The 243,793-nt window shown below is 39.1% G+C and overlaps 1 protein-coding gene across 3 annotated transcripts; it reads left to right on the top strand.

The window, feature by feature from the left end:
• The first annotated feature begins 115,413 nt into the window (after positions 1-115,413).
• Positions 115,414-243,383, top strand: PIAS1 (protein inhibitor of activated STAT 1). 3 transcript variants are annotated; one of them, XM_059890308.1, is made up of 15 exons: positions 115,414-115,449; positions 125,396-128,991; positions 152,316-152,760; positions 193,569-193,653; positions 193,913-193,960; positions 197,839-197,929; positions 198,583-198,717; positions 206,858-206,963; positions 217,413-217,486; positions 228,624-228,784; positions 230,499-230,629; positions 231,335-231,515; positions 236,601-236,743; positions 238,723-238,760; positions 239,376-243,383. In XM_059890308.1, exons 3-15 carry the CDS (start codon positions 152,319-152,321, stop codon positions 239,667-239,669), a joined length of 1,929 nt encoding a protein of 642 aa, XP_059746291.1. In that variant the 5' UTR covers positions 115,414-115,449; positions 125,396-128,991; positions 152,316-152,318; the 3' UTR covers positions 239,670-243,383. The 3 variants fall into 3 exon arrangements, with proteins under 3 accessions (XP_059746291.1, XP_005211347.1, NP_001068864.1); XM_005211290.3 differs by lacking the exon at positions 125,396-128,991 and having other exon boundaries at positions 115,414-116,224; NM_001075396.2 differs by lacking the exon at positions 125,396-128,991 and having other exon boundaries at positions 239,376-239,905.
• The last annotated feature ends 410 nt before the right edge of the window (positions 243,384-243,793 follow it).

The following is a 243,793-nucleotide window of genomic DNA, read 5'->3' on the forward strand; positions in this document are numbered from 1 at the left end:
ATCAAACCTTAAGTCTCCTGCCTTGGCAGGCAGGTTCTTTACTACTAGCGCCACCTGGGAAGCTTAGCCAACACCTTAAATAAATTAAGAAGTGTATATTTAAATGTCGTAGTTTAAATTTCTAACGTGGTAAATACCAGTAGATATAACCTACATAACAAAAGCTCTTTGGAATCCCAATTAATTGGTAAGAGTAAAATGGAGTCCTAAGACCAAAAAGTCTGAGAACTGCTGTTCTACATATTGTTTAATACTTGATCATCATCAAGTGTCAGTAAACAGGTCTATCGCACTCTTTTTCACTAGCACATGTTTTTTCATAACTTACTTCACCACTCCCTATTGATGCACATTCAGTTCAGTTCAGTCACTCAGTCGTGTCCGACTCTTTGTGACCCCATGAATTGCAGCACGCCAGGCCTCCCTGTCCATCACCAGCTCTCAGAGTTTACTCAAACTCACGTCCATCGAGTCAGTGATGCCATCCAGCCATCTCATCCTCTATCGTCCCCTTCTCCTCCTGCCCCCAATCGCTCCCAGCATCAGGGTCTTTTCCAATGAGTCAACTCTTCACATGAGGTGGCCAAAGTATTGGAGTTTCAGCTTTAGCATCAATCCTTCCAATGAACACCCAGGACTGATCTCCTTTAGAATGGACTGGTTGGATCTCCTTGCAGTCCAAGGGACTCTCGAGAGTCTTCTCCAACACCACACTTTAAAAGCATAAATTCTTCAGTGCTCAGCTTTCTTCACAGTCCAACTCTCACATCCATACATGACCACTGGAAAAACCATAGCCTTGACTAGACAGACCTTTGTTGGCAAAGTAATGTCTCTGCTTTTTAATATGCTATCTAGGTTGGTCATAACTTTCCTTCCAAGGAGTAAGCATCTTTTAATTTCATGGCTGGAGTCACCATCTGCAGTGATTTTGGAGCCCAAAAAAATAAAGTCTGTCACTGTTTCCACTGTTTCCCCATCTATTTCCCATGAAGTGATGGGACTGGATGCCATGATCTTCATTTTCTGAATGTTGAGCTTTAAGCCAACTTTTTCACTCTCCACTTTCACTTTCATCAAGAGGCTTTTTAGTTCCTCTTCACTTTCTGCCATAAGGGTGGTGTTATCTGCATATCTGAGGTTATTGATACTTCTCCTGGCAATCTTGATTCCAGCCAGCCCAGCGTTTCTCATGATGTACTCTGCATATAAGTTAAATAAGCAGGGTGACAATATACAGCCTTGAAGTACTCCTTTTCCTATTTGGAACCAGTCTGTTGTTCCATGTCCAGTTCTAACTGTTGCTTCCTGACCTGCATATAGTTTTCTCAAGACGCAAGTCAGGAGGTCTGGTATTCCCTTCTCTTTCAGAATTTTCCACAGTTTACTGTGACCCACACAGTCAAAGGCTTTGGCATAGTCAATAAAGCAGAAATAGATGTTTTTCTGGAACTCTCTTGCTTTTTTGATGAGCCAGCAAATGTTGGCAATTTGATGTCTGGTTCCTCTGCCTTTTCTAAAACCAGCTTGACCATCTGGAAGTTCATGGTTCACATACTGTTGAAGCCTGGCTTGGAGAATTTTGAGCATTACTTTACTAGCATGTGAGATGAGTGCAATTGTGCAGTAGTTTCAGCATTCTTTGGCATTGCCTTTCTTTGGGACTGGAATGAAAACTGACCTTTTCCAGTCCTGTGGCCACTGCTGAGTTTTCCAAATTTGCTGGCATATTGAGTGCAGCACTTTCACAGCATTATCTTTTAGGATTTGAAATAGCTTAACTGGGATTCCATCACCTCCACTAGCTTTGTTCGTGGTGATGCTTTCTAAGGCCCACTTGACTTCACGTTCCAGGATGTCTGGATCTAGGTGAGTGATCACACCATCATGATTATCTGGGTCGTGAAGATCTTTTTTGTACAGTTCTTCTGTGTATTCTTGCCACCTCTTCTTAATATCTTCTGCTTTTGTTAGGTCCATACAATTTCTGTCCTTTATTGATCCCATCTTTGCATGAAATGTTCCCTTGGTATCTCTAATTTTCTTGAAGAGATCTCTAGTCTTTCCCATTCTGTTGTTTTCCTCTATTTCTTTGCATTGATCGCTGAGGAAGGGTTTCTTATCTCTTCTTGCTATTCTTTGGAACTCTGCATTCAGATGCTTATATCTTTCCTTTTCTCCTTTGCTTTTCGCTTCTCTTCTTTTCACAGCTATTTGTAAGGCCTCCTCAGATAGCCATTTTGCTGTTTTGCATTTCTTTTTCTTGGGGATGGTCTTGATCCCTGTCTCCTGTACAATGTCATGAACCTTCGTCCATAGATCATCAGGCACTCTGTCTATCAGATCTAGTCCCTTTAATCTATTTCTCACTTCCACTGTATAATCATAAGGGATTTGATTGTCCTTTGTACTTATATCTTACACATTTCTACAAGAATTTTCATAAGACAAATTCCTAGAAGGACTGTTGAATCAAAATCCATGTATATTTAGGAAATTAATAGACATTTCTAAATTACACTCTTAAAAGATGGTATCATTTTAAACTTCTATCAAAAATGTGCCTTTCTTATCTTCTTAATCAGGTATTTTCTATTTCTTCTTCTTCTTTTTTTTTTACTATTTTGCCTCAGAAAAGAGGCTTACAGTGAAAGTCAGTAAGAAAGATAAATTAACAAAAACCAGGTAAAAGGTAGGACTGTGGGGGAGGTGTTATAGTAGAGATCTAGATAAATGGAAGATACTATAGCTAAACATTACATTTTGCCTTGCCCTTCCAGGCAACTAAGGCAAAAAGAAACATAATGATTTATTTATCTTACCTTATCTGATAGAGGGAAGTCTATGAGAACTCAGAGAAAGATCTATTCCTAATGCTCATATGCTAAGTATATCTTCACATGGATTTTTTATCTTAAAATTTTAATTTTATTTTGGTTTATTCTTTTTATTGAGTAGGTAATACATTTGTATGGTTTTAAAATCTAAATAATATTAAAACACATACACTGAGAAGTCTCACTTTCATTCCATCCATATCCATCCTGTTCCCTTTGTCCTTTTTCATTTATTCTTTCACTAATTATGTGAAAATTCATGCAAATGTAAGTATGAATATTTATTTTTACTTCTCTCCCTCTCATTCACAAAAGGTAACATACTCTATACTTTTGACATCTTGTTTTTTTATTCCACAATCTCTCTTGGAGTTCATATGGTATCATTGTATTGAGGAGCAGGGTCCATTAAGATAGCCTACCGGCCATATATGGTTATTTAAACTAAAATTAATAAAACTAAAATGTAACTCCTTGGCTGAACTAGCACCATTTCAAGTACTTAGTAGCTGCATGTGACCAGAGGCTACCATACTGGACAGAGTAGAATATTTCCATCATGGCAGAAAGGTCAATGCAGCTAATGTATTCAACTGTGTGGCTGTAACACAGTTAATGCTGCTGTCCCATATTGCTAAATATTTGGGTTGTTTGCAGTATTTTTGGTGTCATAAACTGTGTCCTACTATTGCATGAATTCTTTTGAAATTGTTTTTAAAAAATTTTTATGTACAAAGAACCCTAATTGTTTATTCACTGGGTAAATGTCTTGGACAATCTATTCGGAAAATCACTTAGTCTAACTTGATGAAGACTGTATCCTCTGTGTATCAACAGAAACACTGATGGCCCATATTGAGGCCATATTTCCAGATCAGATTATGCTGGTTTGAGCAGACACAGAATGAGTGAGAACCCTGGCTGAGTTTTCCCAGGTGGCTTCAGTGATCCTGCCAGTGACCCAGCTTGCTTTCAGTGGTGCCAGCATGGAAATGACACACGAATTTTTATAGAAGGGGCTCTGCAATAACAAAAGGCATGGTGAGATAAGGGCATCACTCAAGGCAGTGATTTCACTGCAGCGTGGGACCTCTATGTTCATGAGTCTATCTAGTCCTTAGCTCTGCAGGTCTGGAAATGCTCAGGCCCAAGTCATATTACCAACACTCATAAGACACTGCTGGGTACCCAAACGTTAGCAATCAGTTGATCTTAAGTGCAGGTGATTCTTTAGGTTTACTGAAATCATCATGCCTGCTGCCTAGGACTCTACATTCCCAGAAGGCATCTCCCACCCAGGGGAAATGGATAATTCTGACAGATATTTCATCTAAACTTGATACATTCCTGCCCCCAAACCAAGTATGCCTCTCCTTTTATGAGATAACTGTGTCCACTGGGTTCACCATTCTCTGTATAGTATTACCCCTCTGGGCCATCTTCTCAAAGATGCCTTGAGAACTAGCCCTCTTCTATTAACCTGCTTTTACTTTGTATAGAGCACAGTATGCTTGGGAGATTTCACCTTGCTTGGTGATGGTCAAGTTTCAATGTAAAGTCTTCCCTAAGCTCTTCAATTGTATATTAAAAACTACAATATCTTTGGTATATGCTATTGTGATATCTAGTGGTTTTAGAATATGTTCACAGATTCTTACCAATCTCATTAAGAGATGGCATTTAATCCCTGCCATGTATCTCCTCCGTCCCCTCCCACAAGTGTGGTTTGGGTTTTGTGATTTGCTTCTAATGAAAAGCATATGGTGGAAGTGATGGGTTATAACTTGGGAGACTAGGTCATAACAACTGTGCTTCCTCTCTGTTTTGATCTTCTCTTTTTAAAATAGATTTATTCTAATTATCTTTTTCAGAAAGTATCTATTTATTTGACTGCACCAGGCCTTAGCTGTGGCATGTGAACTCATAGTTGCGGCATGCGGGATCTAGTTCCCTAACCAGGGATCAAACCTGGGCCCCCTGCATTAGAAGCACAGAGTCTTAGCCATTGGATGACCAGGAAATTACCTGCTTTGCTGTCTTGGATCACCCTGGGAGAAGCCAACCGCCATGTCTCAAGGACACTATTCCAGTCCTGTGGAGCGGTCCACATGGTAAGCAACTGAGGCCTCGTGCTGAAAGCCAGCAGTCACTTGCAAGCCTAGTGAATGAACTGCGTAGAAAATGAATCCTTCAGCCCAAAGCAAACCTTCAGAGGCCTCCAACCCTGGTCAACCCCTTGACAATCTCATGACAGAACCTTAGCTAGTAGCACCCACCCGCCGAGACTGCATGAAATAATAAATGTTTGTTATTTTATACTGCTACGTTTTGTTAGCAGTGACAGATCACTAATGTACCCTAGATGGCTGAGATCATCCTTGATTCATTTATTTGGCTGCCTTGGGTCTTGGCTGGGGCACATGGATCTTTTCTTGTGTTGTGGTGTGCGGGCTTGTAGTTGCAGCGTGTGGGCTTAGTTGCCCCGTGGCATGTGGGATCTTAGTTCCCCAGCCAGGGATTGAATGGTATCCCTGGCATTGCAAGGCAGATTCTTAACCATTGACCACCAGGGACATCCCCACTGTTGCTTATGAATTTCCTTTTCAGAAGGTAATCTCCCTGTTCTACAGGGACCCTGAAGAGCACAGTAGCCTGTGAACCATCATTTCCTTACCCATAGAAGGCAAACAGGTGTGAATGGCGCAAAGCAGGGGCTCAAACGGAACGTGTTGTTAATATTGTTGTCATTAATGTCATTAGTGAATATGACATTGAAGAAGCACTGGACATCGCTTTTTTGCCCTGTTAGATTCACCCGTCATCTCTTTTCACTCTATTCTGTATCCTAGGAGACTGACTTCCATGGGCTATATCGCTTGCACTCAGGGTTCCAGTAAGGTTTTGCAGATGGGAAATGATGGAGATAGGAGGGCCAGAGGAAAGTGAGGAGAGAGATATTTTCCTTGGTTTCCTCTCTGCCAGGTCACTGTGGTTTGGCTTTGTGCCTCTAGCTAAGATCACAGCTCTGTCAAGGACCTTCTCCATATACACCCCCTATACACTGCTTCCTCCCTTCTCCCCTCTAAGCTTAGGGATGGTAACTGCTCCCCAGGGTTGCTAGCCTCAGGGTGCTACACTGGCACGGGGTAGTTTCCCTAAACTTTGCTCTCATACTTTTGGGAATATTTCCTTTATAAATCCTCTTCCACGGGTGGTCCAGTGGCTTGGACCGGGAGCTTTCACTGCTGTAAGCCTGATTTCAATCCCTAGTCAGGGAACTAAGATCATGCAAGCTGCATGATGGAGCCCAAAAAAATTCTCCTCCAATCACATAGATCCCCTGCAAGGATCCTAAGTGACACATATGGCTTAGAAATGGTGTAGTAGTGCTAGTTATGGTCGTTTTTAGTAATAATCTTGGGTAACAAAAACATATGGTATAATCTGAAAGATTGCTATGAATCAAAATAGATAGAAGATGGAGTTGAGAAACATCTCAGGAAATGGTCATGCAGAATATCTTGAGTCAACTCCTCTGGCAAGTTTGTGTATTCTGCCTGATGTCTGCAAGAAGATCCCACAAGTTTGCCTACAGATGATGGTTGCCAGCAAAATGAAAAAGTGGTGACAGATCAATAATCACGAACTTAAGTAGTTCTTAGCCACCGAGTAGAATCTTTGGAACCCACCTTACCAATTCCATGGCTCAAGTATTTTTCTGAATCTCAAGTATTATTCGGCGCTGTAAAATAGGGTTAGACTGGTGTCACAGAAGGGGGCAAGACTTGTTGCAACAGGACACGGCTCCACTTGGTAGCTTCTTGAATTCCTGGTCTTTTATTTATTTTTATTTTGGTCGTGCCAGGTCTTTGTTATGGCATGCAGGGCTTGCTCTAATTGTACCACATGGGATCTTAGCTCCCCATCCGAGGGTCAAACCTGCGTCCCTTGAATTGAAGTCTGATTCTTAACCACTGGACCACCAGAGAAGTCCTGCTTCTTGAGTTCTCATATGTGAGTTATACTCTTTTGTACTCCAGTTTTTGGCCTATTTCCTCACTGTAGGCCTTAAAAAACCATAACTTATTGCTTAGAAAGTAATAAACATTGTTAACAAATGTTAGTTAACTAATAATGTTTGACTATGATTGTAAGTCTTTCTCATGTCCTATTTTCCCTGTTCCACATTCTAATCTACTACAAACTAAATAGCCAGATGTCAAGTTTTGTTTCAGTGGGCATGATGCTAGAAAGAATGAGTATTGGAAAGCAGCTTATTTTATTCTTGAGGCCTTCATGCCCATGTGGAGCTCCTTTTGAAGAAACCTGGCCACGTGACCCTGCCACCATGAAGCAGGGGTGGGCAACAAACCCAAGAAGAGTTGGCTGTATAGACTGACCGGCAGCCAATGAAACAATCCCAAAAGGACAACAGTAACTAGAACCAATCAGACCTTGTCTTTTGGAAAGTTTGAGTATGAGCCTCAAGAGGGCATCCATGACTCCCTAGTGGTCCAGTGGTTAAGAGTCCACCTGCCAATGCAGGAGACATGGTTCAATCCCTGGTCTGGGAAGATCCCACGTGCAGTGGAGCAACTAAGCCTGTGCACCACAAGTACTGAGCCCGTGCGCTGCAACTGCTGAAGCCCACGTGCCTAGAGCCCATGCTCTGCAGCAAGAGAAGCCACTGCATGAGAAACCTGCGCACCGCAACCAGAGAGCAGCCTCCTCTTGACTCGGCTAAAGAAAGTCCACTCACAGCAACGAAAACCCAGCACAGCCAATAAATAAATAACATTTTTTAAAAACAGGCTCTGCATACCGAGGAGACCTGGGAAGAGGCAGCAGTCTACAGAGGAACAGAGATAAGGGAGTGAGCAGAAGCCCCAAGGCTCTAGGAGCTCTAACTGTAGGGGCCGAGAGTAGCTTTGTTGCCTGATGCTGGAGCATTATGTTCAGGGGTATATAGGATGCCAGGGACTCTTAGGCAATGCTCCAGCCATCAGAGCTTCAGTGATCCCAAGTGAGCCCTACACCATGTCCTGTTTATCTCCAGAGCTGTTTTCAGGAGAGACAGTTGGTACAGAGTAGGTGCTCCTGTGTATGTGGTGACCTGAACTGTTTTTGTCTATTTATTTAGGAAGGTAAACTGTGCAGACGTAAGGAACTCACACTCACTCTAACCAAAGTATCATTACTTTCTTGATTTTTTTTTCTTAATTTAAGCATTTGATCTATGGAGCCTGGAATATCTATTAAAATTTACTCAAGAAGAGACATACTTCTGAGCTGAGGTCCGATTTTCCAGTTTCTTTTTCTTTCAGTTTGAGTCTGGCAGGAGGTTTTTATATTGCCTCCCAGGTGTGGAGACCAGCCACTATGTAGTGCTTGTAAAGAATGAAATGAGTTTGGAAAAAAGTTAAACGAAATCCCTTTCCAAGATGCCATTAGTTTTAAAAGTCCTACTCCGAGTATCAGCTAGCGTGACTTTTAGACACTCAATTCAAGGTCATGAAATTCCTCTCCCCACTCCTCTCTGCTTTTCAACCTTTCAGCTACCCCAACTCCCACCCACTTCTTTCACTGCCTTCTCGGACTGTCTTGGCTCCTCTATTCTTGCCTTTCTCTGTGTTCTCTGACACAGTGTAACACTTGCCAGCACCAGACAATTATTACACGGTGTTGATACACAAGGAGCCCAAGGTGCTGGCATGAGGGACAGAGCAGGGCTTAAGGAGGACATTCATTGCCAACTATCACCCATGAGAGGATGGAGAGCATAGCAATGGACCCAGGAAAGCCAGAAAACAAAGGCTTGCTAAACAACCCCCAAAGAAACCGAGCTGCATAAGGGACACCTTTGACTACAAAAAATATTTAAAATTTCTGAATGACAAAAGATACCATAAACTCAGAAAGCAAAGGGCAGAATGGGGGGAAATATTTTTAACACAAGCAGCAGACAAAAGGTAAATGTCCTTCCTATACAAAGAGTGTTCTACAATTTATTAAGGAAAGTAGAAAAGGCCTGATAGAAAAGTAGGTTAAGGTTTTTAGTTCTTTTTGTTTCTTTTTTTTTGGCTGCACTGCAGCATGAAGGATCTTAGTTCCCCTACTAGGGATGGAACCCATGTCCCTTGAAGTGGACATGGGGAGTTGTAACCAGGGAAGTTGTAACCAGGGAGTTGTAACCAGGGAAGTTCCCTGTTAAGGTTGGAACTGGCAATTCACAGAGGAGAAAATGCAAACTTTCAGAAGACACAAAATGATGCTTGATCAGAGAAAATCAACCCAAAACAATGAGATGTTCTCTCTTGCCCATCAGATTAGAAAAAACTAAAAAGACAGATAGTACCTAAGGAATGACTGCATTCATATATTGTTCATGATATATCAAGTTAAAACATTGACTAGCTAGACAACATGATTCAATTTCTGTATTTTAAAAAACCATGAAGAAAGAGAGAGTGATCAATAGGTGGTCCAATTAAACTTGAAGAAAAATAAAGAAGGAGACACAGCAAACTGTTAACCTAGAAAGTGGAAAGTAGGGTTTTGTGAAGTCTTTGTACTATTCTTTCTTTTTACATACAGATGAGCTGTGGGTGGATTTTACTTTATGTGTTTTCACTAATTTTCAACCAAGTTATAAAATGTGATGTCAATGATAAAATGTGATATTACAAGGATGCTTGTGATAACTGATTGATCTGTGACATGTCTGCTTTGCTTTAGGCACTGTGCTAGGATATTTTAGTATGTTAGTTTATTTTATTCTCACAACCCCCTATGAAAGATACTATTCGAACTATTTTGCAGTTGAAGATGATGGAACTTAGCCAAAGTGACTGGTCCATAGACTCTGGCTGTGGTCAATGGCTTATAGGCAATTCAAAGCAAAGGTGTGGTCAACACAGGCGATACCTAGGTTCTTATAAAGACTGGATGTGAAACTTTCAATGGGATGAATCCCCTTTAAATCACATGAAGAGTCCTTAAAAACTGGGTCTCAGTGTATGCTTCCCCAGCTGAGGTCTAGTCCCCCTCCTTTTGGCTTTTGATAGTCCCAGCTTCATAGAATTGCCATATTCCCAGCAGACCCACAGGAAGGCGAGGGAAGGTAAGGGTTTGAAGTCCCAAGCATTCAAAGGCAACTTTACTTCCCACCCACTTCATCCTGGATTAAGCAATACCAATCAGTAGTCCAGACTATCCACTGTCTACATTTTCAACAATACTTCCAGCTCTTGCCATCTCTTTCTCAGTGTAAGTCCCCACCTGGGAAATACCCAGAAGCCCCCTTCCACAAAGCTGGCAGCCCTTTCCCAGACCTTGGCCATGACTCCCAATCTCTGTTGAGTCTAAGTTTATATATAGGAGAGGGGGTGCTAGTCTTCCATGCTGGGGTAGAGGTGGGAGGAGTCTGTTTAGGGGCAAAGCTACCAGGAGAAATTGGAGCCAGGGAAGCCAGCAACATCTGAGAAGGGAGGGAGTAAGGGGAGCAGGAGAGCTAGTAGTTCTGAAATGAGCCTGCATGGGTCATTTCAAAGGCAGGGGAAGGTGGGGGCTTCTGGGGCCATAACACCACTCTGGGGAATAAGGTAGCCTGACAAGTACAAGATGCTATGAAAGAGACAGCAAACATCTGATACAGGCCCTCCTTTTGTGCTTAAATGACCCTAGTGTGCATTTATGTGGGGAGGGAAGGGGAGTGGAGTCTTCCAAGTTCTGTTGACTTGATTGAAATATCACGGTGGTGGTGGTGCTTAGTCGCTAAGTCATGTCTAACTCTTTGCAACCCCATGGACTGTAGCCTGCCAGGCTCCTCTGTCCATGGGATTTCCCAGGCAAGAATACAGAAGTGGGTTGCCATTTCCTTCTCCAGAGGATCGTCCCAACCCAGGGATTGAACCCATGTCTCCTGCATTGGCAGGAGGATTCTTTACTGATTGGACCACCAGGGAAGCCCTAAGTATCAGCATACCTGATCTATATTTTGAATTTCCCCACCTTCCAGCTGAGACTCTTCCCTCGTCTTTGCAAGCCACTGTCCCAGGTTTGCTGGGGGCTGGGCAGATGACCCAAGATCAGTCCTGCCTACCAAATCAGATCTGCTCTCCTAGGGCAGGCAGACCTCCTCTCCTAGGGCAGGCAGGCCTCCTCTCCTGGGGCAGGCAGGCCTCCTCTCCTAGGGCAGGCAGACCTCCTCTCCTGGGGCAGGCAGACCTCCTCAGCTCAGCACAGGGACCTTTGGAAAGCCGCTGGGTGTTACCAGGCCATGGCCTTAAAACTTCTTTTACTTCAACCCTTACCAAGGAATACATGTTCTATCATGACTCATTACATAGGTGCTAACTAGCATGTACGTGTGTGTGTGTGCACACACACAAACTGAAACAGAAGCTGCAACAAACAATACTAAATATGCACCCTAATTATCTATGCTGCACTCTTGTTTGCCATTCTGCCTTTTTTTCATGTTTTAAAACGTAAATGCTCACAACCACTCAGTTGATTTCAATACTGATGGGTTAAGACCAGCAGTTTGGAAATGAACTCAATTACACAGACATTTTTGGAGAGAATACTTCAGTTTGCCATAGCCATACATGTATAGGAGAAACCAGGATGAAGGGCAAGCTGTGGCCCAAGGTCATCTCTTGGATCCTTCTCAGTGAGAGATTCTCAGTCACCATAGGATTGACTGTATTGAGTCATATGATGAAAGGGACCCCTGTCATTCTAGAATAAAAAATAAGATTATTGAGGGCTTTCTATATGCCAGCTATTGTTCTAAACACTTTACTGCAATTAATGCTTTTAATCCTCATGATACCACCATGCCATACATAGTAACATTAATCCCTGGAGAACAGATGGTTTGAAAACTTAACTCCAGGAAATAGCTAAAGCAAGAGAGTTCCAGAAAAACATCTATTTCTGCTTTATTGACTATGCCAAAGCCTTTGACTGTGTGGATCACAGTAAACTGTGGAAAATTCTGGAAGAGATGGGAATACCAGACCACCTGATCTGCCTCTTGAGAAATTTGTATGCAGGTCAGGAAGCAACAGTTAGAACTGGACATGGAACAACAGACTGGTTCCAAATAGGAAAAGGAGTACGTCAAGGCTGTATATTGTCACTCTGCTTATTTAACTTATATGCAGAGTACATCATGAGAAACGCTGGACTGGAAGAAGCACAAGCTAGAATCAAGATTGCCGGGAGAAATATCAATAACCTCAGATATGCAGATGACACCACCCTTATGGCAGAAAGTGAAGAGGAACTAAAGAGCCTCTTGATGAAAGTGAAAGTGGAGAGTGAAAAAGTTGGCTTAAAGCTCAATATTCAGAAAATGAAGATCATGGCATCCGGTCCCATCACTTCATGGGAAATAGATGGGGAAACAGTGGAAACAGTGTCAGACTTTATTTTTCTGGGCTCCAAAATCACTGCAGATGGTGACTGCAGCCATGAAATTAAAAGACGCTTACTCCTTGGAAGGAAAGTTATGACGAACCTAGATAGCATATTGAAAAGCAGAGACATTACTTTGCCAACAAAGGTCCATCTAGTCAAGGCTATGGTTTTTCCTGTGGTCATGTATGGATGTGAGAGTTGGACTGTGAAGAAGGCTGATCGCCAAAGAATTGATGCTTTTGAACTGTGGTGTTGGAGAAGACTCTTGAGAGTCCCTTGGACTGCAAGGAGATCCAACCAGTCCATTCTGAAGGAGATCAGCCCTGGGATTTCTTTGGAAGGAATGATGCTAAAACTGAAACTCCAGTGCTTTGGCCACCTCATGCGAAGAGTTGACTCATTGGAAAAGACTCTGATGCTGGGGGGAATTGGGGGCAGGAGGAGAAGGGGACGACAGAGGATGAGATGGCTAGATGGCATCACTGACTCGATGGACGTTGGTCTGAGTGAACTCCGGGAGTTGGTGATGGACAGGGAGGCCTGGCGTGCTGCGATTCATGGGGTTGCAAAGAGTCGGACACAACTGAGTGACTGAATTGAACTGAACTGAACTGAACTGATGGATATGAGAATCAAAATCAGCAGACTGGGTCCAGAGCCTCCAGCTCCTAAGTGCCACACCTGCCTCCTCCCTACCCCAGACATTCTTGGACCCTTTGTTACCAGTTCATTTTGTCAACTTTCAGAGAATGCCATCCAGGGATTTCTCTGGTAGTCCAGAGGCTAAGTGTCCGGGCTCCTAAATCCTGCAGGGGGGCAGGATTTGATCCTTAGTCAGGAAACTAAATCCCATGTGCCTCAACTAAGACCTGGCATATATATATATATATATATATATATATATATATATATATATATATAATTTTTTTTTAAGAGAGAGAACTCCATCCAGTGCTGAGCTGAGCAGGCTCTGGCTGGAATTCCACAGTGGACATAGGCTAGAGCTGGCCTGGTCACCAGTCCCAGACCCTTTAGTTCTGGTGGCCTCTGCTGAGCTGTCCTTCAACTCATAAGCACCTCAGACTCAGGAGATCAGGGCTAGAAGGCATCTCAGAAACTATTCAGTTGCTCAGGGACTTTCATATGTAGTGAAAGGGGCACAGTCACCCCCTGTCCCAGGACCTCCACTTGTCTCTGTTGGAGTTTCTACATAAGCTCATGCTTGAACATAATAGTTTTGCGTTAAAACAAACTTGTTTCTCTGTTTGCTTATGGAGAGGTGCTTAGGGAATTCACTTTCTTTTGGAAACTAATTCATTGAACATTTTATTATTGTGGTAAAATATACATAATGTAAAATTTACTATTAGCAACATTTAGAACCTTTGCAGTATTCTACAGTATTCACCCTTACCTAATCCTGGAACATTTTCATCACCCTGATGGGCGACCTCAATGCCATTAACCAATTGCTCTCTGTTAACCTCTCTCCCTAGCTCGTGGCAACCACTAATCTACTTTCTGCATCTGGGGATTTGCCTATCCATGATATTTCGTATAAATGAAATCATGAAGTATGCCTTTTGTGCCTGGCTTTTTTTACTTAGTACAATGTTTTTAAGGTTCATCCATGATGTAGCATGCATCTACTGAATAATATCCCATTGTATGTGTATACCAAGGGCTTCCCGGTGACTCAGTGGGAAAGAGCCTGCCTGCCAGTGCAAGAGACGTGGGTTTGATATCTGGGTCAGGAAGATCCCCTAGAGAAGGAAATGCAACCCACTCCAGTATTCTTGCCTGGGAAATCCCATGAACAGAGGAGCCTGGCAGGCTACAGTCCGTGAATAGCAGAGTTGGATACAACAGATATAACTGAGTGACGAAAAAACAAGAACCATGTATATACCACATTTAAAAAATCCATGTATCATTTGAGGGACATTTGAATTGTTTCCACATTTCATCTGTGAGTAATGCTACTATGATCAGTTTTGTATAGGTTTTTGTTTAAACACTTATTTTCACTTCTTTGGGGTATATAACCCAGGACAGGAATAGTTGGGTCATATGTTTAAGTTTCTAAGGAACTGCCAAAGTGTTTTCTATAGTGCCTGCACCACTTGGCATTCACACCAGCAATGTATGAGTGTCCTAATTTTCCCGTGTCCTTGCCAATACTTGTTACTTTCTACTTGAAAAAGTTATAGCTATCCTAGCGGCTGTGAAGTAGGGTCTTGTGGTTTTAATTTGCATTTCTCTAGTGACTAATGAAACTGAGCATTTTTTCCATATTCTTATTGGTCACTGACTATTTTCTTTCCTGAAGTATCTATTCAAGTCCTTTGCCCATTTTGTAATTGTGTTTTTTTGTCTTTTTGTGATGAGCTGTAATCACAATAAACTGTGGAAAATTCTGAAAGAGATGGGAATACGAGACCACCTGACCTGCCTCTTGAGAAACCTGTATGCAGGTCAGGAAGCAACAGTTAGAACTGGACATAGAACAGACTGGTTCCAAATAGGAAAAGGAGTACGTCAGGGCTGTATATTGTCATCCTGCTGATTTAACTTCTATGCAGAGTACATCATGAGAAAATGGAGGAACCACAAGCTGGAATCAAGATTGCCGGGAGAAATATCAATAACCTCAGATATGCAGATGACACCACCCTTATGGCAGACAGTGAAGAAGAACTAAAGAGCCTCTTGATGAAAGTGAAAGAGGAGAGTGAAAAAGTTGGCTTAAAGCTCAACATTCAGAAAACGAAGATCATGGCATCCAGTCCCATCACTTCATGGGAAATAGATGGGGAAACAGTGTCAGACTTTATTTTTTGGGGCTCCAAAATCACTGCAGATGGTGATTGCAGCCATGAAATTAAAAGACGCTTACTCCTTGGAAGGAAAGTTATGACGAACCTAGATAGCATATTCAAAAAGCAGAGACATTACTCTGCCAACCAAGGTCCGTCTAGTCAAGGCTATGGTTTTTCCAGTGGTCATGTATGGATGTGAGAGTTGGACTATAAAGAAAGCTGAGCACCGAAGAATTGATGCTTTTGAATTGTGGTACTGGAGAAGACTCTTGAGAGTCCCTTGGACTGCAAGGAGATCCAACCAGTCCATCCTAAAGGAGATCAGTCCTGGGTGTTCATTGGAAGGACTGATGCTGAAGCTGAAACTCCAATACTGTGGCCACCTCGTGTGAAGAGCTGACTCATTTGAAAAGACCCTGAGGCTGGGAAAGATTGAGGGCAGGAGGAGAAGGGGACAACAGAGGATGAGATGGCTGGATGGCATCACCGACTTGATGGATATGGGTTTGGGTGGACTCCGGGAGTTGGTGATGGACAGGGAGGCCTGGTGTGTTCATGGGGTCACAAAAAGTCAGACACGACTGAGCAACTGAACTGAACTGAACTGTAGGAGTTTTTAATATATTCTGATAAAATAAGTTCCTTGTCACTTATATGATTTGCAAGTATTTTGTCTTATTCTGTCGGCTGTCATTGAACTCTCTTGACAATATTTTATCTTAAATATTTATTTATTTTTAATTGATTGATGATTGATTTACAATATTGGTTTGATTTCTGTCATACATCAACATGAGTTAACCGTAGGTGTACATATATACCTTCCGTCTTGAATTTTCCTCCCTCTGCCCATTCCCACCCCTCTAGGCTATTACAGAGCCCCAGTTTGAGTTTCCTGAGTATACAGCAAATTCCCCTTGGCTATCTGTTTACATATGTCAGTGTATTTACATATGTCAGTGTATATGCATCTGTGCTACTCTCTCCATTTATCTCACCCTCTCCCTCTTCTCCCCTACCCTTGTCCATAAGCCTGTTCTCTATGTCTGCGTCTACATTGCTGCTCTGCAAACAGTACCATCCTTCTAGATTCCATATGTATGCATTAACATACGATATTTGTTTTTCTCTTTCTGACTTATTTCTCTCCATATAATAGGCTCTAGGTTCATCCACCTCATTAGAACTGACTCAAATGCATTCCTTTTTATGACCAAGTACTATTCCATTTTATATATGTTCCACGGCTTCTTTATCCATTCATCTTGACAGTGTCTTTTGATACACAAACATTTTAAATGTTGATAAAGTTCAATTCATCCATTTTTCCCCTTTTATTCCTTATGTTTTCAGTGTCATTTTAAAAAAACTACCAAATCTGAGTTCATGGTTTTCTCCCACGTGTTCTCCTAAGAGTTTCATGGTTTTAGATCTTATATTTAAAGCTTTGATTCATTTTGAGTTAATTTTTAATATGGGATGAGGTAGGATTCAAACTTCATTTTTTGCAATTAGATATTCAGTTTTCCTACCACAATTTGTTGAAGAGACTCTTTCCCCTTTGAATGGTCATCACACCGCTCAAAAATCATTGCCCGTAGATGTCTGGGTTTATTCCTGGACTCTCAATCCTATTTCATTGATCTATATTTCTATTCTTAAGCCAGTTCCATACTGTTTTGATTATTGTAGCTTCATAGTAAGTTTTGAAATCAAGAAGAATGAGTCCTCCCACTTACTTCTTTTTCTAGACCTGTTTTGGCTGTTTGCAGCCCTTTGCAATTCCATGTGAATTTTAGAATCATCTTGTCTATTTATGCAAAAAGGCCTTTCAGATTTTGATAGAGATGACAGTGAATCTATAGTTTGCTTTGCACAATATTACCATTTGAATGATATTAAGTCTTTGAATCCATGAGCCCGGAATGTTTTTCCATTTATTTAGATCTTATTTTCTTTCAGCAATATTTTCAATGTAAGTCCTGGTTAAATTTATTCTTGAATACTTTATTACTTAAAAAAATTAATGGACTTTGGGGGGACATTTAGGTTCACAGAAAAAATGAGCAGAAAGTAAGGGGAGTTCTGATAGACTCTCTTATTCTTTTTGATGTTATTATAAATGAAATTGTTTTCTTCATTGCCTTTTCTGGCTATTAACTGCTCATTTATGGAAATAAAATGTTTCTGTATTGATCTTGTACTCTGCAACTTTGCTACATCTGTTTATTAGCTCTTGTTGTTTAGCTGCTAAGTCATCTCCAAGTCTTTCGGATCCCATAGACTGTAGCCCACCAGGCTCCTCTCTCCATGGGATTTCCCAGGCAAGAATACTGGAGCAGGTTGCCATTTCCTTCTCCAGGGGATCTTTCCGACCCAGGAATGGAATCCATGTCTCCCGAGTCATCTGCATTGCAAACGAATTCTTTACCACTAAGCCAGCAGGGAAGCTCCTTTATTAGCTCTAATTGCTATTGATATGCGACCCTTTAAAAAAAAACATTTATCTATTTGGCCTCAGCAGGTCTTAGTGGCAGGTTTTAGCTGCATTACACAGGCTCTTTAATCTTTGCTATGATATGTGGGATCTTTAGTTGCAGCATGCGGTATCTTTCAGTTGGGGCACGTGGAATCTAGTTCCCTGACCAGGGATGGAATGCAGACCCTTGCACTGGGAGCAGGGAGTCTTAGCCACTGGACCACCAGGGAAGTCCTCCACACACCTTCTTTCATCTCTGTTTAATTTTGAAGAAACTGAGTAGCTGGGACTTGCCCACCTTATACTGCCTCTTATGGCTGAGCTCCACTTACCCAGTTTAGCATTCCAGCTCACCTCTCCTTGAATTGAACCTGGAACTTTTCAATGTAATATGCAGACACAAATTCCAGCGAGTTCCCTCAACAAAATTCCTATCCATCCCTTCCAAGTCCCCAATCTCTACCTCCTGTTTACCTTCTTTTAACCATTATCACGAGTCCAGCTGGACTCCCACCCAGACCCTGGCCCTCAGTTCAGTCTTCTGGTTGCCAAGATAATTTTCAAAAACAGAAACCCTAGAACTCTTTACCCACAACCTCCCACCTGCAACAGAGGACCGCTGAGGGCATCCACTGTCTCTGTCCTCCACCCGCAAACTCCACCCCAGTCCCTGGTGACTGGGGTCTCAGGCATCCCAGAGCTCTGCGCTCACTGCCCTGGTGAGGTCAGACCCCTTGCCTGCAACACACGTTCCAGGAAAGCAGGCAAATCCGGCATGCAAGCCAGAATTATTTTAGGGGTGAGCCTCCACCTCCCACCCTGCTTGAAATCTGGGTTTCATGCTCACAAAAAGGCAGCCCTAAATGTGAGACTTGCATCTCCAGACCCAGACAAGTTGTGGACAGACAGAGGGGTGGGAATGCAGCCTGGAGTTTGAGTGAGCGTGGAGGGGGAAAAGGGGGACTGCAGGCCCACAAACCAGTGCCCTGCTTGGTTGCCTAGGTGACAGAGGCAGGGGAGCGGAATGAAGGAGAAGTGGCTGAGTGGGTTGAGTTGATCTGAGCTTCTCAGATCTTAGCATCATCTAGTAGCACCCATCTCCACTCTTCTCCCTATAGCTCAGTGCTATAGGGAATTGGAATCTACTGTGTTCTTTTCACCCCGGTACCCAGCATTCTGTGATTGCTGTAGAAATAGAATGTCAGCCCTAGAAAAAGCTCTGCAGAGTCTCCTGGCTCAGTAGTTTTCAAGTAGTTTTTTATTAGTAGCTACAGATCCTTATTTCAAAGGAAATCTTGCCCAGAATCCAATATGCAAACCAAATACAGTAGGCACTGCTCATTCTACCCACCCTCCCCAGGAATCCAGGGTGGCAACACCCAGAACGTGAAAATCTCTGGTCTGGGCCCAAACCCTCATAATACAGATGAGAAAACTGAGGTCCCCACATAGTCATTGACTGGATCAAGGATACCCAGTAAAAGAGTTTGTGACAGAACCAGGATGGGACATCACATCCCTAGGACCATGACAGAACCAGCAGAGAAAAGCAGAACACTTTAGGTAACAGGAGAAAACAAAGAGCACAGTTGTCCTGGAGCCTGGGATTTCCGCATCTGCTAGGGCAACACAAGTCCCTTGTTTTACAGAGGAGGAAACTGAGGCCAGTGACAGGGCAATGGCTTGTTAGCAGAGTGATCCTAGGAGGGAGTAATATTCCCTTAGAAAGAAGAAAAATTTGAACATTTGGCTCTGGCTAGCTCTAGCAGTCTTTGATGAAATTCCGAGGTGCCAGATGGTGCAGGGGGAGGAGTACTGGCCTGGGAGTTTCAACCCCCTCTGTTACAGACAAGCCCTGTGACCTTGGGAGATTTATTTTAAAGAGCCAACAGGATCATCCCCTGGTTTATAAGAGGTCCAGAAGCGTAATAGGATTAAATGATGCTTCAGAGTGTTTTATGTTTTTTCTAAATGTCAGGGCCTCCTTTAGGGGAAAGAGCAGTAAACACACTACTTTTTAAAGACTGAATTTGATGGTGGTTTTTTTTAAAAGGCTCTTTATTTTTATTTTACATTTTTCATGGCTAATTATAAAATAACACATGGCTATTCCAGAAAATGTGTAAAGTACAGGAAAAAAAATAGAAAACAAAATCACCCATAAACATATCACCCAGCACAGCCATTGTTCAAAATTGTTGTATATTTCCTTTCAGTCTTTTTTCTATATATTTTCTCCTTGTATAGAGTGTATTATATTGTAATTTAAAAAATAATCTTATTTAATGATTAACAAAGTGGTTCCTTTTACCTGGTACATCATTGTACCTGGTCTGACTATAAAGAAAAAATTGTAAGACATACCAAAGGCAAAAAAACAAAAACAGCAACAACATCAAACAATTTGAAAAGACAGAGAAAGCATCAGAACCAGACATGGCAGGGATTTTGGAATGATCAGACTGGGAATTTAAAATAACTCTGATTAATATGCTAAGGGCTCTAATAGATAAAAGTAGATAGCCTGTAAGAACAGATGGGCAATATAAGCAGAGAGATGGAAATCCTAAGTAAGAACCAAAAAGAAATCCTAGAGATTTAAAAAAACGAATACGCTGTAACAGAAAGGAAGAATGCCTTTGATGGGCTCATCAGTAGACTGGACACAGTTTAGGAAAGAATTTTTGAGCTTGACAACATCTCAATAGAATCCTTTTAACCCAAAAAAGCAAGTAGAACAAGATTGAAAAAAATAATTCACAGAAAAGTATGACATATGTGTAATGGGAATACCTCAAGAAATAAAGACAGAAGAAATATAACAATAATAACAGAATTTTCTCACATTAATGTCAGATTCAGGACACTTAGAGAACACCAAGCAAATAAATACTTAAAAAACAATGTCTTGGCACATTACTTTCAAATTACAGAATATTAAAGATAAAGAAAGAAGTGAAAGAAACCAGAGGGGAAAGACACCTTATCTATAGTGGGAAAAAAATATAAGAATTACATCCAGCTTCTCCTCAGAAACCATGCATGTAAGAAGAGAGTAAAGTGAAATATTTAGTGTGGAGAGGAAAAAAACCCAGCCACCTAGAATTCTGTACCCTGCAAAATTATCCTTCAAAAGTGAAGGAGAACTAAAGATGTTTTTTCTCAGATAAACAAAAACTGAGGGAACTTGTTGCTGGCAGACCTGCACTGCAAGAAATTTTAAAAGTTCTTCAGAGAGAAGAAAAATAATATATAGTTGTCCCTTGGTATCTGCAGGGGACTGGTTCCAGGACCTCCCATGGATACCAAAATCTATGGATGGTCAAGTCCCTTACATAAAATATATTTGCATATAACTTATGCACATCCTCACATATGCTTTAAATCATCTCTAGATTACTTATAATACCTAATACAATTTAAATGCTATGTAAATAATTGCCAAGGTATGTCAAATTCAAATTTTGCTTTTTGAAACTTTCTGGAATTCCACCCGCCCCCCCCCCCCCCCCCCCGCCAAATTTAAGGTTGATTGATTCTACAGACATGGAATTCATGGATATGGAGGACAAATTATAAATCAAAACCTCAGACCTCCATTAAAAAAGAAAAAGAGCATCAAAGAAGGAATAAGCAAAGGCAAGATGCAACTCATTTTTCTTATTCTTAATTGACTTAAGAGATAATAGTTTGCCCAAAATAATAATAGCAACTATGTATTCAATTATTTTTCATGCCTCAGTCAGTTCAGTTCAGTTCAGTCACTCAGTCATGTCCGATTCTTTGCGACCCCATGAATTGGAGCACGCCAGGCCTCCATGTCCATCACCACCTCCCGGAATTCACCCAAACTCATGTTCATCGAGTCGGTGATGCCATCAAGCCATCTCATCCTCTATCATCCCTTTCTCCTCCTGCTCCAAACCCCTCCCAGCATCAGAGTCTTTTCCAATAAGTCAACTCTTCACATGAGGTAGCCAAAGTATTGGAGTTTCAGCTTTAGCATCAGTCCTTCCAAAGAACACCCAGGACTGATCTCCTTTAGAATGGACTGGTTGGATCTCCTTGCAGTCCAAGGGACTCTCAAGAGTCTTCTTCAACACCACAGTTCAAAAGCATCAATTCTTTGGCGTTCAGCTTTCTTCACAGTCCAACTCTCACATCCATACATGACCACTGGAAAAACCATAGCCTTGACTAGACGGACCTTGGTTGGCAGAGTAATGTCTCTGCTTTTGAATATGCTATCTAGGTTGGTCATAACTTTCCTTCCAAGGAGTAAGCGTCTTTTAATTTCATGGCTGGAGTCACCATCGGCAGTGATTTTGGAGCCCCAAAAAATAAAGTCTGACACTATTTCCATTGTTTCCCCATCTATTTCCCATGAAGTGATGGGACCAGATGCCATGATCTTTGCTTTCTGAATGTTGAGCTTTAAGCCAACTTTTTCACTTTCCTCTTTCACTTTCATCAAGAGGATTTTTAGTTCCTCTTCACTTTCTGCCATAAGAGTGGTGTCATCTACATATCTCAGGTTATTGATATTTCTCCCGGAAATCTTGATTCCAGCTTGTGGTTCCTCCAGCCCAGCGTTTCTCATGATGTACTCTGCATAGAAGTTAAATAAGCAGGGTGACAATATACAGCCTTGAAGTACTCCTTTTCCTATTTGGAACCAGTCTGTTGTTCCATGTCCAGTTCTAACTGTTGCTTCCTGACCTGCATATAGGTTTCTCAAGAGGCTGGTCAAGTGGTCTGGTATTCCCATCTCTTTAAGAATTTTCCACAGTTTATTGTGATCCACACAGTCAAAGGCTTTGGCATAGTCAATAAAGCAGAAATAGATGTTTTTCTGGAACTCTCTTGCTTTTTCCATGATCCAGCGGATGTTGGCAATTTGATCTCTGGTTCCTCTGCCTTTTCTAAAAGCAGCTTGAACATCAGGAAGTTCACGGTTCACATACTGTTGAAGCCTAGCTAGGAGATTTTTGAGCATTACTTTACTAGCATGTGAGATGTGTGCAATTGTGTGGTAGTTTGAGCATTCTTTGGCATTGCCTTTCTTTGGGATTGGAATGAAAACTGACCTTTTCCAGTCCTGTGGCCACTGCTGAGTTTTCCAAATTTGCTGGCATATTGAATGCAGCACTTTCACAGCATCATCTTTCAGGATTTGAAAGAGCTCAACTGGAATTCCATCACCTCCACTAGCTTTGTTCGTAGTGATGCTTTCTAAGGCCCACTTGACTTCATATTCCAGGACGTCTGGCTCTAGGTCAGTGATCACACCATCGTGATTATCTGGGTCGTGAAGATCTGTTTTTGTACAGTTCTTCTGTGTATTCTTGCCACCTCTTTTTAATATCTTCTGCTTCTGTTAGGTCCATACCATTTCTGTCCTTTATTGATCCCATCTTTGCATGAAATGTTCCTTTGGTATCTCTAATTTTCTTGAAGAGATCTCTAGTCTTTCCCATTCTATTGTTTTCCTCTATTTCTTTGCACTGATTGCTGAGGAAGGCTTTGTTATCTCTCCTTGCTATTTTTGGAACTCTGCATTCAGATGCTTATATCTTTCCTTTTCTCCTTTGCTTTTTGCTTCTCTTCTTTTCACAGCTATTTGTAAGGCCTCCCCAGACAGCCATTTTGCTTTTTTGCATTTCTTTTCCATGGAGATGGTCTTGATCCCTGTCTCCTATACAATGTCATGGATCTCCGACCATAGTTCATCAGGCACTCTGTCTATCAGATCTAGTCCCTTAAATCTATTTCTCAGTTCCACTGTATAGTCATACTGCCGCTAAGTCACTTCAGTCGCGTCCAACTCCGTGCGACCCCATAGACGGCAGCCCACCAGGCTCCCCCGTCCCTGGGATTCTCCAGGCAAGAACACTGGAGTGGGTTGCCATTTCCTTCTCGAATACATGAAAGTGAAAAGTGAAAGTGAAGTCGCTCAGTCGTGTCCAACCCTCAGCGACCCCATGGACTGCAGCCTTCCAGGCTCCTCCATCCATGGGATTTTCCAGGCAAGGGTACTGGAGTGGGGTGCCATTGCCTTCTCCGACTGTATAGTCATAAGGGATTTGATTTAGGTCATACCTGAATGGTCTAGTGGTTTTCCCTACTTTCTTCAATTTAAGTCTGAATTTGGCAATAAGGAGTTCATGATCTGAGCCACAGTCAGCTCCTGGTCTTGTTTTTGCTGACTGTATAGAGCTTCTCCATCTTTGGCTGCAAAGAATATAATCAATCTGATTTTGGTGTTGACCATCTGGTGATGTCCATGTGTAGAGTCTTCTCTTGTGTTGTTGGAAGAGGGTGTTTGCTATAACCAGTGCGTTCTCTTGGCAAAACTGTATTAGCCTTTGCCCTGCTTCATTCCGTATTCCAAGGCCAAATTTGCCTGTTACCCCAGGTGTTTCTTGACTTCCTACTTTGCATTCCAGTCCCCTATAATGAAAAGGACATCTTTTTTGGGTGTTAGTTCTAAAAGGTCTTGTAGGTCTTTATAGAACTGTTCAACTTCAGCTTTTTCAGCATTACTGGTTGGGACATAGACTTGGATTACTGTGGTATTGAATGGTTTGCCTTGGAAACGAACAGAGATCATTCTGTCGTTTTTGAGATTGCATCCAAGTACTGCATTTCAGACTCTTTTGTTGACCATGATGGCTACTCCATTTCTTCTAAGGGATTCCTGCCCACAGTAGTAGATATAATAGTCATCTGAGTTAAATTCACCCATTCCAGTCCATTTTAGTTCGCTGCTTCCTAGAATGTCGACGTTCACTCTTGCCATCTCTTGTTTGACCACTTCCAATTTGCCTTGATTCATGGACCTAACATTCCAGGTTCCTATGCAATATTGCTCTTTACAGCATCAGACCTTGCTTCTATTACCAGTCACATCCACAACTGGGTATTGTTTTGACTTTGTCTCCATCCCTTCATTCTTTCTGGAGTTATTTCTCCACTGATCTCCAATAGCAATTTGGGCACTTACCGACCTGGGGAGTTCCTCTTTCAGTATCCTATCATTTTGCCTTTTCGTACTGTTCATGGGGTTCTCAAGGCAAGAATACTGAAGTGATTTTCCATTCCCTTCTCCAGTGGACCACATTCTGTCAGACCTCTCCACCTTGACCCGCCGATCTTGGGTGGCCCCACATGGCATGGCTTAGTTTCATTGAGTTAGACAGCATATATATATATATAAAATAAGTAAAATAATAACAGCAACGATACAAGAGACAGGATTAGGAATACAAGGAATTCTATACAAGGAATTAGGATATTTTGTTATTATAAGGTACTCACACTATCTGGTTTAGTATTAGTTCAAAGTGGACTTAGAGTAGTTGGCAAACATAATTGCAAATTTTATGGAAACCACTAAAAATATAACTGATTTGTTGAAAAAGAAAAAAATAAAATCATATAAGATGCTTAATTAAAACCACAAGAGGCAGAAACTGGAAGACAAAAAGATGAATAAAGGACAAAGGCAACAAGTAGAAAACCAGTAATAAATATGGTAGATATTAATCCAACTATATCAATAATCATTTTGAATGCCATTGTTCTAAATGCACCAACTAAAAGGCAGATATTGTCCAAGTAGATCAAGAAACATGATTCAACTATGTGTTGTCTATAAGAAACCCACTTTAAATATAAAGACATATAGATTAAAAGTAAATGGAGAAAAATATACTACGCTGACATTAACCAAAAGAAAGCAAGAACAGCTATATTAATTTCAGACAATCAGCTTCAAAATAAGAGTGTTATCAGAGATAAAGAACTGCAATACATAATAACAAAGGGGTCAGGTCTCCAAGAAGACACAATAGTTTTTGATACGTATGCACCTAACAACAAAGTGAGAAACTATATGAGGCAAAACTGATAGAACTGAAAGAAGAAATAGATGAATCACTATCATAGTTACAGATTTCAACACTCCTCTGTCAGTAATGGACAGATTCATTGGGCAGAAAATCAGTGAGGACATAGTTGAACTCAACAACACCATCAATCAGCCAGATATTAATGTTATTGACATCTGTAGACTACTTCATCCAACAATAGAATAAATGTTTTTCTCAGGCTCGTATGGAATATTTACCTAGAAAATAAGATGAGTAGCTTTTCCTCTTTTTTCTTCTCTGAAAGAGTTTATATAAGATAGGAATTATTGGTCCCCTTGTGGTTTGATAAGCAGGCTTCCCTGGTGGTGCTAGTGGTAAAGAATTCACCTGCCAATGCAGGAGACACAAGAGACGCAGTTTCCATCCCTGGGTTGGGAAGATCCCCTGGAGGAGGAAATGGCAACCCACTCAGGTATTCTTGCCTGAAAAATCCCAGGGGTATAGGAGTCTGGTTGGCTACAGTCCAGGGCGTCGCAAAGAGTCAGACACGAGTGAGTGACTGAGCGTAAGCATGAGCACAACCGTGTAACAGTCTCCCATAGAACCGCACGGACCGGTATCTTTTAGTGGATGGATCTTTAACCATACTTTCAATTTCTTTTGTGGCTGATAATTTATGTTTTCCTGTTTCCATTTCATCTGGGTTTCATTTTTGCATAATGTTATTTAGTAGTCTTTTAAAACTTTAAAATCTCTTCTGAGTCAGTAGTTGGTAGTTTGACCATTTTGTCAATGCATGTAATGTTAGATAGCTCAACTGGTAAAGAATCCATCTGCAATGCAGGAGACCCCAGTTCAATTCCTGGATTGGGAAGATCCCCTGGAGAAGGGATAGGCTATCCATTCCAGTATTCTTGGGCTTCCCTGGTGGTCCAGACGGTAAAGAATCTTCCTGCAATATAGGAGACCTGGGTTTGATTCCTGGGTTGGGAAGATCCCCTGGAGGAGGGCATGGCAACCCACTCCAGTATTCTTGCCTGGAGAATCCCCATGGACCAAGGAGCCTGGCAGGCTACAGTCCATATGGTTGCAAAGAGTTGGACGTGACTGGGCAACTAAGCACACGCAGCACATATAATGTTAATTTGCCCTCCTTTTGGTTTACTCAATCAAGTTCTTCAAGTCTTTTTAAAAAATCACTATTAATTAACCTTTTCTTATTGCTTACTACTATGGTCTTTACTATTTTCCTTTATTCTACTTTCTTTATATTTCATAAGGTTTTTCCCAATTTATTTATTTTTTTTTAATTGGAAGCCCTACTAGGTTGAATGGTGTCTCCCAAAATTGATGTCCATCCAGAACCTATAAATGTGATTTTATTTGGAAATAGGGTCTTAGCACATGTACCCAAGTTAGGATGAGATCTTACAGGGTTAGATCCTAACCATTAGGATGAGTCCTAAATCCAATATGACTGGTGTCCCTATAAGAAAAGAAATCTTTCTCTGGGCCCAAAGACAGGCACACAGAGAGAACACTATGTGATGATGGAGGGAGAGAGTGGAGTGGTGTGTCTAAAGCCAAAAAGTGCCAAGGGCTGCATGCAGTCACCAAAAGCTAACAAGAAACAAGGAAGTATCCTCCCCTTGAGTGTTCAGAGAGAGTATAGCTTCTAGAACTATGAAACAATAAACTTCTGTTGTTTTAAGTCACTTAATTTGTGATAATCTGTCATGGCAGCTCTAATACAAAAGCTAAGTTCATCCATCATTGGTCTTTCTGATTTTATAATAATTGCCTTATAATAGGTGCCTATAAGTCTGTATATTTCCCTGAAAACTACTTTGCATCCCAAAGCAGTACTTCATTCAATTCTAATTTTCTTATGATTTTTCTTCAACCCATTAATTATTTAGAACTATGTTTTTAAATTTCCAGGTGTATACAATTTTCTGGTCATCTTTATACTGTTGTTGACACCTAATTTTATTTGGTTGTCAGTAGATTATTACATCAATCAAAACATTTTTGGAGACTTACCAGGCAGCCTAATAATCAATTTTTGTAAATATTCCATTTGTCTTTTAAAAGAATGTGCATTTTCTGTTGGTTTCAGAGTTCTGCACATATCCATTAGATTCATAGGTTGTTAATTACCATGTTAAAGACTGGCTAGCTGGCAGACTGGGAGAAGGCGATGGAACCCTACTCCAGTACGCTTGCCTGGAAAATCCCATGGATGGAGGAGCCTGGTAGGCTGCAGTCCATGGGGTCTCTAAGACTCGGCCACGACTGAGTGACTTCACTTTCACTTTTCACTTTCATACATTGGAGGAAATGGCAACCCACTCCAGTGTTCTTGCCTGGAGAATCCCAGGGACGGGGGAGCCTGGTGGGTTGCCATCTATGGGGTCACACAGAGTCGGACACGGCTGACGTGACTTAGCAGCAGCAGCAGCAGCTGGCAGACAAACCCGTTTTTCGCCTTCCTCCTGGGCACACAACAAGGCTGTATTTCATGGCCTCTCTAGCAATTTGATGTGGCCATATGAGTTTTGGGCATTGGAACTTGAGTAAAATTTATACTGTGTCAGTTCTAGGACTGGTTCACAGTTGATTCTCCACTTTCTCTCTATCCTTTTCTCATAATTTTACTTTGATTTATTTTTGGTTGTGCTGGGTCTTTGTTGCTACGTGGGCTTTTTCTCTAGTTGTGGCCAGCAGGGGCTACTCTCTAGTTGCCATGTGCAGGCTTCTCATTGCAGAGGCTTTTCTTGATTTGGAATGTGGGCTCTAAGGTATGCGGGCTTCTCATTGCAGAGGCTTTTCTTGGTTTGCAGCGTGGGCTCTATGGTGTGTGGGCTTCAGGCATTGCAGCTCCCTGGGTCTAGAGCACAGGCTCAGTAGTTGCGGCACACAGGCTTGGTTTTTCCTTGGCATGTGGGATCCTCCTGGATCAGGGATTGAATCATTGTCTCCTGTGTTGGCAGGCAGATTCTTTACCACTGAGCCATCAGGGAAGCCCCCACAGTCTCTCTTTTACCACAGCTGTCTGCTAGGTCTCAACACTTAGGTGACCATGGAAGCCATACTTTGAAGCTTGCAGAGTATGTATCAGCTTGAATCCCTGAATGACTCTCTGGAGCAGAGACCCTTCCTCAGTACCTAGTGATCTAAGATTGGATTTTACATGAAAGAGAAATAAAGTTATATTCTTTAACGTTTAAATTCTTGATATTTAAGGGAGGGTTGTTTTTTTTTTTTTAAAGATGTTAATGTGACCTAAACTGATAAACATTTTTGCTCTCAGGTACTCAATGCCTTAACATTTTTTGTCTTACTTATTAGTCAGATCTGAAGTGTGTGTGTTAGAATCTCTCAATAGAAATGCTGATTTATAAATTTCTCTTAGTAATTCTATAAAATCTTTTAAAAAATTTACTGGCTGCCCCATGTCTTAGTTGCAGCATGCAGGCTCTCAGTGTGTGGGATCTAGTTCTCTAACCAGGAATCAAACTTGGGCCCCTTGGGGTGGGGAAATTGTAGCCACTGGACCATCAGAGAAGTCCCATAATTCTACGAAATCTTGCTATATATTTCATAGCTATGCTGTTAGGTGCACAAAATCTCATAAGTATTCTAAGTTCTTAGTAAATTATCCCTTTTGTCCATCTGAGAAGTATTTTGCTAATTATTTGCCAAATGTTCTTTTTCAGCTTTCCTCTGTAATTTTTAAAAGTACATTTTCTATATAATAAAATACAACTACATTCTTTTAATGGATTTTAAAGTTAACCATATTTTCATAATTATTGATATCCTTATACTTATTTTTTAATAAACTTTTTATTTTGGAATAATTTTATATTTACAGAAAAGTTGCAAAGATAGTAGTGATACACTAATAAATATAAATAGTACAGAATTTTCTAAATATTTCTAAATGAAACTGCACATCCAGTTTCATTTCCTGTGATGTTATCCTCTTACAGTACAGTGCTACATTTGTCAAAGCCAAAAAACCCAGTATTGGTAGGTTTCTGTTAACTAAAGCCCAGATTTTTTTTTCAATTTCACCAGTTTTTCCACCAATGTCTATTTTCTATTCCAGGACTGAATCCAGGATATCACATTTCTTGCACTTATTCTTGATCATCTTATTCGTATTTCCATTTCTAGGTTTTTACCAACTTTTTCTGCCCCCCACCCACACACTCTCCTAGATTTTCTTGAAATCATGGAATCATTAACTTTTATTTATTCAGTTTTTTCATCTACTGATTTGAAACTTGCATATTCTATTTGAGACTTCTAGTGGTTAACAATCATTTTTTATTGTGGTAGAATGTGCATGAAGTGAAGTTTACTATTTTTTTTTTAATTTTATTTTATTTTTAAACTTTACATAATTGTATTAGTTTTGCCAAATATCAAAATGAATCCACCACAGGTATACATGGGTTCCCCATCCTGAACCCTCCTCCCTCCTCCCTCCCCATACCATCCCTCTGGGTCGTCCCAGTGCACTAGCCCCAAGCATCCAGTATCGTGCATCAAACCTGGACTGGCATCTCGTTTCATACATGATATTTTACATGTTTCAATGCCATTCTCCCAAATCTTCCCACCTTCTCCCTCTCCCACAGAGTCCATAAGATTGTTCTATACATCAGTGTCTCTTTTGCTGTCTCGCACACAGGGTTATTGTTACCATCTTTCTAAATTCCATATATATGCGTTAGTATACTGTATTGGTGTTTTTCCTTCTGGCTTACTTCACTCTGTTTAATAGGCTCCAGTTTCATCCACCTCATTAGAACCATTTTTAAATGTACAGTTTTGGGATATTAAGTCCATTCACATTGTTGTGCAACCATCACTACCATTTACCTCCAAAACTTGTTCATCTTCTCATCTGAAACTCTGACTCCTTATTCACCCCTGCTCCAATCCCTGCTACCCGCCACTCTCCATTCTGTCTACGAATTTGACTACTCTAGATATCACATGTAAGTGGAATCATACAGTGTTGGTTCTTTTATGGTTTGGTTGATTTCACTTAGCATAATGTCTTCAATCATGCCATAACATCTTTCAGAATGCTCTTCCCTCTTTTAGTCTGAATAATGTTACATTCTGACATAAATCCATTTTTAATATGTATTTATTTATTTGACAGCACAGGGTCCTAGTTGCAACATGTGGGATCTAGTTTCCTGACCAGGAATTGAACCCCGGGCCATGAGCATTGGTAGTGCAGACTCTTAGCCACTGGACCACTAAGGAAGTTCCCTGACACTAATTTTTTAAATAACAATTTTATTGAGATATAATGGGCTTCCCTCATAGCTCAGTTGGTAAAGAAATCACCTGCAATGCAGGAGACCACAGTTTGATTCCTGGGTCGGGAAGATCCCCTGGAGAAGGGGTAAGCTACCTACTCCAGTATTCTTGGAGTATTCCAGTATTCCTTTGTGGCTCAGCTAGTAAAGAATCTGCCTGCAATGGGGAGACCTGGGTTTGATCTCTGGCTTGGGAAGATCCTCTGGAGAAGGGAAAGGCTACCCACTCCCAGTATTGTGGCCTGGAGAATTTCATGGAGTATATCGTCCATGGAGTTGCAAAGAGTCAGACACAGCTGAATGACTTTCACTTCACTCACATATAATAACATTTACCTTTGCCAAACGTACACCTGAGTATTTTGGGTGTAGTTTTATAGAGTTGTCCAACCATCATCACTCTAATTTCAGAACATCATCACCCTTCTGAAAAAGCATTCCAAACAATTATCACTCCCCATTCTCCCCTCCCATTAGCCCCTAGCAATCTTTAATCTACGTTCTCTTTGTATGGTTTTATTTTTTCTGGACATTTCTTATAAACAGAATCATACAATATTTATCCTTTTGTATATGATTTTTTTCATTTACCATAATGGTTTCAAGGTTTATTCACGTTGCAGCATATGTTCGTACTTAATTTCTTTTTTTTTTTTCTGACACATCCTATAATAAAATATTTTTAATCTAATCATTGACAGTATCAACCATGATGTTTTGGTTTTTTATTGATTTTTATTAGAGTATAATTGATTTACAACGTTGTGTTAGTTTCTTCTGTACTGCAAAGTGAATCAGTTATACATATATTCACTCTTTTTTAGATTCTATTCCCATATATCATTACACAGTATTGAGTAGAGTTCCCTGTGCTATACAGTAGGTTCTTATTAGTTATCTATTTTATATATAGCAGTGTGTATGTGTCAGTCCCAATTTCCCAATTTATCCCTTCTCCTCAGTACTTCATTTCTTTTTTTGGTTGAATGATATTCCACTGTGTGAGTATACCACATTTTGTTTATTCACCCATCAGTTGATGGATATTTGAGTTGTTTCCACTCTAGCTATTATGAATAATGCTTCTATGACCATGTATTTACAGGTTTAAAATTTTTTTTTAGTTTTTAAATTATGAAAGTATGATAACACATTTATAGGAGACTTAGAAAATACAGAACAAGGTTATATATAGTTCTACTATATATTACAATTATTTTTAAGTAGATAAATTAAGATTTTTAGATGGAGTTTCAATATCAAACTCTCAAAAGTTGATAGAATGAATATACAGAGAAGTAGAAGGATACAGTAGACCTGAAAAGCATTACAAATCAATTCAACATAGTTAAAATTTATACAATTTTCACACAACAATAAGATACAATTTCTATTCAAGTTCCTATGACAGTAAACTAGGAGACACTGGAACATATCCTGGGACATAAAACAAGGTGCAAAAATTTCATGGTCTAAAGGTATTGAAATTTCATGGTCTAAAGGTCTATTCTCTTATCACTATGGAATTATGTTAGAAATCAATATCAAAAGATATTTGAAAATAACTCATATATTTCAAGTGCAGTGTGACATTTACCGAGGAGATCTTCAACTTAGCCATTGAAAGCATCAATAAAGTTACACTGACAAAAACAAGGTAGTGATTGCAGAGAAGAAAGCATTTAAACGAGAAATTAGTATCAAAATGAGAAACTGTGGCCTGAAAAAAAGGTGAAATAGCAATAAAGCATTTTTGACAAATGGCCAGCATAATAATTTCCTGGACTGTTGCTCATGAGATAATAAATATACTGTGTAATATATAATAATAAAGTCATGTAATGATTTATTAAACATATGATTATCTTAAATATAAAAAAATGAGAAATTAATACTAAAGACCCTCTAAACAAAATCCCTTGTATTTGGAAATTAACTGTCCACTTTTAAATGATGGGTGTATCTAAGAAGCCATAACAGAAAATTGGAAAATATTTGTAATAGAATAGAAACAAAAAGAGAATTTTCCAGAATTTGTTGCATGCAACTAAAGCTGCTCAATGCAGTTAAATACAATGTGGTGTCTTATAAGGTATGAAAGCAAATAATGGGCACTGGCATAAAATTTTGTGAAAATTGAGCAAAATCTGAACTTTAGTTAATGTTGTATCACTTGTTAATTTCCTGTTGTTGTTTTTTTTTTTTTTTACAACATAGTATTCCTTTATATTCTCAGAATGGATTCGATTTCAAGCCTCATTCAAAAAAAAATTTTTTTTAATCACTAAGATAATAAATTTTCTAGACTTTTAGCAGTAATACTGGATGCCAAAATACATGGAACTATATCAAAATTCTGAGTGAATGTTAAGTTAGAAACCTAGCATTCTATTCATACTAAGTCAAACAGGTGGAACCAAAATGTCATAAATTTTTTTAGGTAGGCAAAAATTCATAAATTTTCTGATATATATAATATGTATACTATCTATAGGAGAAGGCAATGGCACCCCACTCCAGTACTCTTGCCTGGAGAATCCCATGGATGGAGGAGCCTGGTGGGCTGCAGTCCACGGCGTCGCTAAGAGTCAGTTGGACACGACTGAGCGACTTCACTTTCACTTTTCACTTTCATGTGCTGGAGAAGGAAATGGCAACCCACTCCAGTGTTCTTGCCTGGAGAATCCCAGGGATGGGGGAGCCTGTTGGGCTGCCATCTATGGGGTCACACAGAGTCGGACACAACTGAAGAGACTTAGCAGCAGCAGCATACTATATATATGTATATGTACATATATATGTACATGTATATACATATATATCGGAGAAGGCACTGGCGACCCACTCCAGTACTCTTTCCTGGAAAATCCCATGGATGGAGGAGCCTGGTAGGCTGGGGTCACTAAGAGTCAGACACGACTGAGTGACTTCACTTTCACTTCTCACTTTCATGCTTTGGAGAAGGAAATGGCAACCCACTCCAATGTTCTTGCCTGGAGAATCCCAGGGACAGGGGAGCCTGGCGGGCTGCCCTCTACGGGGTCGCACAGAGTCGGACACGACTGACGTGACTCAGCAGCAGCAGCAGCATATACGTATATACGTATATCTATCTATCTATCTATATATATGTTCACACGTTAGTAAAGTAATGCTCAAAATTCTCCAAGCCAGGCTTCAGCAATACGTGAACCATGAACTTCCAGATGTTCAAGTTGGTTTTAGAAAAGGCAGAAGAACCAGAGATCAAATTGCCAACATCCGCTGGATCATAGAAAAAGCAAGAGAGTTTCAGAAAAACATCTATTTCTGCTTTATTGACTACGCCAAAGCCTCTGACTGTGTGGATCACAATAAACTGTGGAAAATTCTGAAAGAGATGGGAATACCAGACCACCTGACCTGCCTCTTGAGAAACCTATATGCAGGTCAGGAAGCAACAGTTAGAACTGGACATGGAACAACAGACTGGTTCCAAATAGGAAAAGGAGTACATTAAGGCTGTATATTGTCACCCTGCTTATTTAACTTCTATGCAGAGTACATCATGAGAAACGCTGGGCTGGATGAAGCACAAGCTGGAATCAAGATTGCCGGGAGAAATATCAATAACCTCAGATATGCAGATGATACCACCCTTATGGCAGAAAGTGAAGAGGAACTAAAGAACCTCTTGATGAAAGTGAAAGAGGAGAGTGGAAAAGTTGGCTTAAAGCTAAACATTCAGAAAACTCTTGGCATCTGGTCCCATCACTTCATGGGGAATAGATAGGGAAACAGTGGAAACAGTGTCAGACTTTATTTTTTTGGGCTCCAAAATCACTGCAGATGGTGACTGCAGCCATGAAATTAAAAGACGCTTACACCTTGGAAGGAAAGTTATGACGAACCTAGATAGCATATTGAAAAGCAGAGACATTACTTTGCCAACAAAGGTCCGTCTAGTCAAGGCTATGGTTTTTCCTGTGGTCATGTATGGATGTGAGAGGTGGAATATGAAGAAAGCTGAACGCCGAAGAATTGATGCTTTTGAACTATGGTGTTGGAGAAGACTCTTGAGAGTCCCTTGGACTGCAAGGAGATCCAACCAGTCCATCCTAAAAGGTGTTCATTGGAAGGACTGATGCTGAAGCTGAAACTCTAATACTTTGGCCACCTCATGTGAAGAGTTGACTCATTGGAAAAGACTCTGATGCTGGGAGGGATTGGGGGCAGAAGGAGAAAGGAACGACAGAGGATGAGATGGCTGGATGGCACCACTGACTTGATGGACATGAGTTTGAGTGAACTCTGGGAGTTGGTGATGGACAGGGAGGCCTGGCATGCTGCGATTCATGGGCTCGCAAAGAGTCGGACACGACTGAGCGTCTGAACTGAACTGAACTGATATATATATGTATATGAAAACTTTTATACTATGCTTCATAAAGGCTTGAGAAAGAACAACAAAATAGAGAGACAGGGAAATTGGAAAACATAAACTGAAATGGGAACATGCGTGCATACGTACTAAATCGCTTCAGTCATATCCGACTCTTTGCGACCCTATGGACAGTAGCCTACCACACTCCTCTGTCCATGAGGTTCTCCAGGCAAGAACACTGGAGTGGGTTGCCCTGCTGGCCTCCAGGGGATTTTCCCAACGGAGGAATCCAACCTGCACTGACTATGAAATAGAAAAAGTGAAACAAACTAGATAAAAGTATAAGATCATATAATCCAGTTGTTTTTAAACATGGCTGTCATTAGAAACACATCTGTCTACAGGTTTTTGTGTGGACATATGTTGTTAATTCTCTTGGGTATTTACCAGGATTAGAATTGGTGGATTATATAGTAAATTTTTATATAACATTTTGAAGAACTGCCAAACTATTTTCCAAAGTGGCTGTACCATTTTAGAGTCCCATCAGCAATGTATGAGGGTTCCAGTTTCACCTTATCCTCTCTGATACTTATTATCTTTTTTATTATAGTCATCCTAATGAGTGTGAAATGGTATCTCATTGTGATTTTGATTTGCAATTCCCTAATGACTAATAATGTTGAGTACATTTTCCTGTGCTTGTTAACATATATTTTAAAAAATTTTATTGAAGTATTGTTGATTTACAATGTTGTATTCATTACTGCTGTGTAGTAAAGTGTCTCAGTTATACATATATTTATACATTCTTTTTCATATTCTTTTCCTTTATGGTTTATCACAGGATGATGAATATAGCTGCCTGTGCTGCACAGTAGGACCTTGTTGTTTATCCATCCTATATATAATAGTTTGCACATACGAATCCCAAGTTCCCATCCCCCATTTCTCCTCCCCCTTGGCAACCGGAAGTCTGTTTTCTATGTCTGTGAGTCTGTTTCTGTTTCATAGATAAGTACATTTGTGTCATATTTTAGATTCCACATATAAGTGATAAGCACAGGGCATTTGTCTGTCTCTGTTTGACTTACTTCATTTAGTATGATAGTCTCTAGGTCCTTCCTGCCATTAAATAATGGCATTATTTCATTTTTGTGTGTGTGTGACTGAGTAGAATTCTACTGCATATACAATTCTATTGCATTACACACCACATCTTCTTTATCCATTCCTCTGTCAGTGGATATTTACGTTGTCTCCATGTCTAGGCTACTGTGAATAGTGCTGCTATGCACATAGGGGTGCATGTATCATTTTGAATTATAGTTTTGTCTGGATATACGCTCAGAAGTGGAATTGCTGGATTATATGGAAACTCTGTTTTTAACCTTTTGAGGAACCTTTACACTGTTTTTGGTGGCTACACCAACTTACATTCCCACCAACAGTGTAAGAAGCTTCCCTTTTTTTCTATACCCTCTCCATCATTTATTATTTGTAGACTTTTTAATGGTGGCCATTCTGACTGGTGTAAGGTGGTACCTCACTGTAGTTTTGATTTTAATGTTAATACTTAGTGATAATGAGCATGTTTTTCATGTGCCTATTGGCCATCTGTATGTCTTCTTTGGAGAAATGTCTCTTTATGTCTTCTGCCCATTTTTTGATTGAACTGTTTCTTTGTTATTGAGCCGTATGAGCTGTTCATATATTTTGGAAATCAAGCCCTTACTGGTCATATCAATTGCAAATATTTTTTCCCAGTCTGTAGGTTATCTTTTTCTTTTGCTTATGGTTTCCTTTGCTGTGCAAAAGCTTATACATTTGAGTAGGTCCCATTTGTTTATTTTTTATTTCAATTGCCTTGGGAGACTGACCTAATAAAACATTGGTATGATTTATGATAGAATATTTTGCCTGTGTGCTCTTCTGGGAGTTTTATGACATCTTGTCTTAAGTCTTTAAGCCGTTTTGAGTTAATTTTTGTGTATGGTGTGAAGGTGTGCTCTAACTTCACTGATTTACATACTTTCCCAATACCACTTGCTGAGTATAGCACTTGTACATCTTGCCTCCTTTAATGAAGATTAATTGTCCATAAATTTGTGGGTTTGCTTCTGGGCTCTCTATTCTGTTCCATTGGTCCTTGTATCATTTTGTGCTAGGGCCACACTGTTTTGATTACTGTAGGTTTGTAGTATTGTCTGAAGCTTGCAGGGTTGTGCCTCCTGCTTTGCTCTTTCTTCTCAGGATTGCTTTGTCAATTCTGGATCTTTTATGGTTCCCTATAAATGTTAGGATTATTCATTGTTCTAGTTCTGTGAAAAATATCATGGGTAATTTGATAGAAATTACATTAAATCTGTAGATTGCTTTCTGCAGTATGGCCATTTGTTGCTGCTGCTGCTGCTAAGTCGCTTCAGTTGTGTCTGACTCTGTGCAACCCCATAGACGGCAGCCCACCAGGCTCCCCCGTCCCTGGGATTCTCCAGGCAAGAACACTGGAGTGGGTTGCCATTTCCTTCTCCAATGCATGAAAGTGAAAAGTGAAAGTGAAGTTGCTCAGTCGCATCCGACTGGTAGCGACCCCATGGACTGCAGCCTACCAGGCTCCTCCATCCATGGGATTTTCTAGGCAAGAGTACTGGAGAGGCTTGCCATTGCCTTCTCCAGTATGGCCATTTAAAAAGTATTAATTCTTCCAATCCAAAGGCATGAGATATCTTTCCATTTCTTTGAATCATCTTCAATTTCTTTTATTAATGTTTTTTAATTCTCAACATATAAATTTTTTACCTTCTTGGTGAGGTTTATTCCCCAGGATTTTTTTGGATATGATTTTAAAAGAGATTATTTATTTACATTCCCTTTCTGACATTTCATTGTTAGTGTAAAGAAATACAACTCATTTCTATATTAATATTCATTTTTTAATGCACATATACAAATACATTTTTAAAGAATTCATTAGGATCTATGTTGTCACTCAAACAAGGTAAAAATTCTAATAATAAACTTTTTTATTTTCCTTCACTTTTTGCGCAATATTTCTATACACACTGACTTTGTTGATACCTGAAATTTTAGTTCCAGGTGGTTATTTTATAACTTTTCCAGGAAATTCTTACTATGATTTCTTAAACTCTTTGTTCTCCTTGGGTCTTTGCATGACGGTTTCCTCTTGGATTTACTTTTTTTCCCCCTTAACTGGAGCACAACATCTAATTGGCTATTGTTTTATTTTGGTTTGTTTTCAGAAGGGATCTGGAGAGAAGAGCTGAGTAAATTTTCTGAGTACTTTTATATCTGAAAATGCCTCTCTTTTATCGTCACAGTTAAGTAATAATTTGGCTATTAAATAATGAATACAAATGCCCCATGGTTGGCATTTTGAAGACATCGAAGTGATGTTGCCAAAAAGAAATGTGATTTCATTCTTTTGTGGTTGATAAATCTGACTTTTAAAAATGAGCTTTTAATTTGTAATTTCTTCTTTAGCCTTCATCTTCTGAAATTTCACTTTGATGAATCCAAAGGTGGCTTGAAAATTTTTATTGGCACATGATGGACTTTTAAATCCGAAGACTTTTTAAAAGAATATCTCTGGGTAGTATTTCTTTAAATATTGCATCCTTTCTATTGTCTCTGCCCTATATGTCTGAAACTCTTTTTAGATAAGTATTAATACTTCTGAATCTAGCCCTTATATCCTTAAGTGTTCCTTTTACCATCCATCTCTATTATTTGTGCTGCATTCCAGAAGAATTCCTAGATCTTATCATTCAGTTCCCTGATTCACTCTTTAACTGTGTTCATTCAGCTATTAGCCCATTTATTTTTAAATTTCAATAATTATATTTTTATTACAAAATCTCTAATTGTTACTTTTTTACAACCAGCACTTTCTGCTTCTTAAATGAAACACTCTTCCTTATCGCTCTGAGGATTTATCACTACATGTATTTTAAAGTCTAGTTCTGGTTAACTTTCTTTCCTCAAATGTGCCTTTATCTGTTAGACCTTTGATGTCTTTTTTTATAATATTGCACACCTCAAGCAATTGGCAATTGTTGACTGTCTATGCATTTTTGCAGTTGCAGTGTCTGATTAGGCTGACAGCTGTCTCTTGTTGAGCAGTTTGCTTATAGAGAGGGGCAAAACAGTTGCTAGGACTTGTACTCCATGATACTTTGATGGGCAGGACCTGCTGCCCATGGAGCCTCAGCAGCTGGTCTTCTGGGCATGGATGTTTTTCATTCCTTCCAGACTTTGACAGCCACTCAGTACATGGCACTTTCTCACTAATCCAAGTACTTACCCTCAAGCTCTTACATACAAGGTACGGGGAGAAATACAAGGTCAATGGGCCTGACTGCTCCTACTACAGTTCCCCAAAATTCCCCCATCAATTTCCCCAGGGGCACTACTTTTTTCTCCCATGACCTCTGGACATGGAACACCTTGGTGTTCTTCCTTCCTTTGGAGTGGCTCACTCCAGCTGTTGCTGCTACTGATTTCCTCTCTAATCCAATCTTGCCTGCTTTCAGTCTCATGGAAATCCTTCACACTACTGGACGATGACGAAAACTCTACTTGTTTTTGAATGTGTATTTTATCCCCCTATATTTTCTAAGGCTGACTGTGGGTTCAGTCTGCTGTATATACATGTAATTCTGTATTTTTCCACTTAATATTTTGTTGAAAACATGTTTTCAGATACGCAAGTATAAATTATGTGCTTTTGTGTGTTTCTGTGTATGTGTTTCCTAGCTGTGTCTGCTGACAGGGCCCAGAGGCAATGATACGTTAGTTGTAAAGAGTACACTTATTGTCCAAATCTTGGTTTCTAAATACTATTATCCACTAAAAGTAAACAAGGCTTCTTTGGAGAAATGACAGATTCTAGGACTGAGGCATGGACGGTACAAGACAAACCTGGAATATCTTGGTGCATCAGATAGTTTAGAAGTGTCAGAAAAAAGGATGAGTTTCTGTGAGGAGAACATAGGAGTCAGTTGAAAGGATCCCCAGTGGATAAATCTGGGGTAACTAATTAATAATAACCCATAAAATAAAGATACATAAGAATCCATGCTGATAAAAAGATGAATAAGTCTATAAATGAGGGAGAAGGGAAAGTTTTCCTTAGGGTAGAATTCCAACTAGTAAAGAAAGTTTGATGGAATCAGAAAATCACCTTTTGACAACCACCATGGTAAGAATTGGGCTTCCCTGATGGCTCAGAAGTAAAGAATCTCCTGCAATGCAGGAGACCCAGGTTCAATCCCTGAGTTGGGAAGATCCCCTCTAGAAGGGAAAGGCTACCTGCTCCAGTATTCTTGCCTGGAGAATTCCAAGGACAGAGGAGCCTGGCAGGCTAAAGTCCATGGGGTTGCAAGAGTTGGACATGACTGAGAGACTAACGCTTTCACTTCATAGTAAAACATTTAGCATCAATAGTTGCTAAAATTGGTGGGTAAAAATTTAACAGGAAACAGGCTATTTGCATAGTCTCAGAGTATATTTCCATGAGAAGCTTATTAATTACAGAGGGAAGAGTAGTAAGTTTAAAGTGGAGAAACTTGACAGTCAACACCTTAACTAAGTGATTGTTGTTGTTTAGTTTCTAAGTTGTGTCCAACTCTAGAGACCTTATGGACTCTCACCCACCAGGTTTCTCTGTCCATGGGGTTTCCCAGTCAAGAATACTAGAGTGTGTTGCCATTTCCTTCTCCTGGGGATCTTCCTGACCCAGGGATCAAACCTGCATCTCCTGCATTGGCAGGTGGATTCTTTACTGCTGAGCCATAGGGAAGCAACTAAATGATTGTTGTTGAGTCACTAAGTTGTGTCTGACTCTTTGCAACCCTGTGAGCTGCAGCATGCCAGGCTTTCCTGTCCTTCACTATCTCCCGGAGTTTGCTCACACTCATGTCCATTGAGTTAGTGATGCCATCCAACTATCTCATCCTCTGTTGCCCACTTCTCACTACTAATGTGTCAAGTAGGCACCATGTGCCTCTTTATTGATAAGGACATACTATCACCTTGGTCATGTTTCTGACAAAAATGCATAATCAGCATCTAAGTATGAGGAGTATAAGCTTTCCACATTTTATTATGATCTACACAGTCAAAGACTTTGGCATAGTCAGTGAAACAGAGGTAGATGTTTTCCTGGAATTTCCTTTCTCTGTGATCCAGTGAATGTTGGCAATTTGATCTCTGGCTCCTTTTCTTTGTCAAAACCCAGCTTGGACATCTGGAAGTTCTTGGTGTGCATAATGCTGAAGCCTAGCATGCAAGATTTTAAGCATGATCTTACTAGCATGGGTGATGAGTGCAACTGTCCGATGGTTCAGTTCAGGTTAGCACATTCTTTAGTACTACCCTTTTTGGGAATTGGGATAAGGATTGACCTTTTCCAGTCCTGTGACCACTGCTGGGTCTTCCAGATTTGCTGTCATATTGAATGAAACACCTTGACGGCACCATCCTTTGGGGTTTTGAATAGTTCTACTGGAATTCTGTCACATCCCTAGCTTGTGCTTCCTAAAACCCACTTGACTTCGCTCTCCAGAATGTCTGGCTCTGGATGGCTGACTACAACATTGTAATCCAGTTCATTCTAAATATATGCATGCATGTATAATCTATAGTGTGTGTGTGTGTGTGTGTGTGTGCTCATATAAAACATTGTTGTTCAGTTGCTAAGTCAAGTCCAACTTTTGCAATCCCATGAATCATAGCCTGCCAGGCCCCTCTGTCCATGGGATTTCTCAGGCAAGAATACTGGAGTGGGTTGCCACTTCCTTCTCCAGGGGATCTTCCTGATCCAGGGATTGAACCCATGTCTCCTGCTTGGCAGGCAGATTCTTTGCCATTGTACCACCTGGGAAGCCCCACATATATATAAAATATATTGTATGCATTATAATGTTACATACTATCATTATCAATATAATATAATCCAATAGTTTGGCCACCTGATGTGAAGAGCCAACTCATTGGAAAAGACCCTGATGCTGGGAAAGATTGAGGACAGGAGGAGAAGAGGGTGACAGAGGATGAAATGGGAGCAAACTCCAGGAGATAGTGAAGGACAGGGCAGCCTGGGATGCTGTAGTCCATGAGGCTGCAAAGAGTTGGACACAACTGAGCAGCTGAACAACAACAGCAACAAATAAGAATATAATCCATGATAATGTAATGTATGCATGACTTTTCCAGGCATCAGGAAGGCTCAGAGAGGTGAGGTCAGCTCTCTCTTCTTTGGGGGCACACACTGTACTGAAGGCAACAAGATACGTGCCTCATGATTTTAAGTCAAGGAGGCTAAACCTGGCACCCACATCCTTTTCAAGCCTCTTCATTGTCCACCAACCTGTGCTCTGCGTTTTCTCTAAAACCTTTGCTTTTCTTCCTGGGAACCTTGCTGTACCTGGAGTTCCCTTCACTTACTCCCTCTCAACTAACCTAATCATCCTTCAGAGTTTCACTCAGATGCTACTTCTTCAAACAGCTGTCTGACTTGGATGTGATGGTGTCTGGGCTCTGTCTGCACTCTTCACCTCTTGTGTGGCACTCAGCACTTTAGACTTTGCTGCTGCTGTCACTTCAGTCGTGTCCGACTCTGTGCGACTCCATAGACGGCAGCCCACCAGGCTCCCCCGTCCCTGGGATCCTCCAGGCAAGAACACTGGAGTGGGTTGCCATTTCCTTCTCCAATGCATGAAAGTGAAGTCACTCAGTCATGTCCGACTCTTTGCAGCCCCATGGATGGCAGCCTACCAGGCTCCTCCATCCATGGGATTTTCCAGGCAAGAGTACTGGAGTGGGTGCCATTGCCTTCTCTGTTATACTTGGCACTGCAGCTATTATTGCACTTGTCATATGTGGTCAAGCGGTGAGCTCCTAAAGGGCAGGACCTGGTCTGATGTATCCCTGGACTTCTATGTCACCTGTCATAGGTCCTGGCATAGAGAAGACACTCCCTGAACATAAGGATAAGTGAATGAGCGAGCACATCCATACAATATCCTTCAATATCACAGTTTTCCCGTATCCTTTACAAGGTGCACAACATGTGTACGAGTTGACTGAATGTTATCACCTCTGAGTGATTGCATACAGGTTGGTCTGTGGGCAAGTTTCCAAAGGGAAAGCAGCACCTGGGCGTGTGAGCATGGAAAGGACCGGACTGGGAATCAGGAAGCCTGGGTTTCTACCCCAGCCCTGCCATTACCTAATTGTGTGACCTTGGAAGTTGATTTCTTCCTCCCTGGGTTTTGATATACCCGTCTGTAGAATGGGCATTTTTGGCACAAAGTGTCCACTGCTTTGGCAGCCCATGAAAGCCTTCAGTACTCAGAGATTAACCCAGAAAAGAGAAAGTACCTGGAAGCTGTTGGAGGAATGTGAGCTCTCTATTTTCTTAAAAGCTGTGGAGTTTCTAGAGATATTTCCCATGTGATACCTTTTCTCTCTTAGGTTTCATAAATTATTTCACTTATGTACACTTACATACACATGGGGTGTCTTAAAAAGTAATCATGAATATGAAGTGCAACCCTAGGCACAGCCCAGGAAACTAACTGTCCAAATACAAAGAAGAGTTTATTTTCTATGAGAGTGTGTATATTCCTATAGGAAAGGGCTGAGAAGCTTACATCAAACTGATAGTAATGGTTTCCTCTGGGGAGGCAGAAAGGGTAATGGAGTCAGGGACTCCAAAAAGACTTTTTAGCATTATCAGCGATGTTTAATTTTTTACAAAGAGAATGTATCTGTGTATGATTCACTCACATAAATTTTTGCATATGTCCTGTATATTTAATGCTTACAAAAGCTAGAACCATTTTGAAAGATAATTAATAAAGTAAAAGTAAAAAGAAAAAAAAAGTAAATAATAATCAATAATAAATTGGACTTCCCTGCTGGTCCACTGGTTAAGAATCTGCCTGCCACTGCAGGGGACATGGGTTCAATCCCTGGTCTGAGAAGATTCCACATGCCATGGGGCAACTCAGCCCAGGCACCACCACTAATGAGCCTGCCCAACCTAGAGCCAGCACTCTGCAGCAAGCCACTGAGACACCCAAGCACTGGAGCTGGAGAGTGGCCCCTGCTCTCCACTCGAGAAAGCCCGCACACAGCAGCGAGGACCCAGGGCAGCCACAGATAAATACGTACATGTTTAAACCATAATAAGTGAAAATGTTCAGGTAGTATTTAGTGCTGCACTGCCATAATTTGGGGCCTTGGTATCTATGTGAGTATATCTCTTTATTTTTATTTCCCCGTATCTCTATCTTCTGTCTAAATATGAGGATAGAAATTCATTAAGTTTCTAGCAACAAGGGGTTGGTTAAACAAAGGTGCTTGGATTCTCAAGAATATTCTGCAGCATTAAAACTACTATCTCATAAAAGTATAAACTTTCATGGAATAGAAGCAGATTAAGTGGGAGGGGAAAAAAAGGAACAATCAAAGCTTTACAACAAAGGACAGATTTAACACAGAGAATGCAGTCCAGGAAGAGGAGATGGCAGAGACAATCACCAAAGGGGACATATTTTTGCTGGGACTGGGCATCAAACTTGCTTCTGAGCTTCCTGGCAGCCAGGGAGAAAAAAGGAAATTGCAATTCCTTCCATAATTATTCAAAAAAAGGATGTATATCAGTTAGGCAGAGAAAAGAAGACTTGCTATGAAATTCTAAACATAATTTAATCTAAGTATAATTATTATTGTCATGAGGAAACTGAGGCTCAGAATGATTTAGTAACTTGGCTAATATCCCATAACCAGTAAGTGGTATGGCAGGACATTCAGCTGATGTTCTCCCATGCATTATCTTGTTGAATCCTTACAAAGACAGTAAACAATAAGTATTACTGTTCCTGTTTAAGAGATAAGGAAATGGTGGCTCACAATGGTTGATGTGAAGGAAAAGGCAAACCCAGAATTCAGACGCCTGTCTTAGAACTCTAGCTCCAGGAGGCCACCAAGGGCCTCTAAAACAGCCCATCTCCCACCATCATACCATCCCCTCCTCTCCAAGGGGTGTCTAAATACCCCACTGCTTGCCTTCTGCAGACATAGTTCTTTTCATTTAATCCCCCATTAATGGCATCTCTTCCACCATTGCCCTTGTAGGAAAATTCTTTTTACTCTTCAACATCTATATCAATCCTCACCTTCTTTGTTCTCCCTGGTATTTGAAATCATGATTTCCTTTGAATACTTACCAGGATGTCTATAATTTTATATTTCAAATCTATTGGCTTCTCCAGATTTTGAGTTTCGTGAGAATCGGGACTTTATCTTAATCATCTTTATGCCCAGAGCCTAACACTGAGCCTGGCACACAGTTGCTGCTGTTCAGTCACTCGGTCGTGTCCGACTCTTTGTGACCCCAAGGACTGCAGCATACCTGGCTTCCCTGTCTTTCACCATCTCAAGGAACTTGCTCAAATTCATGTTCATTGAGTCAATACTGCCATCCAACCATCTCGTCCTCAGTTGTCCCTTTCTCCTCCTGCCTTCAGCCTTTCCCAATCAGGGTCTTTTCTAATGAGTCAGCTCTTGGCATCAGGTGGCCAAAGTATTGGAGCTTCAGCTTCAGCATCAGTACTTCCAATGAATATTCAGGATTGATTTCCTTTAGGATTGACTGGTTTGATCTCCTTGCAGTCCAAGAGACTCTCGAGCTTTCTCCAACACCACAATTCAAAAGCATCAATTCTTTGATGCTCGGCCTTCTTTATGATCCAATTCTCACATCCTTACATGGCTACTGGAAAAACCATAGCTTTGACTATATGGACCTTTGTCAGCAAAGTAATGTCTCTGCTTTTTAATATGCTATCTAGGTTTGTAATAGTTTTTCTTCTGAGGAGCAAGTGTCTTAATTTCATAGCTGCAGTCACCAACTGCAATGATTTTGGAGCCCAAGAAAATAAAGTCTTTCACTGTTTCCATTGTTTCCTCATCTATTTGCCATGAAGTGATTGTGATGGGACTATATTCCATGATCTTAGTTTTTGGAATGTTGAGTTTTAAGTCAGCTTTTTCACTCTCCTTTTTCACCTTCATCAAGAGGCTCTTTAGTTCCTCTTTGCTTTCTGCCATAAGGGTGGTGGAATCTGCATATCTGAGGTTATTGATATTTCTCCTGGCAGTGTTGATTCCAGCTTGTGCTTCATCCAGCCCAGCATTTCTCATGATGTACTCTGCATATAAGTTAAATAAGGAGGATGACAATATACAGCCTTGACATAGTCCTTTCCCAGTTTGGAACCAGTCTGTTGTTCCATATCTGGTTCTAACTGTTGCTTCTTGACCTGCAAACAGGTTTCTCAGGAGGCAGGTAAGGTGGTCTGGTATTCCCATCTCTTTAAGAAAAATGTTGGCTAAATGGATGTGTAATACCTATGAGCCTGACCTTATTCTGGATGGCAAAGGGCATACAATGGTAAATGATGGTGTGCCTATCCCAGAATGATTTTTTAAAAATTGAAATGTAGTTGATTTACAATGTGGTGTTAGTTTCAGTTGTACAGCAAAGTGATTCAGCTTTATACATATATTCTTTTTTAAACTCTTTTCCCTTACAGGTTATTACAAAATATTGCATTTAGTTCCTCATGCTATGCAGTAGGTCCTTATTGTTTATCTGTTTTATATATAGTAGTGTGTATAGGTTAATCCTAAACTTCTCCTTTATCCCCCACCCTTTCCCCTTTGGTAACTGTAAGTTTGTTTTCTATGTCTAGAATGATTCATAATTTCACTGAAAATACAAGAAACAATACACATGAAGCAAGTAGAGAACAAAATATATGCAGATGGCAAACTGTGTGGTTTAAATTCTGAGTGTTGATGAGGAAAGGAGGGGTGAGCTCTTTATGGCCAAGTGTGATAGAGGAGGATTTAGGAACTTGAAGCAGACGTGGGTGCAGGATAAAGCCCTCCTCTTAGTGGACTCCACATATTTTTTATGCAGCAGTGTTAGGTGATCAAATAAGTTGAAAAAAGTGTGATCAGAATGAATACATTGATGGGAAGAAGGAATATCCATGGGATCATGGAATCTTAGACTTTCTAAACTGCTTAGGAAGATAATAGAAATTGTTCTGCTGAACAAGAGAGGAAAGGAAGGTCCAGAGAAATTAACTTCTGTTCATTTCAACAGATGTTCTTTTTGTAAAATTTAATTTGTTAGAAGCTCAGTGTATTTTTAAGTGTTTAAAGTACCTTAATGAATGATTCAAATTTTAATAATTAATAACTTTAATATCTTATGATTGAGAGTTAAAATTTGATAAGCTATTTAATTTCTAAATCTGATATCTCTGTTTTCTGATAAAGTGAAATGGGATTACTTTCAGGACAGGCACGCCCTCCTTGGTGTGTCATTGAGAAGGTCACCGATGGTCATAACTGTCTTCTCCTTAATGTGCCATTGTCCAGCTGAGACATTTCTTAAAACACTTTATTCCTTTTTTTTTTTTTTTGGCTGCATCATACAGCTTGCAGGATTTTCATTCTTCAACCAGGGATGGAAACCATGCCCCCTGCAGTGGAAGCACTTAGCCCTAACCACTGGACTGCCAGAAAAGTCCCTTGAAACACTTTATTCTTGTCCAGCGTTTCTAAATCTCTCCATATCAATTGCTTTCACTTTTATACTAGCACATGTTGTCACATGAAAACATAAAGCCTTTTTTTGTGTGAAGATATGGACCCCTACCAAGATGTGGAGAATAAGGGCACACTGTAATGATCAGGGTCAGAGCAAGAAGTAGGATTTGCCCCCAGATGGTTCAAATGAAGATACTTGAGAGAGCGAGATACAGAGACATGAGCAGAATTCAGGAAGCAAACAAGGGATGTTGAGGCTACTCAGAGACCAGCCTTAGGTCTGAAAGGCTGAGGAGTATTACTGGGGCCCACTGAACCTGGGACAAGGGACTGCCCATTAGGAGCTCAAGCCATGGAGGGAGGAAGTCAAAGACTAGCCGTGACAGCATGGAGATAGAGGGAAATAAAAAGACCTGACCCCAAATCTGTTCCTGTCCCGCATCTCCTGCCAACCAGAAGCGAGCTGGCAAGTGGGGCTGGGGGTGCATCTACGGAGGCAGACTTTGGGGCACAGAATAGAACAGAGACTAGATCTGGGGAAAGTGTGTGTGTGTTGCCAACGAGCAGGGGATGGTTAGCCAGTACACTCTCAAAGAGCCAAACTAGAAAACGTATACATGTTGGATGCCATTAGCCACTCTAAAGCAACCCTTAGCAGATGACCAAAATCATTGAGTGCACCCAGGATATTGCTGGGAAGCAGAACTGCAATGGGATTTCAGTTAAGGCAATTGATTCAAAATTGATTGCATTGTATCCAATCTGGAAGTTGTATGGACTCTCAGTAGGAATATGGACAGTTGGGGTGAGGACTCAGAGAATAGAATTTGGCCACGTGTCTCAACACTTTATCAGGGGAGAAGGTGGGTTCACTATCAGCACCCCCTGTGAGCCTGCCTCCAAAGAGTGATGGATGTATCAGACTGTCACAGCTTAGTGACACCTGCCTCGAAACCACCTGCTCCCTCCAGTGGCTCTGAACCGGACTCCCCACACAGCCTGTGTTTAGCACTTGACTTCCCATATAGGTTTTCTTTTGTATGTCCTTATCAGCGCACTAAGGGTTCTGCTTCTCTTGACAGTTATATCTAAGCTAAATTAATAAATTTGCTCTGGAGTATCTGATAAACTTGGGAATTCAGAATCAGGGCCCAACCACATTTTACTTCCATTTCCCAAATCCAGTCACATCCAGATTTGATAACCGAGTGTCCAAAGCTGCGAGGTGTAGAAGACCAGTTTCTGGAGACAGGACATGCAGCAAGGCCTTGCCTCTCTGAACAACCAGCCAGCCTCACCAGAACATACCTCTACTTCACTTTTCCAGGTGCGGTGGGCCGCTGACTCTACCTGCCTTTTCAATCCTTGTTTTTATGACACTTAGCCCAAAGCTGGCAGTGGGGTGTAAGACCAAACATCCCAATCCCTCCCCACTTTTTTTTTTTCAGAGAAGAAGGAAACCCAGAAAGAGGGAATGACTTTTCCAGGGTCTTAGCACATGTTGGTGGCTCACTTCAAATCTTTTTGGTACTGGGACGGAGTATGATGAATGGATAGATGGGTGTATGGACAGATCCCTAGATGCTTGAATGAATGGATGATGCACGAATGCTGCGTGGATGGAGGTATAGCCATGAGTTCTGCTCAACACACTCTCTTTTGTGTTTGTGGCAGAGGCTTTGGGCCACCACTGAGGCCATGATGGATATTTCCAAGTGCATTGACAGCGTCCCACCTCAGGTGTTTTATCCCCTTTTCTGCCTCAGCTCTTATAGTTGATTTACAATGTTGTATTAATTTCTGCTGTATGTGTATATATACAGTCTTCTTGATATTCTTTTCCACTGTGGTTTATCACAGGGTATATTTAGGAAATTCCCTGTGCTGTATGGCAGGACCGTGTTGTTTACCCGCCCTGTATATAAGTGTTTGCATCTGCTAACCCCCAAATCCCACTCCATTCCTCATTGGCCCCACCTCCCTCTGGCGACTACAAACCTGCTCCCTGTGTCTGTGAGTCTGTTTCTGCTTTGTCAGTAAGTTCATTTGTGTCATATTTTAGATTCCGTACAGAAGTGATATCACATGGTGTTTGTCTTGCTCTTTCTTCTGACTTACTTCACTTAGCATGATAATGCCTAGATCCATCCAGGTTGCTGCAAATGGCATTATTTTGCTCTTTTTATGGCTGAGTAGTGGTCCATTGTGTGTATATGCACCACATCTTCTTTATCCATTCATCCGTCAGTGGCCATTTAGGTTGTTCCCATGTCACACCTATTGTGAATAGTGATACTGTGAACATAAGAGTGCATGTATCTTTTTGAATTATAGTTCTGTCTGGATGTATACCCAGGAGTGGGACTGCTGGATCATATGGCAGCTCTATTTTTAGTTTTTTGAGGAACCTCAGTACTATTTCCCTTAGTGGCTGTACCAATGTAAATTCCCCCCAATAGTTCAGGAGGGTTCCCTTTTTTCACACCTTCTTCAGTTATTTGTAGACTTTTTGGTGATGGCCATTGTGAGTGGTGTAAGGTGGTATCTCATTGTAGCTGTGATTTGCATTTCTCTAACATTTAGCAATAGTGAGCATCTTTTCATGTCCTACTTCAAATCTTTTTCCAAAGCTGCAGAAGTTCACTCAGCCTAAGTGCAGGGCAGCCTCAAAGTGCAGAGGAGTCAACATCCCCAGGGATAACCCTCTGCTATGGAGGATTAAAATCAACGCTCAAGTGCCCCAGCCTCTCATCCTTCAAAGGAACAATTGTGAGATGTGTTCTAGATTATTCTTAAGAGATTTACCAGCAGGATTCAGGCCCACCTGCCCACAGCAGTAACCAACTCACATGCTTTACTGATTTTTCAGCCTTTCTGTCTCACGACCCCAATTTCCATCACTCTTGCAACCTCGGATCATCTCCCCAAACCTACCTTACTTAAGTTCTTGTCTCAGGCTCAGCTTTTAGAACACAAATGAAGACTCTGGACTTCCCCGGTCACTCAGTGAGGAAGAATCCACATGCCGATGCAGGAGACATGGGTTTGATCCCTGGGTTGTGAAGATCCCCTGGAAAAGGAAATAGCACCCACTCCAGTATTCTTGACTGGATAATCCCATGAATGGAGGAGCCTGGCGGGCTACAGTCCATGGGGTCACAAAAGTCAGACATGATTTAGTGACTAAACAACAAGGAAGATGCTGCTCAAACTAGTCTATTTGTGTTCCCCTAGAAGGAAGATGCTGATGCCTATTGAGGCATGTATGCATGTCCTCTTTCCAAATGAGAAATCCAAGGTTCAGAGGGGTTAAGAAACCTTCTCAATTCACCAGACAATAAGTAACTTTGCTGTGCTGGGTGGGGAACAACTCAGAGGACACTTCTTAATTATGGACTTACAGAATCTCATAGCTGGAAGGACTCTTAGAAATATCTAGTGCAGTGTTCTCAGCCTATTATTACCTTTCCAAGGGTGCTTTTACATTTTTTTTAACCCTATCCACTGCTTCCATGAAATTTTAATACCACAGATATATTATATATCCATTTATGTACTGTGCATGCGTGCATGCTTGGCTAGATATTCTTTCAGATACTGTTGACATTTCTCCTTTTCAGCACTTGCCATAATTACTGATGGATTGAATAACTTAGTAGAATGAAATATAGTAAAATACAACATTTTATTTCATTATCAAAGCCCAAGTCACACACAAAGTCACTGAGAAATAAACATAAACGACATCCAGGAGGCAGCGAATAGGAGCCAAAAGGCACACGTGAACCATCTCTTATGACGGGACTTCGTGATGGAGTGCGGGATGACGAGAAAGGCTTCAGTCCATCCCCTGCAGTTTTGCAGTACTGATTCTGCATGCATTTTGTGCATCTTCTGTGACCCTAATGTCAATACCAGAGAAAACCTGATGAGAGAAAACAAGTAAGTTCTAAGAAATAAGATTTTGCTAGATAGGGTTGAGCTGTGGAGGGCCACCAGCCATTGCAATATCTAAGACTGCTTCACCTCCAGAACCAGTGTTCACCCCTTCGATTGTGATGAGAATGCATGAGTTAGTCCAACACCAACATTTTACCAATGACAAGGATACCAAGTGCTGGAGGAGTAGCCGTACAAGGTGATCAGACAGAGCCGGAATGAAAACCTGCTCTTCAGGCTCTGAGCCCAGAGCTCATTTTATGTCACCTAAGAACCTGGCTCACTAGGCATGTGAACTGGGCCCAAGATCAGCCAGTCTTGGCGCTCTTTTTAAAAAACCTATGTATTTACGCACCTGCTGTGTTGGATCTTCGTTGCAGCACACGGCATCTTCATGGTGGCATACAGGCTCTTTCACTGTGGTCTCTTCGTTGTGGCATGGGCACCTTTCTCTAGCTGAAGCTCACAGGCTCAGTAGTTGTGATATGTGGGCTTAGTGGCACGTGTGATCTTCCCGGACCAGGGATTGAACCCAGGTCCCCTATATTGGAAGGTGAATTCTTAACCACTGGGCCACCAGGGAAGTCCCTGTTGGTACTCTTTGGGAGAAAAAAAAAAAAAGTCTTCATTTTGTTGTTGGAATGTACCATGATTATTAAGCTGTGTTACAGTTGCTCCCCAACCCAATTTCCGCTGGGGCATATAAAAACAGAGAGCTAATTATATGATAGTAATTACCTGGAAATTATATGTTTATTGGTTTTCCACTAACAGATATTACTATTTTTGAACTTTGCATTGTTCTGCTCAGTGACAGGAGTCACACTGTCTCCTCCAAGCGTGCCCTCCAATCTCATGATTAGCAGACTTTTAAAAGGGAGCCACTGCCAGCAGCACGGAAAGCCTCCTGGGTAGGAAAGGGAGCACGTCGACTCCGTCTACGCAGGAGGCACCCGAAAGTCTCCATCCCCCACATCCACATGCACCTCACTTCTTGACAGAAGCCTTTAATAATAAAGTGCTCAGCATCCTCTGGTCTAAATGAAGCACATTCCTATCTTTGCCCTTGGATACTGGGAATAGTATCCAATAAGAAGGGGCCTCATCTGCCACCGGATATATTTATCTACCCTTCAATTATGTGCCTTGGTTAATTGTCCCTTTTCTACCAGCTCTTCTTACGACAGAGATCCTGAGCCTCGCCCGTAATTATAGTGAGGAAATATTTCTATGAGCTTTTAAAGGGAAGCCTAAACTGGGTCAAAACACTGAAGGTGGGACGGTCAGGAAGCAAGGGTCAGTGTCAGCTTTACCTTGATGATTTGGTTTCCAGGGGTTTTCTCTCACTTAAGGGCCCTTGCCTAAAATCTATCATCAGCATCTCGTTCAATTGTTATTATTCCAGTTAAGATTTATGGACAACTTCCATGAAGGATTTTACAGTTTACAAAGTGCCTTTTACATGAAGCACCTCACTTATCTTCAGAAATGCTGAAAGCAGTTAGGTGATTTGGTTATACTCAGTCATTGAAATGTATCTCCTTGCCTGTGTGGAAAGGCCGGAGGGCCGGCTGGATTCAGTCCTATTGATGCTTCACTATGGGTAAGGTTGGAGAAGGAAATGGCAACCCACTCCAGCATTCTTGCTTGAAAAATCCCATGGACAGAGGAGCCAGGCTGGCTACAGTCCATGGGGTTGCAAAGAGTCGGATGTGACTGAGCAACTGAACACACACACTATGGGCAAGGAGGCAGCCCATGCACCAGTCACTCTGGATATGTCTTCTGTTCACCAGGACCTCAGCACCTAGCACAACACCCACACACGGGAGGATGGAGGAAAGGTTTATTGAGTGAGTGATTGCATATATCTAGCACAGGGATTTATGAGATCATTGTTAATTATGGGCTCTCTCCTTGTTCAGTACATTCTTACCTCCACGCCATTGCTGATTATGCCTGCTTGGAAGCCCTTCCTGTCTCTGTAAATGTGGCCATCAGTTTTGCATGAATTCTCCTAAGTTAGAGACCCACTCAGGGCCACTCTCCCACAGGGATCCTTTCCTTTTCTGCACTCTTCCAGCCCTCCTCACCTAAATCATCATCCCACTCACTTAGCCTTGACATGAGGTTCCAAGTCAATCAATCAACTGCCCAACCACTTCATTTATCAGATGAAGAAACAGGTCTGTAGATGTAAGCAGCCTTACCCAAGCCCCAGATACCCCGTGAGTCAATGGCAGGGTTGAGACCAGAGTCCTGGTCTTTTGGTTAGCCATCCAGCGCAATCAAAGGGTAGGAAGTAGGTTTCATCACACTTGTCGGCTTTGCTTAGGCTGTGCTGGCTGCCCAGAGTGAGAGATGGGTAGACTCATGAAGAAGTAGCCTGCCTGGTGGGAAACAGTGCTGAGATTGTTTAATCATGTCTGCCAGACTGTGGGAATGAATGTGTGGGATGGAGAGTAGCTCATGTGGCAACATTTGGGACCTCCAGTTAACCTGACCTGAATCTGATGCTCTCAGCTCCTCCTTTCCTCTCCGTCAGTTGGTTCCGGGCAACTCCTTTTGCTTATGCTGAAAAGAGCACCATGGTTGAAGGCCAGTCCGAGAGGCAGGTCAGGACCTCTCTCCTGCTTGGCTTGTGATAGGGCTAGGCTGTTACCTACTTTTCCCCACCATCCTGCCCCAAGGCCAGAGATGGTTTCAAAACTTCCAACATGTGTTTGTATAATTAGAAGAGCAACCTTTAAGGGACAAGCAGCTCAGCATGTGGGATCTTAGTTCCCTGACTATGGATGGAACCCGTGCCTCCTGCATCAGAAGGCAGAGCCTTAACCACTAGACCACCAGGAAAGTCCCCAGTAATGGAATTTTAAAATGCCAGCAGAGCCAAGAAAGTTTGTTTTTCTTTGTTTTTTGAAGGATAATTGCTCTACAATATTGTGTTGGTTTCTGTCAAACATCAACATGAATCAGCCATAAGTATACTTATGTCCCCTCCGTCTTGAACCTCTCTCACAATGCCCAAGAAAGCTTGTTTGAAAGGTAGACGGGAGTTTAAGGAAAAGATTAAGCATAATGAGGTAATAATATGCAGTACCAGCTCCACTGGAGGTGAAGCATGTTTGCAAACTCAGGGACAATTAGGAAAATGTTTCTCTTCCTTGTGGGTTTGGAAGAATAGTAGCAGGTACAGACACCTACAGAGGCAACACAGATAATACCTATGAGTGAATCAGCCTGTGTGTTGGGTACTGGAGAACGGTGGGGACTGTGGCTAATTGAGGAGGCATGCCCTACTTTGAGGAGTTCAAATTTTCAAACATTTTTGAAAACATAGCACAAACCAACTAGATATTTGCAGACTTTATTTAGCTTTAGGGATTTAGACTGAAAACTCTATCCATTAGAGACGAGTGTGTATCTGATCTAAAGTTCAGTTCAGTTCAGTCGCTCAGTCGTGTCCGACTCTTTGCGACCCCATGAATCGCAGCACACCAGGCCTTCCTGTCCATCACCAACTCCCGGAGTTCACTCAAACTCACATCCATCGAGTCGATGATGCCATCCAGCCGTCTCATCCTCTGTCGTCCCCTTCTCCTCCTGCCCCCAATCCCTCCCAGCATCAGAGTTTTTTTCCAATGAGTCAACTCTTCACATGAGGTGGCCCAAGTACTGGAGTTTAGCTTTAGCATCATTCCTTCCAAAGAACACCCAGGACTCATCTCCTTTAGGATGGACTGGTTGGATATCCTTGTAGTCCAAGGGACTCTCAAGAGTCTTCTCCAACACCACAGTTCAAAAGCATCAATTCTTCAGCACTCAGCTTTCTTAATAGTTCAACTCTCATATACATACATGACTACTGGAAAAACCATAGCCTTGACTAGATGGACCTTTGTTGGCAAAGTAATGTGTCTGCTTTTGAATATGCTATCTAGGTTGGTCATAACTTTCCTTTCAAGGAGTAAGCGTCTTTTAATTTCATGGCTGCAGTCACCATCTGCAGTGATTTTAGAGCCCCCCAAAATAAAGTCTGACAGTGTTTCCACTGTTTCCCCATCTATTTCCCATGAAGTGATGGGGCCAGATGCCATGATCTTACTTTTCTGAATGTTGAGCTTTAAGCCAAGTTTTCCACTCTCCTCTTTCACTTTCATCAAGAGGCTTTTTAGTTCTTCTTCACTTTCTGCTATAATGGTGGTGAATCAGAAAAATAAATAAGCCTACCTGGTTCTCACAGGGTAGTGATAGTTGGGATTTTAGGGGACAGATTCTAGAGGAAGCTGGCGAGGCCCTCCCCAGCCTCTGACGATTTTATGGAACAGAGTGCCACTACTCTCTGTGGTCTATCCCTCAGCCCTTCTGGCTGTCTTTCCAGACTGAATAACTCACACTTAAGCAACGATACTGCTGGGGTAGGGAATGCTTTATAGTGAGATCAAGTCCTGGGGTTTAAAGTTGGGGTTTCCTAAAAAGTGGGAGCAGATTTGTGAGGCAGAGTAGAGAGGTTTGCAGGTCAGATCTGCAAGGCAGAAGTGAAAAGGAAGAAGCTTTCTCAGAGAAGCGTAAGGCTGGGGCAGAGGATTAGGGACTGGCAAGGCCCCAGGTAGGACTGAGCTGTGCAGTGTGGCAGCCCTGGGGGCTTGTGGTACTCACAGACATACCTGGGATGACTTCTTGGCCCCAGACTTCTTGGTTTCACTTCTTGGCACTCGCTCTCAATCTATGGGGGGAAAAATCATATTAGCATGCATGCTTGAAATTTTTTCCATTGCTACACTGAGATTGTCCCTAGTTACCCTCCCCTCCCCACTAGTTTAGCCTGATGATGCCTTGGAGAATAAAGGGAAGGGGCAGGGGGGTCAGAGTGGCCTGCCCCTCCCATTTGGAGGAAGCAGCTTGCTCTCAAGGGGACCATGAAAAGCTCCCAGGAGGAGGCCTCAACAAGCAGAGAAGAGTGCCTGGCACTGGAGGGTCTCTGCTGCTCAAAGCCTTCTTTTCTAATACGCCCTGGAGGACTTGTAGCCCCAGGAAAGGGGAGCCATTGACATTTGGAGCAGCCTGCCTGATCTCTGCCCCAACTCTCAGAAGGAGCCAGCCATAATAACTGCTCCAGCTCCCTCACAGGAGGGCTGGGTGACTCAGTGCAGTGGTAAGTGTAAAATGCTTGGGAAAATAGAGTCCTAGAAATGCAAAATATTATTTTGAACCCTCCCTACCCACACTTTTCACCTTCATTAGATGTTGTCTTTCAGGCTCAGTCAGAATAATTTGAGTTATAAGCGTATTCAGTTCAGTTCAGTTCAGTTGCTCAGACGTGTCCAAATCTTTGTGACCCCATGAACCGCAACACGCCAGGCCTCCCTGTCCATCATCAACTCCTGGAGTTCACCCCAACTCATGTTCATCAAGTCAGTGATGCCATCCAGCCATCCCATCCTCTGTCATCCCCTTCTCCTCCTGCACCCAATCCCTCCCAGCATCAGGGTCTTTTCCAATGAGTCAACTCTTCGCATGAGGTGGCCAGAGTATTGGAGTTTCAGCTTTAGCATCATTCCTTCCAAAGAACACCCAGGACTGATCTTTAGAACGGACTGGTTGGATTTCCTTGCAGTCCAAGGGACTCTCAAGAGTCTTCTCCAACACCATAGTTCAAAAGCATCAATTCTTCGGCACTCAGCTTTCTTCACAGTCCAACTCTCACATCCATACGTGACCACTGGAAAAACCATAGCCTTGACTAGACGGACCTTTGTTGGCAAAGTAATGTCTCTGCTTTTCAATATGCTATCTAGGTTGGTCATAACTTTCCTTCCAAGCAGTAAGCATCTTTTAATTTCATGGCTGCAGTCACCATCTGCAGTGATTTTGGAGCCCCAAAAAATAAAGTCTGACACTGTTTCCACTGTGTCCCCATCTATTTCCCATGAAGTGATAGGACCAGATGCCATGATCTTCATTTTCTGAATGTTGAGTTTTAAGCCAACTTTTCCACTCTCCTCTTTCACTTTCATCAAGAGGCTTTTCAGTTCTTCTTCACTTTCTGCCATAAGGGTGGTGTCATCTGCATATCTGAGGTTATTGATATTTCTCCCGGCAATCTTGATTCCAGCTTGTGCTTCGTCCAGCCCAGCGTTTCTCATGATGTACTCTGCATAGAAGTTAAATAAGCAGGGTGACAATATACAGCCTTGACGTACTCCTTTTCCTATTTGGAACCAGTCTGTTGTTCCATGTCCAGTTCTAACTGTTGCTTCCTGACCTGCATATAGGTTTCTCAAGAGGCAGGTCAGGTGGTCTGGTATTCCCATCTCTTTCAGAATTTTCCACAGTTTATTGTGATCTACACAGTCAAAGGCTTTGGCATAGTCAATAAAGCAGAAATAGATGTTTTTCTGGAACTTCCTTCCTTTTTTGATGATCCAGCGGATGTTGGCAATTTGATCTCTGGTTCTTCTGCCTTTTCTAAAACCAGCTTGAACATCTGGAAGTTCACGGTTCACGTATTGCTGAAGCCTGGCTTGGAGAATTTTGAGCATTACTTTAGTAGCATGTGAGATGAGTACAATGTAAGAGTATTAAACTCAATTCAAACCGACAAATCTCAGGCCTTTGGAAATAGCAGCTCTCACTTTGGCCTTGCCTCTCTTCCCTGGGAGGAGACAGAGTGTGAGCCAGTGGAAAGAGCATGGACTGGGGCTTCTGGCAAGTCTGGGTTTGAATCTCAACTTCACAAATTGTGAAACTTACCCTCTCTGAGCCTCAGTCCCCATACCCACCTCCAGCCATAGCAAGCTGCCATGAAGTTGGTTGACATGGTCCCTCTGAGTCCCTGAAACTTTGAGCAACCTGAAGTGGGGCTACAGGTAAATTTTTGCATAGATGGAAAGGAAAGAATGTCTGTTGGGTTCTCAGATGACATTTATACTTTCTGTACAATTCAGCTATTGCCCAAATGCACAGACCAGGACAGATGAGCTGTGTCTCTAGTAAGGTAACATTCTTTCATTATAGAATATGTATTATTTGCCACCAAAAGTGAAAGTGAAGTCGCTCAGTCGTGTCTGACTTTTTGAGACCCCATGTTCTGTAGCCCACCAGGCTCCTCTGTCCATGGGATTCTCTAGGCAAGAATACTGGAGTGGGTTGCCATTTCCTACTCCAAAGTCCTTTGCAAACTTACCTCTTGGATCTGTAAAAATAGAGTCTCCAGCCCCTGGGAGCCTGAGAGGCCAAAGATTGAGGTCCAGGGAAATGTTTATGTCCCAGGACTTGGTACAGGGGGACTGCTCACCTCCTGAGGTCCCCTGGGTGTGGTCACCCAGTAGAGCTGATGTCTGCACACCTCTGGGTCCTAGCTCAAGCACCCTTCCCTGTGACTGGGACACCTGCAGCCTTAGCAGCAGAGAGGCAGTGACAGAGGAGCAGACAGCTTACACCTGCTTCCTAGTGGCTTGCTCTCTGGGACACAGAAAATGGTGTGGTGACAGCCAGTGTTCAGACCCATCTCTTAAGGCAGTGAGAGCTCCTGGGTCCAGAGTCACCTCTTCTTCATTGAAAAGAAGGTCTTCTCTTTGGCTAGAGGATGAAGTCTAAGCCCTGAAGCCTGCGCCCAAGGCTTCCCAACATGGCTCACATCCACTGGCACATGCTCATTCGTACCCATGGCCCCTGGAGCCCAGAACCCAGCTCCTCACATGCTTCCTGCCTTTGCCCACACACACACTCACTTCCCATTTCCATCAGCTCGACACCTTCCTACTATCAACGTGTCTGAGAAAACTTCTTTTCGCCTCCAAAAAGCAAGATACTCCCTTCATCGCATCTTAAACCATCAAACTGGGCTGATCCACCTGCATATCACTCCCCTAACAAGCACGTAAAAGCTATCAAAACAGAAACAGGCCTAGCATGCAGCTCCATCATGGGGGCCCCTGGTGGGTCACCTGAACCCATTGGTTTCTGGACCTTGGGGAGGTCCCACAGGAGGGATGGGGAAATATAGGAGCAGCAGGGAGTGGGGGTGGGGGGTGCGAATACCTGCCAGTTGTGGTCAGTCTGGTCTCTCTGCTTCTCCAGATCTCGAGCTCTGTGCTCCAGGACTGAGCCCTTTGCCTTTTCCACCCTAGGACTTTTATTTCGACTTGGGACTTTGGTTTGCTGCATGGACTCTGGACTCGGTTCAACCCTCTGGTTTTGGTGGCGCAACAACCCATGATGGGGAATTCCCTGCCCCAGCCTCAGGTTCTCAGCTCCTGCTCCTGTTTCCATCCCAAGGGAGGAGTCAGACTGCTCCTTTCTCTGTGCGTGCCACTTTTTTTGATCTGTAACTTATCATTTCATCTTGTATCATTTCATTTCACTATGACTGAGCCCTTCCCTGGACTGTGAGGGATTTGAAGACAGAAATACGATAGGGTAGATGTCAAAACATATTTTTTTTCCCTTCAGATTTTTTTTTTTTAATGAGGTATGGTTGATTTACAATATTATACAAGTTTCAGCTGTACAACACAGTGATTCACAAATTTTAAAGGTTATACTCCATTTATAGTAATTATAAAATATTGGCCATATTCCTTGTGCTGTACAATATATCCTTGTTGCTTATTTATTTTACGTATATAGTTTGTACCTCTTAATCTCCTACCTCTCTTTTGGCCCTGCTCCTCTCTTTCCCCACTGGTAGTCACTAGTTTGTTCTCTGTGTCTGAGTCTGTTTCTTTTTTGTTATATTTACTACTTTGTTTTATTTTTCAGATTCCACATATCCATGATATCATACAGTATTTGTCTTTCTTTGACTTATTTCCCTAAGCAGAATACCCTCCAAGTCCATTCATATTGTTGCAAATGGCATAATTTCATTCTTCTTTTCTGGCTGAGTACCTATATAATATGTATATATGTCGTATATACATATATATATATATATATGCCTGGCAGGCTACAGTCCATGGGGTTGCAAAGAGTCAGACACAACTGAGCGACTAAGCACAGCACAAACACACACACACACACACGCATATATATATACATATATATATATATATATCTATCTCTCCCACATCTTCTTTGTCCATTCATCTGTTCATGGGCACTTGGGTGGCTTCCATATCTCAGCTATTGTAAAATCGCTGCTATGAACATTAGGATGCATGCATCTTTTGAGATGTTTTTGAAATGAATACATGAATAAATTATACCCGGTCTCTTATAAAACTACAGATGATATCTGAGCACCATGAACTACATAGAAAATAATCTTTTCTCATCCCTGACTTCCATTTCAAGCCTCCTGAGAGAGAGGAAACAGAATCTGTACCTGTCTGGCCCCACTTGGAGTCAAAGGAATATTTTCGTTATTTTCCTCGTAGCTTTCTAATGCCACTACTTTCTTTGGGGCTTGTCCACCTACTACCTGCTGCTTGAATTTAGATTAAGTCTGTTGCTTGGTTATGTATTTTGAACTTCATCCTAAATTGGTCGTGGCTCATTGCTATGGCTTCACATTTCACACATTTCATCCGTTGTGTTTCCTTTTTTATTACTTATATAGGTTGTGAGTTAGGATAATAAAGTCAAGATAAAATCACCCCAAGCCATTTGCTGTTCTGGGAAGCTGGCAAGGGCTGTCAGAAGCTGGCTGGGTGCCATTAAGAGAAGGAAATGTTCTTCCATACTGCCAGCCTTATCAGGGCTTCTAACAGCTTCTTGCCAAAATTTTAGGAAAATGATCATATACACCCTGGAGCTACCCTGTATGTTTCTATAGGCGGGGAGTCTTTCAACAAGTATTTTGACTATAAATGCCTGTCATGTTTTTTCACTGGATTAAGTTTGTAACTTGAGCTCCATATCGTGAAATACTGACATAGAGAATTAATCACTGTTCCAAGCTGAGGTATCCTTGTCATCATCACCAGCCACTCACACTAATTTAGTGTATGCAATCCCATTCAGAATATGTTCATGAAAGAATAATTGTAGACTTTTTTTTTTAACCACAAAAATGTTCTTTTGGTGGAGGGAGATGAGAAGCAGGGAGAATGACAAGAGCTTATGAAAAGCTGGTCAGATCAGATCAGATCAGATCAGTCGCTCAGTCGTGTCCGACTCTTTGCGACCCCATGAATTGCAGCACGCCAGGCCTCCCTGTCCATCACCAACTCCCGGAGTTCACCCCAACTCAAGTTCATCAAGTCAGTGATGCCATCCAGCCATCTCATCCTCTGTCGTCCCCTTCTCCTCCTGCCCCCAATCCCTCCCAGCATCAGAGTCTTTTCCAATGAGTCAATTCTTCTCATGAGGTGGCCAAAGTACTGGAGTTTAGCTTTAGCATCATTCCTTCCAAAGAAATCCCAGGGCTGATCTCCTTCAGAATGGACTGGTTGGATCTCCTTGCAGTCCAAGGGACTCTCAAGAGTCTTCTCCAACACCACAGTTCAAAAGCATCAATTCTTCAGCGCTCAGCCTTCTTCACAGTCCAACTTTCACATCCATACATGACCACAGGAAAAACCATAGCCTTGAAAAGCTGGTAGATAATCACAATTCTATTCTTTTAAATACTTACTCTGCATCTCTTCTGTATCTCTGTGATGCCAATTCAGATAAGAACTCAGTTCAGATAAGTCAGTTTATTACATGTGTGGTATTTTTCTTTCTTGATGGAGGACCGAATCTCAAATTTCTTGTGTAAGTGTGGAGAGGATGAGGCAATAAGCGTGTCTTTCCCCACCAATTAATTGATCACCAATCAGCCATGCCTACTGAGCACTGACTACATGCCCAGACCTCTGTTAGGAAGGATACACAGAGAAATAGGGTTAGGGTTAGGGTTTAGGTTAGGTTAGGGTTTGTTTCTCCCTTCTATTTATGAGTTTATAGTCTAGTCAGATAGTCCTGGGTTCAAAGCCTACAACTTAGTAGCAAAGTGGAACTTTAGCAAGTTATGTAATAATTCTGATCTGTTTCCGTCAACATGGAGATAACGATTACACCTATCTCACAGGGCTGCTGTAGCCAGTAAGGGAAAAGGTGGGTGTCTGGTGCATCTATAGATGTCGGCTTCGTTCCCCTTCCGTTAGTGTTTGGTTTGGCAAGATCCAGCAGAAAGGGTCCCAGGACCCTGTGTGAACGTCCTGTTCTCAAGGCCAAGAGCGTTACCTCCGAGGTTACTTGAAAGCAGGAATATGGTGGCTGGCCTGAGCAAGGCTGCAAACTGGCTGCCTGTAGGCCAAAGCAAACCTTAGGCATTTCTAATTTGTCCTCTGTGATAGGAAAAAAATTTGAATCTGTTGCCAATGTTTAAATATCAGAAGATATCCATAAAAATCTGGAATTTGGGGAGTCTCTAGAAAATCAGAAGATTCTGGCCTTTGACACTCAGATGGAAATGACCAGAAGCCACCTTCTTTGAATGGGTCACGTATTCTCATGGTTGCTTGTGACTTCCCACAGGGAACTCCAGTAGCTAAGACTCTGTGCTCCCAATGCAGGAGGCCCAGGTTTGATCCCTGGTCAGGGAACTAGATACCACAGGCCACAAGTAAGAGTTCCTGTGCCATAACTAAAATCCAGCACAGCCAAAAGAAAAAAACTTAAGGGAAAGAACCAAGCCAAGAGTGACAAGCTAGGGTTGCAGAAGCCCTAAGAAGATCCCCCAGAAAAGTAAAGGCTTCATTCATTCATTCAACAAATATTATTAGTGAGCACCTTGGTGTACAAGTTTCTGTATTTGCCACAAGAGAAAGAACATTTATTGAGAATCTACTATGTGTCAGGCTCTAACGTGCACTGGGCAGCCCTCTACAACAAAAAATTATCCAGTCCAACCTATCAACAGTGTCAAGGTTGAGAAACTGAATTATATGCATTAATATGGATGAATCTCATAAATATAATGTTGAGAGCAGAAAACATGTTGCAGAAGAATATATACAGAATAATACTATTTTTCTTAAAATTCAAAGGCAAGAAAACAAACAGAAAGCACTGTATAGGAATTCACACATATACAGTAAAATTGTACTGAAAACAAGAGAAATAACAACCAAATCAGTTTCCCTGGGGTGGGGGAACAGCACTGGGGGATGGACTTGGGAAGGTGTATACAAGAAAATGCAATGCTATTGGAATATTATAATTCTTAACAGGGGAGATGGGTTCATGGTTATTAGTTTTATCCTTCATAACTTACATATACACATTCTTTTAAAAGTATATTTTAGTTTATTTTTGGAAGAATATACACTATTCTGTTTATAGTGATATGTCTAACGACCAAGTTTATGGGTAACTTTCATTTCTAAATTGTTTTTATCTTTTGTGATGCATCTGCAGATGTTTGTGTTGGGAAGAAAACAATAAGGACAGAAACAAGGAACAAATACATTAGAGTTTCTTCATTCACAAGGGCTATGTTTCAAAACCTCAGATATACCTAAATGCAAATACTACCATCATAATTCATCAAATCTAATATACCTCAATTATAAGATATACCCATCATTTTATGTATCACTAAGAATGAACAAAAAGCGCTGTCAAATGAACTGTGACCAGTACTTTCATATCACTTAAATTTTTAATTCTATTTTACTGAAGTATAGTTACTTTACAATGTTAATTTCTCCTATATACAAAGTGATTCAGTTATGTACATATATACATTCTTTTTCACATTGTTTTCCATTATGGTTTATCACAGGATATTGAATAACATCTCCCTGGGCCACATAGTGTGACCTTGTTGTTTATCAATCCTATATATAATAGTTTGCATCTACTAGTCCCGAACTCCAAATCCATCCTTCCTCCCACTCCTTAGCAAGCACTTACCTGTTTCCATATCTGTGAGTCTGTTTCTGTTCCATAGATAAGTTCATCTGTGTCATATTTTAGATTCCACATATAAGTGATATCATATGGTATTTGTCTTTCTCTCTCTGACTTACTTTACTAAAGTAAAGGGCAGAGGATTGCAAGTCACAGGTCTTCAGGGTTTTTTAAAAATAGGAGTGTATGGACTTCCCTGATGGTCCAGTGGTTAAGACTCTGTGATTCCAGGGCAGGGGCCAGGTTCAATCCCGGTTCAGGAAACTGAGATCCTGCAACGCATGGCCAAACAAATCCACCCCTGCCCGTAACGGGAGTGTAACAGGAACTAGTGTTGGGAGCAGCCCTCCCCAAACAAATCCACCTCTGCCCCAGCGGGAGTGTAACAGAACTAGTGTTGGGAGCAGCCCTCCCCAGGTACAAGCAACAAAAGGGTGGGCTCTCCCTAGAGAACATGAGAACAAAGATAACCAAAACTTCAGTTATAAAATCTGCCAATCCAGGGGGTCTTATCCGGAGACACTGTCTTCAAAATTCCTTGCAGTTTCCCAAACCCCTCCTCTAGGCCATGAACCTTTGAATTATGACACTGCATTCTCAATTTCTAGCCCAACCATTACAGAATGTGGTTTGCGGACCCTTGTTGATCCTCAAGACCATTCCAGAAGCTCTGTCAAGAGTACTTTCATTGTAATAACAAGATATTATTGGCTTTTTCCACTGTGCTGGTGGTGCAAAAGCAATGATGTGATGATGCAAAAGCAGTGATGGGCGCAACTGCTGGCACTTTAGCATGAATTGAGGCAGTGGCACCAAACTGTCCTGGTAGATGTGGCATTTTTAATCAGTCTGGACTCTCAAGTTTGAAAAAAAGCCTGATTCACTTAACAGTGTCCTTAACGAAGCTGTGAAAGTATTTCTTATATTATATCTTGACCTTTGAGTACCTGTATTTTAATACTATCCTGGCTCAATGGTGAAGAATCTGCCTGCCAGTGCGGGAGACACAGGGGACGTGGGTTGGATCCCTGGGTCAGGAAGATCCCCTGGAATAGGAAGTGGCAATGCACTCCAGTATTCTTGCCTGGAGAATCCCGTGAACAGAGAAGCTTGGTGCATGGGGTCCATGGGGTTGCAAAGAGTTGGACGTGTCTGAACATGCATGCATATGGAAAAGTACAAGTAAAGCATTTCTACTAAATACTGAAAAACAATGGTTGTCTTAAGAAGTGTGATTGCTCTGAAATGAAAATTGAATCCCTTGCTTTTTTTTTCTCTCCCTGAAATAGTGCTTTTACTTGAAAGAAGACTGAGAAAGATGTGTATTAAGATAATTATTTAGTAGACAGTCTCTTAAATATTAATATAAACAAAATAAGCCTGTCACTTTAAGGAAAACAACTGATAGCATTTGTTGCCAATGATAAAATTCAGGTTTTGAACTGAAAACTAGAAGTTTGGAAAACCTATATTTGCCATTGCGAACCTGACAGGTTACCAATACTTAAAAACTCTTCTGATGGGATTAGTAGCAATATTAACAAATGTGATTTTTTGATATAATATACTGAACTATGTCATCATGTGGAAGTTCTGTATAACTCAGTGAGCCAATATTTTCCAAATGAGCAAAACATAATGTTACAAAATCACACATGAGTAAAATGATCCAAAGTACAAGGATTTTAATATAACAGAGTGGGAAAGGTTTGTGATGTGGTTTCATAATCCACATTGCAGCTAACCTTTAAGAAACGTATTTGATTTAATAAAGTTAAATTTCGTGAGTTTTAGAGTGGTAGCAAAAAAGGAATATTCACAATTATCTGAAAAGGCTTTTAAAGTACTCCTGCCTTCTCCATCTGCATAGCTGTGTGAAACTCTATTTTCTACATGTACTTCAACCAGAACAACATATCACATATTGAATGCTGAAGCAGATATGAGAACCCAGCTGTCTTCTGTTAGCCAGACATCAAAGGTATTTGCAAATGCCACCCTTCTCACCATTTTTTTTGTGTAGAAAATACAGCTATTTTTCACAAGTGGTATTATTCATGTTAACATGTTAGATGTTATATAACAATGTAACAATAACATGCTTGTTATTGTTATCTTTCAAAGAATAAAACAATATCTAAAATGTTCTCGGTTTTCATTTTTAAAACTGTGCATAGCGACAGATGTAGCTCACATAAAAGTTCTTAGGATCCTTGATAATTTTTAAGAGCGTAAAGCAATCCTAAAACCAAATGATTGGAGAGCAGTTGCTCTAGTCTAAAATGGACCTGTTTCGTTGATCTCCTGCCCATTTTGGTCTCTGGAAGAGTTCCATTTATTGAGTGCCTACTATGGGCACGGGCAAACACTCCTTTATAAGTAGGATGAAAGAGTTATGAAATTCACAGGACTTGGGACTTCCCTAGTGGCACAGTGGGTAAAAACCCACCTGCCAAGGAAGGGGACATAGGTTCAACCCCTGGCCCAGGAAGATTCCACATGCTGTGGGGCATCTAAGCCCGTGCACCACGGCTACTAAGCCTATGCTCTAGAGCCCTCGAGCTGCAGCTACTGAGCCTGGAGCCTGTACTCCACAACCGGAGAAGCCGCTGCAGTGAGAAGCCCGAGTACCACCACAAAGAGCAGCCCGCCTCCTGCACCGCCCCGATCACCACCACAGCTAGAGAAAGCCCACACAAAGCAGTGAGGACCTAGCATTACCAAAAAGTAATTAATTAATCTTTAAAAATTCACAAGACTTGGCATCTCATCCTTTGACTCATGGTCTTTACTTTCAGCAAAATATTTACAAAGATTTTCTCCAAGTTATTTTCTTCCTCCTCCTTTCTTTGTACTCACCCATTCATTTAGTAAACATTATAGAATACCTTTTAATAACAAATAAAATTAACTAGTTGTTATCACACCCTTACCCAACCCAGACCCTATACTTCATATAGTTATCTAATTTAGTTCCTTGACAACCTTATGTTTTACAGGTATTTCCCATTTTACAGGTAAAAAATTAAGCGTTAAATGAATGAAGTGAATTGCTCAAGGGTGTGCAGGAAGTAAATGCAGAGACAAGATGTAACCCCAGGTCTAATGAGCTGCAGACCTGGTGGGTTTAGCCTCTATCTTACTAAAATTTGCTTGGGAGGGATATGACTACATTGGTAAAATATAGTCTCTGTTGTGTAGAAGCTTATAGACTAGCAGTGAAGATGAAACAATTTTGCAAACATTTGGTATGTTAAAATTTATCCTATCTTGTTCAAGAAAAATAATTTTTTAAAGAGTTTTGATGCTTACATTCATTTACTGCCTGATTCTCCCAAGTGTTTCAGAACATTAAAAACCCCTCACTGATAAGGACTTGCTTGATGGTCCAGGGCTTAAGAATCCATCTGCCAGTGCAGGGGGTTGGGAAGCTAAGATCTCGCCTGCCACAGGGCAACTAAACCCACAGGCCAAAACTACTGAGCCCCTTATCTTTGGTTTCTGTGCGCCACAACTCCTCTGAGCCAGAGCAAAGATCCTGCGCCCTGCAACTAAGACATGATACAGCCAAATAAATTAATAATAATCATCACCCCTCACTGAGGATTGACCGTGTCCTGAGCAGAGCATTGGTGAAAGAGAAAAAAAGCGCAAAAATAAGCCTCTCATTCCAAGAGCTCACTGATTAGTGTGTATTATTGGGATGAGGGTGGTGGTGGAAAGACTCACAAAAAGCTACAATATTGGGGAGAAGCAGACAATTTCAGTAAAAGAGGTACACCATCTAAGGTGGCGACAGATTACTGAATGGTGGGAGTATGTCTGCCTGGGGCAACTAGGCAAGGCTTCTGAGAAGAGATGACATCTGAAGAGTAGGACAAATTGAGGCAGGAAGAGGTGGTAGGAAATGGGCAATCTAGATGGACAGAAAGATCCCTGAACTGTCGAAGCTTGGGTCCTCTGGAAGCAAACACTGAGACAGAGGGCAACATCCATGGAAGGCTGCAACGGACACAGGAAGGACAGGGGAAGAAGCAGAATTGCAATGCCAGCTCAACAAAGCCTCAGCCACTTGGGTGGGAAGTTCTGCCAGGAATAGTGCCTGGCAGTGCTGTACCAGGTCAGGTTGCGATACCCAGGCCTGTAGACCCCTACTTCATTTGGCTTCACTGTGGGGCAGCTATAGACCACCCTGGGCTGTGACCACAGGTGAGGTAACCTTGCAGCTGAGGTTAAGTTGCTAAGTGACAGTGACTTACTCAGAGGTCTCCTTTGGGAAGGATAGCCCGGTGACATGGCCAGGCAGAGTCAGGGACAAAGGTGTAAATTCATCATTGGACTGCTTGTCCAGGTCCTCTTCTCTGGGAATGGCCGTGCCCCTTCTTCATGGCAATGGTGCTTGATCATGAACAGTCTATGGCACAGTTGGACGAGGTCCCCAGAACACAGCTAAGTGGTCCCAAGGCAGAGGCCTGGCCCAGGAGACTAATCAGAGTCCCTTGCATGGAGATTTGGTATTGAGTCTGAGACATTCTCATTCCTGTCTGAAGTGGTCTCTTGGAAGCAGATGGAAAACCTCAGTTGCGGGTCCACTGACCATGATTTCCCTGACGAGGTCTGAGGAAAAGGAGAGAGAGGCATAGACTAAAATTACCAAGAAGTACACTGAAAGACATCACTGACTCGATGGACGTGAGTCTGAGCGAACTCCGGGAGTTGGTGATGGACAGAGAGGCCTGGTGTGCTGCGATTCATGGGGTCGCAAAGAGTCGGACACGACTGAGCGACTGAACTGAACTGAACTGCCACTGAAAGAGGCAGCTAACGAGCCTTGGTGCTTTTCTTGTCCCTAACTCTAGTGTTTCTTTTTTGAGGTTCCAGAGGTCATCCCTGTAATCTTTTGATGAATCTTCCCCTCCAAGCCTTTTTTATTTTCTATTTTTAAAAAAATCAGTCCATTTCCAAAATCAGCTCTATGCCACAAAAAGTCCTAATTGGGAGACCAGGTAGGAACTATTAGAGCCAGGAGGATCTTAATAAGGAGGACGGTGATCAGAACGGAAGAAGGGTTGATTTGAGAAACATATATCTTGGCAGCAAGCTGAAGGTGGAGGGGACAAAAAAGAGAGAACATAGGAAGAGTTTTGTGTTGGGGAGGATGGCAGTCTCAGAAGAGGGATGTCAAGAAAGGGAGTTGGGGACTTCCCTGGTGGTTCAGTGGCTAAGACTCCATGCTCATGATGCAGGAGACCCAGGTTCAATCCCTGCTCAGGCAACTATGTCCCCCACGCTGCAACCTTCGACTAAGACCAGGCACAGCCAAACACAAAAATAAATAATTTTTAAAAAAGAGGAAGAAGGAGTTGTACCCTGAAGTGGACCAAGACGTGGGGATGCCAGTCTGGCTTGTGTTGGCTGGTGTCCTATAACTGCCTCACTTCACTCTGACCTTCCTCCTATCTAAACATAACACTTGCAAACAACTTTCCGACCTGCCCTTTACTCCACCCACTCCCCCAATTTTCATAATTCCATTTCAGTGTAGGTAATCATCCAGCCCTAGGAAAGATGCTATGGCCCTTGCCATCCGGCTCTTCAGTCCTATTTCTTCATTTGATTATTTATGCCTATAACATTCAACAATAATGTGTAGAATAACCCACGTGTGCTGGATACCAGGATACAAAGATAATGAAAGAAGTGTCCTTGGATCACAGTCTAACAGTTTAAATAAACCTGCCATGATAAGAGTAATGCACAAAGATAGAAACATATGCAAACCATGAATGAGTGGACACATCCATGTAACCAAGAACTCAAATCAGGACACAGAACCACATCAGCATCCCAGAAGCTCCTTTTGGCCACCACCCCTTCCCAAGGACACAAAGGTATTTGCAAAATTCCTCTCTAGCAGCAGGTCAAAAGCTGGGTCCAAGGGGTTGAAACTGAAGACAGAGACATTTGTCAGAGGGAAACAGCAATGGTTGTTGTTCAGTTGCTCAGTTGTGTCTGAGTCTTTGCGACCCCATGGACTGCAGCACGCCAGGCTTCCCAGTCCTTCACCATCTCCCAGAGCTTGCTCAAACTCATGTTCATTGAGTGAGTGATGCCATCCAACCATCTTGTCCTCTGTCATACCCTTCTCCTCCCACCTTCAGTCTTTCCCAGCATCAGGGTCTTTTCTAATGAGTCAGTCCTTGACATCAAGTGGCCAAAGTATTGGAGCTTCAGCATCAGTTCTTCCAGTGAATATTCAGGACTGATTTCCTTTAGAATGGACTGATTGGATCTCCTTGCAGTCCAAGGGACTCTCAAGAGCCATCTCCAACACCACAGTTCAAAAGCATCAATTCTTCGGCGCTCAGCCTTCCTTATGGTCCAACTCTCACATCCATACATGACAACTGGAAAAACCATAGCTTTGACTATATGGACCTTTGTCAGCAAAGTAATGTCTCTGTTTTTTAATAGGCTGTCTAGGATTGTCATAGCTTTTCTTCCAAGGAGCAAGCGTCTTTTAATTTCATGACTGCAGTTACCATCTGCAGTGATTTTGGAGCCCAAGAAAATAAAGTCTTTCATTGTTTCCATTGTTTCCCTATCTATTTGACATGAAGTGATGGGACCAGATGCCATGATCTTAGTTTTCAGAATGTTGAGTGTTAAGCCAACTTTTTCACTCTCCTCTTTCACTTTTATCAAGAGGCTCTTTAGTTCCTCTTCACTTTCTGCCATTAGTGTGGTATCATCTGCATATCTGAGGTTATTGATACTTCTCCCAGCAATCTTGTTTCCAACTTGTGCTTCATCCAGCCCGGCATTTCTCATGATGTGCTCTGCATATAAGTTAAATAAGCAGAGTGCCAATATACTGCCTTGATGTACTCCTTTCCCAATTTGGAACCAGTCTGTTGTTCCATGTCCAGTTCTAACTGTTGGTTCTTGACCTGCAGACAGGTTTCTCAGGAGACACGTAAGGTGGTCTGGTGTTTCCATCTCTTTCAGAATTTTCCAGTTTGTTGTGATCCACACAGTCAAAGGCTTTACCATAGTCAATGAAGCAGAAGTAGATGTTTTTCTGGAATTTTCTTGCTTTTTCAATGATCCAGGAGATAATGACAATTTGATCTCTGGTTCCTCTGCCTTTTCTAAATCCAGCTTGAACATACGGAAGTTCTCGGTTCACATACTGTTGAAGCCTAGCTTGGAGAATTTTGAGCATTACTTTGCTAGCATGTGAGATGAGTGCAATTGTGTAGTAGTTTGAACATTCTTTGACATTGCCTTTCTTTGGGATTGAAATGAAAACTGACCTTTTCCAGTTCTGTGACCACTGCTGAGTTTTCCATATTTGCTGGCACATTGAATGCAGCCCTTTAACAACATCATCTTTTAGGATTTGAAATAGCCTGGGGGCTTCCCTGGTGATTCAGTGGTAAAGAATCCACCTGACAATGGAAGAGACATGGGTTCCATCCCTGGTCTAGGAAAATCCCACGTGCTGAGGAGCAACTAAGCCCGTGTGCCACAACTATTGAGCCTGTGCTGTAGAGCCCAGGAACTGCAAATGTTGAGCCCACATGTCTCAGCTACTGAAGCCGGAGTGCCCTAGAAGATGTGCTCCGCAACAAGCTTCTGCATCAAGAAGCCCGCACGTGGCAATGAAGAGTAGCACTCGGTTGCTGCAACTAGAGAAAAGATCCATGCAACAACAATGACCCAGCACAGCCAAAAATAAATAAAAGTAAATTTTATATATATATATATGTGTGTGTGTGTGTGTATATATATATATATATATGTATATAAAGCAATGATACATGCAAGAGATGGTGAGACCTGTCTTAGGGTGGTGACGGTGGAAAGGAGACAAAAGTTCTCATTCAAAGAGCTGTGAATCTGATGGCATTGATGATATCCTCTCTGTCGGAATTCACGGTATGCATTTCTCCTAAGGCAATTGTGATCTGACCCTGAGAATTTCCAATGACTTCCCTTGTAATTTAAAAGTACCCAAAGTCTGCTTAATAATAAGCAAATGCCTCTACCCTCAACGTTGCATCTCAAAGCTCTGTGGCTTTTAGAGGGAGGGAGTGCTTTAGTCTATTTCCTGGAAAATGTAAAAACAACAACAAAAACCAAACTAGATCTTGTCATGTAGACTACAGATACTTCCTGAGTATCTTCAGCCTGTAAGAGTATTTTTGCAGGTTGGAACTGCTCACTGAGGCACACTGGCAGAGCTATATGGCATGGACTCAAGCCTGTTAATTTTACAAACACCCACACAATATTATAGGGGAAAATTTTTTAAGCAAAAAAAAAACCACAAAAAAACCCGGATAATTGCTATACATGTTTCTGCAATCCTGACACAGTAATAACTTGCCTGTAAACACCCTCCTTGAAGAATTGGCTAATAGTATGCATAAGATATGGCAAAAGAAATCATTTATCCCACAAAGGCTTTAAAAATGGGTCATTGATTATTCTTGTCAGTCTGTGACGATTCTAGAAGATTGGAGAGAGTAAAGCAACAACGTTCTAAGGATATAGGGTGAAGTAGATTTTTATGAAATAGTAATGTTCCCTGACCACGGTTGTGTCATCAGTAAAATGAAGGCATTGAGCAAGGCCTGAGAATTTTCAATTTTTGACCTGTGGGGAGGTAGGTCCATAGGCTTCTCTCTTGGTACCAGCATTTCGTCTGCTTTAACTCGAGCTTCTCTGTTCTCACCTATCTAAATATCATTTCCATGTAAGATTCTGTTTGAAGAGGGATTGCAGAACTAGAGTTTGAAAACCACTGGATTAGATGATCTCCAAGTTTCCTTTGTTGTTCAGTTGCTAAATCATGTCCAACTCTTTGAGACCCCATGAACTGCAGCACACCAGGCTTCCGTGTCCTTCACTGTCTCCCAGACTTTGGCTCAGACTCATGTCCATTGAGTCGGTCATGCCATCCAAAAGGTTCCTTTATAGCTCTAAGACTCTAGGAATTTAGAATCCATGTAACATATGCCTGACTTGTGAAAGCTGCTAAAGGAAAACACAGTTTCTATCCATAAGATATTCACTATCACAGGAAGTAACATGTATAGTATTCTTTTTTTTTTTGGCTGTGCTGGCTCTGCAGCATGTGGGATCTAGTTCCCTGACCAGGGATTGAACCCAAGCCCCCTGCATTGGGAGAATAGCATTTTAGCCACAGGACCGCCAGGGAAGTCCCAACATGTATAGTATTAATGATAGTAATGTGATGGGGCCTAAGATGAAGGTATATCTCAAGTGTTTGTGAGATGCTGTTGCAAGAGTTTCAGAGAAGATGACATTGAAGTGTTAGGAGAAACACTGACTGAACTTGTCCACCCTGGCCAGGCAAGATAGTAGCCACTTGCATGAGTTATCTAAACAATACGAGTTCCTGGTAAGAAACATGGAACCAATAACTAATTAGTTATTAACTAATAAAACAGCTACTACTAATTGGAAGAATTCGGGAAAGGTCAAAAGGAGAGAGGAGATACCAGTCCACACATCCTGCCAACTTCCCAGAATCCTTCTTGCTGGAATCCATCTTGGCTGAGCCATGTGTGTGCCACCAGGAAGGACCAAGTCAGAGTGACTGGCCAGAGAGAACCTGGAAACTAGCCCCATTACCATAAAACCCAAGACTGCACGCCACGTGTCAGAGCAGTTCTCTTGGATTTCCTTATGCTTCTGCTCTCCACCAGAGCACACTTTCCCAAAAGAGTCTCTGGCTTTGTCAGGTGTGTGCCTGCTCAGACAATCCGTTTCTGAGTGTTAGACAAGAGCCGGCTCTTGGGTCCCCTTTCCGGCAACAGAAGTGAGTGTTAAAGAATAGGAGTTCACCAGGATAGAAAAGAAGGGGGAGGTGTTAGAGACAGAGACCAGCATAAGCAAACTTACGGAAGCCATAAGAGGTACCTGGTTGGTGAACTACAGGTAATTCATTATGTCCCCTGCATACCCAGGGAGAGTGACTAGAAGTGGCCAAGAAGATGCTGAGGGACCAGCTGAACAGAGGCACGCTTCTCAAACTCCCAGATCCCATGAACTCTTTTTGGGCTGATGCTAGATTCTGTAAGAATGTGACCAACAATAGGTTGGTTAATCATTGATGAATCACTCCTTCCTTCTATTATTTTGCAACTCCATAGAGTTAAGTACAAGAAGAATGTGTTGATAAGACAGTGGGTGAGTCCACAACAAAAGCCTAGAAAAGGGAGAGTCATAACTATCTGTGCTGGTGATATTGGCCCCACACCATTTCTGGGCCCAGGGATATGACCTGCTTAGACCAGGCCAGGGCCAGGATTCTCCTCTATGCCAAGTGGAGGCAGGCCTGCCAGGCCACGTGCCCTTCAGAAAACAGGACTTTGTGTTGAACTCTAAAGCTTGTTCCTCTAGGACAAGGAAGTTTTCCAGGGTTGAGGAGGCAAGGAAGGGACTGAGTGTTCTGGGATAGAGGGTTTGTGGGTGATGAACTCTAGAGCAACCACTGGTACCCAGTGCCCCAGACTGAGGGTGGCCCAGGGAGGCCAGGGGCTTCCCTGGTAACTCAGCTGGTGAAGAATCTGCAGTGCAGGAGAACCCAGTTCGATTTTTGGGTCAGGAAGATCCCCTGGAGGATAGGCTACCCACTCCAGTATTCTTAGGCTTCCCTGGTTGCTTAGACAGTAAAGAATCTGCTTGCAATGTGGGACACCTGGGTTCAATCACTGGGTTGGGAAGATCCCCTGGAGGAGGGCATGGCAACCCACTCCAGTATTCTTCCTGGGGAATCCCCATGGACAGAAGAGCCTGGAGGGCTCTAGTCCATGGGGTTGCAAAGAGTCGGAAATGACTGAGCGACCTAGCATAGCACTAGGAGGCCAGACCCTACAAACTGGGGTCTGGAAGTTTGGATGGAAGATCTTTGCGACCTGCTTGACTCAAAGGGGATGGACTTGGTTTATAAATTGGGTAAATAGCACCTCAGCAGTGAGTGACCAGGATGTACCTTGATGGCCTTTCCTCGTATTTTCTGGCTTGTTAGGGCCTCCTGGGATTCTTGTATGATTCTAGGAAAGAGGATCCTCAATAATAAGCCACTCTTCTGGAAAATGGATGCTCAAATTCAATTTAATCTGATTGAGAGAGAAAATGAGACGCAATATTTCTTGCATCCAAATATTGTGGTGCAAATGCTTGCCACCATAATGGATTTTCAGTGGGTGTTAAGACACGACCAGACCTGTATTTTGGAAAGATCACTCTGATAAGTCCAAGAGGATGTTTGAGAGGAAGAGGGACTGACTGTGGGGAGACAGGTCAAGAAGCAATTATGGTAGTCCAGGTGAGGGAATGAAGGAGCAAGAAGAGTAGAAATGGAGATTTGCAGTGGGATTAGGAGACATTTTGGAGACAGAACTGACTAGTTTTTGCAACCAATATAATAAATTCTAGGAGGGAGTAGGTAAGGATGACAGGAAAGCAGTGGTTTGCAACTTGGCTGAACGTCAGAATCACCTGGCAATCTTTTAAGCCTCCCCTCCCACAATGCCCAGGCCACACCTCAAACCAATTAAGTCTGAATCGCTGCCCATGGGACTCAGGTACAGGTATTTTTGAATGTAGCCTAGGTTGGGAGACACTGCATTCAGGGTTCCACCTTGGTAAACAGAGAGAATCTGAGATGATATTAAATGAGATAGGGAACAAATAGTTCTTTGTGGTTAGGTTGTAAATAGGTGAAGAGTGGGGACGAAGAGCAAGTTCAGGCAGAAAATAATGAGTTCAGGTTTGGATGCGCTGACTGCATTTAATGACCTGATGTCCCTGCGGAGATGGCTCCTAGCTTAAGCTTAGGGGTGGTGGATGAGGGCTTGGAAAGGGTGGGGCATCACTTATTTAGAAAGAAGGATGGGTAAACAGCTTCCAGGGGAAATGAGAAAGTTCTTACTTAGAAACAACAAAACAATGTATGTGTCATGTCAAGCCATAGGAAGGAAGGGTTAGGTAAGATTACTCTGTATCAGTTACTATGTTGCAGGAAGGTGGACCTCTTCCAGGACCTAAGAGTGGGTTCTTGTTTAACACTAAGAAATGCATTGATCGAGGAGACACACGTGCTGACAAGGAAAGAGACTTTATTGGGAAAGGACATCCTGGTGGTAAAGAAGGCTGAGCACCGAAGAACTGATGCTCTTGAACTGTGGTGTTGGAGAAGACTCGAGAGTCCCTTAGACTGGAAGGAGATCCAACCAGTCAATCCTAAAGGAAATCAACCCTGAATATTCATTGGAAGGACGGATGCTGAAGCTCCAATATATTGGCCACCTGATGCGAAGAGCCAATTCATTAGAAAAGACCCTGATGCTGGGAAAGATTGAAGGCAGGCGGAGAAGGGGATGACAGAGGACGAGATAGTTGGATGGCATCACTGATTCAATGGACACGAGTTTGAGCAAGCTCTGAGAGATGGTGAAGGAGAGGGAAGTCTAGCGTGCTGCAATCCATGGGGTCGCAAAGAGTTGGACATGCCTAAGCGACTGAGCAACAACAACAACCCTGGTGGAGAGCTGTAGGGTAAGGGAAATGAGGAGAATTGCTCTGACATGTGGCTCACCGTCTCGGGTTTTATGGTATTGGGGTTAGTTTCCAGGTTGTCTCAGGCCTATCATTCTGACTCAGAGTCCTTCCTGATGGCTTGTATGTGGCTCAGCAAGGACATGCTCAGCTTGTACATGCAGCAGCAGCCTAGATAGATTCCAGCAAGAAAGATTCTGGCAGATTAGCAGGACATATGGACTGGAGTCTCCTCTCTCCTTTTGACCTTTCTCAAATTCTTCTGGTTGTTGGTAGCTTGTTAGTTTCAAGTTTGTTACCAGGACCTCCTATTGTAAGATTAACTCCTGCAAGTGGTTACAATCAGGCCAGGCCAGGCCAGGGTGTGTGGTTTCAGTCAGTGGTTTCCCTAACAATTATATTAACCTGGTAATAAATCTGAGAATTTGACCAACATTCATCTTAATCTGTGGTGTGCTAGAGTCAGTTTGTACCAGTTTGCAAAAGCAGATGGTCAAATTTATAGGAATTTCAGTTATTAAACAGCCATCATTAAAATTAAATAGCATAAATTGGAATGTATTAAGTACATTCTATTTAAAACAAAAGTGATAAATCTTTATTCAATCCTCATAATTTACTAGTTATTTTACTACATGTTACTATTAGCAATGCCTTTGACGTAATTTACATCTCTTGTATGTGTATTGTAGAAGTCCTATATAATAGTATGCTACTTCGAACTCCGTATGTGCTGATTTCACATTGATATCTTGAGAGTATTTACACCTTGGAAATTGGCAAAAGCTACAAATTAGGGCCTACCCCTCCCACCTACCTATAAACAAAGCCCATCAGTAAGCATTTACCAGGAAATCACTGGTCTCAATTCATTTCACAAGAATTTCTTGACAATGTTCTAGCACCATTGTATTATATGTGCTCAAATTCTTATTGCAGTTTATGTTTACCACAAAATAGTGTATTAGTTTTGAATCTTCTGACTAATATATTAAGCCAAATATAATTGGTAATGACAAATTGGTGATAGAAGAAAATTGGCACCAAGTTAAGCAAAAAGAGATTTATTATGAGGATACAGAAGAGTCTCATAGAATCCCAATAAGTAACCAAATCTCAGAAAAGAACATGGATTGGTGCCAGAACGTTCTCTTTCATTTTGCATCCTCTCCATCTTGCTTTTTTCTGCTGCATTTTGACTTTCTTTGTTCCACAGGCCATGTGGCAGAAACCATCACTCTCAGGTCCTGAGTTTGTAAGTCCTATCTATAAACCAGTCCCACTGAAAATGGAATTTCTTGTTAATAGTTTTGGTTCTAGATTCCCAGGGAAGACGCTCATTTGCTTTGCTTGCCCGAGATATCCAGCCTTGGATCCCTTGAAGTTTCTTCAAGGCCAAGGGAGATATGGAAGCCAAACAGGAAAAAACTACAACTCTATGTCCATTTTTTTCCTTAGGAGTAAATACATCATTTGTACTTAGAGTTCACTGGGTGTTGTAAAAGATGACAGCTGTCCTGAGACCTGGTATACAAAACTTATACATAAGAAGCATGCATGCGTGCATGCTAAGTGGCTTCAGTCATGTCTGACTCTTTGTGACCCCATGGACTGTAACCTGCCAGGATCCTCTGTTCATGGGATTTCCCAGGCAAGACTACTGGAGTGGATTGCCATTGCCTTTTATGGGGGATCTTCCTGACCCAGGGATGGAACCTGAATCTCCTGCGTTGGCAGGCAGGTTCTTTACTGTTAGCAACACACGGGAAGTCTATTCCAAAACTTAGAGAAGACCTCATTGTTCTTACTCCAAACTAAGATATCACATACATCTGTCATCTTTGCAGAGACATAAACAGCTCCAGAGGGCATCAGGCAAACAAAATTTTGTTGTTGTTGTTCAGTTGCTCAGTCATGACTCTTGGCGAGAAGCAAACAAAATATATTAGCCTAAGTGGCAATTCGTAATTTTGATGGCCTAGCTGTTAGCGTTGGTATTATGGGAGACAATTTAATCTACTACTGTTTGCTGTAAGATTGAATCCCCATCTTTCACTGCGAATCACCTCCTCCATCATTCTTCGTGAATTGTCTGAGGCTGATCAGTCAGTCTAGTCAATATTTGGGACAGTTGTTGGTTTAGGGCTTGGCAGCCTTCTTAGTTCATTAACTTCTCATTGACCAGTTCAGGTATAGAAGATAGAGCACAAATCTGTGGACTTAAGCAGAAGCCAAGGTTAAGATAGCAGTGGTGTACCGTTTATTATCTTCTAGCATTAGACTGTAAACAATTGAAGGCAGGGCTGCCTAGAATCTAGACCTTAGATTATCCCAACAATCTCATAGTTCTTGGCATCAGGCCTTAATATACTAGAATTTGATATTTTTTAAGAGGAAAAAGCTTGTTCCCAATTCCCATAATTTATGAAACATAGAACACACTTCAGCTTGTGCTAAGCAGTAAGAATTTATGCAGTGAATTCTGCCCTCACGCTAGTCAAGGAAGGTTATATTATTGGTGTTGACCAATTACTCAGCAAATATTTCTTTTTTTTTAGGTTTAAAAACTTTTTTTAATTGAAGTATAGTTGATTTACAATGTTATGTTAATTTCTGCCATACAGCAAAGTGATTCACTTATACACATATATACATTTTAAAAATATTATTTTCCATCATGGTTTAACTCAGGATATTGAATATAGTTCCCCGTGCTACACAGTGTATGGGGGTGTAAGTGTGTGTGTTAGTTGCTCAGTCCTATCTAACACTATATGACCCCATGGACTGTAGTTCACCAGGCTCCTCTGTCCATCCCTTGCCCAGCCAGTGCCTGCTTCACCTGTATCTCACACACTAGACTAACCTTCCTATGTACTTGCCGCAGCCACCAGCTAGGCATTGTTCTCATCAGTGGGACAGTAAGGGCTTGCTCCTGTACTGGTTTCTCTGGTGACTAATGAGCCCACCTGGTATCAATTCCCCTGTAACTGGTGATCTCTCCTTCCCCTTGGGAGCAGAGACCGTGATGTCCTCCCTGCTGTGCTCCACACATGGTGGGGTGTCACTCCAGGACCTTGCTTCAGACGTGTAAACTCCCCCATCCGTTAAACCATTGATGTCTCTGTTACTGACTCCAGGTTCTTTCTTCAGTCTTGAGGTTGAGCAAGCACAGGCCCTGTAGGCCTGTGGAGTGCAGCCCAACAACTCCACATGTTGTTATTGTTCAGTTGCTAAGTTGTGTCCAACACTTTGAGACCCCATGGACTGCAGCACACCAGATGGTCCTTCACCATCTCCCAGAGCTTGCTCAAACTCATATCCTTTGAGTCAGTGATGCCATCCAACCATCTCATCCTCTGTTACCCTCTTCTCCTCCTTCCCCCAATCTTTCCCAGCATCAGGGTCTTTTCAAATGAGTCAGTTCTTCATATCAGATGACCAAAGTATTGGAGCTTCAGCTTCAGCATCAGTCCTGCAATGAATATTCAGGATTGATTTCCTTTAGGATGGACTGGTTAGATCTCCTTGCAGTCCAAGGGACTCTCAAGAGTCTTCTCCAACACCACAGTTCAAAAGCATCAATTTTTTGGCACTCAGCCTTCTTTATGGTCCAACTCTCACATCCATACATGATAACTAGAAAAACCATAGCTTTGACTATATAGACCTTTGTTGGCAAAGTGATATCTCTGCTTTTTAATATGCTGTTGAGATTTGTCATAGCTTTTCTTCCAAGGAGCAAGCATCTTTTAATTTCATGACTGAAGTCATCATCTGCAGTGATTTTGGAGCCCAAGAAAATAAAATCTGTCATGGTTTCCACTGTTTCCCCATCTATTTGCCATGAAGTGATGGGACCAGATGCCCTTTAAGCCAGCTTTTTTACTCTCCTCTTTCACCCTCATCAAGAGGCTCTTTAGTTCCTCTTCACTTTCTGCCATAAGGGTGGTATCATCTGCATATCTGAGGTTGTTGATATTTCTCTTCGCAGTCTTGATTCCAGCTTGTGCTTCATCTAGTCCAGCTTTTCTCATGATGTATTCTGCATAGAAGTTAAATAAGGAAGATGACTAAATATGGCCTTGACATACTCCTTTCTCAATTTGGAACCAGTCAGTTGTTCCATATCTGGTTCTAACTGTTGTTTCTTGATCTGCATACAGGTACCTTAGGAGACAGGTATTCCCATCTCTTTAAGAATTTTCCACAGTTTGTTGTGATCCACATAGTCAAAGGCTTTAGCATAGTCAATGAAGCAGAAGTAGATTTTTTTGGAATTTGCTTGCCTTTTTTATGATCCAACAGATGTTGGCAATTTGATGTGATATCATATGGTATTTGTCCTCTTTCTTATTTACTTTACTTAGTATGATAAGAAAGGCAATGCCAAAGAATGAGCAAACTACTGCACAATTGCACTCATCTCACACGCTAGTAAAGTAATGCTCAAAATTCTTCAAGCCAGACTTTAACAATACGTGAACCATGAACTTCCAGATGTTCAGGCTGGGTTTAGAAAAGGCAGAGGAACCAGAGATCAAATTGCCAACATCTTCTGGATCATCAAAAAAGCAAGAGAGTTCCAGAAAAACATCTATTTCTGCTTTATTGCCTATGCCAAAGCCTTTGACTGTGTGGATCAAATAAACTGTGGAAAATTCTGAAAGAGATGGGAATACCAGGCTACCTGACCTGCCTCTTGAGAAATCTGTATGCAGGTCAAGAAGCAACAGTTAGAACTGGGCATGGAACAACAGACTGGTTCCAAATAGGAAAAGGAGTACGTCAAGGCTGTATATTGTCACCCTGCTTATTTAACTTACATGTAAAGTACATCATAAGAAATGCTGGGCTAGAGGAAGCACAAGCTGGAACCAAGATTGCTGGGAGAAATATCAATAACTTCAGTTATGTAGATGACACCACCCTTATGGCAGAAAGTGAAGAACTAAAGAGCCTCTTGATGAAAGTGAAAGAGGAGAGTGAAAAAGTTGGCTTAACAGTCAACATTCTGAAAACTAAGATCATGGCATCTGGTCCCATCACTTCATGGCAAATAGATGGGGAAACAGCATAAACAGTGGCAGACTTCATTTTGGAGGGCTCCAAAATCACTGCCGATGGTGACTGCAGCCATGAAATTAAAAGATGCTTACTCCTTGGAAGGAAAGTTATGACCAACCTAGACAGCATATTACAAAGCAGAGACATTACTTTGCTAACAAAGGTATGTCTAGTCAAGGCTATGGTTTTTCCAGTGGTCAGGTATGGATGTGAGAGTTGGACTATAAAGAAAGCTGAGCACCGAAGAATTGATGCTTTTGAACTGTGGTGTTGGAGAAGACTCTTGAGAGTCCTTTGGACGGCAAGGAGATTCACCCAGTCAATTCTAAAGGAAATCAGTCCTGAATATTCATTGGAAGGACTGATGTTGAAGCTGAAACTCCAATACTTTGGCCACCTGATGCAAAGAACTGACTCATTTGAAAAGACCCTGATGCTGGGAAAGATTGAAGTCAGGAGGAGAAGGGGATGACAGAGGATGAGATGGTTGGATGGTATCACTGACTCAATGAGTTTGAGTAAACTCTGGGAGTTGGTGATGGACAGAGAAGCCTGGCGTGCTGCAGCCCATGGGGTCACGAAGAGTTGGACACGGCTGAGCGACTGAACTGAACGGAGTATGATAATCTCTGGTTCTGTTCATAGTGCTGTAAGTGGCATTATTTCATTCTTTTTTATGGCTGAGTAGTATTCCATGTATGTAGGTGTGTGTGTGTATATAAAGAAGGTGTGATATGTATACATTACAGTCCTCTGTCAGTGAACACTTATGTAATTTCTACATCTTTGCTACTGTGAATAGTGCTGCTGTGCACATAGGGGTGTATGTATCCCTTTGAATTACAGTTTTATCTGTATATATACCCAGGAATGGGATCGCTGGATGCTATGGTAATTCTGTTTTAGTTTTTTGAAGAACTTCCATACTGTTTTCCATAGTGGCTGTACCAAATTACCACACCCTCTCCAGCATTTGTTATCTGTAAACTTTTAATGATGGTCATTCTGAACAGTGGGAGGTGGTACCTCATTGTAGTTTTAATTTACTTTGCATTTCTCTAATAATTAGCAATATGGAACATTTTGCCCATTTTTTGATTGGGTTGTTTGGGTTTTTTTGTTGTTAAATTGTATGAGCTATTTGTATATTTTGGAAATTAAGCCCTTAGTTGCCTGGTTTACAAATATTTTTTCCCATTCCTTAGGTTGTCTTTTGATTTTGTGTATGGTTTCCTTTGCTCTGCACAAGATTGTAAGTTTGATTAGGTTCCATTTGTTTGTTTTTGCTTTTATTTCTATTGCCTTGAGAGACTGACCTAAGAAAACATTGGTATGGTTTATGTCAGAGAATGTCTGACATATGAGAATGTCAAAAGTCTCTTGAACTTTCTTAGGCAAGCCAAAAAAATTATCAAGCCCTTCGAGGAGCAACTTACGTTGTGCTTATGGGTGGCTGTTGACTAGCTATGTTATGTTTAAACTTTGTTTGTATTACCACTTTTTAGGAAATTCAATTATTGTAAGACATATTTGGCACTGAAGCCACTGGGGCCACAAATGAATCTCTGTGTTTGATGACTCAGAGGGTATATTTGTACCTTCCTTCAACAGATTTTGAAACCTTGAGTGTCTGTTTTATGTGAGGCCTGTTCTGTATTGACCTTAGAAATTCAATAAAGAAGACAGCCCCACTCTCCAGGAATTTGCTAGTTTAGCTGGAGAAGGGAGGCTGCAGGGGAAGAGGAGTGGGCTGATGGGCTGGCAAGTGGGGGAATTTCAGCACTAAAGGGGCCACGCATGTGGGTAGGGACTGCCCAGAGAAGGAGTACGTCACTTAGGCTTTTGGGTGGGGTGAGGTTCAGGGAGAGCCTTCAGAGGAGGTGACGTTTTACAGTGAGACCAGATCAACAGGAGTTTGCAGACTTCCCTGGTGGTCCAGTGGTTAAGACTCTGAGCTTCCAATGCAGGGGGTGCAGGTTCAATCCCTGGTAGGGAATCTAAGATCCTTTTCACCGTGTGGTACAGCCAAACAATAGAAAAGATAAAATAGAATTATTCACTAAAAAAAAGGAGTTTGCAAATGGAGAGTGGGACAAGATGTCCAGGAAACGGAAGCAGGCTCTGCATAAGTTGAGATGCAGGAACAGAACTGGGGAGGGAGGTGGGTGGGAGGGTCAGGATGGGGAACACATGTACACCCATGGCTGATTCATGTGAATGTATGGCAAAACCACCACAATATTATAAAGTAATTAGCCTCCAAATAAAATTAAATTAAATTAAATTTTAAAAATGTGAAGGTCCCACAGGCTTTGGGGCATGGTTATTAGGTATGAAAGTACTAGTTATTATTGTTCTTCCTGATATTATTCCTAATAATATCACACACATGTTATAGTACATTTCCTCTCATTATCTTATCTCCTGCTCACCAGGAACCCTATGATGCTGATGCTGTAGCTCCATCTCACAGATGAACCTGAGGCCAGGCATCGTCATGTGGCTCAGTGAGCCTTAGAGAGTCTGAGGCTGTGCTGGCCTCAGCTCCTTCACCCTCACAGCCCCCTCAGGAGAGAAGTCAGCTGAAAGGATGTCTGAGGTACCCTCATGTCTCTGGGGCCAAAGGATATCAGTCACTCCTCAGGAAGCTGATGGAAGTGTTAAGGCACTGAATTTCTATAATCCTGTAGAGCAGTGGTCCCCGACCTTTCTGGCACCAGGAACCGTTTTTGTGGAAGACAAATTTTCCCCATAGACCAGGGTGGGAAGGATGGTTTCAGGATGATTCAAGTACATTACATTTATTCTGCACTTTATTTCTATGATTATGATATAACTCCACTTCAGATCATCAGGCATTAAATCCTGAAGGTTGGGGACCCCTGCTATAGAGTAACTGAGAAGGAAAGGTGGGGGGTTGGGCTAACAGACTTGGGCTTAAATATCAGTTCTGCCAGGCGTTAGCAGCTGTATAAATGTGGGCAAGTTACTTAACTGATTCAGTGGGCATCCCACTGAGACTTGAAACTGAGTTCTTCCCTGCTTCACTGACAGGGCTGGTTGCACACAGCTCCAGAGTCTCTCTCAGTGCCAAGGTGGGGGTGGGTGGCAAAGTGCTCCCATCAGACGTGTGGTACCACTGAGACAACCATTGGTCCTACCCACACGGTCCCTTTAGCCCCAGGAATTCTCTGCTATCTTTATGCCACACTGGGGATTTGGGCATCTTTTGTGAACCTGTTTATGGTCACCCACCCTAGATGCAGCCAGAAGCCACTCCTCTGTGGGTACTGGCTACCTCCCAGGAATCAGAACCAGGGTCCCTGTGGATCAGGGACCTCCCCTACCACGGAACTCTATTTTTGCCGCTAGATACTATCTATACCTGCAAAAAGACTTCCTTTCTTTCCTTTGCAAACCCTCTAATTTTCCCTCAAACTGCTTGGGTTTTGGGGAAATGAAAGTGAGAAAGCTTTGCCTACTTCTGTCTTCTGCTTTGCATCAGATCTTTCTCAAGCTATCCGAGTTGAGAGCTGACCGTCTGCTTGAATGTGAGGAATAGAGAGGAACAAATTGGGGGGTGGGGTGGGGAAGGGTACTGACAACATTAAAATCTCAAAATATAAAATCTAGTCACACAGTCAAGAGATGACTGAGGTCCCTAAACTATAGAAATAGAGTGGAGAGAGAAGGCGATAAAGTTGAGAGATGGGAAGAAGAATCGTTCATTTTTCCAAACAATTTAATGTGGGAGTCATGGAATGCACAGGTCAATCAAACAAAGTGATTAGCAGTTGTCATTTTAGGTTGACCTTGAGTTACATATAAGTAAATAAGCTGATTCATCATCTATTGACTGCACTCACTCAGCTGAACATAGTAGAAATCAGTTTGTACATTTTAGATAGATGAAGCTGGATGGTGGGGACACGAAGTTTCATCATAAGATTTCTTTTGTGTACATTTAATATTTTGCATTGTTGTTGTTGTTTAGTTGCTAAGTCATATCCAATTCTTTTGCGACCCCATGGCAATAATTTCCCAGGCAATAATACTGGATTGGGTTACCATTTCCTTCTGAGGGAATCTTCCTGCCCCAGGGATGGAAACCACATCTCCTACATTGGTAGGCAAATTCTTTACCACTCAGCCACCAGGAAAGCCGTAAAATTTTGCATACTACTATTTTAAAAATAAATAAATAAATAAATTCATTTTAAAAGTAACTTTTTACAATCCATCAACTTTTATATTATGACAAGAAATATTTGAACTAATGTTTCAAACTCACTATGAACACTTTATTCTACCAGTTAGTTGTTCTCCATAACCCTTAGTTCTGACCTAATGAATTTTTAAATCTTAAGAAGGTCTCTTGCTGAAGGATGAAACATGCAGACCAAGAAAGCAAAACATGAGGGGAAAAAAATCTCAAATTGTGATAAGCCATGTCTGTATTTTCTTAGAGGTGAAACTAAAGCCAAAAAGGAAAAGGAGATTATGGAGCCTGAGTGTACTTGGCTGTACCCTCAACATCATGGGGTAATGGAGAGAGAAAGGGAGCCAGAGCCAGAGGGCATGGAGCTACAGAGAATGACTCCGCCATCAGACTAGCCCCCAGGGGACTGGCAGCAGTCCAAGACAGTGTCCAAAGGGACATGCCATACTCAGAGTCAGACAAGCGGAAGCACCTTTGTTCTGGGTCATCAGTTGATTCAGAACAAGACGGCAGCCAGAAGTTGGGGGTTTAGAGAACACTGGCCAGTTCCTCAAAGGGAGAGGCTGACAAATGTGGGCAGAGTGTCCTGGCCACATGGTCCCAGAGTCAAGGCAGGAAGTGGAGAAACAATAAGGACACCAGGCAGTTACCCAGCTGAGTGTGGTCCTAAGGGTCTTTCCAGTGAGAAGGAAAGGGGACAACTCGGGTTACTTCAAATGATGTTAACAATGTATTGGGAAAGTGATTTGAGATTTCTGGACTATTCTTCTCTCCTTTTAACTGTAACTCCTGACTTCTGAATGGTTTTCTGCAAGGACATGGTCATGCCTTTTGCTTACTGTCTCCTCTGAATACATCTAGGCTTCTGTTGCACTGTCTGCTTTCCCTTCTGTCCTAGGATTCCCTAGGAAAAGACTCTGTGATGGATATTTGTATGCAAGAAGATTATTGGGAAGAACACTTATGATCAAAACCTACGAGAAGGAAGAGACAAGGGAGAAGTGAGACTTTGATATAGTCAATACAAAGGCCTCAGCCACCCCATGGGGAATTCTGGAGCTGCAAAAGTCTCTCAGAGATGCTTCACATTGAGCCCATGAGCCAGACCTTTGTACTCTCCCACAGGATATTAGATACTGGCTGCTCCTAGTGAAGGGGTGTAATTTGGCTGAGAGCAAGTCTAGGAGAGGAGTGGGTTGTGAATAGCCAATAATGCCTGCAGTGGGGAAAAATGAGGGCCTCATCCTAAAGGGGGGATCCACATCCACATCACAGCATCCCCTACATCTTCTCTTTGTCCTCTAGAGAGTACTGCTGGTGGGTCCACTGGTCACTCTGCTAGAGAGAATGTGCCTGTTTACCAGAGTTCTCATGCCTGGCACCCTCTGGACTTCCCTTGTGTCCAGTCTATAAACATGGCTACCATTGACATGGGCCTTATCCTCTGTCTAACCAGATGGGGACATGGGTTGCAGAGCTGACTGACTCAGAACAAGACGGGTTTCTCAGAAGGGCCCATAAGAATGGCATCATGTGGTACCAGTGAGATAGGTGTTAGAGAAATGTATAACTGTAGCACAGAAGCCCCAAAAAGGATGCAGAAGCTCTCTTAATCTCACACCCCCTGCCTGAAGGACTGTGGTGGCTAACACTCTGTTGGTGGTGGTCAGCATTGGCCTGGGACCTGTTGGAGGTGAGGCTGCACATTGCGGACTTGATGGTCTCCAGATGAGAGGGCCTAAGGAGGCTTTCTAACTCTGCAACTTACTAATTTTAATCAAGTCATTGGCCCAGATTTAGTCAAATTAGGCCCAGATTTAGTTTGACCTGAGGCCAAACTATGTTGGAGGTAATGGAGGTAATGAAGGTAATTGTGACCTCCTTGAAAAGGGCCCTTGAACACACTCAGTGCACCCGAACCTGCAGCAGGCCACCGCCGACCCACGCATCCCCTGGAGACTCCTGGACACTCATGGGCAAGTCTGGGGCAGTCTCTTGTGGGGTCACTGCTCCTTTCTCTTGGGTCCTAATGCGCACGAGGTTTTGTTTGTGCCCTCTAAGAGTCTGTTTCCCCAGTCCTGTGTAAATTCTGGTGGCTCTATGATGGGGTTAATGGTGACCTCCTGCAAGAGGGCTTATGCCATACCCAGGTCTGCTGCACCCAGAGCCCCTGTCCCTGTGGCAGACCACTGTTGACCCGTACCTCTGTAGGAGACACTCAAACACTCAAAGGCAGATCTGGCTCAGTCTCTGTGGGTTCTCCTGGTATGTATAAGGTTTTGTTTGAGCCCTCTGAGCATCTCTGGTGGGTATGGGGTTTGATTCTAAACACAATTTCAGCCCTCCTAGCATCTTGTTGGGGCTTCTCCTTTGCCCTTGGATGTGGGGTATCTTTTTTTGGTGGGATCCAACATTCTTCTGTTGATGGTTGTTCAGCAGTGAGTTGTAATTTTGGAGTTCTCGCAGGAGAAGATGAGTACACATCCTACTACTCCACCATCTTGGATAGTAATGGGTAAATATTTAGTTAGTACCTATGTACCAGGAACTATGCCTAGCATTGGTAGTCTCTCTCTGGGCCTCATGTTCTTCTTTGTAAAATAAGGGTGTTGGAATAGATAATCTAAATGGATTAAAATGGTGGCCACATTCTCAAATAAAAATCTAAGATACACTATCTGATAATGCAGAAAATTTGATATTGAGCATGCCCCAGATAGCACAGTTGGTAAGGAACCTGCCTGCAAAGCCGGAGACCTCAGTTTGATTCCTGGGTTGGGAAGATCCGCTAGACAAGGGAAAGGCTACCCACTCCAGTATTTTGGCCTGGAGAATTACACAGACTGTATAGTCCATGGGGTCACAAACAGTGGGACATGACTGAACAACTTCATTGTACGCCTACAGATGGCCTTCATCTCCCCCACCCCCTGATCTTTATTTATTTTCCCTGAATATTCCAGAGAGAATGGTTTGATCCCCAGAACCAGGAGTGGAGCTATATACGTTATACAGTTTCCTATCTTGCTTACCTTTAAAGTCATTCAAGTGTTTACCCTTATGTTTTGAATTCCTTAGGAGCTACATGATCTGAATTTAAATAGTCCTGAACATGTTCCTCTAACACTCTTATTTAAACAAAGCCAAGCCATGGTAGTTACACAGCCAGGTTATTTGCAAACCCTGAAGACTTTATCACGGTTTTATCTTGGGGACAAGCATCTGTACCTCCTAAGTGTTTTGCTTTTGAATAGCCTTTCCCAGATTGGTGCCAGAGTTCTGCACAGCACCATCCACAGTGGTTCAGGCAGATCTGGTAAGGTGGGGTACACTTTCCCCCTGGTCACAGAGCCACAGGGCTGAATATTGGGAGGTAGACAAGGATTCAGTTCAGTTCAGTCGCTCAGTCGTGTCTGACTTTGCGACACCATGAATCGCAGCACGCCAGGCCTCCCTGTCCATCACCATCTCCCAGAATTCACTCAAACTCATGTCCATCGAGTCGGTGATGCCATCCAGCCATCTCATCCTCTGTCGTCCCCTTCTCCTCCTGCCCCCAATCCTTCCCAGCATCAGAGTCTTTTCCAATGAGTCAACTCTTCGCATGAGGTGGCCAAAGTACTGGAGTTTCAGCTTTAGCATCATTCCTTCCAAAGAAATCCCAGGGCTGATCTCCTTCAGAATGGACTGGTTGGATCTCCTTGCAGTCCAAGGGACTCTCAAGAGTCTTCTCCAACACCACAGTTCAAAAGCATCAATTCTTCGGCGCTCAGCCCTCTTCACAGTCTAACTCTCACATTCATACATGACCACAGGAAAAACCATAGCCTTGACTAGATGGACCTTTGTTGGCAAAGTGATGTCTCTGCTTTTGAATATGCTGTCTAGGTTGGTCATAACTTTTCTTCCAAGGAGTAAGCGTCTTTTAATTTCATGGCTGCAGTCACCATTGGCAGTGATTTTGGAGCCCCAAAAAATAAAGTCTGTCACTGTTTCCACTGTTTCCCCATCTATTTCCCATGAAGTGATGGGACCAGATGCCATGATCTTCGTTTTCTGAATGTTGAGCTTTAAGCCAACTTTTTCACTCTCCTCTTTCACTTTCATCAAGAGGCTCTTTAGTTCCTCTTCACTTTCTGCCGTAAGGGTGGTGTCATCTGCATGTCTGAGGTTATTGATAGTTCTCCTGGCAATCTTGATTCCAGCCTGTGCTTCGTCCAGCCCAGCGTTTCTCATGATGTACTCTGCATAGAAGTTAAATAAGCAGGGTTACAATATACAGCCTTGACGTACTCTTTTTCCTATTTGGAACCAGTCTGTTGTTCCATGTCCAGTTCTAACTGTTGCTTCCTGACCTGCATATAGGTTTCTCAAGAGGCAGGTCAGGTGGTCTGGTATTCCCATCTCTTTCAGAATTTTCCACAGTTTATTGTGGTCCACACAAAGGCTTTGGCATAGTCAATAAAGCTGAAATAGATGTTTTTCTGGAACTGTCTTGCTTTTTTGATGATCCAGTGGACGTTGGCAATTTGATCTCTGGTTGCTCTGCCTTTTCATTAGAGGCCCAGTATTTGGCTTGATAGGAAGGGATACAGGGGTGAGTGGAAAGTCATCAGAATAGTGAGTGCTTAGTATGGTAAGACATTTTTTAAAGTACTGTAAGAGGTATAAAGGGAAGGGAAGGAAATTAAAATCTGTTACAAGTTTGTTTTACATTAGGCCCTTGTATACATACTTCTAATCAATCAATAATAATAAAAACAATAAGTGCTTCGACACACTTGCTATGGTCTAGGCACAGCACTCAGTGCTTTGTGTGTGTGTCCTCTGTCCATGAAATTCTCCAGGCAAGAATACTGGAGTGGGTTGCCATTTCCTTCTCCAATGCATGCATGCTTGCATGCTAAGTCGCTTCAGTTGTGTCCAGCTCTGTGTGACCGTATGGACAGCAGCCCACCAGGCTCCTCTGTCCATGGGATTCTCTAGGCAAGAATACTGGAATGGGTTTCCATGTCCTTCTCCAACATGCTATCTAGGTTGGTCATAACTTTTCTCCCAAGGAGTAAGCATCTTCTAATTTCGTGGCTTTAGTCACCATCTGCAGTGATTTTGGAGCTTCCAAAGATAAAGTCAGCCCCTGTTTCCACTGTTTGTCCATCTATTTGCCATGAAGTCATGGGACCGGATGACTGGGAAAGGTCAGTTTTCATTCCAGTCCCAAAGAAAGCCAATGCCAAAGAATGCTGAAACTACCGTACAGTTGCATTTATCTCACATGCTAGTAAAGTAATGCTTAAAATTCTCCAAGCCAGGCTTCAGCAATATGTGAACCATGAACTTCCAGATGTTCAAGCTGGTTTTAGGCAGAGGAACCAGAGATCAAATTGCCAACATCTGCTGGATCATCAAAAAAGCAAGAGAGTTCCAGAAAAACATCTATTTCTGCTTTATTGACTATGCCAAAGCCTTTGACTGTGTGGATCATAATGAACTGTGGAAAATTCTGAAAGAGCTGGGAATACCAGACCACCTGACCTGCCTCTTGAGAAACCTGTATGCAGGTCAGGAAGCAACAGTTAGAACAGGACATGGAACAACAGACGGGTTCCAAATAGGGAAAGGAGTACGTCAAGGCTGTATATTGTCACCCTGCTTATTTAACTTCTATGCAGAGTACATCATGAGAAACGCTGGGCTGGAGGAAGCACAAGCTGAAATCAAGATTGCCGGGAGAAATATCAATAACCTCAGATATGGCAGATGATACCACCCTTATGGCAGAAAGTGAAGAGGAACTAAAGAGCCTCTTAATGAAAGTGAAAGAGGAGAGTGAAAAAGTTGGCTTAAAGCTCAACATTCAGAAAACAAAGATCATGGTATCCGGTGCCATGAGTTCAGTTCAGTGCAGTTGCTCCGTCGTGAAGCATATTGTTGAAGCCTGACTTGAAGAATTTTGAGCATTACTTTACTAGCGTGTGAGATGAGTGCAATTGTGCGGTAGTTCCAGCATTCTTTGGCATTGCCTTTCTTTGGGACTGGAATGAAAACTGACCTTTTCCAGTCCTGTGGCCACTGTTGAGTTTTCCAAATTTGCTGGCATATTGAGTGCACCACTTTCACAGCATCATCTTTTAGGATTTGAAATAGCTCAACTGAAATTCCATCACCTCCACTAGCTTTGTTCGTAGTGATGCTTCCTAAGGCCCACTTGACTTTGCATTCCAGAATGTCTGGCTCTAAGTGAGTGATCACACCATCGTGATTATCTGGGTCATGAAGATCTTTTTTGTACAGTTCTTCTGTGTATTCTTGCCACTTCTTCTTAATATCTTCTACTTCTGTTAGGTCCATATCATTTCTGTCCTTTATCGAGCCCATCTTTGCATGAAATGTTCCCTTGGTATCTCTGATTTTGTTGAAGAGATCTCTAGTCTTTCTGATTCTATTGTTTTCTTTTATTTCTTTGCCCTGACCACTGAAGAAGGCTTTCTTATCTCTCCTTGCTATTCTTTGGAATTCTGCATTCAAATGGGTATATCTTTCCTTTTCTCCTTTGCTTTTCGCTTCTCTTCTTTTGCAGCTATTTGTAAGGCCTCCTCAGACAGCCATTTTGCTTTTTTGCATTTCTTTTTGTCGATGATGGTCTTGATCCCTGCCTTCTGTATAATGTCATGAACCTCCGTCCATAGTTCATCAGGCACTCTGTCTATCAGATCTAGTAAGCTATGGTCTTCTGACCCTCACTGACAAGGAAACACAGAATGTATAATAATTGAGATTCAGTTGGAGCACCCTGGCTGCAGTGTTGAGAAGGGACTGGAGGGAGAAGCATGGAGACCTGAGGAGGCCATCGCCATCATCTAGAGGAAAGGTGATGCGGATCCTTGGACCAGTGAGGTCATAGCGATTACATTCTCATTTATCTTCCACCAACCTCTGACATATGTACTGAAATGATCTATATAGAGAAGGAGATTCAGGCTCAGAGGTAAAGTGACTTGCCTAAGGATTCAAAGCATATGAGTAGTAGAGCTTGGATATGAAGCCTAGTTCAACTCCAAAGTCCTTAACAATCATACTGCTACAGTCCTCTCACGTGGGCCTTGTTATCCCAAATTGCAGATGAGAGTACTGAGACTCTAAGAACTCAAGAAACTTGTTTGAGATCAAGTAGGTCTTAATGACTCCAAAGCTATCACTCGGACTTCCCTGGTGGCACAGTGGATAAGAATCCACCTGCCAGTGCAGGGGACATGGTTTCAATCCCTGGTCTGGGAAGATTCCACATGCTGTGGAGCAACTAATCCTGTGTGCCACAACTACTGAGCCTGCACTCTAGAGCTTGCGAGCCTCAACTGCTGAGCCTGTGCGCAGCAGCTCCTGAAGCTCGTGTGCCTAGAGCCTGTGCTCCACAACAAGAGAAGCCACTGCAGAGGCCCTCACACCTCAACAAGGCGTTCCGTTCAGTTCAGTCGCTCAGTCGTGTCCGACTCTTTGTTACCCCATGAATCGCAGCACGCCAGGGCTCCCTGTCCATCACCAACTCCCGGACTTCACCCAGACTCACGGTCAAAGGCTTTGGCATAGTCAATAAAGCAGAAACAGATGTTTTTCTGGAACTCTCTTGCTTTTTCGATGATCCAGCGGATGTTGGCAATTTGATCTCTGGTTCCTCTGCCTTTTCTAAAAGCAGCTTGAACATCTGGAAGTTCATGGTTCACGTATTGCTGAAGCCTGGCTTGGAGAATTTTGAGCATTACTTGACTAGTATGAGAGATGAGTGCAATTGTGCAGTAGTTTGAGCATTCTTTGGCGTTGTCTTTCTTTGGGATCGGAATGAAAACTGACCTTTTCCAGTCCTGTGGCCACTGCTGAGTTTTCCAAATTTGCTGGCATATTGAGTGCAGCACTTTCACAGCATCATCTTTCAGGAGTAACCCCCACTTTTGCAACTAGAGAAAGCCTGAGCAGAAGCAACAAATACTCAGAGCTGCCAAAAGATGGATAAATAAAAACAATTTTTAAAAGAGTTAGTACTCTTATTACAAACCAAGACTAATTCTCAACCTAAAATGGGACTTCTGCCCACAGATGTTTCTATTCTGGGTGGGAAGATTCTTTATATGAGAGCCTCTGGACTGTGTATAAAGTGTGTAGGGCATGCAGAGGAGGTGGAGTGACATTTACCTGGAGTGGGGGGAAGAGGGGATTGATGGAAAGGTTGCTATTTTCCATAGGCTTTGAAAAATAGCTGGCTAAGTCTTGGATAATTCTTACTGTGGTCAGGACTGCTGTTGGTTCTTCTCAAAGATACAACAGTATCTCGAAAAAAAATTTTATATCATATAACATGTATGTTATACATAAAACTTTTAAAAGATAGAAGGAAATAAAAATTTAAATAAATAGTACTCAAAACTCCATGCTCTGAGATAACCACTGGTATTATGTTAAAGTAGACATATCCATATTTTTTCCCATGTATAAACACACCTTTTGAAAATTGGATTATAGGGTATATATCGTTTTACAATGGGATATTCCCACTTCATGTATTTTGAACATTTTCCTACATGATTAAATGTGGAAATTTCATTCTACAAAATCATTTGTAATGGTTGCAAAGTATTCCATTATTCTTTTACTCCAAAAAAAGTAACTGAATATCTAACTATCTGAAAAGTACTGTCCTGGGCTCTCTAGGGATACACAAATTAGCAGAAGTGAGAAAAATCCCCAATCTTACGTAATTTACATTTTAGTAAGAGAAGACAGACATTTCAAAAAAAGAAATGTAGTAAATAAATAAGTATAGGGCATTGTAGGCCGTTGTGAAGATTTTTATTTTTTGCTGTGAGTGAAATGGGGAACCATTGCACTGCGTATTGTATGAGTATATAATTTATCCAACCAATTCAGGCATTGGTTGGCCATTTAGGTTATTTCCAATATTTTGCTATTATAAAGAACATATTTTTATATATAGATATACAGTAGACACTTTTTTGCTTATTGGCTGTTTGATGTTTTTGTCATAAGAGTAGTATATTCTAATTGTGATAAGCCAAAGAATATAGAGATATATACAGAAATTTCAATAATCTTCTCACTCTCTTTTCAATTTCACCCTTCTGACATAATTAAACTGAATTAGTCAGGAAAACAGAAAAATACATGGGTACTTTAACAGAGATAATTTTAATCTAGGTTGGAGTTGACATGCTAGGGCCCATAATTCATTCAAGTACAATAGTTGGTCAAATCCCACCGTATCTATTTTTGTAGATAAAGTTTTATTGGAACATAGCCATGCTCATCTGTTTTTCAATCATCTATGGCTGCTTTCCTGCTACAACAGCAGAGTTGAGTAGTTGTTACAGACACAGTATGGCCTACAGAGCCTAAAATGTTTACTGTCTGGTCCTTTACAGTAAAAGATTACAAATCCCTGATGCAGGAGATTGGGGTGGTATGAAGAATACTGGCCCCCAATGATGTCCATATCCTAGTCTCCAGAATCTGTCACTATTAGGGAAAGAAGGCCCTTTGAGGAAAGTGCATTACTCCAAGGTTGGGAATCATATGATTCATGTAGGTCATATACAGAACATCAAAACCTGTGTACATGTGTCCCAGAACACTGACCAAAGAGATCCAAGCACATATTTCAATTTTCTAGTGACATTTTCTACTAAATAATTAACTGCAGAACTAAACCTATTCCTTTATCCAAAACATGCGTAATATGCCTTCTATGTACTTCACAAGCAAAGTTCCTGCTGTCATGAAGTTTTGGCTAAGGGGACTTTGTAGATAATGATAAGGTTACAGATCTTGAGAAGGGGACATTATCATGGATTACCAGTGTGTATCCAATGTAATTGCAAGGGTCCTTAAAAGGAATACAGGGAGGCAGGAGAGTCAGAGAGTTGAAGATGCTATATTGCTGTCTGTGAAGGTGGAGCCACAAACCAAAGTATACAGGCAGCTTCTAGAATATGGAAAAGGCAGGGCAATAGATTCTTTCCTAACCCCTCTGGAAGGAATGAAGACTTGCTGATACCTTGATTTTTTGTTTATTTTTTTAATTGAAGGATCACTGCTTTACAGAATTTTGTTGATGCCTTCATTTTAACCCAGTGAAACCCATTTTGAACTTCTGCCCTCCAGAACTGTAAGATAATAAATGTGACTTGATTTAAGCCACTAGGGTTGTGGGAACATACTGGAGCAGCAATAGCGATCCAATACACTTGACTTAAACAGATACTGGAAGACTCAGGAGGCCAAAGCGGGCTTTGAGATAACAGAGAAGCTGTAGGAAATGGCTCCCCACCTAGGGCTGGAGAACAAAGGGAATTAGCCAGAGTTGTTTGAACGCAGACACTAGGAGAGCCGGGACCCAGACCTCTTGAGGAGCAGACACTAGAGGACCAGTGCTCTAAAGGGGTGTTACGAAGCTCATTCTGGGGTTGCGGAAAGTAGTGAGAACTGGAACCAACTGCTGCTGCCAGTGGGAAAAATTACTGGGATTACTTTTACAGGAAGCCCTCAGGAGGCAGATAGGAAGTCCCTCCTTCAACTTTCCAGTCTCCCTCCTGCACCCCGTATTAACAGAGGGTGACAACAGCTGGCAACTGTAGTTTGTGGCATTTGAGGCCTGGCATCACAAAGCAGAACCTGAGACAAGAGTCTAACAACAAGCACACAGTGTTAATGATATTATCTGCATGCTATACACTTTTCTCTGTGCTCATACAAAGATTTATTCACATGTATTGCAGGCATTCCTCTTTTTATTTAGAAAAAAATGTGATCGTATTATACACATGACTTGAAAACTTGGTTGTTTCATCAAACTATCAATATATATTATGCTCATCTTTCCAAATAAGCATACTAGAACAATCTCATCTTTTAAAAGCTGCTCAATAATATCTAGTGGAAATGCCAACATTTATCCAGTCGTTCCCAATTCCAGTGATTAGTCCAGGGTTTGGCATGTGACTCGATCCAGTCTGGAGTCCACTGGAGCTGAGGGTGTGGTCATACCTACCCAATCACATGCCTGAGAATGTGAGAGGAGCAGTTCCTCCAAAGGAAAATCTACGTTTTCGACAGAAAGAAAAACTGCTGGAGAAGGAAACAAAAAATGTCCACCTCAACTTTGTCATATCCTTTGCCTGTTGCTTCTGTTGGGTAGTTTTTTAACTGGTTGATTAATGGTCTTTGAAGATAGCGAATATTAATCCTTTTTATATGTATTACAAATGTTTTTTTCTAGCATATGATTGCTTTGTGGCATCTTTACCACACAAAAGTTAAAATTAGTACATAGTCCAATATGGCTTTTTTTTTTTTTTTTTTTTAGTTTATGGCTGTGGATTTCCTTTCTTGCTTAATGTTTTCCTCCTACAGAGATTAAGCACACCGGTCACTGCATTGGTCAGGATAGATTAGGGGTGCTGTGATAAGAAGGAAAAAAATGATCTAAAATCTCAGTGGAGTAAATCAGTAGAAGTATTTCTGCTTATATTACATGTTAGGTTGGCAGAAAGCTGTATGGATTGTGGTCACTCAGGGACCCATGCTAAAGGAGACTGAATCTCAAGATGTGCTTCTATAAACACCAACACAGAGGAAGAACAAGAAGAGGAAATGATGGTTCAGCACTGGCTCTTAAAGTTTCTGCCCTGAGTTTCCCTGGTGGTCTAGTGCTTAGGACTCCAAACTTCTACTGCAGGAGCACAGGTTTGATCCCTAGCTGGGGAACTAAGATCCCCCATGCTGCCAAAACAAAAAAAGCTTCCGCCCCCAAATGCCATCTGTGATTTCCTTTCACATGTTATCAACCAAATTCAATCACATGGTCAGGATTAATTTCAGATTGAAAGAGGAAGTACAATCCTACCATATGCTTAGGAGAAGAAAACCAAAATATTTATAAACAGCCGTGAAGATTACTATAATCCACATTTCAGCCACCAAAGGCCTTTCCCACAATCCAAATATTCTCATTCATAGGCTTCCCTGGTGGTCCAGTGGCTAAGAATCTACCTACCAATGCAGGGGACACGGGTTTGATCCCTACTCTGGGAATATCCCACATGCCATGAGATAACTAAGCCCCTGCACCACAACTACTGAAGCCCACTTGCCTAGAGACCCTGCTCTGCAACAAGAGAAGCCATCTCTCTGCAAGAGAAGCCCGAGCACCGCAGCTGGAGAGTAGCCTACGCTCACCAGATCTAAGGAAAGCCTGTGCACAGCAGCAAAGACCCAGTGGAGCCCAAAACCAAACCAAACCAAAAAAAAAAAAAAACACAAAACCAAAAACTCCAAATAGTCTCACTCACTTTTTCTGAAGGGAATCAGCCCCAAAGTCCCATTCTGATTGGACCTTTATTCTCACATTTTAGTCCTTGGGGAGGTTTTAAATGTGGATATGAGGGCAGCAGCCTTGAGTAGATTCTTACTATAACACTGGGTTTTCGTTGTTTGAGCTTTTATTTGTGAGTAGAAGCAGTCTTCCAACTCTGCAAATCTCTGAATTCCTGGACTCTCTCTTTTGTCTTTCATTCCTGCTTGCAAACCACTCAGCCCCTCCCTCCCTTTCTCTCTCTCTGTAATAACTTGTCAAAAACAGCCAAAGCATATGGTTAACATTATGTTTTTTAATTGCTTCTTCTAGATCTACAACTTCATTAGGTACATAATTTACCTTCCAAGTAATTTCATGCAACAGCTTTTACCAAATGTTTCACCATTGGATAACATGACTCATCGTCCTTGTCACTGCCAATGACACTTTACAGGTTTTTGTTCTGGCAGCATCTCATATTAGGCATGAGGTCGGGATTAAGCTGTAGTAACAAACTCCCAAATCTTGATCACTGAAAACAAAGAAAGTTTATTTCTTGCCTATGCTATATATCCAATGTGGGTCAGCAGGGCCGACTGTTTGATGAAGTCACCCAGGAGCCTTAGCTGATGGAAGGTCCACTTCAGCATCTGCTTCTACAATCATCACAGCAGGGAGCGGGAATATGGCACCGATCCATGGCTCTGCCTAGAAGTGACACATCTCCCTCCTCCTAACACTTGGATATTTGTGAACAAACTTAATGGCTATCACAGGTATTTTTGTTTTGAGGGTTTATTGTGGTGAAATAGACTATAGGTAACAATAACAACCTCTCATTATTCACATCACTGGGTCCCATTTTTTAACTCCAAGGACTACTCTATTTTTATGGTTCGGAGGATGGGCCACCATATTCTGCCCACCTTCAAAAAAATGTAATTTTGCTTTAAGGCTAAATGAAAACACCCAGTCCTTAAGACTGACTTCCTTCCACTACACCACCCTCACTCAAAGTAAGTTATAATTTGGATATCTCCTTATTCTATCCTTCTTTCTTACCTGATATTTCATTCTGCAATTCTATTAAAGACTGAAACTCCTGGTTAATAATGTGTTTTACAAGAGAGTCAACTCAGAGAAATTTTAAAAGTTTTTATTCAAAACAAAATCCTTATTTTGTTTTTATTCAAAAATTTTAAATGACTTGGTTTAGTTCCCTAAGATGGTGGATATTCATCAGGTTATGATGATCTACTTTGTGGAATGGAAGAATGTTAGTTAGAAAAGTGAACTATTGTTTAGCAAGTAAAAGGTAAACATAAATATTCGAGAAGTAGCAACCTGAGACAGCTTTCTAATCATTTATCCTGAAATTAGATCCTCGATCTATCTTGAAGCTAGGCTCCCTTAATGCAGGCTTCTTAATCATTGGATGAAAATGCTTCAACAGAAAATATGTTGAATTAAACATTACAGAGGGGATGGCTGCTGAAAATCCCTTGTCTGTGAAGAAACAGACAATACAGCTGCTGCTGCTGCTGCTGCTAAGTCGCTTCAGTCGTGTCCAACTCTGTGCGACCCCATAGATGGCAGCCCACCAGGCCTCGCTGTCCCTGGGATTCTCCAGGCAAGAACACTGGAGTGGGTTGCCATTTCCTTCTCCAATGCATGAAAGTGAAAAGTCAAAGTGAAGTCGCTCAGTTGTGTCTGACTCTTCGCAACCCCATGGACTGCAGCCTACCAGGCCCTTCCATCCATGGGATTTTCCAGGCAAGAGTGCTGGAGTGGGGTGCCATTGCCTTCTCCGGACAATATAGCAGGTAAGTAAGCAAAGGAGGCATTCATTCATTCAGCTAGCACTTACTGAGTTCTTGTTATATGTCAGTTCCTATTCAAGCATAAAAGGTACAGTGGAAAACAAGATAGATACTAACCTTGACTTCCTGAGGCTTACTGTTAGGTACGGGTCAACACCAAGTAGACAAATAGATAAAATAATTATACATTGTGATAGCTATAATGAAAAAAATGAATGAGAGAGACACATCAGACAGGATCCTTGATTGTAAGCAAGCAAATCCACTTAGGTTAAAAAAAAGTGGTGGGGGTGGGTAGTTATTAGAAGGTAATTGGAAACTTTGGATCAAAGGGAGTCTGGATAAATAGACTTGGAAAGCGAACTAGAACCCTGAGAGGTCCAGAGACTGAGTATCAGAAACCACTGAGAAGGTGATGCTGCAGATAGCTGGGTTTGCTAGGTCTCTGCCCTTGTGTCGAGGTCTCAATAGAGAACCAGGGAACCGACAGCAAGCGTTTGTGCGACTGGATTTGATTCACGCTCCTGTCCAGCTGCCTGAACCGTGAAGCTGTTCTCCCCCCGCTCCTGGCTTCCACTGTGGGTGGCTAGCTCTGGACACTTGCTTCCCACAAAAACTCCCACCATGGGGGATTCCCTCTGTGAGGTCTAATATAATAGAGGTGACTTAGATGTGGGTCAGCCAAAAATAAGGCAAATATTGACTACAGGTGAAATAAACACCATGTACTGTCTTGGATAAGAAGGCATCTCAGAGGGAGTAACATTTAAGCTGAGTACATCATGAGAAACGCTGGGCTGGACGAAGCACAAGCTGGAATCAAGATTGCCGGGAAAAATATCAATAACCTCAGATATGCAGATCACACCACCCTTATGGCAGAAAGTGAAGAAGAACTAAAGAGCCTCTTGATGAAAGTGAAAGAAGAGAGTGAAAAAGTTGGCTTAAAGCTCAACATTCAGAAAACTAAGATCATGGCATCTGGTCCCATCACATCATGGCAAATAGATGGGGAAACAGTGTCAGACTTTATTTTTTGGGGCTCCAAAATCAGTGCAGATGGTGATTGCAGCCATGAAATTAAAAGACGCTTACTCCTTGGAAGGAAAGTTATGACCAACCTAGATAGTATATTAAAAATCAGAGACATTACTTTGCCAACAAAAGTCTGTCTAGTTAAGGCTATGGTTTTTCCAGTGGTCATGTATGGATGTGAGAGTTGGACTGTGAAGAAAGCTGAGCGCTGAAGAATTGATACTTTTAAACTGTGGTGTTGGAGAAGATTCTTGAGAGTCCCTTGGACTGCAAGGAGATCCAACCAGTCCATCCTAAAGATCAGTCCTGGGTGTTCATTGGAAGGACTGATGCTGAAGCTGAAACTCCAATACTTTGGCCACCTTATGCGAAGAGTTGACTCATTGGAAAAGACCCTGATGCTGGGAGGGACTGGGGTCAGGAGGAGAAGGGGATGACAGAGGATGAGATGGCTGGATGGCATCACCGACTTGATGGACATCAGTTTGAGTGAATTTCGGGAGTTGGTGATGGACAGGGAGGCCTGGTGTGCTGTGATTCATGGGGTCACAAAGAGTAGGACATGACTGAGCAACTGCACAGAACTGAACTGAACTGAAGCCTATTTTTTCCTTTTCCTAAATTTGCTACACTATGGGTTTAATAAGTGTTTCCCTGATAACTGATGAAGTTGAACATCTTTTTATGTATCTATTGGCCATTTAGAATATGCTCTTTAGTGAAGTGCCAATTCAACCCTCTTGACTATTTGCTCTATTGGATTGTCTGCTTTTTATTTTGTTGAATTGCTTTGAATAAGTTTTATAAGCTTCTCGCATAATATTATAGAAGATCTCTTTTGTTGGATACATGTATTTTAATATGTTCTCCCACTAGTGGCTTGCTTTTTCTCTCTCTTCTAGGACCCACCTCCTAGAGTAATGGAAATAAAACCAAAAATAAACAAGTGGGGCCTAATTAAACTTAACAGCTGTTTCACAGCAAAGGAAACTAGAAACAAGGTGAAAAGACTACCCTCAGAATGGGAGAAAATAATAGCAAAGGAAACAACTGATAAAGAATTAATTTCCAAAATATACAAGCAGCTCATACAACTCAATACCAGAAAAACAAACAACCCAATCATAAGATGGGAAAGGGACCTGAAGAGACGTTTCTCCAAAGAAGACATACAGATAGCTAACAAGCACATGAAAAGATGCTCAAAATCACTCACTACTAAAGAAATGCAAATCAAAACTCCAATGAGACATCACCTCACACCAGTCAGAATGGCCATCCTCAAAAAGTCTACAAAAAATAAATGCTGGTGAGGGTGTGGAGGAAAGGGAACACTTGCATTGCTGTGGGAATGTAAATTGATACACTATGGAAGATGGTTTGGAGACTATTTAAAAAGCTAAGAATAAAACCACCATAAGACCCAGCAATCCCACTCCTAGGCATATACCCTGAGGAAATCAAAATATGTGAAAAAGACACATGTACCCCAATGTTCATTGCAGCACTATTTACAATAGCTAGAACATGAGAGCAACCTAGATATCCATCAACAGATGATTGAATAAAGAAGCTGGGGTACATATGTATGATGAAATACTACTCAGCCATAAAAAGGAACACATTTGAATCTGTTCTAATGAGGTGGATGAAACTAGAGCCCATTATACAGAGTGAAGTAAGTAAGAAAGAGAAATATAAGATTGTATACTGACATATATATGGACACTGAAGAGATGGCACTGATGAATTTATTTTCAGGGCAGCAGTGGAGGAACGGACATACAGAGCAGACATATGGACACGGTGGGAGGAGAGGAGGGAGAAGGGGAGATGTATGGTGAGAGTAACATAGAAATTTACAATACTATATGTAAAATAGATACCCAATGGGAATTTGTTGTATGACTCAGGGAACTCAAACAGGGGCTCTGCGACCCGCTGAAGGGTGGGATGGGGAGGGAGATGGGAGGGAAGTTGGGGAGGGAGATGGGAGGGACGTCTGGGAGGGAGGGGACATGGTTGTACCTATAGCTGATTCTTGTTGATCTATGACAGAAAACCACAAAATTCTGTAAAGCAGTTATCTTTCAATTAAAAATTCGTTTAAATTAATTAACAAGTTTATTTTTGGCTGTGCTGGGTGTTTGTTGCTGCGTGTGGGCTTTCTCTAGTTGCGGCCAACAGGGCCTCCTCTTCGCTGTCACGCGTGGGGTTCTCGTCGCAGAGCACAGGCTTCGGGCGCACAGGCTTCGGTAGTTGTAGTACGCAGGCTCAGTAGGAGCGGCTCGTGTGCTCTAGAGCGCAGGCTCGGTTGCTCTGTGGCGTGTGGAATTCTCCCATACCAGGGGTTGAATTCATGTCCCCTGCATTGGCAGGCAGGTTCTTATCCGGTGTACCACCAGGGAAGTCCATCTCCTTGTAGCATCTTATGATGAAGAGAAGTTTTCATTTTATATACTCCAATTTATTCAAGTTTTCCTTTGTGGTTGGCACTTTTTGTATCTCATTTAAGAAATCTCTTCCTATCTTAGGGCCTTAATGATATTCTTCTATGTTAACTTATAGAAGATATTATTTTACATTTCACATTTAGATTTATAATTTGTCTGTAATTGCTTTCAGTGTATGATTTGAGGTAGAGGTCATGAGTCATTTTTTTGCTAAATGATATCCAATTGACCTGTATCTTTTTCTGAAAAGAGTGCGCTTTTTCCAGGTGTCTCTGAACTATTTCTTTGTTCCTTGGTCTATTTGTTTCTCCTTGTGCCAATGTTATAATGATTTAACCACTCTAGGTTTATAATATATATTGATATCTGGTAGTCTGAGGCCTCCACTTAGGTTGTTTCCTTCGAGACTGCATTTCCTTCTTCTGAATCATCACATTTCTATAAATATTGGAATTAGTTTATTAGTATCTGTAACAAATCTAGGATTTTGATTACAATTACACTGAATATATTCCAATTAAATACCTATCAATATAGGAAGAACTAATATCTTTACAATATTGAGTATTCAAATCTATGAAAAGCATAATCTGTTTATTTAGGCCTTTAATTTCATCAAAAGTTTAATAGCTTTCTGTGTAGAGGTCTTTTTTTTATAAAATGTGTTCAAATATATTTTTTGTTGTGTTAAAAATGTAATTGACATCTTTTTCTGAAGTACATCTTCTATTTATTTATTGCTGATATAGAAATGTAATTGATGTTTGTTAGCTCACATCCCATCCAGTGAAATTCACTTATTAATAAATTTTACTATCCAATAATTTTTGTGAGAATTATTTCAGATTTTCTCCATGCACCATCATGTTCTCTGTGAATGACAGTTTTATTACTTCTTTTCTTTTTTTTTTTATATTACTTCTTTTCTAATCCTGATCTCCCCCTTCTACTTACATTATCATCTTGTCTCATTCCAATTATCAAAAGAAATACTTTCACTGTTTTACCTTTAATTATGTTTTATTGTGGGTTTTTGGTAAATACTTATAATCATATAAAGGAGTTTCCTCCTATTACTGGTTTATTGAAGTAGTATCATGAATAAGTGTTAAATTTTATTAAAGGATTTTTCTGTATCTATCAATGTGATCATGTCATTTTTTTTCTTTTTGCTAATGTGACAAATTTAAATGGTTGGTTTTCAAATATTAAACAGTTTTTTTGTGTTCCTAGAATAAGCTCCTCTTGGTTTTATTCCATTACATGTATGTGTGTGTGTGTATATATATATATATATAGAGAGAGAGAGAGAGAGTTGGATTAAGTTTGCTAATATTTTGCTTAAGATTTTCACCCCATGGGAATGAAAGACAGTGGTCCTTACTTTTCCTGTCTTGTAATATCCTTGTTAGGTTTTGGTTTCACGGCCCTGGCCTTGTAAAGAGTTGAGAATGTTATATCTTTTTCTGTTCTTGAGAAGACTAAGATTGGCTGTTATTTCTTCCTTGTCTAGCAAATTCACTGGTGAAATCATGTGTGTCTGGCGTTTTCTTTGTAAGAAAGTTTTAGATAACAGATTCAACTTTTTAAATAGATGTAGAACTGTTCTCATTTTCTTGGATATGAGTCAGTTTTGGCAAGTTGTAGGCTTTATGGAATTTGTTCATTTTGTTTAAATCATCAGTTGTATTTGAATCAGACTGTTCACCATATTCATTATCTTTTATAGTGTTTATAGGATCTGTAGTGGGTGACCCTTGCTGCTGCTGCTAAGTCCCTTCAGTCGTGTCCAACTCTGTGCTACCCCATAGACGGTAGCCCACCAGGCCCTGCTGTCCCCCGGATTCTCCAGGCAAGAACACGGGAGTGGACCCTTAGTTCATTCATGATGATCATAATTTCTAAAAAGGGCTTCTGTCCTTACTGGCACACACAGGACTGCTCGTTTGCCTTTCGTGTGGAATCGACATCATGATGATGATAATTTCTTCCTTTTTTCTTCTTCTTGATAAGTTTTATTAGGAGAAATTTAATTTTATTTATTATTTTTATTTCATTTTATTACCAATTTCATTAAAATTTTCAAATAGCCAACTTTAGGCTTTGCTGACTTATTTTTATTTTAAATTTTATCTCTGCTCTCATTATTTGCTTACTGCTAGCTTGAGTTTGATTTGTTATTAATAGCTGCCTGGGATGGAAACTTATATAACTGATTTTCAACCTTCAAATTTTTCTTATATTGGCACATATGGCTATGATTTCCTTCCAAGTTTATTTGCTTGGTTAATTTTTTACTGTGGTAGATCATGTGACACAAAAGTTGCCACCTAGGAGTTAAATTCAGTAATGATATGAAATACAAAATCAGCACACAAAAATTAGGTTTTTTTCTGTACACTATGAACAATTTAAAAAGGAAAGTAGGAAAATAATTTAATTTTTAATAATATTAAAATAAATAAAATTCTTCAGAATAAATTTAACCAAGAGATTCACATTGAAGAGCTTAATCATTTATATTTAAAATAATTATTGATTAGAAAGGTCTTTCTTCTGTTATTTAACTATCTTCTGTATGGTTTATACACTTTTCATTCCCCCATTACTGCCCTGACAATTTTTTGGGTTGATTTTTATGTAGGATTATATTTTGATTCCCTTCTTTTCTTTTCTGTATGTATTTTAGTGATTTTTCAATCTAATCTGAATAATACCAATGTCTGAGCTTCGTCAGGGATAGTTTTTATCAATTTTATTTTTTTTGAATGGGCCATTTTTTCCTGTTTCTTTGTACTTTTTGTGATTTTTTGTTGTTGTTGAAACTGGATATTTGAATATTATAATAGGTTATCTCTGGAAATTAATCTCTCTCCCTCGCCCAGGATTTGCTGGTCTTGATTTTTGAAGCCTCAACTTACATTCAGCCAGTGCTTTTACTGAAATTTCCTTGAACACTGGGCACTTAAACAAATACCTTTCCCAATTTTTGCAGTTGGCTCTTGCGGGAGTATTCCTTTAACACTTAGCCAGGCCACTTGAAATTCTTCCTCAGCCTGTTACTTCCTGGTTACACTGGGCATATAGATCAGCCAGTGGTAGAATTTCAGGATCTTCTCAGGTCTTTCCTGAGCATGCATCTTGTTTAGCTTTCTAAATACCCCAGTGTGCATAAGCACTTTTGAATTTGAGTGCTCTTAACTTCCCAGAAAACTCTCTCCAGCTTTTACTTCCAGGCTTTAGAAGGTCTTTTGTGTACCAGCCGTAATCGTTGGCCCCAGGCCGTAGCAGGTTATTTTTTCACTTTACAGTGTTTTCAAGCAATGACCACTGCTTTGGGTTCCAGCGCTGGCAAGATGGAGACAAGGACCTTGAATTAGTCCTTCAGCTAGCCCCCAGACAGATTAGAATAGACAAACACAGTGATACCAGGGATCAGGGCTCTTCCCTGGAAAGGTGGGCTTCTGTCTGCTGCAGAGTCAGGGAGGGAGTAGGGAAGGGGCAAGTAAAAATGTCATTAAGTTTTCTTACCATTTTTAAGTTGCCTTAAAAAAAAATTAAGCATTTGGCTGGTTGCTATAAATCTTTGACTGTTTTCCAGAATTCTGATAAAGTTGGTGTGATACCTTCTGTTTGTTTTTTCAATGATTTGTGGTATGGAATTGGGAGCTATCTACTCTGTATTTTGTTGCTGTTCCTCTCTCCACAAATTTCGATATATATATATATATTTAAATAATTTCCCATTCATTTTATTTATTTTTATTTTTGGCCACACTGGTTCTTCCGTGTGGTACCCGGGGGCTTCTCTCTAGTTATAGCACATGGTCTTCTCTTGTTGTGGAGCATGGGCTCTAAAGCATGAGGACATCAGCAGTTACAGCACATGGGCTCTCTAGTTGTGGCACACAGGCTTAGTGCCCCCACAGCATGTGGAATCTTAGTTTCCCAGACAGGGACTGAACCTGCATCCCTGCATTTGAAGGTAGATATATAACCACTGTACCTCCAGGAAGTCTCCAGATTTTGATATGTTAATACATATATATATACACATATATACACTTTTCATATATATGTATATATGCACACTGTTCATACATATGTATACATATGTATGAAAAAATATATGTACTTTTATTTTGAAGTAGATTAACAGAAGATTGCAAAGAAACACGCAGGGAAGTTACATGCATCCTTTTACTATTCTCCCCCAAAGTTATTAACAACATCATATGGAAGTATAGTACAATATCAAAACCAAGAAGCTGACACTTGAAAGAACTGTTTTCTCCCTCTACCCCTAATTCCTGGCAACCACTAATCTCTTCTCCTTCTCTGTAATTACATTATTTCATCACCTGGTAGCTCAGACAGTAAATAATCCACCTGCAATGCAGAAGACCTGATTTTGATCCCTGGGTCCGGAAGAGCCCCTAAAGAAGGGAATGGCTACCCACTCCAGTATTCTTGCCTGGAGAATTCCATGAACAGAGGAATCTGGTGGGCTACCATCCATGGGGTCGCAAAATCAGACGCAACTGAGCTATGAGATATTTCATTAATGCTGCATAAATGGAATCAAGCAGTAATTCACATAATTCTTTCGGGATTGTTTTTTTCACTCAGCATAATTTCCATGAAGTTTATCTAAGCTGTTGTGTATCAATATGTATATTTTTTAATTGCTGAGTAGTATTGAGCCGGGAAGGAAGAGGGGAAGATACAACTTTTAAAAGAATAACATAGATGTTATGGATAAGACAAAAACTGGTTAGAACCTACTAGGCCCAAGATGGTGGAAGATTCAACTTCCAGTAGACCTTGACCCTCACGGTAATACATTAGTGTGCTAAATTACAGGCATACAGTACAAATGCTGTGACAGTTCTGAGGCCAACCATAAAAGATTACGGAGTAGGCTGTAGCCCAGGTCCTGGAAATTTCCATCTCTTTTCCCAAATAGCTGGAATAATCCTCCCACTCATTAGCCTATGAAATTACCAAGCCCATAAAAACTAAACATCTCCCATGTTTGGGTCCATTTGCCTTTTGAGACTGACTGCATTTTGACTGTGAAATATGTATCTCCCAGGGTGTCTCACCTTCTAAGACTGCCCACATTGTAAGAAGTGTGTATCTCCCTAAATAAATCTGCTTTCCCACCCTTGTGGCTCAGATGGTAAAGTGTCTGCCTGCAATGCAGGAGACCCAGGTTCTATCCCTGGGTTGGGAAGATCCCCTGGAGAAGGAAATAGCAACCCACTCCAGTACTCTTGCCTGAAAAACCCCATGGACAGACAAGCCTGGTAGGCTACAGTCCATGTGGTCACAAAAAGTCAGACACGACTAAGTGACTTCACTTTCTTTCACCCTTGCCTTCTGGCTTATATCCCTTATAGAAGATTAGAGAAAGAAAGTGAAAGTCGCTCAGTCGTGTCTGACTCTTTGCGAGCCCATGGACTATACAGTCCATGGAATTCTCCAGGCCAGAATACTGGAGTGGGTAGCCTATCCCTTCTCCAGCAGATCTCCCCAACCCAGAAATCGAATCAGGGTCTCCTGCAATGCAGGCTGATTCTTTACCAACTGAGCTATCAGGGAAGCCCATATCCCTTAAAAGCATCCTGTATTAATGTCTACTTTGTTGCCTATCACTTTGCCTCTTGCTAAATTCCTATTTCTCGAAGACGTAAAGAACCTGAGCTTCCATAAGTCCTGGCACCAGGTGAGTGCTTTTAATTTAAAGACAGTGGGTTTGAGTCCCAGTCCATGGGCTCAAGACCCAATCTGAACTTTAACTGTGTGAAAATCCCATCTGATGTGTGTAGTTTCAGCATCTCATGGTCTGGATGTATCAGTTCAGTTGGCCATGTACTCATTAAAGGATATTTGGATAATTTACTGTTTGGTGCTCTTATACAGCTGCTATGAACATTACTTTGCCAACAAGGCTATGGTTTTTCCAGTGGTTATGTATGGATGTGAGAGTTGGACTGTGAAGAGGGCTGAGCGCTGAAGAATTGATGCTTTTGAACTGTGGTGTTGGAGAAGACTCTTGAGAGTCCCTTGGACTGCAAGGAGATCCAACCAGTCCATTCTGAAGGAGATGAGCCCTGGGATTTCTTTGGAAGGAATGATGCTAAAGCTGAAACTCCAGTACTTTGGCCACCTCATGCGAAGAGTTGACTCACTGGAAAAGACTGATGCTGGGAGGGTTTGGGGGTAGGAGGAGAAGGGGACGACAGAGGATGAGATGGCTGGATGGCATCACTGACTCGATGGACGTGAGTCTGGGTGAACTCTGGGAGTTGGTGATGGACAGGGAGGCCTGGCGTGCTGAGATTCATGGGGTTGCAAAGAGTCAGAAACGACTGAGCGACTGAACTGAACTGAACTGAACTGATGAACATTCTGGTACAACCTCCTGTACAACCTCTGTGAAAACTGCCCAAGGACACAACTGTTGTCTGTAAGTATGTTTTTAGTTTTCAAAGGAACTGCTAAACTATTTTGCAAGCAGAAATGGCAACCCACTCCAGTATTCTTGCCTAGAGAATCCCCATGGACAGAGGAGCCTGGTGGGCTGTAGTCCATGGGGTCGCAAAGAGTCGGACACGACTGAAGCGACTTAGCATGCATACATGCATACTATTCTTATTAACAACGTATGTGTGATCCTTACCTAACTATGCCTAACCCAAGGCCATTGAGATTTATTCCACAGTTTCCTTCTGACGAGTTTTATAGTTTTAACTCATATTTAGGTCTATGATTTATTTGGGGTTAATTTTTAAGTGTTGAGTGAGACCCACAATAGTTTTAGGGTCTCACAAAAATGTTTTAAATCTTTAAAATCAGAAGAAAAAATAAGTATAGTCTGCTTGGATTAATTAGTCTTTATACTGATACAGATGTAAAATATACTTTTAAAGTTTTTTGTGGAAGAAGGGGCCTCTAAGGTTCTTTCTGACACCAAATATGGTGGTGTCTTTCTACATTAGTTCTCCAGCACCAACTGGGTACCCAATAAGTCAATTTTGACACTAACTACAGGAGTAAGACCTGATGCTGCGAAAGACTGAAGGCAGATGGAGAAGGGGACAACAGAGGATAAGATGGTTGGATGGCATCACCAACTCAATGGACATGAGTTTGAGCAAATGGACATGAGATTGAGCAAACTCTGGGAGATGGTGAAGGACAGGGAAGCCTGGCATGCTGCAGTCCATGGGGTCACAAAGAGTTGGACATGACTGAACAACTGAGCAACAACAACAGGAGTAAGATCAGACCCCACAGATTGAGTGCTCTGTTCCACAAGACTGCACCTATTTCAGATGCCAGTTGCCAGTTTCATAGGCCACTCATACTTCTGACTGACCATATTTGAGGATTCCTGCAATCCCCTCCTAAGTTTTGATAATTCCCTGAAATGACTCAGAACTCAGGAACACACTTCTCTTACATACACCAGTTTATTATGGCTTTTCCTGGTGGCTCAGATGGTAAAGAAAGTGAAACTCGCTCAGTTGTGTCTGACTCTTTGTGACCCCATTCCATGGTCATGTACAGTCCATGGAATTCTCCAGGCCAGAATACTAGAGTGGGTAGCCTTTCCCTTCTCCAGGGGATCTTCCAAACCCAGGAATCAAACCCAGGTCTCCCGCACTGTGGGGTGGATTCTTTACCAACTGAACTATCAGGGAAGCCCTGATTACAAGAATCTATCTGCAATGCAGGAGACTCAGCTTTGATTCCTGGGTCAGGAAGATCCCTTGGAGAAGGGAGTGGCAACCCACTCCAGTATTCTGGCCTGGAGAATCCCATGGAGAAAGGAGCCTGGCAGGCTACAGGCCATGGGGTCGCAAAGAGTTGGACACGATTGAGCAACTAACACTTTTCACCATTTCTTTATAAAGAAAACAACACAGGAACAGCCAGATGGAAGAGATGCACAGGGCAAGGTATGAGAGGAGGGGATACACTGCTTTCATACCTTCTTCAGGCACCCCACCTCACCTGCCAGGGCCTCCAGGGTTTCACTGTCCTCCTCTAATCACATTTGATTTTCTAATGACCAACTCCCATCCTGAAGCTACCCAGGAGCCCCACCATGAGTCACCTCTTTAACATAAACTCAGGTGTGATGGAAAGGGGCTTGTTATGATGAACAAAAGACAATTCTATCACTCAGGAAATAAGGATTTTAGGAGCTGTGTGTCAGGAACCAATGTGTGTGTTTCAGTGGTGTCCGACTCTTTGCGATCCCATGGACTACAGCCCGTCAGGCTCCCTTGTCCACGGGATTCTTCAGGCAAGAATACTGGAGTGGGTTGCCATTCCCTTCTCCAGGGGATCTTCCTGACCCAGGGATTGAACCCCGGTCTCCCTCATTGGAGGCAGATTCTTTACCTTCTGAGCCACCAAGGAAACCCTCCAGGAACCAGGGACAAAATCAAATTTTATCTGTTCTTATACCACAGTACCTAGAAGGCAAAAGTCCCTAGGATCAAAAAAGTCTGTGGTCCTATCAGTTGAGTAGCTTTCCAGCTGTCCTTTTGTGAGATTATGGCAGCCTGGAGTAGAGTAATAGTAGTGGAGACAGTGAAATGGATGGGCTTGGGATATATTTTAGAAATAGAGTCAGCTGGACTGACTGATGGATTGGATGTGAGAGGTAAATGAAGCAGCAAAACCAAGGGTGACTTCCACAGTTTTGGCTTGAATGGCTGGGTAGATGATACTGCCATCCACTAAGAATGCTGGGAAAAGGCCAGGATTGGGGCTAAAAGATCAAGGCCTTTTGCTATGGATCTGAGAAGAACATGAGTCATGAGGTAGAAGTATAACCCATTATTGATTGATGGATTTTTGTAGAAACGAACACCTGTGGCCAGTGATTTTTATTTTGGCTGGTCAAAATGAATTCTGTTATATAACTAACACTTTGTGGGTTATTACACTCAATAGTTACATCTGACACACCTGTAGTCTTCTTCAGCTCTGTGAGTTTCACTTTCCATATCAGAATCAATCACTCAGGTTTTTCATCTTTACTCTGGTCTAATATTCACAGGGCCTGAATCAGAACTATATTCTGAAGATGTATCATCTTCTGAGACACTAGTATATATGTCACTCGGACAATCAGAAAAAGTATCTGCATAAAATTTACTGAAAAATGTATCTTTGCTCAGAATTTTGCAATGCATCATTTTTTAAAATGTTATGGTAATAAACCTGCATTTATAATATACACAGGTTGGAACAAAAACCTAATGGAGCAAAATGTGATTGATAATGGCGATTATAAGTTGTATAATGAACCCTTGATCAACTTTAAGCTCTAACACTGTGATGTTAATTGTCTCATTTTCTAAAAACATATCGATACATCTCTGGTCATGTCTTAACTCTGGTCATGTGTTAACTTTGGGTAACAAAAGACATTAATACATCTCTGATAAATAATATTTTAAGTAACCAGTTGGATTTCTGAATCTGGGTTTTGGTGGAGTATCTGGGCTGGAGAGAAATCTGAGTGTCATCACAGATTTAGACTTAGAGTCAACGAGATCACCTAGGGGGAGTAAAATTAAAGAGAAGAGGATAAGGGCTGAACCCTGGAGCACCGCAACATTGAGAAAAAGAGGGAAAAAACAACAAATGATTTTGAAAAGGAGGCTCAGGGAGGGAACAGAAAATCAGGAAAATAAGATATTGAGGGGAGTTCAGGTGGAAAAGTGTTTCAAAAGAAAGGAAGCTTGTCAACTGTTTGAATCTGCTGGGATATCAATTTAGATAAGAATAGAGAATTGGCAATTGGCTTTGGAAGCCTGGAGATCATTAGTAATCTTGATAAGTGATGTTGATGAGGAAGTCCAAGCTGGATGAGAGTAGGCGGAGAAGTAAATGTGAAGTGAGAAAGTGGGAAAGAGCTCTTCAAAAACCTGTGAATTTATGCAGTAAAGAGAACTGAGAAATTGGGCAGTTCTGGAGGAACTTTTGGAGTCAAGGAGGTTTATTTTAGATGGGAGGAGTTTCAGTATGTTTATTTGGATATAGAAATAATCTAATGGGTGGGGAATTAATGATGCTGGAGGGCAGGGTAATTGTAGGAGGAACATGGGAGGGGAAAAAAGTCAGTTTCCCGGTGGAGGGACTGGCTTTCATAGGCACAGGAAAACTTATAGTAACCCAAATGTTGCCACACCTATAAGAGTAGTTTTAATGCTGAGAAGACATATGATATCTTTTCCATCAGGTGTGACACAAAGTTAAGCAGCAATAAGTGGAGTTTAGGAGGAGGATTTTAGTAGAGAGGGTAAGGTGTGAAATAATTCTTTCAACACTTCTTAAATGTCAATTTCATGGAGAAAGCCCTTGCAGGATTAAGTACATCTCCTTCCATGCCCCCTTTTCTCTCCCTGGACCATGTCTTCATTTTTGGTACTCATCACCATTTGTAATCGTATCTTTATTGGTTCACTTGTCTGTTTTCCATGTTAGAGAACTACACGGAGACAGGGACTTTGTTGTATTATATTTAATTTCCCAAAGTATATGTTTATATACACACACATATATATCCCTTATAAGCAGGGCTGGTACATAGTCGCTAAATAAATATTTGTGAAAATAAGTAAGTTAATGAATGAACGTCCTCAACCTCTTTTAAGTACTAATCTGGGCAAGTCACTTTTGCTATCTGAGCTTTTATGTCTGAACATATATACCACAAAAAATGGTAATCTCTTCCCTGCCTACCTCACTGCTTCATGATGAGGATCTGAGCTAATAAACCTGGAAATGCTTCAAGTGATCCTTTAAATGTAACGGATTGTTATTTGCAGCCCACGTGAAGCCTCTCAGGTAGCAGGTGCTGAAAAGGACTTGCTGATTAGGGGAGAGGGGCATTACTGTTTGCTGTGGCTGCAGGTTTAGAAGCTTTGCAGAAGGGTTCCACAGGCCGCGGAGGGGCGGGGCTCAGGCCAGTAGCCCTCCAGCGCCGGCCTTTCCCTGGAGGCGCCAGCCGGGCAAGGATGGGGGGCGGGGAGAAAGAGGGGGAGTAACTGTCAAACCTCCTCGCTTGGCGCCATTATTTAAATAGTACGTGCCCGTCTCGCAGCTGTACGTGCCCGGGGCGGGGCTGCGAGCACCCGGAGCGGGGCGGAGGCCCGGGGCGGGCCGGGGAGGTGGAGGGGAGAGAGGGGACGGGCCGGGGCGGGGCCAGGCTGGCTAGAGGGGCGGGCCTAGCGGCGGCCCCCGGCGAGGTTCACTGCGCTTGCGCTGACAGACGCAAGATGGCGGACAGTGCGGAACTAAAGGTAAAGCGCAGCTCGAATTCACTTCTAATATTCGGCCGCGGAGACGGCGCTGCTTGTGCCGGGGGGGATGGGTCCGACCCTGGGGGGCCGCTCGGGCTTGACTCCACATGGGCCTGGAGTTGTAGAGAGGATCGGCGCGCCTGGCCCCAGTTGAGGGGGCCCGGCAGCGGCGGGCCGCGGGCCCCGGGTGCCTCGGGGGCGCTGACGGGTCGTCCCCGGCGTGTTATTGTTGTGGGCGCCTCTGGCGGGGGTGGCGGGGGAAGAGATCGGGAGTCCGGAGGTGGGGGCCGCGGCTGTCTCTGGGGCTCGGCTTCTTCACCTTCCAGGCAGCCTCCCCGCCCCCCGTGAGGAGCGGGGGCAGGGGATGGGTGTTCATGTTGGGGGGATTGGGAAACCTCCCCGCCGCTGCTTCCTCTTCCTCCTCTGCAGTCCCAGGCTGCTGTCAGGCGCTCTCCTCAGACCCCCGGGAACTTGGCTCTGGCCGCCCCGCCCCTCCGTGGCTCCCTGCCGCCCCCGCCCCGGACTCGGCTCTCCCCGGCTACCCGCCTGTCAGTAGGCGCCCGGGGTGCCCGTTTGTGGGCAGCGCGATCCTGGGGCGATGGAGTGGGGATGTAGGGGAGAAGCTCCAGTAAAGTTTAGTGAACCCCAGGCTGGCGTTGAGGTTCGACTGGGGGGTAGTGGGGCAGTCTGCCTGGGCGGGACGGTACTCTTTATCTCTGATTCCGGGCAACCGCGGGGAGAAACCCCCTCGAAGGGTGTGTATTTGGAAGCAATGGTAGGTGGTGGGAAGCAGCTACTCTCCCTTCTTTTCCATCTCTTCCTTTTGGCTTGGTGTGGAGGGTGAGAGGAGCCTTCGGGGGTCTCTGCACACACCATGATGGCGATGCTATAGCTGATGGAGGTGAATGGTTCGTGTTTATATCCCCCCGTTGCCTTTTGTTTGTAGGGACATCTTGCTGGCCATGTTGATTTGAACGAAATTGTCCCCTCATCCTACTTCAATCTCCAGTTAAATAGAACGTTCCTCCGTTCCTCTCAACTGTACCAATTACTCACGCCTCGCGAAATTGGATGAAAGGGTGCCCCCTTTTCCCCGCTTTTTCTCCCACCCCAATCTTCTTTACCTGATGATGGCTTCTTTACCGAAGCAGATATACCACTACACAAGCAGTTGGGGGAGGGGGGTGGAACCCTTGTGATTGGATTGTGACAAATGGGGCTCCGCTTGAATAATTTTGGTTTAGTAGCAAGCAGTTTTTAACTAACGCTTATTATTTCGAGGCTCTGAACGCGATATTCCCTTCTCTGTGGTTTCCTACGTGTGAACCGAGCAGCTGGTTGTATCCTGACCCAGAGAACTGACATCGCTGTCAGAGTGGAGATCGGGATATACAGTTGTAAATCCTGGGGGGAGAGTCGTCTTTTCCTAATTAGTAAAAATTATTTAAAGAATTATCTCTGTTACAATGAAACGATAACTCCTGGAACAGGCAAACGGCAGGTTTGTTTCTGGAGAGTTTCTCAGTGGAAAGCTTCGCTGAGAGATCGTTTTTCCCAATAAATTTTCAGTGTTAACATTACAAAATTTGTATATTTAGACTCTGCCTTTGAGCGTCATTCTTTTTAATTTACTTTTAATTGCAAATTAAGGGAGAGCAAATCGAGAATGGGTGGTTTCGTTTTTTCTAGTTTCAAACTATGGACTTAAATGAAAAAGCCCCAGGAATTTGAATATTTGGAGGTAATTAACTCTTAAAAAAGTATGCAACTTTAAGGTACATGTTTTCTGTAGTTGTAAAATGCAGTTATTATGTCGCTGTGATCTTTGCATTCTAGTACTTATTTTGTTAGGAATCCTTCGGAATGATGGCTAATCAGTTCTGTTATACGTGGACTACAGAGTAAAGCTGGCTATGTTGTCACTCTTGATGCTGTCCAAAGAAACTGGTATGGAAAGCACATGCTGGGAGATTTCCTCCTTTGTTCTTTCTCATTTTAAGAAAGTGCCTTTGGGGATAGATCAGATCCCTGGTGTGAGTCTTGTTAGGTAAAGTTTCTCTTTACAAAAATGAGCCTGCATCAGATAAATGCTAAACACATGGGGGGAAACATTATTTTTCTAAAACTGGTCTCCTGTTTTGCTCTCTCCAGAATCTACTTGAGTTTTTCTAAAGGAGTTTTTTCTATTATTATGTTCTGTTGTACAGTGTTTTTTTCCTTCAAATTGTAATAACTGCTCTTGACATACTGGTCTGTCATTGTGTGTACCAAGTACTTTGAGGAGCTGTGATAAATTGCTTAGTTGGTGAGAGCTGTGTTAAATATTTTGTTTATATTTGATTGTGGTTACATTTGCTGTTTTTTTTTTTTTTTTTTTAAGGGGAGGAGATGATCTTAGGAACGCCTACCATAGTTATTTGAGAATGTGTATATATAATTTTCTCTGCAGTAAGCTTTGGAAGATACTTTTGGAAATGACATTTTCTAAGTGGTTTTGTGTGTGTGTGTGGTTTTTGGAGGTAAATAGCATTTATTCCTAATAAGGAATGAAAAGTCAGAGTAAAAATTAAGAAAAACTCAGATTTTTTAAGTGTTAGGTGACAACACAGTATACCAATGGATTTCCAACTGTGAGGCTTAGAGTAAATAGAGTGATTTGTTACCTTAATTATGAATACAATCCATAGCAAAAAGAAATGTGGGTTGTAAATGTTTTTCCTCATGACCCATTTTAGTGAGGCCCTTTAAATCTAAACAAATCTGCAGGTTCAGATGGGAAAAATGGATAGGTCTGTATCTCCTGCAAGTGCAAGCTGCAACACTTATAGATACTGCCAATAAAAATTAGATTGTGAGTCATACATATCAAAAAATTCTCTGTACTCATTTGTTTATGGAAGGTTTAATTTTTCATTAGGGGAGTACCCAAAAATGACATTTGTAAGAATGTAGAGAGTGAGCATTTTATTATCTTTAGGAGTTTAAAAGCAGGAGGGTGTGATGGCCAGATGATCTTGGAAGTTAATCTGACAGCTTCATGTAGCTTCTCTTAAAATACTTAATGCAAAAAATATTTGTAGTTTTTTTTTTTTAAGTCAAATTGGGTTATTTTGCCATCTTACCTCAGGAGGAACAGTGGAAAGGAAGAAATTCATTATCATTTAGTGAAGTAACTAATGGAATTCAAGGGGAAGAGAAATCAAACTTTAAAAACCATACCTTTAAAAGTAGTATCTATACAAGCCTGTCAGTAAATTATGTTGTTGTATTCTGCCTCTCTGTTTTCAAGAACTAGCCATTTAATTTTGGTCTTTGTGGTGTAATTTGTCTGCTTTTATTTTAGATGGAAGCAAGTAAATCTGACAGTTTATTCATGAGTTTGATTTGAATCTCCATAACTTGCCTTGCTGAAGTGCCACATTTGGATGGTTTTTGTTTTAAATCACCATTTTTATGAACAGCATTTAAAAACAATTTGTAAGACACTCTGGTTTTTAAGTATTTCATATAATCGTTTTGAAATATCTCCTGTTGCTCTGCTGTTTTCTCCGGGGTGATCGTATTGTCTTTCTCTTCAAAGAGTCTCTTGTAATCCCGGTTGATTGCAGTAGTGCTTAGTGGTGAGTCCATAGCTGATTAACCTTGGGTTTCTCCTGGTGAACTCCATCAACGTGCTACTCCAGGGTTCTTGGAAAGGCTTTTGAGTTCAGGGTAATTTGTACCCTTTCTTGCTCGTAACGAGGGATAAGAAAAGAAAATGGCTTAGAGTTGTAGTAGGAATGGGAAGAATTGTCTAAGTTTCTGAAAAACTGCAGTGTTTATAACGAGACGTAGTCTTAAAAAACAAAACTGCTGGTCATTACGTCATAGAATTGGTTTTAGTGTATTCTGCTGTGGCATCAAGTACCTTGGTTTTGTTTGTTTTTTAATATATGTATTTGAATAATACCTTATATGGTACTTTGCAGTTCTTAATGTATCACATTATCTCATTTGATTTTTCCATCAGTTCTTTGAGATAGGAAAGGCAAGTAGTATCTCCCTTTTATTGATAAAGTATGCCAGGAAAGGGTAAATGACTAGTCCAAGGTCATACACATGAAAGTGGCAGGCATTTAAGCCTAGGACTTGTGATTTCAAAACTCTGTGCTGTAGGCTGCCTTCAAGGTGCCATGTCAGTCCTGGAACCCTTGAGGGTGCCTCGCTCACAAAGAATTCTAGTTATGTTGTTGCTAATACTTTCCCTCTTGCTCTGTGCCAAGGTATTTTTGGATATTCCTTGGGCTTTTTGCAGGGAAGAGTTTGGAGTTTTTTAGTTGGAATCATAGGCATTAATTCTTGCAGATATCATTTTACTTGAGAAAACCTCAGAGAATACTGAAAAGTAAGCACAAAAATGAACAGCACCTGTAATCTCAGTACTTAGAAATATCATGGTTAGCATCTGGGTATCCATTTAGACTTTCTCTCTTAGAGCAAATGCATATGTATATTCAACACAAAAGAGAGCTCATACTCTTTATTTGTAATCTGCTGTTTTCATGGCTGTCTTTCCAGGGTAGTCAGTAGAGGTCTCTCTGATCATTTGAAAGGTAACATTGTCTTTTATTCAGCTGATACCCTGTCATTGGACTTCTCTGGTGGCTCAGATGGTAAAGAATCTGCCTGCAATGAAGGAGACCTGGGTTTGATCCCTGGGTTAGGAAGATCCCCTGGAGAAGGAAATGAACCCACTCCAGTATTCTTGCCCGGATAATTCCATGGACGGGGTACAGTCCACGGGGTCACAGAGTTGGACACGAGTCATTGACTAACACACATACACCCTATCATTGGACAATGGGTTACTTCCACTTTTTGCTTTTTTAAACAATGACTTGACAAACAGCCTGATACAAAAGTTTGCCAGTGTTTTATTCTAACTAAATGTATGTATTCTACAGACCGTTTTTTGTGCTTCAGGAACAGTGCAAATAGTGTTTTGATTAGGTGAAGTGTTCAATGAAAAGTAATTTTTGATTTGTTCGTTGTCTATACCTTTCTTATTTCTGTTCCTATAAATCTGTCAGATAAGGTTATAAAATGATGGCAAAGATAGATTAAGTCAACATTATATAAATGTTCTGAATCAGAACATTTGATAAAGTATGAAATAGATTATGAAAATAGAAATAGATTTTGAGAATATTTGCTTTAGCTGTGTTTTTAATCTCAAAGCAAAGTGTTGCCATATTATAAAATTGGTAGGTGACATTGTTTCGGGGAGGCTGTTACAGCGAGGAGGTTCCTTTGGCAGTGAAAACATTTATTCTGTTTTAAAGAACCTTATGGGTTAAATCAGTTAATAAAAGTATGTGAGTTGAATTAAAAATATTACTTGTGCAATATCTGAAAAGTACTGCACTGTGGAAGGAGCAGCTGATGAAATTAAAGATATGAAATTGATCAAACTCTAAATTTTGACATGTTAAATTCGGTCCTCACCTAAATCTTCAGCATTTATGTAACAAATTGTATGACTAGGATTTTTTGGAGGTAGGTGATAGAGAAATTTTAAAATATTAAGTTTTCCTTTGCTACAATTTAAGAAATAGTGCTAATTATTATGCATTTTTTGCTACTCTTCCTACAAAGTGTTTGTGACTTTGTGACTACTACTTCCTCTTCCATGTTAAAAATTGTGGAACTCCTGTTGGTTTTGATTCCGTCTACTCTTCGTTTCATGGTAGCACATGAAAAAAACTCCCTAAGTCTCCCCTCCCCTCAGAATCTTCTGGTAAAACTTCATTCTTTGTCATGAACTTCTGAAATTCATCAAAATGAAGAAATCTTTTCCTTTTCTGCTTCACCTTAGATTAAGAAACAAAACAAACCCTTTGAACATTAGCTGGTAACTTTGAAATATCAATAACTTTCATAGGACTGTTGTACATGTTCCTGTTTTCAAAAACTTCATCTCTTTCTTACCTTTCCTGCTATTCTTCTCTTCTTTTAATTTCCCGCTTTGGTTGCCCAAAGGTCAGTGTTCCCCAAACACTCCTTTCATCCTGTCACTCCACTGGCTTTTCATTGAAATCAGGATAAAGCTTTAGCTCTCAGTTTGGTATTCAAGATTTTCTAGTCTGACCCCAGTACATTTTGTGTGTGTGTTTTGCCTCCTCCACTGTACAGCAAAAGTCTTTTCCTTAAAGCCAGAGCTAGTTTGCTTTTTTCATGTTGACTAGTGTTCTGCTTTGTATGCCACTCTGTTTTCCCTTAGCCCTACGCTATGGACACGGACACAGTAGGTGCCTAAGATACGTTTGTCAAATTCCATTCAAGATTTGTTTCTGTTAGTGAGGGGGCAGATGCATATATTTATGTAACAGTCTTAAGTTGTCAGTGTTCTGAGATAGGGTCATATTGTCACACTTTTTTTCATGGCTGCTTCGTAGATGAATCCAGAATAATTCATGAAGACTGTTTTCGGTTCAGTTCAGTCACTCAGCTGTGTCTGACGCTTTGCGACCCCATGCACTGCAGCACACCAGGCCTCCCTGTCCATCACCAATTCCCAGAGCCTACTCAAACTCTTGTCCATCGCGTCGCTGATGCCATTCAACTATCTCATCTTCTGTCGTCCCCTTCTCTCCCGCCTTCAATCTTTCCAGCATCAGTCTTTCCCAGTGAGTCGGTTCTTTGCATCAGGTGGCCAAAGTATTGGAGTTTCAGCTTCAGCATCAGTCCTTCCAATGAATATTTAGGACTGATCTCCTTCAGAATGGACTGGTTGGATCTCCTTGCAGTCCAAGGGACTCTCAAGAGTCTTCTCCAACACCACATTTCAAAAGCATCAATTCTTCGGTGCTCAGCTTTCTTTATAGTGCAACTCTCACATCCATACATGACCACTGGAAAAACCATAGCTTTGACTAGATGGACCTTTGTTGGTAAAGTAGTGTCTCAGCTTTTTAATATGCTGTCTTGGAAGACTGTTTTAGGTTTACCTTTCACATTTAAGTTATATAGATAATAAATATATTTCTCATTGTAATGATACAGCAGTAAGTAGAGTAAAATTTTAAGTCTTCATTTTCACCCCACCCACACTTCACCCCTTGCAACCACTTTGGTATCCTATTTTTTGAGGCGGAAAGAACATAAGCTTATTGAGGTATAATTCACATACCATGCATTTCATCCATTTATGTGCACAATTAAATGGTACTTTAATATTAATATATTCACAAAGTTGTGTAACTATTACTGCAACCAATTTCAGGATATTTTTCCCTTCCCCTTCCAAGAAATCTTGCATTCTTTAGCTATCACCCCTATTGCCCACAACTCACTCACCCTCAGGCAACTGCTTATCTGCTTTCTGCCCTATAAATTTGCCTATATTGAACACTTCATATAAATGGAATCATATGTAGCCATTTGTGTATTCATTTTTCTGTGTGTGGACATTTAATTGTGTCTAGCATTTGTAATTTATTGTATATGTCTAGGTTTGAATCAAATTAGGGACATAGAACTCAGTATTTATTAAATGAATGTACATACATTGCTATACATAATCTTATTATACATGGTATACTTTGACTTGCTTTTTTCACTTAACAGTATACTATGTTGAAGCTCTTTCCATTGCATGTTCCAAAGTGAGAATGTTTCTCTTTTTTACAATGCAGATATTTCATATGTATATTTGTAAAGGTTTAGCTTGTGGATTTATCAGTGTATATGTCTAAAAATTGTTAACTTGTCTTGATGGTTTTGCTAAATTTTTTTAATAGTTGACAATGTTTAATGTAACTCCAGTAAAGTTATATTTGAGGTTCCCGTAAGAATAGGAATGAAAACTGTTGCAGGTAAGGGTTGTTTGGCTTGAGGAGAATGGAATGCAGGCTCTTTATGGCGCGCTCGCAGTACACAGCCAGAGCAGTTCATTTTGTATTTGGGTTTTTGAATGTGAGCAAGCCTGTTCTTAGCTTCATGGCATACTGCTTAAAATAGAATTTAAACATGCTATCTTATGCTTTATGGTGAATTTTAAGACTTTTTCTTGTAGCCACATAAGTGTAATCTAAAAAATAAGATCTGAAATATTTCAGGGTAAATATTTTTCTCATATATTAAAATTATCAGTCTGGTCTGTGGGCTTCTGTGAGTTACCCCAAAAAGGGAATGTAGAAGCACCTAGCTCAGAGTCTAACATGGTAGGTATTTGGTAATTATTTGTTATTTATTTAGGAAGTATCTGTCATATTCTGTCACTCATTATATGTTTGAGTTATGACTGTGAATGAAGTGCTAGGTATCAGTTGGTTTGAGAATGTTGTCATGTAACTGCTACTATTAAGTCACTTCAGTCATGTCAGACTCTTAGTGACTCTATGGCCTGTAGGCTGCTAGGCTCCTTTGTCCATAGGATTCTCCAGGCAAGAATACTGGAGTGGATTGTCATGCCCTCCTCCTCCAGAGGATCTTCCCGACCCAGGGATTGAACTTTTGTCTCTTATGTCTCCTGCACTGGCAGGTAGGTTCTTTAGCAATAGCACACCACCTGGGAAGCCTATCACCGTGTAAACGTGTATTTAAACACTCTCACAGAGGGATATGGACCAAAAATACTTGTTTCTTAATCACCCAAGTAATGCATCAGCTATTACAGTGGTTCTCAAAGTCTGTTTCCCAGACCTCTGTTAGTTTTCCAGACTCTTTCTGGGGATCCTCCAGGTCAAAACTTTTCTCAGTAAAAGTAAGGCATTATTTGCTATATTGAAAGTGGTAGTCATTCTGTCATGTCCGACTCTTTGTGACCCCATGGATTGTAGCCCGCCAGGCTCCTCTGTCCATGGGGATTCTCCAGGTAAGAATACTGGAGTGGGTACTCATTCCCTTCTCCAGGGGATCTTCTCGACCCAGGGATTGAACCCAGGTCTCCTACATTGCAGGCAGATTCTTTACCATCTGAGACATCAGGGAAGCCCATTAGCTACATTGGCATTTGCATAATCAGTGGTGGGTAAAATTGTGTGAATTAAGGCAGTAGTATTAAACTGTACTAGTTTGGAACATCATCATGTACTTGGAATTAAGATGATGAAGCAGTAAAACTTAATTTTATTATGTCTCAATCCTTGAGCACATTTTAAAGTATATTTTGTGTGATGAAAGTCCTGTAAACCGCTTTTACTAAACACCAAATCTGATGGTTAATTCAAGAAAAAGAACTAGTACAGGTTTTGAGTTGCATGCTGAACCAGCTGCTTTTTAAATGGGATACCGTTTTATTTGAAAGGCTGACAAAGTACGAAGACTTGGGTATTTGGCAGACATTTTCTCAAAACTAAATCAAGTGAGTTTGTACCACAAGACACACTGACAGTATTTGTTGCTAATGATAAATTCTGGCTCTCAAGTGAAAATAGAATTTTGGGGAGCCTTGTGTTTACCACTTTGAGCTTGATAGTTTCTCAATACTTTTTGGGGGGGATAAGATCAGTGGTGCTATTAATGAATGTCATATAGCAAAGTTGTACAGTAAAAGGGTCAAAATCAACCTTGGCAGGACTACATAACTTTCAACTATTATTTTCTAAATAATCAATGCATGGTATTGCAAAATGGTAAAATGCTCCATTGGAAATGTAAGATAGATCAATGGATTTCAGTACATAAGAGTAGGAAGTGTTCATTGATTCACATTCCATATTGGAGCAGCCTTTAAGAAACTGCCACTTCTTGAGTTTTGGTGAAGAATGAAAGAATATCCGTATCTGAAAAAAAGAATGTGGAAGTCACTTTGTGTATCCCACTCTTTGCAACCTCATGGACTGTAGCCTGCCAGGTTTCTATGTCCATGGAATTTTTCAGTCACGAATACTGGAGTGGGTTGCCATTTCCTGCACCAGAGGATCTTCTGAAGCCAGGATTCGAACCCAGGTCTCTCACATTGCAGGTGGATTCAGCTACCAGGGAAGCCCCAGTTACCTGGGAGAGCTGTTGAAATATTGCATCTTTTCTCACTACATATCTGCATGCGGCTGAATTTTCTTCATGTACTCCAGTCAGAACAACCTGAAGCAGATTGGATGTGAAAGTGGATATGAAAATGAATCTGTCTTTATTAAACCAAACATTAAAGAGCTTTGCAAAAATGTCAAATAAAGACTGTTTTTGCTTTTTTTGTTTTTGAATAGTTTAATATTTTGATTTAACAAGCAATGTATTATATTTTAAATGACAATGAATCTTTCAAAATTTTCTGTTTTTTCTTTAAAAGTTTTAAGTTATGGTAATATATACGTAACTTGAAATTTACTTGTTATCCACTTTTAAGTGTATATAGTTTAATACTATTAAATATATTTACATTGTTATGCAACCAATATCCAGAATGTTCTATAAAATTAAAATTATATCCATTAGACAACAATTCCAGTTTTAACTTCTAATACAGTAAACATGAATAGATTTAATCAGAGTATTTTTTGGAGGGGGGAATCCTCTATTTTCAAGACTATAAAAAACCCAGAGAGTCAAAACTTTTGAGACCTTGAACACTCTTATGTAAGATACACAGTGTAGCTTAAAATGGGAATATCATTCTCATCTTCTTATCCATGATATTTTTTATCATTTAAAAGAAAAAAGTTGTACTTATAGATAACAGTGATCCATTTTCAAGGCAAGTTTGCTAAGCAGAGCTGTTTAATTGTATCCTGTGTCTCTATAGTAAAAATGCTAAGTAGTAATGGTTTCCATTGCATTGATTGGCATCACGGACTCAATGGACGTGAGTTTAAGTAGGCTCCGGGAGTTGGTGATGGACAGGGAAGGCTGGCATGCTGCAGTCCACGGCGTGGCAGAGAGTCAGACACGACTGAGCAACTGAACTGAACTGAATAAATGTGCTCCAATACTTTCAGTCAGTAATGGTGTGGGAATTGCGTGATTTTTTATTTTTTCAAGGCTATGTCTCAACCCTTTATTGCCATTTTTTTTTTCTATAGTAGGGGATGGAAATAGCTTGAATAAATGAAAAATCCATACAGATGTCCTCTAGCCCAATTTTAGTCGATAATTTCCTCTTTAGCAGATCTTATTAGCTCTTTCATCCGTACGTGCTCAGTTGTGTCTGACTCTTTGCAACCTCATGGACCGTAGCCCACCAGGCTCCTCTGTCCATGGGATTTCCCAGGCAAGAATACTGGAGTGGGTTGCCATTTCCTCCTCCAGGGGATCTTCCCAACCCAGGAATGGAACGCTCATCACTTTTGCATTCTTTACCATTGTACAGCCTGGGAAGCCCCATTATTAGCTCTTACTGCATATATATAAGATGGCTGATTTGCATCTGACCTATTTTGTTTTCTCCCTTTCTCTGTCGTATTAAAGTGGGACCTAGAGATTACAGGACTGAATGCTTTTCACTTTCTACTCTTCTTTATTTGAAAAACTTCAGCCTCTGTATCTCAAGCATCTTTCTGCAGGATGTCAAATTAAGATTGGAAAAGGAGGATTTTTGTCACAAAAATTATTCTAATATATCAAAATAAAGTAGCATCTTAAAGGTGAAAGATCTTTTCTAAAGCATTTTGAATTGATCGTAATTAGAGCAAAGAACATGAATTTTGGAATTGCTGTTAATTTTCCCTCTTTAGATGGTCAGGCCAGCTATAGTTGAGACTACTGGGAAGGGTGAAGGATTGAAAATAATAACCCTTAATTTCATACTACTTTAAAAAAGTTACTTCTTGGTATATGTGGCAAGTATTTTTAAGTTTTTATAAGTGGCAACTTTGCCATGCCCAGTGGAAAGTATATAGGTAAGACTCATTTATAATTAGTCATATTTGCATATAAACTATTAATGTGTTAAAATTATTGTGTAGGTTGAATTTTGTTACTTACAGGTTGATTAGTTGCTTAGAACATGTTTTCTTATAGGTAAACACTTCAGACTGTACTGAGTTATTCTCTGGAAACTGCCGATTTTAACAGGTGATTCTGCAGAGTGTGGAGGGTGATACTGGACATCTTGTTTTGCATACAGATTTCAGTTTTCTTTGTAGCTTTGTTAAAAGTGATGCATTTTTTTGTTGTTCAGACATCTGTCATCCTAATTGCTTAACCCATTTGAAGGAATGGAGTCTGAAGGTGATGTGTGTTTGTGTGCATACAGCGAGGCTGGTGGCGGTGGTGAGGATACTGTGAATACTGTTGGAATTCAGGGAGTTTGTCCTCTATTGAAGGTAATTCTGCAAATACAGTTAAGGGGGAAAAGGATATTGATATGAAGAGCAAGCTCTTCTTATTAATTAGCTATGAGTTGAGAGTATTTGAAGGGGATTCCCTGGTGACTTAGACGGTAAAGAGTCTGCCTGCAACGTGGGAGACCCAGATTCAATCCCTGGAGAAGGAAATGGCACCCACTCCAGTATTCTTGCCTGGAAAATCCCATGGACAGGGGAGCCTGGTGGGCTACAGTCCATAGGGTCACAAAGAGTCAAACATGACTGAGCGACTTCACTTTCTGTTTCTTTATAGAGTATTTGAAGAAGTAAGCATGCAGGACACACAATTATACCTCGTTAATATGAAAATAATTTTTTCATTTTATTTAAAAACTGATCCTTTAATACTTTCCTTTTTATAGTCTATGTCACGTTAAAAATGTAGTATTGAAGAGAATATTTTACTTTCTATATAGTTAGGCCTTTTCTTATACTCATTTATTCAGTAAATATTTGAGTGTGTATTGTGTGCCTGGTGCTGTGTTAATCATCAGTATACAAAGATAATTAAGACACGGTTCTTGACGGAAAGGAATCAGGATGATGGAGATGGACATGTACTATTTTGTGTAAATTATCTGCTTAAGATGGGCAGTAGAGCCATGCGTAATTGATCTCTACCTTTTACTTAGCTTTGAATCTCTGCATTCCTGACATAGTTAAGAAAGTTAATTGTTTCTCCTCAACTTTCCCATGTGAATGATTTTGAGTAATAAAAATAGCTTTTTATTTTGAAAAATTTATGTATACAGGTTTTTAGATTCCTGTATCTCTTTTGTCCAGCTGTCTGCCCCTGCCCACAACCCTTCCTGCCCCATGGTTTTTAAAAAGTATTGTTTTGGGTTTTTTTTTTCTTTTTTTTGCCAAACTAAGTTAAAGTAGTCAAAATCTTTAGGAGCAGGAGAAATTTAAATAAGTGAACATTGAAATTAACCATTTTACTCAGTTTCTGTTAAATCTTTGACAAATCTTAGCTTTTCAGAAAATTGAACATTTGTTTTATCTGTTGATTGAAACTCCAGTTTGAAGTATGATATAATTCTGAATAGACATTTTCTCTTCTTTACTCTCATAAGCTAAAGATGATTTCCGTATTGTATGGAGTAAAGAGCAATGTTGCAGTTCTTGAACCTTTGCAAGTGACCTGTCTGGAAGTTTTAGGAGCTTTATGATATGTGCTCAAACTTCATGATATGGAAACTGTGTATGGATATTTTTTCGTTCATTGTGCTGAAGTATTTGGTGGCGCAGACTGGAGGTACTTGTCTTTTATTTCTGAGAAATTTTCTTGTATTAACCCGTAAGTAATTTTCTTCTTTTCCTTTTCTGTGTTTGGTCAGAGAAATGGACCTGTGCATTTTCTTTTCTTTTTTTTCTTTTAAGCAACCAATTATTGTTCCTTGAGCTTGTGAATTAATTTTTTTTCTTCCTTTATTCTTTATGCTTCCTTTTTGTTCTTCAGTCACTCAGTCGTGTCCAACTCTTTGCAACTCCATGGACTGCAGCATGCCAGGCTTCCCTGTCCTTCACCATCTCCTGGAGTTTACTCTAACTCATGTCCATTGAGTTGGTGATGCCATCCAACCTTCTTGTCCTCTGTCATCCCCTTCTCCTGCTTTCAATCTTTGCTAGCATCAGGATCTTTTCTGAGTCGGCTCTTTGCATCAGGTGGCCAAAGTATTGGATCTTTAGCTTCAGCATCAGCTCTTCCAATGCTTCCTTTTAGGGAGGGAGTATGATAGATATTTGTGTATGGTCATTTTGTGTTTAATGGGAAGACGTTGTAAACTTGCTGCAAAACTTATGATACAAAATATTTGCTAGTGTTCAATTAGGATTTATATTGAGTGTTAATAGGAATTGTGTTCTTTTCTGAGAGAAAGCTAGGTTGCTTTAGAAAAATAAATATATATGCAGAATAATATGTATAACTTTGTAGAGCAATGTGTAACTTATAGATGACTGGTAAAACAAACACCAGACTTAACAGAGTATTCCAAAACTTTGAGGCCTTCTTTTGTGCAACCACATCCTGTTTCCTCCCCACTTCCTCCGTGCAGCTTGATTCATATGTTTTACTTTAAAAATCAAAACTAGCAGTGAAATAATAGTTTTGTGTATTATTTACTTGTAAGGTGGTTTTTAAGCCATTGCTTCTAATTAAACTATTAATTATATCACAATTCTATAAATTTTTAAATGTGACATAGCATTTTTTGAAGAGAAGGATTCCACAAGTGGAGACCTCATTTTGAAAATATATGTAACCGTGGCAGATATTCATGCCCATGGAATCTATTAATTATGCTCAGTGATGTTTGGGGAAGAAAAGGAGGCTTTGGTTAATGGCCACAGTGATCCACACTTGGTTGAGTCTTTAGAAGTGCTTAGATTTATATGTGTTTGTGGTATAGTTTATGAAGACATTAAATCAGTTATAGGAGAAATCTAGCTTTTTAGTGGATGCCTAAACCGTTAAAGGAAAAACCATTAAAGGGTTTCCTGGGTGGTACTAGTGGTAGAGAACCTGCCTGCCAATGCAGGAGATGTAAGAGACAATGGTTTGATCCCTGGGTCAGGAAGATCCCCTGGAGGAAGTCATGGCAACCCACTCCAGTATTCCTGCCTGGAGAATCCCTTGGACAGAGGAGCCTAGTGGGCTGTAGTCCATAGGGTCATAAAGAGTCGGACATGACTGAAGCTACTTAGCACGCACACATGCAAACCATTGAAAGTTATATTTGATTTTTGTCCATTGTTTTGTTTGATACACTTTTAAAAGTCTTATGTAAAGTAAAAATAATTATGCGTTTTCTGGGCTATAGATATTCCGTGTTAAATCTTGAAAACAAATAAGCACTCTCTCCTCCCCCTTCCTTTTGTCTATTTCAAGTTTGGTCTTTCATATCACAGTTGCTTACAGCAAGGTTCTTATTTATTCCATCAATAAAAATGAAGGCTGGTTTATGTACCAGACACTTAGGTTAGATGCTCAGTAGTAGGTTGGGAATGAAATAGATTCTTTGCCCTCATGAAACTTATATTCTGGGATTCTGGTTATATGGTTATATATGGTTTATATGGTTACATGGTTATATATGGTTTTCATATATTATATGAAAGATAATTTGGTTCTCCTGCACTTATATGAATCTAAATTTTTATAATTAGCAAAAAATGCTGTTTAATTTTGCAAGTTTTTAAAAAAAATATATATCAAATATACCAAATAACATTGTTAGAGAAAGTCATTGGTTTTATGCATGCGTCCTAAGTGGGCTTCCCTGGCAGCTCAGACAGTAAAGAATCTGCCTGCAGTGCAGGAGAATGAGGTTCAATCTCTGGGTTGGGAAGATCCTTTGGAGAAGGGAATATCCATTCCAGTATTCTTGCCTGGAGAATTCCATGGACAGAGGAGCTTGGTGGGCTTTAATCCAAGGGTCGAAAAGAGTCAGACATGACTGAGTGACTGACATTAGTGCTATGCTTCCTAAAGGTAGTATTGGGGGAAAGGAGATATGACAGGAACAAGGGAAAGATGCACAAGTTATCTTTCTGTGGGAAGTTTGCTGGTTACTGGAAAATTTAGTAGGATGCCTATACCTATTGAGATGGATGATTATGAGTGTATTGTAACATCTCTTTGCCTGTGTGCATGCATTCTTCTGTCTGCCTGAGTTGTAAAGTTAGAACAGGTAGAGTGTGCCAGGCATAGAGTGGGGAAGGGGATTTTGCACAGGAATGTTTAATGCTATACCATGCCCCCCCCACCAAAAAAAAAAAAAAAGGAATCTAAGCTGAAGGGGTAGAGAGTGATAAACATCACTTAACTGGAGGTCATGATAAAGTTGAGTTGTTGGAGTGAAGGTGCTTAAGCACGTAAGAATAGGTGGTAGTTGGAGAGTGGAGTATTTGAATTGGTGATTTTTGAAGGTGGTACAGGTTTTGGTGCAAAGATCTAAGGTGAGGCCATGGAAGTACGTGTGTGAGGTTGGACAGTAATGAGCAAGAGTCAGATACAGCCCAGGGTATTGGTTTGGAGCCAGTGAATGACAGGGTGAATATTATTTTAGAGCTGCATTGTTCAGTTACTTTTTTATTTTTGCTTTTAAAAAATGTTATTGAAGTATAGTTCATTTATAAATTTCTGCTGTACAGCAAAGTGATTCAGTTATACACACACATATATGTGTATATATGTATATTCTTTTTCATATTCTTTTCCATTGTGGTTTATTTATTGTATTTGTAGCTATTGCACATTTGAGATGTGGCTGTGAGAAAAAGATACACTAGATTTTGAAGACATAGCGTGGAAATAAAGGAATATATTTCAGTTGTTTTATATTGATTATATGTTTGAATGATACTACTTTGGATATATACTGCGTTAAGCAAAATATACTATGAATTTTACCTTTTTCTCTTTACTTTTTAAAGAGTGATTAGTGTGGAGTAGGAAATGGCAACCCACTCCAATATTCTTGCCTGGAAAACCCCATGGAGAGAGGAGGCCAGTGGGCTACAGTCAACTGGGTTGCAAAATAGTTGGACGCAACTTAGAGACCAACCAACAACATCATCTAAATTTAACTTAAATAGTATAACCAGTAAAAATGATACATGAAGTCCAGTGGTAGAGCCAAAATTATTTTAAATTAGGCAGCTGTGTTCATTTATCAGAACGAAAAAGGCGGTTTCACCTCACCTCTCCCAATGATTCCCTCAAGTACTGGGTGAAATGGAAGAGTTGGGAGTAAAATGTGTACCTTTTGACATCCTTCATTAGAATCATGTTGATGCTCTTTTTGTTAGTTTTTAATGGTATTTGGTCATCCACAAGGCAGTATAATCCAGCAAAGACTTCAGAGTCTAAGTCCCGTCTCCATAGTTCACAATTGGACAAGTAAAAAATCTCCAACCCTCAGTTTCCTTCCCTATCAAACAGGGGTCATAAGAGTTGTGGTTTTATATGATCATTTTGAAAATGAAATAAGGTATAAGTATTTAATTTACACAGTTTCTGAAAAAGCACTCCATATATGTCATGATTATGATTTATATTCCCTATGACATATTTATGCGTGTTATCTAAACATCAGCAAATTTTCAGGGCTGAAGTTAACTTAAATATGAATATCAGACAGAAAATTTTGATGAGAATCTAGCCAAATAAAGGTATCTGAATTTCATCTAAAAAAAAAAAAAAAGTGATTAGTGGAAAATTTTAAATTCCATGTGTGGCTAACCATTGTGGCTTACATTGTATTTCTTTTGGGCATTGATTTCTAGAAATAATATTGCCAATAACTGACATGAGGAGCAGGAGGAAAGGCTGTAGTCTGTTGTACCCAGTATAAGACTCCTTTAGGAGAGGGCGTGGGTGGTGTTCTTAGACTTACTTTTGTTGAATTCCTGCTACCTTCTCCTCTGCCGCTGTTTGTGCTTGCAGTTTCCTTCTCTTCAGCCTTTTCACACCTACCTCTGCACTGCCACCCCAGAGCTAACCTCAGGGAGTTTTGCCTTTCTTGTGGAGGAGAGAAATGTCTAGAACAACTGTAATAAAAAGCTATAAAAGAATAACTGTGTAAACAGTTAACAGTATATTCATGAGAGGAAGACTAGTCACTTCTGGCCAGGCTTATTTTAAACTGGTCCTCAAAAGAGGAGACTTCTCGAAAGGTTTTGATTGCAGGGAGATTGTTTCAAGCAGAGGGAACAGCGTGAGAAAAGGTAATGAGAGACACTGAGGCATGTTTATCGCACATCCAGCAGAGCCATGTCTGGATTTCTATATGACAGAGTGATGTAATTGTGGACAGCTGGAGCCAAATTGTTATCAGAACTTCTCATGTTGAAATTATGAGTCTGAAACTGTACTAAATTCTGTAAAGGAAAAGAACAAAATTCTATAAGCACATGTAACAAGGAGACCTGACCTAGTTTGGGCACTCAAGGAAGGCAAACTGTGTGTATTTCTGAGCCATCTGAGCTACATCCTTCACTTCCAAGTCTTGTCAAATATTTTAAATGTTGTGCCTTCCTTCCCTTCCCTGTTATCACCCTTATTATTTCAGACTCTCATAGTTTCATGCTGATATTAACAACCCCTAAATTGGCCTCGTATCTTAATTTCCCTTTTCAGTTTTAGTCAGATGGCCTTTTTGATTATATGTCAGTCTCTCTCTCAACCCTACATTTCTGCAACTGGAGAAGTTTCTGTAACTCCCCCATTTTTGTAGGATTAAGAACAAAATTCTTTACCTGTCCAAATTAAGTAAGTTACTGTTTAAATAGCAGTAGCATGCTGAGTAGGCACTGATCAGAATTATGTAATGTCCTTATTTGTGAGAGAATATATATTACTTCTAATAGGCTTACACTGCCAATATGGTTTATAATATTCGAGATGCCAGAACATTGTTACTCATATTCATTGACAGTGAACAAAACAGTTTGTATAGACTGAGCTTGTGGTTTGGTAGAAAGTAGACAAGTAAATCGGAGAAGGCAATGGCACCCCACTCCAGTGTTCTTGCCTGGAAAATCCCATGGATGGAGGAGCCTGGTGGGCTGCCATCTATGGGGTTGCACGGAGTCGGACACGACTGAAGCGACTTAGCAGCAGCAGCAGACAAGTAAATAAGGCTTCTCTACATTTTGGCATGAGAACTGTGTTGGGTTAAATTGTAGAGCACGTAAGAAGGTAAATTTACTAATATTGAGGATAGCCTGTGGAAAGTATCCCAAAGTTGATGACTTATAAGGTGTGACCTGAATGAGTTGAAATTAACTAGAAGAAGATTAGGATGGGAGAGGAGAGGAGAGGTATTAAAAAACAGCATGTGTATGAAAGTCCTGGAGGATGGAAAGCTGGTTAACAGGGCTTTTAGCGGCAGTGTCCAAGACTGGATCATGAAGGATCTCTTAGGCCATGCTGAGAAATTTGCCCTTTATCCTTAGTCTAGTGGCTAATCATGAAAGATTTAAGCTCAGGAGTGACATGATCATCTTTCTATTTTAGAATAGACCTCTAGTGTGAAGAATGACTTGAAAAGATAATAGTGGAGACAAGGAGAATTTCTTACAGACATCTAGGAAAGGGATCATGGTAGTCCGAATTAAAGTGGTAATAGACATTTAAAGTGGTAGGATTGATGTGACTTGGAAAATAGACGTGAGTGAGGGAGAAGGTGGCATAGAAGTTTTCTGGCTTGAATAACTGGTTAAGTGGTTTGAGAGAAGTTTGATTTGTTAAGTTTAGATGTGTTGAGCTGACTGCTGGGACATAGAAGTGTTTAACATTGTAATTCAGAAGACAAAGGCTAGGCTAGAAATGAAGATTTGGGGATTGTTAACCTCAAAGTGTTATGAGATGATTGAGGTCATCTAGGAAGATTGGAGTGAGTGAAAATAAAGTCAAGAATTCTGAGGACCTCTCACAATTGAGAACTGAAATAATTTAAAAAAATACCTTTTAAAACATAAAATGTCTTGTGTGGACGTGCTGTAATGTCTTCAAGAGTTTTCCTTTCCTTACAGTTATATATAATAGACACTTTTTAAAAATTATGCAATTACAGATATCTTTCACTGTCTACATCTGGTTTGTGAGTTCATTTAGCGAGAATTCAGTAGTCCAGAGTATTTTGAACATATATGATTGCTAGTGGAGAATTTTTTCAGAAATTTGAGAAAAAGAGATCAAGATTAATCATCATCTGTATAACATTTTAACTGCATGTAGTAACATGGCCCTGTTAATTTGGCATTTGGCTTTAAAATATCTGTTTAGTTTTAGAGTTAATTCTAGGGTGACCATATAATTTATCATCCAAAGTGGGACACTTTTAAGAGTGGAAGGGGCTGCTTTTAATAATGTTGCTATAACAACAGGTGTATAGTGGAAAATTTGAAGATCTTGTTGGTTTTTCTAAAATTCTTTTTTTGTGAAGTGCTAGGAAATGAGATGACAGTGATTGAATAATAATAATAATGAAGAGTTTAGTGGCCAGGTAACTTTGCAAAATATTGGATACAGAGTTAACATACTTCTTTCTGCAGGACTTCTTAGGACCTTTAATATGTAAATATTATTTGAGAAGGTAGGGCATGGTGGGGAATTACAGAATCTTGAATTTCCTTGATTGGTTTTGCCACAATACCATATTACTTTGAATATCTATTAACCCTTTGAACCTGGTTTAGAAAATGGTGACTTGAAGTATCCTGTCATTTAAATTGGATCTTTTTAATGTGAAACCCAATCAGATTGTTTCTAGTTTTAAGTTTTATTTAGGATTTTTGATTTTTCATGTCTGGGTAGCTAGCTTTATTACAGTGAGTAAAATTTGAAGTTTAAAAGAAATAACCTCATAAAATTGTCATTATATGTAGATGACATACTATATATAGAAAACCCAAAAGACTCCACATAGAAACACTAGAACTGATAAATGAATTCAGCAAGGTAGCAGGATACAAGATGCACATACAGAAGTCAGTTGCATTTCATTAACAATGAAATATCAGAAAGAGACTATTTGAAAAAAAAACCTTTACAATTTTATTAAAATTTTGTTATTTTATTTCAGAGTATAGTTCATGAACAATGTTGTATTAATTTCAGATGTACAGCAAAGTGTTTCACATACACATGCATACACATGTATGTGTTATTTTTTAAATTCTTTTCCTGTAAGTTCCTACAGAGGGTTGAGCACAGTTCCCTGTGCTGTACAGTAGGTCCTTGTTGCTTATTTGTTTTAAATATAGCATTGTGTACTTACCAGTCCCCAACTGCCAATCTGTTTCTCCCCAGGTAACTGTAAGTTTGTTCTCTAAGTCTGTGAGTCTGTTTCTATTTTGTAAATAAATTCATTTGTATCTTTTTTTAAAAAAGATTCTGTATTTAAGTGATATCATATGATATGTCTTTCTCTGTTTGACTTAATTTTGTATTATAATCTGTAGGTCAATCCATGTTGCTGCAAGTGGCATTTTATTCTTTTTAACGACTAGGTGATATTCCATTGTATAAATGTCCATCTTCTTTATCCATTCATCTGTCAGTGGGTATCTAGTTTGCTTCCATGACTTGGGTATTGCAAACAGCATTGCAGTGAACTTTGGCATTTGTATCCCTTTGAACCATGTTTTTCTCTGGATATATGCCCAGGACTGTGATTGTTGGATCATATGGTAATTCTGTTTTTAGTTTCTGAGGAACCTCCATACTGTTTTCCATGATGGCTGCACCAACTTACATTCCCACCAACAGTGAGGAGAGTTTCCTTTTCTCCACGGCCTCTCTAGTATTTGTTATTTGTAGACTTTTTGATGATGTCCATTCAGCCATTCTGACTCATGTGAGGTGGTACCTCATGGTAGCTTTGATTTGCATTTCTCTAATAGTGATGTTGAATGTCTTTACATTTGCCTCGTGGTCATCTGTTGATCTTCCTATGTTTTGATTGGGTTGTTTTTTTAAAAAAAAAAAAAAACCTTTTAAAATCACACCCACCCACACACACACACACCCACCCACACCCACACCCCACACTCCCCCCGCTGGAATAAACCTGACCAAGGAGGTGAAAGACAAAATTTTATGATGAGACCTATAGAACATTAATAAAGGAAATTGAAGATGATTCAAAGAAATGGAATGATATCCCATGCTTTTGGACTAGAAGAATTAATATTGTTAAAATGCCTATACTGCCCAAAGCAACATGCAGATTTAACACAATCTCTTTCAGTTACCCATGACATTTTTCACAGAACTGGAACAAATAAGCCTAAATAGGGAACTGTAAAAGAACCAGAATTGTGGAAGCAATCCTGAGGAAAAAGAATAAACAGGAGGCATAACCCTTCCAGACTTCAGACAGTGCTACAGTAATCAAAATAGTGTGCTACTGGTACAAAAACAGACATATGGACCAGTGGAACAAGATAGAGAGCCCAGAAGTAAACTCACACACTTACGTTCAATTAATCTTCAACAAAGGAGGCAAGACTGTAAGATGGGGGGGAAAGGCAGTCTTTTCAGCAAGTGGTACTGGGAAAGTTGGACAGCTGCATTTAAATTAGTGAAGTTAGAACACACCCTCACACCACACAGAAAAATAAACTCAAAATGGCTTAAATACTTGAGTGTAAGATAAAACACTATAAAACTCCTAGAAGAGATGATAGGCAGAGCATTCTTTGACATAAATCATACCAATATTTTCTTTGGTCAGTCTCAAGGCAATAGAAATGAAAACAAAAATATACAAATGGGACCTAATCAAACATAAAGCCTTGCACAGCAAAGGAAGCCACAAACAAAACAAAAGGACAGCCTGTTGGAATGGGAGAAAATATTTGCAAGTGATATGACCAGCAAGGGCTTAATTTCCGAAATATACAGACAACTCTTAACAACCCAGTCAAAAAATGGGCATAAGACCTAAACAGACATTTCTCCAAAGAAGACATACAGATGGCCAAGAGGCATAGGAAAAGATGCTTGTCATTGCTAATTGTTGTTTAGTTGTTAAGTCGTCTCCAACTCTTTTGTGACCCCAGTGGACTGTAGCTTGCCAGGCTACTCTGTTCATGGGATTTCTTAGGCACGAATACTGAAGTGAGTTGCCATTTTCTTCTCCAGGGTATCTTCCTGACCCAAGGATCCAACCTGTGTCTCCTGCTTGGCAGGTAGATTCTTTACCACTGAGCCACAAGGGCAGCCCTGCCAGTTATTAGAGAGATGCAAATCAAAACTACCATGAGGTATACCACCTCACACTGGTCAGAATAGCCATCATTAAAAGGTCTACAAATAACAAATGCTGGAGAGGATGTGGAGAAAAGGGAACCCTTCTACACTGTTGGTGGGAATGTAAGTTGGTGCAGTATGAAGGTTCCTCAGAAAACTGAAAGTAGAATTACCATATGATCCAACAATTCCACACCTGTGCATGTATCTGGACAAAACTAATTCAGAAAGATACATGCACCCCTATGTTCATAGCTGCACTCTTCACAATAGCCAAGACATGGAAGCACCCTAAATGTCCATCGACAGATGAATGGATAAAGAAGATGTGGTTCATGCAAACAATGGAATACTACTCAGCCATAAAAAAGAATGAAGTAATGCCATTTGTAGCCAAATGAAGGGATCTAGAGATTATTCTACTAAGTCAATCAGAGAAAGACAAATACTGTATGATTCTCACTTATATGTGGAATCTAAAATGTGACACAAATGAACCTATTAGGTTGGTGCAAAAGTAATTCCAGTTTTGCATTGTTGAACTTTGCCATTTGATACTGGAATATGTTCTTAATTGTGGTTATACATCATTTTAATGTGCATTTCTTGCTTTATGTATTTTGTTAATGAATTATTACTTGCTGTTTATTTTATTTGTATTTTAGACTATGGAAATGATGTTAGACAAAAAGCAAACTCTAGCGATTTTCTTGTTTGAGTTCAAAATGGGTCATAAAGCAGCAGAGAAAACCTGCAAGATCAAGAATGCATTTGGCCCAGAAACTGCGAATGAACTTACAGTGCAGTGGTGGCTCAAGAAGTTTTACAAAGGAGACTAGAGCCTTGAAAATGAGGAGCACCATGACTGGCCATCAGAAGGTGACAGTGACCAACTGAGAGGATCCTCAAAGCTCTTACAACTAATGGGAGAAGTTGCCCAAGAACTCAGCATTGACTATTGTGTGGTCACTTGGCATTTGAAGCAAAATGGAAAGGTGTAAAGGCTCGGTACGTGAATGCCTCATTAGCTGACCACAAATCAAAAATTGTCATTTTGGAGTGTCATCTTCTCTTATACTGTGCAACAACAGTGAACCATTTCTTGATTGGATTGTGACATGTGACAAAAAGTGAATTTTATACAACAACCAGCACCAACCAACTCAGTGGTTGGACTCAGAGGAAGCTCCAAAGGACTTCCCAAAGCCAAATTTGCCCCCCAAAAAGATCATGGTCACTGGTGTTTCGCTGCTGGTCTGATCCACTACAGCTTTCTGAATCCCAGTGCAACCATGACATATGAGAAGAATGCTCAGCAGACTGATGAGATGCACTGAAAACTGCACGGCCTGCCGCCAGCACCGGTCAACAGGGAGGGCCCGGTTCTTCTCTGTGACAGCACCTGACTGCGCTTTGCACAGCCAGTGATTCACAAGTTGAAGTTTTGCCTCATCTGCCATGTTCACCCAACCTCTCACCAACTGCCTAACACTTCTTCAAGCATCTTGACAACTTTTTTGCAGGGAAAATGCTTTCACAACCAGCAGGATGCAGAAAATACTTTCCAAGTGTTCCTTGAATCCCGAAGCACAGATTTTTATGCTACAGGAAACAAATTTATTTCTTATTGGCAAAAATGTATTGATTGTAATGGTTCCTATTTTTCATTAATAAAGATATGTTTGAGGTTAATTATAATGATTTAAAATTCAGGGTTTGAAACCATAATTATTTTTGCACCAACTTAATAGAAAACAAACAAACTCACAGACATAGAGAACAGACTTGTGGGGGAAGTAGGGAAAGGAAGGGCTGGAATCAACACGTTGTAATATTAACAATTATTATATATGTATTTATATATATATATTATATATAAAACTTCGGTTACATTTCCCTGAAAAACATTGCTGTTTTAGGGGAACTTTGAGGGTTGAATACTGATTTATCGAACAGATTTTTAAAAGGCCTTTTCAGTGTTGTTTCTTCCAAGCTAGGCAATATGCCTAGCTAATTTCTTTTTCTTTTTTTTAATCATTTTAGACGTAGGATGCAGCTATAGGTATTGTTTCTTCTCTGTCAAAGAATCTGTTTTTGATCTTTGAATGGAAGATTACACCCTTGTAGATTTAGGAAGGAAAGAATTGAACTTGCACTGTAAAGAATATTATGGCTTTGACTACATGGAGAAATGTTCTGGAATTTGATTAGTTATGTGTTTAATGGTATTGAGTTTTTTTGTTTGTTTGATTATGATAAGCTCATAATATATGTATATATTTTATTTTCTAATAATAACAAAAGGTAAATTATTCTTTTAGCATAATTATAGTACATTTCTTTCTTTTGTTGGCTAGTTTTTTTGACCTTTGGACATATGAATTAAACTTTTTTCCTAATTTTGTGCTTAAAAAAATTACTTCTTCCCTGACAGTAAAATTGGCATTGGTTTGCCCCCCTCCCCCCACTTTTTAAATTTGTTTAATGTTCTGGATATGTAAATATGGATGCTGTTAGGTTTTTTTTTTTTTACATCAGAGGCTTGTGAGTAGCTGATCTTCCTCCCTCCCTAAATTTCAGGAAGAGTGTGTAGTATGTTTTCGTGGTCTCACCTTAATGGAATTTCTCCAAAGAAAATGTGAGCATTTTCTTAAACTTGCTTTCACTATTATAGAAGCTTTGCATGTAAATATCATACTGATCTGTTCTGAAGATAATGATCTGTGTAAGGTTTGTAATACTTTAGCAATTTTGCTTTATTAGCAGTATTACCTTGCAGTAAAGGATGTTTCTGTTGTTTCTCTTAGCTATAACTTGTAGAATATCAGGTGAAAGTATTCTATTTATGTAGAAAATAAAGGGGTATTATCATTAATAGGTTTCTGATAGGATTTAAAAGAATACTTAGACAAGCTGTCACTGTAGGACTTGGGTTTTCCGTGTAACCTATTTTTTTCCCCAGTATTTCTTAGTAGTTTGTGAGCAGTCATTCCCAGGATTTTTAAGGACATTTGTATAATGCACCTCAGTGAGAAAAGGGAACCCTCTTACACTGTTGGTGGGAATGCAAACTAGTACAGCCACTATGGAGAACAGTGTGGAGATTCCTTTAAAAACTGGAAATAGAACTGCCTTATGACCCAGCAATCCCACTGCTGGACATACACACCAAGGAAACCAGAATTGAAAGAGACACGTGTACCCCAGTGTTCATCGCAGCACTGTTTACAATAGTCAAGACGTGGAAGCAGCCTAAATGTCCGTCAAGAAATGAATGGATAAAGATGTGGTATATATACACAATGAAATACTGTCCAACCATAAAAATGAAATAATGCCCATTTGTAACAACATGGATGGACCTAGATATTATCACACTATGTGAACTAAGTCAGGTGGGGAAAGACATGCTATTTGATATTACTTATATGTGGAATCTAAAATATGACACAAATAAATTTACAAAACAGAATCACCTCACAGATGTAACTTATGGTTACCAATGGGGAAAGGGAGTGAGGGGGATAAATTAGGAGTTGTGGATTAGCAGATACAAACTACTGTTTATAAAAGAGACAAGAAGATCCTACTGTGTAGCATAGGGGACTATAACTGATATCCTATAATAAACCATAATGGGATAGAAATTTTAAAAATAAAATTAAAAACAACATTTATGAGAATTCTCTGGTGATCCAGTGGATAGGACTCGGGGCTTTCATTGCAAGGGCCTGAGTCCAGTCCCTGCTTGGGGGACTAATTAAGATCCCACAAGATGTGTGACATCCCCCTCCCCAAAAGATGGATATCTTTTTTCTAAGCTTGTTTTTCTCTGAGAGCTATAAGTCAAGACTGGTATATAATAACCTGAATTGTTTTTCTTGTGCACCCTGGACAATGTTTATTGAATAATTACCTTAAAATTGGAGAATCCTGGGGAACATAATCATCTGTCTCCTAAGTAGTTGAACAGTCATATTTGTAATCTTTAACTTTGTTATCTGAAGGGGAATTTCTTATCATGTGCCATTGGCCTCTATAGCCTTGACCCTGTTACATCTCAAGTTTTAAGCGTGATCTGTATGACTATTTAAGAAGCAAAACTCTCAGATTTTGTCGGTGACACAAAACTGGGAAGAATATATTAGATGACAGAATCAAGAGGAATTAATTCATCATCACTATCATTTCCAGTGCATTTACTGGATCATCCACCATACTTAGCATAGGTCATGTGGAGCAAAGTGTCCTTGAAAATGTCAAAGTCTAGGGAGGACGTAGACTAGAAAATCAAGGAACCCTGTATGATAAGCGCTACAGTTGAGACTGCAGGGTGCAATTCGTAAACAGCATTTTGAAAGGCTGGAATGATAAACATGAAAAAAAGGAAGTTTAACAGTACTATATATAAAGTTCTATTTTTAAATAAAAAAAATTAGAAAATGAGGGGGTTTAACCTAGTAGCATTTCATGTGAAAACTACTGAATAAAGGTTTTAGTTAACCTCAATCTTAATATGAGTGACAATATGATGTGGATGTGACTCCTTGCCCCTGCTGAAAAAAAAGCGTAACATAAAACATCCTTCCATTTGCCTAAAGAAAATAATCCAGTCAGCCTAAAATGCCTTATTAGGTTGCACTGGTAGAAATAGCTGTGTTCATAATAAGATAGATAATACTAAGAATAGTCAGACTTTTATCTGGATTATATTACTCACTCTGAGTATGATGGATAGCAGAATGCTCATGAAATAAGGGACCAGGCTGGGAAGGGTCTCTACTAACAGAATGAAAATTTAAAACCATTGAGCATCAATTCACAGAACTTTTCAATAATGTGTGCTGCTTTAAGATTGTAAACTCATAGTTCACAATCTTAAGTGTTTCAGCAGAGGCTGGGAGACCATCAATTAAGGAGGTTACAAGTAGAACTTCATACATTAGATGAGTTGAACAAGAGGATTTCTAAAGTTCTATTTTAAACTAACAGCATAGTAAGTCAACTATATGTCAATAAAAATAAAGTTCTATTTTATGTTATGATCCTGTGATCCTACAGTTTTTAAAAACATCATTTCATGGACCTTGCTGTTGGTCCAGTGAGTGGTTAAGACTCTGGGCTTCCACTGTAGGGGTTGCAGGTTCAGTCCCTGGTTGGGGGAGGTCCTGTGCCATGCGTTACGGCCACACACAAAAAATCATTTCAGTTACTTACTCGTGTCTGTAATTGTCAGCACTCCACAGCATCGTGTGGGCTTTGTCACCTGACTTTCAAGTCTGAACTCCACTATTTGTAGCTCTGCGTTTGATCGAATAGGTTGTACCTGTGACCCTCACATAATTCTTTCTCTTGATACTTTCCCTCAAAGGTTTTTTACTAATCACTTTTCTGGGACCCAAATTGAAGGCAATGATTGAAAGATTTTGCTTAGTTACAGAATGCGTTTTTTCCCTCACTTATTGTTTCGTTAATATTTTTAAAATTAATTTAGTTTTTAAAATTTCTGGCTGCACTGTGCAGCATGTGGGACCATAGTTTCCTGACCAGGGATCAAACCCGTGCCCCTTGCAATTGGAAGCTTGGATTTTAACCACTGGACTGCCAGGGAAGTCCTGTTTTGTTAACATTTATCTCTTCTACTTTTTCCGCTTAACTTTCAGATAGAGTGCAATGGAATTCTCTAGGCCAGAATACTGGAGTGGGTAGGTAGCCTTTCCCTTCTCCAGGGGATCTTCCCAGTCCAAGGATTGAAGCCAGGTCTCCCGCATTGCAGGTAGATTCTTTACCAGCTAAGCCACAAGGGAAGCTCAAGAACACTGGAGTGGGTAGCCTGTCCCTTCTCCAGAGGATCTTCCCTACCCAGGAATCAAACTGGGGTCTCCTGTATTGCAGGCGGCTTCTTTACCAACCGAGCTATGAGGGAAGCCTTAATAGAGTTATAGTATTATAGAATTTTGAGGATTTGAGTAACCTTTGAGAAGCTCTAGTCAATCTCTCATTTTTTAAAATGAGAATATAGACCCTGGAAAATTGTGATTCAGTAAATTAGTGGCCAAGTCAGTACTAGAATCCAAATTCTACATATACTAGTACCATATTATGTTATACTTGTACTTAGCACATAGGACGTGTTGTTACTTTTGAGAACTGAATTAATATGATTATATGCCCCTGTCTCTGAAGAATAGCTTATCTCTTTGTGTTCATTGTTTGTTCCAGTATTCCCTCTTTCTACAACTCATTTAGGGCTCATTCATGAATCCAGAAAGTGTTTGTTACACAGCTATGTACAGAGCAACTTTTTACCTAAAGTTTTGTTTTTCCTACCTGTACATAAGAAGTTTAGCAATGTATTAGAATTTTAAACTCTTGATTTTTAAATTAAGCTAAACTTTTTTATTATGAAAGTAATACTTTATCCAAATTTTAAACTGTTTTGGTTTGAGTTTGTTATTTTTAGTATTCAAGTTATCATCCAGAAGGAGCTTTTAAAGGACATATCTATCGGTTTTGTGGTAGTACATAAATGGGAATGATGTTTAAATTATCAAAAATCAAAGCCATGGTATGCCCTTTCAACAGAATGTAAGATTTGTACTTTGCTTGAAGGAGAATGCAATCTTCATGTTTTGTCATTATATCGGAGCTAAATGCAAGCCATGTGATGGAAGATAGCAGAAGAGGAAAGATAGTCAGCTAGAGGAGTAGGCGCTGCAGGTCATTTTTCGGTCATCTTATATTGAGAAATCAATAAAAGATGAGAAATTGGGTGGAACAAGATTATGGAGAAGTATGTAACCAACCTAACTTGCTCCTTCAGTAGAAACTGTCTAACTAGGTTTTCCAGTTGAACTGGACATTGCTGACAAATTGCTAATCTAACAACTGTTTATTAACTATTTCAAATGGAAAGGATTAGAAATGATCCCAAAGTCAGTTCCACTGAAAGAAGAATCCAACTTTGAAAATAATGAATAAAATAAAATAAAATTTAAAAAAAAAAAAAAGAGGAAGATGAAAAAGCTGGCTTAAAACCCAACATTAAAAGAACAAAGATCATGGCAAGAAAAGAAAAGAATGAATAAAATATTTTTGGTGTACTGTACCATCTTTAATGTATGCACCGTATTTTCGATAATTTTTTTGTTGTTGATAGAAAGCAAAAGTATAAATGAAATACTAGGACATTGTTAAATGCCTCTTTTGTCTACCTTTAGAATTCATTTTGCTTTATGATTAGTTACAAATTGATACCAGATAAAGATTCGTAATACAGGGTCTGCTTCATGACATCCTTTAAAATACTGCAGTGGGAATGTGTGAACAAGGGTAATTAGGGGGTTCAAAAGGAAGTACCTAATTCTTATTCAGAAGTTAGTTATGACCTTTAATAACATAGGGTCATAGCTAATGAGAAAGTAACATTGGCACTTTATATTTAATCTCAAAAACACTCAGTCTACAATACTTGTTACTATTGCTTGATTATTTATCTTTCTCAGTGTATGGTCCTTCCTCTGTGGTTGAACTAGTGTTCTTATACAGGCACACAATCTATGTATATGTGTGTCTGTGTGTGTAAAATCTTAAATATTTGAGAAGAGATTAAGTTGAAATGTGTTCTTACTGGATGGTAAGGACCTCTTCTTCCTCCCTCCCCATTCCCTTACTGTGTTCGGAGAACACTGGAAGCCAACCTTATATCGCCAAACCAGGAGGTTGAGGGATTCCTTTCTGCCAAAATTGATCAGATAAAAGGAATCCTCATGATAGCCAAGTTTCCTGCCTGATCATCCTGGAGTGAAGTACCCTGGTCTGGTCACTCACACAGTTCATCTCATCATCTTTGTCATCTTAGATAACGAGGCTTCCTGGGTGGCTCAGTGGTAAAGAATCTGCCTGCGATGCAGAAGACGCTGGAGACGCTGCAGGAGACGCTGCGAGTTTGATCCCTGGGTTGGGAAGATCCCCTGGAGGAGGGCATGGCAACTCACTCCAATATTCTTTTCTTGGAGAATCCCATTTACAGAGGAGCCTGGTGGGCTACACTCCATAGGGTCGCACAGAGTGGGACACGACTAAAGTGACTGAGCACGCACTTATTATTAGATATATATAAATGTACAGCTAGAGATTTCCTCCTGCTCAAGGAGAACATCAAGCCTGAGAGGCAGAGACCAGAGAAAACAGTAAGAAAGAACTCAAATTATAGAGACAATGCAGGCAGCTGAAGAAAACCACAATGTCAAACACCCAATTTATTTATATCCTCAAGAGAAAGGACGATAATAAATTCATGTAAAATAAGAACAAGATGTAGAAGGAAAAGAAATGTGCAGCAAACAGAAAAGAACTCATAGAAATTAAAATTTTAAAAGAAGAGTTAGAAGATAAAGTTTAGGAAATCTCCCAGAAAATACAGCTAAAGACAAGAGATGTAAATGCAAGAGGAAAAAGAAAAAGAGCAAAAGAGAATTAGACAGTTTAGGAAGGTCATAATCTAAATAATGACATGAAAGAGAACGAAGTCAAAGGAAGGTTACTGTAAGAAATCTTCCCAGGATTGAAGGACACACATACATCGCTAAATGTAAAAATTTAGCCATGGTCAGTTCATACAATTAAAAACAAAACCATGAGAAACTTCTGTGAGGGATATATAGATGACTGTGAAAGATTGCCCATCAGAAAGATTTCAGGCTTCTTAACAGAAGATGATGAGGAAAGCCTTACAAAATTCTGACAGAACACACGTTCTTGTCTGGAATTCGGTACTGAGCCGAGCTCACTTCTTAAGTATGAGTAAATGAAGATATTTTTAGACAATACAAGGAATTTTTAAAAAGTGTGCTTCCTATGCCCTCTTTGCAGGAAGCTACTGGAGGAACTACCCCAACTAAAAAGAGAAAATCCAGAAAGGAAGAAGTGAGAACAAGGAAACGAGGTCCAACACGAGTGACAAGGGAATTCCCAGGATAAGTTAGAGGGAAATTCCATCAGCACAGTTTTTTGCCACACCAAGAGAGCAAGCAGTTCCAGTTGGAACCTAATGGAGGGTTTTAGGAAGTACATTTTGAAGAAGGAAATTAAAACAGAGATTTACCTGATACAGTTGAATATGTTGAGAGGAAAGTTGCACTTTAGCAGTTTGCAGATGAATTAACTATTACTTCATAGAAAACTAAGCAAATACAAAAATGGTACAGTTATTAACTAGAAGTAAGGTCAGAGCATATTCAAAAACAGACATTACTTTGCCAACAAAGGTCTGTCTAGTCAAGGCTATGGTTTTTCCTGTGGTCATGTATGGATGTGAGAGTTGGACTGTGAAGAAGGCTGAGCGCCGAAGAATTGATGCTTTTGAACTGTGGTGTTGGAGAAGACTCTTGAGAGTCCCTTGGACTGCAAGGAGATCCAACCAGTCCATTCTGAAGGAGATCAGCCCTGGGATTTCTTTAGAAGGAATGATGCTAAAGCTGAAACTCCAGTACTTGGCCACCTCATGAGAAGAGTTGACTCATTGGAAAAAACTCTGATGCTGGGAACGATTGGGGGCAGGAGGAGAAGGGGATAGAGGATGAGATGGCTGGATGGCATCACTGACTCGATGGACGTGAGTCTGAGTGAACTCCGGGAGTTGGTGATGGACAGGGAGGCCTGGCGTGCTGCGATTCATGGGGTCACAAAGAGTCGGACACGACTGAGCGACTGAACTGAACTGAAGGTCATACAAAAAATAAACAGTAATCATGTACTTTTGGCTCATCTGTGAATATTATTTACAGCCATAGTAATAATGTAAACACCAGCAATTGGTTCAACCAAAAATGATGATGGAGAGGTGGAGGTGGGGACTTCCCTGGTGGTCCAGAGGTTAAGACTCTGCGCTCCCAGTGCAGGGGGCCGGAATTCCATCCCTGGTCAGGGAGCTAGATCCCACATGCCACAACTAAGAGTTTGTATTCTGCAACTAAAGATCTTGCATGCGGCAAGTTAAAAAAAAAAAGGCAAAAAAGATCTTGCATGCCGCAACTAAGACCGAGAAGAGCCAAATAAATATTTTTAAAAAGAAAGATGGAGGTAGAGGAGATATAACAGATCTAAATCGTTATCTTTTAATAGGAAACAATTTTTAAATTTAAAATATTAGTTATTTTAAATAACTCTAAAAGACCTACTATATAGTAGAAATGGAGGGGAAATGCCAGAAGAAACAGCTAAAAAGACTTGAAAATGGTTGCCTTAAGGATATGAAAAATGGGGGCAGGGCAAGGGACATGTTTTCCTTCTAAAATTTTGACTTTTAAAACTGTATGCATTTCTATCTGATTAAAAAGATTCATTTTAGAAAGATCTCCTTTACAGAATGCTTTCTATACAGAATATATACATTTCTCAGACATTCTAAATTCCTCAGGATTCTGAAAACTATCATTTGGGCATGTAGAGTCAGCACAGTGCTATCCGAGAAGGCAGTGATTTCTAGTAGTAGCAGTGGTTGATGTTATCTTTAGTTATAAATGTTCATTTTGTTATAGTGTTAACAAATGGAGATTTTAAACACATGGAAGATTAAAATACACTGCATTTCAACATTTCAGATGTGTTTAGTTTACCTCTCTTGTCAGCACTTTGCACTGTGAATTGACTGTTCCATGCTTCTCTGAAGTTTTTGGTTTGAGTAATAGATAACTTCAGATATTTGTGTTTCCCACCCTCTTTCACTTGATTTTTTAAATACTGCACGCTTATTACAGACCTTAAGATTATGCAGAAGCTGCTCCAGTAATAGCAATAGATAGAGCCTTATGTTTCACTATATCTGATTATAAGGTGCAGTGGTTAATTTGAATCCAGAAGTTTTCTTTTATCTTAACCACCAATTATTTTAAGGCTAAAATATTGAAGCTTGAAGTTGAGATTGAATATTAAATAAATTGATCTTTTTTCCTAACTAAAAGGCATGTGGTTTGTTTTCTCTAAAAGACAATAACGTAGTATGAAAGTACGTTTGGCGTAGAAGTAGTTGTGTAACATTCAACAAATTTCTTAACCTTTCTAGGGCTCAGTTTTTCCATGTGTAAAATGAGGACAGTAATTATGATTAATTATGCATCCTGTGATAACAAAACCAAAAATTATACCTATGTCATTAACTTTTTTCTTTTGATGATCAATCAGAAGATTTAATTTTATGTGAGTTGTCCATGTACTCTTCCATAGAAATAGAGCAGTAATCCATCTGTGCTGCATTTAAATCGTTATATCCATAAAGAGTTAGGACAAATGCTGCATTTAAATCCTTACATCCATAGAGTTAGGACAAAAGAATTTTATGGTAACCCATGAATGTTGATTTTTGTTTGTGTTTGACTTGGGAGAATGGAATGGAATTGAAATAGAAGGACACTGTGTTTTGAAAACTCTATTGTGTTTTCTCTGCAAAATGAAATAGATTTGACCAATGTCAAATTTATTTTTAACCTATAATCTTTGAAGCATAATTCATGTTATTCTCTTAAGAGCAGAAGCTTACTTACTAATACAGTGCTTTTCTGTTGAAATCTCTGTTCCTTTTAAAATAAGTAATAAATCTTTAAAATTATTTTATACTCTTAGGATAGGTTGAATAGTAGGGAGAAATTGACATTATAGTAATTATTTAACCTCTGATAGCAATCTAAAGAAAGATATATTTATAGGATTTGGGGTAAAATTTGTTTTTAAGGTCTACATTATATCTTTGTATGAACATGAGAACTTGAGAGTTCGTTTGGAGTTATATTTTAATTGTATGTATAACTTATCCCTGTAGAATCCATCCCCACCCTTTCTTTTAGTATGACTTTCTAATTTTGTTCATCATTCACTGTCAAGGCATTATTGTTGGGCCTTAGTGTTAGACGCTGAAGGTAACATGACCTTGTACCACAGAGGCCCTCAGTCTGATCATGGAATTGTTTGTATAAAAATAAAATTGTAGTACAGCAAAATAAGTGCCAAAATAAAGATATGAAAAATGACCAGTGAGAGTAGTGAAAAGGGAATCATTTAGTTCTGCCAGGCCTAAAAGGCAAGGATGACAAAAGCTGAGCTTGGAGGAGACCAGGCCGGAGAAGGTGGGGGAAGGGCTCAGAGTTTTTTTGATTAACCACCTGTATTGCATATAAAGCTCTTTATACACTTGTTTTTCTGTTTTTCTTAATTGTTGTGTAATATGTAGGTAACTTCTAGATGATTGGCTTGAAATGGATGTCATTTCAGGGAGTGGTCATAAATGAGGAAAGCCAGTTCAGCTTTCGTGTTACTGGTATTTGGGATGAGGCCTCCCTGATGGCTCAGTGGTAAGGAATCCGCCTGAGAATGCAGGAGACACAGACATGGGTTCAATCCCTGGGTTGGAAAGGTCTCCTAGAGGAGGAAATGGCAACCCACTCCAGTATTCTTACCTGGACAATCCCATGGACAGAGGAGCCTGGTGGGCTACAGCCCATGGGGTTGCAGAGTCAGATGCGACTGAGCACACGTGCATGAGTGTACAAAACAGGTGGGAAAATAGAGAGCAGATGGTGAGCTTACATGTGTCTTTCATCCTGACACCTTCTGTCAGTGGTGGTAAAGTCAGGATTCTGCTGTTAATAGCTGTTACGATCTTGGGTCATATTTCCTTTTGGGTTTCATTTTCCTCAACTTTAAAATGAGAGAATTGGTATACATTGATATTTCCTGTTGGTGGTCTCTTAGTATTAAAAGTTGGGGGAAAAGGAGAAAGAAATTTGGGAACAGAGAGTTAAACAAAGTTAGATTTCTTTACTACAGGCTATGGATTTTGACATGTGGATTAAATTCCTGGACTTTTTAGCTGCACGTGTGGGATCTTAGTTTCCACATGAGGGATTGAACCCAGGCCCTCAGCAGTAAAAGCAGAATCCTAATCCCTGGACTGACTGTGAAGTCCCAATTTCTGGATGCTTTAGCCTAGCTTTGACAATAGAGTTAATAGTATATTTCCAGTTTCATCCTAATGGTTTAATGAAAGATCATGGTATTTAAAATTACATGTATCTGTAATTTTACATGTAAAATTACATGTATCTGGGTTTGAATCCTGGTTGATATTTATTATAGTAGCAAGTGGCCTTAGGTAAGTTACTCAACCTTTCTTAACTAGTTTCTTCACATGTAAAGCAGGAAGGGTAACACCTTGTGGTGGTGTAAAGATTTAAGGACAAACCGTATGAAAATACCATATGTATCTGGTATATAATGGGTCAAAAAAGGTATAGTTTAAGCCCTGTAAATCCCCAAATTAGTATAGAATACAATATTGTCTGTAATGTTACAATATTTGTATCATGCTTTCATCTGGTGCTTGAGGTGGACTATTTATGTATTTCACATGTATGTATATAATTTTCCCCAAGAAAACAGATGTTCTTGAGGGCTCATTATCTTGCCATCCACATAGCACTCAGTACTCTCTGGGAGACTTAGTAAGTGCTTGGTAAAGACCTGACGTTTTCACTCTAACAATAAAATGAGGTGAGATGTGGTTCTACCTCACGTCTGCTTTATTTTACTGTTTTCATAACCCTATATAGAAGTCAGTGGGTTTATGAACATTAATTTTAAATTTCTTTGTTTACTTACTCTAAATGGTTAGATTTTTAAGTTTGAAATAACTAGAATTGACTGTAACAGAACTGGCTTTTGTAAACAAAACATAAGGATAAAATGTTATAATAAAGTATCATTTAATGTTGTAAATTATGTTATTGGATTACTAATGTTTCCCATTTTGTTTTGTCTCTAAGCAAATGGTTATGAGCCTTAGAGTTTCTGAACTCCAAGTACTGTTGGGCTACGCTGGGAGAAACAAGCACGGACGCAAACACGAACTTCTCACAAAAGCCCTGCATTTGCTCAAGGCTGGCTGCAGTCCTGCTGTGCAAATGAAAATTAAAGAACTCTATAGGCGGAGGTTCCCCCAGAAAATCATGACGCCTGCGGACTTGTCCATCCCCAACGTACATTCAAGTCCTATGCCAGCAACTTTGTCTCCATCTACCATTCCACAACTCACTTATGATGGTCACCCTGCATCATCACCGTTACTCCCTGTTTCTCTTCTGGGACCTAAACATGAACTGGAACTCCCACATCTTACATCAGCTCTTCACCCAGTCCATCCGGATATAAAACTTCAAAAATTACCATTTTATGATTTACTGGATGAACTGATAAAACCCACCAGTCTAGGTAAGATTATTCTATAATGGTTATTTGGTTACTATTGGAGGATACATTTTCACTTTTGAGTTTGAAGGTAATCCAGATTATCATTCATAATGAATTTTATATTTGGTAGTAGCATCCAGATGGTAATAAGAATCTCAGTTTTAGACAAAATCAAATATATATATAGGCTGTCTTTTAGACAGGAAAAAAATATATTCAGGTCTTCAGTGATGGGTGCTGATAACGTGAATGGTAAAAACTTTCCAAAAATATAAATGTTTTTAAAAGTATAATATTTTAGATTGTTGATTAATATTTTATAGTAACCTTTACAAAATCAAAACCCAGTAATTACTGTCAGTCTCTGAATTGTTTTTAATTTTTAAGGGTTGATGACATCTAAAATGACTTGATATTTTTGATTATTTAAATGACGAAATGGTTTAAATTATTATAGAAGGAGATGTGAGTTTTGATGTGCAGTATTTCAATTTCAGTTGACTTTTTCAAGTGAATATGTGTGTCTTACAGGTACACACATGATCATGGTTATATAACACTAATACACACTTGGAATTTCATGTACTATGTTTTCCCATTGTTTGGTCAGTGTCTAATATATTAATAGAATTCGATGTATTAATCAACTACAAGTTTTAATTGCTGTATGCTCCCTTACTTTATTTAAGGTAGAAGAAAACTGACCCTGTTGGGATCTCTGATACGTTCAGTGTAATACATTTAAAATATCAGGCTTCCAGATGCTGGTTTGTTGTTAAAAATCAGTGATTGCCAAACTGTGGCTGGAAAGGCAAATCCTGCCTGCAGCCTGTTTTGGTGGATCTGAGCTAAGAACTTTTTTTATTTTGATATTCCTAAAGGGTTGTAAAGTAAAAACAAAGACGAAGAAGAATATGCACCCGAGACCATGCATGTCTGCAAAACCTTAAAATATTTACTGTCTGGCTTTTACAGAAAAAATTTGTCAATCCCTGTTACAAATCAGTAAACATTTCAGTTTGGGGGATTGGTGAGTGTTGAATTTTGAGAACATTTACAGAAATTCTTGAACTAGGAAATGTTTGTTTTAAATTATTTAGCAGAATACATGAAAAAATTGATTACAGGAGTCATTTTCAAACAACATGAATTTTATCACATTTGTAAAATAGCCATTAATAAGGAAACACTTGTTGAGAACCTGCTGTAAACTTCTAAAACTTATACACGCTCATTATAAAAAGTGAAAGTGCCAAATTCCCTTCCTCATTAGCACTTCAGTGTGTATGCATACATAAGCACGTTATGTTTCTCGTGTTTAAGAAGGAATCATATTGTACATAGTATTCTGTGACTTGTTTCTTCCTCCCTTTGTCTTACTAATATAGTATAGACATTTCTCCTTGTTCATCTTCCCATTTTTGTTGGAGGCCATATATACACATGGGCTTCCCTTGTGGCTCAGCTGGTAAAAAATCCACCTGCAATGTGGGAGACCTGGGTTCGATCCCTGGGTTGGGAAGATCCCCTGGAGAAGGGAAAGGCTACCCACTCCAGTATTCTGGCCTGGAGAATTCCATGGACTGTATAGTCCATGGGATCACAAAGAGTCGAACTCAACTGAGTGACTTTCACATCACACATATATACATACACATGTGTATACATACACATGCGTATATAATGTGTATGTGTACATGTGTGAGCATGTGTATATATAGTAGCTCATTTCTTATTAAAGACTGTTAATTCTGTGTTCTAAATAAGTCCTCTATTAAAAGACATATTTTCTAGTTTTTCGCTGCCAAAAACATGGTTAATAATTAGCATATCTTGTTTTCAGTTTCACTAATATGAATTTCAGGTACCAGAGTGAATAGATGATGTTTACATACATGTCTATTAAATTTTGTTATGAAAAGTAGAAATGCACATTGGATATACATTATGGTTATATTGAATAATATTTTAAATAAATAAAATTGAACATTTAAATTATTGATATTTGAGGTACTTTGCTTAAGATGTATGTTATATGCTCACTTATAATTGTCTACACTAATTTTTTATGCCTTTGTAGCTTAATATCTTGTCTTATTACTTCAGGATACTTTATCCTTATGAACTTTTTAGTGTGTAAAAATAACGGGTAAACATCTGGTTTTCCCCTAAAAAGATAATAGAAGGAGATAGTTCATAAGAAATTATGTTAAGGCTACAGATAGCTTTTGCTATCTTTCTATATGGTATTTTCTTCTTAATGACTTTTTTAAGAGTAGTCAGTGAATTTTAAATAATATTTCTCTCTTTATGCTTCATCTGAAAAGTTATAGAATGCTTTAATGGAGTGTTTTCATGTAACAGTTTAAGAACAGTGTCATAAAGTTTTACCCATTCTTGAAATCCAATAAGTAAACCCTTGCATTTACAAAATTGACTGAAGTGCTAAAATATTTCCCATAAGGTTTATTTAATTGAACTTTCTTTGTGTTGTTGAGCCTCATTATTTGTACATTCTGGTGAGTGAATGTGTGCTGTCTCAAATTTACTTGTAAATTCAAAATCACTTCTTACAACAGTTGCATAGCCATTTAGAGACATGCACGGAGCTGCAAAAAACTGGAGTTTGCTGATGCGAGCATTCAACCTGTGGTTGATTAGGTGGTTCTTGTCTTCTTGTTTTCTGCTCTCATAAACAAATGTCCTCTTTGCACTCTACTTAATGCCACATTTTTTGCATTTCGGTGCTTTTTGTTGGTGATAATATTGTTTAAAATGGCCCCCAAACATAGTGCTGAAGTTTTGTCTATAATGTTCTGAAATGCAAAAAGGCTGTGATGTGCATTATGGAGAAAATATACATAGTGTTTTTGCTCAGGCATGAATTACAGTGCTTTTGGCAGTGAACTTAGTGTTAATGAATTATCAATATATATCAAATAATGTGTCTTTAAATAGAAACACACAGAAAACAAGGTTAGATATTGATCAGTTGTTGAAAATGTTGTGATCAGAGGCTTATAGGAACTTAACCCTTTGTTTCTCCTAGGAGCAATGGTTCAGTATTCACTAACTCATTGTTTGTAGTGACTTCCTATTAATAGAACACCAGACTTTATGAATGTGTGTGTTAGTTGCTCAGTCGTGTCCGACTCTTTGTGACCCAATGGACTGTAGCCTACTAGGATCGTCTGTCCATGGGATTGTCCAGGCCAGAATACTGGAATGGGTTGCCATTCCCTTCTCCCAGGGGATCTTCCTGACCCAGGGATTGAACCCAGCTCTCTTGCATTGCAGGCATATTCTTTACCATCTGAACCACCAGGGAAGCCTGTCTTCATGAATAAATCCATTATTTTTGATATACACACAAAATGCTAGGTGGTATAGAATTGCTTAGTGGGATGTAAATAGATTTCTAGTTTCTCACTCTTATCATAGAAATAAAATAAAACAATTTGGTTATACATAGGAAGCTCACCAGAAAGTGATTTGTGGGAGTTTATTGATCCAGTAAATATTTGTGGGATGGAAATACTCAGAGACTCTGAAAAGATTGAAAAAAGATTCTGAGTAATCTGCAAGAGTTTAGAATGAAATATTTTAAAGCCCTGCTAAGTAACAGAAACGATTGAAAAAAAGAATCTAAGATTTTTAACATTGTTAAAAGACTTTCTCTGTACTTCATTAATTGAAGTGACTACCTCATTGTAGAATTCAGTTTTCTAAAGGATGGCTTTTGCTAATAGGTCGTTTGTTTTGAATCTAGAAAACTATTTTCTGAAAAATTAAATGCCTTGCAGCATTCTCTTTCTTTCTCAACATAACATACATTTAAAATCATTACAAACTCTTAAGAATTTAGTTTTGACCTGTACTTAGCTAATTGATCACGATCATTTGAGTCCAGAATGTGATGGATAAATTTAATTTTTCATTTTTTCCCCTTCCATTTTATCTGTAAGCACTAAATTTAGACAGAGTTTAAGAGGTTCCAGTGTAAGCTGAATGTTTGTATTGTATGCATGGTTCGTGTTTCTAACTAAAAACAATAGTTTTGGCATTCCCCTACTTTATTAGATAATTTTTATCCATTTTTATAATCATTTTATTTCTTTGCTATGCTATGGTATGCTAAGTCACTTCAGTCGTGTCCGACTCCATGCGACCCCATGGACGGCAGCCCACCAGGCTCCCCCGTCCCTGGGATTCTCCAGGCAAGAACACTGGAGTGGGTTGCCATTTCCTTCTCCAATGCATGAAAGTAAAAAGTGAAAGTGAAGTTGCTCAGTCGTGTCCGACTGTTAGCGACCCCATGGACTGCAGCCTACCAGGCTCCTCCGTCCATGGGATTTTCCAGGCAAGAGTACTGGAGTGGGGTGCCATTTATTTCTTTAACAGTAAGTAATTTTAAGGTCCTTCTTCATTTTGGAACACATATTAAAGAGAACTCTTTTCATTGTCCATAGTAACTGGAAGAATTGGGAGATCAGGTGAAAGTGGTTATAAAGTAAAATGCTTAATTTTCTGTGTATTTTTGTCCTTCAGTATTAAAATCCAGTTTGTTCTATGAGGCCTATTTCAGATGCTTTGATGTTTCCCATCCAAATCAGTTTCACTTTCTTGCATGCTCTTAATAAAATTTGGTTATTTATTCCTCAAGATTAACTCTGATATATTCATCTGTATACTCTCAAAAGAACCTTTTATGTGGTAACCACAGTAAACACTTATTAGCACTCCACTTTATTTAAATACAATAAATAAAGTCTTTTCTAATGTTTTTTTGCAAAGAATCTGAAACACATTTTAATTGATCATATGGGTGTCATCCTTCAGTTTGTCATGAAGCAAGTCACTTTTTTAAGTCTTTTTTAAAATTATTTTTTATTGATGTATAGTTGATTTACAATGTTGTGTTAGTTTCTGCTATACAACAAAGTGAATCAGCTATACATATACATATATCCACTCTGTTTTTAGATTGTTTTCCATATAGGTCATTACAGAGAATTGAGTATAGTTCCCTGTTCTATACAGTAGGTTCTTGCTATCTGTTCTCTATATAGTAGTGTGTATATGTCAATCCCAGTCTCCCAATTTATCCCTCCCTCACTCTTTTTATAAGTCTTGGAAGGTGGCTTCTATATAGGTTTTAATGTTTGTCAAACAGTCTTTTTCATTAAACACCACAGGTCTAAAACACCACATACTTTCTCACTGTGTATTTGATTTTCCTGAGTTCTGTTACGAGTAGTTCTACTTCAGTGTGGAACGGTGTATTGATACTCCTAGGTAAGTTCAACAGCCTAGTGTATAGGGTTTATAGTCTCAGTATTTTAGAAAGCTAGGTCAGTCTGTTTCCTTTTTAAAGTAGAACATTTGCATAAAGGAAATTACAGTTATTTTAGACTTGGGAAGATGTGTGAATAATTTATAGAAAATATTTGAATTAATATATATTTATTCATCCGATTATACACACACATACACACACACACACACTTGATTTTTTGCCTTAGGAAACAAGACAGCAGATGGTGTCAGCATTCCTAAATAGTTAAAATGATCCATCTTGTTTTGTGCGGTGCGGGTAGGGTTTCTGCTACATCTTAATAACATTGGTTACCAGTGTTTTCTGCCAAGGGCTCCTCTGGCATTGGATTAGGTTTCACAGTTTCCTTCTCCTCTCATTTTTTATAATTGAATTTGCCTTCTTTGACATGCCTAATAGCCAGTGCCTGAAGATCAGGTGATGCAAATTCAAGGACGCGGGCTCTGATAAGTACTGAAAAGGGCATTCAAAGGTTTATAATTTACTCTGCTTTTAGAAAATTTGCCTTCTAACAATTCAACACAAGCTGTGCTCTTCTGTACTTGAAATTTAGGAAATCAAAAGCACTAATTCTTTCTGTAGGCGGGTTTCTTCCCTAGAAACTTGTCTTCCTAATTTGGCAGCACTGGTTTCTTCTCTTTTCTTTTCTAAAAGATGTAGAGAATATTTATTTATTTTAAACTTTGGCAAATTTGACTAATTTGTTTCTTATGCATTTTAGTTACATTTGTTGTTGTATACAGTAGTATCACCATACACGAGTGTCCATTAAGAAATGTAAACTGCAATTTTATTTTTAAAACTTTTTATTAAAATATTTGTAATAGTTTCAAGTATGTAGTAAAGTGATTCAGCTTCATAAATATATATTCTTTTTAATTATAGTTTATTACAAAATACTGAGTATAGTTCTCTATGCTATACAGTGGGTCCTTGTTGGTTATATATTTTATGTATAGAAGTGTGTATATTTTATTCCCAGACTCCTAATTTAAACCCCCTCCCCCTCCCCTGGCAACCATAAATTCGTTTTCTTTGTGAGCCTATTTCTGTTTTATCAAAATGAAACTGTTAGTCTCTTGGTCTATTTATTATATTTAATTTTTACTCAAAATACATTTTTAATGCATTTTTATTTAATGTAAAAGTCAGAAGTTACCAAAGAGTTTATAGTGAAAAGGAAGTCTCTCTCCTAATTTTATTTCAACCACAGGTGTTGCTTTCAGTTCCTTTTATGTCTTTCCAGAAAGTTTTTGTCCTCATATTTGCCTCATTCTTTTTTTAGCATCTGCTTAGTATGCAGTTGATTGGACTGTGTTTTATTAAATATTCTTCTGTTGATATTTATTTTCCTGCTATTAAAAACTGTATTACACAGAAAAGCTGTATTACACAGATTGTTCTGGGATATATATCCCTATGCACATGTCCAAATATATCCAATATTTTTAAAAGATAAATTCCTAGAAGTAGAATGTCTGTTTAAAATTTTGATAGATGTTGCCAAATTTCCCTCCAGAAAAGGTTTTTGCCAATTCATAATGCTAGTGGCTATGTAGAGAATATTTTTTCCCCTATGCCTCAGCAATACTCTTACTAAACTTTTTGAACACTTCAAATTAGGTGAGTATCTGTAACATTGAAGTTTTTACTTGCATCTCTTAAGAGTGAGGATTTAGTTTGTTTAAGATGGTTCTATTTCTTTCTCTTTGAACTGTTCTGTGAACTTTGCTCATTTAAAAATTGGTTTATGGGACTTCCGTGGCATCTATGGGACTTCCCTGACGGTCTAGTGGTTAAGTCTTTGCCTTTCAATGCAGGGGACGCAGGTTCGATCCCTTGTCGGGGAGCTCAGATCCCAAATGCCTTGCAGCCAAACAACCAAAAGGAAGGACAGAGGCAATATTGTAACAAATTCAATAAAACCTTAAAAAATGGTCCTATTAAAAAAACATCTTAAGGAAAGTAACATTTATTTCAAAGAATAAGCTTAATCTGAGAAATGAGAAAATACAGAACCAAAGAAAAATTGTCAAGCAGTCAACATATTAAAAGTTTAGTCATTAAATTCAAGGACTTAAAAAAAAATTGGTTTTCTCTGATCTGTAAAATTAAGGAATTTAGTACTTTGTGATATAATTCACAACTGTTTTTTCTATTGTGACATCTTTTGACTTCATTTATGATTTGTGTTGGAAATTTGCATTCCACTCCTTTTTATTGCTAAGTAGTAGTTCATGGTATGCATGTGTCAGTTTCTCTACGTTTTTACCTGTTGAAGGGTGTTTTGGTTTTCTTCAATTTTTGCTACTACAAATAATATTATAAGCACTAATGTGCAGTTTTTTTTTTTCCTTTTTTCTTTTTCATATATAGGTTTTTGTATGGACGTAAGTTTCCTCTTTCTTTCCTTAATACATACCCAGTAGTGAGTTTTCTGAGTCCTAAGTATGTGTTTAGTTTTTTGAAGAAACACCAAACTGTTTTCCTGAGTGTGCATACCATTTTATGCTTCCACTGGCAATATATGAGAGATCCAGTTTCTCTTCATCCTTGCCAGCTTATGTTATTATTGCTTTTTATTTTCAGAGTTTAATTATGTATGTAGTGATATCTCATTGTATTCTAATTTGTATTTCCCTAATCGCTAATGATGATGTTGAACATCTTTCCATGTGTGTATTTGCTGAAATATTTGTACATTTCTTTCACATTGTTTTCCTTATTTTTCTAATTGGAGGATAATTGCTTTACAATATTGTGCTGATTTCTGCCGTACATCAAAATGAATCAGCCACAGATATGCATATGTCCCCTCCTTCCTGAGCCCCCCTCCCATCTCCCACCGCATCCCACCCCTCTAGGTTGTCACAGAGCACTGGGTTGAGCTCCCTTGTTACACAGCCAATTCCCACTGCATGTCTATTTTACATATGGTCATGTGTATCTTTCCATGCCCTTCTCCATTCGTCCCACCCTCTCCTTGCCCTGCTGTGTCCACAAGTCTCTCCTCTATTTCTGTGTCTCCCCTGCTGCCCTGCAAGTAGGTTCATCAGGACCATCTTTCTAGATTCCATACACATGAGTTAATATACAGTATTTGTCTTACTCTTTCTGACTGACTTCACTCTGTGTAATAGGCTCTAGGTTCATCCAGCTCATTAGGACTGACAATGAGTAATAGCCATTGTATATATGTACCACAGTTTTTGTATCCAGTCATCTGTTGCTTCCATGTCCTAGCTGTTGTACAAAGTGAACACTGGGGTACATAGGTCTTTTTCAGTTACAGTTTTCTCGGGGTCTATGCCCAGTAGTAGGATTGTTGAGTGATACTGTAGTTCTGTTCCTAGTTTTTTAAAGAATCTCCATATTCTTCTTCTGGAGAAGGAAATGGCAACCCACTCCAGTATTCTTGTCTGGAGAATCCCATGGATGGTGGAACCTGGTAGGCTACAGTCCATGGGGTCCCAAAGAGTCGGACACGACTGAGCAACTTCACTTCACTTCACTTCACACTCTTCTTCATAGTGGCTGTATCACTTTACATGCTCAACGTGCAAAAAGGTTCCCTTTTCTCCACATCCTGTCCGGCATTTATTGTTTGTAGATTTTTTAATGATGGCCATTCTGACCAGCGTGAGGTGATACCTCACTGTAGTTTTGATTTTCATTTCTGTAATCATGAGCAATGCTGAGCATCGTTTCATGTGTTTGTTAGCCATCTGTACGTCTTTGGAGAAATGTCTGTTTACGTCTTCCACCCATTTTTTGATTGGTTTGTTTTTCTGGTATTGAGTTGGATGAGCTGCTTATATATTTTGGAGATTAATCCTTTGTCAGTTGTTTCGTTTGCAATTATTTTCTCCCATTCTGAGCTTTGTCTTTTAATCTTATTTATTGTTTCCTTTGCTGTGCCAAAGCTTTTAAGTTTAATTTAAGTCCCTTTTCTTTGCTTTTGTTTTTATTTCCATTACTGTGGGAGCTGGGTCAAAGAGGATCTTGCTGTGATACATGTCAAACAGTTTCACATTTTTTAATTTAATTGTTTGTTTATATAGTGTTGAATTTTGAGAGTTGCCGTATATGTATTCTAGATTCTAGTCCTTAGATACATGATTTGCAAATAGTTTTTTTTCAAGTTATAGCTTGTGTTTATTTTTTTAATTGATTATGAAATAATCATAGATTCATAGAAAATTACAAAGAAGTGCACAGTAAGGATCATCCTGCCTACCCTTCACCCAGCTTCCCCATTGTTAGCATCTTTTCTAGCTATAGTGCAATATCTTAATAACTAGAAAATTAACGTTGGTACAACTCACAGGACTTATTCAAATTATATCAGTTATTTATGCATTCATTTTTGTGTGTATACCTCTCTGCAACTTTATCACATGATTCAGTCAATTCAGTCACTCAGTCGTGTCCGACTCTTTGTGACCCCATGGACTGCAATATGCCAGGCCTCCCTGTCCATCACCAACTCCCGGAGTATACTCAAACTCATGTCCATTAAGTCCGTGATGCTATCCAGTCATCTCATCCTCTGTCGTCCCCTTCTCCTCCCGCCTTCTGTGTTTCCCAGCATCAGGGTCTTTTTCAAATGAGTCAGTTGTTCGCATCAGGTAGCCAAAGGATTGGAGTTTCAGCTTCAGTGTCAGTCCTTCCAAAGAATATTCAGGACTGATTTCCTTTAGGATGGACTGGTTGGATCTCCTTGCAGTCCAAGGGACTCAAGAGTCTTCTCCAACACCACAGTTCAGAAGCATCAATTCTTCGGCGCTCAGCTTTCTTTATACTCCAACTCTCACATCCATACATGACTACTGGAAAAACTATAGCCTTGACTAGATGGACCTTTGTTGGCAAAGTAAAGTTTCTGCTTTTTAATATGCTGTCTAGGTTGGACATAGCTTTTCTTCCAAGGAGCAAGCATCTTTTAATTTCATGGCTGCAATCACCATCTGCAGTGATTTTGGAGCCCCAAAAAATAAAGTCAGCCACTGTTACCACTGTTTCCTCATCTATTTGCCATGAAGTGATGGGACCAGATGCCATGGTCTTTGTTTTCTGAATGTTGAGCTTTAAGCCAACTTTTTCACTCTCCTCTTTCACTTTCATCAAGAGGCTCTTTAGTTCTTCACTTTCTGCCATAAAGGTGGTATCATCTGCATATCTGAGGTTATTGATATTTCTCCCAGCAATCTTGATTCCAGTTTGTGCTTCCTCCAGCCCAGCATTTCTTATGATGTACTCTGCATATAAGTTAAATAAGCAGGGTGACAGTATACAGCCTTGATGTACAATATACAGCCTTGACGTACTCCTTTCCCTATTTGGAACCAGTCTGTTGTTCCATGTCCACTTCTAACTGTTGCTTCCTGACCTGCATACAGATTTCTCAAGAGGCAGGTCAGGTGGTCTGGTATTCCCTTCTCTTTCAGAATTTTCCGTAGTTTGTGGTGATCCACACGGTCAGAAGCTTTGGCATAGTCAATAAAGCAGAAATAGATGTTTTTCTGGACCTCTCTTGCTTTTTCGATAATCCAGCGGATGTTGGCAATTTGATCTCTGGTTCCTCTGCCTTTTCTAAAACCAGCTTGAACATCACATCACATGGTAGCTTCATGTAACTACCGCCAAATCCACATGACTGCCTATTACTACCCTTTCATAGCCTCACTACCGTCCTCCCGCATGCCTTGTCCCTGACAACCACTAATCAGTGCTCTGTCTGTAAGTTATTTCACCAATATTAAAAAATCATGCCTTATGTCCTTTAAAGATTGGCTTTCTTCACTCAGCATAATTTCTTTGAGGTTTATCCAAGTTGTTGTGTATATCAGCAGTTCTTTTTTTATTTCTAGGAAGTGGTCTGTTGCAGGTGTTCTATTATTTAGCCATTTTATGCACTGACAGACATTTTAGATAGTTTCCAGTGTGTTGGCTATTATGCATAAAATTGATATTACCCTATATATATGGGTTTCTGTGTGGAAATAAGTCTTTCTTTCTCTAAGATAGATGCCCAAATATTCAATTGATGAGCCATATGGTAAGTTCATTTCCAGTTTTAAAAGGAACTGCAAAATTATTTTCCACAGTTACTATGTTGTTCAGTCACTAAGTCGTGTTTGACTCTCTGCAACCCCACGGACTGCAGCACGCCAGGCTTTCTTGTCCTTCACTATCTCCTGGAGTTTACTCAAACTCATGTCCTTTGAATCGGTGATGTCATCCAACCATCTCATCCTCTGTTGTCCCCTTCTCCTCCCGCCCTCAACCTTTCCCAGCATCAAGGTCTTTTCCAATGAGTCAATTCTTTGCATTAGGTGGCCAAAGTATTGGAGCTTCAGCTTCAGCATCAGTTCTTCCAATGAATATTCAGGACTGATTTCTTTTAGGATTGACTGGTTTGAACTCCTTGCTGTCTGTGGAACTGTCAAGAGTCTTGTTCAGCACCATAGTTCAAAAGCATCAATTCTTTGGTGCTCAACCTTCTCTATGGTTCAACTCTCACATCCATACATGATTACTGGAAAGACCATAGCTTTGACTATATGGACTTTTGTCAGAAACGTGATGTCTCTGCTTTTTAATACACTGTCTAGGTTGATCATAAGTTTTTTTAAACAATCACGTTAAAATCAAATCCCATACCCTCCGAGTGGGTGACCCACAAACTGAAGAACAGTAATAGCAAAGAAGTCCCACTGTTGCAAAGATTCTAGGCCCCACATCAGACTTTCCAGCCTGGGGATCCTGCAAAGGGACTGGGAATCCCCAAGAAATCTGACTTTGAAGGACAGCAGGATTTGTTTACAGAACTTCCATAGGACTGAGGGAAACAGAGACTCTCAGAAGACACAAACAATAACTATACCATTTTGCATTTCTACTGGCCATGTATAAGTGATCCAGTTTCTCTGACTCTTTTACATCATTTGGTGGTTTTTTTTTTCTTTTGCCTTTCTGGTAGATGTGTAGTGATAGCTTATGATTTTAATTTGGCTTAATGGCTAATAATATTGAACATCTTTTTATTTGCTTGTTTGGCATCCGAATATCCTGTTTAGTGAATTTTCTCCATATTTTTTATCCATTTTCTAATTGGAGTATTTGTTTGTTTTTTCATTATTGAGCTTTCAAAGTTCTTTATATATTCTAGATACTAGTCCTTTGTTGAATATGTGGTTTGCCAATATTTTCTCCTGTTTTGTAGTTGTTTTTTATCTTCTTGATAGGGTATTATACAGAGCAAAATTGAATTTTTTTTCTTTTATAGATCATGCTTTTGATGTAAAGTCTAAAAACTCTTTAAAGTCTAAAAACTCTTTGCTCAACTCTAGATATGTCTGAAAGATTTCTCCTGTGGTTTTTTTCCTAAAAGGTTTATATTTTTATGTTTTACCTTTAACTCTGTGCTCCATTTGTTGTTACCTTTTAAATAAGGGGAGGTTTGTCTACAGATTTCTGATTACTTCAGTATCATTTGTTTTAAAAGTGTATCCTTCCTCCATTGAATTGCTTTTTCACCTTTGTCAAAAATCACTGTCCATACTTATCTGGGTCTGTTTCTGAGTCCTTTGTTCTGTTCCACTGATCTGTTTTCTGTCTCTCACTTATATCACATGATCTTGGTTACCATAGATATATAGTCTCATAAAATTGAGCAGAGTAATTTCTCTAACTTTATTGTTTTGTTTTAAAATTTTTATAGCTATTCTAGTTTCTTTGCCTTTCCATATAAATTTTTTAAGTTGTCTTGTCTCTCTCTACCAAAAAAAAAAAAACCCTGAGATTTTGATGGAAATCGAGTTATACCTCTATATCAACTTAGGGATAATATACAGTTTTTCTGTTGAGTCTTTCAATATATGAATGTCTTTGCATTTAATTTTTCTTTTATTTTGTTCATTAGCATTTTGTTTGTAGTTTTCAGTATACAAGTCTTACACTTGTTTATTAGAGCTGTATCTAAGTATTTCACTCTGTTGAGTGATTACAGGTGGTATTATAATTTAAATTTTGATTTTTCATGGTGGTTGTTAGTATATAGAGGTACGTTTGACTTTTTGTTCTTGATTTTCTATCTTGTGACCTTGTTGAGCTCATTAGTTCTAAGAAGGCTTTTTTTTTTTAATTTTTGAAATTTTCTATATACAGCTACAATGTCATCTGGTAATAGAGACAGTTTTATTTCTTCTTCTAGTCCCTTATATGCTGTTATCTTACTGCACTTTTTGGGATTGCAATACACTGTTGAATAATGGTGGTGAGAATGACCATCCTTTGTTTTTTAACCTGAGGGGGAAAGTCTCGAATTAAACTTTTTTTCCCCTCCTGCTTTTAGACTTTTCCTCATAAAGTTACCTTTGTTTTGTTACTTTTTTTAAGCTTCCTTTTTATTTCTATCTGCCTGATAAAAGCTGTGTTTTTTGTTTTTTCAACCTTTGTGTTTTAAATAGTGGCTTTACTGATACATCAGTCAGTTCAGTCGCTCAGTCATGTCTGACTCTTTGTGACCCCATGGATTGCAGCGCACCAGGGTTCCCTGTCCATCACCAGCTCTCAGAGCTTACACAAACTCATTTTCATCGAGTCGGTGATGCCATCCAACCATCTCATCCTCTGTTGTCCCCTTCTCCTACTTTCAATTTTTCCTAGCATCAGGGTCTTTTCAAATGAGTCAGTTCTTCACATCAGGTGGCCAAATTGGAGTTGCAGCTTCAGCATCAGTCCTTCCAATGCATATTCAGGACTGATTTCCTTTAGGATTGAATTTACCATAAAATTTACTCTTTTAAAGTGTACAATTCATTGGTTTCAGTATATTCCCAGAGTTGTGCAACTATCACCACTGTCAGTGTTGGAACATTTTCATCACCCTGAAAAGAGACTTTATACTCATTAAAAGTCACTCTCCAGTCCCAACTCCCCAGCCCCTGGAACTACTAATGCAGTTTCTGTCTTTATGGATTTGCCTAATGTTTTCAAGGTTCATTCATGTTATAGCATGTTTCAGTGCTTCATTCTTTTTTATAGGAAAATAGTATTTCATTGTACCACATTTTTAAAATTCATCAGTTGATGGACATTTGGGTTGTTTCTATTTTTTCAGTATTATGAATAAAGCTTATGAATATTCATATACATGTTTTTATATGGACATATGTTGTCGGTTTTTATTTAGAAGTGGAAACACTGGGTGACTCTGTCTAACCTTTGAATAACTGCCAGACGGTTTTCCAAAGGAGTTGTGCCATTTTACAGTCTCACCAGTGATATTTGAGGGTTCTTATTTCCCCACATTCTTGCTGCTGCTGCTAAGTCGCTTCAGTCATGTCTGACTCTATGCGACCCCATAGACGGCAGTGCACCAGGCTCCCCCGTCCCTAGGATTCTCCAGGCAAGAACACTGGAGTGGGTTGCCATTTCCTTCTCCAATGCATGAAAGTGAAAGTGAAGTCACTCAGTCATGTCCGACTCTTCGCGACCCCATGGACTGCAGCCTACCAAGCTCCTCCGCCCATGAGATTTTCCAGGCAAGAGTACTGGAGTGAGATGCCATCACCTTCTCCGACATTCTTGCTAGCGCTTGTTATTGTCTTTTTGGTTATAACCAACCTAGTGGGTATGAAGTGGTATCTCCTTGAGGCAGTTTTTCCTCTTGTAAATAACAAGCATCTAGCTGGCTTTTTAGCAGCTTCCCAGATGGCTCAGTGGTAAAGAATCTGCCTACCAGTGCAGGAGATGCATGTTCAATTCTTGGGTTGGGAAGATCTGCTGGAGAAGGTAATAGTGACCCACTCCAGTATTCTTGCCCAGAGAATCCCATGGACAGAGGAGCCTGGCTGGCTGTGGTCTCTAGGGTTGCAAAGAGTCATACACAACTGAAGCAACTTAGCATGCACGCACTGTTATATTTGGTCTTTGTTCTGCCATCTTTGTTTCGTTAAGTAGTTACTATTTAAAGTTCTGTTTTTGTTGTTGTTTAGTTGCTAAATCATGTCAGACTCTTTTGCACCCTTGTGGGCTGTAGCATGCTGGGCTCCTCTGTCCATGGGATTTCCCAGGCAAGAATACTGGAGTGAGCTGCCATTTCCTCCTCCAGGGAATCTTCCTGACGCAGGGATTGAACCTGCATTGGCAAGTGGATTCTTTACCACTGAACCACTAGAGAAGCCAATTTTAGTTTACCAAACACTTTTAAATCTAAGTTTTCTTAACAGCTTTGTTAATTTTTCAGTGTAATCAATGTGTCTTTCTTCTTTCCCCCACTTTGTTAACTTATTGGTTGATTTATTTTATCAGAAGTATGTTGATGGCTATTTCTTCAAAGTTTATATTAACAGTTGAAGTTTACATGACAGTCATTGACAGAAGCATTTTACTCATTGCATGATAAGAGTAGAAATCTTGATAGATTCAATAATTATGGTTATAAAAGAATTGCTGTCAAATGGAGAAATAGACATTCACTTTAGTGCTTTATTTCAGATTATTTTAAGAGGTCTGTATAGAACCTAAAAGCTAACAAGGAGTTTTTCAACTCCAAAGTAGGTGGATTGGGGACTAGAAAATCTGACAAATTTATTGTGAATTGAGTTAAAGTGCAACCAGAAGAGGTGAGCTATAACAATACTTAGCATGTCAAATTGCAATTTTATCCATTTAGCAGATTAGGAAATTCATATTTTCAAGTTCACTTAGGGTGTGAATTGTTAACTTCCTTTTTAATAGAAATAATACATTATTCTTTAAGTAATAGCCTTGATGGTATAACTTGTATTTCTGCTTAAGATTGAAATTTCTCTAGAATCCATCCCATGGTTACTTTTAGATAAAGTAAAACAGCTCATGTGTTTGTATTTATCTTTTATATGTTCAAGTGTAATCTTATGCTTTGTGTAGATTTTGGTGTGCTTTTGAAGTAAATTTAAAACCAAGATTGTATTTCTATATGTGATTTTTTTTTTCATATTAATTCTTACCTTCCCACCATAAGACCTGGATTTGCTAAATCAAAAGACTGTTTAAAGAATGACACTTGGTGTGATTAGAATTAAAGTGCTGGAGCTTTTACTACCTAATGAGTAATCTATATCAGCCTTTCTGTGTCTGCAGCTTGCTTCTACTTTGCTCCCCAATCTAGCATTGCATCTCTTTTGACCCCCTTTATGCTTTTAGAGTAACTTCTGAAATGTGTTTTAACTTTTATAAAATGAAACTATAGTTCTTAATAATAGTTATATCTCTTATTGCCCTACATGTGTTAGATTTGCTATATAAAATTGGAGGATAGACACTTAATTTTTTTGATACCTAAAAAATCATTCACACTGTTAACCATTTTACCCTTTAAAAAGTGATAATTATCAGTCTCATTCAGTTCTTCAACTGAAGGTCATTGCAGAGCATACTTTTTCTGCTGTAAGCAAACTACAGTTTAGATACTGATTCAATTAAAGGTGATACCTATTTTTCCAGCTGATTTATTTTAATACTCTTAATTTGCATACATAGACATTTGCATACAAGAATATGTGTAAGAGAATGCACTCATATGCACCCAGAGTTCAAAAGAGTAGGAGAAATGAAAATGTTTACTTTAGAAATATTAAACTATTTGCATCCCCCTTTCTCCTCCAAGCTTAAACATGATGGTTAAACACCTATTTCTGTGCCCATGAGGACAATAACCTTTGCTTCTAGGCCTTCTGGGTTTTCTGAATGGGGGGTTTGTGGTACAGGAAGGTCAACTTGAGGAGCAGGAAGAAACTGTTCTCTTAACCCATGTGCAAAACGGGCAAAGACCAAATTTCAGTGGAAAGTAAGTTTGTTTTTGGCATCTTCCCATTTGTCTTTCTTCATGCTTCTCCCACCTCCTTCTGCCTTCTTCTTGGGTGTCTACTCTTTTTAGCTCCTTACTGTGGCATTTTTTCCAGGCCTGCAGATGTACCTCTTATTAACTTCCACAAGACTCCTTCATTTTCTTTCCTAAGTCTGTAAAATAAGAAAACAGTCTCATCTATAGAGCAAAGGGAATTGGTTCTACAAGTCAGTGGATTATTAGCCTGACTACTGAGAGTTCCTGAAATTCTCTGTTACAATGGTGTGCCATATTTAAATAGATACACAGCACAGTAAGCTTTCTTCCAGCATTGGATCAGATTGCTGTTTCATTGGTTGAACAGAGATGAAATTGGCTTATGTTTTGGGTCACGTTTTGTGAAAAATTTTTACTGGATCTTTAAAACATTAGCATCATAATGAGCTTAGTGAGGTGCTCTTGTTAGGAGAGGTAGAGACTGACCTAGGGAAACACTCTTCTGCTTAACTGGGGACTGTAGTGAGACAGAATCTCTGGCATTATTTTTGATTATTTGGCACCTTAGGAGAGCAGTGGTTTTTGAGCAAGGGGCTGAATCTAAGAAGCCCACTTTGGTTTGAGCATTCTTCTCAATCAACTCCATTAATCTTGATATCATGATATTTCCACGTTTGAACCCATAGGTTCTCTGCTTAGGAATGGGAGTCCAGGGTAGTGATAGCTATTTGTACATGTTTAGTGTTAATCGTGTTACTCACTCAGTCGTGTCTGACTCTTTGCAACCCCATGGACTGTGTAGCCCGCTAGGCTCCTCTGTCCATAGAACTCTCCAGGCAAGAATACTGGAGTGGGTTGCCATTTCCTTCTCCAGGAAGGAAATGTACTTGTTTGCTTTTTGTAATTTTAAGTATTTGTTAGAAATTATCCAGTGACTTATAGCTGGTTTCCCTCTGATCACTATTCATGGCAAATATGCTTGGATATTGGGCTCACTTGCCACCACCTTCACCACATGAATTCTCTTAATCCTTATCAGAAGGAAATTCCATTTCTTCCTGCAGGAAAGTAAACGTAATAGTTTGTAAGATTGAGTTCTCTTCAGCAATATATTTCAAGAGTATAAATCAGTATTTACCCAAATGCCTGGAATTTCTGGTTTGTCTGTTATAAATGTAAAATCAGTTACGGGTAGATGTTGCTAAATGTCTAATATTAAATTACAGTCTTTGGAACCTTTTCTGGGCTTACGAATATAGGTTGCTACTCAGATTTTAATATTTTGCCCTTCTACTTCATTTACGAAAGGATAGTATAGCATGACTTTGAAAATGACTGTTAAACTGTATCTAAATTCAAGTATACAACTAATAGTAACGTATGATGACAAATAAGGTGGCTAACATAAACAAGAAAAAAAGTTCATGGTAAATCCTTAATGCTTGTATTTACTGGAGAAAATACACAGTTAAGAAAACAGCTAAGTGTACAGTCATTGTGTTTCAGTCTGTACTACCAGATCGTTACTGAAAGATTATTTAAAGTAATTTCCCTTTCTAGTGTATAGTTGTGTAACTGGAAACTTCTAGCTACTTTTATGCAAGAACTCTTTTTTAATATATATGCAAGAATTCTTACACAGGAATACCAGTAGAAAATCAGCTGTTTGGAGCTGTTAGAACTAATTAAGAGTTCAGCATGAGAGTGAATTAAAAAGTTACTGTGAAAAAAATCAGTATTCTTACTACAAGTGATACAAAAAGTCCACCTAAAACTGGCATAAATGTAAAAACTAATCCATTAGTTTATGTAACCAAAGAAGAAGAGGCTTGATGCTCAGCTCAGTGACATCAGCATGATCCTTCTCTTAACCCTGTACTTCCCTTGTCAGCTTCTACCCCCATTGCCTTGCTCCTCATTATGGCAAAATTCCTTGAACAAGTCTTCTGTAGTCTCTGTCTCCAATTCCTCTTTTTCCATTCTCCTGTAAGCTCACTCCAGTAATGCTTTTGTTCCAGTCACTCCACTGAAACTTTCTTTGTCAGGAAGATTTTGATGCCAAAGCCCATGCATAGTTCATTCTCAGTCCCCAGCTTACTTAATCTATTAGCAGCATTTGACTCAGTTAATCAAGTTCTCCTGCTTACAGCACTTTAGTCACTGAACAGAGTAGTCTAGGACACAACTCTGTTTCTTGGTTTTCCTTTTGTCTTGCTGGTCATTTCTTCTTACACTTGTTTTCTTTTTCTTTAAATTTTTTTAATTGGAGTATAGTTGGTTTACAATGTTGTGCTAGTTTCTGCTGTATAGCAAAGTGAATCAGCCATATGTGTATGCATATATTTACTCTCTTCTAGATGCCATTCCCCGCCCTGTTGGTCACCACAGAGTAATGAATAGAGTTCTCTGTGTTACACAGTAGGTTCTTTTTAGACATCTTTTGTCTACAGTAGTGTATATATCTGGAGAAGGCAATGGCACCCCACTCCAGTACTCTTGCCTAGAAAATCCCATGGACGGAGGAGCCTGGGGGGGCTGCAGTCCATGGGGTCGCTAAGAGTCGGACATGACTGAGCGACTTCACTTTCACTTTTCACTTTGCTGCATTGGAGAAGGAAATGGCAACCCACTCCAGTGTTCTTGTCTGGAGAATCCCAGGGACAGAGGAGCCTGGTGGGCTGCCGTCTATGGGGTCACACAGAGTTGGACACGACTGAAGCAACTTAGCAGCAGCAGTAGTTAGTGATATTGAACATCTTGTGCCTCTTGGCCATCTGTATGTCTTCTATACTTTTCTTATCCCAGACCTCTTTGCTATCTGCATTTCCTTGATAATTCTATCTAGTCTCAAGGCTTTAAATAGTAACTAAACATAAATAAATGATTCTAAGTTTGTATCTGTAGCCAAGTTTTCTCTGAGTTCCAGAGTCTTATCCAACTGCCCATATAAAATTACTGTTCAGATGTCTATCTCAACCTTAATATGTCCAGCAGTGATTTTTTGTTCTTCCTTTTAAAACAAATTTGACCCACAGTCATCTTGGTTAAGGGCACCTTCCATCTGCCTCGATGGTCAGGCTAAAATCTTTAGAGTCATCCTGGATTCTTCTTATTCATTATAGTGTAAGTAAGTAAGTGAACACACATTCGGTTGTGTCCGACTCTTTGTGACCCCATGGACTATACAGTCCATGGAATTCTCCAGGCCAGAGTATTGGAGTGGATAGCCTTTCCCTTCTCCAGGGGATCGTCCCAACCCAGGAATTGAACCAGGGTCTCCTGCATTGCAGGTAAATTCTTTACCAGCTGAACTACCAGGGAAGTACACTCCAGAATTCTTAGGATCTAGTCATCTCTTCTTACCCATCTGGTATCATCATTTACTAGTATTCTGTTTAATTTGGCTCTGACTACAGTGACTTTCCTGCTATTCTTCAGATGCACTGTATGCTCTTATCCTGGGCCTTGGCATGGGTGTTTTTTTAACCTGGAATGCTGTTACCAAGATATTCACATGGCTATCTCCTTCAGTTCCTTTAAGCCAAGTTATTAATATTTTTAAATGACTTACCCAGACTACCCTATTTAAAATTCCATCTCATTCTTTCTAATCCCTGTTACCCTGTCTTATTTTTTCATAATGTTTACTACTTTTTGACATACTTCATTATGATGTCATTTATTATCTTTCTTTTCCTATTAGAATATAAGTGCAGTAAGGGCAGAGGTTTTGGTTTCTTCTTCATTAATTATCCCAAGCACCTAGCATTATGTCTTATACATGTTAGATGCTCAATAAATATTGTTGAATGAATGTTTGTGTAACAGATCTGTTTCATGTTATTTTGTGACTCTTGCTTCCTTGCTGTTGGTTTCCTTTTTTTTTAGTCATTATGTAGTTCCCAGCAGTTCCTGGAATCCTTCCAGATTCAAATCTAGCCCAAAAGAGAAAAAGTCTTTGTCGCAGTATTCCCAGGAAAAAGTCGTGAGGTTCACTATGATTTAACTACTTTAAATGCCATGTCCTACCCTTGACCGATCAACCCTGCAGGGGAATGCAGTGTACTTTCACCCTAGACTTTGATCATATGCTCCATTCTGAGACTGGAAGAAAGTCACAAATAAAAATATCTGTTGGGGGAATGGAAGCTGCTGAGTACAAGAAATGTCTACTAGCTTTTGTACCACTGTTTTACAAAATGTGATTGTTAGATACTGGTTCCATGGCATGTCAGTAGGTGTTCTGTGACTGTCTCCCATTAATTTTGGAAACTTAAATTTTGTAAAACTTTGTTATTGCAGAATTTCTTGGGGTTTTAAATATAATAATGTACTCTATGAATCTCTAAGTAAGATATGTTTTATGCAACAATTCCCAGAATTCTTTGAACATGGAACCCTTTTCTCTCAAGAACAGCTCATGGTATATTCTCACGGCCCACACAAGGAGAAATACTGTTATGTTTGCTAAGAACTAGTTAGGGAAAAAAAAAAACTAGTTAGAACATGCAGCAACAGCAAGAAAAAAAATATAAAGGAATACTCATCAAATTTACAGGATTTGTTAGAAGAAAAAATGTTTATGACTCCACAAAGACTTTATATAGAAAAACACAGTCCTTTGAAAGATGTCTGTTCTCAATAAATTTAGTGTAGTTGTACTTGTAAATCCAATGTAATAGAGAAGGGAGTGACGGGAAGAGAAAGAGTGCTTTATCAAATGGCTTTCCGAGTTCCTTTGTGTTGTAGTTTTTTTTGATTGCAGGAAAGGGTAATACTTCAGGCCACCTCAGAAAGGTTTATTGTGAGGCTATATAAGAATTAAAACCAGAATTAGAAAGTTATTGATTATGTACTTTGTATGGTTACGTTTATCCCCTCCCTCTGTGGCACCTCTTTCTCTTTCTAAGCATCTATTTTGTTTGCCTCCCACTGCAGGTAGCTTTTGGAGACCTTCTGTGTCCACACTCCAAATCCTGAAAGAAGCTAGTTTGAATTGATTTTAGTTAATATGTTGCTAATGGATGAATTCCTTCAGGCATAGTCATTTTATGGCCAGTGGATAGGCTACCCCTGGGAAAATTATGCTCCCTGTTGCTGTCAATGACTGTCCAGTCTAGAAAACAGCCTAAAGCTGCTTTCCTGGTAGAAGGCATGGGCTGGGAAGGTTCAGCTAGGAGAGAAAGATGGTTGTGGTAGGTAACATGACTGAAATGTGTAGTATAATTTAGAAGAAATAAGAATAGAGGAATTCTGAAAAAGACGTGTATGGCATACGACATTAAAAATATACTGCCTCTAGGAATGGCAAAGGTATAGTAATTAAAGCTGTGGAACTGATGCCTGAATAAGTAGTTAATGAAGTAGAAATACAATTCTAAAACAACATAAAAGTGAAATTTCTAATTAGTGGCATAAATTGGATATTAAATTGTTCAGAATTACCTAATTAACCACTAAAAGTAAAATTCCTACCTTCCAACTTGTCAGAATAATATCAAAATGGTTTAAAGGTTTAAATGCTTAAAAATGAAACTGTAGTGAGGTCAGAGAGGAATATAAGTTGCATTTAAATAAATGAATAAATATGCATTACATGGGATAAAAATATGTAAATACTATTGGAGTTACGAAGGAGTTTTTCTTCAGGAAAAAAAGCATTAATTGTGAGGACTCAAAAAAATTTTTTATTACATTAAATGGCAAAATAAAGCAAGGGAAAATATTTACTACATAGGATCATATTATAAATCTTTGCTATATGAAAGACTGTTATAAATAATTTGTGTATGGACAGAAGTGCTTAATTTTACCAGCCATCAGACAGTGTTACCTAGTTCATACACGCTGGAGACTGTTTAATCTTATTCTCTCACAACACACTATTTTCTCTCACACAGCTATTCTTCCACTCTCTTTGCTGATGATTTCACGTATTTCTTCTTTACCAAGAAAAAGGAACCAGTCAAAAATTAACTTCTAAAAGTTCCCACCATCACAAGTAACTTATACATACCTACCTGCATCTCTGCCCATATGCTGTATGTGATTTTTGTGTGACTCTGGGTGAATTCTTTGATCTCTGAACTAAGACCAGTCTTTACACTTGTCCTTTAGATCCCATTCACTTCCTTATTCAAGGACATTGCTTATTAATTCTTCCTTCTCTCTCCTATGTCATCAGTGTTTTTTTTTGTTTGTTTGTTTTTTGCCTGTGTACTAGATCATTCCTTTAATATACAATTTTGTGCTAACTTTCCAATCTTAGAAAACTACTGTTCTCCTAATTTTCCTCCTGGTATACCCCCATTTTCTTTTCCTTCACCACAAAATTCCTTGCCAGCAGTGTTTGAATTCACTGTCTCTTGATTTCTTTCCTTCCTTTTCTGTCGTGAATCCTTTCCAAGTAGATTTTCACTTAACCCATGCCAAAGAAACCACTGTTATCTAGGTCATCAGTGACCATTATGACAGTAAAAGCAAATCATTTCTCAGTTTTGAGGCATTGAAAGAGTGGCTCATAACATAAAGCCAAAAAGGGTATGAAAAGTAGTCAGCTTAGAGTAGCCAAAGAAATGCAAATTAAAGACAATAAGATGTTTTTCATCTAGTGCCCAGTGTTGGCAGGGAACTCTCATATACCACTTACTTATGCAAGTGAACAGCATTTCTGGAAGCAGTTTGGGCAGTTGTACAAAAGCTTTAAAAATATGTATATCTTTTGACCCACCTCTTCCTTTTCTAAGAGAGTATGTCCTAAGGAAATAAAGATCATACAAATGTGTATGCACACTCGCCATGGAAGAGGAAAGGATTCATCAAGGAGTAGTTTCCAAAAGGAAAAAATTGGAAACAACCTGATGGGGAAAATTGAAAACAACTGAAATACCTACCCTAACAATGGGCGATTGGTTACATTACCACATTTCTGTGTAATAGCATACCGTGCAGCCGCTGAAAATGGTGACAGAAGGAGGTTTGTTGACCTGGAAAGATTTTTATTATACATTTTTAACTGCGAAAAGTATTTAGAGCAATTTTTATGGAAAACACTGTGTATATTATACTCTTGAATGTACATACACCCAACAATGAAATGCTTGTTGTTCTTATTCAGTTGCCAAGTCATGTACAACTCTTCGTGACCCCATGGACTGCAGCATGCCAGGCTTCCCTGGCCCCCACCTTCTCCCGGAGTTTGCCCAAGTTCATGTCCATGGAATCAGTGATGCCATCTAACCATCTCATCTTCTGTTGTCCCCTTCTACCTTCAGTCTTTTCCAGCATCAGGGTCTTTTCCGATGAATCAAGTGTTTGCATCAGGTGACCAAAGTATTGGAGCTTCAGATTCAGCATCAGAATGCTTGGAAGAATGTATTCCAAATGTGTTTTAGCTATCAAGTAGCAGAATTTTGTTTTTTCCCTAACTTCAGTTCAGTTCAGTCGCTCAGTCATGTCCGACTCTTTGCGACCCCATGAATCGCAGCACGCCAGGCCTCCCTGTCCATCAGCAACTCCTGGAGTTTACTTAAACTCACGTCCATTGAGTCGGTGATGCCATCTAGCCATCTCATCCTCTGTCGTCCCCTTCTCCTCCTGCCCCCAATCCCTCCCAGCATCAGAGTCTTTTCCAATGAGTCAGCTCTTCGCATGAGGTGGCCAAACTTTCCTAACTTAGATTGATTGTATTCCCAACATCAGAAAAAGAAGAAAATGAAAAACTTTGCAAAAGAAAAAACCCACCTTTCTAATGATAGTCTTCTTCCTTTTTCTGTTTTTGCATTTAAACATTGAGCATCAAACTTGGTTCATAACTGGCTGGCTTGGTTTGACCCAGTCTTTTTTCTTAAACCCCACTGGACTTAAATAGCCTGATGGCCTGTCAGCTGTGAAAGAATAGATAGGCCACATATAATATTTACCATACTTTTAGTTCTAAAGTTATTCAGGGGTCTCTGTAGGCTCATTGGATCTAAGTCTTTCAGGAGACCAGCTAACTAATTCAGTAAACTGAGAAATTATAAAGACAAATAGAACAGGTAGAGTTAAATTTCAGAGGAGAAAGATGATGAAAGCATAGTAAGCTTACTGAAAATGAATTTATTAGGAACCTACAATTAGGATGTGACAAAATGAAATCAAAGGCTTTTACACAGCTAGAGTCCATTACGGAGAAGGCAATGGCCCCTCACTCCAGTACTCTTGCCTGGAAAATCCCATGGACGGAGGAGCCTGGTAGGCTGCAGTCCACGGGGTCGCTAAGAGTCAGACATGACTGAGCAACTTCACTTTCACTTTTCACTGTCATGCATTGGAGAAGGAAATGGCAACCCACTCCAGTGTTCTTGCCTGGAGAATCCCAGGGATGGGGGAGCCTGGGGGGCTGCCGTCTATGGAGTCACACAGAGTCGGACACGACTGAAGTGACTTAGCAGAGTCCATTAGAATTGCATGTTCCAATGTTCTTTTCCACTTCTTAGTACTTTCTGTTCTATATAAGTGGAAAAATTCATGTCTAGCTTTTGTTGTCCCTCCCAAAGAACTTTAGTCAAATTTTGTTGTGAAATACTTGCCATCCTAAAATTCTTAAAATCTTGCAATAAAACATAGCTGTATGTTTAATGCGTATGTATGATATTATATTGGTTTCTATGTAAGATAAAACATTATTATAAAAGCAGTACATACTCAATATGGAAAAAATTTTAAGTTACAAAGTAATTAGTTTTGCTGCCTCTTTTGATCTTTCAATGCATGTATATTTATCTATATATATAAATTCTACTTATGCTGTACATTTCAAGTTTATATCTTGCCTTTTTTACCTTAATATTTTATGACTGTGTTCTTAGATCTTTATATTTTGTTTGCTTAAAGTATTTCCCATATTAAGGATAGTAAGTTTGTTGATTTGTTATATGCCTTTTGTTGGGGAACAGATTTTTGCAATCTTACGTGTTAATGGTAGTTAGCAGCCTAATGATGAAATTATGTAGTTTTAGGTATATTTTTAAAAATTACCCAGTTGTCCAGGTTTTTGTTTTTTAAGTAAACCAATATGCTCATTAAAGATTTTGTGACTGATGTTTGTAGATAGGTACTTAAGTTTCACTTTCCCCAAGACAGCGAGAAATATTCTATAACAGAAAGATGACTATTTTTAGCTTTTCTTTCTGCTGGTGAGGTGGAATTACGAATATTTTTAGAGCAGTTGAAAGTACAACCACTTAGATTAGCTCAGTGTTTCTATCATCAGAATCTCAATAACTGTTTATTTTATGTATCTAGGTTTTACCTTCCATGTGTTTATGTAAATTGCCACATGATTCTTCTTTCTGTTTTTAGTCTAGTTCATCGCTCTATGGAACAATGTTTTAAAAAATGAAGTTTCCAAAACCTTAACCTTTTCTCTGCACGTTTTATATATTGAATGATAATTATATTCTGGTTATTATGAGCAATGCTTTTCTTTCTTACGATTGAAACAGAAGTTAATACTTACGGGGAGATTATTGAAAATCTTTTCCTATGAGTACAGTATGCCCTTAATATTCTCAAGAGATATCCTCCACAACCTTTGTAGGTAACTTCACTAGGACGTTGCATCCTTTCTCTAAATCGGTGTATAGAAAAGGTGGAAATCTGAATGACTCTCTTTACCGTCTACAAGAGCTACTGACAAGTATACAACAATTTAGGCCACATTGAGAGGCTGAGTTATTACCCAGGACGCTCATCCTACATCCTGAAAACACTCATATTAAACACTCTTAGCAAAATTTCAAGTTATAGAACTTTGGAGGTCTTTAAGATTGCTTATAATAATTCAAAACAGAACGATAATTAGTTCAGAAGTCTGAGATATTAATTTCTTATTGCAGTTATGAAAACAAACATCCATATTTAAGTATTAAAATCAGTAGCCATTCATACCTGAATTTGTTGCAATCACATTCCACTGAAACAGGTCCAGCCAAGATCACCTATGACTTGCTAGGTATTAAGTCTAATTGTCAGTTCTTATCCTGACTTCTGAGCATTTAACATTATCACTTTGAAATTCTGTCTTCCTTTGATATCAAGGACAACATTTCTTTCTGTTTTTCTTTCTGAATTTCTGGGCATTTATTCCTTGACTTGAGCCTTAAATTTGGTACAGGTTCTCCAAGGCTCTGTTGTTCATACCCCCTCACCATCTGCCCTTTTTTTGCATGTGGGTGTGTGTGTGCACCATTTTGCTTTACTTACTATTTTTTTAAACAACTTTATCCAAGTATCCCTGATATGCCATAAACTACACATACTTGAAAGGTACAATATAATACATTTTGCCTATGTGAAATTACCACCATAATAAAAATAATGAACATATCTATCACTCCCCAAAGTTTCCTCATCCCATTAGTAATGCCTCCCTGCTGCCCCTTCCATTCCCACCCAGCTCCTAGATTAGATGTTTTTTGTCACTATAGATCAGTTTGCATTTTCTAAAATTTTATAAATGGTATCATGAAATATATAATGTTTTTTTTTTTTGAAGTGGGTAGTGAGGTCTGATTTTTTTCTTATTCAAGATTATATTCTAAGGTTTATCTATGTTGTATTTATAGTTTATTGCTTTTTATTGCTGAGTGGTATTTCAGTGTGTGGATATAACACTATTCATTCACCCGTTGATAGATATTTGAGTTGTTTCCAGTTTTTGGCTGATGAGAACAAAGCTGCTATAAAAATCTGGGCTCAGAATTTGGGCTCAAATGATTATATGCTTATATTTTTCTTGGATAAATTACTTAGGAATGGAACGAGTGGGTCAGTGGATACAGGTTTAACTTAGTAAGCAACTGCTCAACTTTTTTTAAGTATTAGGTCATTTTACATCCTCACCTACAGCATATGAACTTTGCAGTTGCTCTCCATCCTTGTCAACACTTGATGTTATCATTTTAAAGATTGTTAGACATTCTAGCAGGTGTGTGTCTCTTTGTGGTTTTAATTTGCATTTCCCACAGACTAAGGATGTTGAACATCTTTTAATGTACTTTTTTGTCATCCATATATTTATCTTCTTTGGTGAGGCGTCTGTTTAGATCTGTTGCACATTGTAAATTTTGTTAGGTTGTTTGCTTTTTTGTTGGTGACTTTATGTAGAGTTCTTTATATATTCTGGCTGCAAGTCTTAGTGGATATGTGAGTTTTAAATATTTTCTCCCAGTCTGTGGCTTCTCTTTTCATTTTTTTTTTAACAGTGTCTTTCTAAGAGCATAAGTTCTTAATTTTTATGAAGTTCAGTTCATCAATTAAAAAAAGCATTGTGCTTTGGGATTGTATCTCTAAAGAAATCTGTACTCTCAACTTACCCCTGGACTGGGAGTTTGGGATTAGCAGCTGCAAACTATTATACATAGAATGGCTTAAAAAAAGGTCTTACTGAATAACACAGGGAGTAAAGTGTCCTGTGATAAACCATAAGGGAAAAGAATATGAAAAAAATGTACATATATGTATAACTAAGTCATTTTGCTGTACAGCCAAAATTAAAACAACATGTAAATCAACTACAATAAAATACATTTTAAAAAGTAGAAGTCTTTACCTAATCCAAGATCGCAAAGAATTTTTTTTTATGTGTTCTTCTAGATATTTTGTAGTTTTAGGTTTTTCATTTAGGTCTAGGACCTACTAATCTTTTTACTGTAATAATATACGGCCTTCCCAGGTGGTACAGAGGTAAAGAAACCCACCTGCCAATTCAGGAGACACAGGAGACACAGGTTGGATCCCTGGCTCAGGATGATCCCCTGGAACAGGAAATAGCAACCCATTCCAATATTCTTGCCTGGAAAATTCCATGGACGTAGGAGGCTGGTGGACTGCATTACATGGGGTCACCAAGATTCGGACACAACTGAGCACACACAATATATATAATATAAACTAAATTTGTCGTTTTATCCCTTTTAAAGTATATAATTCAGTGTGTTTCATTATATTTATGATGTTGTTCAATGATTATAACTACATTTCCAAATTTATATCACCCTAAGCAGTAATTTTGTAGCCATTGAGCAGTAATTTCCCATTCCTCCTTCCCTACAGCCACTAGGAACCCCTAATCTACTTTGGATCTCGATGAATTTGCCTAATCTAGATACATAAGTGGAATCATATAATATCACCCTTTTCTGTCTGCCTTACTTCAACTTATATTTTCAAGGTTTGTCCATGTTGTAGCATGTGTCACAAGTTTATCCTTTTAATGGCTGAATAATATATTCTGTGGTATAGATAAACCACATTTTGTTTATCCATTCATGTTGATGGACACCGTTTTTACCTTATGGCTATTGTGAATAAAGCTGTCGTGGACACTGGCATTTGGGTGTCTGAGTCCTTGCTTTCATTTCTTTGCTGTAGTATATACCTAAAAGTGGAGTTACTGAGTCTTAATGATAATTCTGTGTTTTACTCTTGGGGGAGCTGCCAAATTGTTTTCCACAGCATCTGCATCAGTGTATGAGGAGTTCCAGTTTTTCTGTATCCTCACCAACTCTTGTTGTTTTCTGTTTTGTTTTTAATGATAGCCATCCTGGTCAGTTTGAAGTGGTTCTGGTTTTGTGTACAGTAAGTCCCCTACATGTGAACCTTCAAGTTGTGAACTTTCAAAGATGCGAATGTACGTTTGCATGTCCAGTCATGTAAGTTGGTTCACGTGTCTGGCATACATTGTCAAGTGCATGCTTCCTCTACAAATTGTTGTGTTTTTATGTACTTTACTGTATAGAATACAGTAGTACGTATCTTTATATCAAGCCCAGGATGTCCAGAAGCAAGTGTAAAAGCAGTGGTGATGTAGCTGTTACTGCTCGGAAGTACCTAGTGATAACAAGGGAAACAAAAATGAAAATAATTGAGAGTGCAATGAGGTGAAAAGATGGTAGATGTCGCTTGTTCCTATAACATGAATCATTCAAGCATAGGCCCAATTCTAAAGAACATGGAGAAGATCATGGAACATGTGAAGTCTGCTGTGCTGGTGATAGTTGACAATAATATTGAAGAAGCGTGGAAAAGCAATGGAGGAGAGAGAGAAACCTCTCAGTGTGTGAATGCAAGATCAGCCTCAGCACTGAGTTCCAGCTCAGCTTAATGCTGACTTAATGAAAGCTCAAAGTCTCTATGAAGACTTGAAGTAAAAACATGGTGAGAAATCAGAGGGTGCATCTCTTAATGCCATCCATGGCTGGGAAAGACAGGGAACCCTGGTGTGCTGCAGTCCATGGGGTTGCAAAGATTCAGACACGACTTACCAACTGAACAACATGGCTGATTTCACCAGTTCAAGGCTAGAGCCAGCCTTCACAACGTAAAAGTAAGTGGCGAGGCAGCCATTGCAGATACAGTAGCTGCCTGGGAATTTCCTGAAATTCTAAAAGCTATTATTGATGAAGGCGAGTATTTACCTGAGCAGGTCTTTTTATGTGGATGAGACAGGACTATACTGGAAGAGGATCCAGACCAAAGTTACATCAGTAAGTAGGAAAAGTTGATGCCATGCTATACAGCAGCAATGCTAAGTCGCTTCAGTCGTGTCTGACTCTGTGCGACCCCATAGACGGCAGCCCACCAGGCTCCGCTGTCCCTGGGATTCTCCAGGCAAGAACACTGGAGTGGGTTGCCATTAGGCTAATTCTTGTTTGGTGGCAGTGGTTCCAGCTATGTGAAGCTGAAGCCTTTCTTAGTTTATTGTTCAGAGAACCCAGGAACCCTTAAAAACATAGCCAAGGACTCTCTTCCTGTTGTATGAAAGAGTAACCCCAAAGCCTGGGTGCACAGGCCATTTTCCAGGACTGGTTTTTCTACCACTTTATCCTGGAGGTAGAGAAATATTGCCTGCAGAAGGATGTCCCATTCAGAATTCTTCTGCTGTTCAACAGTGCTCCAGGCCCTGTTCATGGACGACTTTCATGCCAACATCAAAGTAGTGCATCTGCCACCAGATACTACGTCTTTGAGCATGGACCAGGGACTTAGAGCGACCATTGTGTCACACTTTTCGTCAGGCAGTAAAGGCGAGTGATGAATCAGGAACAGTCTCGCAACAATTTTGGAAGGACTGTAACATCTACAAGGCCTTAAATACCATTTACTTTGCTCGGCCTGAGGTTTCAGCTGTCATCATGAATGGAGTTTGGAAGAACCTTTTCCCACAGTTTGTTCATGATTTTCATGGATTTGAGAAGGTGGACGCAGAGTTCAAAGAGGTTGTCAGCAACTTAGTGACCCTCAGGGATAAGCTGGAGCTAGCTGCATTCCTTTTGTGTGGTCTGTGAAGTTTCTCTGCCATTTCTCTTCAGTCAGCCTGTGATCTGACAGATTTCTACAAATAGCCAATAACCCTCTCACCCTGCCCCCTCCTAAGGTGTGTAAAGTGTGTACACCTCTTTAAGTCTTGTAATAGATGGCAGGTCACAGTCCCTACAGCTGTAGTAGGGCGGAGGAATAGGGGATGATTGCTAGGTCTCTCACATAGCCCTCTCAACATATTCGACAGACTCTTCATCAAGCATTCCTCCTGGTTGCTGTGAAGTGTCTGATCAGGTTTAAAGTTCTGAAATCATTCATTCTGATCTTTTTAAGAAATTTCTCCAGCTTAATGGTTGTTTTGGAGGAGGGAATAACTCCTGAAGCTTCCTGCTCTACCATTTTCTCTGTTGTTACTTATGATCTACTTTGTGTTAATTTTTACATATGGTGTACTGTATGATTCAAAGCACTTTTCCCCCCACTGCATATGGTTATCCAGTTGTTCTGGCACCATTCATTGAAAAGACTATTCTTTTTCAACTAAGTTGCCTTTGTGCCTTTGTCAAAAATCAGTTGTTCACATATATGTGGGTATATTTCAAGATTCTCTACTCTGCTCCATAGATCTATTTTTTTTTTTATCTTGACACCAGCATCACAGTGTCTTTGTTACTGTACCTTTATGGTAAGTTTTGAAATCAAGTGGTGTTAGCCCTCTGCTGATGCTGCTAAGTCGCTTCAGTCGTGTCCAACTCTGTGCGACCCCATAGACGGCAGCCCACTAGGCTCCGCTGTCCCTGGGATTCTCCAGGCAAGAACACTGGAGTGGGTTGCCATTTCCTTCTTCAGTGCATCAAAGTGAAAAGAGAAAGTAAAGTCTCCCAGTCATGTCCGACTCTTAGCGACCCCATGGACTGCAGCCTACCAGGCTCCTCTGTCCATGGGATTTTCCAGGCAAGAGTACTGGAGTGGGCTGCCATTGCCTTCTCCGCTTAGCTCTCTAGTTTTGTTCTTTTTCAGAGTTGTTTTAATTTCTTCTAGGTACTTTGCATTTCCATGTGAAGTTTAGAAGCACCTTGTCAATTTCTTTAAAAGGAAAAAAACAGCAAAAACTAGCTAGGATTTTGATTAGATTACATTGAATCTGTAGATCAGTTTGAAACAACTGATATCTTAACAGCATTGAGTCTTCTGATCCATAAACACTGTCTCTTCATTTATTTTGGTCCTTAATTTTTCTGAGCATTATTTAGCATTTTTCACTGCACAGGTCTAGTGCCTCTTTTGTTGGATTTATCCCTAAATATTTCATTTTGAGGGGATGCTACTGTAAATGTGTTTTTAAAATTTCAATTTCTTACTGTTTGCTGCTAATTTACAGAAATAACACAGATTTTATATTTTATTGTTACCTTACTGAACTCACTTATTCTAATACCTTTCTATGAGATTTTCTACATAGATCATCATATTGTCTGTGGATAGATGATTTTAGTTACTTTCCAATCCTGATGTTTTTTATTTCTTTTTCTTGCTTTATTGCACTGATAAGAATTGCCAGTACATTGTTGAATAGAAATGATAAATGGATATCATTGCCTTGTTTCTAATTCTTTAGTCTTTGATCTTTAAGTATAATGTTGACTATAGATTTTTCATAGAAATCATTTATTGGGATGAGAAAGTTCACATTTATACCTGCTTTGCTGAGAGCTTTTTTTAAAAATCAAGAATGTTGAATTTTTGTCAGATGCTTTTTCTAGATCTATTGAAATGATAATATGTTATTTCTTCCTTAGTTTGTTAACCTAGTGACTTGAATGTTGAACCAACCCTGCATTCTTGGGATACGTCTCTGTTGGTTATGATATATTACCCTTTTTAAAATATAGTCATATAGTATAGTCATTTTTTATAGTCATATAGTCATTTTTTTTAACTTTAATATAATTGGATTGGATTTGCTAAAGTTGCGTCAAGAATGTTTGTATTTATGTTCATGAGAAGTAACAATGGTAGTTTTCTTTCAATGTATTTGTCTTGTTTTGGTACTGTAGTACTACTCTCTTCATGGAATGAGTTGAGAAATATTCTCTTTTTAATTTAGGGGCAAGAGTTTTAAAGTTGTCAGTTCAAGTCTGAAAGGTGTTCATGATATTCTTTTATATGCTTTTATTATCTATAGACTCTGTAGTGATGTCACTTCGTGTTTCTTATTCTTATTTGTGTCTTCTTTTCCTTAGTAGTATTGCTAGAGGTTTATCAGTTTTATTGATCTTCAAAAGAAACTAGCTTCTGGTGTTGATTTTTCTTTTCTTTTTTTTGTTACAGAATGTTCTGTTATATGAATGCTTAGTCATTCTCCTATTGATTGATAGTTTGTGTAAGAATAATCTTAACGGAAACTCTGTGACTAATTTTTATGATAAAAATGCATTCTTGTGTGCTCAGTTGTGTCTGACTCTTAGTGACCCCATGGACTGTAGCCCACCAGGTTTCTCTGTCCTTGGGATTTTCCCAGTAATAATACTGGAGTGGGTTGCTGTTCCTCCTCCAGGGGATCTTATTGACCCAGGGACTGAACCTGTATCTCCTGCATTGGCAGGCAGATTCTCTACCACTGAGCCACCTGGGAATCCCATGATAAAAATGGTAAAACCTTAAGGATATGAATAAATGGACACAGGTACAGTACTCCAGCATAGAAAGATTAAAGATATAAAGATATCAGCTCTTAAAATAAGTCATGGGTATAATTTTACTCAAAATACCATTGAACTTTGAGAATCATGACAAAAGGATTCAGAAGTTCATCTTGATAAAACATTTGAGTTGATGTTAAAGTTCTGAAAAAAGAATAAATGGAGAGAAACCTAATAGAAGACATCAAAATATAGTGAAACTATAACAGTTTAAAAAATAGGGTGCCAGCACCAGGATAAAGAAGACCAATGAGAAAATAGCCTGGAAATGGAACATGTTGGATATAAGGATTTAATATGATAAAGGAAGCACACATATCCATAAGGAAGAAAGATTATTTAATAAATAGTATAACTAAGCAAATTGGAGAAATAAAAATTTATATTTAAAAAAAAATCACATATTAAAATATGTTCCAGATGGATTTATAATTACATGGAAACAACAAGCCAAAGAAATGAATTGTGTACTGAATGAACCTAAGGAGGGAAACAATACAAATTAACAAAGGAAGTGATTGACAGATAAGACTACATAAAACTTAACTTTGAATTATCCAATAATATTGCCAAAATGAAAAAATGTAACAGACCAGGGGAAGTATTTTCAGCAAATTTCCAAGGTTAATATTTTTTTTTTATGTATGAAACTCTATGCAAATGTAAAAATGGGCATAGGACAAGATTGGGCAATTAACTAAATAGGAAGTTGAAAACAGGAAAGAAAATTTCGATGCAATTTAAACTACTAAGGAGTTACACAGACCTACCCATTAAATTAACAGCAACTCCCAGGCAGGCCAGAGTAAAATGCAATAAGTAGATGCACAAATTGGTAATGGTTTTATATATATATATATATGTATATATGTATATATATGTATATATATGTATATAGTGTTACAAGTGTTTGAAAACCACTTTTGTGATAAAATTCATTTTAAAAGATCTCAATACTTTTTGACCCAGAAAACCCACATCTGGGAATTGATCCAAGGAAAATAATTACTACACCCCCCTTTCCAAAAAGCAAACATATAAATCCTGTATACAGAGTTGTTTTCAAATAATGAAAACTTAGAAAACCTAAATGGCTAATCAAAGGAGTAATTACAATTTTCATATATCCCATAGATAGAATACAATGCAATAATTAAATATGGTAATAGAGATTATAATTGAAAATGTGATAAGAGTAATTTTTTTAAAGCAAGCTTTCAAATTATGTGGATAATTGGTAAGAAATATGTAGAAATGACAAGCAGTTATGATGAGGGTATAGTGGGACACTCTTTTCCTGTTTTCTGTGATCAAATATAATGCTGCTGCTGCTGCTAAGTCTCTTCAGTAGTGTCTGACTCTGTGCGACCCCATAAACGGCAGCGCACCAGGCTCGCCCGTCCCTGGGATTCTCCAGGCAAGCAAATATAATGCTGCTGCTGCTGCTGCTAAGTCGCTTCAGTCGTGTCCGACTCTGTGCGACCCCATAAACGGCAGCCCACCAGGCTCCCCCGTCCCCGGGATTCTCCAGGCAAGCAAATATAATGCTAGTCTGTACTTAATAGAAGTACAACACTTAGATCAGGGAAGCTAATAGTCCTATGTTATGAGAAGAGCATGGGCTTTGGAAATGTGTAGATCTGAGTTCTAATTTGGGTTCTTCTTACCTAGTATGAGGCCTTGATAGTTACATAACTACTTAGAACCTCAATTTCTAAATCTGAGGAAATATTTGTTTATGGTTGTTGTGTGGATTAATAATAGTATATTGCAGTTGTTGATAGAAATATTGTTCTTGTCATGTGACATCTGGAATAATGTCAGTCAGCTTAAAAGCAATCATAAATTTCAATGGCAAACAATGAAGAGTTATTTTTCACTTAGGCTACTTATTATCTGTGAATTGATTGTGGCTCTGCTCTAGTTCTCTCCACTTTAGAATCAAGGTAGACTAGAAGGAAAGATGTTGAAACCCAAGGACAGGTCTTAAAGGTCTGCTCTGAAGTGGTACATTTCCAGTCATATTTCATTGACCAAGGCAACAGTGACACTGTCATAATCCTCCTTTGGGGAATGGGTCAGCACAGAGGGGCAGCAAATATTTGGGAAAAATAATGTATGCTATGACAAAGAGTGTGTTCAGTGCTGTTACTTTCAAAGTGTGATAGTCTGGTGTATGTCTGGAGGAGAAAGATCAGAATGGTGAGTAATTCTGAAATCCTGTCTGAAATGCAGTGGAAATAGTCAATGGAGAGAGTGGGGCACATTAATGCTGTCTAAAATATTTGAAGAGTGGCTATAACGGGCTATACTACATGACATCAATGGGTAGGAGTTTAGAGCATTATGTTTTGATTCAGTGTAAGGTCATAAGGCACCCCACTCCGGTGCTCTTGCCTGGAGAATCCCATGGATGGAGGAGCCTGGTGGGCTGCAGTCCTTGGGGTCGCTGGGAGTCGGACACGGCTGAGCGACTTCACTTTCACTTTTCACTTTCATGCATTGGAGAAGGAAATGGCAACCCACTCCAGTGTTCTTGCCTGGAGAATCCCAGGGACGGGGGAGCCTGGTGGGCTGCCGTCTATGGGGTCACACAGAGTTGGACACGACTGAAGTGACTTAGCAGCAGCAGCAAGGTCATAAGGAGAAAGGGAGACAGAAAAGGAAATTCATGCTTTTAAAATATCTTACCTCATTTATATTTAAATAATCCTATGAGGGTTTTTGTGTTTGTGTATGTTAAGTATTGGGGAAAACAGTACCTAAGGTCACATGGCAAATAAGTGGTAAAACCTGTTTCAAATCCACGTCTGTGTGATCTCATCTCTCTCCCACTATACTTGCTACTCTGTTGGGCTGCAAGCTTTCTTACAATTACACTGTACATCACTAGTCATCTTCTGTCTGACAAGGTAATGACTACTCTTCCTTCATCTCTAAAATGTTTCAAAGCATATAAATGGAAGAATTGAAAGGAATGTTGAATTCCTGAATTTGAATTTAGATCAGTGGTCTGCAAGCTCATTTGATCATTTGTACCCTTTCAGAAAAATAATTTAGCATGTGCCATACAAGATTTGACATAAAATTTTAGGTATTTTTGTGAATTAGATTTTATGGAAAATCTAAGCATCTCTTAGATGCTTATCCTCAACATTGGAGGTCATTGTTTTGGATGATTTGTAAGGCTTACTTTTCAGTATAAGATTCCATGCTTCTGTTTGGCCTGAATTTTTCTGAAAGGAATAATGATAGCTTAATTAACTTTTAGAAAAAATTTTAAATGGTCTGTTACCTGAGACCAAAACTAAATTCACTGGCATTCATAACAAAATTAAACCTGAAAATCAAATAGTATGAAATAATGGTTTTCCAGGTAACCAGTAATAATCCTGTGAACAGTCCAGTTTACTATTAATATATATAAAAGAGGATATAAAGGGGTTACTATTAAGTAATAAATCTGATTTCTACGTGTGGCTCAAAAAGCAACCTCGTTATTTTAGTTATATCTTTTCTAAGTCTGTGTGTGTATGTGTCCAAAACTTACTGTACTCATATATTCTAAAAGAATCTGAAATTTTGCCTAGAGAATAATATTATTTTTGATACTTGGAAACTTATTTTAGTACTGTTTTACAACAGAGCCAGAAATCTAAATCAGGCTAAGCCTACTGGACTAAAATTTTGAGAGAGACATATCCTAAGTCAGAAACAAAGAAGTTACTTTCATTGCCTGAAAGAGGAAACTGTTTGCTTTTCTACATTCTGGTCCTTGGTTATCTGCTTTTTGCCAAGTTGATATTTCATGATTAAGATAGCTTTCTGATTATCTTAACTGTTTCTTGGGGATAGAGTCTTTAAGAAAAAACTTTCCCAACATAGGCAAAACACTCCCTGACATAAATCACAGCAGGATCCTCTATGACCCACCTCTCAGAGTAATGGAAATAAAAGCAAAAATAAACAAATGGGACCTAATTAAACTTAAAAGCGTTTGCACAACAAAGGAAACTATAAGCAAGGTGAAAAGACAGCCTTCAGAATGGGAGAAAATAATAGCAAATGAAGCAACGGATAAAGAGTTAATCTCAAAAATATACAAGTAGCTCATGCAGCTCAACTCCAGAAAAATAAATGACCCAATCAAAAAATGGGCCAAAGAACTAAAAAGACATTTCTCCAAAGAAGACATGTAAATGGCTAACAAACACATGAAAAGATGCTCAACATCACTCATTATCAGAGAAATGCAAATCAAAACCACAATGAGGTGCCATCTCACGCCGGTCAGAATGGCTGCTACCCAAAAGTCTACAAGCAATAAATGCTGGAGAGGGTGTGGTGAAAAGGGAACCCTCTTACACTGTTGGTGGGAATGCAAACTAGTACAGCCACTATGGAGAACAGTGTGGAGATTCCTTAAAAAACTGGAAACAGAACTGCTATACAACCCAGCAATGCCACTGCTGGGCATACACACTGAGGAAACCAGAATTGAAAGAGACACGTGTTGTGTTTCAGTGTTCATCGCAGCACTGTTTACAATAGCCAGGACATGGAAGCAACCTAGATGTCCATCGATGGATGAATGGATAAGAAAGGTATGGTACATATACGCAATGGAATATTAATCAGCTACTAAAAAGAATACATTTGAATCAGTTCTAATGAGGTGGATGAAACTGGAGCCTATTATACAGAGTGAAGTAAGTCAGAGAAACACCAATACCGTATACTAACACATATATATGGAATTTAGAAAGATGGTGATGATGACCCTATACACGCAACACCAAGAGACACAAATGTAAAGAACAAACTTCTGGACTCTGTGGGAGAAGGTGAGGGGGGTAATGATTTGAGAGAATAGCATTGAAACATGTATATTACCAAGTGTGAAATAGATCGCCAGTCCAGATTCAATGCATGAGACAGGGCGCTCAGGGCCGGTGCACTGGGATGACCCAGAGGGATGGGATGGGGAGGGAGGTGGGATAGGGGTTCAGGATGGAGGACAAATGTACACCCGTGGCTGATTCATGTCAATGTATGGCAAAAACCACTACAATATTTTAAAGTAATTAGCCTCTGATGAAAATAATTAAATTAATTTTTAAGAAGCTTTCCCAGATCACAGAAAGCAGAAATACAAATGTAGGCTTGGAAGAGATACTCCTGTCAGTTCAGTTCCGGTCAGTTCAGTTCAGTTCAATTCAGTCACTTAGTCATGTCCGACTCTTTGCGACCCCATGAATTGCAGCACGCCAGGCCTCCCTGTCCATCACCAACTCCCGGAGTTCACTCAGACTCACGTCCATCGAGTCAGTGATGCCATCCAGCCATCTCATCCTTTGTCGTCGCCTTCTCCTCCTGCCCCCAATCCCTCCCAGCATCAGAGTCTTTTCCAATGAGTCAACTCTTTGCATGAGGTGGCCAAAGTACTGGAGTTTCAGCTTCAGCATCATTCCTTCCAAAGAACACCCAGGACCGATATCCTTTAGAATGGACTGGTTGGATCTCCTTGCAGTCCAAGGGACTCTCAAGTGTCTTCTCCAACACCACAGTTCAAAAGCATCAATTCTTCGGCGCTCAGCTTTCTTCACAGTCCAACTCTCACATCCATACATGACCACTGGAAAAACCATAGCCTTGACTAGACGGACCTTTGTTGGCAAAGTAATGTCTCTGCTTTTGAATATGCTATGTAGGTTGGTCATTGACTTGAAATTGTAGATCCAACAGTACTCTTTTGGATTCCTTTCTCATTCATTTGTACAGCTTTTTTGGACATTTGTGCGTGGTAGTTTTGGAGGAAGTGTTGCTTGCAGGTAAGAAATGGCCAACTTCAGCTACTTTTTCTGCACCAGTTTAAGTGGCCCGCAGTCTGGGAGTTCTTTGGTATTAAAAGTGATCCATTTGTTCTAGAAAATTATCCTGGAAAAGGACGGTTTAAATAATTTAATTTGCTATTCCTTCATTTTCAGTCTTTACTTCATTCAACGATCATTTAGTGCTTCTTTGTGCAGAAATATAGCAAACAAGAAAGATATTTACCACTGATATCAAAATATATTCTTTTCTTTCCCCACCTCTCCTTTCTTCCTCTTCTCTCTATTCTCTTCTTTCCCTTCTTCGTGTAACTCCTTTCCTTTTTTGAGATAGTAACCACAGGCGAATTTTGAGGTCTGTTCATCTAAGGATAGGACAAATTATATATGTTATTTATTTTATAAAAATTTCGTGGTATAGTTAGGTGGGGGGTGATAAAATTCTTAATTTGCCTTCAAGTCCAACTGTCATCTTACCTGGGCAGATCTCAAGGTGTATGTATATGTTTGTTACTTAGCTCAAAAATAATATGTTTGTTACTTAGCTCATTTATATCTTTAAATGGCTTTGTATTATTTTAAATAAAATTAATATCAGCGTGTTTTTATACGTGTCCTTTTTAGATGCAGACATCTATGATTAGACATGTAGCACATGTCTTAATTTTCAAATGCCATAATTGACTTGTTATCTAAACGCTAGCATTCATCCTAGTTAATTAAAGGCATGTGAATGGTTGAAGTTTTTTGTTTTGTTTGCTATTGTGTACTATATTGAGAATTTGAAGGTAATTAAAAAATATAATTCTTTTCTTCTTTAGCATCAGACAACAGTCAGCGCTTTCGAGAAACCTGTTTTGCATTTGCATTGACGCCACAACAAGTGCAGCAGATCAGTAGTTCCATGTAAGTTGTCTCTGAGTGTAACTTGCAGTTTGACCTTTGCATCCAGTTTTGTCTATAATAAGTGACTTTTTGAAACAGTATATTCAGGGGTGAGTATTATTGTCATGCAAGTATTAGTACTGAAAATATCATTAGAATGTTACTTACCATAAGAACTCTTACTATTTCTGATATACGTTCTGGAGTTAGCCGTGTCTTTGAATCAGCTTTCCTGTGGATGTCTTTAAAATAATTTTAGTTCTTACCATGTCTTTTCTAGGGATATTTCTGGGACCAAATGTGACTTCACAGTGCAGGTCCAGTTAAGGTAAAGTATGGACTACAGTATATATTCAAAGTTTAAAAATCAATGTTTCTTAAAGATTTCTAAAATCTTTCTAATTTTCAGTAAGTATTTTCTGTGTCCTATATTTAAACCATTAACTTTTAAATACTCTCTAATTTAGATTCTGTGTGAGACATCTTTTGATAAATTTGAAAAGCAAAATGAGAATTTTCCAACGTGGTACTGTCCCATATTCAGTTTCTTTTCTTAGCCCATTTCTTCTAAGAGTATCTAACACATCTTTTATGTTAATGTCTCTCATTGCTTACATAAACCATCTTATGCTGTTCTTTTTACTCAGTGACTATTGTAGTGTAGACTTAAGTGCCCCACACTGTTCTTGTTGCGATAGAGATAGAAGAGAAAGACAATTGTTTTCCTCCGGAAGCTATTTTCCATATAAAGTAAGAAGGATAAGTCAAACACATAGCCCAGTCTCAAAATCAAATACTAAGTTGTATGTACAGATTATAAACGTACTAAGAGATCAGAAAAGAGATTAAAGAACCAGCTCAGTTCTTCACAGAATAATGTGAAAACATCTGATCCAGACTTAGAAGCAGTGTGATGAAAACTGAGAAAGCAGAGGAGAGGTAAGGTCTTGGTTTTGGAAGGCACTGACAAAGGTGTTTCTGTGTGAAGGCGCTTTATCCTCTGTCGGGCAGATGATGATAATGACTGACTGAAGGGCTAAAATTCAGCGCCTTCGTAAATAATTACATATTGCTGTGATATTTTTTACTTCCTGCCTCAATTTACATTTTGTTCATACTGCTATGTGACTTTGTCTTTTAAAACAGTGGTTTTCAGACTGTTGCTTGAAGCCACCATTTGGGGTCTACCCTCTGGCTATCATTCCACCTTCTCCCCCACCCCAACTCTCCTACCTGACACACACACATATACACACTCTGAACCAAAGTAGTGCTGCTTTGACCTGTTTTTACATGTTTGACTTCTGGGTTAGTTTTCGTTTGAGGAGACTATCCCAAGACTGAATTTGCAAACCATAGTTCTAGAACAGAAGATCCACCTGCTATCCTTAGCATTACCGTCCATACATTCTTGAAAGCAGCAGGAGGCATTGATCTCATTCCATAGGAAGGTTTTCTTTCTTTCTAAGATCAGTTCAGAGATTCTAAGGGAATCGTGATGGTTAAAAATGGCTTGTAAAGTGAAAGTTGCTCAGTTGTGTCCAACTCTTTGAGACCCCATGGACTGTAGCCTGCCAGGCTCCTCTGTCCATAGAATTCTCCAGGCAAGGATACTGGAGTGGGTAGCCATTCCCTTCTCCAGGGGATCTTTCCAATCCAGGGATCAAACCCAGATGTCCTGCATTGCAGGCAGAATCTTTACTGTCTGAACGACCAGGGAAGCACAAGAATACTGGAGGGGCTTAGCTATTTTAAATTCAGATTATATCCGAAACTTAATGGGAAAAGAACCATTTTGTACTATATTTTGTATATATTTTGTATTATATTTTGTATATATTTGGGAATTATTAGGTGGTTCTTTGTGTTTTGCTAAATTGTTTATATTAAATATATTGTATATATTTAATATATACATATTTAATATATATAATTATGTTTAATATATACAATTGTGTTTTGCTAGATTGTTTATATTAAATATTGTATATATTTTGTTTATATTTGGGAATTATTAGATGATTATTTGTGTTTTGCTAAACTGTTTTCATCCCCACATTGCCCATCCCCCACAGCAATCCCAGGTTATTAAGTTTGGAGCATATACCATCTACTATCCTAATTATAAGTCTTTATCTAAAACATGAAAAACAGTTTGGTCAGAATTAAGATCAGTATTTTCTCTATTAGATTCCTAATCTGTTTTCATTTATCTGTTTCCCCTCTCCACCCCCATAAACATCTGTATAGAAACTTTGTGCTATTGTTCCTTTTTTAAAAAAACCTTTGGTTTGTAAGAATGATTTATTAGATGTTCACTTTTTACTTAGTTGAATAGGAGTCAGCTTGTCACATGAATTCTGTTTTTCGGCAGCTTCAGGCAGCCAGGTCCATGTTTCTAATCTCCCACGACACTGGCATAATTGGTTTGAAACTAGAGCATCCTCTTACTTTTGCTAAGTAAAGAACTGGCCTATCATAGAAGGTTCTGCTGGGGCTAGAGATGATCTTGTGGGTGTTGATATCTGTGTGCTAAGTATATTTTGAGAAAATCTTCGCAGGTTAGTAATTCTAAACCTTTCTATGACTCTAACCTCTTTGAGAATGTAATGGAAACTATAGATTGTCCCTGCTTAAAGATGACCATATATGTACCCATAAAATTTTACATAGAAAATTGTCCCATTTGTGGACCTTCCCTCACACAGATTCCGTTGCAGGCAGATCAGGATATTGAGAGAAGATACTTGTGCTTCTTGTTTAAAAACTTGTGTAAAAACAATGAATATTTCACAGAATTCAGAGATAGCATACTTAACATATAAATCAAAAAGTTCTGGGAACATTCTGTAAAGGTGGAGTGAACCTTAGCTCTATATTGGGAACAAGGAAGTAATTGAGAATCGTTGTCTTAAATAGCAGATTAATTTATGTCTCAATCTATGTAAGAATGAATAGAGTAAGGAACTTCCCTGGTGGTCCTGGGGCTAAGCCTTTGTGCTCCCAATGCAGAGGGCCCAGTTCATACCTGGTCAGGGAACTAGGTCCCACATACCACAACTAAGACCTGGTGCAGCCAAATTAAAAAAAATAGAATGAAAAGATTGAGAGTGTACAAATTATGTAGCTGTCTTGGTTTTTCCTAAAAGATTGCACATTTAATTTAGAAATAAATGTTTTTGTGAGTTTCTAAATAGTATTCTAAGCACGTGGATATAATACAAATATTATTATTATTCAACATCTTCAGTTTTCAGAAACTAATGGAATACTTGAACTTGGTGGACAAAACTTGATCCTGGAGCTTGACTTTTAGCATTTTTCAGTATATTCTGCTGAGAACCAAAAAAATGTTTTATAGACAAATACATTTGGGAAATACCATATATTATATTGGGCTTCCCAGGTGGCACAGTGGTAAAGAATCTGCCTGCCAGTGCAGGAGATGCAGCTTCAACCTCTGGATTGGGAAGATCCCCTGGAGGAGAAAATGGCAACCCACTCCAGTATTCTTGCCTGGAGAATCCCATGGACAGAGGAGCCTGGCGGGCTACCATCCATAGGGTTGCAAAGAGTCAGACGCAACTGAGCGCACACACATATATTTTCTTCTTGAAAAGCTACAGTCCTTATTAGCTTTGAGATGTTCTGTATAGAGAAAACTTAATTGTTTTCATTGAAGAATGATTGCTTTTACTGAATTTCATTGTTTTCTGCCAAATATCAACATGAATCATCCATAGGCATATACATGTCCCCTCCCTCCTGAGCCCCCTCCCCACCCCTCCCCTCTAGGTTGTTACAGAGCCCTGATTTGAGTTCCCTGAGTCATACAGCAAATTCCCATTGGCTATCTGTTTTACATATGGTAATATAAGGTTCCATGTTACTCTCCAAAATTTCTTAAATGTATTCAACCCCAGAGCACTCCCCCCTCAACCCCCCTGCCCCCGCCAGCCTGCTTGAACAAATGACTGGAGATGTTATGAGGTCAACTACAGGTTGGTAGTTGTGACTACTGAAACTCTACATTGACAAATTTATTTATTTTGATCCTATTTAAATGCATTTATTCATAATATGAAATGTCTAGTTTTAATAGTTGTTGCTGTTAAGTTTGACCATCTTTTAGATTAGTTATGAAACAAAAATATCAATGAGATCATCTTTTAATAAAGGAAATTAAAGTTGTTCTTTATTGTTTAGGTTTTGTTTATCAGAAACCAGTTGTCCACAAGAAGATCACTTCCCACCCAATCTTTGTGTGAAAGTGAATACAAAACCTTGCAGCCTTCCAGTAAGTCCTAAAAGCTATTTTTCCAGTGCGTTGCCAGCATAGCTAGCAAATAAGTCATCACAGCTGTTGTTAATCGTAGTTTTTCATTAAGAAAACATCTTTATTTTGGATGTATATTCATGTGACTGACTAAAACACTTGTACCAACTATGTACAATTAACAGCTGTGACATTAGCTATGGAGACAGTCTAGGACTTGGAGTTGGGTGTGGTAGCTTTTAGTATTTTATTTAATTTTGGGATGAAGAGATAGTTTCATCAAAATCTCAGATGTATTCTTGTGTCTGAAACCTTGTGGTAGATGGGAGATTTGAAGACTGGTGTGCATTTAACAAAGGAGTGGGTGCTATTGTTGCTCACCTTTAAAATAGTCCTTATGTGTTTATCCAAGCTGTTTATGAATTCAACCTGATTCTTAAATTCTTATAGATTTTTAAGTTCTATCACCAATATTTTTCTCAGGCTTACTATAATGAGACTGTAGGGTACTTTAGAGAAACGTACAGAAAACTCTTACAAGTGTTTGCTTCTCCACTTTTAAATGAAATTACTCATATTTTCTAATATGTAGTTTGTAGGTTGTTTTTTTTTAAGGAATGGAAGTTGAAATGGTTGTGGAAGTAATAAATAGAAATGTTATATTTCGTCCTTAGGGTTATCTTCCACCTACTAAAAATGGTGTGGAACCAAAGCGACCCAGCCGACCAATTAATATCACCTCACTTGTCCGATTGTCTACAACTGTACCAAACACCATTGTTGTTTCTTGGACTGCAGAAATTGGAAGAGTGAGTAAATTTTTATTTCTTCCAGAGTTTTGTTTTATAAGGAAGGGTTAATCTCCATGGCTACTTGTGCTTATCTATAAATAAAATGGGTATAAAATGAGTTGCCAAAGGATTTATTTTTGTCTCACAATGAATTTTCAACATGTTCCCATTTTAAAAATGGGATCTTGCAATATTCAGTGTTTTATAACTTGATAACTCTAAGTATTTTCATAAACATCTTCCTATGTCATTTCATGTTCATCTGCATGATTTTAAATGTCTACATCATATTCCAAACGAGTATCTATAGTGTAGCCTGTTCCCTATTGTTGAACATTATTTGATTCTTTACTTCAAAGAGCGTTTTGAAGACCGTCCTAATAGCTCTGACTTTGCACACACATAGTGCTTTCTTTAGAGTAAATTCCCTGAAGTGCAATTCCTGAATCAAAGACCATCAGAATTTAGAGAAATTTTGTGTTCACTGGCAGATTGCCTTACCAAAAGATGTAAGATTTATTCTCTGACTTTCAGGTTTTTTTAATATGCCTGTTGACTGATAACACTGAGTTTTATCTTCTTTGAAATCTCTACTAATTTTTATAGATAAATAGTGGTATTAGATTACTTTAATTAGTACTCCTTTTATTGTTAGTGAGATTGAACAAATTTGTGATTTTTCACATTTAAAACATATATAAATATCTGTTTCTCTATTGTTTTTCTTATTTTTATTGTTTACGAGTTCTTACATTACTGATTTAACCTTCTTGCACATGCTGCAAATGTTTGTTTCTAGTTTATTCCTTTTCATTTATGTGATTCCTTAATGTGTAGAAGATTTAAATTATTATGGACCCAAATTTTAACCAGTTTGTTTCTTTTTTTCTTTTAATTTCTTCTTTATCGAAGTATACTTAATTACAGTGTTGTGTTAATTACAGCTATACATCAAGGATATGTGACTCAGTTATATATAGATATATATATTTACATTCTTATTCATGCTCTTCTCCATTGCGGCTTATCACAGGTTATTGAATATAGTTCACTGTGCTGTACAGTAGGATCTTATTGTCTGTCCATTCTGTATATACTAGTTTGCATCTGTGAATCCCAAACTCCTGCTCCTACCCTCTCCCATCTCCCTTCCCCTTGGCAACCACCAGTTTATTTTCTATGTCCTTGATTCTGTTTGTTTCATAGATAAGTTGGTTTGTGTCATATTTTAGATTCCACATATAAATGATACCATATGGCAATTCTTTCTTTTTGACTTACTTCCCTTAGTATGATAATCTCTAGTTGCATAGTTTTATTTCTTCATAGTGTTTCCGCTCAGCCTCTGTTGAATTTAGTCTATCTTCCCTTCCCAATCTTACGTAAATATTTGTTTATATTTTTTCTTGACTTCTGAGATTTCTTGTTTTATCTTTACATATTTAATCCATTGTAAATTTACATGTGGTGTGAAATAAAAATTTAATTTTTTAAATAGCCAGTTCTAACACCATTAACTAGACAAATGCTAATTCTGAAGTAACCATTGTTATATATTTGATTTTTATTTATAGTGTGTGTGTTTTTTCACTTTTCTGTATTGTTTTTTAGCCTAGCATTCTTTTTCTGGCACAATTTTAGAATATTTTTGATTATTACAATTTTATATGAGTTTGTGTATATTCACGAGTTCATTTGAAATTTATAGAATGTATGCTATATTCCATGTACTATATTGAAAACTGGCGGTAACACAGTGAGAAAAAAAAGTCCTGACTTGGAGCCAGAATCCAGTTTACACACAAAAATGTGAACGGTGTCACAGGAAATACAAAGAAGAGGTGCATGATGATATTAGAGTATATTAGGGCACTTTGAACTAGAGAGAGGTCAGGCAGGGCTTCCCTGAGGATGTAATGACTGAGCTAAGAGTTGAGAGAAGGGTAGAAGGAATCAGTTTGGTGAAAGGTTCAGAGCAAACGATCTTCAGAGTAGCCCACTGGCAGGTGTGAGCCTCGTTCTTGTTTTTTTCTTTTCAGGCAAGACTTTATTGGGTCCCCTGCTGCAGCAAGGAGGAGCAAGAACAAACAACAGGTTCCCTTGTTTCCTGTCTCCCTGAGGGGAGATAAGTTTGTACCTTACGCAGGGTGAGGGTAGGGGTATAATTCAGGGGTTGGACATGTGCAGTTGGGGCAAATTCTGGACAAACGATACGAAAAGACTAAAAAAACCCCACTGCCACTTCTGAAGAACCAGGAACAAAAACAGGGTGTTGCGAGCAGAAGCAGGGTGCTGAGCATGCCCCCTGCACTCAACACCTCCAGTGGGGTGGGCAGAACACCTAAGCCACTCTTCTGGCCTGACCCCAGAGCCTAGTTTTTTTAAGAAACTGAAAAGGAGCAAGAATGGCTAGAGTTTGAGATGCCTTTAAGATACTCTGAATAGGTGGGCATATGGGCTCAGAAAAGAGCTTGGGCTAGAGAAGAAAAAAAAAAAGCATTATCTGCATATTGGTGATTATTGGAGCCATAAAAGCAGGCTGACTTTGTTCAGGGAAAATGTATCAGGTAAGAAGAAGAGAGTATTGAAGACTTATTCTTGAGGAACTATATAACATTTAATACAGGTAGAAGAGAATGAACCTGAAGAGGGCATGGGGAAATAGTACCAGAGATGTGACAGAATCGAGGGTGAATATGAGAAACCAAGGGAAGAATTTCAAAAAAGGAGGAGATGATAAACAGTATTGAACAGATGTTGAGAAATAAGTATTTTTTGAAGTCTAAAAAAATACCTTTTGGATTAAAAATAGAGCATAAGCTGCTCTGGCGGATAGTGGGAGAAGCCAGATTGTGACCAGGTGTAAGGGAGGCCATGGAGATCGTGAGTTGTAGAAGTGTGGATTTGGAGATAGTTACAGGTAAGCTGGAGGGAAATGTGAGATGACAGTTGTTTATTTGCTTTAATGGGAGAGTGTTAAACATGTATAAAGGATGATGGCAAGTATCATCTTGAGAGGAAGAAGTTAAATATACAAGAGGAAGAAAGAATAATCAATAGTAAATTTCACAGTAACTCATTGGAGCTAGGAGGGACAGCTTCTTTATTTAGTGGACTAAAAGAATGTGTGTGTGTGTGTGTGTGTGAGATTGTGAGTGTGTGTGTGTGTGTGTGTGTGTGTGTGTGTGTGTGAGATTGTTACTGGAGAGATGAGTTAAGCTCTAATCTGATGACTTCTGGGTATGTCTTTGAAATAGGAAGTGCTAGAGGCCACTGAGAATGAGAGAAGAAATCAGGGCCTTGAGAAGAGTGAAATGTTGGAAAAGTAATTACAGAGAATAAGACAATTTCCCTTACATTATTCCCCCAAATCTTTCTGGAAGTGAATGAGCTTGCTTAAAATTTGTGTGTTAACTTAGGATTAACTTATTTACGATATTCAGTGTCCTTATTTCAGGAGCTGTATGTTTCTCCATTTGTTTGAATCTTCTTTCATGTTCCTGTGTAATTTAATAGATTTCTTCTCATAAATCTTTCATATTTTTTGATTCTTATATAGTTTATTATTATTACTGCTTCTGTAAATAGTTCTTTTTCCATTGTATTTTCTAAACTTTTATTTTTTACTTATTTAAAAGTAAATATTTTTACTTATTTATTTATTTAGTTATTGTTGAATATTTACTATTCCTATGTTGGTTCTGATAACTTTTTAGTAGGTTCCTTAGTGTTTCCAGACCAGCAGTCTTGAGTCTGAGAAGTATCATTATATAAATAATGATAATCCTAATGCTTACACCATAATTTCTTCTTGTTCTGTTGTACTGTCTACAGCCTTCAGAACAATGTTAAATAATGTGAGCACTAGTAGACATACTTGACTTGTTCTTTATATTAATGAGAAGACGTGTCACAGCATTAAGTATTATAATGACTATTAATTCTTGATAGAACTTAATTGCATTAATAACATAATCCTGTGATCCTCTTTTTTTACTGGATATTTTTGAGAGAAATATCCAGTAAATTTTGATATTTTATCAAAATCCTTTTTGACATCTATCATGGTTATCTGTTTTCCTTTACCTAATCAGTATGTCACTATTAGGTTTCAGTCCTTTAAAATGTTTTTTGTCTGGTGTGCCTTGGGCTCCTTGTTTTTCCTCCTTTTTAAGAGGGTATGGCAGATATTTTGGGTTTGTCTGTGTGTGTGAGAGTATAACCCTCCTGGGAAGTGTATAAACACCAGGGTGTTTACAGTGAACCATGAAAAAAGTCTGAAGCTGTGGGAGAGGGAAATATGGTTGCTGATAATATAGCACCAGAGGAGGGGGAGATATTCTTCCATGGGAAGTGTTCCACAGCTCAGAAAGAAAACAGTATAGTATCTTCAGTGATTTGAAGATCTCCCAGGTAAGATTTTTATGTAGACCCTGATCTAAAAGTTGGAGATCTTTTTTGAGGTAAAACATTGAAAGAAAATTATTTTTTTTAAAGCTGCAAAAGTAACTTATTAGTTTGGTTTTTGATCACTAGTTTTACTCAGCTTATGAAGATACTCTAAATAGTACATGTAGGATCTCTTACTGTTTGGGGGATTAATTTCTATGTTATTAGTTTTTATAATATAGTGGACTATAGCCCACCGGGCTCTTCTATCCATGAAATTCTCTAGGCAAGAATACTGGAGTGGGTTGCCATTCCCTTCTCCAGGGGTTCTTCCTGACCCAGGGATCGAACCCTGGTCCTCCTGCATTACAGGAAGATTCTTATTGTCTGAGCAACCGAGGAAGCCCATAGTGATGGTAACCATCTTACAATATATTTTAACTCTTTGCAGTCAACATGTTGTACACTTTAAAACTTACGCAATGTTATATATCAATTAAAAAATTACAAAAGAAAAAGCTACTACAGTGCTTGAAGGAAATAAGTGAACTATATATTATAACTTCTTATCCTGCCTCAAAGTAATCACTGCATCTAGCATTTATTAAACTGTCATTGTATAGAAGTTTAAATACTTGTGTAAATACTGATACTTAATGTGTGTATCATATCTTAATAATGAAGAAAATGTCCTATGAACTCATTAGACAATTTGAAGACTCTTTGAAAGAGCATTTAACAAAAGCATTAGTATAGTGCAGTGTATTTCAGCAGTTGGAGTTAGATAGCACTTTGAAGGGGCAGCTGGAATAGTATGACACCATCCACCTAGAAGAGATACTATACCACTGTGAAGGTGGTGTTTTGTGTTTTGTTTTGTTTTGTTTTGGAGTGGGGAGTTGCTACTGAATCTTTCATGTGATATAAAATTTAATTCCATATTATCAATATATGTGGTGTTTGTTAACAGCCGACCATCTCTTTGCTTTTTTGCTTGTTATGTGTTTCAAATAGAGTGAACATACAATTTCACTTGTACCTGTGGTTCCTACTTGATCTCTCCTTAAAAATCTATATAAAACCTTAGGTGATTCTGAATACTCAAGCTGTGAGTATTTGATTTCACAGTGTTAATTAGCATTTCTTCACTTTCTGTCATACTTGAAGCATTAATCAAATAATAAAGATGAATAGGATTTTTTTTCCTAAAAGAATCTTTTTAGTTTTATATTAGATTGGTATGTTTGTTGTCAGTCTAAAATTTTGGCAAGTTTTAAGTTATTTGTTCCTCATTAATAAATTAGAAGATTTGGGACTTGCCTGGTGGCTTAGTGGTAAAGAATCCACCTGCCAATGCAGGAGACATGGATTTGATCCCTGCTGAGCCACAACTTTTGAGCCTGTGCTCTGGAGCCCGGGAGTCGCAACTCCTGAAGCCCACACACCCTAGAGCCATGCTCTGCAATGAGAGAAGCCACCTCGACAAGGAGCCCATGCACTGCAGCTAGAGAGTAGCCCCCACTCGCTGCAGCCAGAGAGCAAGCCTGCTTACAGTGACAGAGACCCAGCACAGCCATAATAAATGAAGTTTTTTAGAAAGACTGTTAAAACTAATTATGTTTAATTATGGGATTTATTAATGAAAGTATGTGTGTAGTGTGTTAGTCACTCAGTCATGTCTGACTCTTTGCAACCCCATGGACTGTTGCCCGCCATACTCCTCTGTCCTTGGAATTCTCCAGCCAAGAATACTGGAGTGAGTAGCCATTCCCTTCTCAAAGGGATCTTCCTGTCCCAGGGATTGAACCTGGGTCTCCTGCATTGCAGGCGGATTCTTTACTGTCTGAGCCACCAGGGAAATGCCTAATGAAAGTAAATTAGATCTAAGTTTTTTTTAATTTAACTTTTATTTTATATTGAGGTATAGTTGATTTACAATGTTGTGTTAGTTTCAGGTGTACAGCAAAGTGATTCAGTTTTACATGTACACGTATCCATTCTTCTTCAGATTCTTTTCCATTTATGTTATTACAGAGTATTGAACAGAGTTCCCTGTGCTATTTAGTAGGTCCTTGTTGATTATATATTTTATACATGTGCCGTGCTTAGTCACTCAGTCACGTCTAGCTCTTTGTGACCCCATAGACTACAGTCTGCCAGGCTTCTCTGTCTATGGATATTCTCCAGGCAGGAATACTGGAGTGGTTTGCCATGCCCTTCTCCAGGGGATCTTCCCAACCCAGGGATTGAACCCAGGTCTCCTGCTTTGCAGGCAGATTCTTTATAGTCTTAGCTACCAGGAAAGCCCAAGAATACTGGAGTGGGTAGTCTATCCCTTCTCCAAGGGATCTTCTCAACCTGGGAATTGAACCAGGGTCTCCTGCATTGCAGAAGTGCGTATATGTTAATCCAAGACTCCTAATTTATCCTTCTCACATTAGCTTCTTTGGTACTCCACCCCCTCCCCCCACCCCCAGAAAATGTATAACATGTGAACACCAATAAGTTTCTGAACTGTAAATGAAAATGTGACCTTCCAGAGGGTATTATAGGATATATTCTCCTCTTGCCAAAAGAGGGGAATGTGTTTTCCAGAGAGTGGACATAAATGAAAGTTGGAATGTACATTGGACTAGGTTAGGAGGGTCAAATCAAATGGTGTGTGAAGTTAAGATCTATAGAGAGCCACTCTGGCCTTGGCCATTAGTCCTTTGTCTTGATACCCCTACTCTTTCCTCTTGATTTCTAGTGCCACCTTTGTCACCAAGCAGGTGCATGATCATGAGCAGATTACATACATTTTTAAAATTTAAATTAAAAAATATTTTGTGTGCTTCCATTGCATCAATCCTTTACTTAGAAAAGTACTTGCCCTGCATATCTCTTACAGGCCTTCTTTGAGGTTTAAATGAAGTGGATAGTATACATTAAGAGTGTATACAAAGCTCTCTATAGCTAATAAATAGAAGATGGCCATAATTATTTTTCCTTTTGCTTCTTTCCCAGTCTCTTGATCTTCTTGATTCCAGTACCAAGTGGAAAGTGGGCCTCCTTATTTACCTCTTTTACCCTTCATAAGCTTCAGCCCTCTTTTATTCCTCTTATCCAGTCATGTACCCTTTCCTTTGCCTTGTTGATCAACTTTTTCTTTCTTCCCTTTTTCCTACTTCCATCTCTGGGTAATCCCTCTGCTGGTCATGGATATTCATCTGTTCACTTGCCAAACCAGCAGCTTCTCTTTGAATATTTAGCATTCCCTCTACTTATTGTAGTAATAGCCCAAGTAGGGTCTTTTCAAGAACTAGTTAAAGCATAGAGAGAGATTAAATGATATAAATTACCAATCTAATTTGTAATTTTTTGAATAGCTACCGTTACTAAATATGGTTTATGATGACTTTGGCATCTTATTGGCCTTGGTTTATATTTATTTTTAACAATGTTCTTTTACAAAAGTGCCTAAAATGGTTAGCTTCAAGCATAGGTAGTCAGGTAATACAGAAGCATAACAGATCTAGCTTTATCTCTTGGAAGTTGCAAAATTAGGGCAAATTCTTTTACTTCTCTACACTTCGCTTTCCTCAGCAGCTTTTTGGTTAAGATTAAGTGAATTACCATTCATGAAAACACCTGAGATAGTGTTTGGCACACAGTAGGGGTTTTAACAGGTGTTAATTTTCTTTCTCTATCATTTTGGGATTAAAGTAGATGTACCTATTTACTTACATATGTTTGTTTTCTACATCGTTTTGTTTTGTTTTTTTTCCAGAACTATTCCATGGCAGTGTATCTTGTAAAACAGTTGTCCTCAACAGTTCTTCTTCAGAGGTTACGAGCAAAGGGAATAAGGAACCCGGATCATTCTAGAGCTTTAAGTACGTATGATAATCTTGTTTTATTTATGCAGCTGAACTATTTTGGTAAAAGTTAGAATAGTATTTTCTCAACTCAAGAAATTTTAGGGTTTTTTTTTTTTTTTTTTTTACTAGAGCTTGTCACAGTAGATTAAAACATTGAAAACCTTGTTTTGTGAGCTAGAGTAATTCAAGACTTAACAGTAGTTTTAGGGAATTCCTTGGCAGTCCAGTGGTTAAGACTGCATGCCTCCACTACACGGGGCATGGGTTCTATCCCTGGTTGAGGAACTAAGATCCCACATACTGCATGGCATGGCCAAAAAAAAAGTTTTAATATCTTTGTCATGACCTATATTGTATAATTTATATTTTATTGATCTTAAAATTAACTTTGTAACATCAGTATGTAAACACAGAACATTTTACCAAAGCTTCATAAAAATAAATGTTCAGGAATTCTAAAAGATGGAAAGAAAATCTTGGCATATATTTTACAACAATTATTGTGTATTTAGGGTTTACCCAGGAAAAACATCCAAGGATATGTGATGACAGCATCCCTGCATTAACAAAGTAAAAAGAAAGTCAGTGGGGTGGTAGATAAAATAATGAAATAAGTTCTGCTTTTAGTCAACTATGTGGCCTTGGAAAGTCAGTCTACCTCCTCTGAATTGCTCATTCCTCATCTGTAACAAGAAGTTTATACCATGTGATAATCTAACACTCCTCAAAATCTGCATTCTTTGGTGGAAAGCATCGTTCCTTTTGTTCTGTTGAACTTGAGAGGTAGAAAGGTGCGACTCGACTATTCTGGCCTCAGTGCGGGTTAAGCCCAGAGGCTGACGGCCTTTCCAAAGAAGTAAACTAAGTTCTTCCTTTATTCTCTTCTTTATAAGAGGTAGATTCTTCATAAATGAATTTGCGAGTATCTGGAGATGGGCCCTTGGAAAACAAAACTTTTACAGATGAAGGTTAGATGGCTACCCGTTAAGGATGTTCTTGATGTGAGTTGATTAATGGAGCCCCTATCAGATTTGTAGTTAGGAACATTCTGATAGGAAAAAAACTAAAGCAGTAAGACCACCTTTCCTCTTGCTTCCCTTTGTGGCATAGCTTTTATTTTTGTTCTAACCTGTTTTTATACCAGAGTAAAAGATCCCACTACCTCTGAATATCAGTATACCCTTAAGAGTTGATTGAAGGATTTTCTACTTTAAAGAGGCTTTTTTAAAAATGCAAATATTCTGAGTCAAGAGGAGCACACTGGTGGCTAATGCCTCTGTAGGCATTCCTTGATAGACAGTGGAGAGCTAGAGGTCTGGTTGATGTCTGAGGGAGTGGAAGCACCATTTGCCAAGGCCAAGGAGATAGTGAGGGACCTAAAAGTAGAGAAGGGACCGACACCTGCTTTGAAGGAACATGAAGAGAAGAATTTTTCTTTTTTCACACTCCATTCCTAGTCATTCTCTTGAGAATCTTGGTATTTTGCCACATCGTATTAGACTCTCATTTAGTCAGAAAGTATTATTAAATTATGGGAGCCTGTGTGGAAGAGGTCAGACCAGGAAATAAAGCTAAAAGCTGATGAAGCTATTAAGTGGCACAACAGTAATAGTAAGGCAAGCTGTCTTTGTTCAAGCGTAAACTTCTCCACTTGTAGCTGTAGCACCATCTGGAGGGGGAGTGGAAAGATGAGCCTAGAGTTTCTTTACTGGCACAAACTACTGTTAGCCACTGTTAAGCAGGAAAAGCTACTTAACTCAAAAGTTGTTTATTTCATCTCTGATGCATCCTGGAAGTAGAGAATAGAGGAGATTGGGTAGAATTTTTGTCACACTTTGTGTCTTATCTTAATTGGCCTGGGGAACCAACAAAACATTCACTGGATCTTACCAATAAAACATTTGTCCTGATTGACTAAAGAACAGATTGTTTGCCTTTATGCTATCTCTAAAGAAGTAACTTTCCTGGCAAATTAATTATGTAATTAAAAGATTGTGTGAAACAACTTGACAGAAGAAAATGTTGGTGGATATCTCAGATATTTTGAAGGATCTAATTACCTCCAAATATGTTCATTTTAAGTCATTCTTATCAATAAATTCTACTGGCAAAAATAAATCAGACATTATTCCTGAAATAAAGTCAATAGTATTTAGGCTTTTCACAAAGAAATCCACTCTCTGGTTCATTTGATTTAGTATTTTTGTATTGTGGTTTCCACCTTCATGTAGAGTTTTCCCATCATAACTATCACAAAAGAGTCCTTTACTAATTCTTGGTCAGGCTCCTGTCTCCGCTTCTTTTTCTCCTGAGCAGACATTTTAAACCTTGGCCATACTTAAACAATATTCCCTCTCTTTCAACACACTGTCAGTGTAAGAAAACTGGTGCTATATGACTTCTCTAAATTGTCCATTTATTCCTTAATGTCACCATAACTTCATTCTTACTCATCCTTATTTATTCTCTTCAATCTCAGGAGGAAATGTCCCTTTTCCTGCCCAATATTAATCTATTGATTCATTCATCTCAGTCAAGAAATTGTTTAAGAGCCTACTGTGTTCCAGGCACAGGAGAACATAGTATTAAGCAAAACATGCTGTTTCTGCATCCTTGAGAAGTTTGCAGTCTGATGGGAAAGACAAAATTAGATGATTGTACAAATCATTAATGAATTACAGTTGTGACATGTGTCGTAAAGAAGAAAGACAGGGAACTCTGGAGGTAACAGCAGGAGAACATAGTCCTCTGGTGCTGTGATGTTTAAGGCAAGATTATAAGGATGAGTAGGAATTAAACCCCAAGATAGGAGGATATATCAAGAGACAAGGCTAGTGGGGTTGGAGTGGAGAGAGCAAAGGAGGAAAGTGGCCAGAGAGAGAGCCATGCAGTGAGTTCTTATAGGTGATACAAAGGTAAATGACAGAAAACCCTTAAAGGATTTTTAAGCAGAGCAGTATGACCGGATATGGGCAATGAAAAGATCACTTGGAAGACTGAATTGAAGGGGGGCTAGACTGGTGTAAGTGAGCCGGTTAGAGACACAGTTGTACAGAGATGGTATCTTGAACTGGAGTAATAATGATGAAAATAGAAGTTGATGTTTTGAGAGATGTTGAAGGGGAGAATAGTGGTTATGTGTGGGGAGCGAAGAAAAAGAAATGAAGAAGGAGTTCTGGGTTTCTTACTAGGCACCAGCTTACATGGTAGTGCCATTTACTCAGATGGAAAACAGTGTTGAAAAGATCAGGTTGCAGGAGCAAGATCAGAGTCCATCCTTGGACTTTTGGTATTTTAGATACCTATGAGGCATTCAGATGGAGATGCCCACAAACAGTATTACGAGGCCTGTCTGCTCACTTGTCTGCTCTCTGTCCTGTATTTTCAGTTCCTTCCTCTCCACAGGCTCTTTCTGTCAACCTTCACTGTCAAGTCTTTTGCACCCTTTAAATAATACAAAAGCAGGGTACTCTCTAGGAACCGGTGTTCCTCCATTCTCATCCTAGTTTCCCCAAAGAGTAGTCGACACTTCCCTTTCTACCTCCTCACGGCAAACCATTGTCGACTTTTAACTCCCATCATTCCACTGAAACTACTCTTGCAGATATCACAAGTGACAATCTGATTGCAGAATTTAGTTTGTTTTTTCAGTTTATAACTTAGGTATTTTTGCTACATTTTGTGCTAACAACTTTCCCCTTGAAATTCTTGTTTCTCTTCTCAGTCATTTGCCTTCAATGGATTCTCTAAAGGGAAGCATCCTAAATGTTTGTTTTCCCTGGGTTTTTGTCCTTGGTCCACTTTTCTACATACTTTTGCTAGAGATTATCACATTCACCTTTGTGGTTTAAGTTAGCACCAACTCCCAAACAAGTATTTTCATTCCAGACCTTCCCCTGAATTTCAAATGTAGATACATGTAGCTGTCTTCACTGAAACATACCACTGTTTCCTCTAATTCAAGGAGTGAAAACTCACAAGTTCTATCAGACATAAACCCTAAATATTTCTCAACTCTTGTCAGTTTTCTCTCCCTACCATCACTGACGTCATTTAAGCTCTTATATCCTAAGTTTATTTCAAAAACCTATTCTTGAATTATATATTCCTCTCCTTTCTTGGCCCCCCCCTTTTCCTGTCTCTCTTCTGATAGCAGTCTAAATGATTAATATGACCTAAACTTAACTATTTTTTTTTTTTTTTTTGCAATCCATGGCTTGCTAACACCAGTGGAATAAAAACTAACTTTGAGGGCTTCCCTCCTGGCTCAGTGGTAAAGAATCCACCTGCCAATGCAGGAGACATAGGTTCAATGCCTGATCCCATGTGGGAGGATCCCACATGCCATGGGGCACCTAAGCCTGGACGCCACAACACTAAAGCCTGCATAGCTAGAGCCTGTGCTCCTCAACAGGAGAAACCCATATAGCACAACTGAAGAAAAGCCGGCGCAGCAACAAAGACTCAGCACAGCCAAGAATAAAGAAAAATTTAAAAATTTAAAAAAAAAAAAAAAAAACAACTAACTTTGTTAGGATGACGTAAACATACAGTTTCCATGGTGTGGCATCTGTTTATTACTTTCTGATGTCATGTGTATTCACTCCTCTCTCATTCTTTATATTCCAGAGATAATGAATTCTTTCCTATTCCTCTATACCATGTCAGTATTGTTCTCTGTGACTCACACTTCCCTGTTACCTCCTTTGCCTAATTCTAGTTATCCTGCGTGTTTCACTTTTTCCCAGAGGCATCTCAGAACCCCCAGAGTTGATGCATTGAATTTCAGCTAGTTTCCATTACAATGCATTAGAGATGCTCTCAACTAAGTATCTTTGCTCCCATCTAGACTATGAATTCCTTTAGGCAGGAATTTAATCTTATCTTTCTTTGAATTCCTAATGCTTAGCTCAGGGTCTGGCACATAGTAGACCCTAAGACTTCCGTTAAGTAAACTGATGAGAAGAGATCTTGAATGAAAGATCACATCTCTGTGCCTCTTGTTTTCTTGTTTATAAAATGAACGTGATGGACTTAATTAATATATTCAGTTGTTTCCAGCCTTAAAAGTCTAAAAAGGATAGAAATTTTTTTTTTTAATCTAGAACAGCACTAATAGAATGTTCTGTATCAGCACTGTCCTGTCCCGTGTGGTAGCCCCAGCACCATGTGTGTGTTGAGCACTTGAAATGTGGTAGTGCGACTGAGGAACTGAATTTTAAATTTGGTTAAATTTAAATAAAACCACATGTGACTAGTGGCCAGCTCTCATAGCACAAGACAGCAGGGATTTTCAAAGATTAATTTTAAAGGTGGCTAACTGTAACTTTATTATGGGTCATAAAGGAAAATACTGTTACTGCTGCAGCTCACAGTGACACAAGGAAACTTGAACTCCTGGAAGGCTTATCACATGTTGGTTGATGCAGCAGGATAAATATCATGTCTTGTTTTTATTTTTCATTCCCATGCCCACAAACAATGAATACTTTACTTACTTTGTCTTTCCTCCATACTTTCTTCTGAAATTTAACATAGTGATTCCCATCCCCTACCTTCAATATTTTGGTTGTGTTTATCGAAGTTTACAAGCAGTAAAAACTCACCTTTTTAAGTGTCCATTCTGAGTTTGACAGGTATATGCAATCATGAACCACATGTTACAATGAAAACATGTAACATTCTTCACCCCAGAAAGTTCCTCTATGGACCTTCACAGTTTGTCTCATTTCTTCTCCCCTACTTCCCATAACCATTAATATGATTTCTGTCTCTGTAGCTTTTCCTTTTCCAGAATTTCAGATATTTGAAGTCCCACATGTAGCCTTTTTTTTTTTTTTAATTATTTTTTATTGAAGGCTTCCCTGGTTGCTCAGATGGTAAAGAATCTGCCTTCCATGCCAGAGACCTGGGTTCGATCCCTGGGTTGGGAAGATCCCCTGGAAAAGGGAATGGCAACCCACTCCAGTATTCTTTCTTGGAGAATCCCAGGGGCAGAGGAGCCTGGTGGGCTACAGTCCATGGGGTCACAAAGAGTCAGACACGACTGAGTGACTAACACACACAGTTTATTGAAGTATAATTGCTTTACAGTGTTGAACTAGTTTCTAGTGTACAACGAAGTAAAACAACTATACATATGCATACATCCCCCCTTTTTTTATTTCCTTCCTATTTAAATCATCACAGAGCATTGAGTAGAGTTCCCTGAGCTATGCAATTGATCCTCATTAGTTCTCCATTTTATATATAATATCAATAGTGTATATATGTTAATCCCAATTCATCCCACCCCCTGCCTTTCATTTCTGATTTCTTTCACATAGTATAATCCTTTTAGGTTTGTTTGTGTAGTTTGAGCTCTTTATTACTGAATAATGTTCCATTTCTTGGTACTGTAATTTGTTTATCCATTTGTCAGTTGATGGACATTTAGATCGTTCCCAGTTTTTCGTTATGAATAAAGTTGCTGGAAACATTTACATTTTGCATATGAATATCTCAGTTTTGTGAACATACGTTTTCATTTCTGTTGGGTAAGTACTCAGGACTAGGATTGCTGGGTCACATGGTAAATGGTATGGAAAAGAGATTGGCAGTTTCCTATGAAGTGCATATTCCATTTTTGCATTCTGTCCAATAAGATTTGAGATTTTGAGTTTTTCCCCATTCTCACTAACAGTAGGTATTGTCAGGCTGCTTTGATTTTGCTATTCTGATTACTGTGTAGGTGATATGTCATTTGTGGTTTTAATTTGCACTTTTCTAATGACTAATGATGTTAAACATCTTTTCATGTGCCTATTTGCCATCCTTCCAGCTTCTTTGATGAAATGGCTCTTCAAATTTTTCCCATTTCTTTTATAGTTTATGCTTTTTGTATACAATGAAATCTTTGCCAAATCCAAGATCACAAACATTTTACTTCTAGAAGTCTTATTGTTTTAGTTTAGGTCTGCAGTTTATTTTACATTATTTTTGGCTATGCTAGGTCTTCACTGCTGCATTCAGGCTTTCTATAGTTGCAGCAAGCAGGGGCTGCTCTCTGGTTGCAGTGCATGGGCTTCTCATTGCAGGGGCTTCTCTCGTTGTGGAGCACAGACTCATGGCACACAGGCTTAGTTACTGCATGGGCATGTGGGTTCTTCCCAGACCAGGGATCAAACCCAGGCCCCCTGCGTTAGCAGGTAGATTGTTAACCACTGGATCACCAGGGAAGTCCCTACAATTTATCAGAAATTAATTTTTGTATGTGATGCAAAGTAAACTTATAGGTTCATTTTCTCCCCATATAGATACCCAGTTGTTCCATAACATTTGTCAAAAATACTAATTTTTCCTCCATTTAATTACCTTGGCACCTTTGTCAAAAACCAGTTGATGATAGGTATATAAATTTATTTCTGGACTCCTTCATTATCTTCCATTGACCTATTTGTCTATCTTTATACCAGTAACACAGTCTTACTAACTAAAGCTTGATAGTAATTCTTGAAATCAGGTAGTCCTCCAACTTTTTCTTTTTCAGAATTGTTTTGATTAAATATAGTATATAAAAAGGTAATGCATAGTGATCAAATAGTTTATACAGGGATATTAGGGTCATTACATATTTTAAAAAATCTGTCATTATAATTCACCTCAGCAAACTAAAAAAAAAACCAAACAAATCATATGATCATCACCATAGATTCAGTAAAAGCTTTTGGTCACTTTTTCAATATCCATTCATGATAAAATTCAGCAAAGTAGAGACAAGGGGGTTGTTTAATGTATGAAAGGGTATTTTATAAGAAGCCTTTCGCTAATATCATATTAAATGGCAAAAACTTTACCCCTAAGATTGAAAATAAGGCAAGAATATCTTAATACGTCTGTTCAGCATTGCCCTTCAGATCCTAGCCAGCACAATAATGTAAGAAAAAAGAAACCGATTAGAAATGAATAATAATTATTTGAAGATGACATCATTGTGTAGGGAAAAAAATCCCAAAGAATCTACCAAAAAAAAAGCTACTTGAGTTAATGTGTGAATTTATATGGTCAGTTTATAAAAATTGTAACATCAGAAAAATGAAGTACTTAGGGATATATTATGCAAAATACGTGCAAGATTTGTATGCTGAAGACTATAAACCACTGGTAAGAGTAACTAAAATAAGACCTGAATAATGGAGAGATACATCATGTTAATGGATCAGAACACTCAGTATTGTTACTGGAGAGATGTCAGTTCTCTCCAGTTTGATCTTTAGGTTAAATTCAATTAAATCAAGATCCTCAAAAAGTATCTTTACATGAAAGGATTGAGTGAATCTATAATGGCAAAGGTGAAAAAGCAAAGCTTTTCTTAAAAGAAAGTGACAAACTGATTCTAAAATAATTTCAGAAAAATCTTTCACCTCTGAAAGAAAATGAACATGCAAATCATATTTTATTTTGTTGCAATAGCTAATATTTTTTTTCTCCCTCCTGAACCTCCCTCCCACCTCCCTCCCCATTCCACTCAATAGCTAATATTTATTGAGAATAATGTTGTTATTTTAAAGCATTTGTTTGTATTAACTCATTTAATTCTTAAAACAATGCTATGAGCTACTTGTATTATTCTCATTTACAAGATGATGAAACTGAGGCACAGAAAAGTGACTAAGGCTGAATTATAACCTAGGCTGGCTCTAGACTCCTTGCTCTGAACCATTGCCTCAGGTTGCCTCTCCTTTTTCATTTCTTTTCAGAGTACTAACGCTGAACTTCGTATAGACAGAACCTAAAGTCAGTTACTGTTGCCTTGCTGTTTGTACTGCTGTGTGGGTATTAAGAGGGGTGGTTGTAAAATGGTTAGTAACCACATTTATCATATGGTAGTTGTCACCTTTAAGCAGATACTATTCATTAAATGTATCTTAAGAAAGGATTAAGATTGGGTCTATAATGGCAAAAGCACGTTTTTCATAATTTACTTATATAATTAATTAGCATACGTGATGTGATAACTATTTTTCAGACAAAATCCATGGATTGTATGCCTTTTTAGATGTGATAGCCTACAAGTTAAGTAGACTTTAAATTTTCGGAATTTCTACGCCATAAAATTACTTTTTAGTATGTCATCAGAATCACATCTGGAACTTTTTATTAAAAAACTACTCATTTGTATCCCTCTTCTCCATTTTGATTCAGTGGGCAATTATAAATTAGAAAGCTCTGTAGGTAGCTCTGATGTGCATCTTACTTGAGATCCACTAGTTTATGAAGACAGTTGTATAGAGTATCTAAGATTTGGACCACTTCAAAAAAAATACGCTCATCAAGTTTAATAAAGGCAGGATTCTTAATTCTTATAAATGGCTATTAGTTTCATAGACATCTGTTCTGAAATTATTCTTCTTTATCCAAGTACTTTTCCCTTTTCTTCTCTCTGTGTATCTATGCATATCTGTGCTTCTACCCATCTATCAGTCAGCTGTCTGGTCACAATCAGTTGTGCCTCAGGTCTGAAATTCTGTGATTAACTATGTCCACAACTACTCCGCTTGGGCCCCCTTACACATATAGACTTTAAAGTTACTGTGAAACAGTTTCTAAAATTATTTGAATATTACATTTAGGTGTATTCTGTCGCACTTCTGTGTTGAAGTTTAGTTGACGTTCTAGGGGTTTCAGAAGTAACCTGAATGTCACTGGTTTGCAGATGAGAAGTGTAAGATCCTTGTTGTATTAAACTGACCAAGAGTAACAGAATAGCTTTAAAAGTAAAATTACCAGTGCTGCCTCTCTTAAGAACCACAGGAAATTTGAACTGAGAAGACTTAGAGATTATATAGTGTGGTTGTTATTTTCCAAGAAGTTAAATTAATCTCAGAGAGGAGGATTGACTTACCCAAGATAGTGTAACTTATCAGGTTATGGGTAAATAAATATAAAACTCAAATAATTATATGGTTTTAAAAAAGGCAGTTGAACTTTTTTCTTTTTACAATATGAAATTAGAATTAATATGTTTACAATAAATATTTTTATTTGAGCTTTGTAAACATTTATACATGTTTTATAGTTTTTATTAGTTTCTTTTAAAATAATATTGTCATAGTTCAAAAGAAAATATTTATCCAGTTTCTTAGAGTTATAAAAGAAGGCTCTGCCATCATTTGACTGTTAAACTGCTTATATAAATTCCTTTTATGTTAGTGCAGTGCAACTTTTGTTTTGTCGGTGAGAAATAGGAAGCTTACAGGAAGTGTAGTCAGTCTATAGATAGGTATTCAGTTATTTTCCTTCCTTTGCTTATTGTAGAGATTATAAACTATAAATTTTTTTTTTCATTCAGTTGATTGGAAAATAATTGAGCAGATTATTCTTTAGTGCCATTTTTTTAAGTTTCTCATTCTTTTTCTTGTGTTGCATCAATGATACATCTTTAACAAACTTCTTTTGTTTGTTTTTTTCTTTGATGAATGTCAGTTAAAGAGAAGTTGACTGCGGATCCAGACAGTGAAATAGCTACAACCAGCCTGAGGGTTTCTCTACTATGTCCAGTAAGTGCTAACTAATATTTGGTCTCCATGAGGTTTAGTACACATTTTCTTTTTTTTACTAAGTATTTCCAGTATTTAACAAATTCTGTTAGCTTGAAACATATCCACTTGTTAAGAGTTGATGAAAAATAAAAGATATTATGTAGTCTTAGGATTTGAAATCTAAACAAATTTATGTCTATAAAATTTTCCACTCTTAGTTATATTTAAATATTGATTATGGTTATTAGATGACTGTTTCTCAGACTTAAGTGTAAAATCTCCAAATGAGGCATGTTTATCATTTCAGTGTATTTATTGCAGTTTCATTTTATTAAATAGTATGCTTCTGAATAAAAATCTGGCCATGATTTCTCATACATTTAGCTTAACCACTTTGCCAGCAATGACTATAACAAGAATTAAAAACTATTGTTTAACCTGAATAATTGAATTGGTATGCATATAAAAATCAACTAGACATTTTTAAACCAGAAAATGAGATCAGTTTCATTCATTTGTATAAAATAAATATAATGTCTAAGTGAAAACTGGTAGTGAAAATGTTTCCAAAAATGTGTTGTTAAGGTTTGTTGCTTAACTACTTTGATGTTAGGTCCACCAATAGTAGAAGTGGTAGTTGAATGTTGCTTTCATATAAAAATACATGAAAAACTAAAAGTAAGTTACATTTTGATTGTCTGTTGTTCTGTAATGAATCATTTAAATTGGGAGAAAATATGAAAAATAAGAGGACTCAGCTATTTCCTCATTTGCTGGGATTGTTCAGGCAAGTCTGATATTGAAGGCTTTTAATACTGAAATCCTACTAATCTAAGATGAATTTATTCTTAAAAAACAAAAATTTAAATAAAAATTGTTTTATTTGTCTTGTATCTTAGTCTCTTATAATTTATAAAACCTCAACACAAGTGTGAAAAACACATCTCAACACAAAAAGTAATGCAGAAGTCAGTAGCTCAAGAATTAGTTTATAATACAATACAATATAAACACAGCTTAAAAAAAACTTTTGTTAAGAGAACTTCTGTTCACTATTAAGCATCTGTAAATTACAGAAAAAATACAGTGAAATTAAGGAAAACTACCAAACCTATCATTTTGTATATATCCTTCTATTTTTTTTTCCCTTACTATGGCCAGTCCTTTTTATAGGGAAAATATTTTGACTCCAGGATTTTTCTGTTTGTTTTTTGTTTGTTTGGGTTTTGGGTTTGTTTTTGTTTATGTTTTTCTGCCATGCCACGTGGCATATGGGATCTTAGTTCCCCAACCAGGGATCAAACCTGTGCCCCACTGCACTGAAAAGGCAGAGTCTTAACCCCTAGACTGCCAGGGAAGTCCCTGTATAATTATTTTAAATTCTTTCCCATGTATATGATTCAGTAGTTGACAGAACTGAAGGGAGAAATAGACACCAACACAATAATATTAATAGTAGTAGACTTTGATACCCTACTTTTGGTTATTGATAGAACAACCAGACAGAAGATCAGTAAGTAAGCAAAGAGCCTAATCAACACTGTATACCAATTGGACCTAACAGATATGCTGCACCCAACAAAGCAGAATATACATCCTTCTCAAGGGCACACAGAACACTCTCTAAGATAGAGCATGGGTTAGGCTACAAAAGAAGTCCTAACAAATCTAAGATTAAAATCATATACAATATCTTCTTTGATCACAATGTGATGAAAGTAGGAATCAGTAACATGAAGAAAACAGGAAAATCCACAGACATGTGGAAATTTAATAATACATTCTCAACCAATGAATCAAAAGAAGAGGTCACAGGGAATTTAGAAAATATTGGAAGACGAAAATAAAAATACGGTATACCAAAATTTACAAGATGCAGCAGAAATAGTAGGAAGAGGAAAGTTTATAGCAGTAAATGCTTACATTAAAAAAGAAAGAACTCAAATCAACAACCTAATCTTGTACCTCAAGAAACTAGAAAAACAAACTAAAGCTGAAGTCAGCACACAGAAAGAAATAAAGATTAGAAAAGAGATAAATGAAATAAGACACTAGAAAAACAGCCCCCAAAAAATCACAAGACTAAGAGTTGGTTTTTGAAAGATCAACAAAATTGACAAGCCCTTAGCTAAACTAAGAAAAAAGAGGAAAGATTCAGATAGCTGAAATTAGAAATGAAAGAAGAGACATTATAACAGATGTCACAGAAATTAAAAGGATTATGAGACTGCTGTGCCAACAAATCCTGAAAGATGATGCTGTGAAAGTGTTGCACTCAATATGCCAGCAAATTTGGAAAACTCAGCAGTGGCCACAGGACTGGAAAAGGTCAGTTTTCATTCCAATCCCAAAGAAAGGCAATGCCAAAGAATGCTCAAATTACCGCACAATTGCACTCATCTCACATGCTAGTAAAGTAATGCTCAAAATTCTCCAAGCCAGGCTTCAGCAATATGTGAACCGTGAACTTCCTGATGTTCAAGCTGGTTTTAGAAAAGGCAGAGGAACATCCACTGGATCATGGAAAAAGCAAGAGAGTTCCAGAAAAGCATCTATTTCTGCTTTCTTGACTATGCCAAAGCCTTTGACTGTGTGGATCACAAGAAACTGTGGAAAATTCTTCAAGAGATGGGAATACCAGACCACCTGATCTGCCTCTTGAGAAATTTGTATGCAGGTCAGGCAGCAACAGTTAGAACTGGACATGGAACAACAGACTGGTTCCAAATAGGAAAAGGAGTATGTCAAGGCTGTATATTGTCACCCTGTTTATTTAACTTATATGCAGAGTACATCATGAGAAACGCTGGACTGGAAGAAGCACAAGCTGGAGTCAAGATTGCCGGGAGAAATATCAATAACCTCAGATATGCAGATGACACCACCCTTATGGCAGAAAGTGAAGAGGAACTATAAAGCCTCTTGATGAAAGTGAAAGTGGAGAGTGAAAAAGTTGGCTTAAAGCTCAACATTCAGAAAGCAAAGATCATGGCATCCAGTCCCATCACTTCATGGGAAATAGATGGGGAAACAGTTGAAACAGTGTCAGACTTTATTTTTCTGGGCTCCAAAATCACTGTATATGGTGACTGCAGCCATGAAATTAACAGACGCTTACTCCTTGGAAGGAAAGTTATGACCAACCTAGATAGCATATTCAAAAGCAGAGACATTACCTTGCCATCGAAGGTCCGTCTAGTCAAGCTATGGTTTTTCCTGTGGTCATGTATGGATGTGAGAGTTGGACTGTGAAGAAGGCTGAGCGCCGAAGAACTGATGCTTTTGAACTGTGGTGTTGGAGAAGACTCCTGAGAGTCCTTTGGACTGCAAGGAGATCCAACCAGTCCATTCTGAAGGAGATCAGCCCTGGGATTTCTTTGGAAGGAATGATGCTAAAGCTGAAACTCATGCGAAGTTTGGCCACCTCATGCGAAGAGTTGACTCATTGGAAAAGACTCTGATGCTGGGAGGGATTGGTGGCAGGAGGAGAAGGGGACAACAGAGGATGAGATGGCTGGATGGCATCACTGACTTGATGGACGTGAGTCTGAGTGAACTCCGGGAGTTGGTGATGGACAGGGAGGCCTGGCGTGCTGCGATTCATGGGGTTGCAAAGAGTTGGACACAACTGAGCGACTGATCTGATCTGATGCCAACAAATTAGATAACCTAGAAGAAGTAGATAAATTCCTGCAAGCATATAACCTACCAAGACTGAATCATGGAGAAATAAGAAATCCGAACAGACTTGTAACTAGTGAGGAGATTGAAGCAGCAATGAAAAACCTCCCAACAAAGAAAAGCCTAGGAGCCCTTGGCTTCAGTGGAGAATCCTACCAAACATTTAAAGAAGAATTAACACCAAGCCTTTTCAAACTCTTACAAAAAATTAAAGAATGAACACTCCCAAACTCATTCTTTGAGGATAGTGTTACTGATCCCCAAAACCACACACAAAAAGACAAGACAAAATGAAACAAACAAACTAGAAAACTGCATACCAGTATCCCTGATGAAACAAAAACTTGCAACAGAATTCTAGCAAACTGAATTCACCAGTGTATTAGAATAATCATACACCAAACCGAGTGGAATTCATAGGTGGAATTATAAGACTTGTTCAACGTACAAAAATAAATCATTGTAATAGAGCACATTAACAAAATGGAGAACAAAACCCACATCTCAGTCAGTATAGAAAAAAATTACAAAAGCATTTAATAAAATTCAACACCCTTTCATGATAAAAATACTCAACAAACTAGAAATAGAAGGATGCTTCCTCAAGATATGAAAAGCCATATATGAAAAGCCCTCAATGAGGATTATACTCAGTGTGGAAAGACTTGAAAGTTGTTCCTCAAAGGTAGAGAACATGACAAGGATGCCCATTTGCACCACTGCTGTTCAATATAGTACTGGAAGTTCTAGCCAGAACAGTTGGGCTGGTGGTAGATTGGAAAGGAAGAAGTGAAATAACTTCTGTTTTCAGATGACATGATCTTTTATGTAGAAAACTCCCCTTAAGATTGCTCAAACAAACAAAAAACTTATTAGAACTAACAAAATTATAGTCAAAATCAACACAAAGTAGCAGTCAAATGTTAGTGGCCTCTTCCCTGGTGGCTCAGTGGAAAGAATCCACCTGCCAATTTAGGAGACACGGGTTGGATTCCTGATCAGGTAGATCCTACATGCTGCAGAGCAACTCAGCCCGTGTGCCACAACTGTTGAGCCTGTGCTCTAGCACCTGGAGCCACAGCTACTGAAGCCTGTGCGCCCTAGAGCCAGTGCTCCACAAGAGAAGCAACAGCAATGAAAATCCCACATGCTGCAGCAAAGAGTAGCCCCCACTCACCCCAACTAGAGAAAGTCCAAGCAGCAACAAAGATGCAGCACAGCCAAAAATAAATAAATAAAATTTTAAAAAGTTAATTGTCTTTCTGAAAAGAACTAGGTGACCAAACTGAAAAGGAAACTAAGAAAGAAAGAAAGTGAAGTTGCTCAGTCGTATCCAACTCTTTGCGACCCCATGACTGTAGCCCACCAGGCCCTTCCATCCATGGGATTTTCCAGGCAAGAGTACTGGAGTGGGTTGCCATTTCCTTCTCCAGGGGATCTTCCCGACCCAGAAATCAAACCTGGGTCTCCTGCATTGTAGGCAGACACTTTACAGTCTGAGCCTCCCATTTACTATAGCATCAAAAAGGATAAAATATTTAGGAATAAACTCAACCAGGGAGATTGAAAACTATAAAACATTGCAGAAATTCAGAGAAAATAGAAATAAACAGACATCCTATAATTATGGACTAGAAAACTTAACATTGTTAAAATGTCCATACTACCAAAGTGATCTACAGATTCATTGTTGTTCCTATCAAATCCCATTGGCATGTTTTACAGAAATTTAAAAAAAAAATCCTAAAATTTCTATGGAATCTCAAGGGACTCTGAGTAACCAAAGCAATTTTAATGAGAACAGAGTTTGAGCTCTTCCATTCCCTAATTTCAAAACATGCTAGAAAGCAGTAGTAATTAAGATGGTATCAGATCAGATCAGATCAGTCGCTCAGTCATGTCCAACTCTTTGCGACCCCATGAATCACAGCACGCCAGGCCTCCCTGTCCATCACCAACTCTCGGAGTTCATTCAGACTCAACGTCCATTGAGTCAGTGATGCCATCCAGCCATCTCATCCTCTGTCGTCCCCTTCTCCTCCTGCCCCCAATCCCTCCCAGCATCAGAGTCTTTTCCAATGAGTCAACTCTTCGCATGAGGTGGCCAAAGTACTGGAGTTTCAGCTTTAGCATCATTCCTTCCAATGAAATCCCATATAAGGTGGTATAGTATTGACATAATGATATTAATAGATAATATAGACCAGTGGCCCAAAAACAAATTCTTACAGCATATATGATCAAATGCCTAGGAATGCCAATGCTGCATAATAGGAAAAAGTCTCTAAACAAATGGCATTGGGGAAAACTGGATATTCACATGCAAAATAATGAAGTTGGACCCTCAAAATTAACTCACAATGGATTTAAGATCTAAACTATAATACCTTTCATTGTTAAGAAACATGGGGGAAAAGCTTCAGTTGAATTTGTCAATTACCTCTTGGATATGACACTAAAATCACAAGTGACAAAAGCAAGAACAGACCAACGGGACTGCACCAAACGTAAAAACTTCTGCTTGTCAAGGGAAACCATGAACAGAGTGAAAAGACGGCTTAGGGAATGGGAGAAAATAATTGAGAATTTTATACCTGAGAAGGGGTCAATATCCAGAATATATAAGGAACTTCTGCACCCCAACAGCAAAAAAAGAAAAAACCTGATTAAAAATAAGCAAAGGACTTGAATAGACCTTTCTCCAAAGAAGATACATTGATGGCCAACACCACACGGAAAGATGTTCAACACTGCTAATCACCAAGGAAATGCATATCAAAGGCACAGATGAGATAATCACTTCATGCCCATCAGGATTGCTCCAATCAAAAACAGAACAAGTGTCAGTAAGGGTGCCACAGATACTGGAACCCTTGTGCACTCTTGATGGGAATATAAAATGCTGTAGCCATTATGGAAAACAATATGGAGGTACCTCAAAAAGTTAAAATGAATATGTGATCCATCAATTCATATATCTAAAAGAATTCAAAGTAAGATCTCGAAGAAATAATTTGCATAACCACATTCATCACAGTGTTATTCACAATAGCCAAGAGGTGGAGGCAACCCAAATGTCCATCAAGATGTGAACAAATAAAATATATATTATGTATGCAACATGAAAAAAAGGAAATCCTGTCATACGCTACAAGGTAGATACACCTAGGTAATATTACAATAAGCAAAATAAACTAGTCCCAAAAGCATAAATACCGTATGATTCCATGAAGTATCTAAAGTAGTCAAAATCATGGAAACAGAAAATAGACAGTCACTATGGGCTGGGGGGAGGGCTTCAGTGGTGCTAGATGAACAATTCCAGAGATGTGTCGTACAGTAGTGTGAACATAGTATTATTGAATTGTACACTTGAAGGTGGTTAAGGTGGCAGATTTAATTAATGTTAAATTTTTTTGTACAATGAAAGTTAGTGGCTGGAGGGACCTGGGATGGATTCTTAAGTTAATCAGATGTTATAATAGACTAAGGTGTAAAGGAATGTGGTATTTTTTAACATTTAGAAAAATGGTTCACAGTCCAGGTTAGTGAAGGGCAAGAAGACAGTTTTTTAAGTTGTATACCTATCATACCCTCTTGCTTCCAAACACCTATTTATCCACCCTCCCCTTTGACATGATTTCTTGCCACCCTGTTCCATTATAAAATACCAGTTTAGAGAATATGAGAAATTTAGGAATGTGCATAAGCTTCATTTTCCATTTAAATCACTGGAAAGGGTCTTGTTTTTTTGCATTCTCATTTTCAAAGTGTTTACAGTTGTGCTAATATATATGATGTTTATATTGTTTAACACTTAGATGAAGCATTTTTTTGTATAAATAAGCACTACAACATGAATCTTGATGTTCTTATTTATAGAACTAGTTTTGAATTTAATAGTTCAGGTGATCTTTATATTAGTACAAAATGCTAATCATGTTTTGCTCCTTGTACCTCTTAATTTAATGGGCCAACTTTAAGTTTTTCTTTCCATATCCCCTTTTTTAGTTTCAGCAACTATAGCAGTTCATTTTAAATTGACTTATGCTTTCAAAATTCAGACTGTAGGGAAAACAACTCTCTGTATATAATCCATAATTATAATACTTTTATGGATTTCTATTTGACCTAAGAAATAATACCTTTACAATTATTCTGGAACAGTAATGCTTATATTTTAGGTTTTTTACTCTAAAAAGTAACACTTTTTAATGACAACTCATCTATATATCAAATTTATAGAATAATAAAAGATTTGTTCCCTTTGAAATATGTAAATATGATGTCTGACTGTGCATTTGAATTGCCCAGTTGTGATATACACAGCTCAAAATAAATGAGTTTCTGTTTGTGTGCTGTTTAGCTAAAGGCAATGAAAATAATTTAAAATGATTTTTGTTCTTTGGGAATTTTTTAGTTTTGATTTATTAAAAATAGAACTGGAAGAATATTTGTGAACCTGCTTTGTGAGGTACTCCCTAGACCTGTAAACTCAAATGCAAATCTCTTGGAATTGATAGAAGAAAAGGAAAAAGAAACTCTTTGAAGATTTATTCATGAAATACTTATGATAATGATAATGATGAAAAAGTTGTAAAAGTCCCAATTTCACACTGTTCTTTTCTTTTTACAAGGGAAAAGTACATATATTGTTGATGTTTTTTAGAGTCCTTTTGGTATAAGCTGGTTTGAACTTATATCTAAGTAGGGTATTTTCTTTTTCTCTTGAAGTATCCTCAATTACTATTATGTTATAATAAGATTAGTGGCTTTAGAAAACTTATTTGGGAGTTGTTTTCAAAGTGTTTATTTGCAAATGATGCAAATGTCCATCCCATCCCATATAGGGAAAAGGGGTTTGTAATTACAAGATGAAGATGTTTAAAGCTCAGCTTCCTCTCTGAAGTTAGAGACTTAAGTGTCCACTCTAAGATAAGTATTTAGAATTTAGTGATTGTTTTTAAAAGTCAGGAATATGAGGGTTATCACGTAACAATTACTCTGTAATTCTTTGAAACGAGACATTTGTGTAACAGCTAATAAATTGCATTTCAAAATGAACTTCTTTCTTGTACCTGTTTATACATGTCCTTCCTGCGCCATTCATGTAGCAGTGTTCCTTAAAAATTCTGTAGGTAAACTTGTCAGTGTGGCTGATCATAAGGGCTTGAGAGTTGCTCTCCCAATGAAAAGATGAACTGACAGCTGGGAATTTAGGGCTAAAGGTATGTGAGATGATGGTCTTTAGAGAATAATTGCTTTTCAGAGTATAAGTTCTACAGCCTTTGCTTGGATTCTGAAACAGTCTTTGTATCTTATCTTCTTATCCACTGTCTTTGTAAACTGTCAGAAGTAGCCTACTAGTTATGCAATTACCTGAACCATGTCTGTGATTACTGTATTCATCTAGAACCTCTCTGCTTAGTTTTAAGGCAGTGGTAAATATACCTACTCAGTAGGAACTTGTACTTCCCAGATAAGTTAAGGCCTGAACTTTAGACATAAAAATTTAATTTAGCACCACCAACTAGATCGTTTTGGGAAAATGTTTCTAGACTAATGTGGTATGTCTTGGCTAATGGTAAATAGGTGGTTTTTTTGTTATGAGAGCTCGTTCTGTTTATGTGTATGCCTTTTCATCAGGTACTTAGGTAAATCAAATCATAAAAATTAAATAGAAGTGTAGAAGGGAAGTAGTGGAATAGTTCAATACTGTGTGAGCATAGAAGAGAAGACTGACTAGGCTGAGGTTTGAGTGGGTCTCCTGCTAGCTCATAAAGTGATTTGAAGTAAATATGTTTCTGTACTTTAATTAATAATGGGGGCATATATTGAGTACTTACTATGTGTTAGACCCTGTGCAATTAATATAATTTAGACCCCCCAGTCTTATGGTATAGATGCTACTTTTATTCCCATTTTAGAAAACTAAGGCTCAGAGAGACTAAATAACATCCAAAATTCACACTGTAAGTGAATGGTGCCTCCTAGAAACTGTCCAGCATGCACAGCTGAAGCCTGATCAGTACACAGGACCATCTTCCTGCTGTATATGTAGCAGGTACATTTCCTAGTGCTGAAGATAAGGAGATGAGCCAGATGTGTTTCTTGGAGGAGGAGAAACACATAAATAAACAGCGTGATCATATGCAGGGTGGAGTTGGGAGCACAGAGGAGGAAGCTGTCAGTTTTCTCTGTATCCTTCCTGTTCATACTTCTGATACTATACACTGGCATTTCTCCTTTCTCAAGATGATGGCACATTCTGGGTCCTTGTTTATTCTTCATCATTACATCCTGTTGAAGTAAGGGGGAAGCCATGTTCTATCAGAGATAGAAAGAGAGGCCCGGCAAGGTTAAGTGCCTTTCCTAGAGGCACAGTAAGTCACTGGTGCCAGAACAATAATTCAGGACCCCAAATGACAGTTTCCTTGGTAGACTAGGAAATTGCACATTTCCCTGAAATTCAAAACCAAGAATCTTTTTTTTTTTTCTTATTTAACTTTTATACTTTTCAAACCTTTATATTTTTCAAGCTCACAAATATGTGTGAAAATCTTTTCCTAATATTTAGGGGGAAAAAATATGGTTATTGAAAGTAGGTGACTTCTATACTATATGGGCACTATGACCTCTGGGGACCCTGCAGTGGTTATCTGGCTGAACTGTATGAAGTGTCCTCCATGCAAGGAGGTGGTGATATGGTAGCTCCCTGGGCAGGTCTTGGGACAGCTTTTCTGCTTTGGGCCAAAGCTAGCAGTTCAGACCAAATGAAGCAGATCTCATTGTTCATAGGACAGACTCGACCTGTGTCAGCAGAAGCACTGTTTGCAGGGCAAGAAGAGCAAGTCTCATAACGTGCCAGAGATGCTAGAGGTCCAGAGGTGTTTGTTGAATTGCCTGTGATGGTACCCATTGAGGGAAGAGAGTGCAAACAACTGGCTTTGCTCAGAGCTGCCATTAGGCAATTATGCCAAACGTGGGAGTGTTTATTGTTTTGACCTGTGAATTACTCTCATTCAGAGATCAGGTTGATTGTATCTTGAGCATTTAGTAAGGCATTCATTTTTCCTTTCCCAGTACCTAGTAAAGTGGTTCTTTTTTGGATTCGGGACTACCCTAACAATTTGGTGAAAGCACTCTTTGGAAAAATGCACACATTTATAAGATTTTGTGTGTAATTTCAAGGGATTCATGGTCTTTCTCCCTAAAAGTGGATCTGTAAGCTGTGAATTGAGGGTTATAAGCTGTGAATTGAGGGTAAATAACCTCTGCTGTAGATTTTCCATAGTCTCTGTATTTTAATATCCAAAGAAATAATAGTAATTTTTAACCTGTAGATGTTTTACAGGAAGTGTGTTGAAAGTAGACACAATATGCTTTAAATCAGAATACATGCACATTGTGTTTGTTTCAGGAAAAACTTAACAACGGTTGTCTAATACTTAACTTTTGTCTCCCTCTTTTAAAGCTTGGTAAAATGCGGCTGACAATTCCATGTCGGGCCCTCACATGTTCTCATCTGCAGTGTTTTGATGCAACTCTTTATATTCAGATGAATGAGAAAAAACCAACTTGGGTTTGTCCTGTCTGTGATAAGAAGGCCCCATATGAACACCTGATTATTGATGGGTATGTCAATTTAAAGTTTTTCCTTGTACTTCATAGTAACCATCTATTACAGTTTTGTTACCCATCAGGTTTGGGATTAAAATTCTATAGATAGTGGTTTCTGAGTTATATATTTTTAGAATATTCATGACTGTAGAAATCTATATTTTTTCTAAGTAATTAATATTGTGAACATTTTCCCTTTTTAACTATGTCTTCTTGTTTTGAAGATACATGCCTCACTGTCAGTGCCTCCTGACATTTACCATTTTAAAGGACCAGTGGTTCTGAGCAGTGTGTAGCTTACACCTTTTCCTAACTGACTCCATCTGTCCCTAGACATGCAGACCTTTCTAGAGGAAGAATGAAAGAATTGCGAAACTGTGTTTACCTAAGCTGACCAAAAGTCGGGCTGTTTTTGGAGATTTTCTGGTGCTTCATTCACTATATGGGCCTACTCCCTGCTGTGTGGGCTCCTAAAAATGACCAGCACACTGACTAGCAGCTCTCTTTGTTTCTGTTTCCCCTAAAACACTTGGCTTTGTCTTTCTTCTCCATCTATAGCATTACAACAGTTACTTCTTTTTTTCCTGACATTCCAGTGTTTTATCTGTCCTTCCACACATCTTCAAATATCTTTTTAAATTTTCTCCTGTTCTTTAGCCTCCTTTTTTTTTTTCCTTTTTCCCTCTGAGCAAAAATAAATTGTGAAAAGAAAAAAATATATTCTTGATATTTCCTGTGCTCTCTAGCAAAATGCTTAATGTATCTTATCTATAGTATTTGAGGAAACAAAGGAGCCAGAAGGTATAACATAAGGAATGGAATACATTTAGCAATACAGGTGTAACCCAGAGCTTGAAAGGTGCCAGACCAATCATATGGGGGAAAGTAAATGTGTAACTTAAATGTTGTATGTTTAATTTTTCAGAGATGTCAGCGATCACTAATAAATTGAGTAATATTTTACCAGCTCTGTATATTACATAACTTTAGATGCCCCCATCAATTGGGATTTTTCTTTCTTATTATAATATCCACACATACATACATACTCCTAAAGAAAAATTGGAAAACGCAGGAAAATAAAAAGATGTATTCTGATTTTTATTTTCCCATAATTGTGATTATACAGTATCAGTATTTTTTATCCTTTGGTTTCGTTTAACATTATAACCTAAGAATTTGATCATTCGTGTTACACATTTTGGCAAATCTCATTTTTTAGTATCTGCATGGTATTTATCAAGGAGTTCTATCTTTCAGTACATATCTTACATGTATTTCTACAGTTATCGAATAAGATGTGCTTACTGTAGGCAGTTTGGATTATGTTGAAACGTTTAAAGAAAAAGAATAAATATCTTCCATGTTACCTCTCAGAGATAACCACTATTTATATACCACTCACACACAGAATTTTGTTTTTGAAATACAGAGTTTTCTTTCTTTGTCCTCTTCCCACTTACTGTGAACATTCACCACCCCCCCTCATGTTATGTTTTTTTAAATCTCTGGAAACCTCATTTTTCAGTTATGTAATATTTTCTTGCATAAACCTACCGTAATATAAGTAACTATTTTCCTATTTAACCCTAGATTTTAAGAACAAATAATACCTTGTACTTTCTCATTTATACTTGTACAAAAAATAGGTCTGAATGTTTTTTGAACAGTAATTCTAATAGGTCTTAATTTAGAATGTGATATTCAAAGGACAAATTGTTTTTTATAGCTTGTTTATGGAAATCCTAAAGTACTGTACAGATTGTGATGAAATACAGTTTAAGGAGGACGGCTCTTGGGCACCTATGAGATCAAAAAAGGAAGTACAGGAAGTTTCTGCCTCTTACAATGGAGTTGATGGTGAGTGTTAGTTTTCCAAAGGGATGGTGCAGTCTCCTTGCTCTTTTAAAGCCTGGTTTTCAATATTAAAACTCAACTTTTTTAAAGAATATTCATAATTTATGGATAACACAATAACTCTTATTAAATTATTGATTAAATGTTCAGAAGTAGTGAAGCTCTTTTTAAATTCACCTTTTGCAAGTTTTTAAATTTTTGTGTATGAGGTTTCAGAGTAACATAATTTAATAAGCTTTTTTTTTTGTAAAGTCATGCTTTTGAAATGGTATCCTTTTAAATTTTTAACAGACTTGATATAGGTTAGTGAATGTTCTTTTTTCATTTGCATTTTTTCTCTAGCTTTTAGTATGTTTTTGCTGTAAGGAAGCGAAAGTATTACCATAACATTTCTCAGTGTATCAGGTAATGTACAGGGAAATGTGTAACGTGTGAATTTGCTCTCAGACTGTTTTTATTGTGAGGCGGACGTAACATTTTGATTCTCTAACTCAGGATTATTAAAAAAAAAAATCCTTGACAATCTATACTAGTAGTCTTGAGCTTAGAGGAGTAGAGCCACGATTGCTCTTTTCTTCTTAGGCCCCAGCAGTATAACTATAACTGATAAAGTCTAAACTGTAACTGACAGACTAATCCATAGGCTGAGGGAAAAAAAGAGATATCACAGGACTTTTTTTGCCTTGTGTTTTGATTATTCCCTCCTAGGATGCTTAAGCTCCACATTAGAGCACCAAGTGGCTTCTCATCACCAGTCTTCAAATAAAAGTAAGAAAGTAGAGGTGATTGATCTAACCATAGACAGTTCATCAGATGAAGAAGAAGAAGAGCCATCTGCCAAGAGAACCTGTCCTTCCCTGTCTCCCACATCGCCACTAAATAATAAAGGGTAAGTGCCGAGATCTTTTTTTTTTTTTTTAAGTCATTGTGAAAGTTAATTTTGAAAATAGGATTAAAAGATCTGCCAAATAAAATGGTTATGCACCATTGTAAAACAGTACAGAGAATGAGTTGGATTGTTCTCAGTGTATTTCTTCAGTTCACTTCAGTTGCTCAGTTTTGTCCGATTCTTTGCGACCCCATGAATCGTAGCACGCCAGGCCTCCCTGTCCATCACCAACTCCCGGAGTCCACCCAAACCCATGTCCATTGAGCCAGTGATGCCATCCAACCATCTCATCCTGTGTCGTCCCCTTCTCCTGCCCTCAATCTTTCCCAGCATCAGGGTCTTTTCCAGTGAGTCAGCTCTTTGCATCAGGTGGCCAAAGTATTGGAGTTTCAGCCTCAACATCAGTCCTACCAATGAAGACCCAGGACTGATCTCCTTTAGGATGGACTGGTTGGATCTGCTGACAGTCCAGGGGACTCTCAAGTTCTCCAACACCACAGTTCAAAAGCATCAATTCTTCGGCGCTCAGCTTTCTCCACAGTCCAACTCTTACATTCATACGTGACCACTGGAAAAACCATAGCATTGACTAGACAAACTTTTGTTGACAAAGTAATGTCTCTGTTTTTTAATATGCTGTCTAGGTTGATCATAACTTTCCTTCCAAGGAGAAAGCGTCTTTTAATTTCATGGCTGCAATCACCACCTGCAGTGATTTTGGATCCCAGAAAAATAAAGTCAGCCACTGTTTGCACTGTTTTCCCATCTATTTGCCAAGAAGTGATGGGATCGGATGCCATGATCTTAGTTTTCTGAATGTTGAGCTTTAAGCCAACTTCTTCACTCTCCTCTTTCACTTTGATCATGAGGCTCTTTAGTTCTTCTTCACTTTCTGCCATAAGGGTGGTGTCATCTGCATATCTGAGGCTATTGATATTTCTCCCTGCAATCTTGATTCCAGCTTGTGCTACCTGCAGTCCAGCGTTTCTCTGCATAGAAGTTAAATAAGGAGGGTGACAATATACAGCCTTGACATACTCCTTTTCCTATTTGGAACCAGTCTGTTGTTCCATGTCCAGTTCTAACTGTTGCTTCCTGACCTGCATACAGATTTCTCAAGAGGCAGGTCAGGTGGTCTGGTATTCCCAGCTCTTTCAGAATTTTCCACAGTTTATTGTGGTCCACACAAAGGCTTTGGCATAGTCAATAAAGCTGAAATAGATGTTTTTCTGGAACTCTCTTGCTTTTCTTAAGGGGCTGGAATAATGCATTAAAGGGGTCACTTGGGTATGATATTCATCATACCAAAGATGGTTCTAATACAGTGTTTCTCAAACTTGAGTATGCATCAGAATCACCTGAAGGGCTTATTAAAACACATTGTTCTCCTGTCCCCCCATGTCTGATTCAGGAATAGGAACAGAAAGTGTTTGGGATTGAGCTTGGGTCTCCTGCATTGCAGGCAGATTTTTTTTTACCGTCTGAGCCTTAATGAGTTCTCAGGTGATCCTAATGCTGGTCATAGGATTTTAAATATTTACTCAAACTACAAAGTGTATGCTGTGAAATTAACCCTAAGCAGAAAGCAGAGAAGTGAAAGTGAAGTCGCTCAGTCATGTCCGACTTTTTGCGACCCCAGAGAAGTATCAGGTAAATGCTTTAAACCTGCCTCAGAATGTGCAAGACTGGCAACAAAAGTTGTCCAAGACTTACGCTGCAGTACACAGAGCTTTCTGTTTTGCAGGCTCATTTCCCATACTTCCATTAGTCTCACGTCAATAATAATGTACCTTGGTTATGCCTCAGTTCACTTCATGAAACGTTACTATCTGCGTTATGTAAAACACCCTGTGCTAAACGTAAGTGGTAATACAGTGAATTAGTACAGGCCCAACCTTAAAGAGTTTAACATTTTGAAGAGGATGGTAAAATAAGTAGTGGACTATGTAGCCATACTCTTAAAAGACTGTTAGTCTCTTGAGACACTTCGGAGATTCTCAGCAAAGGGCGTCTTGTGTTGCTGAGGCACAGTTGTAGCACACAAGAGGTAAATCTAGAATAGATGTGAGCCCTTTTAGGTATATATCAGGAGAGTTATGTGGCCTGATGTAATTGAATAGGAGCTATTTAGAAAATATTCCAACAAACTAGTGCCTGAAGGAAGAATTTAAGTGAGAGGAGGAAAGTCTGCAGAAAGCATTGATACAGATTTCAAGGTTTAAGAAGGAAAGTTAACACCAGACCAAGAACAGGTACTTTGATGCTTGCAGTCAGATTATTTTCAGGCTTGATACTGTTTGATGAAATAAAAAGATCTTCTATTTGAGTATATTTGTAGTTACATGAAAGTTGAAGTTTCAACATTAAAAGAGTACAATCGTGATAAATGTAGCTCCTCTCTTGTTAGAGGACTTTGGCTATTTCAGGAATCTTTATAATACAACCAAACATGTTACACAGGTTGATGTTTCTCTAGAGTAGTTTATCTCATCATACAGATGGGAATAAAGATATTAAAAGCAGTATCATTATTTTAAATGAAATGGGTATTTAAACACTAATTCTACTTTATATTCTACTTTATAAACATTCACCTCTGCTGCAGCCTACCTTGACAGCTGTTATCCAACAAGCCTGACCTTGTTATTACACCAGCTTCTTTTTAAAATCTGGGGGCGTTGTGGGGAGTCAGATTACCAAAAGCAGCATAGTTAGAACAAATACCTGTTGAATTTTGATTCTAAGATTTTATTTTAGATTTTATATTTAATATATATACTTATGGGGCTTCCCTGGTGGCTAAGATGCCTACAATGCTGGAGACCAGGGTTCAATCCCTTGGTCGGGAAGATCCCCTGGAGAAGGGAATGGCAGCCTACTCCAGGAGTCTTGCCTGGAGAATTCCATGGACAGAGGAGCCTGGTGGGCTAATTTATACTTAAATACATATTTTTAAATGGTGTGACTATACTATATTTAACATGTGCTTAGTTGCTCAGTCATATCCGACTCTTTGTGACTGCATGGACTGTGGCCCTCCAGTATGACCAAAAACACATTATTATTTTATTACTTTAAATGCCATTATAGCACTATTAAAATTTATTTCATAAATCTGGACGTATAAATATTTCGTGGATTAAGTACATCATTTTATATATATATATATATATATATATATAAGTTCTACTCTTTAGGATATTGATAGTAGTCATATATATGTAAACATTTTTCCTTAAAGGAAATATTTTGAGTGTTTAGAAATCTAATATTTCTTCTTAGAACTTTTGCTGTGCTGTTTCTCCAAAAATAGCTTGTTTATTATGTCTGGGAAATTACATTAGATGCATTAACTACTTGTTGAGCTTCCCAGTGACTAATTGAACCCAGATAGAGTATTTGCAAATGCCAAACCTTTCTCTATTTTCAGATTTAAAAACAAGCAACCTGAAAACTTATGATTTTTTTTTAGAAGGATAACACCATATTCAATACCAGTGACCATTTTTCAGCAATGACTAGCCTATAAATAGAAACCTAAACCCAACATATTGGATTTGTTATTGTGCAGTGTGAAGGTGGAAATCATTTTAGAATATTATCACAAAATTGGAAGATAAAGAGCCAGCCAGAAAATAGAAAGACGCAAACATTAGTAAATGTAAAATATTTTGCTGTCTTCAGCCACTGAGTGTTTAGTTTTCCTCCAGAAATTTCCTTTGCTCTTTGGTATACCAAGATGTTTTTCAAAGACTAGCGTTTCAACTGCTTTTGTCTCTCTTGTAATCCTTTATAATCCCTTGAGTATTGTCAGAGGAAATAGCTAATGGAAAATGGTACTTTCTGTAGAGGTAAGAAGTTTAATTAAGTTTCCATTAGACAAAACAATGTTATGAGGTGGATGAGAGTATATTTTATACTTCATATCCCATTCATAAAGACAAGGTAGCGCATCACAACTAGAGCACTGTTCCTGGAGACCCAGCCTTGCTTGGCACCTTTAGAGGTATTCTCTACCACTGAAATTGCATCTCCATACCCCCAGCACTTTACATGAACTTTTCAATGCAAAAGACAGCCTCTGTCTGTCTCTCTGTTTTCTATAACATATCTGTTGGCCTCTTATATGCTTGGGATAGCAGTATGGCCCTTATGATTTCACACAGGACTATGAGAATCCTTTTTCTTTTCAAAATCATTTTAATTCTGCCTTTTCTTTTTCCTTTATTACTTCCTCCTTTTTGCTTTTCATTAATTTTTGGTAAAGAAAAAAAGTATTTAACTACTTAGCTACTTAAACATGTCCCTCTATTCTCCCAGAATCCCTCTCTTTGTTCTTTTTTCTTTTTCCGTTTATACTGTCCTCCCTTTAAATACGCTCCATCACCTGTTCATTTTGGAGGATCTCTACTCCTTGTCTTGCAGCCTTCGTTCATTCAGCAGACCTTTTATGCAAACAGCGTTCCTCGTGACTGTGCTGGGCATTAGGTATTCCAAGATAAACAGTACCTAGTTTTTATTCTCATAAATCTTACAAGTCTGAGGGCCAGCTGTTAACTCTTCACTGCTCAGATTGCTTCTTCATTCCCCTAGTCTTGTTAGATGTGTTTTCTTTGCAAGGATTTACCTATTCTTTTTACTTGCCAACACCTTAGTTTAAAGGTTTTAGTTTTAAACCTTAGTTTAGTTTTAAAGTTTAGTTTTAAAACTAAAAAGGTTTAGTTTTAAACCTTAGTTTAAAGGTTTTAGAATTTTGTCTGCTGTACTTTTCACTTACATTTCATTGAAGTGGCTCAACTATGCCTTTGGCCTGCATTCTAAAAGTGTAGATGATGTTCCAAAGACAGTATGTGATTTATGAATGTTGGATACCATTGCATCCATTTCTTTTTCTTATAGCCTCGGAAAGCTGCTAATAAGTATACAAATTATTTCCTAATAATCATGGTAATCTAAATTATATATTGCTTTGCTTTTGTTTTTATTTTCAGCACAAAAACTGGGACTCATTGTGAGATTCTGCCCTTTTATTAAACTTAAGTTCAACTGACTCATGAAAATTTTGCAAACCGTTTTTTCTTCTAGCATACTGAGTCTTCCACATCAAGCATCTCCAGTGTCCCGCACCCCAAGCCTCCCTGCTGTAGACACAAGCTATATTAACACATCCCTCATCCAAGACTACAGACATCCTTTCCACATGACACCCATGCCTTATGACTTACAAGGTGAGTTACCCATTCTTCTGTGTTGTCATATAGCATTATAAATGCCTTTGATCTATATAGTCTTCTTCTGGGCAAGTTTAAGAAAGATTGAAAGATCAGGGATAGAGGAGGTTGGAATCTAGGAAGGTGGAGGAATATATACTCCGGTCATAAATAAATACAGACTCCGTTTCCTGGTAGTGCCTTCGTCAGTAGCCAGTGTTTCACTACCAGTGGTAAAAATAAAGGAATGATCTTTAGGTTTTTGTACTTCAGAGTAGTCTACAAGTGGCTTTTGAATGATTTCCAGTATGTTGCTTATGTTGCTTTGAATTTTTATATTTATGAAAATTATTTTTTGCTCCCTGAATCTGGTTATAATGCAGCATACATTGTGGGTAGCTATGTTGTATTATCTTTTAGACAATGCAGAATTGAAACATTGGAAAATTTTAATTTTTGTTCTGGTGAACCCGGTGTCTTCTTTTAAAGTAATTTGAAATGTCATTATAATCATTTCTACAGTGTATTTTGAGTTCATAATAGTCATTTATATTATCAAAAAGAATTATTGTTGTCATGTATCTTTATAATTTAATAATCTGTATATTAGCCATATAATCTAAGAACATTTTTTAAATTACAGAAAGCCATATTTTCTCATTGTATAAAATATAATACAAAAGCACAAAGTAGAAGTTTCTGTCCATCCCTTCTGTACAGTAAAATTCAGGGTCACTGGCAAGGATTTTTGGGAGCTAAGATAGTTGAGTGAATTCTTAGTGAATGTTGTAAAAACCCTGTTTCAGCTCTGTCCAATAGAACTTTCTGCAACTAGGGAGATGTAATCTGGCCAGTACAGTAGCTACTAAGCTACATGTGGTTACTGAGCATTTAAATGTGGCTAGTGTGAGTAAAGAACTGAGTTTTTATTTTCTTTCATCTTAGTAAATTTAAATAGCCACAGTAGGTGGTTAGTAGCTACTTTGTTAGTCAGTGTAACCCTGTTTCTCACTGCCCGTTGCCAAACTCACTGTCAAGAACCGAAGTTCTATACATTTTCAGATCCTTAAGGTGTAATCTGTTCTACTGTAGATAGTGGTAGTGGTGGTGGTTTAGTCACTGAGTCGGGTCCAACTCTTGGAACCCATGGACTATAGCCTGCCAAGCTCCTCTGTCCATGGGAGTTTCCAGGCAAGAATAATGGAGTGGGATACCTGCCATACTTTGGAGGTATCCCCAAAGTGTTTGTGTTGTCATATTTTTATCTGCATCTGTGTGTTGTACTGTTCTTCAAGTTTAGATATCATCATGAGGGATTTTATTCATGTTGGTTTACTTCCTCTTCATCACATTACACACTGGGCAGTGTGGACAAGAATGTGAATTGGAAGGGGCCAGCTTACAGTGCCTGCCCTGCAGCCAGGGATGAGAGCTGGTCCTCCACGCCAGCAGAGACACTCCCTCGGATCTCTTCCCCTCTCGTGTCACTCTAGTCTCTGAGTTAGAATCCAGTACAGACAGTGGGAAGTGAAGGAATTTGAGGAAGAAAATCTGTCTTACAACTTGCTTAACATCTTTTAACTTCAAACTTTCTCATCCGCAAAATGAAACCAAATATAATTGCATACCTCATGAGGTGCTTGTGTGGAATAGGTTAGATTGAAAAGTAACTTCATGGGAGTCGGTGAGAGCGTTTGGTGAAAAGTGCTGAGTCAGTTTAAGGGGTTGGTGTTTGGATTTGAATGGGGCAGCAGTGGCCCAAGTCCTATAGATGGCGTCACCAGGAGTGCACACCATTGCTGAAACTTGGACTCCAGGCTTTGTAATCTAGAGATGGGAGGCATCTAAAATATGCAGCTCAACTCTTCATGTTTAAATAAAATGCTAAATGAATTTAGAATTAGCTTTTAAGATATTGTCTTTATTTTTGTAGTGTTGGGGCATTTGGGAGGCTCCTTTTTTTTCCCCCCCAACTAAAATAATTTTTTCTTTTGCAGGGTTAGATTTCTTTCCTTTCTTATCAGGAGACAATCAGGTATGTTATATGAAAAAAATATTGTTCTTTTAATTCTACATTAAAATACTTAAAAGTATAATATGTAGCCAAGAGAAAGAATATAAATTCCCTTAGAAAATTCAGAGTTGTTATACTCGTTATTCTTAAGGTTTTAAAATTTTAAATAAACGTCCCTTTGTTTCAACTGTGCCTGAATATATTAAGTAGAGTGTCTGGTTCCCAGTACTGTTTTATAAAGAAACAGGGCAGTGGGTCATATTGACTGACAAATTTCTTGGCCAGATACCTCCAGAAGGGGAAGTAGCCTGTCCTCTTTCCTGCATATGCCTCTTCAGGAATAGCATTATGAGAATTGCTTGCAGTACAGATTAAAACAAAAAACAATATTTTGATCCCTGTCCCCAGTTTCAGATACAAAAATGTCTCAGTGATGTGCTAATAAAAATTAAAATAAAAAAGGTCAATGATGTGATCATTACATAACACAATTTAATTTTGCAAAATGTTTTACTGAATATTTCAGAAACACCAGGTACTTAGAATATGTTAAATTTAGGACTTTCTTCTGCTGAGAGAAGAGAGTGTATTAATTTATGACTACAATTAACTTTATTTTCTTTTTTTTCTCCTCAGCACTATAACACCTCCCTCCTTGCTGCAGCAGCAGCAGCAGTTTCAGATGATCAAGACCTCTTACACTCGTCTCGGTTTTTTCCATATACCTCCTCACAGATGTTTCTCGATCAGTTAAGTGCAGGAGGCAGTACTTCTCTGCCAACCACCAATGGAAGCAGTAGTGGCAGTAACAGCAGCCTTGTATCCTCCAACAGCCTAAGGGAGAGCCATGGCCACACCGTCGCGAACAGGAGCAGCTCGGACACGGCAGCCATCTTTGGCATCATACCAGACATTATTTCATTGGACTGATCCCCATGCCCCTGCTGCTCCCATCCCCACCCCAGATTAAAGGAACTTGGCAGAAAGAAGAGAACTTTGTGCTATGTTTTACCTTATTCTGTTTAGAAAAGTACACAAGCGTGTTTTTTTCCTTTTTTTAGGGAAAAAATTAAAAGAAATGTACAGAGAACAAAACTATATTTTCAGTTTTACTTTTGTATATAAATCTAAGACTGCCTGTCTGAAAAAAAACCCTTGTAAAAAAACAAAAAAAAAAAAGAAAAAAGAAAGAAAAAGAAAAAAAAAGTACCCACAAACCACCTTCGGTTCATTTTTTCTGGATTCTGAAGATTTTTTTTTCATCGTTTGTCCTATGGTTTTGGTTTTATTTTACTTCAATGGCATTATTTTATTTGCAATAACAGAAAAGGAACTGCATGTATGAAGTTTTAAATTGTGGGCTTTTCTTTGTTGTGGGGAGGGGGCCGGGGGGGATAGTTTTAATTTCCATTTTCTAAAAATGACAGACTTGGATTCTCTGTGTGTGCATACTTTATTCAGCCTTAAGTTATAAGTCTCATCTGTCGCTCTGCATTCCCTGTGTATTTTCAGGACATAGCTTGTAGGCGTGTGTGTTCAGTGTGTGTGTCTGTGTGTATTTTTCTGTCATTGCTGTTCCTTCTCCCGAGTTTGCATTCAGTTGATAAACCAGTTGCCTGCTTCTTTCAAAGTGCTTTGAAGGTCTTGAATTCACATATGAGCATCTTTATCAACTGTCCCAATTGCATGTTCTCCATCACATATTCTCTCTTAATTGCTAGATGCCCCCTGAGAATATGTTTCAGAGATTGGAGTAAAGCTGTCTGGGTAAGGAGTAGGCTTAGTCTAGTTCTTTATTCTAAATTTGGATTGCCAGTATTATGTATTTAAACCAAGTCTGTGAACACCTGCTATTTTGGCCACAGGGTAACAAATTTTCCTGTAAGATCGTCATACCAAAGTAGGAAGTAAAAATAGCATAGAAAGCCCTGTTGGGTGTCATGTGCAGCTGACAGAGGTAAGGCTACATCACCTCAAAAAAGAAAGACAGACAGTCAATTATCCTTAAAAGTAAATTCTCTTCAGAAAATAGAGTGCACCATACATGTCCGTCTGTAGAAATCTATCATCTGATAAATAATTGAAATTCAAAATGGGCTTAATCCTTATTCATTTTCATTCTCTGGTTCTGACTGTACTTATTTTTAGCCTAGTAATCTTGTTTATTTTTTTCTTCACTTTTTAAATACAAGCATGACATAGGAAAGTCAGATTTTTTTAAGAATTCATGGATCAGTCTGATCTATCCTTACTAATAATGGAACATGTAAATATATTGAAAACTGTTTTTCAGGAAATGAGTGAGGGTTGGAGGGAAGGAAAAAGTGATTCTACTTGTGTTCCAAAATCCTCGTCAGAGAAGGTATTAATGTTCTTCAGGTAATATCTGAAAGTGTCGAAAATATTTTTTATCTGATTGAAAGGTTTAGCAGATTTAACAGAAAAGCTAAAGAAGGGGCATAATGATTACCAGTTTTCCAAACTGGATTTTTATATCACAACTGTTAATATTCTCAGAGTTGTTCTCAGAGTTGATCAAGGACCACCTTTGTGTATAAAATTGTCATATTTTAAACCTTGCAGTGGTAACAAATTGACCTACTTTAATCCAGTTAGAATTCAAGATGGCTATGTCTTCAATTGTATGATAAAATTAATGGCTCACATGACTGTGTGGCATCTAAAAATACCCGTTTTTACAGCATCTCTCTGCCACCAAATTGTTGACTTGAATTTTGAAAAACAAGTTGGTATTGATATGTATATGTGTGTGTGTATATATGTATTTATAGACAAGTGTGTGTGAGTAACAAGTGAGTTATATAGTCTTCCCTACGCATGTGTATTCCACACATACATGGCTGAGTTATAGTCACTAAACAACTTGCAATAAAAAAAAAATTCATTGTCAGTTAAAACAGGAAATAGTTAAGTTTTTTAATGAATCTGGTGTTATGGTGAGTAAACACTTTAGAACTCTCATTGCCATGTTAACTTAGGCTAATATCTAATAGTATTATAATTTGTGTCTAATTCAGATTGGGATAGAAATTACTTCAATTGTAGGGAGTTGCTTCTTATTTCACATTGTAATAGGAAATGTTTCTATTAAGTCAGCTTCCTGAGATAAAATGAAGAGTTTTGTTTTTTTCTTTTTTGTCGTCGTTAGTGGTCTCAGCATTCTGATCAATAACTTTGTGTATGATGCTGAATTACGAACTCTTTGAATGATCCAGTTGAAAACCCGTCCCTCTACTTTCTTCAGCCCAGTTTTGGAGAGAGTCATTTTCCCTCAGTGTCTTGCGTTATACCAATCTAAGGGAAGAACAGGTAACAGGGAGAAATAAATGTCTGTCTAGTAGCTTTGGTCATGTCTCCACAGGAGCAACTAACCGTTCAGTTGTCTTTTTATTTTAGTTCATTCCACTCTAAGCAGCTTGTTCCCTTCAGTTATTAACTTTCTCAAATGTTGCAGTAGTAGTACCTATTACTCTGGTGGTCTCATGGCCGATGTTAATCAATCAGACTTTTATGATCCATAGTAATTATTAGTGGAGTAATGCACTGCATCTTTATCTTCTAAGTTTTTCTTTTTTAAAGCACAGTTGTTTCTTTTTTCCCTAGCCAACTATCATTACCCCCCCACCCGACCCCCTACCCCGGCACAGTGCTAACACTGACATGCTGTCTGTGGACAAATGACGATTCTCAGAATCTTTAGTCGAGTTACCACCATCCCCCTTGCCTTGGTCACTCATAATAGGTGTGCATATGTTTGTGTTTCTGTACAAAACTGTGGGGGTGTGTGTATACGCACACACACCTTTAGTATAATAGCTGTTTGACTAGCAGGGTTGAAGTGGCTTTTAATTACTTTGTGGGCATTATTAAACACGTTTTTAAAACTATCTGGACCTTAACCATGCCACGCTTGGTTGACTAATTTATTTTGAGCATTAAAATTTTTCTACTCCTGTTAATTTAGACATTATCACAATTCTCTATTACTGACTTAGAAAAGATATACTTAAGCTTCTGAGAAATGTGATTTCTTGGCAGATATTTCTTTGAGTCAAATGTCTGAAGCTGAATGGAAATATATCCCAATTTTAAATTACTAATTGTAGAAAGAACATTGTTTTTAAACAATTTTAAACACATAAAACACTTCAAGATCTTTAGGACTTTAAAGCACATTTGAAATTATTTTAGTAAAATTTTAGTAAGAATTTTGTTTTTTCAATACATGTTGGATTCTGTTTTTTTAATTAAAAGAAAACACAAAGCTTAGATTTCAGAAAGAGGGAGGGAGACTAGCTGGTGGTTCCAGAGTGTGCTGCTGTTAACTGTTTAATTAACAAAGGGGAAAAATGTATATAAACAGATATAAAAGTTACCATAAATTCCATGAACTTAAATCTGTGATTCATTGCCTTAAAACTTTCTCTCTTAGAATTTCCATACCGCATGCCAAACCAGTAAAATGGCTTTTAAAAATGTATAGTAGACCAATGTCAGTTTGTATAAAAGTACCAAGTGAAAATATTTATTACATGCATTGGAAAAAAAAAATTGTTTACCTATTGAATGTTACCTGTTTATGTAGAGCTCTTTAGATGTAATAAAAGAAAAACCTTCAGTTAATTTGTCTTCTGTAAAGTATGCTGCTGGGTATACGAGGGGACAGCCCCTAGGAGAAAAAGTGACGATGCTTTGTGCTTCCAGGGCCCCTTTGAAGCAGAGACTTCAAAGCATGACAAGTAGTTCATTCTCTTGCAGCATGCTTTGAGGTAAGTCATGAATATACAGCTGTCATTCCCCTTTCTTACTGAAATACGGCTAGCTTTGTAATGAACCACAGCATAGTTTTCAATCTGTTTAATTAATTTGCAGTTTGACTGTTAAGAGCACTGTGACCTTTTTTGCACACCATACTAGGCACTAGGTAAACCAGTTTCAGGAATGAGCATGAAACCCAGGCATGGGATCCTTGTCAGAGCCTTATCTGGGGTATATTTTTAAATTAGAACACATCCCAGGATCTTGGAATCCTA

This window comes from Bos taurus, chromosome 10 (assembly GCF_002263795.3).
Source record: "Bos taurus isolate L1 Dominette 01449 registration number 42190680 breed Hereford chromosome 10, ARS-UCD2.0, whole genome shotgun sequence".
NCBI classification, from domain to species: domain Eukaryota; kingdom Metazoa; phylum Chordata; class Mammalia; order Artiodactyla; family Bovidae; genus Bos; species Bos taurus.

Excerpts from the sequence above, each read along its gene's own strand:
- PIAS1 (XM_005211290.3), top strand. The coding sequence starts at position 116,048 with ATGGAGTGGGGATGTAGGGGAGAAGCTCCAGTAAAGTTTAGTGAACCC. Across the intron at positions 197,930-198,582 it reads CAAAACCTTGCAGCCTTCCA|GGTTATCTTCCACCTACTAA; the intron begins GTAAGTCCTAAA and ends TTTCGTCCTTAG. Across the intron at positions 238,761-239,375 it reads TCTTATCAGGAGACAATCAG|CACTATAACACCTCCCTCCT; the intron begins GTATGTTATATG and ends TTTTCTCCTCAG.